The 288,358-nt window shown below is 40.2% G+C and overlaps 6 protein-coding genes and 1 long non-coding RNA gene across 16 annotated transcripts in view; 2 read left to right on the top strand and 5 right to left on the bottom strand.

The window, feature by feature from the left end:
• Positions 1–12,873: 12,873 nt before the first annotated feature.
• Positions 12,874–42,947, bottom strand: dnajc6 (DnaJ (Hsp40) homolog, subfamily C, member 6). Of its 7 annotated transcripts, none has more exons than XM_067512380.1 (19): positions 42,604–42,946; positions 38,679–38,811; positions 31,503–31,638; positions 28,354–28,403; positions 27,533–27,681; positions 26,519–26,641; positions 25,059–25,192; positions 24,037–24,231; positions 23,721–23,838; positions 23,033–23,112; positions 22,723–22,916; positions 20,893–21,270; positions 20,282–20,425; positions 19,230–19,331; positions 18,984–19,121; positions 18,569–18,904; positions 18,041–18,189; positions 17,426–17,602; positions 12,874–15,544 (listed from the first exon to the last, which is right to left on the bottom strand). In XM_067512380.1, the coding sequence occupies exons 2-19, from the start codon at positions 38,689–38,691 to the stop codon at positions 15,443–15,445; spliced, it is 2,718 nt and encodes a 905-aa protein (XP_067368481.1). In that variant the 5' UTR covers positions 38,692–38,811; positions 42,604–42,946; the 3' UTR covers positions 12,874–15,442. The 7 variants fall into 7 exon arrangements, with proteins under 7 accessions (XP_067368481.1, XP_067368477.1, XP_067368480.1 ...); XM_067512376.1 differs by lacking the exon at positions 42,604–42,946 and adding an exon at positions 42,378–42,556; XM_067512379.1 differs by lacking the exon at positions 38,679–38,811 and having other exon boundaries at positions 42,604–42,947.
• Positions 42,948–43,927: 980 nt separating this feature from the next.
• ak4 (adenylate kinase 4) lies at positions 43,928–52,601 on the bottom strand. The gene is made up of 5 exons (XM_067512383.1): positions 52,146–52,601; positions 51,226–51,345; positions 48,360–48,532; positions 46,889–47,007; positions 43,928–45,978 (listed from the first exon to the last, which is right to left on the bottom strand). Exons 1-5 carry the CDS (start codon positions 52,285–52,287, stop codon positions 45,852–45,854), a joined length of 681 nt encoding a protein of 226 aa, XP_067368484.1. The 5' UTR covers positions 52,288–52,601; the 3' UTR covers positions 43,928–45,851.
• Positions 52,602–53,313: 712 nt separating this feature from the next.
• On the top strand, positions 53,314–56,407 carry LOC137131306 (uncharacterized). Its single transcript, XR_010914979.1, has 3 exons — positions 53,314–53,752; positions 54,377–54,550; positions 55,770–56,407. It is a non-coding gene; the product is annotated as an uncharacterized lncRNA (long non-coding RNA).
• A 3,904-nt stretch (positions 56,408–60,311) lies between these two features.
• On the top strand, positions 60,312–95,178 carry jak1 (Janus kinase 1). 2 transcript variants are annotated; one of them, XM_067514291.1, is made up of 25 exons: positions 60,312–60,565; positions 71,687–71,898; positions 72,502–72,625; positions 74,388–74,541; positions 75,101–75,264; positions 76,059–76,336; positions 76,809–76,885; positions 77,394–77,573; positions 77,807–77,964; positions 78,370–78,484; positions 79,344–79,542; positions 82,107–82,201; positions 82,480–82,632; positions 82,807–82,894; positions 82,991–83,118; positions 83,989–84,127; positions 86,211–86,362; positions 86,551–86,701; positions 87,860–87,948; positions 88,258–88,450; positions 88,723–88,847; positions 89,213–89,385; positions 89,743–89,860; positions 90,251–90,361; positions 91,969–95,178. In XM_067514291.1, exons 2-25 carry the CDS (start codon positions 71,694–71,696, stop codon positions 92,101–92,103), a joined length of 3,504 nt encoding a protein of 1,167 aa, XP_067370392.1. In that variant the 5' UTR covers positions 60,312–60,565; positions 71,687–71,693; the 3' UTR covers positions 92,104–95,178. The 2 variants fall into 2 exon arrangements, with proteins under 2 accessions (XP_067370392.1, XP_067370393.1); XM_067514292.1 differs by having other exon boundaries at positions 60,313–60,565; positions 76,059–76,315.
• A 5,053-nt stretch (positions 95,179–100,231) lies between these two features.
• Positions 100,232–179,450, bottom strand: raver2 (ribonucleoprotein, PTB-binding 2). Of its 2 annotated transcripts, none has more exons than XM_067514294.1 (16): positions 179,127–179,450; positions 162,612–162,678; positions 136,505–136,812; positions 135,703–135,867; positions 123,062–123,253; positions 117,850–117,970; positions 115,419–115,501; positions 115,230–115,328; positions 114,548–114,659; positions 111,702–112,066; positions 110,554–110,662; positions 109,399–109,580; positions 108,625–108,735; positions 108,089–108,190; positions 105,517–105,735; positions 100,232–102,959 (listed from the first exon to the last, which is right to left on the bottom strand). In XM_067514294.1, the coding sequence occupies exons 1-16, from the start codon at positions 179,397–179,399 to the stop codon at positions 102,819–102,821; spliced, it is 2,649 nt and encodes an 882-aa protein (XP_067370395.1). In that variant the 5' UTR covers positions 179,400–179,450; the 3' UTR covers positions 100,232–102,818. The 2 variants fall into 2 exon arrangements, with proteins under 2 accessions (XP_067370395.1, XP_067370394.1); XM_067514293.1 differs by having other exon boundaries at positions 108,089–108,193.
• Positions 179,451–188,558: 9,108 nt separating this feature from the next.
• cachd1 (cache domain containing 1) lies at positions 188,559–264,492 on the bottom strand. The gene is made up of 27 exons (XM_067514026.1): positions 263,924–264,492; positions 237,044–237,106; positions 231,177–231,325; positions 221,297–221,403; positions 216,175–216,301; positions 215,190–215,334; positions 214,899–215,115; positions 213,255–213,404; positions 210,164–210,445; positions 209,698–209,847; positions 207,979–208,102; positions 207,706–207,823; positions 205,835–206,003; positions 205,574–205,716; positions 204,679–204,860; positions 203,386–203,496; positions 202,429–202,551; positions 201,698–201,797; positions 201,469–201,585; positions 200,800–200,960; positions 200,495–200,581; positions 199,521–199,637; positions 198,893–199,044; positions 198,359–198,520; positions 197,479–197,556; positions 197,262–197,363; positions 188,559–191,929 (listed from the first exon to the last, which is right to left on the bottom strand). The coding sequence occupies exons 1-27, from the start codon at positions 264,170–264,172 to the stop codon at positions 191,685–191,687; spliced, it is 3,930 nt and encodes a 1,309-aa protein (XP_067370127.1). The 5' UTR covers positions 264,173–264,492; the 3' UTR covers positions 188,559–191,684.
• Positions 264,493–282,209: 17,717 nt separating this feature from the next.
• The window catches only part of ror1 (receptor tyrosine kinase-like orphan receptor 1), a 114,367-nt gene continuing 108,218 nt past the window's right edge, over positions 282,210–288,358 (bottom strand). For both annotated transcript variants that reach the window (XM_067514142.1, XM_067514141.1), the window contains 4 exons: positions 286,958–287,137; positions 286,160–286,387; positions 285,640–286,004; positions 282,210–285,315 (listed from right to left, as the gene is read on the bottom strand). In XM_067514142.1, coding sequence (XP_067370243.1) covers positions 284,610–285,315; positions 285,640–286,004; positions 286,160–286,387; positions 286,958–287,137 — 1,479 coding nt within the window. In that variant the 3' untranslated portion in view covers positions 282,210–284,609. The remainder of the gene's footprint in view (positions 285,316–285,639; positions 286,005–286,159; positions 286,388–286,957; positions 287,138–288,358) is intronic.

A 288,358-nucleotide genomic window follows, 5' to 3' on the forward strand; every position in this document is an offset into this window, starting at 1 on the left:
AAAAGCTGTGCTCGCTGAAATACAACCCTACGTTTGTAACGACTTCCTTCAGTGCACCTATGACACAAAACAGACCTGTAGTTTGTTCATCTGAAAAACAATAAAACCTGCTGATGGCTCCCTTTCTAAAAACTGACACAAGGTAAAATGATCTCATAAGTTTCAGTGAAATAATATTTGCAGCACTTGCATTAACCCCCAACATTAAATCATAACTTTCATTATTACACTTTGGTTGTGCAATTAAAACAGACTATAATGTGTAAATAAGGAGCTTTAGAGTTGGTGGAAACTGGATGTTGCTGTTTACCTTGATTAACATACTTATTGCTAAGTTAATTGTCTCCTGCATGGTTCTGTTTGCTCCAACCTCAGCATCCTTCTACTGATATATTCACAGTCTCTCCTCTGAACCACCTCAATCTGGCCTCTCTGACTTTATCTCCAAAACATCTAACATGAGCTGTCTCTCTTATGTCCTCATTCCTGATCCTGTCCGTCCTCGTCACTCCCAAAGAGAACCTCAACATCTTAAGCTCTGCTGCCTTCAGCTCTGCCTCCTGTCTTGTCTTCAGTGCCACTGTCTCTAAGACGAACAACATCTCTGGTCTCACCATCGTCTTGAAGACGTTTCCTTTCATTCTCACTGATACTCTTTTATAACACAACACACCTGACACCACCTGTTCCAACCTGCTTGCAGATACCTCTTCACCTCTTTTCCACACTCTCCTCTACTCCTAAACGTTGACCCTAAGTACTTAAAGTCCTGCACCTTCTTCACCTCTGACCCCTGTAACCTCACCGTTCCACCTGGGTCCCTCTCATTCACACACATGTATTCTGTCTTGTTGTGTCTAAGTTTCATTCCTCTGTTTTCCAGAGCAGACCTCCTTCTCTCTGGATTTTCCTCCACCTGCTCCCTGCTCTCACTACAAATCACAATGTCATCTGCGAACATCATAGTCCATGAAGATTCCTGTCTAACCTCATCTGTCAGCCTGTCCATCACCAGAGTAAACAACAAGGGGCTCAGAGCCGATTGTTGATGCAGACCCACCTCCACCTTGAACTCCTCTGTCACACCTACAGCACACCTCACCACGGTCTCACAGCTCTCCCTGTACTCCTGTCTACTCTCTTCAGTCCTTTCAGTGTCCCACTTGTTCTTAGCTAATCTCTTTCCCTGTTTAGACTCTTGAACTTCCTCATTCCACCATCAAGTCTTTTCCACTTCCCTCTTTCTCGAAGACACACCGATTACATTGTCATCTCCTCATTTCCCTTCACCAACATGTCTAATCACCACTTTCACTCCTCTGGGGATGCTCTGCATTGCTTCATCTAACTCACTCTTCTTCTCTTCTAACTCACATCCTACCTGTGGGGCATAACCACTAACAACAATAAACATCAGGCCTTGAATTTCCAGCTGCAGAATCATTAACCTGTCTGATCCTCTTTTCACCACTACTCCCTTTTTCGTCCTATCCGACCCATGGTAAAGCAACTTGAACCCTGCTCCTAAGCTTCAAGTCTCGCTACACTCTTGGTTTTCCTCTTCTCTCTCTGCCTACAAACACGGCCTTCCTCCTGTCCTTCTGTGATCACCGGCAACAGTGAGGTTACAGGGAGCAGAGGTGAAAAAAGTGCAGGACTTTAAGGACTTAGGGTCAACGGTTCAGAGCAACAAAGTGTGTGGAAAAGAGGTGAGAAGACGAGTGCAAGCAGGCTGGAACAGGTGGAGAACAATGTCAGGTGTGTTTTGTCAGGTGTGTTGTGTGATAAAAGAGTATCAGCGAGAATGAAAGGAAAGCTGTTCAAGACGGTGATGAGACCAGCGATGTTGTGAGACAGTGGCACTAAAGAAAAGACAGGAGGCAGAGCTGGAGGTAGCAGAGCTTAAGATGTTGAGGTTCTCTTTGGGAGTGACGAGGATGGACAGGATCAGGAATGAGGACATCAGAGAGACAGCTCATGTAAAATGTTTTGGAGATAAAGTCAGAGAGGCCAGATTGAGGTGGTTTGGACATGTTCAGAGGAGAAACTGTGAATATATCTGTAGAAGGATGCTGAGGTTGGAGCTGCCAGGCAGGAGGTCTAGAGGAAGACCAAAGAGGAGATTTATGGATGTAGTGAGAGAGGACAGGAAGTTAGTTGGTGTGAGAGAAGACGATGCAGAGGACAGGGTGGATGGAGGCACATGATTCGCTGTAGTGACCCCTGAAAGGGAACAGCCGAAAGGAAAAGAAGAAGAAGAAATTGATAGCAAGACCTCATTCCAGTTCAGTGAGTGTGGTGTGAGGGGGAACCCTGTGATGAAGGACTGTACAGGTCTTTGTGGGTGCGATTTAAAACATTAGGACACAATGTTATTTCATGACCCCACATTTTATCTCATAAAATGATTTATAACATGCATCGTGAACGCATCTGGCTGCGAGCAGCTGAGGTGACAGCAGTTCCCAGATCACCGAAAACGATGGAAAAAACTTACAAATAGCCAATATTTGGATTAAATGCCCACGTCTCCTAAAGTCAAATTTTTTAATTTCTTGTTTGAAAAAATATCAAAACTATATAAGGTGGCTTAATAGTATCTGAATTCCTGCCTTTACAACTGGTTGACACAAACCCATTACTCCCCCTAGTGCCACAGAGCATGTTATGGATTAAGACATTTTACATGCAGCATTCTTGTCATTCTTGCTTTTCCATATGCTGCATTTCTGTGTTACGGTGCGTTTCCCTAATGTTTGAGCTTTTTCTTTACTAACCACAACAAAACATTAAACCTCCAAGAAGTATTGTTCTATATTTACTGCAAATAAACATTTTGCAGACTTTCACATATATCTCTCATGTTTCGCTACATACAGTCTTTCTGCAAAGGATTAAATAGTTCATTTAAACACTACTGGAGCTGAATGACACACAATAAACCCACCTAGTTGGACATGTGTGTGTGTTTGTTTGTGTGTGTGTGTGAGAGAGAGAGAGAGAGACAGCCTGAGTTTTTAACCCTCAGGTCTCACAGGAATTGGCGAGACTAATGGGTTTAATGGCTCTTATTAGGGACAATACTTATCAGCTGGCATAAACACCAGCCTGGGAAACACAAAGAGCCGTGGTGTTGGGGGCTCTGTGAACAACAAACATTAAGAGTGAATAACATCTGGCAGTGACACCGGCTGAAATAAAAGCTGGGGTGAATCGTAGTGTTGGAGACCAAAGCAAAGAGCCTGGGGGATGTGGTGAACATTTCTTAATCATCTCGTGGTTCTTGACAAGCCGCTCTCTCTTTTCTCTCCCTGACAGAAACGCACAGTCTGCTGCGGTGTGTCTGTGATGAGTGTGCAGCTGTACAGTATGTTGGTGCCGTGTGCTGCTACGACCACATCAACAAAGCATAAAAGCGTCACACATACTGCAAAACCACAATCACAGCCTCCCGCTGGGAACCAAGAGTGTGCTGCCCTCTCCTTTGGCAATAGAAAAGTGAGGTTACTCTGGACATGTAAGGTAATAAAGCAGTGCCACTCCTCTTTCTATATTCCCAGGTAAAAAAACAGATGCGGAAAGAAACAAAGAGAAAGTGCTGAGGTGTCCCAAAGCCAAGCTTGTGCGTCATCAAATTGTATTATCTAAAACCCAGTGTGCCACCCATCCCAGTTCCCACCAAATACCATAAAGTGAGAGTGAATGAGTCAAGTAAATCATCAAGTGATGGCTCGAGGCTTCCTTAGTTCGGCTGTCACCTTGCTATACTTATGTGACTTCCTTAAAACCAGTTAAGGTTTTGGAAGAAAGCAAGTAATTAACACACATTCTTCCTTCCTGTTGCTTTCAGTGAATCATCTTGCATGTATTTTTATACAATAAAAATTAAAATAGCCCATCTTTGAAGGTCACACAAAGGGAACTTCTACCCTCAGAAAAACACACAAGTCTTAGGTTGCACTCAGAAGGAGGTAACAAGGCCAATTCTATATGAGGCAAAAAAATAGCTTTTACCCTGTACTGACTGAACACTTTTTAATCCATATCTCAAACTACTGTCATAGAGATGGGCTTCATGACTGTTTACAAACCTTCTGCATTCACATATGTGAGGTCGCGATGGACTAAACCTTTGACCTTTCAGCAGCAAAATCGAATCAGTTCATCCGTCGAAGAGGGTAAACTGAGAAAACTCTTCAATACATTGCTCTAATAATACATTTGCAAGTGGGAAAGAGGAATGAGATGGATGTCCAATTATATACAACCCCAATTCCAAAGAAGTTGGGACATTGTGTAATAAGTAAAGAAAAACAGAATGAAATAATTTGCAAATCTTACCAACCCATATTTTATTCACGGCAGAACATAAACCACGTATCAGATGTTGAAAACATTTCATAGAAAATATTAGCTCATTTTGTATGTCAACACATCATAAAAAAAGTTGGAAGAGGTTGATGTTTACCATATCGCAGCATCGCCTCTTCTTTTAACATCTGTCTGTAAACGTCTGGGAAGTGAGGAGACCAGTTGCTGGAGGGGAATGTTGGAGAGGAATGTTGTCCCATTCTTGATTGATGCAGGATTCTAGCTGCTCAACAGACCCTGGTATTTGTCGCCAGATTTTTGATTTTATGATGCGCCAAATGTTTTCTGTTGGTGAAAGGTCTGGACTGCAGACAGGCCAGTTTACTCTTCTCCTCTGAAGCCATGCTGATGGATGCAGTATGTGGTTTAGCATGGTCTTGCTGAAATATTCATGGTCTTCCCTGAAGGAGACGATGTCTGGGTGGGAGCACACGTTGCTCTAAAACCTCTATGTACTTTTCAGCATTGATGGAGCCTTTCCAGATTTGTAAGCTGTTCACAGCGTAGGCGCTAATGCACTCTCATACCATCAGAGATGCAGGCTTTTGATAACAAGCTGGATGGTCCCTCTCCTCTTTAGTCCACAGGACACAGTGTCTGGAAGTGTTCCTGAGCCCACGCAGTGATGTCCAGTAGCGAATCACACCTGTTTTTTTTAATGCAGTGTCGCCTGAGGACCCAAAGATCACATGCATCCAGTTTTGACATTCTGCCTTGTCCCTTGCACATTGAGATTCCTCCTGATTCTCTGAATATTTTGATGATATTATACTCTGTAGATGGTGAGATCTTCAATTGCCAGTTGCCAATTAACATAATCAGTTGTCCAATGCTCCTCCATTTGTTTTTTTATTTGCAGCAATTACTTTTCCCGCCTTTTGTTGGCCCTGTTCCAACTTTGTCTGAGTTGTGTTGCTGCCATCAAATTCGAAAGGAGCTAATATTTTCCATGAAATAATAAAATGTCTGAGTTCAACATCTGACATGTTGTTTATGTTCTATTGTGAAAAATGTGTGGGTCGATGAGATTAGCAAATCATTGCATTCAGTTTGTATTGGCGTCTTACACTTCATCCCAACTTTTTTGGAATTTGGGTTGTACTTTCTTGTAACATTGTGTTCAAGAAAATAGAACAGACAACCTCTAAAAATTATGCCTATGATACGCTGCATGTGCAGACACATAAAAAGGAGAACATAAGAAAGAACGATCCTTCTTACCTCAACATATTTTACTGCAGTTGCTGCAAAACGTGTCACTGCCTGTGGTTGCCCACTGATTGACATTATGAAAAATGCCCTGAGATGACTTGTTTGTGAATTACTGCTATATAAATAAAGTGGAATTGAATGAACTAAACTTAGATCATTGTTTAAAATACCATATCGTTGGGTGACTGTAGGGATGACCTGTGGTGGACACATTTAACATACATGTGTACATGGTAAAAAAAAAGTTCATATCACATATTCGATAACAGCTAATCTACATGGATGGTCCCTAAACTGTGCACCGCATGTGGAGCCATCGGCGTCTCCAAACACCACAGTTGTTGATGTTTTTCAGATGGTTTCTGAGCATCTATAGGTTAACCAAAGCACTGCTGTAGTATCATGGTTTTACATAATCCCAACAACTTCTCAACCACCCACTTGTGCCTGTGCATGATATGACTATTCAGCGCCCACTCACGCTAAAGCAGTGCGCATCAGTCAAGCAGCAGGCAATAACAACCAAGTGGCTCTTTCGTTCACTGCCCTAATGTCTCGCATCATCAGTTTGGCACCTTGAGCCCTTCAAGTGCTCTTTTTTTTAAATGAAAGCCTGGCAGTGTTACAATTTACTCATTTGAGGATGGAGAACACTGCTGGGTTTCTTAGTGTTTTTCTGAATGAAAGCACTCTATCTGCTCTTTGTGAATCAAACTCCCCTGGCTGCAGCTACGGAATCAGAAATATTGTGTTGTTTGTTTTCCAGCTTGATATTTTCCATGCAAACATGGTTTGAGATTCCCTGAAACCATATTGTTGACACCGTTGTGTATTTTCTGTCTAACAAAGCTGCTGCTAAATGAAATCTTGTTATGGGACTAACAGCTGAAAATTCAGAAAACCCCCGATGATACTGAGGATTTACATTTATGAAAAACTCGTTTTCCGGGCCCTGTTTTTCTTTCCAGCTGTCTATTCCCGCCTGACCTTTCCAGCAATCAACACAGATCCAGCACTTAGTCAGCATCCCATTGTGTATATTTGTACGTGAAAATAAGGTGCATGGGTTCTCTTATGCAAGTGTTTCTATGTTTCATAATCAAACCGGTTATTACAAAAAATGAAAACACGGCAAATAATGAATATCAACCACAGTAGGCAGCGAGGGTAAATTAGTGTGAGAATGTTAACAGTGCCTGCATGTTGAGGATAAACAAAGAGATGGACATGAAGAGGATGGCGATAATGATCTAAAAAGGACAAAGTGGACAAGAAGAATATTCCACTGCTGTACAGATAAAAACATTGTTATAATCAGAAACTACAAAACAAGTGGGGAAAGTAGTTTGTTGACTGACCCACAGCTCCAGAACGTGTTGGTGATGATGTGGAAGGTGAACTGTGGAGAATCAAGTTGTCAATCCCAGCAAACAGAGCGAGGCACTATAATTGGGTTGAACGAGCCATACAGCACAAAAACACCGAATTATTAGGCATATGTTCCTTAGCAAGAGCCCCACAGAGGCTTCCAAAATGTTACAATTCAAGGGTCAAATTCCAGTTTGTTCAGGGACCTGAAATTAGAAAGTTCATAAATGTGACTGTCTGCGAATTTGTTTATGTGTGACTCAGTCCAGTACTGTCTTGGATAGGCTTTAGTTCTCACGACCTAAGAAGATGGATGGATCGCTGGGGGAACCAGATTTGTTTGTAAACTCTTGAATTCAACCCACTGAATACACATTTTCTGCATATATTTAATTAGTTTTGTTTTTATTGAGTGGGCACTTCATTTATATTCCAGCACGTTTTTTTGATGTATGATCTAAACAACAGTGAACATTTTCAAAATTCAACCTACAGACTTTCATAAAAAAGATTTTTTTCCCTTTTTTTCCTATAATAAAATTCTACTGATTCATTATATCACAGGGATCAAATTGAAACAAATATGAGGCTTCTGCCAGCAGCTGGTTAGGAGCATCAGAAAGACTCTGAAAGGCTGCAGATTTGTTACCATCAGACAGAGCCCAGTCTGTTGTTTCCCCCGTTTACAGTCTTCACGCTAAGCTCAAGTAGCCCCCCGCCCGAAGTAGCTCCAAATTTAATTGCACAGACAGATATGTATTTAACACACATGAGATTGGTATCGGTAGTTTCATCAACTGTAACTTTTGGCATTAAAACAAACAAGTATAGCATGTCTTAAAGTGTATGCTAAGAAATTCACGTTACCCTATATACTGAATATGAGCTCTTAACTTCACTAAATCACATTCACAGAAAAACTTGTTACCAGGAGCTTTCATGTTGAGTGAACATGCAGCACACCTGGAAGGCCTAGGGTGAAACAAAATCATTTACCCTTGTGTAAAATTCAGCCTTTGAAGTCCAACTGAGCAAACAGCGCTGCACAGAAGCCTCTGATCACCATGGAGATCTCTGACCAAATGGTCAAACGGGCAGCTAAATGCCTCCTGCTAAACGACCAAGGCTGTTAGCTCTGACGTGGTCTTAGAAACAGGAGTTTAAACCTCTGAGCATCTACAAGTGGACTATCTGCCCGAGGCTCGTCTGAAATGTGTCTGTGGCCAAAGTGTCTGATGTGAGCTTGCTTGAACAAGAGGTTGTTTTCAGTTTTGTGCGACAATCGACCTCTAACAAAATTCATGCATGAACTGAAACACACTGGAGCGATATTTACTGTAAGAAGAAATGCAACAGTTCTCTGATGTGGTGGTAATGCAAGAGATTTTTTAATAAAAAAACAGTTTAGGCTGACTGCCACTGGGGAAAAGGGAAAAGTATCTGCCAAAGAGAGGTTCAATATTTAACTATTTATTGCCATATCTGATACCACGTCTCCTGGAAGTCACTGCTTTGAACAAACCATCGTTTGCCACCTAATGCAAAAAAAGCTCCAAACAGATGTTTGCACACTTTCACACCAATGTTGTGATCCCCGTTGTGATTGTGTACTGTCTTATTTTCTCTAAAATGTAAAGACAAAATGTGAAACAATGTCAAGTCAGAACACAAAAGAAACATGGCATTTTATTCTAACAAAGAGACCGTGGCTTTTCATCAGAGGACGAGGTAGAAAGAAAGTCAGAAACCAAAGAGAAAAGTGTTTTAGCTGTCAATTAAGGTGTGAGTCGGTGTGGGCAGCTTCTGTCATTCAGGGTCTCATTCATCCAACAGCCTTTGTTCCATATCCATGCTGTATGTGTAAGAGCAGAAATTACTCACCAGCTGCTCGACACTAGCAGATGTCCATAAGCATAACGCAAGAAATAAAGTTTCAGCCCGTGTGCTTGTAGAAGCCGGCTGGGAAGTGACATGTTGGAGTCCTACAGACATGCTTTATGTGGAGCGCGGTGTCTCTGGGCATGAGGGGCTATTTCTGATGCCCGGTGTCAGAATACACACCAATCACTCACACTCCTGCACACACGCTGGGATTTGCATGGAAGTGTGTATCTGCAGGTTGTGTGTGCAACACCAGTGTAGCTGGCATATGGACTGGAGGAGTATATATTTGTAGCTGTGCGGTACAGGGGGATTTCACCCAGCGTCACAGAATACAAAAGCTTATCGGCTAATTTACAGCAGCCCGTTCCTTGGCCCACTATGATTCTGACCACGCCAAACAACTGCCAGGACACAACCCTGCTTTATCAGTGATTTGGGGGGAAATAAACAAAACAAAAGCTCAGGATTTCATGCTGTTCTAAATAAAAATAAAGGCCTTGTTGAAGCTTGTTCAGGGTGGAGTGTTTGAGGCACATAACTTTTATGTATTATTTTGGTGTGAGGACAGCAACTGCTGCCTTGGTTTCAGCTTTGAGTCCACATGCAACTGCTGCTGTTGTGTCTACAAGAGCTGGGATTCCTAACACTACGCCAAAACAATAATAATGATGCCCTGTATCTGTGTCGGCACAGGAAGAGATGAACAGCAAATCAAGATTAAACTTCCATCGTACCATCGTGTCTGCCACCAGAAAGCGACTCTCCTGTAGTAAAGGTGACAATCAAATTTAACGATGGCAGCAAAGCCCAACAACAGCCATTCTATTTTGGCTTTTAAAAGCCAGCAAAAGTTATTATTAAAGTTCAATTGTTATTTCCCATCACAGCTGCAGTTGTGTTTAAGCCGTGCTCGTGAAGTGGCTGGGCCTAAGGGGCCTATTTTTAATCTGCCGGTTGGATAACAAACGTTTGCTGACACAAACCGTCAAATAATGTGTTATCATGACTTCCTGAGGGTATGATGTTGGACTTAATCATTTAAATATCTCTGTATATATCTGAATAGTGCTGACCTTTTTATGTATAGTGTCTTTGTTGTGAATTGGCACTATATAAATAAAGTTGACTTGAATTGAATTGAAATTTAATTAAACATTTGTCAGCAGTGGAAACATACATTTCTGTACATTGAATTTGTTTTCTGTGAAATTAAAAAAATTAAATAAATGGTTCATGACAATATGATGATGATGATGATGATGATGATGATGATCACATAATTTTTTTGTTTTCCTGCAAAGGAGTAACACAGCAGCAAAGGCCAAAAACAACACTGATAAAAAAAGATCAAAACTATTCTGTTCTTGCTTCCTGTAAGCACCCACGCAGCAATACATCTGTGTCTTGGAATGCAAAATGCACATGCATGCACACGTACGACCACGCGCACAAAGCTCATAACTTGGAGTGAAATATTTCCCTCTATCAAGTCAATGCACGTAGTGAGAGGAATTCAGTTTTTAATTCAAGATTGCGAAATCAGAGCATGTTACTGTACCTGACCTGCCACACCTGTAAGAAAAAAAACGGCAGAGGAAGTGTATGTCCCCTACAATGATAACAAATCCAATCATCTTTTACACAGACATAAAATGCATGTTTTTAAAGTGCAGCAAATCAAGTGTAGGTCTCGTTTTGGCGAGCAACAACCCTCATCATCCCTCTGTGTCTTTCCGCCAATAAAACAATGGCATCTTTTCCGTCACTTTACATGCGCCCCTCACATTATGATAAAGCCACGACACAGAACCTAAGTACACGATGGTGATGTTGTAGCTGGGGAATTACAACGCAGAGAGGAAGCCATGAATACGGACATACAATCAAATGCCACATTAAGGACTCAACACGCCTGGTTTCTCTTCATTATAATGCCAACTATTTGGCCTGAATTTGAGTCAAATCTCTCATTTCATCCTAGTGACCATATTATAAAGTTTAGTCAGGTGTGTCTAATAAAAAGGAAACCAGGTTGTACACTGTCCCTATTTACTGCTGTTCTGAATGTTGTATGCATAAAAATACTTTCCAAACAAATGAACCATCATTATGTTCTCATGGTCTCCCATTTACTGCAGAGACCGTTTTAAAACTGTCCAACACCTGCAGATATTTCCTGGTCCCTCAGCTGAGTTTAAGATAACAGTATAGGACATCACTGATATAACTTATCTCATGAGTCTTTGTTGTTTGTAACTCTTTTTATGTGAAAAGAGGAGGGAAGCAATGAGGACTCAAATGAGCAATGAGGTTTTCTTTTAGTGGACAGACAGAAACATATTACTTGTCTGAGTCAGAGTATTATCCTTTGATGTGTACTCAGATTGCCTGATAACAATGTGAGCCCTAAGGAGAGGTTAATATATATTTCTGTGAATGCTCTTTTTCCCACGCACTCCCACCTTTTTTTTTTTTTTTTGCTGTTTCATGCTGAGAGAAAGATGTCACTTCATTCAGCTTTATGAAAAGACTTCATACCACTGGCAGATTGTCCTTTCCTGAAGTCAAAGTCTTAAAAATGAAGTATGTTTCCCACCAGTTGAAGATGACCAGAATTTTCAAGTCTTTCAAGTCCTTATTTGATTTTTTTTTTTATTTCCTTTCCGAGGACAAACATTTGAAGCATACTTTTCTGCATTTTTAGTGGCCCGCAAAGGTATCGCATCCACGGCCCAGAACAAAGCTTCACCTGTGGTGTGTCTCCTACAGTTTCACATATCTGTTATTATTATTATTATTATTATTATTATTATTAACTTATGCATGAAATCTTCGTTTAGTCATGGCTGTATCCGTTTTTGGTAACACACTAGTGTCGAGATGTCAATTTGAAACTCTGTGTGCATGTGACAGTTTGACTTCCTGATGACTCTGGCGATTAATGGTGCAGGACACTGCAATAAATATAACATGAAAAATCAGCCTGTTGCTAATAGTCTACATCAGTGCTCAGTCAGCAAGTGTGTCAGCACTGTAAGTTAGAGAAACAAAAAACTGAGTACAGCAGTACCATATTTTGCACTGAATCACTGGTTGAGGGGGTCTATTTTAAATTACCCTAAATTTCCTTCTGGATAGTTAAACGCTGACACTTCGATACTGTTTTCCTGGATCTCGTCCACAAGGGAAAAGTTGTCAGCCCCTTAAATGATCACATGTGAGTCGAGTTTAGAACGAAGGTTGACTAATGAACAGCAGCATTGTAATTCAGCATGGATAGTCTATGAACTTCAGACGTCCTGCACCACCCAATCATTTCTTTTGTGTCCATGGGAGAAACAGAGCATCTATTCCATCCAGTCTTCAGGGAGTTACTACTTTTTTAAGTCTTCATGACTTCTGGGAATCAGAGCAGTGGTTACCAGTGTTTCTGGCCTTTAATGCTCTGTTTGGGAAAACATTTCCAAACATTTAGGATGGTTTCGTTTCAAAACCAGTTAAATTAATAGTGTAGCCAAACATTTTTTTTTCCTCTCCTATCCCATTGATCATCTCATTATCATCTCAAGACCTAAGGTTTATGTGGTGACCCTTGAAATCTGACCCGCCATTAGGTTAGAAACCATCCAACGGTATAAAGTAGCCAAAACTTGCTCCACCTTGATAGCTACAAAATGTCACTTAGCCAGTAACAATCTAAAAATAGAATTTAACATGTTAGACCACGGGGCCTTTTCTAAAAAGATAAACATAAAACATTGGACTGATAATTCTTCTGTACTTAACCAACACTTTGGAATAAAAAGGTTATAACTTTATTTCCGTAACCTTTTGCACACTATTGCATTGTTAAGTAAAGGCTCTGAGTACTAAACAAAAGCACTGTGTGCTGCTACCACCTAGTGTTCCAAAGGGAAAACGCCATGTGTGATATTTAAAAAACTTCGATGCCTCATTAAGTCCTTTACACCCAGGCCATCTCTGTACAATTATTACATCAAGTAAACAGTAAGGAGTTGAAAGAGACACATAACCATATAAATTCTGCTTCTTTTTACTGTCTTCTGCTTCCTATTTATTTTTGTGCACCGCACTTGATCATAATATACATCCTTTCATGGTAGACAGAACTGAAAAAGAACACATGAACAGAATTTCTTTTACACAATTTAGTAATACTTAAACAGTAGACAGGCAAACACATTAATATACAGTATTCTGTATCCAAATCGGAGCACTTCCATACATACAACTTCAAACAACACACATTCATTGACTACAATATAGAGGTTAGCTTTTCTAACTTAGCTGAAAGATTGCAAATAGAGCATTCAGTCAGCGAGGGAGCATACATGGGTTATTTCACATGTAGGTCCTCAGTGTAAATAGAGCACAGACGCACATACTACACACTTCCTGTATCTGGTAAGTTACCGAAGAGAGCAGTCGCTCCAAGATCAGAGCTCAACATGCTCAGCCTGAGACCCAGTGGAGTTGTTGTGTTTTTTTTCCCTGTTATTTGATCCATTTTGTGTCCCAGAACAGTTGAAGAAACAGTGCTTCATAGCAGTCAGACTTTGTCCCCCCCCCCCGTCGTAAGCATTTTGATAAAATCCTCAACCTAGAAAGTCCAGCAAATAGCTAACAAGAATGAAACTGTCATCTACAGCTCCAAAACAGAGAAAGCATGAAGACAGTATTGATGTAAATCACTTTTACAGTTTATGAACACGTGAAGGAAAATGTTCTGCTAAATTTGCATGTGTAAAAATGGATTTTTAACACATTTAAAGTGATACCAGGGTTCAAACATCTGAATAAACCACCTCAGGGTCATATGAGTTATTTTGTTTGCTGTACAAATTCAAGCGCCTAAGAGAAATTAAGCTCCACTTTCTGTTCTCTAATAAATAAAAGCATATTTAGTTACAAAGATATGCCAGGAGTTATTTTCCATCAGTCACGTTATTGTATATTTTACATCAAATTACATCACAATTAGTTCACATCTGTTAGGTTACATCCAAACTGTCAGGAACAGCACCTGCGACATGTACAGTAGAGCTCCACAACAAAAGTTGACACTTTGAGCCACGTGTGCTGCACCTTACTGCTAATCAGAAATCATTTCTACCTGGCAAAACGCTGCATGATAATGATAAATGAAAGCTAAGTGCTGTGATAAAAATGTCTCACAAATGTAAACACAATAAATCAAGTAATTAAAGTTTGCAGTCACTGTAAATAAGGAGTTTTGATTAAAAACTGCTAATGGCATTAGATTTACAGTATGTAGGATTTAAGTGAAAACTGAAATTTGAGCTGTGAGAGCAGTGAGCTACAATAACACACACACTCATCACTGACATACCTCATACATAATCTTATAGTATAATGATTCATGACTGTAAAATCATCCCACTCCTTGAGCACATTAGTGTCATTGCTGTGTATTGTAAAAATAGCAGAATATAAAAGGCTATACACGCAAAAATATAGTCTGACAAATTATTCCCCAGTCAGTCAGTTTCCAGTAAAACTCTTGAACGTTTCCTTCATATATATATCACCTGGTGAAAAAAACAAAAAACAAAACAACAACATGAAGATGAACAAAGTACAACAAATAAATATAGAACAATGGTTTTCCCTCGAAGCCACGCTGAGTAAAGTTTGTGCTTTCACAGGACGTCCCTGGCAATAAATTTGTTAACGTGTGAGGCGTCAAGGTTCTTCATGCATGGAGCTGTTCGGTTAAAGTGCCCCGGTCATTGAAATGTAAAGTCAGTAATCACAGTTTTAGCAGCCTTCTTACCTTATATTCATTGTAAAAGTATGTTTTAAAAAAAAAAAATCTGATTTAGCTTTTGAAGACCTCTGGAGATGGAAGCCAATCAATGTAATCATAGTTCCTGATAAAAGCAGTAATAGCACGTTGCTTTTTTTCGTCTTTGTACATCAGACAGATAAGTGTTACAGTAAGTCATGCCTCCCAACAGCTGGTTTATAATGACAAACAGGGATGAAAACCTAATTAGCATCAGTTGACGTTGCTCTTCTCTCTCTTATTATTTCTAACTTTTAACTTCCTGAAAGCCTGTAGCTTTGATATGAAAGAACGGAACATGAATTCAGGTTTCACACTAAGCAAGCAGAACGTCTGGTGGGTAGAAACCTTTGATTGCTGCTAAATGCTTGTTGTGCCCCACAGACTGGTTGGCACGCTGATCTCTCTTCCCCACTGTAGATCCACATACTCGGAGTCAAATGTTGGTCTTTTTTTTTCCCTAGATGTCCTTGTGACTCGGCTGTTGAATGGTTGGTCTGTCCAGGGTTTAACGACACATAACGAGCAAGGACAATCTTGGTTGGTACATAGCTCTGTTACAGTCTGAGCTCTGGAGTTCTTAAGTCTTTTGTCTTTGTAGATCAACTGTATGTTTGTATTATGGTGGGAAGAGAAAAATGGGTCTGAACACAGGGATAAAGGCAGATGTTGTAGGGTGTGAGTGTAGTATTTTGCCCACAGGTGGTGAAATATGTTTAGGAGCTGATGACAGATTCACTAAGGACATCCTCTCCTCACTCACGTTCATTCACTCTTTATTCAGTAGAGGGGTTTTTGTCCTTGGCTTTCAAATTCTGACCAGGCATCATTTAGTTCCATGAAAATCATCTTGGCATATTGTTCATATGGTTGTCCTGTTGCCTGCAGGGGTGGAGATAAAAACACACAATAGTTGTCCAACGAGATTCGCCTTAAGCATGTTGCAAAACTGCAAATAAGTGAATTAAAGCAGACGTTTAGAACCTGACTTTGCCTCTGGATGATTTTAAATAACAGATTTGACGGTGGTCAGGAATCTTAATGTGAGAAATATCAGACTTTTTGTACACCCAGGAGCCAATAAATAAACTAAATCACCTTCTGCAAACATACTTAACACCAGAAAATAGCAAACACGCTGTGTGCCCTGCTGGTTTAATAAGCTGACCAAAAGAAGAGACGGGGCCATTGGCATTGAGACAAGGAAGCTCCTTACAATGAAGAGAGGGTTTCAATCCACATCCACCATCTGTGTACTAAGCAGCAGGAAGAAGGCGGAGGACTAGTGAGCGTCAGAGCCACTGTCCAGGATGAAACAACAAAGATCCAAATGCAACCGAAAGATGGCCCCGAGTCATGATGTGCTTAGTGAAGTCCTCGGGCAGCAGAAACCATATGAGCAGATGAAGGGAGAGCAGCAATCATCATGCAAGAATAAGCTCCTGCAGGGCACCAGGCGGGACTCCATGTGCAGACTGTGCAAAAATGTCCCTGAGACAATCCAGCACACAACAGCTGGGTGTACGATGCTATCAGACAGGGCCACATATGGAACCAAGGTACTGGCATAGTGTAAAGAAACATCTGTGCTGAGTACAGGTTGGAAGTCCCAACTAATAATGGCTAACCAACTGGACATAGTATTGGTGAGGCAACACAACAAGAAAGCCATAGTAGATAGATGCAGAACTACCAAGTGAAAGCATCTTCAGGAGAAAGGAGCACAAGAAGCTCAAGAAATGTCAAGGGCCCTGTCACTGCTGCTGTGAGGCAGAAATTCTGTGCACTGTTTGTGAGTCACGGGTACAAATTGCTTTCCAGACGTCTGATGACGATGCTGGTGTTCAGCTCAAGTCCGGTGACTCGAAGTATGGCACAAAAATCAAACCTTCCCACAAATCTGCTTTGCTGTCTAACTGTCTCCGAGGCAGACCTTAGTGGATCCAAGACTTCAATTACAGAAAAGTTCACTTCATCACTGTAAGATCCAATGATATAAATATTTCCCGACTATGGCATTGCAAGTAATTAACCATATGCAATATCTAATTGTTTCCTCCCTACGCAGCTGGAAAAAGTTTACCTCATATGGCTTCTAACACTCGCACATTCCGAGTTTAACTCTCTTCCTGTTTGCTCATCTCCTAACTACTACAGACGTCTCCAAGCACCAGACCCTGCTGCCATAATGTCCATTCCTCAGACCTTTTCTCAGCCAATTAAGACAGTGAGGGTCTTGTAGGACAACCTATTCTTCTGCCCACTATATTTTAAATGGGACATAGAACTTTAAATCTCGCCCCACTTACCTTGATGTCTTCGCTCACCGTTGTCCTTGCAGCTCCTAGTTCTAAGTTCTAATATAATTGCTTAATAACTTTTTTTGACCCAAGCTGTAAAAATAACAATGACAAATGACCCACTGCTACCCGCTGTCACTTTCTGAAGATGTAGTGCACATATTCTTTTTTTTTTGTCAGAAACTGATTGAAACTATGCTAATGAGCCCACTGATGGTGAAGCAAAACTGCCATTTTACAGGCCAGAACAGTAAAATGAGGAACTGAAAGATGCTGAAATGCTGTATAGAGCTACGGGTGAGTTCATGAATATGACTGATCACTTCTGCATTACAAATAGTAATTAGAGCATGTGGTAATGTACAATAATAGCTGCTTTAAGAGTTCGAGTGTCCTGCTACTAAATCATGTGTATCACTGCATAAACTGAAATTCCAAGTCCCTCATTTACTATCTGTCTCACCTTATCTGGGTGGACAACCAGGACGGCCTTGCGGTAGACCTTCTTGACTTGTTCTGGGGTAACCAGGTCAGCCATGCCCACAGGCTTCCAGCGCGTCTCTCCCTCCCACAGCACAGTGTGCATGGTGGACAGCAGGGCACGAATGTTACGCTCCTTCCCCTCAATCCAGTCCAAAATCTGGGTCACAAACGGAGGGAGGAGATAAGGGAAGCCATCGGCCGGTCAGGCCCAGATTTAAAACAATTTTTAGCAGACATGCTTTCAGTTATTTTGGCTCTGTTGAAATGTATTTAAAAGAATAATTAGAGGAACCAAAGTCTGGTCATGGTAGACCTACGTCAGTTGCCTAATTAATTTTCTAATTAACAAAAGGCTTTAACAGTCAAAGCATTTTGAGTGCTCTACCCTATTTTGGGGAATGGCTGAATTGCCGCTATTGTGCTACACTGAATGAACTCAAGATGACCAAAACCCACAAATTAATGACAGTAATTCTATCCAGATGTACTAAGTCATGGGACCTTATGCTGTTTCTCACAGATTCTAGAAAGCAAATAAGAACAACACATTACTCAATAATGAATTTGTAAGCTTTTGTTTCTTAGTAGCCCCTGCCTTTAGTTTCTCAGGGTCCATTTCTTTGGCCATCTCCTCCTTCCTCATCTCTGCTATTGTCCTGGGGCCTTTCCTCTCTTTGGCCCCTGCGAAGCCTTGCCCAGATAGCAGGTCATCAAAGCTGGCATCCGTGGCCTTGGGCTTAGAACCTGCCAGAGACGAACACAAACACAGCGCAGAGGAAAATATCCTTTTAAAGCTTTTCCACCACTGGTTGTCCTGTACAATTAGATGCGATGTGCTATGAACAACTAATCAATTGACCATTCGATTCCCACTGAAGAATGAACATGCCTACAGCAGCAAGATGTCAGCCAACACCTTCTCTGTGCTCTTTTTAGAATTATAAATGAGACAGTTATAGTTTTAAGCATAAGAGGAACTTTTTCAAACCTGTGCCACTAACAAACTAGAACACACAGAGTTGACTTTCTAGGTCCACATGTGCATAAAAACATACTGTGCTGGGTTTTAACAATATAATTCATTTTTGCACCATATTTGACAGCATCAGGGTCTCTTGCTTACTCATGCCAGCCTGCGCTTTACTCCCTGCACTGGGTGAGCCTCCTCCCATTGCAGAGAAGCTGACATTGTAGTTGGGTCGGTTTAAGGGTGATGTCTGAGGCATGGAGGTGTGGCTGGGGCTGGGCTTTGGCTGCGGCGCTGGACCCTGTCCTTGGGGTTGCCATGCTCCACTGCTTCCAGTACCTGGCTGCCACGAAGGGAAGCCGGCTCCTGCATGGGGCTGCCACCCTCCTGTGTGCTGGGGAGAAGGAGGAGGCCGTGATGGGGATCCCATGGGAGGTAAGGAAGGGGTTGTTCCAGTAGGGGTGGTGGGTTTGCTAGAGAAACCAGAACCTCCTGAAGAAGGACAAAAAAGATTATGGCATAAAGATGGTGGTAAAAATTGAGAAAGGTAGGAAAATTGTAAGTAGCTGACCTCCAAGGCTTCCGCCCAGGTTTCCAATGTCAGCAAACGGGTCCAAAGTGTTTGGTTTGGTTTGGTGGGTGGGGGTACTATGGACTGAGCCTGTGGGACTGGTAGTGGCTGATCGACTCCCCATACCGAAACCTCCACCTGACAACAAGATAAGCCGCAAATAGGTTTAATTTCAAAAGGCTGAAGCATAGGACAACACCTCAGTGCTGTTTGTAGTTAGAATTGTGTATTTGTGTGTAGTTTCACCTGTGCTTTTGGTAGCGGGTCTGTTCCAGTCCCATCCTCCCTTTGCATTTTGCTGCTGAATGTTGACAGTTGGGGCGGTGGGTGGGACGGGGGAACTCCGACCTATTCAAGCATAAGCCAGTTTGTCACAGACAGAGCACACAGTGAATGAGTGACATGAACTCACACAACTTTAGAAAGCAATACAAGGTGTGAGTCACATGAGAGGCGGAGTTAAAAGGCTGCTGGGTGTATGAATAGATCTATCAGTTGGCTTTCTAAATTTACTGCTACAGCCTTACTAAAAAGACCCAAAAAACATTCTGTACCGATCATGTACAAGTTACTTATAAGTGATTTTGCAAGGTATTTTACAAATTTAATAAACTTGTTGTGTTCAAGTTCACAAGCACTGGGTAAAGACCGACAGTAAAAATTTAATTTTACTTTTATCTAGCATGATGCACGGATTTAGGGTCCTCCATTGAGCATAGTTAATCCCTTTTCCCTTTTTTTTTTTTTTAGCTACTAAAAATAAAAAAAAAGGTTGAAATCTGTAACCTTATGAAGGTTATAATATTGGACAGTTAAAATCGAACCCTTCTCTGCTAAATAAAATGTTAAACCTAAAAAACCTAAAGTTGTAGAAATGCCCTGTCCTGATTGGATTAAAATAATGAATGCAGCCCGAGTTCAGGCAGAAATGTTTTGTTAACTAATGGGAAATGGGTTAACACACCTGTGCTGCCTCTTAGCTGTAGTACTTAGATGGGTTGCAGGTACTTTATGCAATTGCATTCACTGCCAAACATGCAGCACCAGTATTCAAAGTTTATCCGCAGCAAAGCCAGTGTCGGAATTAGCAACACTAAACAAGTGTGGGTGACAAATTCAACCAGATTTGACACACCGAAACAATCACAAAGCATCTTCACGTGTTAAGGCGTGGACACAGACTTGCAGAAACTCTAAAACATGCCTTACCCGGATTTATAGCCAACGCTTGCAATGGTTTTATTACATCCCCAATTCGGTGAAACAATGTGCAGCAGTCAAGCAGAAGCATGCCTTACCGAGGCTTGTGGGCTGTAAGGTGGGTGATGGAGAGCGAGCAGCATGCAGGAAGGGGTCTGGCTGCCCCATGTTACCTTGTCCAAGGAATGAACCCATCATCTCCGGAGGTTTAGGCATTGGACCCGTTCCAAAAGGATCAAATGCTGAAGGAAAAAAAATTTCCACCACTGCTATTAAATTATTCTATACAAAAGAGTTAAAAGTTATTTAATTTTAATTCTGCATTACACAATATGATGTGCCTTTTTATAATATATTCCTAAATATTTTTTTTTGGTTACCTAAAGTTGTGTCTACTTAGTATTGTTTTTTTTTACATGCTTTTATTTTGCATTGCATTTGATCTAGTGAACTGTCTAAAATCGCTGTATTTTTTTCTTACTTTTATTAACTTTCCTTTTCCTGCCAAAGAATATTCACAGACCCAGAAATTGAAATTTGGTGTAGAACATATGTTTGCAGTCAATACTGTACTGTATGTAGATGCAGGTGAGCACTTGGAAAAAACTTTTTTAGGACTAATGTTTCATAATTAATTGACTACATCGGTCTTCGCGTATTGGTCAAGGATGTGTTCTATTCAAATGCACTTTCAAATTTGTTTTCTCACCTGATGGTGCTGGAGATGGACATGGGGAGGCAGTGTTGGGGACTACTTTATGTGGTGTTGACTGGGTGGAAGAAGGCCCACTGGTTGGCTGAGGTGGGGCCCCAAACAAATCCCCTAGAAGATCAGTGGCTGCAGCTGCAGTAGGTGGGGGCTGAGATGAGGGGCATGGCCGGTTGATGTCTTCCCCATCCAGGCCAAGTAGGTCCACTTCCTCAGCAGGTGCGGGAGCTGCGGGTGTTGGGGCTGGGGGGTCGGGCTTCGAGGGGCCCATGCTGGCATTGCTTCGCTGGCCAGAGAGAGACAGCATCTCATCATCAGAGGGCTCGCTCTCTTCGCCATGACCCTTACTGTCTGCACCCCCGTGGGGTCGGCTTGGCTCTGCAGCAGGATGAGACAAAAATAGAAGGAAAATTTCACAAACCGAAAAGAAACATGAGAAAATATAAACTGGAAAACAACAATGCAGACATAGGGAAAATGGTAAATGGAAAGAAGCTGGAAATAATTGGCAGATGTATGCTGCTACATCGCTGCTACAAGCATCAGCTGTTCTTGTAATACTCCACATTGTAAGCTTTGCATTCTGCCAATTGCCCAGGTTGCCAAGATATTACCTTTGGCTGAGGAGAAAAAAATACTTGTACCTATTGTACAATATATGTTGGGAGCATTACTTACAGTAATGTGCTAAGTACCTACAATAGACATGTATTCAATATTCTACAGGTTTGATATTTTTATCTATCACTGCATAACAATGACGAGGTTTCAATTCAATCAGTAGCGTTAGTCAATAGAAACAAGTAATTGTCTAGAAGTGTAAAGGTTTTAATTGCAACGTTTCATGTCCATGCACACTTTGGTATATGGAGTATGATTGAATTGAACTCCGCGTTAACTAATGTGACTGCACTGAACAGGTTCTCTAACAGGTCTGTGCTCTCATCTACCGTCTTACCCTCCAGATCCAAGCCCTCCATCTCATCTTGTAGGAGCAAAAACAAGGGTCACATTAGTATGTTTGTAATCTGTAGATTTCTAGCTAATCTGTGAGATTTTGCAAGTGTGTGCCAGTAAATATGAGATTGTGTATGAAAGTGTAAGAGTGTGTAGGTGCAAGAAAATACAAGAAAGATTAAGTAAGACATGGTTTGTTTACAATTAGACCTTTAGCTTTGTACGGTGGACGTGAGAGCTCATAGCACTGCAATTTGAGAAAACACATGCAAATAGACAAAACACAAGAAACTTATAAAAACGACTTCAATTTGACAATAGAGGCGCAGCACTAAGCAAGGCGCTGCCTGGGACCACGGACGGCAATGGAAATGTCTCTGGGTACATCTAAAGAACCCTTGTCAACCCTGTCAACTACGTGCATATACATTTTGTCAGATTAATTATGTCAGCAGGATAATAATAAGCAAAATACTAACAAAGGTTAACAGAAGTGACATGAAGTAAAAAAGCAAAAAGCAAAACTATGGCAACAAGTATGTCCCAGTTGTGTCTGTCACTTTATAGTGTCCTTGGAATCATTGTAGAAAACTGTCATGTAGATCGCAATGTTTCCAGGGGCCACTACAACTGACGAACATTTAGATTACAGGCAAACTCTGTATGATGATTTTCAGAAAGGCTGATAAAAGAGGACATTAACCTCAAGGAAAGCTCATGGATCACAAATTCAGTAATACCTGTCATAAAGATGTCGCCGTGTGTTTCGAAGTGCAGGAGTATTTTAAACCGAGCCTCCCACCTCAGACCTTATGTGTGTTATGGATTAAACACACACGGGTCCTTGTGCCCGTCCCCAAAGACCCACAGTACCTGCAATAGCAAGTGCTTCCTGATGTTCCTCGTGGCAGGAGAAAAGAACATTGGGGGTAAGATCTTTGCAGGGAAACTGCTCCCACGGCGGCGTCAGGTCTTTCTGCTTGTCTACCTCCTCAACATCCACATCCAGTATCACATGAAACAGCTGGGGATACTTCTCAGGAGAGTCACATGCATCCAGCTCTGGTCTGAGAGGAGATACAGGGTGCACAGGAGTGTTATATGGGAAATCAGAATACTGATTAACCAGCGTCTCCTTTCCCTATGTTTGCTCAGGGACATTACTTAGAAGAAACATTCTTACTTGTTAAACTTTAAGACGGTTGTTCCAGGAGAAATGAAGCCAGTGTGGAACTGAATCTGGAAGATCTGTGTGTTGGACATCTAACAAGAGCAGAGCACAAGTCAATTTGGATGATGAAAGGTTCATCACATAAATCTGTACTACTCAATGCTCAAAACTGTGTGGCTTGTGTGTTGTTCTGATTTTACTTAGGAGATACTGTATACAGTGGTTGAACTTTGACCTACTGTCAAACCTGTAGCTACATGTGTATGGGTTTGTACCATTCAATTAACATTATAAACGATATGTTGTAGCTGTGCACCCTAAACTAATATTTCAGCTAATTAGAAGTAAAATGATGTGACAACCTGAAAAGATGATGACTAAAACTTCCATTTTGCTGTTTACGGTATATATATTATCTCCTATTTCTCACAGTTTGAGTAAAAACACATATTTCTATGAACTAAGCATGTCTGGAAATTGATGAGCGTCTTGCTGTGTCTCTCTTCTTGACATTTTGTGGGTGGTTTGGACTCAAGATGCACAAATTGGTCCAGAATTGGTTAAAAAAAACCCAAAAGATCTTGTGGCAAAAATCCCACCAGCACTATAAAGTTATGTGTGACACTGGCGTTATCCATTACATCCTTTGTTTAACTGATTCTTTAGGATTCAGCATGCAGTAGAGAAGCATGCAGTCTACCTTGGCTTGCAGACGTCCTCCAATGGTCGACCTCATATGGTAGACGGGAACCACGACATCTCCTTGCACACTCACGCCCAGATGGAATACCACTTTCCCCTCTTGGACTCTGTGCTCTCTGGGGGGGTTGGTATAAGATGAGACCAGAGGATCAAGGGCACATAAGGGAAGGTGGTAAGTGAGAGTAGTAGCAGTTGAAAGTTGCAGTTGAAAGAGTGAAGATAAAAGGGGGAGAATGAGGTGGTTAAAAGAACATTATTTGTATCACTCATACTCAGGCACTGCATTGCTCTGCACATCCGTGTCAAGCACCTACCTCATCCTCTCATACTCCTGTGCAGTGGTGAAGATCTTTGTCTCTCCAATGAGGACGTCGCAGAAAGGACGGCAGCCGCTACGCTGCTTGTTGAAGCAGGGGACCGGGCTCATGGTGAGGGACTTGATGACCAAGGGTTTGGAGTGGGGCAGACTGGGCTTCTCTGACACCATGGTACACACATAACCAATGTACCTGCACGGAGACGAGAGCAAATTATTACAGTCTTGATGTTCAATTTTACTTTTCCTTAATTTGTACTACTGTACATCCATAAGCCAGCTGTTTATGATGATGTCAAACGGAAAAATGTTACACATATGGTGATGACCTAATATACTCCAGAGCACCAGACACTGTATTGAGCCAACAAGCACAAAGCAGTTATTGAAACGTAAGTGCAAGCAATTCACTTTAAGGACTCTTAGCTCTGCCGGGAATTATATTATGGCTGCAATTTCCATAAAGTCTCAGTCAACTAGCACTAAAACTCTGACTCACGAGGGAGCACTTGCTCGAGCACGGGCATCTGATAAATGCTGCAGCTTCTATCTAGCAGGATCATAGAGGACTGGAGGCTACGCTGTTTAGGTAAGACACCTTCTGACCCACACCGATCACTTAAAACAGAACATGGTATGAATCTCCAGAGAAGCCATGTGCATTAATGCATCCTCACACCACATGCTGCTGTGGGCGTTTCACAGATGCTGGCTTTGAAATTTACACTGAGGACAGATTTCTAAAAAGAATTCAAACTTTGACTCTTCCGACCATAGGATGGTTTTTCTATTTCCCCTTGGTCCATTTTATTGTAAATCGAGTCAGATTCAGAGAAAGTGGCAGCGTGTAGCCGCTACTGTAGGATTTATGTGTAAGAGGCACAACTGTATGAAGAGGTCTCATGCTGTGTGCTTGAGGATGTACAGTATAACTCCATTACCTCTCCTTTCTTTCTCTCACGTCCCCTCTTTTCTTTCCTATTTTATGTCATATTCACAGACATGTTAAAGGATGCAAACCTGCGGTGTGAAGGCCAGAGGCCAGAACCTGGTCTCTTGGCACTGAGAAGCTGCATGGCAGGAACGGGGTTGTTGAAAAGGTGGCAGAAGCAGAACATGGCACAGACCAAAACACCAGAAGGTGCACGACCATCCTACAGGTAAACAATAAGAGAAGCATTAAGGCATCTAGCTTCAACAACACACTTTTAGATCCTGTCTGCAATGGATCTTGATCCATGCACTGCTTCCAAACTTTGTGAAAGCTTGTTGTAGATGTGCACTGTTACAAAAAGCTACCTACAAATATCACATCCCAAAGATGTTTAAACAGTATTAAAGTGTAAGTGTATTTTAAATGACAAACTCAAATGTCTAAATAGGAAAATACTGACAGACATAGTAGAGGGTTTTGTTCACTGAATTTATTTTCCTTTTTTTTTTCCTCCTCGAGTTCGTTTCAGGTTACAGGGAAACAAAAACATTGTTGTGACCTGAAGCTGAGAAAAGAGTTTTTCATGGAACTGTTTGGTTAAGTTGCAAGGAGGAGCAGTTTGCCAAACCAAGGGCAAACCACAGTGACTTGGCAACAACATGCTCTACAAAACGCCAGTGTACATAACTGCATACACTGAAATAGAACAGACAAAAGACAATCATCAGTCAGTACATTTGTGTTATAAAGTATTTTGGTTTTCAGCAGCGATAACAACATTTTGACATTAATGAAGCTTCTACATGGCATCAGAGGGCTAAAAAATTGTGTTTTTATTTTATTCCACTTTTGTGACACATACTAAAAGTGGAGCGATTTTGAACTTTAAAGGCCAACGTACAGGACTCTCCTCTACTTTGTCAAGGTGTTGTTTACTTCAAAAAAGGCAGAGAAGCTGACGTGTTGGGAGCAGAGTGAGAGCATTTCAAAGAAGTTTGCTGTGTTTAAAAAGACGGGGTGGAGAGGATAAACGCATGTTTAGTTTCTCATTATGATTTTAATGTCTGCGTGATGTTGTGGCCTTCTGCTGATGGAAAATGTTTTTACTTACTGCATATGGGACAAGAGGATGCCTCAACGAGTTTTGTTACACAATTGTCACAAGATTCAGATCATTGCTTTCTTAAAAACAATTTGTTTGATCCAGCATCTGCTGCAATTATCAGTGCTAGAACAATAGTCTAAAAAGAACAAAGCCTAAAATTGAATTGCAGAGTAATGGAATAAATCAGCAGGGATGCTTGACTATATTTGAATCAGTCCCAACAGCATGTTTGTTCAAAAGATGAATAAAGCATGTTCCTATGCATAATGTTCTGTTTTTATTGTTGAAAGAATGAAAAAAAGCAATGTAGAAACTTAGTTGTGTAATTGTCCCCTATAGCTATAAATAGCAAGCATGTACTTGAACTGACCAAAATCAAGACAATCAGGGAAGATAAAATGTGAGATAAGTGTGAATGTGAATATTTGATTGCAGTCTTACCGAACAGGTGATGACACACACATTCTTGGGATTCTGTTTGAGCCAGTTGTGCATGTTCTTACACACAGCGAATAGGTTGTGGAGGCCGGGAGCCTGGCGAGAAGGCCAATTACACTCTGAAACCTGGGAAGGAATTGGTGCAGGAAATTACAGAGGGAGGAGGAATGAGGAAAACAGAGAGAAACAGAAAGAAAGGCCAGACAGTGAATAGCAGAGAAAGGTAGAGCGATGAAAGGGAAGAGACGGAAGGCAAGGAAGCAAAAAAAGAAGAAAAAGATCGGAAGGAGAAGAGAAAAAAGTGGTGGAGGTTAGCAACTGCACTGCAGCAGAAAAGCAACACAACAAACCAGTTGCCATGATGAGTCATCTGCTGGAGCTACAGCAACTTTCACAAGCAGACAGGCGGCCATCTTGGCTATGTTTACTCCACAGCTCGACTCCTCAGCTTCCTCACATATTTTCTGCCTGAGGGTGGGAATGTCTTACTATAAGTTTCACATGTGACCTCACTTGACTGCAAAATCCACCTGCGCAAAAATGACAGAAATGATGCTGAAATCATTATAAGCCAGAATAAATTTGGATACATCCAACAGCAGAGCCCAAAAGCTCACAAATTTCTTCCAGCTCACATTTCATCATTTTGGAATTTGCCGGGCTGCAGAATAAATGTCTACATTCCGCGTGGGACTAAATATTGAAATGTGGGATAAAGACAATAGGATCTTTTTTTCTGCTCTCTTTTTGCTTTTTAGACAAATAGTTAATGCCAAAGTAATGACAGAGAAGTGGATAAGGATAGGAATGATAGATCTGATTGGGTGAATATAATTAGAGACTTCCCTTTGGATGCTTGTGAGCCACATGTCCCCGTGTAAAACATTGAAAGACCAAAAATAGCCAGCAATAGTCACATCCTGTCTTGTAATAATCCAAGGAGTTAAAATGGTGTAGCAACTTGTAATAACCAAGAATAAAGCAATAAATCTGTAATGGGCAGGCTGTCACACTCACCCTGTTGGAGAATTTGGCGCCGCGATAGTTGCGCTGCGATAGGTTGAAAACAGTGTAGTGATCGGCGTGGCGACTGTCGAGGAATGAGCGGATGTCCTCTACGTGGTTCTGATAGCCAATCTGAACCGACTCTGCTGGGTAGGTCATCACTGAAAAATACAACTGACTGTTCAGTTGCTAGATGATAATGTATAAAGCAGAACAAAAGAGAAAAGAAAGTTCTCTCTCTCTCTCTCTCTCTCTCTATATATATATATATATATATATATATATATATATAATTTTGTCTTTAAAACGTGACAATGGAAGCTAAAATATGAGAGAACTGGTCCACATTTACGCACACGCAGCATGACAGGACTGAAGCCCTCAGGTGATAAATGTCCAGCTGACTATGTCATGTAAAGGACTCCTGCTGCTTCATGAGTTTTAGACTCTAAGCAAACTGTGAGTGAGAAAATCGCAAGCGTCTGTACTAGTGTCTTCAAATACTGAATGCACATGCAGCCAAGTGTCCAACATGAACTGATTTAGTGACAGGATCCTAAACGAATACGCTACATTTAGCACACAAGTCTGAACAAACCATATCTACGCAGCCCTGAATGAAGCAGACAAGGTCAATAAATATAAATAAGTGTAAATTTTTAAATCACTTTGGACATTAAAGACCAGTCACACTGTATGTTTCCCTGATTTGTTCTTCCTAATGACATTGTAGTTCTTTTGGTCTGATTTATACATTATCATCTAGCAGCTGAACTATCATCCATGCACACATATGCACAACATGCACATTAGCAACAACCACATGTGTTTACCTATGATCCGTGATGTGATGTAGGCAATGTCCAGCTCCCCTTTAGTGTAACTAAAACAAAGAATATACTTTTTAGTTTACTGTTTGCAAAGGATAATAACATTAAGAAGAAATATGGTACAAGCAGCATCACATGTATAAAGAATGTGTCACCCAACCAAGTTTTAAAAACTTTTAAAATTTTGTATTAGAATCCTGTCAAAACACTGTATCCAATCTTTATTGGATACAGGGGAGTGCGTTTCTATATTGTTTTCAAATAAATAAAAAATTCAAGGTGGAGTGAAAAAGACACCTTATTCTTAAAAAACATCAAATCATTTAATACATAGCAATTTAGCAGTGTCCAACATGCTAGAGGCTGATCCACCTCTCACTGACAGTGCAGCAGGTTATCATGACCGTCCAAGTAATTAGACTTAGGCCTAAGGCTTAATTAAACAGGCCTTAGAGTAGAAGCTTCCATGTGTCTGGCTGTGCGGAAGTTGTCTTTTTCAGGTTCAGCGCAGTAGGCTGAACTGCCCAGGATCAAAGGGATACCATATGTGAATTCTTCCAACTGAGCAGCATTGCCCTCCATTGCCAGATTTCCATATGGAGATTTATTTTTTTTTTTTTTAACTTTGCGAGCAGCTGCACTGCACACACATACAAGTTGTTGCCAGTTGCCAGTAGTGCACAGGAGACACTGAACCACTACAAAAAACGTGCAGCATTTGGTGACAGAGTGAAGTGTGTGATTTATTTTAATGGTCTGCGGACAAAAATTATCGTGGAAGAGTTGATTTAAGGAGATATTTAAAAATATATATTTACCAAACAGCAGTAGACATCACAGCTTCCCACTGTACTATGCAAACCAAATTAGTAGGCTAATGTGTATCAAATTGAGTTGACTGGTTACATACTGTGAATCTCGCACAAGCAGGGCTGATTTGGGCCAGTCGTCTCCGAGTGGTCATGGAGGACTGCCATATGGCCCCATGCAACCCTAGATGTGGTTATGCAATGCAGTGCTGCATTCAATGTGTCTGATTTTCAGTACAAGCAGCCTAAAGGTGACTTCGGATTTCTGTACACCTACATACAAATAACACCACATGTAATGTTCCAACTACATGCATATTTTGAGTGCCATTGAATTAAGGCGGAGGGTTAAAGCTTCAGTTTGTAACTTATTTCAATTTGCGATCCAATTTTAGGCTTTGTTCTTTTTAGACTATTGTTCTAGCACTGATAAGCAGATGCTGGATCAAACAAATTGTTCTTGAAAGCAATGATCTGAATCTTGTGACAATTGTGTAACAAAACTCATTGAGGCATTCTCTTGTCCCGTATACAGTAAGTAAAAACATTTCCCACTTTCCATCAGTACAAGGCCACAACACCACACAGGCGTCCAGGCCTTCTGTGATGTACATTGAAAGAACAACTATTCTAAATATTCTAAAGGGCTTTGAGTGAGGCTAGCCCTTCTAACCAATCAGATCAACCATGATCACATGTTTAAATTGATGAAGGTTGTGCTGATATAAAAGAAAAAAATGTGTTTGTCTTGCTGTGTTTTAAAATTGGCCTCAAACCTGAAATATGCAAAGCCATCTTGTTTGCTTCTAATAGATGTGTGGGATCTGAGCGTGACAATCATGCCGTCCAAGTTTCTGACATTTCAATTTCTTTAGTTTCTAGATAACAAAACAAACAACTGAATATGCAGAACATTCAGAAGCAGTTACCTTAAAACTGGTTTAATGCTTATGGTCCTAGACACACAGTGACTTTGTCCATTATGAAGCAAAACACGTAAATCACCTATGACAACCAGAGTGCAGATATTACGATACTACTTTATATCTAGATGATGTTGCTCTACCCTGATGCTTGGAAATGCATTAGTCGCTGGTGAGTAGCATCACTCAGCTCACAAAATGTTTATTTATTTATGACTATGATGAGCTACAATTTACATTCTCATCCTCGGGAAGACAGGTTTTCTCACAATCTGTCCATTTCTAAATTAAGCTATTAAATCGTATCCATGCATGTACTTCTCCAGTTTGCAAATTATCAGAAGGATAATAAATAGTGACACTAGTCATAAAATCATTAAGGAGAGCTTCTAAAAGCAGTTGTATACACATATTTGTCACAATGTTGTCCTTCTGCTCATCTACCCTTCTTTTCTGAAGCTTTGAGCCGGTTGCCACGGTAGCCTGCCTTCCACCGCCCCATTATGCCAAACACCCACTCTCCCATGCATACACAGTTCACACAAACACACACCAACAAACATAGAGGGCCCTAATGAAATGAATCCTTCTGTATCAGCAGTGCACTGCCCATTTGGCACAATGCACTGCCATAAATAATTCAGCCAGGAGAGGAGCGTCAAACAAAGATAGGAGGGGAGGAAAGGTGGTGCCGAGATGAGAGGCGAGAGGCAGCGGCGGCCATGAGGGAACGACGGGACAGGGGAGTGGGTGTTTGCAAAGATGTGAGCAGCAGAGGAGGGGAGACACAAGAAAGGAATAATCACAATCAGACTTGCTGAGTCAATAGTGAGAGGAGCCTGTGTTTCTGACAATACAGAGGCCCCTTTGTGCTGCCCTGTGCAGATGCCTGTGCACAAATGTTGGAACGAGCGAGTCGTGCCAGACTCTGCTACCTCGCTCGCTCCTTGCATCATCCTCACTGCTCCATTTCACGCCTAAAACTGTTGGACACTATATCAATAGCTGATAAAACATTAAATTAACAATTGTGATCCTTACATTTGATATTAGATGCACATCCACAAAATTCAAGTTAAGTTAAATTTCAGAATAGCATTCTCTATAACCATAAAAATGATGGTAATAATTGTCAGGGATTTTCAAAATAACAAGAATAGATTATTTAATTATTATATTAATCTATATCAATATGTCTGATGTGAGGAAGCCAAAGCTAAGTCCAACTAATATGATCCTGTGCCCACTTTAGGGTGGAACTGAAGAACAGGTAATTAGGCAATTTTACCACTTGCAGACGGAATCATTTACAACAGCTCATCATTGTGGCTGTGATGCAACAAACATGCAGCTTACACTGGGAAATATGCAACTGCTATGGTGCAGAATACTAGTTTGTATGAACACAGCCATGACTTACGTGGCAACCTGATGCATGACCTTGGTGGAAGTATCTTTCAAGGTGTCCTTCAGGTTGTCTTTAAAGTTGCTGAAGAACTTCCCAGCTCCTCCTTTCACCATGTCCAACAGACCCCCTCCATAGCTGGCATCCATATCTGGAGATCATATCTGTGAGTCAGTATCCGAGCGAAAACATCACTAGCACAAACATACTGAGTGGGCAACATACTCTGCTGGTTTAAAGTCTGATCCCTTGCTTTTCAACTAAGATAACACGTTTCATTCGATGCAGATGATAGTTTTGAAATCAAGTTACACATTTTAAACTGGGTTGGTTGCTGTCTTTTGAATTTAGTGATGGATTTATAAGTCATCGGCCAACACATCAAGGTGACGTGTGTAGGTGTGAAAGAATGATGGACAAGGACACAGAGAGACACAAGACATACAATAAAGTGCATTCCATCTGGAGTTGTGCATTATAATTTCTGGAGGGGACCCAAGTGTCATTTCTGACTCAGCAACCCCTGCTGATGTGAGATTTTCTCTCCTCTCTCTCTCTCGTCTTCCATCTTTGCCCTTCTTAAACCTGTACATATAGCAGCAACCACAGTGGCATCACTGGGTTTTTAACTTTGCAGTTACAGGCCTTAAATGCGATGCAGCAGAAAATCAACAACAGCAACAGGGGTTTTCTACACTTTTAGCCAGAGTCTCCTTTGGTTTAATCAACAGCATTTTGTGCTCTTGAACACAAAAAACCACTGATAAAACAAACTATTATCTGTCAAAGGTCAACTGGCGGAGGCCTCAGAGTGGTGGTCTTGGGTAGGGCTGGCACCAAGCTACTTGTTCAGATTGGTTATTTTCAAATATTACGCATTAAGAAGTCTAGAGTCTGAGTCTGTGGAAGAGGGACATTTCAATACATAACAGTAAAGATAAAAAAGTTGCCTCCATTAGCTTTGGAAGCTGAAAGCAGACATAATCAAATAGTAAGTATAATACACAAGGGGTTAAACTTTGATTCAACGTTCTGCATCAGCTCTCACCTGCTGATAGCATCATTGCAACATTAGACAGATGTATTACATGATCCAGTTGTATTGCGATGAAATTATATTCCCCATAGTAACTGGGTTCAACCTCTTCCACTTATATTGAGCTATAGAGTGACAGGGCGAATGCCTTCCTTGTTTCATTACTGAATATGAATGTGGCCGCTGTATCTACTTCCTTACGTTAATTGCGAGAGCGGCAATCAGCATGAGCACGTTTCAAAAGGAAACGTCTTCCCTAGATGTCTGTTTCTAAAAAGGACAAGACAGATGTGTCTTTTATTTTTTCACCTACTTCCTGTTGTGTTCACGATTAAAGCTCTCCATTGATTTTAGAAACTTTTTGCAGAAATTATCAGGAGCCCGTGCTGATCTCTGTGGTGTTGCCTGTTGTTGCGTAACCAGTTTGACTACAAATGCAACTTACAAGAGCAGCCTTGTTAAAATAGGGCTTCTCAAATTGCATTATGGCTTAGTCTGATTTAGGAGTTAGTCTATATTTTATCAAGTGCAGGTAGTATGACCAGAAATGTCCCTGAAAGTGCTTAAAACATTATTCTGTTTCTGAAGAATGGCAAGACAACATCATCATCTCCTTGTGTGATTGTTGTGCTCAACAAACACAATGTAATTAGTTGTAGAAAACTGGAACTACTAATACCATCAATCTGCTCGGTATCACAAATCTCTGCCCCCAAAAGGAGAAAAAAACTCTCTGCATCAGCTGAGGGTTTTTTAGCCTTTTCATACATGCTTGGTTCCTCCTACTGAACCATACGAACACTTTTACACATTATTAGTTTGATAACAATGATGGTATTGCTAATACCTAAACATATTTAACACCATTATCAATACCATCAAATATGTTAAGGAAAAGTACAAATTATGCAAGAAACGAGTAAATTGCTCACGTATAAGAGCACAAGTCCGGCATATATATATATATAGACCCCTTTGCTGATGCTTGGGTCCTCTTTCCAAAACAGGAAGTGCTACAAGGTCAATTCCAGCCATAAAGCTCCAAAAAAGAAGAAGGTACAGTATAAATATGTCTACAAATTTAATATGCAATACCTTTTTTTTTATCTTTAATAAGACCAATGAGGGATAGAAGAAATTAATTGTTGTTAAAAGTTGAATATATAAAGCTTGCTAAAGCATGTTAATGCTAATACTAATACCGCGACAAAAAAAACTGCTACTTTTCCAGCTTCATTGGGCCAATCTTTGAAAAATGTAAAGCTGTATATGATGGCAAAGTGAGGTTTATTTTGATGAAATACTGGTGTCATTATCTGCTAGCTGGCTAATTAGTTTTTTGTTACTGCCACTAAAAGTTTAAGAGGATTAGCTAAGTGGCTGTTGCAGACCATTGCACTGTGACTTATTCTGTGTAAGCCCTATATAGTGTATATAACAGCCACTCTCAATTAGTTGCTATTCATGCGTTTAGAAAAATTAAAAAAGGCTTTCTGTGTGTCTAGTGTAGAACTGGTCTCTATCCTTTTTTAGAGTACATGCAATTAGACTGTGTCACACTTTCACCCTTGGCTTCACTTAGAGCTTAGTTGCTTTGCTTATAATAGTTCTATTTTTTTCTCGATTTATGGTTCAATGAAGAGATTTTAGACAGCAGACTTTTACACTTGGAAACACTGCAAAGTGTAAAAACACATTGTCAGAAGAAATATTTTGACAGAAAAATTCAGACTTTTGAGTTTCCAGTATATTTGGAGTAACTTCTTTCAGCACATCTTTGTGCTTCTCCGCTGACTCCATTAAAAACATTAGTCTATTTATGATCCCTGTACTCCTTTCTCCTGCTCTCTCCTCTCCTCTCTTGCCTGCCATCACTGTATGTGTTAAATGTGAGAAGATTCTTCACGAAGTTCCAAATTTGGTCATTTTATCTCACTGCATGAGACTCCAAAAGTTTGACAGGGATTTATTTCCCTACTGGAATAAAGCTCCTGCTTGCTGAGCTCATGTTGAGCCGCATATGATCCACAGAAGTGTTCAAAAGTCAAACGGCTCTTCATCTGTGACAGTCATGATTACCAGCAGAATTATTTTTATAATATTTTTTTTTTACTAGACAGACACTTTCACATAGTGACTAATGTACTGCTTTAAAAAAGTTTATTAGAGTGATTTAACAGAGTACCTCCAGACTAATATATCATCAGGTTTATCTTTGATTGGGATTGAGACTTTGATGTCTAACCAAAAGCTGACAGTATTAGATTTTAAACTTTAAGGGTATTGGTGTTTATTAGACACAAGATATGAGCATTTCTAATGGGTTTGAGGGCGGGGGGGAGGTTGATTGATCTGAACATGAGCTTCATTTCTGCAAGCATGAGCTAACTGCCAATTAGTTCAGCCTTGCATAAAGCCTGGATAAGAGGCTAGATGGTAGCAAAAAAGCAAAGGCAACAAGTGACACAGAATATGGATTGTTTAAAAACTCTTTGTGCTACGCTAACCAGCTTGGCCTATTTATTGTGCAAGCTCTCAATAAGAAAGGAAAGTGTAAATCCCCAAATGGAGAACTGTCCCTTTTATTAAAGTAGCCCTAGGGAGCAAGTCTGCATTGGATAGGTGAACTGAAATGCTTCCCTTGCCGTCGGACAACACTCTAAATATAACCTCCTTATTTGACATATTTTGCAGTGAGTGTGACAGGATCTATCAGGAAATCCTGGATCCTGTACCACCTTGAAATGAAGAGTTAAGTGAGCTCAGGCTGGATCTGTCAAAGATACCTGCACAGGTACAGAGGCAGCTGTGATCATGGAGGAACAAATGTGCTTCAAAGACGTCTCTCAACTGAGAGCTATTACCCGAAAACAGGGCAGAGACAATAGCTCAGCCCTCCTCCGTTCTCAGCTAGCTCCTATCACTTTCAGTGTGTTAACCAAAAGAGAAGTAAAAGGAAAAGACTGCTCTAGTTATGTCCAGAGGGATCAGTGGGTTGTCTGAATATGTCGGTCTCCTCCTACAGCCCAAACCTTTCTCACCCAGTACACAGACCGATGTGTGTGACACAGATGAACACATGCACTACAATGAGGCTTGTCAAGCAAAAACTGCCCTGCACTCTGCTCCTGCACGGTGCTGGGCCTCATGTCTTGGACCTGAATGAGTGCAGCATCACCCAAAACTCTAATCTACTTAATTATGGATGTTGATGAGACAATGAGCATACAGTATGATTATCTACTCAATGAATTATCTACTACAGCTTAACCAGATTGCACTGATCTTCAGAACTGATACAATATGCAGTATGAGATGTCTGAAACTTGTATTTATTTTTATGTTCAAAAGGTTTCATGTTGAGTTAAAAAAATATTTTCCTAGTTTCAAAATATAGAGCTATACGAAACCACATAACACATCCCTGATCCATCTTTCCTATTTGGATTACAGCATGCACAGTGGCAAAGCATAAGTGTTGTGATTTTTCTCAGAGATTATAAACTTAAAATAAGAGGACTTAACAATTCTGAACAATGCCAACCCCATCAATATACCAGCTCTCCTTCACATGCAGTAAATGCGGTCTTGAACCAGATAAGAGCATTGTGTTCATCAAATGTAACAGACCTGACAGGTCATGTCGTGGCCTCTATTGCATAATCAGTTTCCACAACAGACATCATGACTTGTCGGAAAAGCACAGGTAAATAACATTAGTGCTGGCTTGGTTCTTTTCAAGTGCTCCAGGAAGTCATCACAGTGTGACAGTTACCCAGCATGCACAATGGCAGGAGAATGATACTAAGGAAGCTAAATATAATCCTACCGTGATGAAATGTAGGCTTCATATGACATAATAAAATGCAGTCTGTAAAAAGGTCTGACCGTTTTTTGCCACATAGAAGATAGATACCTATTCAGGAAACCTGGATAAATGATGTAAATACACATTTTCAACATTGTTAACACATAATAACCGGCTCCACCAGTTAATGACACATCACAAGAAAATTACCAATTTTGCTAATGTGACTTTAGTGCAAAATACCAAGACAGTTTTATTACATAGCTGCAGCTTCTGTCAATGACTTTCAGGAGACTGATGCAGTGGTCGCCAACCCTGTTGGCCAATGACTTTTTAAATGAAGCAACGTCTGCTTGTTGCACTTCCCATGTTGACTCTGTCTATGAGTTATGAGCAGTTTAACCAAAGAGGGTTTTCTTTCCTTTAAATCTCTCCCATTGTTTTATTAGATTAACTGGCCGAAAGAAGCAAAACCTTCCAGCATTTGAAAGAACTAAAATGTTAGCAAAAACTGAGTAGCAGAACAGTATTTATTTTATTTTGTATCATTTTTCTTGACCCTCCATATTTATCTTACATCTATTCGGAGCTCAACAACCACCGCCACGTGTGGAAATACTGGTCTGGATAGAGTTAGACCTACGCTAACTGGAGACATAATATTAAAATATAAAAAAGTAGCTGATGGTTAAGTGACTAGTATTAGTCCATGTAAGTAAAACAAGATGGATTTCATTCCCATTGCCAAAGTGGTGGATTCACACATTCTGGAATATCTGGCTTCTGTTTGATCATCTCTTAACAGCGTAAAAGATGGATTCAGCTTTTTATGTATATTTTACTACCCATCTACTATGTCCATCTCATTTTGCCTGTGCTGTTTTCCATTCTGAGCATTATATAATGCATATGTGAATGAACTGTGCATTACCTTTGCTCCTCTTTTCTATTTTGCATCTGTGTCTGTGTGAATCAGCCTACATTCTTCCCTGTTGGTCTGTTAACCAGTCTGTGTGCCTCTGTGTCTGCAGCCAGATGGATGTGGGAGTCTGCAGGCTTGTTAGCCAGCTACAGTGACAAACCCTCGCTTATACAGACACCAGGGAGGAGTTTGATACGGACTCTATAAGGTAAGACGGCTGCTGAAAGCCCAGACACTCACAGACAGTAAGTGTGGGGCATTAAACATGCAGAGAGACTTGGACAGAAAGGTCAATGGTTAGTTTGAAGTTGTTGTCTTCCTTCTCGAGTGCCATCCCCTGCTCCTAAATATCTATGAATGGAACCAATAGATGCACACATGCATGCATCAAAAAGACAATGTGTAAGGCCTGCCAGACAGAAATCTGACACTGGGATCCCCACCCCAATCCCCTTCCCTCATTAAAGCTCCCACCCTCCTCATCCAGCTTCTTTTGTTTCAAATAAATGTTCACCCCTGGCTGACTCCACAGACCACTGCAGTAAGCTTCTTTAGCAGGGTAAACGTTTGGCTACTGGCATCTCTCTTTTGGCTGTTGTGCAGTGTGAAATTAATTTGGAAAATTAAATGCATACAAATGTTATTAAAATCTCTATAGATGTACTAAAAATGTACATATGCGCATGTTTGGATTTTTTTGGTTATGCATATGAGTCTCCAGGAGATGCATATTGTAATGCTACAATATGTAAAAGTTAATTAGTATTTGCAGTAATAGTAATTGTTTTGACTATCTTTGCAGTAGCAGTTGTCATAAAAATATATTTTATTTAACAGGCTATTTTAGAGGCTGCACTACTCTCAATGAAGTTAATCTGCCAAAACAAAGTAAGGTTGGTTGATTGAATTCATGACAAACAGATGGATTATAGCACGTGCCCTTTTCCTAAATAATCTGTCATACATGGCCTGTTGACTTCTAAACTGGAAGCACTTTTGTAAACCAAAGCAGGGTTTGCTGGGGATTTTCCCTGGTATTTAAAAACTAGGAGGCAGTAGATGAGTTTGTGCCTCTTTAAGCATGCACACATAATGAAACTAGTCTCAACCTGGTGTTTTCCTGTAAAAAGCGGACCGGTTAGTAGGTACCTCATGGAGGAAAACGGAATGACATTCAGACACTTATGCACACCACCAGTGGTGTGTGCAATCGCTCGCTGCTTACATTTAGGTGGGGTCTGGAGCCCGAAGTGGGAATCCAGGAGGTGTAGCACCATTGTGTAGCCTACTTTCAGCATTATGTCCCACTAAGACAGTTCCAGGCCGCGTTAATCCTGTGTAGTCATCACATCTTGCTTGAGTACCTGGTTTCCACGTCAGTTACAATCGCCATCCAAGTTACCGGAAGCTTTTCGTGACTCTTACCTGAGCTGTCCATGGTGCTGCAGTCCTCCTCTCTCAGCGGGCCTGCCTTCGGTCCAAGGGTACCCGCTATGGAGCCTCCGTCTGCGCCGCCCCCTCTGCCGATCCCGAAGCTGTCTCCGCGGCTATCGACCAACTGCAAAGATTCATAGCCATCGTAACTGGTCTTTTTCTTGTAGGCCCCCAGCAAGCTCATTACCGGAGGACACAAAAGAGGGATTAAAGACAAAATGAGCTCCAAAGACGTGGTAGGCTGCGCCTCGCCGCCGTCGCCGCCACCGCTGCTGCCGCCTGTCCTGCTGCTGCTGCTGCTGCTACTGCTGCTGCTGCGTGCACCACATGTCCGAGGAGAGGACGACCGGTCTCCTCTGTTTTCCGGGAGAAATTCTGTCTCTCTCTCTCCCTCCCTCTCTTTCTCTCTCTCTCTGCTTCTCTCTCTCAGCACTGCATTTTATTTTACCACTACGACGCTGCTGCTGCTGCTGTAGTCCCCGACTGAGTAAGGGAAGTCCACCCCCAGCAGACAGTCCCCTAATGTTACTGCTGCATCTGTTATTCACTTACTCTAATCTGTAGCCCCTTCGCAAAAACGAGGATGCCTATACTTGCATTATTCCTAAAGATTCGAATTTCATGTATATATCAGTAAATTAAAGTAATATTATAGTGACATCAGCACAATATGGCTGGATATTCTGCCTAGGGGTGTGCCACCATTTCACCTTTTTTTTAATATCTTAGAATAACAATAATCATCATCATCAGACAACTATTGTGTCATTTAATTGATTGGTCATTAAATGTACCTATTAATCATCCACAACACACAAAATATTTGGATATCAATCTTCTCTCAGTCAACTAATTAATGAATCAACACAATATTTCATTCACCAAAGTAAATGCTGCAATTTAATGCACCACAGAAGCATAATCGTGGTATAATGGATGGAACACCTGCAATGACAATGAGTGCACAAGGTCAAGAGGCACAGAATATTCCAGGATTCCCAGGGAGGGAAGTGTATCTAAATGCAGGGAGCTCTTGAGTCCATGTAAAAAGCTATGTCTTTCTTTCTATGGTATTAATTAAATAAGCAAGCAGCAAATGAGTCTGGGCCCATAATAGACAAATTTAGTCCTGCACTGAAAATGAATGAGGACCCCTGACCTTAGCATTTGTCAGAACGAAATAAAAGGGTTGTCGCTCTTAACATTGCAAGACAACAGCCCCATGCTTTGTCAGAAAAGGGAAGCTCACTCTGCATCATGGAGCAAGTTCTCAGTCCCTGTAACTATGCGTGTTAATAGGTTCTTTGTAATTTAAAATACAACAGAATTGTGGTTTTTAGCTCCAAATTTGTAAATTTCAGAATCCGTTCCCCTGTTATGACCCAGGGTCCGAGCAGGACAAAACACTGACCACTGATGGCATGCTTCCTTCCTTGGCCTTGTCCCCTGGCAACAGAAACCCTGCATGGTTCTGAAAAGAGGACATGAGCCTGGGAAACTCTTTTGAGGAGAGCAGACGCGAGCTCAAAGCACAGCGGGAACGGAATGTCCAAAAGGGTGGAACGGTGCCCCCACATAACCGGATGCAACACGCTGCCACTGCAGTGTTTTGATGGAGCTTCCTGTCTGGTTTCTAGCTGTGCCTACCAATATTTGCCCTTTGATGCCCTCATGGGCATATTTAGGTTACAGCCGCACAAGTATGGCAACCTCTGCCATGTCAATAAAAGGTCAAAGAATTGCACGTAAAGACATGAGAAGCCCAAACATAATTAAGAAAAGCACAGAGATGATTATTGGTGCATAAATTGTACAGTTCATCTGCAGAAACTACGTATCCACCATCATGTTAAGCATTGAATCTCTTCACTACTTAGTCACTAGTTCCATCTTCTCAAATGTGAGATGTGGCTGCTTTTCTTTGGCATATATAATATCAAGTTAATTATCTTTGGGTTTCGGGCTGTTAACTAAAACAATCCATCTAGATGTGTCGTCTTGGGCTCTTAGAAATTACAATGACGCCTTCCACCGTTGAGGAAAAACTGTTCATTAATTGAGAAAATATATACTGGATTAATGTACATTGGAAACCATTGTCTGTTGCAGGCTGAAATGCAGATATTGGAAAGCATTTTTCTAATTTGAAGATATTTTGTCTTAATTGGTGTTTTAAAGGATAACTCGTCCTTTTCTAAATTCACAATCCCCATTCAGATGGTAAGACAAATATTAAATCTTCATGTCTGAATACTCACCAGCCTGCAGTCTGATTAGTTTATTCATCTCTGCCTCCCCGTTTTTTTGTTCACACCTCCCCACTGGAATATAATTTCTTTTATTGCAAAATATGTGACGCACATATTTTCAGTGTTGTCCCACATGCTCTGAATCAGCATTTCATGTACTTTGGCCATGTGTGAAATCTCCGGTGGACTTATGGAGATTCGCATTGGTTTGTATAATTTTTATGTGGACCGCATATTTTGTAATGAGGAAATATATCATCCAGTGGATTAGTGTTTCTAGTTTTATTGTCTTTGGACTTAACCGTTGCAAAATATCATATGCAGCCAGGGATTAAATATGAAACACTGCCCCCAAACATGAATCCCCATAATAGAGTGCAGCACTTTCCCTTAGGGACTCGTAATGATATGAGTGAGGATTTTGGTCTTTTGCGTTACACTGGAAGATACTGATTAATGCACAGCTCTGCTCCATTTTAACAGTTATATGACACTTCTGTAATGGTACGCTAACTACTGTATGGGCTCTTATCTTAAAAGAAGCCTTTTCACTAGTTTCATCGGTTTTACCATCACCATCAAGGATAGCTTGAGGATTAATGATTATCCCCATAATGGTTAAGGAGAGTCCAGGAATCTGCTGGATCGGCAAAATCGAGACTGGGACCTTAGATCGTGTAACTGAAGGATTCGTGTTGTTCCTCCAACAGGCCCTTCCATTGGCCACAGTGCACCTGCTCCTCCCGCCGCACTACGAGGATACAATCTGTACCTTTAACCGTGAGGTAATGTGCATCAATCTGAGTGGGTGGTTGCTTTGAAGGTACTAAACCCTCATCCGTGGAACAGAATACACACATTTTATTCTGAAGCACAATGTGACTCAGTGGCTGCTGATCTGAGCGTGAAACTGCGCCAAGCTGTCTTGAGCTGATCACGTGACGTGTGTGACGTGGCGTTGCGCTATTGGACAACACAGGAGCCGTCCTCACAGCACAGAGCCAGACCTGAATGGTTAAGATGGTGATTCTCGCAATATTGATGATGAGGACAAAATAAACCTCACATTTAAATATACTATGATTACTGATGGTAGATGATTCGTTTGCTTTCAATGCGTTAAAACCTAAATCAGACGGATTTCTGGGGAGTGCCTTACGTCTTTAAAGGTGTCCCGAAATGCCGTTACCGAAATCATCAGCTGACCGAAAATCCATCTGTAATCTAAGTGACAACCGTCCCCGTTATTTATCATTGGGATAAAACAAGAATAGCAGCGATTGTCATGCAGCAATAAACAGACGTGTCATGTAGGCGATCATGTGTTAAAATAATAATAATTATTATTATTACTAGAAACTGGACACGCCTGATAAAAATAACCCAAATGATGTCATCCATCATGTTTACAGTAATCTGTGGACAAACACAGTATTTCCACCTGTAAGGATGTTTGTTGATGATCTCTGTCCATCTTGTGGAGGTCCACTGTGGAGAGGAAGTGGTCAGGGTTTCCACAGCAGCCTCATATTATGTAACATCCACACACAGATAACCGAATGATGCTCTCCTCTTCTCAGCCTGGCTTTATACACAAGACACTAGAAAACCTGTCCCATGAATCGCATCAAATGAGCATAAACAGTAAGTCCTGCAGGCGACTTTACCTTTCTGTGCGCGTTCTACCATTCTCCCGGGAGCGCCGTCTTGTGCCGCGGTAGAGATGCGCTTTGAAATCCGGCTCCGCTCACAGACGCGGACCTTTGATTTGTCATTCGCTGCCAGTCAAAGGTCAAAGCGGTAAACGTCCCGTGAGACAAACGGTGCTGAAAGAATTCCCCAGGCGTCCCCAGTTAACCTGTCAGGAAATTTACAGGGCCAGCTGCAGCTGATGGCACGATCATATAATCACATTTTGGCACATAGGAAACAAACAGGGTCCCGCGATGGCGATGGGTAGATCTGTAGAAGGTGTGGATGAGCGTGAGCCACGCACAAGCGGCTAGTGTGGATGTTCATGGCTCTGTGGAGCCGAAACTGCGCCGCTCAGCGCATCTGAGCTGTCAGTGAGGTTGATCCACCATCGGAAATCCTGCACTTCATAATGTAGAGTTCTCATATAGTACATGTCTTTATTTACAAAAGAGCACTGCAGTAACTGAAAGACATGGAGTATCCCAACAATACAAATACTATTATGGAGATTTAAACCGAGCATTAAGTCATTTTTAGGTCACACAATGGCTCAGTACCGATTGCCTACAGTAGAGGTCTCCATAAGAACAAGGATTTCAACAAATCTTGAGACACAACTGCAATTGCGCTATATTTTAGCTTTTGTGCATCTAAATCTGCATCGTGGCACAAAGAAGCTCATCGCCGCGCTGCACCTCTTGGCAAAGGTAAACACATCTGATCCCACTAATCCATGAGAATCGAGTAGGACTTCCACGCAAGCTCTAAAGCACATGGGGTTTATTTACAGGACTCAGAGGATTAAACGAGAAAGGAGGAGGTACTGTATAGCCCACAGGTAGTACGTACGTGCGTGCGTGCGTGCATGCATGCATGCCAGAGCGAGTACTACTGTAGTTTTTATATTCAGTGCAAGTTTGCACACCCCTCCGGCTGCTTCCTGTTTTTCTCAAATCATGTGAAAGCTGTAGGATCAGAGAAGGGAGGAGCGCAGATTTAAAAAAAAATAGTTTAATATTTCCAGGAGAAAGAAAGACGAGCACGTCGTGACTTTCAGTTACAGTGAATATGCAGAGTTTTATGTTGTGGCTTTAGATGGTTACACCCTCATCCTTAGAGCATGCCGGGAATGAAAATGATATGTTCAAGGCATCTATTGTAACACCCAACATCATAAAACTAGTGTGGTAAAGTCACACAAAAGAACCTGATCATAGGACACAGTTAATTAACAAAACAGGTGTACACATGTGCAGTAAGGTGTACTACGATACTGCAACAACCGATCGCACAGAGTGATGAGAAAATAAGTTTATTGTTCTTGAAATGTAACATCAGCACTCTATAAAAATAGGAAAGGAAAGGAAAACAAATGCACTGTGGTGTTACACAACAGCAGTAAAGGGGTGTGGTCATGTACAACTCAACACATCCAAACAACACACAACGAGCATCACAACACCCCAACTGTAAACTGACCGCACTCCAGATGCTTTAAACCTCCATACTCGGCAATATAAATGATCATCTACTGTATGCACTTTATGCTTTTGTTGCTGAAGGCACTGTGAAAAGCTGCTGAGATGTAGCAAGAGTGTTTGTCTGTGGTCCTTCTATTCAAAACTATCTTGAAGGGCTGAAAGTACAATCTCTACAACACACACCCAACATACTCCCACAAATCCCAATAAACTTTCAAAAATAAAAGAATGTTGTAGCGTCATTTGTACTCTTTAAAATGAATTAAGGTGCAGCAGGAACAGCTCACTGCACAACAATTATTGGCTGGACTTTATTGCACATGTTCGTCATTATTGTGCTTGACTTATTGTACTGTTAAAAGCAAACTCACACCACTGTGCTACATATTAAGCCTTGAGCAATCGCCTAAAAACAAAAAACCCACTAACAACAAAAAACAGTTTTGCACGTTGTTCTTGATGCAAAAAGGCTTCAGTGTGAAACAGTCTAAAAGATAAAACCTTTGACCTTGGCTCATTATTGTGACTAAAGTTACAATCCAACAAAATTTTGACAAAAGTTGAACAAAGTTAGCGCAGGCATTACTCCAAGGGTGGGTGATTCCAGGTCCCCAGGGCCCTGCTGGTTTTCCAACTATCCCTGGCCTGTCCACTGCTGACTACCTGGATCAGGTGTTTCGGTCAATCAGAAGCTGATTGAGGCAATCAGGAGCTGGTAGGGAACGGGCACTTGGGAAACAAGCCGGACAGGGACTGGAAAGTTGCCGCCCTGCATTACATTATAACAACATCATGACTTTTTGAAGCTTAAAACCTTATCGCAACCCTAAAGGTATGTAACAATATTTACAATGTATTTATTTATACAGTTTACAATCCCAGCACCAGCCCAAGGTTGACTGTATGCAACCCTGCAGCCTTCCAGCACAACAGCAGAAAAATAGCACTTCGTGTATATACTGTAGAGTGCAGTGCTCACGTAACTGATGTATACAATCTAGAAACACCGAGCTGACAAAGCCAAAGAGTTAGCAACTGGTTAAGCATCATTTACAGCATATTACACAGGTCACAAGCTTGCACTGGTTAGCCATTTATGATAAAAATTAAACCTAAAGAACATCTGTCAAAGACTGACTTAGGTTTTAAATGCAACACAATGCAGTTAATCAAATTATTGTGTTGTGCACACTCTACTCATAACCACAGTGAAGAGTAACTTATGTTGACTTTCCCTCTAAGATTATATAGAGGTAACCGCATATTGTTTATTGCTTCATAATAAAACTATAATTTGATGTGGAAATAATCAAATTTTTATAGATAATTATGTATGTTTCCTATTATTCCCATTAATAATGTTGTATATTTCTAACAATAATACTTTTTGCGCTACATTTTTCTCCAAACAAGCTATGATGCATATTTAGTGTGAAAAGATAAAACAATAAAAGTTAAATTTTTTTGGTTGGAAATTATACTTTACTATGATCATAAATTCAGCTGAATCTACAGTATAAAGCTTGTGCTGTGTTTGCTTACAGTTGTGCATTTGAAAAAAAAAAACAACAACTAGTGACTGACTCGAAAACATGTTACACACTACAGATCCGATCAGTTTCCTGGTCCATTAATAAGGAAGCTGAAAGCTGACACCGTGGCCAGCTTGGAGAAACATCATCCCACTTCCTCAGGAAGCCTCTCGATGTTTTCCTGTGGTCTTTTCTTTCACAGTAGTGTCAGGGTGTCTGACTTTGGCGGGCATCTAATGGCTGTGTGTGCATCTTGGTGCTGAGGAGAGAGTTGATATAAGGCCAAATCCGGTCTGTCTCTGTACCAGAGAATGAGTGCAGGATTCCCTGTGACCTACGTGAAGAAACAGAAGGACAATTAAGATGAAAATCTCGTTGCACTGTAATTACAGTTTGTACAGTCTCTTCATTTTAAAACCGATTCAGCATTGCACCCATGAACATTTTTGGACTTAATCAAATTGACTCAGCAGAACTGGAGATATTGTCTTATTGCACACGTTCCTGGTTGCAGGTTTATGCTGAGGGTCTGGTCATAGATACAGGTGTGTCATGGCCCTTTGGTTTTGTTTGACAACATCGTACATGAATGAACTGCAGACAAATTTCATTTTACCAAAACTGTAAAACAGACAAATTACTCTGATTATCTTTGTGGCAATTTTATTTAACACCAGTTCATTTAGTATTATTTACCATATGAGCAAATCTACAAGACAAGGCCATAGCACAGATAATACTACAGCCTTAGTTGATATTGTATCCTAAAGGATCAGAATCCAAAATTAATCTGCAATCATTCGCTAACCACATAATAACGTTTTGTATGTTGTGTGGTCCTTGTTGAGTTGCATACTTATGTACATTCATCATTTCCTGTCTAAGTGAAGTTGATTTGATTTTCCAACCCTTTGAAAAATGAATTTCCCAAATCAAGTCACAAGGAGGTGGTTGGGGTGGATGGCATGCGTACAAAGTGCATCTGAGTTCAACCCCCGAGTCCCGTGTGTAGTTACATTTAAACGAGAAAAGCCCTTTGGTTAAACTTGGAAAAAGTGGTTTTGTTTAAAGGTTAACAATGTTAACAGTGGGTAGGGGGACTGTCCATTTTTCTACTACACCTCTTTTATTGGTCACTGTTTTTGCCAGTGGCCATTTACATTAAATAGCATCATGTTCTCATTTGGGGCTTAGCTGTATTCAAAATTCACAGTTAGGAGACTCAGCTTGAAATATTTACTGACTTGTATAAGTCTATGACAGGCTTGGCCACATCCTTGTAGTGTCTAAGTCTGGCCATCAGGGCTTCTGGCTTGTCGTCATCGTGCTGAATCAGAGACTCCCCAGTAATGTCATCCTTACCCTGAGCACAAGGTCACGTGTTAAAAAATGCAACGAAGCTGCTGTAACAAAGATAATACATTAATATCTCATAACAATTAGATCACAAAACAGTAAAATAAGATTGGGAAACATGCACTAACTATGGCCCATGTCCTTTTCAGGATCTTTAAGAATTATATAAAGATGTAAGGGGCTTTACAGCTTTCTATCTGACATGTCACTCCTTTATCCCAAGCTCACAAATTGCTTTGTACAAGAATACCTGACCTAAAAACATCATCGTGATACAATATTTTACTGCCTATAATAATTAATAAAATAAAATGCTGCAAAACAATTAGGAGAATTAGGAGACTAATTTCCTATAGTGAGGTCATGTAAACCATGTTCCAATACAAACAATATGTGGCCTCACAGCCAAGATGCAAACATGTGATACTGCTCACAGAGGGCATTTGTTGTCAGGGAACCAAAAGCTGTGGTAAAACATTGTTGTACAGGTTATGTAATAATTTCTTGCAATTATTCAGGAAACAATTACATCGTTTGGTGTCAGTAACAGGAAGTTCTGAGGCATTTTTTTAGTTAATTGTTTTGAGCCCCAATTGAATATTTATCGTTCCTTTTTCATTAATGAGAATAGTTAAAGTGAAATTGTTAATTCCGGGAAACTTCATAGGAAACTGTTTGTAAATAAATAGGACTTTGAATTTATCTGCAATATAATGTTTAATCAGACTAATTATTCCCTATCGTGTATTTAGTTGAATATTGTTGTTTTTCCTCTGTCCTTTTGGCTCAGCCTGTGAGTTCAGGGTCGCCACAGCGGATCATTGTCCGCTCGTTGATTTGGCACAGTTTTTATGCCGGATTCCCTTCCTGACGCAACCCTCCCCAATTTCTACCGGGCTTGTACTGGCATCGCACATCTGAAGGGGGAAGGGGCTGTTAGGGGTTCAGAGAAACGCTGACATATACACGGGACTGGGAATCCAACCACTGACCCATCAGTCCTTGAACGACTACCCTACCAACTGAGCTACAGCCGCTATTCGAATATTGGAAACAATATAAATATAAAGAAAGATAACAACATAAACAAGTTAATTAAAATGTAAAAACAAAGACATTGGAATATGAAATAACAAGCAGCAGGACTCCAACCTCTCATTTTGACAAGTTTCTATCCTGCTGAATCAAGGCCTTAAATCCCTACCAACTTCAACACACACTGACTAATCCTGTGGGGAAAAAAAAACCAAAAGGCCAAAATTCCCCTCAAGAAAATCAATAAGGCACCAGAAAACTGTAAATGCCAAGCAGAATGATTGAAGCACTGTAACTATAACATTGCCTCTAGACTTTTGAGACCTGCACTCGTGGTGGGTTGAAGCCCATGTTGTAGACTCTACCGCTGGCTGGGTGGATCCAGCGGTTACTCAGCCGCTCCCTCAGAGTCTCGTAGGGAATGTTGAGACTGATGACCAAGTCGAGCTGATACAAATTGTTCAGGGCCAGAGCCTGTGCCAGTGTCCGCGGAAAACCTAGCAGAGACAGCATGTTAGACATCGTCAGTGAGGACAAGACGGTAGCTTATACACTGACATATGACCTATATATTTCTATCTGCCACATTAAAGGCTGCAATGTAGGTGTGTGTGCGTGTGTTTGTTTGTAGATCAGTTTAACAGCTTTGTGCATACAATTGTTTGGTAAGTAGATGTAATATAACAAGAATATGTGAATGAGCTTACTGCAAAACAATGCTCTGAGTTCTGTGTCCTGGATAAACCACAAGAACTAAGAACAAGACAATCATCTGCAAGTCATCTGCAGCAGCTCGGCCAGGGTTCACTTAAGATACAGTGGTGCTTTTAGTGAAATGCTAATATCAGCATGCTAAAAGGGTCACAATGACTTCTTTCTGCACATTTACGTGTTTAGCAGGTATGGTCACCAACTAAAGTTTAGCTTGTTCTGTTTAGGATGTTGAAGAAAATTACAATTTGAGTTAATGGTTGTTTAGGTTAGAGTTCAGGCAGATGGGAAAGTGAATATCTCTGTTTTATGGTAAAACATCCAATAGTTGAGATATTTAACTCCAAACCACAAAAAGTAGACATCATCTGGAAAACATGAATCTAAGTAACATTAGTCTCAATATTACTGCATAGGTTAAAACTTGGGACTTGCTGATTGCACTGGATTTAATGTCAACAGATCATCTCAGATCATCTCCTCTGGAGAGCATTCAAATCTGCCCCAAATTTTAGAGCGATGTGTGTGCAATATGTCACTGTATTGTAGTCTTTGATTCCAGTTTTGCTATAAGAGCCATTATATCAGTGACTGGATTATCGTGGGTTTACTTTACCACAATATCTACAGGAAAACGCTCCTCCTCTGAACCTACTCCACTGAGAGATCAAGGTGACCTCCAGGGCACCACTGTTACCATTGAAGAATGATCTGCACCTTGCTTAAAGACGCATCAGCACGGTGAGTCTTTGCTCAAATGGTAAATATGTATCCTTCAGCTGAAGCTATTGTCTCTCTAAAACCACAAAACCCTGGTGTAGTGTACGTCACATGCATTGGACTAGTTTTCAGTGTGTCATCTCCTCTTCTATCAGATAAAACGACAAACTGAGATAAATGCAGCAGCGCGTGTGTCTCTTGCTAAATTATTTGTTTACTGATCATGTTTCAAGGTTTAAACCAGATTATCACCGACAAGTTTGCTTCATCAATGTTTGGCATCTCGCTTAGAGATAGCGGATAATGTTTAACCATGAAAAAAAGCCAATGATCTCCTGTTATTTTTGTCATCTAAGGACATCTCCCATGTTACAAAATGGTTAAACTACATAACTTGATTTAAAAATACAGGTCCCGCTTTAGGCCTTTCCCATCGGGACCTGTATTTTTGCATATGCGTGGTGAAAATGCAGCATTGTGTATCACACAAACATTTACCTTTTCTGGCGTGTAACAGATATAAACCTGTTTTGCCACTAACTTACTAATGTTGTGACAAAAGTCAATTATAATCTTGGCACTGAATGCGAATAAATTATAACTTTGAAAGATCAAACAAGCTGAGGGAACTCGTTGACTGCTAACATCATCCGTAAATAGAATTTTTAACCGACACCTTGGCTTTTTGGTTTGAACTTTGCTTTGGATTTAGATCTTCTAAGAATTGTGCTGAGTAGCAGCTGAGAAGTGTATTGTCAAGTTTTCTGGACTCTCTGCTTCAACAACCGCCCAAACTTGAAAAAGGCATAAGCCAACCACAGGAGATGCAGGAATAACTTTCTTTCTTTAGCTTTTTGCCTTGTTTATTGAAGCTTTCTTCAGTAACAAAATACAACAACAGAGAGTCTTTAACACTTGCGACTATGGCGCAGGAAGGTAGAGCGGTTGTCCACCAATCTCACAGTTGTTGCTCCAATGCCCGAGCAAGACACTGAACCCCAGCTTAGTTGCTCCCGGTGAGCGTTGGCCAGCTGCATAGCAGCTCCCCCATCGGTGTGTGAGTGCGAATGGGGGAATGAGAAGCAGTGTAAAGCGCTTTGAGTGCCAGTAGGTAGAAAAGCACCATATAAGTGCAGACCATTTACCATTTACCATTACTTTTAGATTAAATTCAACTTACAACTCTGCATCTGCACTCTGGTGCAGCCGGATCACCTATACTGCCCATAGGTTTGTTTTCCGTCTCCCCGGAAACCATGCTTAGGTAGTCTCCTCACCTTCCCATTCACCTTCCTATCTCCTCTTCTTCTCAATTATTATTATTAATATGTTTCCCCCTTTTCCTTGTGACTTTCTATTTTATTTGTAAGTTCCACCTCACACATACAGAGCTTTATCTGTTAGTTGACATTAATTTCCATACAAAGGATGATGTACAACATAGTTTTCACTTAGGTATTTCTCGGATTCAAGTAAAAGAGGCACTGTTTATGGCACTTTAGTGTAGTGTATAAAAATCCTCAGCTTCTGGTTCTGATTCTAACATGCCTCTGGGGGATTTGGGGGGTAGAGGGGTGGCATCTAGGGTGACCAATCAGATTTAAGGGGTGGCTGGGAGATCTCACTACTCATTTTGTTCAAGGCAAATCTGATTTATTTCCAGTGAAGAGATAAAAAATATATATATATATAAATACAAAGCATGCACACTGATTGTAACAAAACAATAAAAAATAAAAGAAAGCACTATTTTCCTTACCATCGAGGAGCCAGCTGTGGCTACTTAGCTGCTCCAGTTTGGGCAGCATCAGTCTGGTCATCACATGGTCAGGCACCAGCATGCCTTTTTCTACATAGGTCTTCACCAGCACACCTGCCTCTGATACACAAAACAGGTTAGCAACTCAAGTTCGTTGCCCAAGCTGCTAGAATAAGGTTAATAATATTAATAACGATGATGATAACTATAATAATAATGTGGGTCCCATTTATACTTGCTCAAAACAGTGAAAAGCTTTAAAATGCCACTGCAAACTTATCTTAGCTGCCTAATTGTGAACTGGAAACTCTCGGGTCAATGTCAAAGCCCCATGCACCTATAGAGTTTGCTGGTTTAAACAACTTATCTAGCCAATCAAAACCTAACTGACCCCTGTGTGTGTGCCAACCACACATGCTTCCACTTTGGCACACAGGTCCATCGGGATACACGAGCTTGGCACATGATGGGAATAGAATTAAGTCCAGTTGGAGAGTAAGGTGAGCAACACGAGGTGTTTGTTTGGGGTAAATAGTGGCATAAAAAGGGCTTAAACATTGTGACCCTGCACGTTTCCACTTGATTTAAATTGCATTAAAGCAAATTGGTTTTGCTGTCATCCAAATGCCTCGTGTTCTGGTGTTTGTGCTGTAGGATTGAAATGAACTGTCAAGTGAGCGTCTGGGAATCAAAAAAGGTCCAGATGCTTCACACTCTGCAAACTTCCCATCTATCCCCATCTTTTAATTACACATTAGTGACAGTTACAATGACATCAAGACGAAAATCGAAATGTCACACTAGCAGCACAAACAATGACGCGTTTGTCTGGGCAACTTTTTTTTTCTGCAGCCTGGTTCTTCCTGTCGACACCCCAGCTTTGCCGTTTGAGCCACTTTACACGGGCAGATTTCTCCTACCTGTATTTGCCGCTATGCTCTCTCGCAGATAGTGGCCACTGGATAAATATTGCAGGCCAAAGCTTTGCGCAATCCTCTTGGATATCGTTCCTTTCCCTGATCCTGGTGGACCCATGATAGCAGCTCGGAATAACTTGGCCATGTCTTCCTCACAAACTGCTTCTTTGAAGCCTCGGGGATGGACAAACGCTAGTTTTTGTTCCTGATTGTGCAAGAGACGCCGAAGTAAAGTACCTCCTAATTAAACTCCCAACCAACCCGTACGAGCGATCAAACAGGTTCAAAGCTTGGGTGGCTTATAAACTAGTCTTGCCAATGTCAATTTCAGCTTATCTCTGGAGTCTGTTGTTCTTTGCGCAGTGACCACTCTGCATACATTGGGGCTATCCTGCTCTTTGACTCGGATCAAGTTAAAAACGCCTTCCCCCCCCCTTTTTTTTTTCTTTTAGCTCCGTTATAGATACAATACGCTCGTCTACGTCTTTAAGAACAGAGACTTTTCTCTGCGAATGAATGAGGGAGTCTCCACAACGCCCTATTTTTCTGCGCACATCATCCAGAAAAAATGCGGACGACTGATTTGCACGAACTCCGCGGGGTAAACTGGTTACTGTAGTTTTTAAAGTGATGTACAACGTGTGCAGTTTTTGATTCTAGTGATCCATCTATCTTTCTATCTATCTAATAAAAAAAACAGCATTAGTAGAAGAAGCAGAAGAAAAATAATTAGTCATCATGACTCATTATTGGGAAAACCCGGCAGAAGTAAGCAGGTTCTATATTTTCAAATAAAATAAAAGAATTCACTGTAATATGGATCTGTCTGAAGAAGATGCATTTATGTGCTGCGGATTTAGACAATATTTGTCATGTTCTAAAGTTTAATTCATTTCTAAGGACTGATCCTCCGTAATGTTGAGGCTATGCCACTAAGTTATAAAAAAAAAGACTTAAAGCTGGAGCAGTTAATAATTAATGTCACTCAGACTCCCAAAAATATGAATGTTTGGTTTGCAGCGGGATTAGGCGCCACTGTGCTACGCCAGTGAGCAACTTTTAGCCTTACCAAGGGGCAAATGTGGAAACTTGTCTGCCATAATGAAGAGCGCTCCTACGTGCCATGTTGTCTATTTCTGAATTCCACCACTTGTTGACAGTGGTGGATCAGAGCTTTTATTGTTCCGTTTGCTTCCTTTTCCTTGTGGTTTCGCACCGCTGGCAACAGGCGCACAAAGTCGCTGTCATTGCGCGCAACATTTGCGGACGGGAGGGATCTTGTGAGTACTTGTTGCGAGCCATACGGCGGCGGCAGCAGCGTCCCGGAGCTGTCAAACGGTGCGCACAGCCTTCAGCCTTCCAGTCAGTGGAGTGACCAGACTAATCCACCAGACAAACAACTCGGAAGATTAACCTTTTTTTAGCCTCGCGAAAGTAGTTTTTGTCTCTGCACCCGGAAGCCTGCTTTTAAAAGCCTTATCATTTTGTCACATGGCTTTGGAGAATTCAATAACAACAAAAAATGGCGACAATCACGTTGCACTGTGTGGTCTTGCTGCGTCATTAAAAATATTCATGTAAACACGGCGGATTAAAGGGGGTATATGCAGGTAAGTGAGCTTATTACTTGTTACATATTTGATGCAGACTGAGTGCAATTAAGAATACGTGTTTATATTTAGATCCTTACAGCATGCAATTTGTTTTTGCCCCGAAAAGGGGTGTGTAGGATGCAATGCTGGGCGTTAACGTTTGGCTGCACAACATTCAACATTGCACTTAAGATTTTGCCTTTAGTCGTTTTTTAAGGACCATATTTAGCACAGTAAACGCGGGTACGCGCGCTGCCATAAATGTACACGAATCGCGCTGTTGTTTAGATTCTGCCAACTTTTGTTTATTTGCGGGCAACAGCAACAAGCTCGCGCACGGCTCATGTCAGTGGTCGCTGTCGTCTTTATTCCGTGGTGTTACTAGCTGTCACAACCGAGGATTCGCATCCGCGCGTATTATTATTATTATTTTACAGTTAGTGTTTCATGAGCCATACCCCGCTTATTTACATTGAGGCTTTATGCAATATGAACGTGCTTTCTCTGCGGGGCATTTTACGGCCACAGGTGAATACAAACGCAGGCTCGCGCGTTTGTGCCCTGCCCCTGTTTAGTTATTGCACATGTTGCTTTGCTGTCCACGTCTGACATGAACATTTTTCTGGCCCGTGCCCCGTGCAGCAGGGCTAATGGAGTTGTTTACATGAAGTGCGGAGGGCGGACTGACGAGGAGGAGGAGGAGGAGCAGCTACGTCGGCCAGCGACGCGACCGGACTGCTGGAGAGGGAGCTCGCGCCGACGGGGGCGGAGCCCGCGAGGAGGATCATAACAAGTCTGACGTCACCCGGCCTTGTGGTTGGTATGAATAATATACAGTAGTTAATTTTTTTTTTATTTTACTTTGACTCTGCCAAGTCCTAGCAGGAAAAAGGTGAGGGGAAAATCTTTGTACTTAATATTTGATGAGATGAAGCTTTTGCAAAGTCTTTCTGTGTTAAAAGATTAGAAACAAACACATACTACTACTAATTTATATATTGCAAATACAGTATAAATACATATAAGAATTTAACAAAGTTTGCAGACTGAGTTCAAATATTGCATCTACACTGTTATGAATGACCGATGGCTAGATATTTATTGCTTTTATCTAAAGCACTTTGCAGTTTGCCCCTCAGTCACTTATTCTTACACACACACACACACACACAAACACACACACACACACACACACACACACACACGAGTCTAGGCCTTACCATTGGGAGCACATTAGGATTCAACATTGGGGTTTAGGGGTCAGTTTGGGGTTCATCTGTAAATAGAAGGAGCTGGGGGCTGTAATTCGGGGGCACACTGCTCTTGCTCATGGACCCCATGATTCACTGCATTATTCAATATACTGGCGAGACACAGGTACAGTTTGATTGACTATAATTCTCCCTTCAGTTTGTCTCACAGCACTTGCAACACCCATATAATTGAGTTATAAAAGTGTCTCTTCAGTAAGTAATGGACAACAGAGTCTGTTAATTTGTTAAAGTTTAGCACCAGTTTATTGCCTTAAGAAAAATAAACAAATTACACAGGGGAGGTACAAATTGGCACATTGCGTAGGAGATACGAGATGCACTCTGAGATACGAGGGAACACTTTATTTTGCCACGTGTTGACCTAGAGCACACGAATGGAGTGGACGAACGGACTGCTAGATTTGACAGGCTGCCCTGGTTCAGTTATCACAGTGCTGATGCTGTCCCCATCGAAGGTACAGTACTGTGATAACTGAAGGATGGCTGCCAACTTGACACTAGTGTGGCGGATTAAAGCGTCTTTGGCTGAGGAGCTGGAGGACCAAAGACAAGGTGGACAGTTGTGAGTATTGCTGATTCAGACCTTTTAATGGAATATATATTGTATATTTATGAAATGACTTACCATTAAACAGTGACCGCATGTGATTGTTGTACATTATTATTACCCATTAAGCTCAGTTTAGCATTAACACACCCTTCAAACCTGACAAGAAGCTCGTCAGTTTCCTGTATAATGTGTTCTCTCTGTTTAAATGCAGTTTAACTTGGCACTTGATCTGCCTAAAAAACTCGCGAAGGGCAGAAAAACGTCCCATTTACTGAACTGCCATGAATTTGATCCTGACTCGCACCACTGAGGGAGCACAGCTACAAAGGCTGAATGTACGTGTGAACGACTCTACATTGTTGTCAACAGAGGGAGCTAAAGATCTATATGTGGTGTAAAACAACTTAGCTGTGTCCTGTTGTCTGAAGTTTTTTTGAAACATTAAACATGTATGCTTTGTAATAAAGTTAACAAAAATGTAGCATTTGACAGTAGTTTTAAATATATACATTCGGTTTTATAACAGAAAAAAATGAAGCACTTATTCCTTGTTACTTCATTATGTGTTTTTATTTTAATAATTAAATAGTAATTAATTAACTAGAATTGTCCAAGACACCTAAAATGGTAACTACACTCAATTTATACCATTTTGTTATAAATTGCTACGTCTTTTCTTTCCCTCTGTCTTAAGTTTTTTAAAGTGATTAAGCTGTGGATATTTGTCGGAATTTGCCATCAGTATTTCATAGTCTTACTGTCGTTATATAAAATCAATACACTTAGAAAACTAGTTTGAATAATACATGTACTGTCTGAGTCATGTCTGATAAACCGCAGGTCACTCTCCACCTGTCCTTTGTATGTTTCACTTAGAGGGTACAACTATATACTGTGGAAATCCCCTATGTCATGATACATATTTTGTTTTTGTCTCACTCTAACCTCACCGCTTGACTCGCTTGATTCGACTCACATGTTTTTCTGCTCACCGTGGGATAACTTTTTGGTAAGGCATATGTGAAGTTTACATAACTTGAAAGAGCACCTACTGGATCTTACTGACAACAGGCTATTCAGACCCACACTTCATGATAATGTACAGTACTCTTCTACTCTTAGTGCAAGCATCCAATTCTCAACTTGACATATGAACATGGGGAATTTCTGTCACACTTCCTTTAATGCAAGACAATACATGAGTACTGGGATGTGGCCTGGGAAGTCCCTCCCTTAACAAGAGCCACCCACTTTTTTGTCTTACAAAAACCTGTTGTTCTTTACTTGCAGCAAGAAAGTTGATTTACTTTTGTCTGCATTGGCACCAGTCTCATCCCTGAGCTATGATCATTTACACTTGGTAACTTTAGATATATAAACGAATTATAAACAAATACTGTACAAAAAGAGGCACCTAAAACGTACCCGTATACTTTATTTCAAACAAATTCATAAATGTTTAATGCTGTTTAGAAATGCTAAAAGACATGACCTAACGCAAAGTTTGGTCCCCTTTTTGAAGGCCTATCATAGTACAACACTATCTATAAAGCAATAAATACAATGTCTACACACAATCGGTCTGTCTCTTGTTGCATTGTAAGTGGGCAGTTTGAAGGGAAACTCCATCATTTGTTTTGTCATATCAGCATCCAGAGTTTGACTTGCTGATTCTTGATTTGTAATGAGTGCTTAACTTATTTGTTCAGGATTAAAGGGGTTTCCTTTCATCACAATATTTTATCAGCTATAACAGTGAAATATTACATGAAGTGTAGTAAGACAATGTCATTTTATGCTGAAGCACACATTTTGAATATGAGTACTGCCCTGCCACTAGAATGCATAGTTTTCTGTAAATAAAGCACATCCAAAGAGTCAGTTACGCAAATTTGCAGGAGATGAAGCTGGATTGCTACTTGTTGTCAGCTTCTGGGAACACATTCAGAAAGATGTTTTGATAGATTAAACAAGACATGAAAGGATAGCGACCAGGGTCGGCACAACTATAAAGTCCATGGAACATTTCCTGGTATGTTTTATGTGCATTTCTCAGTGTAAGATCCAAAAATGATTTTCTGACATCAAAACCTAAACTAGTCCGGATAACGTTCAGCAGTTGTTTAGATGGAGTTGCACATTTGGCCATTTATACAAACTCAGCACTCGAGTGAAAAAGCTAGTATTTGCTTAAAAATGTACTTCAAGTACAAGTAGAAGAACCAATTCCTTAATCAAGTTAAAGTATATGTAAGTATTAACTCCACAGAAATGAATAAACTGAGGTATCTGTGCAAAACAAAAAGTATTTCAAACAACACTGAATTTGCTGTTGCTGATGAACTTCAAAGCCTTCAGCCCAGATGTTTCTGCAGAAATTTTGAGAACTTGGTAAGTTTAAATCCTGTTGAGCTTCCAGGAGCGGATGACTTCAAAAACCTACTATGAGTTTCTACTACTATGATTTTAAAAATCCTATACTATTCATTAAATTTCTTCCATTCAGAAATGCACCATTTATTGGAAAAAAAATTAGAAAATAATTTTTGAGAACTCATTTCAAATATTTGCTGTAAACTGTAGACACACTTTCAATAGTTAAAGTTTGCCAAAGAAATGTTTTAGGAGTTGATGAAAAAAAGATCCAAACAAAGACAAGCACTTTAGAGACTATAAGAGAACAAGTCTAAGATTGTTCAAAAAAATATTGATTAGATTTGTTTTCATATTGGCTGCACTTTGTAATAAATTTCTTGATAAATAAAACCTGGCATAGTTTTAAGAAGCATTCTCACTTCATTTTTATGGTGTGAAACCTTTGCAATGCTAAGTGCATTAGAAACTTAAAATTAATCTTGAAAAATGAAGTGGAGTTAATGGAGTCTTAGTTATTTTAGTTCTTCAGGTCTTTGTCTAAGTGTTAAAATTGAAGGGTATGAAGGTAAAAGCAGGGTTAGCATGCTGTCCATTTAGAATTGTGAATAGTGACTTATGTAGGAAATACAAATTTTACATTTTAGTGATCACAAGATACATCGGAAACATCAAACATTACATCAGAAATAGAAACATATCAGGACAAATGTTGATGATTTTATTTAATGTTATAACAAAAGTAACCAGGAATTGGTTGCACACAAACAGGTATGCCAACAAAAACTAAAAAAAACCATATACATTTACAAATCAAATTCATTACATAAAATTGACCAGGGACAGCTAGGGGTTTGGTATAATCGAGGATCCTGGGATACATTTATATTATCTGATTTTGGCAGTGTACAGTATAATGAATTTCTTGGGTTGGTGAAGGAAAATTCATTGCTACAAACACAAGACAGTTAATCTGCTTCATGTTTTACATTGTATGTATTACATAATCCAAACACCAACAACAGCATAAAACATTCCCTACAGTAACATTTTGACTTTCAAGATGAAACAACAAATATGTAGATTTTATTTATGGTGCTGTGAGAAAATAAAAAATGATTAGACCCCAGAGCTTCAGCAACTGTAAAGGGAAGTTACGATGGACCTGTGGCTTCTTAATGATTTCACAATAATGGTCTTTTGAGAGGAGCTGATTAACAACATATGGTTGTTCAGTTCTTATCCTGCAGAGTACCTCAGATGAAAATTCTGTGGCATGCAGTGTGAAGAATAGGTGGACTTGTGTTGTATATTGTGAGATTCTGTGATGCAGAATGCTCATGCATTTCTTAAGGAAAAAGTTAAGAGTTAAGAGGTTAATTCTTTATTATAATCTTGCCAGATGGAGTTTACTGAATAGGGCTAGAAAAACATACAAACCTGATACAAGCTGGTGAAATTGATTACATTTATTCATGATTTAAAGTTCAATTTAAATAGTATTTTCTCCCATTGAGCAATTAGTAAGGAATGAAAATGTGTTTGTCTGAATTACAGAAATCACGAGAGTAATCTGGAATGTGAAGCTACAGAATGTTTTTTTTCTGCTGTGTATCACCCACAAATGTGTGATATACAGTTGTTCAAAGCTCTTTGCGGTTTCTGTTTTTTTTTGCTTGTTTTGTTTTGTTTTTGTTTTTTTTACATTTTATTACACAAATTAAATACACGAATTAGAGGGCCAGCATGTACTTAACTATTCTAAGTATTCTCAAGTTGAAGTACAAGTCTATAGGCACATATTTCTATTCGGCTATGATTTCTTCTAAGTTACTTGTAAAGCAAAACAAAGCACAGCAAAACAACAAAAAACAAAGTATTATCAACACTAATGAAAATTATATTGCTAATAACATAAATGTACAAGTCAAGCCCAGATGCTTCTGCAGAAATGACTTCAAAACCCTACTATCAAGAATTTTATTTAGAAACTCATCCAACATTCATTTAATTTTTATTGAGAAAATAATAATTAATTGCTTTCTACTGAGAAATGTAGCCTTTAGCAGAAATAAAAATAAGTCTATATTTATGTTGAACTCATTTGACATTTTTCCAATCCAAAACATCTGATTACTGGTTCCATTTAATCTGCATCTGCCGGAGTGGACATAAAAGTAATATAAAATGTAGGCCTAAATACTCGAGTGAAGTACAAATACCTCAAATTTGTACCTAGGTAAAGAACTTGTAGACTATGTGGTTGCCACTGTTTTGGGGGAACACAAACAACAAACAAAAGGTTAATGTCGTCATCGTGAGTGACGGGCCAAGCATCCAATCAGCTGCGCGTGCCTCACACCGCTTTCTGCGTTGTTTTCGGGAAAGGGGCTGTTGGTTGACAGGAAGGGTTAGTGACAAAAGACTCCGTCTCCGCTCAAACGCAACTATCCAGCCAATCTTTGGATTTTTTTCTGTCTGGATACTGGGTTTTATCCTTGGGAAGTTTTGGTGTCAAACAGCCGACGAGCGGTACGTGAAACCCTTCTAAAGAGGACTTTCGACTTGGTCGGAGCGACTAATGTACTAAACGAAACGGAAGTAACTTGCCAGCTGTCTGGCTAAGCTTGCTAGGTGAGTAAATAGCCGTCTATGAGTTTTCTTTTCCGCTAAAGAAAAATGTCTGTAGTCTAGTTCAGCGATTACATCCACACGTTGGTCAGCTTTCCCCGTTGTTGTTAAGCGGGGAAGTGTCCGGACAATTCTCGCTGTTTAAATGTAAGTTGTAGAAATGGCTAAGAAGCTAATGCCAACCAGCGTCAGTACTCTTGGCATGACGAGAGTCCGTCCATGATCTGTACAACCATATGCGTGCGTGTTAAAACATTTCGATCGAAATGAAATACAACGGGAAATACACCATTCTAAAGCGAACGCTGGGACTAAGGTCGTTAAGGAGGTCTAATTACATGATGCAATCAAATGGCAAAACCTCATCACAAAGCAGGGCTCCGCCAGACTAATAAAAAGTTCTACACTATCTTAAGACAAATACTGGATTTTAAGATTCCTACGTTTCTTAAAGATTTATGTATTGCTTTGGATTTTAATTTTCTCCACTGTAATTATACTGTCTGAAATGTTTTAATTGTGGGGAAAACGAAAGCTGTCTATAACATTTGTTACACGGTTGTAACACGGTTGTCTTTCTCGTTTCTTTTTTTTTGTGGCGGGGGGAGAAAGGAAACCGAAATTCTGTGTGAACTTTATGGATTCTCTGGAGCGTAGTAGGTTCCCTGATAAGAAATATAATTTAATGCTGGAAACACAATTTGACAATTTCAGGCGTTTTGTTTGTAAGAATCAGAATATTCACATTTGAGAAGGTGGAAGGAATATTACTTTATTAAAAAGAAAAACACTCGGTCTTATTGTTAGTTTTTAAAAGCTCTCAGAACAGGTGGGAAAAAAGGGCCAGAATGACCCTGTATCCACACACAGTAAAGATGGATTAAAGTAAAATGTTATTATTTAGGAATTTGTTTTATGAGCTCTTATTTATTTAGTCGTTTAAGTCATTTCTGGTCAATTATGACGTGGATATTTTATATTTTTCTGTCATCATATTTTTCTGACTGAACAAGACATTTGAAAATGACACCTTTGACACAAATCTTGTGACACACCTATTCTATTTATTTATTCTATAATTTGTTATGTTTTTGTACAAAATTATAGACAGGGCATTACATTTATAGACCATATAATCAGTTGGTTAGGAAATGATCATAGATTGGATTAATCAACAGTGGAAATAAAAAGAGGTACAACCGTGCTTTATGCATCAAATACTGTAAATGCTATTAAATCGTTAAAAGAAACACAATTGAACAAGTAAAAGATAAGGGACTTAACACACTTGAAGCTGACAAAAGGAGGAAAGGAGGTGATTCCTCCTGAGACCAGTATCCACAAACACACACACACACACACACACACACACACACACACACACACACACACACACACACACACACACACACACACACACAGCTTTATGCTTTTCTCCCACTCACTTAAAATTAATCTCAACCATAAAAGAAAGTGGTTTCTTGCAGCTCCCCTTGATTGTACCCTCGACACAAACATGAACTGACTTTCAACTTATAAAACAGTGCAGTTACATATAATTTGAAATTTTCAGATTTCAACATGAACATGAATGTGTATATACCTGTTTGTCTGAACTAATGAGATTTCCTAGAAACCAGACTGTGGCAAATTTACAAGTAGTCAACATGTAATTAGTAGTCTTAAATGGATAGAAATGGGATGAAAGAAGCAAAATTATCCCCCTCCTTTTGAATCTTACAACTTTAACATCACAAAGCACAAGGGAGGTCACAAATTTGACCTTTTCTTGTAATAACCAAGTGACCTTTGTGATGTTAATCTTTTACTAACCTATAATCTGACCACTGTATTTTCATTTTGTTTTAATTGTAGCACTTTTGTTTAAAATGTAATGAAAACTATAATAAATAAGAAGATATTTAAAATATGGTAATTTTAAAAAGTTGTCCAGTCAGCCCCTATCCTTTCCCCAATTTATATTGGTGCAGCTTAAGTTAGTGCTAACATAAAAATCAAAGTCAATCCACTGTACTCCACAGATTATGTTCCGCGTGTACACGTGGCGGTTTAGCACCCTATAAAACGGATCTCTTTAATAGGTATTCTACGTGCTAGGGTAGCAAGGGACCCCCACAGACCTCTGCTACCAAGTCTCTTCGTCGCCAACATACACTCACTCCCTAACAAAATGGATAAGTTGCAACTTACCACGGCCACACAGAGGAATATAAGACACTGTTGATTGCACAATGGCAATCACGGAGATGTGACTGGGCTATCCAGCTAGCAGCCTGCGCAATTCACTAGGCCGACAGGACAAGTAACTCTGGAAAGGGCAGAGGAGGGGGACTGTGTGTGTACACAAACATCAGGTAGTGCACGGGCGCGAAAATTATTGACACTCACTGTTCCCCAGACCTTGAATATCTAACTGTAAAGTATTGCCTTTTCTATCTACCAAGAGAGCACACTGTTGTTATGGTTACTGCAGTTTACATTCCTCCTCAAGCCAACCCTGCTGGAGCTCTAGGCTATTTGCTAATATTAGCAAGCAACAGAGTTCCAATCTGGATGGGGTATTTGTAAATAGCTGGAGACTTTAACTAAGCAAATCTCAAGACTTTGCGGCCTAAATTCTACCAGCATGCACTCTGTCCAACTAGAGGAGGAAATATGCTTGACCACATAAACAGTAATATCATAAATGGCATCAAGCACTATTGCGTGTGGCCAGAGGGAGCATTGGAACAGCTTCAGGTCTGTTTTGACCACACTGACTGGTCTATATTCAGTGACAATAATATTAACACCTACACACCTACTGTGCTGTTCTATATATGAGGCTGTATGGACACTATCACCAAACTGATCTGTATTTTTCTTAACAACAAACCATGGATGATTAAAGAGGTCTAACTCCTTCTTAAGGCCCGTAACATAGTCTTCACGTCCAATGAGGCAAAACAATTCAAGGTTGCCAGGTTTGAACTGAAGAGAGGCATCAGAGATGCCAATGCAGTCTATAAGACCAGGAGTGGGGGCCACTTTGACAGCTTGGACCCACGACGTGCATCGCAAGGGATAGAACACATTACAAAGAACGATAAAAACAACAACACAGTTGCCAAAAATAGTGCTGCAGTAGTGGAATAACTGAATAATTTCTTTGGCTGCCATGAACAATACGCCACAGGGATAGATCCAGCACCTGCCATAAATACTTAGGCACTTACCCTGCACACTGCTGAGGTACAACATACCTTCACTCACATCAATATACGGAAAGGATCAAGCCCAGATGGTGTTCCTGGATGGGTCCTTAGAGACTGTGCTTTGGAATTGGCGGAGGTCTTTACTGAGAAATTCAACAGATCTCTGTCATAGGGTCCCCACCTGTCTCAACATCCACAATAGTGCCATTACCCAAACACACTGCAATAATGGGACTAAATTATTCCAAGCCAGTGGCACTAACCCCAGTAGTGATGAATTGCCTGGAAAGATTGCTCCTGAAACACACCAAGACTGCTGTTTTGCAAGATGTCCAACCTAGGCCTCTATCATAACATCTGCCTATGGACATTAGACTTTTTAACTAACAGGCCACCATCTGTGAAGATAGACCCCTACCACTCATTATTTTTGTCTCTCAGTACAGGAGCTCCACAAGCTTGTGTCCTTAGGCCTTTCCTGTACTCTCTGTTCACCCGTGACTGCACACCCATCAGCAACACCAGTGTCATCATTAAATTCGCAGATGACAACACAGTAGTGGACCTGGTCAGTAATGGTGATGAGACAGCTTAAAGAGAGGTGGTTCACAACCTAAGTGGTGTGCATTAAACAACCTAACCTTGAGCACTATGAAAACCAAGGAAATGATCATTGATTTTAGAAGAAATGATCACGAGCCTTTGGAGATAAAAGGGGAAAGAGTGGAGAGGGTGTCAACCCAAGTTCCCGGCCACACAAAGAGAACCTCATGTGAGAACCTCACATGGGTCACAAAACACGGATTGCTTGATCATAAAAGCGCAGCAGTGATTATACTTCCTGAGAGCTCACAGGAAGATCAACCTGTCACAACATCTGCTGCTGTCCTATCATCATTGCTCGGTGAAGAGTATTCTGACTAATGACATCCTTATGTGGTATGGTAGCAGTTCTGCAGCTGATAGGAAGGCCCTGCAGAGAACCATCAGATTTGCAGAGACAATTATAAAAACAACTGCCAGCCCTATAGGACATTTTCAAACCCTGCCCTCAGGCAGGTGCTACGGGACAGTTTGTATAAGAACAACTAGACTGTTAAATAGCTTTTACTCAAAGACAATCCCTTTATTCAACGCCAGTCTCAAATAGTTACAATAATTATTTTTGTGAGTTTTAAGAAATAAAGGTAGTTGTACATCATATTACAAAAATATAATGGAATGCCACTATTGAAGGGTATACTCACTTTACTTTATTTTGTTTCTTTAAAGTTTTTCCACATATACAATTGCATTCCATTGACAGGATTTATAATTATTTAAATTATATCAACTAGTGTTTTACTCATTTGTTTTATTTGGTTTATAATCCTCCAAAGTGTCATACAGATGAGTCACACTCTGCAGTGCCTGTGACTGCCTCATTGTCACAGATGACCTGCACTTTGTAGTGAACACTAAACTGACCTCACTTTTCACCACCTACCATCCAGATTTTCAAGGTACTCAGAAGTAATTCTAGAAGTGGTCTTTGGAAGCGCCAAATACACACAAACACAAAAAACACACTTCTATCTTCAAAATAGCTTTTTATGTTCATTATATGCTATTGTCTTAGTGGTATATTAAAAAAAAAAGCCTTTATTTATTAATGGATAGAAATTGAACGAATATTTTCAGATCACATAGAGCATCAGTTACAGGTGTGATTCATATAAGTCATACATATAAGTAGTTTCTAGATATGGTCTTTCAGTAGCTTTTCCTCTAGATGACATCCGGAGGCGTTGTTCAGCTAGTAGCTGAAAAAAAGTAGCCTATGATACAGAGTTTTTAGCTATTTTTATACATGTACTTCCAAAACTAGATCTATGGGAAGAAAGTAAAAAAATCTGTGAAGTTGACTTTTAAGGGTCAGAGGAATACTGTTCCCAGGCGAGAGGGAGGTTACAGTCTGGGCAAGCTGCCAGTCAGCTAGATAGTCATTCATCAGCAATTGATGGTAACTAGCTAACCTAGCTGCATTCCCTTGGATTATATGAGGAAACTGGAATACCCTGAGAACACCCACACAAGCACAGGGAAAACATGCAAACTCCACACAGATGGGCCACAGCTGACATATAGTTTGATTATTATTATCATTATTATTGTTGTTGTTGTTGAGAATAAAATGAGAGGGAAACTGTAATAGGAGTACTGGTAGCTTTGGCAATCAGATGTTCAAATCAAATTACTTTAATTCACATTTGCCGTTGTCTTCAGCTGTTGGCCATTGTATGCTATGTAAGGGTCCTGACCCATTCTATTTATAACCCTCATTATTTGTCATGGCAGATGGCAACTGAGCTCTTTACCTGAGCAGTAAAAACTAATTCATGTACAAAACCCGCCAGCAAAATCTCCAGTGACATAATAAAAGCCTGCACCAATCAGAAGGGTTTTACTGTGAAAAGTTGATAGAGTTTTGTCTCTGGGAATGGTGTCATGGGGGAAACTTTCATTTTCACTTTCTCATTTCTCTACAGCCATTTATACCCATGATGTTTGTGGTCTTTTAACCTCACCTTTTACAAGGCTAATATATAGGGCTTTATTAGATTTCATCGCAATAGAATAAAAGTGACAGCAATGACTGCTACATAGTTTTATTCGTCTTTTCCCCCTTTCATGGAAGAGTACAAGCAAACAATAGTTGTAGAAAAATATACCATTTTAGATGTATAAATGTATAATAGATTTATAACCTATTAATTTGTTTAATAACACCATGATTGCAAAATGTTGGAAACATTTTAGATTCTTTTTCTAATCTAATTAATTGACAGTGAAAAGAAGTGATCTACATACAACAATTATCAATTGTTTAAATAATTGTTAGTTGTTGCAGTGCATATAAGATGCATATAAGTCCAGGGGGCTGTGCTGGACTGGACTCCCCAAGCAAATTTTAAAGAAAATTAATACAGTCTAAATATTTTTAGTGTTTACTGTACTGTGTGACAACATGGATTCTTTTCAAATGATAAACCAGACCTGAAACAATCAAAAGGGTTCATTATTTTGTTTCCAACATTGTTCCTCACTATTTAAATACACAAGCATTTTTTTAAAGAAAACTAATATATCTATCTCAAGCTTTATGAATGTTTTTTTTTCTATTTCAAGATTCAATCAATTTATTTTGTGCTTTCTGCTTATAGAAAATGCAGAAAATGTTAGAACTAAATTTAATAGGAACAACTGAAGTTCGATTGGTAAGGCAGTCATCCACAGACCACAGGGTCAGAGGTTTGACTCCCAGTGGTTGGTTGGGCGAGGTGCTAAGGTTGCTCCCAGTTGTTCAGGTGATCAGTGCGTGTGAATGAGTAAAATGAAAAGCAACATTGTAAAGCACTTTGAATAAAAACCCTGTATAACCAGAGCGCAGATCCAGTTATTGAATCTTTTTCTAAATAGAGACTTATGCTCTAAAGTAGATCTACAGTTTTAGAAAACCGTCAACATGTTTTTTTTAGTTGAAATTGATTTGTGACAAATGTGGTCTTATTGGGAAAATTGTAGTAGAACTGGCTTCAGATTTGTGCTGACTTAACTAGTTTTGACCATGTCTTTTTTTAATAAGAGCTTTATAAATATACCACTCCAAAAGCCTACAAATATCATAAAAAATAAATAACTAAAAGAGAGATTTAAAAGTTGAAGTTATGCAGAAAGAGGAAGAGTGATTCACTCATTCGCTGTAAAGGCATGAGTCAGTGAAACTTTCTTCTTAAGAAATTCAACAGTATTGAATGAATGTGATCAGGAATCATGACTGTTGAAGAATGAAGACATCAACTGCCTGTGCATGGTTATGGATGAGATTTGACATGTAGTGCGGCACATAACTAATCAATCTAGGCACAGTGAAACGGGTTGAGTTTAGCAAGAAAGGATTATGGACTAAACATTTGTCAGCTTATCAGGAAGTACACATTCGTTATGACTAACACAACAGACACTCTCAACTTTAGTTATTTAGGTCTCAGTGCACAGGATGACTCTTTCTTTCTCACACATTGATATGTTTGTGTGTATGTGCTCTTCTGTCTAGAATTAATGTCTGTTGCTAGATTTGCTGGAAACTTTATCAGTGAAGTTATTGGGACATTGCTTTCCCAAAACCTAAAGTTTGTGTGATGTTTTCAAATATGCATTTTTATCTGACACAATCTTCCAGTTGCCAAAACCTCACAGTTGTGAATTTGGGAAGACTGGGCAATTTTGCTTAAGAAATTACAGTGTATTGTGAAAATTAATTTTGATAATAAATGGATTAATTTGCTTATTGTTTCTTATCTAAACAGATGCAGCCATATACAGCTTCAATTTCTAGAAGGGCCTTATTCACTTTTTTCCTCTTCTGATTATTTTAAGCATTGTGGATTAATAAAGACGTCTGAAGACCTGAAAACTTTGAAAACGTGTCTGTGTAGTAAGAACAAAAGTCATTGACAGCAGCCACTGTTTGCCTTGATTACAATTTTGCGCACTTTTGGCATTATCTTCAGCTTAATGTTGTAGCCACGTCAAATGCTTTTTATTCAGCAGGTGTTCCTCATCCAAAGTTAATCATTTAAATTAATTTGTTTCTGATTACATTTAAAGCCCCCCTTTTTGTGCAAAGGTTGTTTTTGTATACCTCCACTAGCCATATTTTACTGCCTAATAATGCTAAAACTGCCATATAAACCTAAATAAGATGGACACTACAGAAAGAGTAAAGCAGTGAAGTGCTCATATGCATACTACAGGTTTGACGTCTTCTGTAATTACTATTTTCTGTATTCCAGATGGAGACTAGGGATACAAATTATCGGCACTTTCTTTATTCAGTAGTCCATCATGTTCGTTTATCAGTTAATTGTTAACAAACAAACAGTTTATAAAAATTTAATTGTGTTTGACTCTTGAAAGAATCAGAAAGTTATCAATATGAACAATGGTTTAAAGAACAGAACAGGTATAATTATATAGTAATTGGACAACATCATGATTTTATTTAAAATTGGCTCCATCTGTTGCTGTTCAGTAATTGTCTATACAAAACCCAAAGCTTAAAACACAACGAACAAGGCTGGACAAAGTACAGCTTTACTAGAGGACAAGATAAAACAAAATTTTGTTCTGTATTTATATTTAACCTTTTGGCAGCTGCTTTAATTAAATGTGAGGTACAAAGCAAGGAAAGAAGAATCCATTAAATAGTGCTTTGAGAAAAATTTTTTAATTTTCATTAGAAGTGTTTTTACATGCATAGGAAGTTGCGGAATATTTAGAATGATGACATTTGTGACCAGTTAACTAGAGGACTCTTTGTCCTCGCTCTAATGTTACATCACCTGTAGACTACTTATTTGCAGCTTTAAATGCCCATCAGTAACTCAGATCACCTGTTGGTAATGTTTATTTCGGGAATTGAATTTATAAAAGTACAAATTAAACATGTTGTGTGCACTTTATCGTTGAAACACAACACTGCTGCCTGTACCATTGATTGTATATATTAGATAAGAAGTATTACTCTGTAACAACTCTGAACATCCAGGGGCTAAATTAACCTGCATCAAGTAATGTCTGGGCTCACTCCGTTCTTTTAACAAAAATGTCTGCAGCCTACACTACCGGCAGTTCATTTGAGTGTGTTTTTGTGTAAATTGTTTGGGCCCATCAGGTTAAGTGACTTAATGAGATTAGCAATATAGTTGTGTTGTTCATGCTGCAGTCACCCCTTTCTATCTGCTCTCTGTGACCAAGGGTGGAGCTCAGCTGCTCCTCAACCACACAGTGGAGAGTAGAAGAGACAGGGAACCTGGTTGAGGGCAGACTTTACTAGTTTACCAGTTTTACTACACTGTTAGTTTATGAGCACCAGTGCAAAAGGCAATTAAAAAGCGCCTAAAAATACAATGGAAAAATAAAATGTGTGCCCGTAAATTAAAATTAATGAGCATCTTAAACAAGTAAAACTCAGAATACCAAAATATAACAATTTACTAAAGATAAAAATGATCAAAGTATGAACTGCACAGCATTTTTACTCCCCCCAAAATTAGGCCAGTCTTAACTAGTAATCTGTGTTTTACAGGCTAATAAGAAGTCTCTTTATAACATAATTAAAGCAAGATTCAAGTTAAAGCAATGTGTTGCAATCTACATTTCCTCATCTACATTGTCTCACTGTCCACCGGAACATGTGACACATTAGGTTAAACAGTTGGTGCATTAGTTAGTGTTAGTACTTTTCAATTACTGTAAAAAGAGTTTTTGAACAGTTTTTTGCACTGTACACCTTCCCTGTGAGTTACCTAACAAGTGAATTTCCCTGCTGTGGGATCAATAAAGTTTGATCTTATCTTATTAAGTGCAACCCATACAGTTTTACGTGTATGTAAGCTAACAAGTTCGTAGCAGTTAGTGATTAACCAACAAGCTTGTCGTGGCGAACACATGACGGTGAATGGGGGACTATGGACACAGCTGCAATTATTGCTTTTCTGCATGTTTCTGATCATTACCAGCGTTTTGATAATTTTCACATTGTTAATTTAGGGAGTGGTACCCGAACGAGGACTGATGTTGTCGAGTTAAGGAGTAACTTTGACTGAGCTTACACATATCTGAGCTCTGCCTTGCTCAGACTCAGAGAGAATAAGCTGCTCCACAAGTTTATTTTCGTATTCTCTAATCTCAGTGATGTCTTAGATAATTATCCAGTTTTTTCGGAACAAAATGTTTATATTTTTTGTGGTCTTTTAGCTGGCAGCAATTCCTCTCACATAACTGAGCCACATTTGGCTTGAGAGAGGAAGCATTTGAGACCCTCAGTATGGCTTGAAGATTATCGTCAGTAAGTCTGGACCTGTACATGGACTTAGTGAAGTTCAAGTTAGAGAAAAACGTTTCCCACAAATATGTGCTCCCAAAAAAAATCAAGCCCGGCTGATGGCCCACCCCCAGGAGCCATATACTCTACTGTGCTTGGTAGGTTCGTTCAGCACCAGTTTGCTCAAAAAAGGAACCTTCCTTCACACAACGCGTTAAATTGCCATTCATATAAAACTCGCAAGCCGCACTAACATTAAACTTTCATATCATCCTGGGGGCTACAAAATATCTCCTCGCGGGCCCCAAGTGTGAGACCTCTGGTCTAAATGCTGTGAACTCACCAGTGAGTGCAACACAGATAAAACGTTGATATCATCAGCCCAGTTAAGAACCAATCAATTAACTTGCACTACACAAGCTCTTGTAAATCAATATTATGTGTGTTAGGGTTCTGCTTGGTATTAATGAGTCATAGGGTTAATGAACATTGAACCCAAGAGAATGTCTGCTGCCACACAATCAGTACTAACACACACAACTCAAAATACTTGATTAGCTATGGGAAACATGACATGTTACTCAAATCACTCAATTTCTTCATAAGGTGTCAGTTTCACACTCACAATTGTACAGTTTCACAGCTGAAAGCTGTCCAGCTCAACCACAGATTGACTTGTGGCCACTGAGCAGCTCCACTGCCTTGCTCAAGGGCATCTTCGTAGTGTTAAGAGAGGGGCAAGCCCTACTTTTTTGTTTTTTAACCCTTGGTTAAGGGAGGAATTTACTGTTTTGCACAATAATATGGTATGCAGTGCTTTGTCTACACAGGCAATCCATATTAATATGATTAATTAATTGTTACGTTTAGTAATTTAATTGAGTTAACCTTAAGAAAACACAAACTATTGCTAGACTTTTCCTTAAAATTGGAATACACAGTATGATGACTAAACTGTTGATGCATTAATAAACTGTTGGTCTAATATAATATTCCTATTTCCCCTATTTGTTTTTGTTTTTTTACACTTAACAAATCCAGTGTCTGAATGCCAACTCTGGGGGTGATGGAGTGGAGCAGGCAACTCTGTGGGAAGATGAGAAAGTCTGCCAAGAGGGCCCAGTTCTCCACTTGTCCTACTTCCACTTGGGGCCTGGAAATCCACTTTTACTTACCAGATTTGCACCAGCTAGAATATTTTAAAGGACTCTACACTGCTGAGAAGCTTTGTGTGGATGCTGCAAAGAAATGCTGTAAGTAACTGACATTTTGATAAGCTGATTATTTCCTTGCATTTAAGTGCTTTTAAGTGTTGTTTAACTATGAACATGTAAAATAAAAAATATAATTCATTACAAGCAAGATAGACATTATGGTAGCTATAAAAAGGTTTCCTAATATTATTTGTAAATGGCACTAATGTAAATCAATTAGAAATCAATAGTTGAGAAGCATTGAGTCACTTACTGCAAAACTAGACAAAGTGCCACTCTAGGACTTTTCAGAAGAAAAATATCTCTCAAATAACCATTATTAATTTTAACCAATTTTATTCCTGATTGAGTAACTGGGCTAAGTTAAAAGTTTGTCTATTTTCATTTTAGACATTTAAATGTTTACAAAAAAAAAAAAGTTAATTAGATGTGTTTAAAATCAGCTGCTGTTCTAAATTTAATGAATGGTTGGTATGAGTAAAAAGTCTAAAGTAGTAAACCAGACTTAGATGAAGGTGCAAGGAGCCTTTTCTGTTTATCTTGATTTAGAAGAAAATTGCTTGCTGCTGCTCCTGACAGGATATGAGATTTGACTGAATATTGATTTATTTTTTCCCCTCTCTGTTCTCTTCCTTTTCTCAGCAATCTCTCCCTTGTGCCACAATCTGTTTGCCCTGTACAATGAGTCAACGGGCACGTGGTACCCCCCCAACTATGAGTTTAAGGTCACAGATGAAACCAATATCAAGTTGCACTATCGCATGAGGTAAGATTGCATCACAGGGTGACTACATTTCAGTTGAATATACACTATACGTTACATTGATAGTGGCCAGGTGTATTCACAATTGGAAATCAACTTATTATTTGAATCAAGGGTAGTCCAGTGGAAGCATTATTTAAAATAATATTGGGATTGGGAGGTACATTAAGAGTGGTTTGAAGACCTTTGTCAAAGGCTCACTTCGTTGTCTGGACTAGAAATCAAGCTATTGTTGGTACCTTATATAATATTTATTATAAATATTAGATAAGGTAGAAACAGATGCCTGTCATTGCCAGATGTATACAGTGCTAAAGGTGCTGCTGACAGAGGTATGTCATACATATTATTTAGTTGGGTACAACTTCACACCTTTCTTTGTTACCACCCTGAGCCAAGTGTAACACTTTGCCCACAAACAAAGAACCTATAAATTGCGAATGTGTTATGAATAAGACCTATGCAGATACAGGCTAGTTAGAACTTGATTCTTACTCTGGCTCAGTAAGATGAAGGAGAAAGGAAGACTCAACCAGAGAAACAGTATTTCAAATTCAAAGATGAAGCTTGGTGTTTCAGAGACTGGTTTTAAGCTTTTGCTCATAAACTAATATCATCTCAAAATAGGAAAAGAAATCAGTGAGTCATAGATAACAAGATTATATAAATGACTAAATTGCTAATTATGACCTTGTTTTAAGCATGAAATGCTACTAAATGCTACAAGGAATTCTCTGAATGTATCCACGAGGGACGTAACCCTCTTTAAACTAATACAGTCACTTACACCACGATATCACCCAGTTGATCTCCCTCTTATAAACTTTTTCTGAATAAGCTAAAGAAAGAAAAAAACATCTTTTCAGTTTTTTGGGGGAAAAACATTACTGTGGTGTAAATTGAACTTCCTCTTTCTCTGTGCTCCGTTGCAACAATAGCTAGTAGAGAGAAAAGTGAGTGTGCACAAAGCTCAACTGTGGCATGTGTTGCGCATGCTTGTGTGTAGTGCAGTGTTCTTAATAAGCAATGTATTGTGGTCAAGTCTTGACGTAAAAACAATCTTTCACCAGGATAAATTTCTATTAGATTCTAGAAGAAAAAAAGGAGAAAATGACGCCGTAATGCTAGTAGGTAGTAGGTCTGTAGTAGGTCAGAGAGGCTCCATTCAACGTGGCAGTGTTTAGCTTGCTATGTTTGTTGCTAGTCTTGGAAGGTTCTAGAACATATCCAATCTATGATTCGTACAAACGTCTATATTGCTTTAGAGACAAGATAGATATTTCCTCTGAAAAGCACGGCCTAGCTGAAAAAGTGTTTCACTTCAGAGAAAACAGGAAAAAATCCCTTTTAAAAAAAGTGTGTTCTTTCTGTTTCTTTCTTTCCCAAATAGAAGCTCAGATGCAGAGACAAAGCTTATTTTTCAATCAGGTCAATGCTAATAAAACTTTAATTCTATGTCTCTCGTATTTACTGAACGTTCTAGTATATAACCGGGGTTTAGCAAGATGTAGTGTATTGTATAACTTAGTGCTCCCTTTATTTTGCAGACCATGTTGTTAAAACCTGATGTCCTCAATTCTTTCAGGAAATATTTTTAAAACCTAGTTGTGAGTTCCTGGACATGAGATTAGTACACTAAGAATAAAAAGGTTTGGGGAATGTCTTCATTATAGAGGGCATTTATGTTTTTGTGTAAGTATATGTGTATATTTTGAGTGTTTTCCCAAAGCCATACACACAATAGAGTATTTGTGTCTTCTTTCAGGTTTTATTTCAGAAACTGGCATGGCACCACCGAGGGAGAGACTCCAGTTTGGAGACACTGCATCAGTAAACTCCGAGGAGGACTCAACTCACAGAAAGCCCCGGAGGGAACGCCCCTACTGGACGCTGCCTCTCTCGACTATCTGTTTGCCCAGGTGTGTGCTTGCATCAGGTTTAGATTGTTTTTAGATGCTGGAAAGTCCTCAAATACGACTTTGTTAATATTGTCTTGTCTCTCAGTGTTAAGCAGACATTTCACGTTGTTGAACATATGAATAATATATTTGTGCAAACCAGCTTAAAAGAAATGACCAAACCAAAAGTATTTGAACGTTTGTACATTTTATTTATTTTTTTATGTAATGTACCTTTTGCGAGTACATTGTGTCTTGAAAGCTGAAATGTTTAAAAACATCTCAGTTTAAAAACATCAACAGTTGAGAGGAAACGAAACGGTATCAGGAAGTGTATCTTTAAGGTCAGTGATTAAATGTCAATTTCACTGTTTTGGCCCATTAAAACTAATATAAAACATAAGACTGTAAAAACGTGCTACTCAAAAATTTTAATTCACACTTGTCAGCTGTATAAATATAATTTAAATATAATATAATTTAAGTGAAAGCCATGAAATTAAATTTCAAATTTTTTCTTTATTTTGTGCTGTTAGCATTTTTAAATAGAAATATATGTGTTTTGTTTTTTTCTTCACAGGGCCAACATGACTTTCAGATGGGTGTGGTTCCGCTAAGAACATGCCAGTCAGAGACAGAGCAACATGAGATAGAAAATGAGTGTTTGGGCATGGCTGTGCTTGCGATTACTCACTATGCCATGAATGTGCATATGCCTCTGCCCACTGCTTCGCATGAAATCAGGTAACACATACACACACACACACACACAAATGACATGATGTACTTGTATCATAGATTTTCTAAACAAGTCTGAAACATGCACCTTCAGCAGGCTTTATTAGGAACTTTAAATAACACCCAAGCTTAACAATAATAGTGGCATGAACCTCCCAGTGCCATCCTAGGAAATTCTATAAAATGGTCTCGCTCTAAATGGCCCTTTACATGGGCAAATAAGAGCTCAGCCCACATGCTAATGTTATCCCAATAAACAGGAAAGTTGCACTTCCACAAACAAATCTCTTATGAATTTAATCCATTGTTCATATTTACATGCTAGGAAAAAAAGAGACAAAGACTTCTTGTTTATGGCCATGCCAGATGCTAAACTCACCAACTAGCCAGATGGCAGTATGCCATTTAACTCCAGTGACATGTTAAGCACAATTCCATAAACATAAAGGCTTTCCTATGAGGTAAAAAGGAAACACTATAGTGTTTGTTTTTTTCTTCTCCTAGGTTTAAATTTTTGTGTTTGACATTATGCTTCTGTGGCATAATACATTTCCTTCACGTTAACACAGTCGTCTTGCTCACGTTCATCACCTTTTAATCTTCTACATTTGACATTTATACTGCATTTAAACACATAAAAACAGGTGTTACTTAGTAATTCATGGATTTTTTTAATCCTTAGTTTCTCAGAAGCCACTGGACACAATGCTTTCTCTTACCTTCAACTTATACAAAGAATTTGACATCTGTATGAAGGAAGTATGTCATAATCTTTTGTCTTTCTATCTTAACCCCTCCAGCTACAAACGTTTCATACCAGAGTCACTGAACCGCAACATTAAGCAGCGTAATGTTCTGACGCGCATCCGCATCAACAACGTCTTCAAAAAATTCCTCAGTGAATTCAACCGCCGCACGGTCAGGGACAGCAACATATCTGCTTATGACCTGAAGATCAAGTACTTGGCCACACTGGAGGGCCTGACCAGCGGTCTTGGTTGTGAGCTGTTTGAGCCTGTTACGCTCAGTGTATTGCAGGACGGCGATCATTGCAGTGGTAAGACTCAAAGAAAATCAGGTAGTGACAAAAAAACTGTTCTTAACATGTCAGATTTGTGGCATACAACTGCTGAGTTTTGTCTTAGATGCCTTTTTACTAGAATTACTAGAGATTATAAATTAATACATGATTAAACAAAGAGAGGGAGTTTGATAAATGTATTGTTTTTAAAGTTGCTACACAAAACTGCAAATTTTTAAATACATTTCTACTGTATTTTGTCCACTGGTATTGGATCATAGCAGTTATGATATGACTGACTGACTGATGACTGATATCTATCTAGTGTGTAAAGGCCTATTGCAGAATTTTAGTAATGTCCTTAAGACCAGAATCTTTCTTTGTTTAAACCTATAGCATCACATAGTAGTTTTAAATTTTTTAAATAATAATATTATATTTTATTTTTATATTATTATGTATGTATTAAGTAGTAAACAGTTTGGCTCTGTGTATTTGCAGTTATATGATTGTTGCTCCCTCTTTCCAGGATGCTACAACCAGAGCAACATGCACGTTCTGATTACTGGTACCAATGGCATTTCCTGGAGGAAGAAGCCTGCCTCAGTAAGTCAAGCTGTCTGTTAATACCTCTATCTTGTTACATGATGGTGAGATGTCAGCATCAGGCAACAAACTTTCTTTGTCATATATAACTGTATCTTTCGGCACTGATTGGATTGGCATAGTTTCGATCATTGTCTTTGATGTCCTAAGGCAAAAAAAAATGTAATTCAAATTTTAAACATGTAAGAAATGGATCAAAATCTATTGTTGCAGAACATCTAATCGAATGTGTCTTAAACCAAAATTAAGATTTACTATACTGTTAAAAGATAATATATAATATGGATTTTTTTTTTTTTATGTTATCTTAAATGTCTGAAATTAAATACAAAAATCTCATCTCGGTAAATCCCAATAGATACATTTCTATAGGGATTTTTAACTTGGTAATATTAAATCCAATATAGATAATAAAAATCATGCATAATATATACATAATTAACAACATTACAAATTTTGCATTTAGACTTGATGTGTCTTGTATTTGCTGGTTTTATCTTCGGAACAGTCTGTGATCACCAAGGAAAAGGGGAAGTCGAAGAAGAACAAGCAGGATGGAAAACTTAAAAATGACAGAAAGAAAGAGGCTAATGAAGGCTGGGAGATATTTTGTGATTTCTATGAGATCACACACACAGTCATCAAAGAGGCTACAGTCACAATCTACAAGCAGGACAACAAGAGAATGGTGAGACAAACAAATAATGTGTTTCATGTGGGATCAAGATTTGTGCCATCCATTAGATGAAATAATGTTTTTTTTATTTGATATCTTCTTACATGCCATTAGTCATGACTAATGCTGATATCATGCTTCATCATTAATATAGTTCCCCAATTTTTAGATAATCTTCTGGAACTGCTAATCAGCTTTTGCCTTTAACTATTTATAAATCTCTCTTCCATCACATTTTGTTCCAGGATTTGCAATTGGCTTCTCAGTCTGAGGCTTTGTCCTTGGCAGCGCTTGTAGATGGGTATTTCAGACTGACAGTGGATGCACACCACTACCTGTGCAAGGACGTGGCCCCTGCATCGGTTGTACACAACATCAACAATGGCTGCCATGGACCCATCTGGTACGTACTCACGGCTTTATTCATGCCGCGTTCGAGTCAAACACTGCCTGTGTTAAGCGTGTTGCCTCAACATAGGCAGCGTTATTAGACATATTAATCTAATTGTATCTACTGTATAAAAGTGAGTAGACTATTTTAAATTAGAACAGAAGTAATTATCCTAACCACGACAACATGCTCACCTATTCACGGCTTTATTGCACAGCTGGAGCAAAAGCATTGGCTTTCAAGCCATTTAAAGCAGATTTATCCATTTATGATTATTAGTAAAATTCAGATGAGATCAGTGAGTGTGCTGGAAATTTCATTATTGAAGGTTATATTAAAAGATGTCATAAAACCTTCTATTTTTATTTGATACAACTTCATTACTGCTTCTATTTATTGTGCTTCTGCTGTTTCCAGTACGGAGTATGCCATCCACAAATTGCGTCAGGAAGGCAATGAGGAGGGCACCTACATCCTGCGCTGGAGCTGCACTGACTACCAATACATCATCATCACTGTGGTCTGCAGTGAGGTATGAAGGAAAATATTCGTTAGTTGTTAGGAAGCTGTAATTCATAAATCCCTTTACTCCCTTTTTTTTTTTTTTTGTCCTTTCGGCTTATCCTGTGAGTTCAGGGTCGTCACAGCGGATCATTTGTCCGCATGTTAATAGGCACAGTTTTTAAGCCGGATGCCGTTCCTGATGCAATCCTCCCCCAACAGGGATGGGCTGTTGGGGGTTCAGTGTCTTGCTCAGGGACACTTCGACTTTTGGTCAGGAAGAACATGTGGTCGGTAGTTGGCCACTCTATCAGCTGAGCCACTGTTGCCCCCCATAAATCCTTTACTCCCCCGAGGCATAATGATTACAAAAGTATAGTTATAAGTATATGTATAGTAATAAATATTTTTGGTTACCCAGTCTAGTGACTGAGTTTTATAAACTGTGCATAGTGTCGCTATCGTAATTACAGTATGAACTAACATTCATATGAAGAAACACTGTTTTATTAGATTAGGTAATAGGTCACTCACTAACCAAGGGAGAGACAAACAAAGATGCAAATCCAATATTGTTAGTTTATTTGATATGGTATTACAGGGTGCTTGGACTAAACCAGGTCACTACTATGTACTGCACATTCTATAACACACAGAAATTCATGTAGCCAACCCACTGAGTCTGAGTCTAAAAGCTCTTATAATGTCTCAGGTAAAACCAATAAATAGAAATAGTTGATTCTTGTTTAAGATTTGGATAACTGTTCAGTATAATAGTGATGTGTGTGGAATATTATCTTCTTCACTTGAGTTTGACCTGTAATCTATATATCATACTTTACCTGTATTTATGTTAACACCTTTGTTGATACCTTTCACATTTCTTTTAGATTGACCTAAAGGAATCCCATCCTGTGCGTCAATATAAGAACTTCCAAATCGAGGTGGCCTCTGATGGGTACCGCCTGTTTGGCACTGATACATTGCGGCCCACACTCAGGGAGCTGCTGGAGCACCTTGAGGGCCAGAGTCTTCGCACCGACAACCTCCACTTCCAGCTGCTCCGATGCTGTCCCCCACAGCCAAGAGGTAAACCTAATGTGGCAGCAGACATGGTGGTTTATACAAAGGCACATGAGGCATTAAACCATGCAATACTACAAATTCACTGAACTTGCACCTTAATTCTCAGGTGAGCCATGCTAAAATAACTAAAAATGAGCCATTTAAAGGGGTTGTGGTAAGAAGTATTGCATAACAATGATAATACTTATTCAGATTAAAGGATTTTGAGATAGTGAGTTTGTTGCTAGTGGTTGACATGCAGGATCTGCTTGGACAGTGTACCACCAACACACCAAATTATTTTTGACCAGTTTCTCAGGCATCAGTGGCTTAGCATTATTTTGGCTACGGAAAGGATGACTTCTACCAAAAACAGGGGTGATGCCTTCATGGGGAATTGTATACTAAGGTGTTTTCACATGTAGTCCTTTTAAATAAACCACAGTCCTGTTAAAGTTTACCACACCAGTTCCATAAATGCATTACAACAGCGGTGTTCAACAGTTGGGCTTTTAAGGTGGACAATTATTGTTTTTCAAATCAATCTCGTAATTTGCTATCAAAAGGTGCAATTTAGGCTGTAATTAAAACATGTTTTTTAAGTAAGGGAGGCTTGGAGTCTATTGCTAAATATTGCTGGGTGTGTCTTCTAAAGAACTTTATTGTCAAATGGGGGAGGGGCTTGTCTGCTTGAACCTTGATGACCAAAAAAGGTGCTTTTGACAGAATTCCAAATTAAATTGTCGTTGCGATATTGCTTAAAAAAGTAAATTTTTTTTTAATTAATGTTCAGTTTTAATAGGCAGGATGAACCTGAGCTGCAAATGCTTCATTTACTATACAACACCCAAACAATTCTGAAAACTCTATTCCTTCCAAATGAAGTTGACATGAAGTTTTAATGTTTAAAGTCCAGTATTTTTAATGTCAAATAAAATTTTTAATGTCGTGCAGCCATAGAGCTTCATACAGATGAAAAGGTAATTAAGTTTATTGATTTATCGCAAGATCCTTCATATAATAAATACTCAAAGTGTGAAAAATGGCAGCAAAAACCTCAGCCTGCTCTGGCACAGAGCCTGTTCACATTCCGCCTACACCCTGTGCAACACTTTACTGCAGTCCTTTGTGCAAACCTCCCATCACAGCTGGTTGTGGAGACGCTTATAAAAGACCACACCTGCTTATGATGTTGAGTGGGCTCATTAGTGCAACAGACTTGAACCTTTCAATTCATAGAGGTCAGCGAAGCAAAGCTTACCCACCAACACACTGTTCAATGTAGTGACTGTTTAATTCCATCTATATGTGGTTATGTCTCTTACTAGCTGAGGGCTTGTGAAACGCTGCTGACAGGAACATTGTCTCTTGTCTGTGTGAAATGGTGTCAAGGAGGAAGAGAGTTGTAAATGTGGCTTTCCGGTGCCAAACTTGCACACTTGTGTTTACTTCACTCATGGAAAGGTGGAGCCATGTCTGCATGGATGTGTTGAGCTGTTTATGTTTGAGGTTAAGTGATGTTGATTATTATCATTATGTCAGGCAGTTTTTGTTTAGATTTAGGGCTACATCTGCTTCGGTGGAAGATAAAGATTGGACTGCTGTGTTGTTTTCGCTGCTAAAATATTGATTGATATGATATATCATGATGTATCATTCATGCATATCTAGTATCAACATCAAGATGTATCAACATATTGGCTACGATAATAACATGCTGCCATTCTGTCAAACACATCTAAAGGATATGATGGAAACGTTTTACGTTTCCTTTGGTGTTTTGGTTTTGTGCAGGGTGTGATGTCGTGTGTCACTAGAATTTGGGTTTTTGACACTAGTAATGACCATTGTGGCAAGTTTTAGAGTAAATAATATAGGTTAGGCCTGCATTAGGTCAAGGTGTTAAGGAGTGGGTGCAGTATGATATGTAATATGTGATGTGTGGGTGCATGTTGTGCTGCATGAAAATACAGATTGCATGTCTTGAAACGGTGATCTTAACACCCTGTGTCAGTTAATGTAGGGTGAAGCTGATGGAGTGCAGATACTTTCCCCTCATACCACTGTGTGCTGGTTTTGTTAAAACATCAGACACACACAGCCCCCGTACACACACACAAACGTAAGAGGCACACAGAGTGGTTCACTTTATCCTCCCACACACTACTTCGTAAATATAAAAAATAAACAGTATGGTAACCCAGCCTGAGTAGCTGTTCACATCGTGGCCGCATTGACGTAATTATTGGGAGCATGTTTTACCACATGTAAACAGTTTAGCTTTCATTATCTATAGGTTTTTCAAACTTTTGTGCTGTCAAAATCGCTTCAACACAAGTTTACCTTACAGTGAACACAATTTCAGGTTTTATTGTTCCTTGTTGTGTGACTGCAGCACCAACTTTTCAAATAAGGCTAAATGTTGTGCTAAATGACAGCACTACAATAACATAACCTTGGCAACAATACAAGTAGCACTTTTGAAAATTGTTAGCAGTAAAGTAAATACTCACTTTGTGGCAAGCACAACTTTATATAAAAACACTTGTTACAGCTTTTAATTATTTTTGTTTGTTTGTGTGTTTCAGAGGTTTCTAATCTGCTGGTGGTCACTAAAGTGAGAGCACCAACCCCGACACCCATGCTCAGTTTCATTCGCATTCTTAAAGAGGAGATTGAACAGGTATTCCTTGTTATCGTCTTATACATTATGACTTTGTTATGTAATATATTATTATGTATATGTATTATTATGTAATTTAGCTCTTACGCTTTTAGAGGATTTCTAAACTCCCCAATAAATAATAAAAATCCACATAGCAAAATGGTAAAACCACACAATATATCACAGACTGTGATTGGTTAAAACTTTTCAGTTCTTTATTGCTGCATTAAAAAAAAATAAATATATAGGAGAACAGGAATTATATTTACCCGTCTGCTCCCTGTCGTGTTAACCAGGAGGAGCATCTCGGCCTGGGCACAAGAACCAACATCTACTCAGGCATACTGAAGGTAAAGAGTGAGGAGGAGGAGGATGTAGGCTACTTATCCTTCCAGGAAGTCAAAGTGGTTCTGAAGGTGCTGGGCTCTGGACACAGGGACATCTCCTTGGTGAGAAACAGTTACACAGACGTATACACCTTAATTTAACAAGTTCTTTGACTACACCCAATTTGTAACAAGGGAATTGTGGTAGTGGTATTGTGAAAGCTAATACGTGAACTACAAATTCAGAAAATAAAAAGTAAAAACATCGCTGAGTTCCTTTTGTCTTTCTGTTGACAGGCCTTCTTTGAAACAGCCAGCATGATGCGACAGGTGTCTCATAAACACATTGCACTTCTGTATGGGGTGTGTGTCCGCCATCTGGAGAGTAAGTGCATGTTTACAAGTGTGTGGGTGCATCAGTGAATGATGATGTGGTGCTATATGTGAATTTCATAACAATAATGTCTCTTTGTGTCACAAGATATCATGGTGGAGGAGTTTGTCCAACTTGGACCACTGGATGTGTTCATGAGGAGACAGCAGAGTCCACTCAGCACACCATGGAAGTTCCAGGTGGCCAAGCAGCTTGCCTCAGCTCTCAGCTACTTGGTAAGAGAGGATTTATCACACACACACATACGCATCATTTTCAAAGTGTCGCTTCTTTCACTTTCGTTTTCAAAGTGAAAACAAAATTTGTCTGTAAATGTATAAAAATAGAAAAGTGATGTGAATTATCACATATACACAAGTATTCAGCCTCTCAGTTCTCTTTCTACAGCTTGACTGGAGTCCACTGTGGTAAATTCAATTGATTGGACATTGCACAAAATTTCTGCTGTGCTGCAGGTTCCTAAGAGAACAGTGGCCTCCATAATTCTCAAATGGAAGAAGTTTGACACAACCAGGACTCTTCCAAGCATGGGTCAACTTTTAAGCCTTAATTCTTAAGTGTCAGGAGGAAAATAGGCACTGCTCATTACCTGCTCATTACCTGTCCAATAGCATCACTACTGTGAAGCGTGGTGGTGGCAGCATTATGCTTTGGGGGTGTTTTTCAGCAGCATGCAGAGAGAGGCTCAATGAAAACCAATTGCACAGTGCTCAGGACTTCAGACTGGGCCAAAGGTTCACCTTTCAACATTTCTGAGCACCTAACCAAAACAACACAGGAGTGGCTTAGGGACACCTCTGCTGGCAAATGTGCTTCAACAAAGTACTGATCAAACAGTCTGAATACTTATGTATATGTGATATTTCACTTTTTACATTTTTTTGAAATACAATTTCTAAAATTCAGTTTTTACTTTGTCACTATGGGGTAAATAAATTAACTTAAAGAACTGTAGTATCACGCTGCAATCTCACAAAATTGAAAAAAGTCTAGCATTGGTGTTACCTGCACAAACACAGCGTTAATATTTGTCCTTTAGATTGAGTCCTAATACATTTGTCTTTTATTGGCATGTGTATTTCTAGGAGGACCAAAAGTTGGTCCATGGCTTTGTGTGCGCTAAAAACATCTTGCTGGCCAGAGACGGGCTGGACAACGATGAAGAAGGGCCTTTCATCAAGCTCAGTGACCCTGGGATACCGATCACAGTACTTACTAGAGAAGGTGAGCGCGTGGTAGCAGACACACAGTTTCACTCGGTTACTAAAACCGAAATGTAAATCTTACACAATGTCTGCCATGGAAAATTTAACAATAACTTCTGCTTCCTTTCCTAGTCAGCTGTAAAAGAAAGTAAAACTAAATAGACACTCATCTTATATGTGTTCAACTAAAATTCTTAGACAATAAAGTGATGACATTATTTAAAATAAAGTGCTACAACTAGTTCATTTAAAACAATTTAAAATGACATTACATTTGTGAAACTCTTTTGACCATGTCGTACGCGTGGTTGATGGAAAATGAACTGACGTTGGCTGAGGTTGAGACCAGTGGGTCTGACTGTCCACATCAAACTATGCTTATCGTCCCCAATTTTTAACTCTAAAGTATGAACATATATGATGCTTGTTGTAGCTTCATTTTTGTTTTGCCTGAACATTGTCTCTCCCTGTGTCTTCTTGTCTTCCCACACAGTGCAGAAAAAAAAAACATTTCCGATCAAGCAAATTGTCAGTAATGGGAATCATTTTTGTTACGTAATCAATACATATTGCACTGGGCACATTTCCCTCTCTTACGGTAATTTGGTTTTTAAAAGCTAGATGTGGGTTCAGGGAAGATGACACAAAAAGGACACTTCTCAGATTGCACACTTTAGCACAAATGGCTGCCTCATGTTTCTGTTTGTCTATTAGAGCTAGAAATTGTGTGGTATAAGACAATGTTGCTGTGCACACAGATCAACAATGTACAGGACAGACTGTAAAGGTTTCAGAGCAATTGCCCATCTCTGCACACCCTCGGGAGCACCCCTCACCCCCGCCCCCCATTTTACTCACGGTTCCCAGAACCGTAAGCATTTCCTCTTCTTCTTCATCACTTTGCCGATCAGCCGGTCTTCCAGTTAAACATCAATGTCCTGTATGTAGATTTGAGTGAATGCATAGTGGATAAAGTGCTCAGAAACCCGCTGGGAGTACTCCTTCCTTCTTCCCAGGAATCCCTGCTCCCTTTTCTCAAACCTCAATTTCCTCAATTTATTGTTTTTCTTCTTGCATTCAATTATACCCACTCCGATTTCTGTCTCTCTACAACCCCTCTTCTGATGTTACGGATTTGTGAGGCCAGTCAGTCATATATTTCAGCCAGTCAATACAAAGCTTTTTTCACTGTTAGCATTTAAGGCAAGCACCTGCTCAGTGAGCATAGAGCTACACTCCATTTTATGGTTGGTTCCTGGTGTTTGGACCAGTGAGGAGATATTTGGCTGAGATCCATGCAGTCACACCCGAAACATGACTTCCGTGTAAAGTTTTTACATTTTGCAGATAGTTTGTGGTGTTTTATTTTGTAGGAGTGGGAACAAGTTGCTGAGACGCAACTAAAATGATTTTTTTGTTAACATTGTATGGTGAACCTATTAGCCAACATGCTTTTATTTTCACATCAGCAACTACAAAGGTAAAATTATCATTCGTTCTGTGTCATCGTTTTGGCCACTTGGTGAATAAAAGCCCCTGAGTGAAGTATTGGCTCTGTCTGCAGTTTGTGTGAGCATTGCGTGTTAATCAGATCAGTAAACTTGTTTTCAGACAGCTAAATGATTAGTTTAACGCTCAGCAAAAAGCTCTGTAAACCCGTCTGAGATTCAGCTGATAATTCTCGGTATGTTCATCACTTGTAGTAATGTCTTTCATAATATTATTTTACACCTTGTTATTATAAAAAATATTAGCTACAGCCTCTTTTAAAGAATAGAATTTGAAAAAATAACAAATTCTTCAATCTGAACTTCTGTTCTCAGCTGAGAGGGAAATCTCAAATTGAGGAAGAAACAGGAGAAAACCTCAAGAACCTCTGAGATGTTGTACAGTGGCTTCACTCAGATTTAATTATACATGAATTAAGTTGTGATTTTTAAAAAACATATTATTATTATTATTATTATTAGTTTTGTCCGCGTATGATGACAACATGATAACATGTTTTAAGATGTTCCAAATTTTGCCTTAACGTCATAGGACTACAACCAAACTGTGCTTAATTGATTCAGTGGCACTTAAGCTGATGTTTGCCTCTGCAGAGTGTGTGCATCGCATCCCATGGATCGCTCCGGAGTGTTTGAAGAGTGTGTCTGCGTTGAGCATCGCAGCTGACAAGTGGGGCTTTGGTACCACCCTGTGGGAGATCTGCTATGATGGAGAAGTTCCCCTCAAAGATAAGAAACTCACAGAGGTTTGGGCCACACATAAGCTCTTCATATATTGTCTGTCTCTGGTTTCAAATGTTATAGCTGTTACTCACTTAATCTGTCCATTGCTGACTGATTTATTTTTTTCCTTCACCTCTTCACTGACACACCTGTCATCACATTAACACTGTATGCACTTCCTCCTTCTTTTGTATGTGTTGACGCTGAGCAGAAGGAGAGGTTTTATGAAACAGAGTGCCAACTGGCTACCCCAGACTACAAAGAGCTGGCTGAACTGATGACCCACTGCATGAACTACGACCCCATGAAGAGACCTTTCTTCAGGGCCATCGTCAGTGACATATACAGGCTAGAAGAACAAAGTATGTGGGAGAAATGTGTGCTCTGTACATTAGACATTTACATTTGACAGAGTGAGTGCAAAAAACATGTAAACAGCAATATTATTGTGTTTGTGACACAAAAACAACCAACGTTTCAGGCCATAAAGGTGCAGCTGAATGATATTATGTACACTGCAGAACAAGTCAAACACAGGCACAGGTTCAAAAAATTCAAGCCAACTCTTTTCAGTTGAAATATGAGCTGGATGTTTTGCATGTTTTGTATCTTACCAGCAGCAGCCTAGTAAGCAGTGCAAAGAGAGTTGTTTACTCAACTCAGATGTTCATGAGGAAGTTCACTGGGTGCATAATCACTGATCTGCCCCTCAGCTGGGCCCCATGGCAACATTATAGACTCTGTTCTTCCACCTGCTGGTCAGAATTTGATACTGCAGTCAGTCTGACTGAGCTAAAGCTCGCTGAGTTTCCATCCATCTATTATCTTAACTGCTTATCCTGTTCAAGGTCGCATGGGTGGTCTGGAGCCCGTCCCAGCTGTCATTGGGCGAGAGGCAGGGTACATCCTGAACTGGTCACCAGTCTATCTCAGGGCCAACACACTGAGAGCAACAACAACCATTCACAGTCACACCTAGTGGAAATTTAGATTCACACATTCAGACAGGAGGAAACTAGTGCAAGCACAGAGAGGACATGCAAACTAAAAACAGAAAGGCAGCAGCCGGCCATGGATTTGAACGGGGGACCTACTAGCCATGAGGCTAGAACCACTATCTACCACTGTGCTGCCCCTTTTAGAGTTATTTATATTAACATTCTAAGACATCTAGCAATAAAAACCTATTTAAATTCTGATCTAGTGTGAGTTTCACCAAAATGTTTCATTTAAAAACGTTTTTTTTTTAAATAAAGAATAAATAAAAAGTTTTAAATAAAACTATATTGTCATTGTTGATAATTGTGACCTAAAAAGAGTTTAGCCTTAATAACAAATTGTCCTACTGAAAGTAGCCCCTTATGTAAAAATCAAAGCAAGTGAGCAGTTTTGTAACCACAGACGTTTCTACTGAAAACTTTGACACTTTCAACCACAGTAGACTTCCTATGACGCAAGTGTGCTTATGTTGAAGAAAAAGACAGCAGGGCAAGTGCATTTATTTGTTTTTCCACTTTCAGACCCATCTATCAAACCTCATCCTACACCGGAGGTTGACCCAACCGTGTTTGAAAGGAGATTCCTGAGGAAGATCAGAGAACTGGGAGAGGTGAACTCTTACTGCTGTATTTGTGTTTCTGTAGACCATGCATTAAGTTGTTGATGTTAGTTTCATCAACTGTGTTATGTATTATGAGTGTGTTGGGCATCGGTACTTATGGTTCATATCAGCTTACTGATGCCCCTTTTAAAGTATTGTCATTCTTGTGGTGTTGTCATAAATTAAGGAGGATACAATAAACTGTTGTGCACTAGCACAACTGAAATTTACATTTGGAAAGGAATTTAGGCGATTAATATGTAACAATCAGTGCTGGAAGACTGGGACAACTCAAATTTCTCGCATTCCACTTTGCAGGGCCACTTTGGTAAGGTGGAGTTGTGTCGCTATGATCCTCGGGGAGATAGAACGGGCGAGCTCGTGGCAGTGAAGTCTCTGAAGCCTGAGAACAGAGAAGAGCAGAGCAGCGGCCTCTCGAGCGAGATCAACATCCTGAAGGCCCTCTACCATGATAACATTGTCAAATACAAGGGCATTTGTCAAGAAGAAGGTAAGATGAAGGCATCTACATGTGTATTGCTGGATCTATCTAAGATGTTTTCCATAGGTGTAAAGCAGACGGAAAATGTTGTATTATATGTGTTTAAATTATGTTGTGCTTTTAACCAGTAAGAGGCACATTCACACAGCTGGTAGCTGGAGGAAGCTAGTTACTCACCTTGCAACAGGGATACAGCAAACATCTGTCTCTCTGTGTGATATTATTTCTTCTCAAGAATCTGACTGCATTTGTGTGTACTGTAAATCTTTTAACATTTCTAGGAGGTCAGGCCATTAAGCTCATCATGGAGTATCTTCCACAAGGCAGCTTAAAGGAGTATCTGCCCAGGCACAAAAGCAAGACCAGCCTCAGCACCCTGCTCAGCTACTCAATGCAGATATGCAAGGTAATGGGTATATCCTTAGACCCGTTGGCACATTTGTCCTTCTGTGATTGTCTGACATACTAACGGTAAAACACCAGCTGTCAACCTTTACTGGTGGAATCTAAAACAGGGCTAATAGATAATAACAGACCTTTGTTACATTAGGGAATGTGTTTGCAGGTAAAGAGGACAATCCCCCTTTGATTTGGTCTAATTTAAAGTAAAACCTAATGATGTCATGTGTTTCCAAGTCCTTGTCTGGTCCTTTCCCCTAAGATTTGCGTTCCAGTTACTTTGTAAATCACACAAGCTAAGGGCTGCATTTCAATCATTCTGAACCAGTTGAACAGTGACCCTAATGCATATTTTTATTTTATTTTTTTAAGGGCATGGACTATTTGGGATCCCAAAATTACATCCACCGGGATCTTGCTGCCCGAAATGTGCTGGTGGAGAACGAGACGACGGTGAAGATTGGAGACTTTGGCCTCACCAAGAGCATCAAGGACAACGAGGGATATTACACAGTGAAGGACGACCATGACAGCCCTGTTTTCTGGTGAGTCCAAAGGAGACAAGTTATGAACACTGTAAATTTTATTCTCTCCGACTCGACCATGATAGCCAAGACCATATATGAAGGGGGGCTTGATATTGACAGTATTTAGAATAAACTGTCAACCTGGTTGTGACTCTTGGTTCATTTGGAGAAAGTACTGCATTGCACTGAAGAAGTCAATCAGATTTTGGATATGGCATAGACCACAAATGGCCTTCTTCTGAATAATTGATATACTTATAATACAGTCTAGCATTTAGCAGCTGACATCAAAGTCACTATTGTGTGAAACAACATTGAACAAGTGGGAGGTGAAGCACAGTCACGCACTTACAGAAAGCTGTCTCTGCTTTTCAGGTATGCGCCGGAGTGTCTGACTCAGTGTAAGTTCTACCTCGCATCAGACGTTTGGTCTTTTGGCGTAACTATGTATGAGCTCATCACTTACTGCGACTCCTCCAAGGGCCCAATGCAGGTTAGTCTCATTCTTTTCTCTCTTACACAGATTTTTAATAATTAATACTGATCCTTATCCTAGAGTTTTGGTAGGTTGCTTAGTTAACACATGAATAGAATTCACACACACACGGTACCAGTCTGGCAGGAAAAAAGAAGAGAATTTATCAAGCACACACATTTGTATGTGGCAGATGGTGTTGGGACATGATGGCAGGAACTGAGCCCAGTCTATGCCAATGCTGAGAGCTTAGTTTATTAAGATCTTTCATTCACATTAGACATGTTAAAGGCTAAAAGGGAAACACTATTACATCTGGAACACAAGTGTCTTTCTTAAAATGCTTTAGCCCATTTTCACATTTTATTGAACAGTCTTTGTAACCTGCCTTTGTCATCACCCACACAGCTCTTCCTCAGTATCATTGGTAAGACTCAGGGTCAGATGACCATCGTTCGACTGGTGAAGGTGCTGCAAGAAGGGAAGAGGCTGCCACGTCCGGAGGGCTGTCCTGAGGCTGTAAGAAGCTGTCTTTTCATTACCAATACACACATAAGACAACACAATGACAACATGGACTTTTTCTGGGGTTTGAAGAGTTTTATTTGCAAAAAAAAAAAGAGCAAGAGCTGCAGTACAGTAGGATTATAGTAGCATTTATCTGTTTTTATGCACTTTAGTTTAAGTAAGTCCTGGAGGGACTGTATAGTGAATAGATCCATATGCTTATGAAGTACAATAATTGAATGTCATTCAAGCTTTGGTCTATTTCCCCACATTGCAATTTAAAATAAACATAGGTCTTTTTTTAAGTGTTCTTCACTATGTGAGGTTTGAGTTGTTCTCTTAGTTGTGTTTTAGTGTTTATCACCACAAGCCATTTGGTTTTAGTGTTAAGATTTGCACTGAATTGAAACCTTCTGATGTTTCAAAAGGACACAAATTTCTCTCCCCATGCAAATAATTTGGGTTTAAAAGAACTTCTGAGATTCCTACATCCCAAATTTACTTTATCCTCCTAGAAAACGTTTGGTGTTGTTTAACTGTCGAACATTTAAAGTCAGAAGGTAAAAGTGATTTAAAAATATTCAGCCTCTTACACAAGTGCTCTCCATGTTTTTGAATCCCCAACATCAGTGGTTTCATCAGAGACCGATTTGACTCAGACAGAAACCGATTCATTACTTTATGAGGCTTCTTTGAACTGTGTGAGTTATGAAAGACGCTGTTCCCTGGCCTTTGGTCTGTGTGTGCATGTTTTTCTATGGATAGATTTTAGTTTGGTAACATAAATGTGAGGACTTTTTTTTGAGGGTTAAGACCTTAGAGTTTAGGTTTTAGAGTTAAAATTTAGTTAAAAATAATTTATTGGTGGTTGGGGTAAGAGACCAGGGAGCCTATTATATATCACAGCAAACATGCTTCAAATCTGTGACAGATGAACCTTTTTCTCAGTGTGAAAATCTGTCTGAATTAAACAGACATCCAGCTGTGGGAACAGGATTATTTACCCTTCTGGAGGCTACTTTGCATTTGTTTCAAACAGCGGATGTATTTTTTTTAGCATTCAGTGCTGCAGTTTGTGTAGTTACCTCCTTTGGCTGCAGTCTTTTGTTATGCACATGCATATTTGGGAGCATTCGGAGTTGAGTTTTGAAATGTAGAACATTTACTCTAGCAATGGCCAGTAGACTTAGTAAATGTCAGTGTCCACATTTAGACTCCCTGAAGTTACCAGGTGAGAAAGAGAGGGATTTATAAACTGAGTCATCATTCGCCTGAAAGCACAGATGGTGGACGTTGATCATCATACAACAGATCATCTGTATGGATCTTTTTTTTAAAGGCTCATTAGAAAGCTGGTTTCCTTTATCAAGAGCAGCTGCCTAAAAAGCTTAATGTACTTAAATGCACGAAAACCCATCGACCCTAATTTGCTCGTCACGTTTTTCTCATTTACTTACTCCAATACATGGCGCAGCCCGATTCTTATGGTTACTTGCCTGATCTACACATTTATTTGTATTTTTTTAACTTTTGCCATTGTTATACATTTATGAAGTGCAAATATTGGCGGTAAAATATATATTTCCATCAGCTGTAATCTGACACGTCCTGTTTCACAGGTGTACGAGCTGATGCGCAAGTGCTGGGAGCAGTCGCCCGAGAGGAGGATCAGCTTTAAGCAACTGGTTGAGGAGTTGACCAACCTGCAGCAACAGCTTCAACAACAAAATGACCTAAAACCGCTAACGATCTAAAGGTCTCAATGCAGACTTGGGACCTGATGCCAACCTGACTCCCAATCAGCATGGGGCTGTGCTGCTTCATTTTACTCAGGCACAGCCTTGAAGATGGAAGCTCCATCACATAAACGTTGTACGACCCATAACATAAGGACCTAACATTGATAGAGTAACTAACTCAGCCGTTTGTTTAACCTTTTTTGTTTTTGTGCTCTTGTGCTTCAAAGAAGTCAGTCATGTCTATTTGTGTGGCCTTAAGTCGTTGCTTAAAGTTACCATGTCTTCAAAAGGACTTCCAAGTGTATCCAAAACTTTTGACTCTCTGCATTGTGAGGAACATCAGTGCATGAGGACTCATGAGGACTGTTTGCTCGTATACAGTAACCTGCTTTAACGGAATTGCTTGGGGCTTGTATCGCTGATGGTCACTTTCACGCAGCTAAACGGTTGTGGGAAGCGGAAAACACACGTCTGAAATTCTTGAATGGTAATCAAGAAACAACACAGATGTTGAAGACGGGGTTGAAGCACTTCTGCTTGTTTCACGGACTCCTCTGTTCGGGAGATAAATCAACTGAGCTGGGTTTTATAGCCATGGGGTTTTTTTTTTTTTATGCATGTGCAGATTTAGTGATAATTGTCATGAAATTGGAGCCAGAGCTAAAGTCAGCAATGCTTCTTCCACTGCATTATTGTATAGAAGGAACTTTGGATAAACAAATTATTCAATATAATCATTTCTGATCTAGCTTCTCAATTCCTCTGTGGGCTGTATCATTGCAGCATGAGTAAATGTAGGTTTTGGATTACTACTTTTTTATTTGGCCATTTGAACTCATTTTACAGTAAAATATTTCCTCAAAAGTCAAATTTTAATTTGCAGCCATTAAGGTGTAATAACATCTGCCAGTGAAAAACCCAACGACAAAAAAAGGTCGACTACTTTCAGGGCAAGTTGAATTCACGCAAGAACAGAAATGTATTTTTATGTAATTTTTTTTTTTTTTTTTTTTTTTAAGGGGATATGCCTCATTTGGTTTCTTCCTTTACAAACCACTGCTGCAAACTTAGACTTTGCTGAAGAAATGAAACTTATTGCACTGTTCCAGCTTTCAGATGTACACGTTTGGTTCATGTTCTGCATGTGGATGTTCGAGCCTAAATCCTTGACTACACGTCAGCGCTGTTATTGTAAGAATAGTACGGAATATAAACTTGAGTAGTGTTATGCATAAGGAATGGGCCGTTGGTCTTGGAAACCTTTCCTGGTTTCCACAGTGTTTGCAAGTGTTTCAACGGGAGGTTGGGATGCCGGGGCCGTTCGTAGTAGCCATCTGGTCCTTGTACAACCAGAGTGAGGGTCTTGTTCGTATTCTCTGTAATAGGTCAAACAGGGTTGCCCTTTGTCCCCGATCCCACTGGTGATTTTCATAAACAGGATTTCAAGGCACAGCTGGGTGGAGGAGAGTGTCTGCTTTGGTGGACTTCAGAATCTGCTTTTTACCCAATGATTTGGTTCTGTTGGCTTCGTTAGATCGTGAGCTTCTGCATGCACTGAGATTGTTTGCAGCAGAGTGTGAAGCCAATGGGATGCGGGTCAGCGCCTCCAGGTCTGAGGCCACGATTCTCTGCCAGAAAATGATGTATTGTCCCTTTTAAGCTGAGAATGAGTACTCATCCCAAGTGAAGGAGTTTTATATCTTGGGGTTGTGCTCAGGGGTGGGGGTGTAATTGATCCCGAGATTGACAGGCAGATTGGTTGACATCAGTTATGTGGACATTGTGGTGAAGTGGGAGCTAAGCTGCAAGGCAAAGCTCTCAATTTACCAGTATCTGTTTCTTCCAACCCTCATCGATGGTCATGGTGACCAAAAAAATGACGGCAAATACAAGCAGCAGAAATTAGTTTTCTCAGAGGGGGGGCCGGGTGTGGGGCTCTGACATCTAAAGGGAGCTTGGAGTAGAGCTGCTGCTCCTTTGCGTTCAAAGGTTTAGGTGGTTCGGAAAACTTATCAGAAAGCCTCCTGGGCGCCTCCCAGTGGTAGACCCAGACCTGGCCTGGGAACGCCTCGGAATCCTTGCTGGTAGGCCTTACTGAACCTGCTGCCACCGCGACCTGACTCTGTATAAGTGGAAGATAATGGATGGATGGTTAAATTAGAAGTCATACTTTTGAAAAAAATAACAAAGCAAGCCACGACTTAAGTGTTAAAAAAGTTACAATTCTCCTTTAAACATTGCAACCTTGATGGATTCAGTTTTTGATTTGTTATTACACTTGAAAGCGTAGGTGAGGTGCATTTTGTTGCACAGCACAGCCCTCGTTTCCTACAGCATTCGAACCCTCTGAAGAGCAGGAAAAACTAAATGACCAACGTGCTGTTCCATGTGCATAAGTCGTACTCCCAAATCCCAAACAATTCATTTAAGCTTCATATTTTAAGGGTTAAAAAATTAACTACTTGTGAGACACACTTTTTTTCATCACACCTGTTTATGTAGCACTCTTCTGTTTAGATATGCAATACCCGCAAATACTCTGTAAAATGTCTCTAAAGTATGTAAACACATTCTACAGTACAAAGATGCTGTTTGAATTGATGCAGGACTCTGTGGAAGGACAGGATGACTGATCAGTGAGCACTCGTTTTACCCTTGGCATTTACTTCAGTTGGGAGCCATTCAACAAGTTGTAATTGTCATGTGAATTTTATTTGTAATATTCTTTTTGATCATGAAAACATCTTTGCATTCATTCCAATTAAGTGTATTTTATCAATATATAGGTTGTGAGGTTTGAGCAGAGGGTTTTGTAGACATGAAATCTTAAACGTTCAGATTATGGCTTCAAATACGTATTTTCTCTTCTACGTATAAACTTGATGGCTTTTACTGTGAATGCTGGCAGAAAGTAAAAACAACAAAGTTGTGCTTCAGTCCACAATTTTATTTAGGAATGTAAAAGACAATTCCTTCTGCTCAAAGTAAAAGAAAAGATTTATATATATTTTTCAAAATATAAGACAAAGTATGATTATCGAAGTTAAAATTATCCATAAATACACAATGAAAATAAATAAAATCAATGTTTGTCGTGTTCTGTTAATGTCAGTTCAAATGCAATATTATTATTGACTGAAAACAGTTTGTTCTATATATTACAGTTGTAAGTAAGCATGCTAAAATTGCTCTAGAAATACCTTATTCACAGTAAAACAATATCAATGTCAGTGTGATATAAAATTTTGCAAAATCTACAGTATATTTCAGATCAGAAAAAAATCCACAATAAAAGCAGAAACTGTTTACAAAGCAAGAAGCACAGCAAAATCTAGATTTATCTACAGCCATTAAAGTGTGTCAGAAAATCAGAAATACTTGAGTATTGCAAAGCTTTGAAATAAACACACACACACACACACACACACACACACACTCATCCACTATTGCAAAGTCCAGCGTCATCTCTGACCTTGTGTAATTACTAGTATTCATAGTGGTACAATGGCAACACACAGATTAGAGAAGGCTCCATTTACACAAAAACAAAAAAATGGTTTTAACCTGAAGTGATTCCGCACTCTGTTCATCCTACAAACAAACCAACAACAAAACCTCTAGAAATAAAATCAGCTGCATTTTTCTGTCAATCATAGCTCTATTGACTGGCTTAAGATTTTAGACAGCAACAGACTATCCTGAACTCTCCAAGGTGCAAACTGCAGTTGACTTGCTAAAGGTGAAAATCACCTGCATTGTAAGAGACTCAATAGCATCTTTCAGCTTGTGTTTTTGAGCAGCGTGTGATTGTGCTGTGTTGTCCTCCAGGCCCCAACTAGGCATCTTCCAAATCCCACCCCACCAGGTGTGGCCCTCCACCCTGCCCAGCGACCAAGGGTGTCGCTCCTGAGCCCGGATTTAAAAAAAAATAAATAAATAGGAGGGTTGGGGCAGGAAGGGCGTCTGTAGTTCTTAAATTTATGTGCGGAACATGTTGCACTGTGGCGACCCCCCGCAAGGGACGAGCCGAAAGCCGTCGATTATCATGCTGATGCTGATGTTGCTGATGTGGCACAGGAGATACAACTCTATTAGTCCAGCCACTCAAGAAACATCCGAAATATATAAATTACTCACCTCACATGAAACAATTATTGCCTCCAATATTTCTAGTTATACTATTCAACCGTGGGAGGGTGTTTTAAAGGTCCCCTATCATGCAAAATTCACTTTTTGAAACTTTACACATTTGCAGTGTCTGTCCACCCTCCACTCCTTCCTGTTTTTTGCTTTTTCTGTTTTCATGGAACATTGTAAACATATTAAAAAAGGGCATGTACAGTACTATAATATGGGACCTTTAAAAATATTGCAACAGAACTTGAAAATGATACATTGTTTAGAAAAAAGAGAAAGAAGGCCTTTAAATTTATTAATTGCAGAAATTACTCTTTCAAAATCTACACCTTGAAGAACAAAAAAATTAATAAAAAGTAGAAAGTAGACTTGCAGTAGAAGGATGAATGAAGAGAAAGTCCCCCAATGCAGAGTTCAAGAAGAAGCTCATATTCTGGAACATCAACACAATGACCTGTAAAACCAAACTCAGCTTGCATTTTCTAAGACAAATCTTAATTAGACTGCACAGGCCAATCGGGGGAAAAGATCAAATAAAATTGTCAAGACTTCTTTATAACTGAGCACGTATTTAAAGTGTGTTTCTTGAAGTGGTGACTAATTAGACCCAGCTTCATAGAGGCCAAAAGGAACAGTGGCCCCTGATAAGATGTTTTTAAGAATTAGCGATTGGTTACCACTAAACATGCGTCCGAGTCATAAAGAACTACTGTAAAAGACAAGGAGCCCTGCAAACAATGTGTGGTCCAGGTCTCCACATCACGGAGTCGGTCTAGGGCAGGGAAGACATGGAGGCAGCTTAAATTCAACATGTTTAGAACAAGTAAAGCTCGGATTTACCACGTTTCCTTTCTGCGTGATGTCAACTGATATAAACCATCCACGCCATTATTTCCGCCTCTGGAGAAAGGAATACGACACTCACGACAACCATCACGCAACAACTGTGGAAGCTCCAAGGATGCAGGACAAGATGCTGAGTGACATTGGAAAAAGCCTGCGAAGCAACAACCTGCACTCGGTCACAGCATCAAGCAAAACAGGAGGTGGTGGAGCAGAAAACACGAGTTCAAAAAGAGGGGAGAACATGCGAAAATGTGCCACAAGAGACCACCAGTAAACAGAGACGGTGTTTCTAATCTGATCCCCTGAAGAAACCATCTGCAATGTGAACGTGATAGAGTTTGTCAGCTGAGCCAACTGCCACCTGCTGAGGAAGACCACGAAATGTCACTGAAATCTTTAGAACAGGTAAATCGCATCGCTTTTTCGGAAGGTCAACAAGGAATATTTAAACTAAACTCCGTCCAGGACGCCGCTAAGGACAAACATGAGTTTATGCTACAAAAAGATCAAAACCACTGAAAAATATTGTCTGTGTAGCTAAACCATCTGTTATACCTTGTTCTCTTGGCTACAGCAAACATGGAATCGGGGCTTTATTTTAAGACTAAACAGCATGGATCCATCTGCTGCCCAAAATATCCACCAACTCACAAAGTTGGATTCATCATTCAGCGGAAAACCACGAGCTTAATAAAGTATTTAAATAGATTTGGATCACTGTAGGAGAGCTGGGAGCGAGACCATCTAATACAAACACCAGAGCTGAGAGGAGGAGAGATTTCTAGTGCGCTGGAGTGTGTGAGAGCTCTACAGGTGCACGCAACATGCGGGAGTGTGGCAGACATAACCAACACTCTTCACTACACGAGAAGACAGGAGAGGAAGAAAAAAACCTGCAGGCTGAGTGGCTGAAGGCAGCTGGAGTTGCTTTTCTACTCTTTTTCTTTCAGCCTGTCTCTGCTCAGCCCATTACCTGGCAGGAGCACATTTTTAGAGAGCTACACACACACACACACACAGAGCACAAGCTGAAGTAAACACCATTCAACTCTCATTATCTGCAATTCAGTAACTTTGAGTGAAACAAAGTTTAATCAATCTGCCCGTCAGGATGTGAGAGCAAGCAGGGTCAGAGCTGCAGCCACGTGCGATCATTTCTTATTTCGTGCATCCTCACCTCAGCCGTTTGGCCGAGTCTGAATGTGAAAATAGGCTCACTAACAATTTCTGCATTCAGAGGGGCATCCACACAGTTTTGGCTGTCATACCTTTCTCCGAAAATAAGCCACAGGAGACTTGATTGAGAACCATCTTCATGATATCTACTTATTTATACAGTTTGCAGACTTGCAACACAGAAATCCAGACCGTGGGACAGGACAGCTACTTCTTTACAGGGTCTAGATGACTACAGAAACAATGTAAACTTAAACGAGTTGAGTTTCCAACAACCTGTGGTGAAAAGATAACAAGCAGCTTCGTTAGGTTTAAGCAAATTAAACCAGAACTCAACTTCTGAACAGATTCAACCAATTATTTCCTTATTTCCTTTCCATTGTTTGGTCAAAGGTCTATAAAAAGAGCAAAAAGGGAAACTATGACATGCACATCTGGCTTTGTGGTCGGCCTACGTGAAAACTTGAAATTAGCAAACAAATTCTTTCCTATGGTCTCAAAATACCTGATTCCGATCTCACTGACCCTTCAAATATGTTAAGAATCTGCCCTTTACTCTCTTGAATTCCAGCTCAAAGTTTTCTAAATCCTTAATAGATTTGAACTCCACACACAGAAGAGGAAAAGCACACACGGAAACCGTTAAGACCAAAATAATTCAGGCCTGGCTGTCTGTAGTATCTGGATCTACTGTGGCAGACTGGGAGGCAGACAGTCCGTCTAAACTCACATCCATAAACACAGAACTCCTGTCTCTGGCGCCAACACACACACACACACACACACACAGACATTTCAAGCTTTCCTTTCACAGAGGTGGAGGTGAGAGCTATCACCTGGCAGAAAGCGAGCACTGGAGTCCAGGTGGCTACTCTTCATTCTCTCACAACAGGAAGCAAATCAACCTGTGGCTCTGAGCCAGGCCAGACATGTCCAATACATCCAGGGCTGCCATAAAATGTGTCTGAGTGGTTACAGATGATTCGCAGAAGGTCCGGCAGATGGAAGCATAGTGTGGAAAAATAAAAAATAAAAATCAATTAAAAAGCTTGAGAAGGGGAAACTGTAACATGGGTTTGACAAACAGATGCTGTTTCACAAAATAAAACGTCAATCAGGCCCCTTGCAGATATTTAAGAAGAGATGGGCTGTAAAGAACTTCGAAGACGTTCAACTCGCAGACCTGAGATGTGCAAATTCATCATGAAATTGTGTCACAATTTTTCAAGCGTGTCCTAAGAAAAACCCGCTGTAACTGTTCCTCCTGTTAAGAGATGACTTCTTGAAGCTCTTTCAGTGGAAGTAATAATCGCCAAAATCTGTCTTCAGGTAAACTATTTGTTTCAATATTTTTTTGCCCATCTTTTAGAGGGACCTTTCATAGTCCTGTGTTAGGAGGAATGTTCACCGGGCCACCTTAGGGCACACTTAACGATTGCAAACTGCTCCTTCAAATCAGCAGGCCTACATGTAAATGGCAAATTAACTGAAGCATCACTTAGGTTTGAGTTTTTTCAGAAATTAATGGAAATCAGTTGCACCAAAGGCAAATTTGGAACCAAATTTACAGATAACATTTGCACAGTGTCGTTAAACATGTACAGAGAAATCTTTCATAACTCTTTGGTTATTTAATTTGAATAAACCAAGTAATGCATCATAGGCCATCTACATTAGATTTGTGTCATTTTGTGTAAGTACCTTCACCTTCATAAAAGTAATTCCTTTGTAAATTTGTTTCGTTACCACTCAGTATTATTCTGCATGCAAAACATTTTAAAACCACCAGCAGAAATGAAAAAGAAGAGGAATCACGAAGCTGTAAATTGCAAGTTACTAAAATCGTGAAATAAATTGCAGTAGCTTTGAGGATCGGAGGCGAAAGTTGTCATATGTGTCAGATAGTGTGGTCTGCGGCCAAAGTGAAACCTTCCCACGTATGAATGTCTAAAACAGTCAGTGACGATAAGAAGGAAAAAGGAGCCTATGCATGTCATGTTTATTATGCCAAATAAATACACCTACACACACCAAGCATCTACCCGCATGTGTTTCAGCACATAGTATATCAATGTTTGGGTTTGTTTTTTGCATTCACTGAAAACAAACCCATGCTTCAAATGTGTTTATACAAGATGATGAGCAGAAGGCGAAATGGAAAACATGGAGTGTGCCCCTCCTTAAGTGATAAAAAACATAGAGGGATGGGTATTGCCATTAGTTTCATCCATTTTATCAGTTTTCAACAAGCGCACCTGCACACATCTGCTCCGACATCACCGCCGGCCAGCACACGCAAACATCATGTACATCCTGTTTACAACATCCTGTGATGAGAAAACCAGGACCTGACCCGTGTCTGTGCCTTATCTGATCCCACACGTCTATTGGTTTTCACAGTGCGTGAACGTGGTTTCCGTGACGACGCAAGTCATATTGTGCTCCATGATATAGAATCAGAAAGTTCTAAGAAGAATACAAAACCACATTAAAAAAGGCCTGTACCAAACACTGGGTATAATAATGTACGTATGGCAAAACATTTTCACTACAAAATAAACATTTTACATTCAACTTTCTACAGTATAAGGAGCTTTAGTTATTGCCGGTTTGTCAGGTAAGAGGCGTGTGCACATGTTCAACGTATAATAATAAAAAAAAGTGCTGAACACCCAACAAGCTTTGTAGCCATAAAACTTCACAGCCCGTTACAACTGCTATTATTAAAAAATTGTTTCGGAAAAACAACTCGAACACAATGTGGCTTTTTCCATAAAGCTTAGTCAGATTTATGCCATTGGAAAGAAATCATCTTACTGGTCGGCTTTTTGATGCCAACGGAGCAGAGTTTCAGAAGTCGACAACGAATAGGACGCCGCAACTGAGCAAGAAACATTGAAATGCTAAGTTTTGGAACACGCTTCTAGTCACAAAACAATACATACTGTAGCTTTAAGCAGCATCTGATGAGCAACAGCCCCTTAAAAGATAAAACTGTATCCTATTCTTACACAAAATAGGGTTTTTTTTTTTGGTTTGCACGACAGTTGTCTTCCAAATATCTCAACAGTTCTTGTACCAAGAAAGTACCAAACTTCACCATTTTATACTATCCAGAAATGTCACAATGTCTTTCCGTGTGCACTGCATTGTAGGAGAACGGTGACCAACATCACATTTAGCAAACTGGATAATGTATTGTGCATACTTATTATGCGTATGCAGTAATTGGAGTTCAAACCAGTAATGTATGCAGTATGGCCATGGGACACACTTGCAGAAACCTTTATATCCCAATGGCAGCTGGACATGAAAGTAGAGCTCTCGTTAGAAACCTGGAGCAAAAAAACCCACACATTTAATGTCAAAAATGATTTGTATAACCTTGGAAATATTGTATTATATTACAAACATACAGCAGTATAGAGGAAACATAATAAATGTTTCCCTTTCATTCATGTAGAATAATATGCAAACAGAGAGCTGTGTAAATGTCCCTTATATGTACGATACTGTCTGTCACGCATGGCTTTATATATTGTGTGTTACACACTGTATATTACACAAACGAAGGTCCATTCATCGAGGGAAGCCAGAGTAAGTCACTCACATTAATCGCTTTGATTTGTTCAGGCCCTTGTTTTCCTGATGTGCTCCCAAGCTTGGGATTGAAATGGCTGACACTTCCTACAGATACAGCATATCAAACACACGCAGGAACACACACACACACACACACACACACACACACACACTAATTCTCCACGGGGAGATATAAAAGAGGAACCTGCAATAAAAGTAAAAGAGGAAAGACACTGAAGCGGGAACAAACAGATGTCATTTCAACTGACTAATCAAAGCGCGAGGGTGCAACACCCTTTTGTCTTTTGAAAAACACGGGGAGGGGGGAGGGCTAACTGTAAGACTGGACCTAAGACAGTTTCAGCAGGTAGACAGTTGCCTGGCTGGAAATACAAAAGCAGCTTATACATACAGATACAATATACTTTGTATTATATTAGAAAAAATGTACAAGATAATATTAGTTTAAGTACAGTTGACACACTGACTGAGAAACAAGTTAAAGATTTAAGGCTTAAACAGGACAAAAGCAACAGCATGTATGTGTGTTTTTTCTGTGTTTGTGTGAACACATTTCGTCTCCAAACCATTGCTGTGAGGACACGGCTGCATTTTGGACAGAGCTCCAAACCTCAAAGAGCTGTTTGAGGGTAAGGACGTCAGGCTAAGAAGGATATAGGTTAAGTTAAGGTGTTATGTGAACGAGTGTCCTCACAACAACAGACAGACCACTGTGTGTGTGTGTGTGTGTGTGTGTGTGTGTGTGCGTGTGTGCGCTTATGTACGTAAGTGCCAGGATCAAAGAGCACTATGGCTTGCTTTCACTTGAGCCATTTGCATCCCTAAATCTACTACTGGAAATTGAAAACCTACTGCAGGGATGCAAAATGGCAGCCACAGAAAGGCCACTAGAGGGGGCTGTGACAAGCAGCTGATGCCGTTTGTGCCTCCCTCCATAAGCTTCAGGCTTTAAGGTGGTTTGGTTCATACTAGAGCCTCTTTCTCTTGAAGTAGTCGGCGTACTGCCCCCCCAGACCCTGGGAGTGCTGTCCGATGTAGGCACCGTCTGATGATGTCACTTCCTGCACTGCCAACTGAGGATACTCTCTCTTATGGCCCCTTGTCTGATTCTGAAGAAACAGAAATGAGAAGAAAGGTAAAGTTAGAGGTTATGAAAGAGTAGGTTGGAGCACTTTATAGAAAAGTGCAACATTTTTGGAAATATTTTTCTTGCTGAGAGGTGGATAAGAAGATAAACAGCTGCTGGCACCAGCTGCGTATTTACTTTACAAGAGAGTGAATAAGAAGACTTCCCAAAATATCCAACTGTTATTTTAAATGTTAACAAATGTCTCACATCTTAGAGGAGCGTTTAAAACCTCCGCTGCCTCCGTTGAAAGTCGAAAGCTTGAAAGGTCACTTTTCAGATCATTGCTGGTACTTGAGGGTTTGTCATTTTGGAATAATTAGGAAAACTTTATCGTATCACTACAGGTTTTTTGGCTTTTCTCTACACACATTTATAATCAGAGGTTACTGATTTATTAATTTTAAAACAGGAAACTAGTGATGGGTCAAACAACATCGAGGCGTCGGTGCGTGTATAAAGCACAAAGAAGGAAACCCCCCGTATCGATGTGTGTATCGCAGTGACCTAAGGAAGTTAAGCGCCAAATTGTGTTCATCAGAAAACGCTGCTTTTGGCTGTATTCATGCTGAAAGGAGGAGATGAGACTGTGTGTTTGGTGCCATTGATATTATTATTATTATTATTATGATTGGTCAGTATCCACTGATATTTCATTCATCCACATGTCACTAACGATGAGCCAAGTTCAGTCTCCGCGTTATTCACATTGCCTGCAATGTCCAGCAGATGTCGCTGTTAAGCGACACACACCGTCCAGGGACCCGTGCCACACACTCCACGAGGCGTCATCTACTCATCACTACAGAAACTCTTTCAAGGATGCAAACATCCATTTTTGATTTGTTTGTTTCAAGTCTTTCCAGTGTTTAAAATGTGATGCACTACTTTACTTGTTAACACATTTAGTGTTTCGACCCGTTTTATTCGATGCAAAATTAAACTTTTTTCTTCAAACGTTTTTCAAACCTTTTTTTCTGTTAATGATTTAACAATCCCGAAACTTCGTTATTATGGAACTATAATAATTCATAGATTTGTGCTCATTCGGTGGTAAAAATAAAAATTTCATCCCAAAGTTTCAGTATTCTAACCTGAATAACCTTCCACCACCAAGCAAGTAATTGAAATTTTCAGTGCAACTTCTAGCTCTGTTGGCCTTAGGCTTATTTTTTTTTTATATCACTTATATCTTTTTTCCATGCGTTTATAAAATTAATACTCTCACTATTATTATGTTGGATTTTAAATGGTCACAACACATATTTTGTTCTTTTGCTCCTTTCTTGGAAAGGAGTGCGAGGTTAGAGTAAATTGTGGAAACATGGAGAATTTTAATGTTATTATCACTACACTGATTAATAAAGTTGCAGATGAAGTAAAAACTGTGTTTGGAAAATTAGCTGGGAAAAGTCAAATACAAAGGTCCTCTGTTTGTGTGTCTAAAGATTTTAACTCCAGTAAGACAGGGCCACAGAGGCCGTCTGTGCAAACAAATATAAATCTTTCCAGAGAAGAGGCTTAGCTCAGATGTTGGCCATTTTTCTCCATCTCTAAGGTTTTTTTTTTACAGCCTTGAACTACAGAAACTAAGTGAAAGCTCTAAAAGTGACAGCAAACACGCACTATGCGCTGATCTGAAACATGCTCAAAGTTCACCTATATGCGCAAACAAAATGCATTTTTGGCCATGACAAAAATGACTAACGTACATTCCCAAATGCCTAGATTCATGTGGAAAACAGAATCATGTGACACTCCCCAGTTGGAGGTGTTTAACTTCCAACTAAAGCAGAAATACTGTTTTTTCCATTGAGTAATTTTTTTCCAATTCAAGTTTGTGTTTTCGTTCAATGTTAAGCTCATTTCAATTTAACTGAACATTTCCTGCCGGGGATATTTTCTTTGAGCCACACTTTTATTGTGAAACATCTGTGCAGGGAATATTCAGTCAGGGACACGGTAATAATAACCACCGGGACATTTTCACTGTAGCTAGTATCCAATTCCACCCCCTTGACAGGTTCCTTTGTAACTTCACCTGTCAGTGGTTTTAATGTTGTGGCTGGTCGGTGCATATAAGCCCGTTTAAAATAAAGGCCTCGTTCTCCTGTCACTGGGGAAAAACAAGGCTGGTTACATCAATCCATCAATAGGAGTTTGTCATGCAACTTCCTGCTGCTGTTTCACATGAAAACCATTTTTTGCTGGTTTGCCTGTTTCTTTTGTGAACAAATTACAGCAAGAGAGAAGTGATCCTGAGACGGATTTGTAACATAGTTAGAAGAGAACAAACTGTGCTGAATTACTGCGTGAAATGCAGCTTTGTACAAAGAATCACCCATTAGTCATTTTGCTAAAATTATCACTTTGAATTCAGTGAACGAAACAGTGATTCCCTTCATCAGCCCCACAGTCAACACACAACACTGCCCACTAATATCAGAAGTTTCAGGGAGAAGCACCGAACCAACTTTGCCGCAAAGGACTAACAGATTAACTAAAAGTGCCCCGTATGAGTGTGAATATCCTTCACTCACATAGTAGTAGGTGTTCCAGTCAGTGGTGGCGGTGTGCGTGTGTGTGACAGGGCTTGGTGTCGCTGCCGCTGGGTGTGGTGCCCCGAGGAAGCTCGGCATCAATGGCAAGGTGCTGTAGGCCGGGAGCACGGCAGCAGCTGGTAGAACAGCTGGCGGAGGGGCTGCACCATTACTGACGGCATGCAGAGAGACTCCTAGAGGCTTACACACATCTACCTCCTGTAAGAGACGAACACATACACACAGCTACTCATTCAGTAGCATCAAAATACAATTATCAGAAAACAAGCAAAAGCTCTGAACTATGAAGGCCCATATATTTGTAGCTGGTACGGTACATTATTGTTTAAGTTATTAAAACACCTCATGATTTCACAGTGACTTAATCGCTGATTTAATCATTTACCTGCTCCTCCCCCTAGTGGCCATTATGAGATGCATGGTTTGCAGACACTTTAGTGTCCGTATAGGCTCAATGTTTTCCAGAGACAGACGGCAAACAACAACAACAAAAATGCTATAATGTCATGTCAACACAGTTCCAGTATAGTTTATTGGCAGGAAGAAAGTTTGTGTAAGAAATACATCACTTGCCACGAGACCCCAGGTTGCATCTTCAAGCAAAAAAAACACACAGACACTCCAGCACTAGCAGATAAGCCTGGACCTGGCCCTTCAGGGTGTGTGGAGACGTCTGGGATCAGCTGCTGGGTGCAGAGTGACGTGTTCCTTCTAACAGGGTATCGATGTCTAAGATCGAGCTCACCCTCTCCAAATAAACCTGCCACCAAACTGCATGTAAATACCATCTGAGGGCTATAACCCAGATGATTTACACTCCATCTGCAGGACAGGCAGTAGTGTAAGTTACATTTTAAAGAGCTTTTGTGTGTAAATGGTAAATGCTCTTCACTTCTATAACTTCTTATATCACTGTTCTGTCTATTGGCACTCAAAGCACTTTACACTGCTTCTCATTCACACTCACAATCACACACACTCACACCCCGATGGGGGAGCTGCTATGCAGCTGGCCAACACACACAGGGAGAAACTAAGTTGGGGTTCAGTGTCTTGGTCAAGGACACTTCGACATGTGACAGGGGGAGCCGGAGATCGAACCAACAACTGGAGGATTGGTGGACGACCGCTCTACCTCCTGTGCCAGAGTCGCCCCCACTACATTCTGTATGTAGCATTTCAGGTATCACTAATTAAACGGTTATTTGAATTTGTAAAAATGAATTACAATAATTTGTTATGCTGGAATTAATGTCAGTTGATCATTAATTCGTTGTCACAAATGATTAATTTTGTGCCCTATTAAACTAATGTTGTTAAATTATTTTATTCATTCAATTTGTCCTCGTCTCCAAAAGGAAACTATTGCAGTCAGCATGCTATACCACATCATCAGAAGTTGTCTCGACACTCCGAAGCCCCCTGCTGACACCCCCACCCCAACCCTCAACATGTTGGTCTCGTGTCTGAATAAACCTTTATCTGTAAATGAAAAAGTCTAAAATGAATGCTATCACATTATCCTAAAACGTGCAGCAGGTACAATGTTCGGAGAGATATTTTGTACCACAGTCGGGGCAGGAAATGAAACAAAACGGCAGAATACTGTGGAGGAGTGTTGCTATGGAAATTCGTCTCATCTCACGTAATTCCATACAAACTATTTTTCCCCTGCAGATACAAAATTGTCAAACCACAGAGAGAGACTGGTCTGATTATTACTGTGGATGTGTCATTTAATGCACGCAGGTTTCCGGTGAGCTGCTTTGTTTCCAAGTAGTGACATGTGATGCCCATGTGGAAGCTATTAGGACACTGTGCAAACGTTAAAGGGTTCTGTGAGCCAGGGTGCACATCCTCAAGCTTGTCTTTCCGAATTCTATCCCAACTTAGGCTTCTGATGTTCAATATTTGTGCACATACAAGTGTATTGTAAAAACAAGCAGGAAAAGTAAAAGTTTGTAAAATCCACCAGAGGTGCAGCCTGATAGGGCAGAAAATACTCCTCCTCCGTGTTGCTGTAACCATAACTCATCCCAACTGTTCAAGGCAGATGGTCACCCACCCTGAGCCCAGTTCTGCTGGAGGCTTCTTCCATTAAAGGGAGTTTTTCCTCTCGCCTGTTCCTGGGGCTTGATCAAGGGGGATTTGTTGGGTTTTATCTACACATCCGTATAGTCTTGACCTTAGTAATGCAAAGTACCTTAAGATGACTTCGTTATGAATTGTTGCTAAATAAATTAAGTTGAAGTGAACTTTCTTAAATATCATGTGACCTAAATGATATAAAAAAACAAAACATCAAGTCATCTCATAGATAGATTCAGCAATGTTACACACTCATTGTCCTCTTCTCAGACTGTGACCCAAATGGAGTTACTTCCACCTCATCAACCGCGTCTTTGTGGCCTCAAAGTCACTATTCATATTCCCATATTTCAAAAAGCTTATTTTCACGCCTGGCATGTGTTAGGCTCTGTACCTTCACAGCTTCATGCCAACAGCTGAAGGCTGAGACTTGTTTTTGTACGTTTTGAACGTGAATACACACCTTGCTCGCGTAAGCCTGGTTGGCAGCTACGGGTTGAGAATAGTACTGAGTGACCGCCTGCATGTAGGAACTGTAATCCCCATAGGAGGAAACTGGTGGAGCCTGCTGGAAGACATCATGATGTGATTAAAAATACTGCAGAGGTCAATATTATTGTCACAATGTATTTACACTTGTAGGCAATTGTTAAGGCAAATTCCATGTTTTTTTTACTCATACAGTATAAATAAATAAATAAAGACAACAGCTGAAACACTGAGACATATTCATACTACTCATACCCCCCCTAAAAATCATATTGGACTTCAAAGAGCAAAATATCACATTTCAAGACCGACTCCCCTTTAATGTATGTTGGCTGTAGGGATAAAAAATAAATAAATCTACCAAATACTGTATGGAATTTGCCCATGGTAGCTAAACATCTGCACACAACCTTATAAAAAGAAGAAACGAGTTGTGTGCTGACATCAAATAAAGGCAAAATATAACACAATGTGCAACTGCATATTGGAACTGATAAGAGTGTGTGTTACCTGTGTGTGCTCCTTGCTGTAGTCTGTTGCCGTGCCTTCCTGTGGAGCGGCGGTGCTGTAGGTGTGGGCTTGCGCTGCTTGGTAGTGCTGGTACCACTGCTGCATGGCCTCCTAAAGCACACACGCATCAGCAAACATCAGGTGAAGAGAAGCTGGAGCAGATAAATGTAGGTTTGCTTTGTGACTTTTTAGCTTTTGCTGGTTTTTGCTTCTTTTATTTCACTTTATTTCCCTTTCTTTGTCCTTCATTAGCGATTGTTCCTGCCCACGGCTGTCCCCTGATCGCCCCCCTCCCCCCTTTGTTTTCTTTATCCAGACAAATTAAATTGAGCATTTTATTGGTTATCTAATCATGACTCATTTGTTTGGATGAGTAGAATGTAATTAACATTTGCAATTGGGTTTGCATTGCACTGCAAATATCAGATATGTCACTTGCTGCTGTTCGAGCCATAATAACAATGAAGGGAAAGACAAACAGCCAGTAGGGAGGCTTCATGGCTTGTTCTGAGTGGAGTGTTAAGAGAGAGGAAGTGATAGGGACAGATGGAGACACATAGCTCTCTCTGCCAAATCCTCTCATTCTGTCTGTCCAAATATCCATACCCATTCTCATTTCTTCCCCCCACCCCTTACTGTTGCACTCATCCATTCCATCACTCTACGTCTATTAATCGGTCAGCCACCATCTCTCTATCAGTCACATCCATCCATCTTTTAACATACTTATTAATTTGTATCTTTGTGTAGTGGGTCAGTACTGTGTTGCAGTACCTGTGTGTATGCCTGATTGTACTGGCTGTAGTCAGTGGAGGTATCAGTGCTGTACGGAGCGGTTGTTGTTGCAGCAGCATTATGGGAGAAGGAGCTGGAGCCCTGGGAGATGACTGGAGACACCGTGCTGCCGTACATCCCAGAGCCAGACTGTCCTCCCTGGGCTTTACTCCCCACTGACCCTGAGAAACCACAAAGGAGACGCAATGACTTAGAAATCAAAGTAATATAGGCATTAATACTGAAAAATGTAGGTAATAGTCTAATAAATATAATTTAAGTATCAAATACTTGTTTGTTTGTGCCCTTGAAATGTGGATCCTAAATGTTCTGATCATGTTTTTATTGAAGGATGACAGCCAAATTAGTTAGTACAGTTAACCAATCGTACAAGTTTCTTTATGTTCAGCACAACAAAACAATCCTTGTCCACCCAAAAAAAAAAAAAAAAAAACAGCTAGAAAGAAGAAAACAAGTGCTTCCTTCCAAAGTAAAGAAAAAAAAGTAACTTAACAACTGTTAGATCTCCGGCGAAATATTTGCAAAAGTGGTTTGAATGATATGAATGTGTCCTTGACATAAACTTGGCCACCATCCGTTTTTATTGTAGTTGTTGCGTTTCCAAGCTGATTTCCGATTGTGCAAGAGCAAGTGTCCCACTTTGAAAAGGCACCTTTAAAGCACGATTCACAGAGGTTTTCACACTCAAAAGACAAATTGTGCAATTACAGTATTTAGCAGTCTTAGTTTTATTAATAGAGGGGAAGTGTTTTGTGTACAAAAACTGAATCAGATCAAATAAGAAGCAAATAGGTGTCGATACTAATGTGTTGATGTCTTTAGTGTCCAATAAGGTTTAAGCCTATATTTAGCATATGTTTAATAGTATGTGGTGCAGGAGGTAAGAGCACCAACCCCATGGTTGTCAGTTCAAACTCCAGCTCCTCCGGTCACATGTTGAAGTGTCCCCGAGCGAGACACTGAACCCCAACTTAGTTGCTCCCGGTGAGCGTTGGCCAGCTGCATAGCAGCTTCCCCCATCGGTGTGAGAATGTGTGTGTGTGATTGTGAGTGCGAATGGGGGAATGAGAAGCAGTGTAAAGCCCTCTGGGTAACAGTAGGTAGAAAAGCACCATATAAGTGCAGACCATTTACCTTGCAGAGCCACCCCTGGCATTACGCTAGCCAGGTTCAAATACGGGTTAGAAGGCAATCGGACTTCTTTAGGGGGATCACCCAACAGTGAGCTCTGACCACTGCTTACCTGAAGAGAGAAAACGATTTATGTTGTATTAATCCCAGTAGGAGCCTCGGGTCAACAACATGCTGCAGATTCTTAGGTGTTAGTTATCAGTCTGTCTACTATTTAATCTCACGTCCACATTTTTGTAGTACTTTTACTCTTCATGTTGATCTGCATTATATTTACTGTGGAACAGCAAAACAGCACTGTGGCCTGTGCAAAAATTAATTAACGACTCAAACATCCCGACTTCACCATTAGGTTTTAAAGCTGTAAAGATCCTGACGAAAAGCTGATGAGGCTGTGGGAACCTGGGAGGACTGTCCTCGCTGTTAATTATACTTTCCTTCCATTAAGAAGACTTTAGCGAAGACAGCACTGGGAATGGAAACAGTTCCCGTAAGAACGTTAGTGCTGTGATTATCTCTGCGTACCGACTTATTATGGATGATGATTTGAGCACTTCAGTGCTTTAATAGGAACGCGCAAAACAGAGAAAAGACATGGGTTTGACAGTGCAAGAGAGACAACTGGGCAGGCAGCGAGGCAGACAAAGGGATGACTACTGTATCAGTAAATTGCATTGACACAAAAGTGTATTACAAGAATTTCCCAAAGGAAGAGCGCTTGAGGGACTGAGGCTGTTTATTCATATGCTCACTTGATGTGTTTGTGTGTTTTGACCGAGAGTGACACCCAATGGGGTTGAATTACGAATAAATATACCCGTGACAGAAAGAAAAATTGGTAACGAGGTGGTAAGGCTGCAGTCTAAGACTAAAACTAAATTCTTTTTTTTTATGGAAGGTGTTGTATCTAAAATGTAAAAAAAACAACATATACATACACACACACACACACACACACACATATATATATATATATATATATATATATATATATATATATATATATATATATATATATATATATATATATATATATATATATATATATATATATATATATATATATATATATATATATATATATATATATATATATATATATATATATATATATATATATATATATATATATATATTTTCACTGTGCTCACCATGTTGGTCAAGGGGCAGCCATCTGAGCTGTTGTGCAGGCCTGTTGATGTATAGACTCCTCCAGGGGGTTTAGGAGGAGGTGGACCCAGGCCCGAGTTACTTATACCCAAGGAATAGCTCTGGCCTGCCAGCTGGGAGCTCACCATTGTCCCTGGAGGAGCAGGCTGCCTGTCACAGGAGGTGGAGGAAGAGGAGGAGGAAGAGGAAGAAGAGGTGGAGGAAGCAGAGGGGTTTGTAGCGAGAGAAAGGGTGTTGTTTTGCTCCCCTGCTCCACCTCGACCCTGAAGGTACGGCATCACGCCTGCTGCCGAAACCACTACTGCGGCATTGTGGGTAGATGTCGGCACTGACTCCTGTCCCAGCTCTGCAAGAGGGGAAGAGATGGCAGTGCATGGAGGAAAAGAAAGAAGAAAAAAAAAGGAGAGGATAGACAAAGGCAGGTCAGAAAAGGAAAAGAAAGGAAAGAAGGGAATGAACAAAGAGAGGGGGGAAGGGTTAAAAGTTAGTTGAGGCAGCAAAAGGCAATAAAGGAGCAAAATACAGTACAGACATACAAAGGAAACAAAATGGAATGGGATGGAAGCAAGGCAGGAAGAGATGCCAGATAAATGCATGAAATGGCTTTTCCAGATGACCATTAGTTTCTCCATCTCCCCTGGACAGAGACAAATCACTCAGCCGGCTGAAATCTGAAAGCCTAGCCCGACTGTCTCTGTAGAGCGAGTTGTAATATTTGAGGACAGGTTTTCTGCTCATGCATCATCACTTATCATGTTTATTTACAGCCCAGCGCTTTGCTCCACTCTCCCAATATTTCACTCACTCCAGGGTTTAATAAACACAAATATGGACACACATGCATATACACAAGCAGAAAACGTACACACACCAAAAAAAAAAAAAAAAAAAAAAAACACAATATAAGCATACACATACACATAAAGGGTGAAGTGTCTCTCTCACCCACATACACACACACACACACACTATAACACTTATTATAAATCCAATATTTCAGTGACAAATGGCCTCCACAGAACAATAAAAGAATCAGCTCTAATGAGCCTTAAGCTAACAGTCCCAGCAGATGCATGCGCTGATAAAAGCCTCACATCACAAACTGCCAACTTATACACACACTCTTAGAGGGACACGCACACAAGTGCTTTTGTTTTTGCACACGCCGTCTGTGATATATAATTTCCATTTAAAACAAGAGAGCTTTTCTCAGCTGGAGATTTGAATTGTAAATGCAGTGCAGCTTCCTGTGGATGTACTGTACAGTAATACAAAACTGTGAGCCAACCGTAAGACGTGACATTAAAATTACGATGGTTATTTACATATTTCTGTGGGTCTACATCACCCCCTTCCTCTGTGCTTACATCCCTTTTCACAACTGTGTTGTTTAAAAGAAACTCTTCCCAGCTGCTACACATCAAACAAAACAATTTGCACTCGAGCAAGAAATATAATTTCTATTTATGGCCGTGAGAAAATACAAAAACTCGTTGGGATACGGAGGCTAAGTCTATATTCTTTTCTATCTAAATGTTGTGTGTTGGATATAAACTTACACATCCGTATATGATAATTATCTGAACAATATTGATTGATAATGAGGGTTGATAATAACCAAACACACATCACAGTATATATTTTTGGCCATAAAAATGCCATAAACTGTTGCTAGTACTATCAAATGGAGTCACAGTGTTTTGAGGCTGCTTCTCCATCCTAAATCATTTTAACAAGCCATCACCGAGAAACTCAACAGCCACTACCAACCTTCAATGTACAACATCATTTCACATGGGGTTAGAATTTCTACGTAAAAAAGAAACTATGTGTAAGTACAGCAGCACAAATACGTAATAGTGATTTTAAAAACCACTTTTAAACCACTAAAACCTGTCAAGAGTTAGGTAGAAAACTACATCTATACAACTATTTTGAACCTAATGTAATAACTCAGCAGCCACCGATTTGACTGATTGCAATAATCACAGTATGTCTGTGTTGTCTTCACTGTCTCTCAGCGGTAACCTACTAGATACAGTATCACAGCTAGGCTGACAATATTGCTTTCAGACATGTGAGAGGAGCTCTGCTGCCAAAACCTACAGGTTTATAACAATAATGATTCAGTATACTACATTGACTTTGAAAATGAATTCTTTTTTTCGTTCTCATACTGAATAATTCACGGGTCCACTCAGTTCTGAGGAGCCGAGTCAGATCCAGAGTCTGCAGAGTTTAATTGGGTTCATTCGGGTGTCGTTTTTACAGTGGGTGTCTGTGTGTCAATATGTCCAAGACGAGAGTGAATTGGAAATCGCCTGAGTGTACGTATTGCCAGCTGGGATAAGATGCAACAAAAGAGAATGAGAAATGTGAACTTCACAGCTCACTTGAAATCTGATGATGGAACTGAAGCACAAACTCATTTTAGGAACATCTGTAGCCTATAATGTTTAAATTACACTGTTTAGAATTTGGATTTACAGATATTAAAAAGGTTAAAAGTTTGTTTTAATTATCACTAATTTATACAGTATAAATCTGGCTTTGAAGCGCATAAACAATAATTTTAGATTCTATGGCTTTGCTTTCTTTATAGAGCATTAGTTTTAAGTTGCTGGTGTCTCCCACCATCGGGTCACTGATTGAATTAACCATGTTCGTCTTCTCTCTTTGTTGCAGTCGAGGATCTAATTATTCCATCTATTCTATCCACACACTTCTGCTGCCCACCTCTGAAAGGCAGAGTGTAGCCTCATTTATTTGCAGTAAGTGTGCCAAATCATTTGACGAGAGCAGAGCACCGGGACTCGGCCCTGCTCACCTGTAGGGGAATCTCCCAGGAGGCCTTTACCCAATGCCACAAGGCCTGGAGGCCGCAGAGACAAAGCTTTTTGCATCAGCAGCCTGGACGGGTCCCCGAGCAGACTGGAGACCTGAGGAGGAGAAAGGGGAGCATGAAAAAAGAAAAAGGACAGAAACATAACGAAGTGAGCAGCGAACCAGACAAGTGATGATTCCAAGAAACGAAAAGAGTGAAAGTGGAAGGAAGAAGCGAGAGGGAGGAGAGAAGAACAGCTACTACAGATGAAATTAACTGTACTTCAGGTGTATATACAGCGTGCACATTATCTCATTTTCATTTTTTTATATAGTTGTATATATTATATGGAAAGGCAGATTAAATGATGATGAAAACTGTTTCTAAAACAAAATCAAAGTCACCAAGCATCAGCCAGTGTGACTTTTAACTTACGTTTCCGTAATTAAAAAGAAACATTCTAAAAGAAAATATGCAAATCAAAACAGGAAGGACATTTCTGCACCTCGAGGTCTTCCTTTAAGCAGAAAAGAAGCAATTAGTTTGCATTATCTGAGTGTTGCTTTACTTTCATTTAGATAAAAATGATAAGCACATCTGCACTCGACTATGTTTAACCCTCAATACTAATGCAAATGATCTCTCTCTAACACACACACACACAGAACAAAAACAGGTGTCTTACACTGCTCATGCGTTTGTCTTTGATGTGAAGAAGCTGTTGCTGTGCGAGCTGCATATGCAAGAGGTTCTGGAGAACAAGTCCATTACCAATCATTGCATGCTGCAAGGTAAAGGGAAAAAGACATTTTTGTTATAAAAACCTTAATGCACACCCACAAACATGCTACATAAATGGTAATGTTGTCGTGACCTGGTGTGCTTTTCCCAATGTGAGCAGAGCTGTGGTGAGAGGTGGTCTGAGGAACGGCAGGCTCGTGTGACGCCCGTACTTCCCTTAAATGCAGAGAACCAACAAATAGGAACATCAATCAGTGACTCTCTTTGCGATTTTCTTTGTTATACATTTCTTCCACTAATGCATCAATCAATCATCAGCTCAACGGCCATACACAGCTGGAATTATTAGTCAGGCAGCCAATCCATCAGTCATTTACAACACATTTCAAGTAATGACGCAGCTTTTCAGTTTCATAACAAGCTGAAGTAAAGAAAAAAAAACAAAAAACTTCCAAACAGATAAACAGCAGAGAAAATCTAAATTCAAACTTAATTTAGTGCTAATGCCACTGACAGGTGCCTTAAAAACAAAAGAAAAACCTCTGGCTCGCTTTCATAAATTGGAAAACAACGTCAAACACCCTACCATGACAGGACTCCAGTACATTTACAAAAGATACCAGTCGTTTTCAAGCACCATCTTCTCGGTGATGAGTTAGATGATCCGTTGGTAAAGTAACCCCTCCTCACCTAGTCCTTTGGCAAATATAGTTCTTACTGTTTCTCAGGGTGTGTTGCTTTCTCTAGGTCATCTACTTGTGTTCCTGCATACTTGTAAAACCTCAATACTCAAACCCAACTAGTGTTCCAATTCTAAGTTCGCATCCAATTACCAATCAAATACTGATTTGTTGTGTTCTTTAGAAGATTTGGAAAATGAGTATAAACCATAGTCTAAATTACTGTTCTAAGGATTATTTTACTGTCTGATCTGTAACTTAGTTATCCAGTACATTTTCCCCTTTGTTCCCGTTTATGTAAAATCCTTAAAGGTCAACTTCTGTTTTCAAGCTTTAATTGGATGTGTGTTGCTCAGCTGCGATTAAGACAAACTTGTGGATGAGAAATGGCTTCAGCTGTACATTATAATGGATAAACAAGCATGATCTTCTCTTGTCTACACTGACCATAATATGGGGAGAAATGAAGTGTACAAGCATTTCAACACCTACTGGGGTTTTCTTTGTTGTGCTGAGTAAGATGAATTCAACTGCGGTTGAAAATGAGCAAATTTGTTGATCAATGGAGATGGATTAATCAATCAAGCCCCATGGCAACACCAACACTGCCTTGGCTGACATTTGTTAGTTTTAACTAGTACAGATTGTCTGCCATTTTAAAAGCTATGAGGTGAAAACAACACATTCATTAAATGGAACACGGGTTTAGAAAACTTAGGAAGATTTGCTCCCATCCACGTGAAAGTGCCAATCTACACCTACTCGAAATACAGTTTCTTTGGCTTTTGTGAGCAAGCCTGTTACTCCTCTAAATCACAAGGCCTCATAATAAATGTGAGTGTCAATGTTAATGGTAGCTTTCTCCAGAATAGGTGGAGAAATTTTAACATTTAATCAAGGCTCTAATTTTAGATTTTAATTGTGCATGCTCTTCTTTAAGAGAGCTCCCCCACCTATCCTATCTTCTCTTCTTCGGTTCTCATTTGTTCCACTAATGTCACACAATTTCATTTTAATACCTGATTAGTCATTCATCAAGAATGAAGATGTCGACAAAGTGATTACAGTATATAGGAGGCTCTAACAGAGGGACAGACTCGTGCAGTAGATCTCTGATTATGATCAAGGTCCCAGAGGATTACTCCAATGAACAAGTTCAGGACAATGAGGGGCCTTAAAAGTTCCTATATTATTCAAAATGCTAATGATATATATTCAGTTCAAAGTCAGGATGTTATAGTGGGATTGGAATTCCTGAAAAAATGATAGATAACCAGGTTTTCTGTCATGTTCACCAAACTATATTTGCCATGTTTTATTACCGTATGCAGTTAAATACACCGTCTTAGTGGTGAATCCCTGTGGCCATTATCAAGTACTTCCTACAATAGTTGTTTATGAGAATAATTCCTGGCAAATGAATAAACTAATGTATCATGGGCTCATTAATGAATTATTAAACAGATCTATGGGACACAGGTCCAGGGATCCTAGGGGCCTGGTGGTACCCTTACCCAGAAATGAGAGTTAATTTAGCAGTGAAGACCTCCACTCCAGGTTAGAGGGTCTGATGAATGGATTAACCAATTGGTAACTTACTGACTATTTTACATTTTTGCTAAAAATAGATGATTGTTCATGAGTCAATAAGATTACTATTTACTATCTCAAGAGAAAACACATTTGATATTTATTAATAATTTCTAAGACTTTTCTGGGTAAACTGATTTTAGTGGTTTCAGGACATTTGTCAACCTACAGTTTCCCCACATGAAAATTCAGACTGCATTAAACTGCTAGAGTTTCCTTTGCTACTTGAAATGGATCCAAACAATTATCTGTGCTTTATTTAGCAGCACTTGTCACTGTCATGCACAGTCATACCTCCCCTTTTCCCAGTGTGGTATGGCCTCATGAAGATTTGCAGGGCAGCAGGGTTGGTCATACTGGTCAACAACTGGGCCAGGTTTGGTTCTGGTAGCAGACCTTTCCTATTACTCAGAATCTGCAGGGGAAACAAATGCACAATGGGCAAGTTTTAGAAATATGGTTGAACTGTGTGTGTTTGTGTGTGTGTGTGTGTGTGTGTGTGTGTGTGTGTGTGTGTGTGTGTGTGTGTGTGTGTGTGTGTGTGTGTGTGTGCGGATGCACGCAGTTTTGATCTTGTCATTAGTAGCCCCCGATGGCCGTGGTAATCATTACACTAGTTTACATCATCACAATATAACTGCAGTGTCAGCAGAGGGGAGTCGATCTGGGAGACAAAAGAGAGAGAGAGAGAAAAGAGAGACGAAGGGACAGAGTAGTCTGGGGGAAAATATGAGCAGGAGCGGAAAGAGGATAGTAAAAAGAGAAGAGAAAAACAGGGCAGAAGAGTTTGGAGGGACAAGTTTAACTATTGAGAATCAAAGTAGAAGCCACACGTCAAACAAGCACGGAAATTCAAATGTTGTCCACTAGTTTAACACTAGATGTTGGCATAATGATTGGTCTAAAAGTAATTCACATGAATCTAATATATGACATGTGGTGTACAGTCTGCAAAACCAAACACAGGGGAAAGGCCAGTGTTTGAATAACCTACAAAATGATGAGCTTATTACAAGGATAAGAAAATGCATTATGCTTATTTAACGTTTACATATTAAGAAACAATCAAACTTTGCTTCTCAATACTTGTTTGTGTGTGTTGAGCACATTTGAGTAACAATGGCCTGGCAGCACACAGAGCAATCTGCCACACAGCTGTCATTGCAACAGATTTCCTATATGAAAAGGAATAAAATAAAAAATACAAATCTCAACTGATCTAAATCAAAATTCTGTTCGGACAAAGTGCTGCAGTCTATTAACTTAGCTCAGAATTACCACATGCAATACTGTGCATCACAAATCATAATTTCAAGATTATCTCTGGTCAAAGTAATTCTCTCTCTCTCTCTCTCTCTCTATATATATATATATATATATATATATTCACATGTATAATGTGTTGTAAGTACTTTTTCTACAGTATTTGTCTTTCTTCAGTTGTGACATTACTCTTGAAGCATTTTCACCATTGATCACACCTAACAGACTGATAGTGAAACAGACTGATACGAAACCAGGTATAGTGTGTGTGTTTACGTAAATGTCCTGTTGCTAAATCTTATATAGGAAAAAAACGATAAGTACATCAAGTACAATAAGTAATGTACTTGATGTATGTTTCTAGCTTGCAGGTCCATCTAAACCTGTCAGTCTACAGTTTGTGCCTATTTAGCACTGCTCTTTGTTTCAGGTGTTTCATGCTTTGTTTTGTATTTAATGCGTATCACAAAGTAGAACTATATTCTATTTGAATCTATTTATTATCTATTTATTTAAATTTCTCCACCCTTAGTATACATTCACTGTGTCCCACTGTTAGGGCTCATTTCATGTTCGATGTAAGCTGAATTTCCTGGACTTTTATGGTCTCTGCTGAAAGACGCACTGTAGAACACATTACCAAATGAGAATTGAATCAGTGATTACATTGCAGAAATTTAATTCCACAGAATCAAATAAAATCCTATTGAATTAGATTGCTTCAAATCGAATGGAGCTGCTTTTGCTCTGGTAGATCCTCCTCATCAATGACACAATGCAGTACTCACTGGATGTCTTAGAGACACGGCTATTTAAAAACAACATTAGCCGGATGGTGATATTTTCTTCTCGTCTGCCCCTGGGCCAAAGCATGCTTTAGCTCGAGTCAACCTCGTTTCCTCCCTGTCACATCCTGAAGAGAGAGCATTACTGATGGGGATGTAGTGGGTTTGACTCCAGCCAGTCAGCAGGAAAAGAGTCTGGTGAACATATACATGTACAGTATGTGCATCTGTGCACTACAGCAAGAAAAACTGGCACTTGTGTGTGCCAGACTTGAACAAGGCCGGTTGTAGCTGACAGCATCTTTCAAGGGAAGAGAGAGAGAGAGAGAGGAGAAGGACAGGAGGAGGAGGAGAGCGCTCTCGTTTCTTTTCTTTCAGCTAGAGAAAATGTCAGCATGCATCAGCCTGTTTGACTACTGGCACAAACTCTAGCCACACACCCACACATTGACACGCATGCACACGCGCACACACAGACACACACACAACGGAGGTAAGGAAGTCGCGAAGAAGGGAAGGCGAGAAGTATCGCACAACGAGAAAGATGGAGGGAAAAGAAAGGAGGAGGGAGGAGGAGGCCATCTGGTCCTCAGCGTTCACACTTGCATACACTAACTCAAGCAATCAGAGGACTGACTGCCTTACAGGAGGACTGTAGCCAGGAGTAGGTCATGATCTCTTTATGAAGATTTGATGTTTCTTTTCCCAGCTGCTCACATTCACTGCAATAATCTTAAGAAAGCCTCAGGCTACTAATGCAACCCCACAGTCCTCTTTAGATCAAATTATTTCTCTTCTTTTCTAGTGCTGTTCTCTATCAACCCCCTGTACTTTCACAGAGTTATGTCTGCCTTTGTTCTTAGTACGTTCCCATTATTTTCCTCGGCTAAACACAGTTTATCCTAATGTCTTTTAATCCTCTACACTGTAATTCTGAGTGACCATTACTGGGCTGTTTTTCAACCTGTAATTTTAAACCCATCCATCTCAAGGCTCCAACCTGTTTAATCACACCTGACAATTCTTCCTCTGCAACAGCTCCTTTGTATTTCATTATAATCGAAAATAGAAATGCAGCAGCCTGTGTGTAAATTAGACTCAGTGTTGGTCAGGAGATTTAACGTTTAATTGAAGCATTCCATAATTGTAATTAGTGTAATCTCAAATATTTATAATCAGATGTGAGTCAAATAACAAGCTACAATGGTTTAATGGCTTTTTACCCATAAACCCAAATTATGTGAAAATATAATCAAAGATCATGTTGTGAAGGAAGCAAAATGGGAACATTTTCTAAACTATTGCTAATGCTGTGAATGAATACCTTTAATAAATTTGGGTTTTATAAAAATTAAACTTATGAAGAACTACAGTGGCCAGTGGTAGAGTAAGTCACTCTCCTCAACATAGACAATGGTCACAGAATGCATCACATGTTCTTGGATTAAGGACCAAAAATATTTTGAGATGTAATACAGACCAAAAAAAAAAAAAAAAGTGCTGTATTTTAAGCCAGTATTTTAAAACTTGAAAATTCACTGCAGTCTCTCTCTCTTTCTCTCTCTCACACACACACACACTCCCTTAAATAAACACACATTTTTGTTAGCACTCGTGCAATTGATTTTGATTGCAAAAAACATTGAGACTTAAGCTGCAATGCTTTCTAGCCCACTTTTGTACGTTAATTATGTACCCCTGACTGGGCTGTTAAAAATAAATCCATGTACTCCTAAAGATTAACACGTACTGTTCTTTTGCTGAAATTGACTGCAACTTTCATTTGTATTTACATCGTGTGTGTTACTCTGCTGGTGTGCATCTGTTTGGATGTCTATAGGGGGGGGTCAAATGAGTTTCATACTGTGTCGCAGGCAGAGTTGGGTTTATTTCAGGCAGCAGGAGACAGTGGAGGAGCCCAATCAGTCTATAGAACTATAATTATCATGTCAGTGCCTCTCTGCTACCACAGCAATGTGTAGGAGGGATACTACAGCTACAAAGACAATTTCAACCAGAGGGTGTTCATGCATGTGCACCATGTCAAACCTCAGTACATTTAAGCACTGGATGTGCTACAATCAGTCGGTGCTGGCTTGGCAATCTGATCTAGATGTAGCTTTGAGCAAGTTGGCTTGTATGTGCGTTTACATGACAGCAAGGGAAGTCCAATGTTTTGGTACTTCCTGTTTTTTGTATGGATTCTAGGAAACATATGTGGTTTTGTTTTTAGGGACCACCTTAGAATCTGAATCAGATCTGGCTTTTCAATATGAAAACGTGACCATTTGCAATCAGAAAATCCGTTGTGTGAGTTAGAGTGACGATTTCAACAGTATCAAGCTAGGCAAATGGGAACCTATTAAGCATTTAAAAATCAATAATGTTTGCAGAGCTGCAAGAATTAAATTGCTGACATGATGTTGGACTAGCATATGGATTTGTCCAATGCATCACATGCATTTCTATAGCTTAGCCTTTAAAAAAAGATGCTTTTTTAATTGAAATTGACAACAACCTGCATGTAAACACGTTTCATGTTGAGCCTCCTCTAAGAAACAGATATCTTTATAATGCACAACTAGAACAGCGGGTTGCATAGCTTTATACATACTGCTTTGAAGTCTCCCTGTCAGCTCTCACCTCCTGTCACATTGTGCAGAAAGCTGTCATCCTTGTGCACATGCAGGTGGCGTATCTTCATATTGGTGATCAGAGGCAGAGCGGCAGACAATGAAACATTTGTGTCCTGTGACAGTAGCTCCGTCAAAGAGTTTTGTTTTTTTTAAAGCAACAGCACCAGCTACTGTAGAACTGCTAGAGAATATAAAAGTATATTTATGATTCCCCTTATTCTCTGTATGTTTCTTCAAGCATCTATTTGATTTGCATTGAACTTTAACGTTTTTTGTTTAAAGTGAAGGTTTGGTGCCAATGGGCCAATGCAAAGTCAGATGTTCTATCGTTAAACCAAAAAGATAAATGTTCTCTGTTCCTGCATATAAATGATCCAAAACCTGTTCGGATTTTCAGGCAAGTTCCACAACTACATAAAGGGAAGCAAATTGAACAAACCAGACAAAAAAAAAAAAAAAAAAGAAAAAAAGGATCAAATCTCAAATATTTTAAATAAAAATAGAGAAAATTCTTAAGGATTCACAAACTGTGCAGCTGCTTCTAAATAATCAATCAGGCCCCTGTTGTGGATTTCATTTAAATAGATAAAACTCTTGCTTGCCAATTAATTTACACCTAATAGCCCTTAATTATCTTGATCCTTGATGGTGTAACCCCAAGCCCTCTATGATAACCATTCAGGGTTAATGAATCAGTAGTTTGACATCTAAACAGTGAATTGTTGTAAATTTTTAGAATGGGTTGTAAAATTTTATTCTACCCATTGATGCGTATGTGCAGTTTAGAGCAGACTGTGCTGCTCCTGCATGCATTATACTCACCATACCCTGGGCGGCGATGAGGGCAGCTAGAGTGCTTCTCCCTGAGGTGCCGGGGGTACAGAGAGACAGACGGACCTCCTGTCCTCCTACCAGTGACCGGTCCATTTCTATCAGCACAGCCTCTGCCTGCTCCGCGCTCTCGTACTCCACCACACCGAAGCCCCGGACTGGGCTGCCCTCATCCTGAGCAAGCTGGAAGAAAAAAACAAATTAAGATTATGACAGCTAAATATCTGCTGCATGTATATGTAAATTCTATAGATCTTTTTTTGCAGTAAACTACACAAAGCTGAAATAGTGATCATACTGGGCAAAGAGCAGAACAAGAGCTTAAAAGTGAGCTTGCAGAGTTGCAAACTTCAGCACATAGTAAAATTAATGATATAAAACAATGATATTGATGATAACTTCTCACGTTTACTCAGGCGCTTCAGTAACGAGGTTTCTAATCAGCTTTTTCTAACAGTGCGTGTGTGTAACAAAAGGTTGCCGACAGGAAGAACCAGCTGAGTGAGCGCTAAATGCAGGAGATATCATTTCGAATCGAAGCTGCCTCATTTTCAAATCAAAGTCCAAGGAAAGTCAGACTGAAAATGAAACCACTGTGACACAATGCAGAAAGAAAGTGACGCAGACCAAAAGGCTTTCAAAATAAGACAGAGGGGGCAGAGAAATCAGATTACTCATCCGCTGCATGTATATGTAAATTTCCAGTGACCAGTTTCTCAAGAGCATGTAAACTCTGTTCCCTGATTACCTGAGAAAGGTGATTTCTCTGATTAAACGCAGCCAAAGTTCACCTAATGTGCTAATTTTGTGCTTCGGGGTAGTGAAGAGCTTCACTTATTGCCAGTTTTATATTTATACGTCTGCAGCAGCTCTACTGTGCCTCCAAGAAAAGTTTAATTAAACCTCTCTTCTGTCATATCTTCATTTCCTTTACCTCTGTGAGATCTGTACGATATGTGTCACTAGTGCCTAGAATAATCTCTTTTGGTGCTTTGAGGCAAACCTCATTATTACTAGGGTTACATTCATACATACATAATTATCAGGGTTATGTACAGAAGTTGTTCACATGTTCAGGTGATAGAATGAAAGTACTTATTGCTCTGGGTGTGCAGGTTATATTTTGGCTAATAGGTTTATTGGTTATAGGAAGTCTCAAAATGACGTTCCCTAAATTACGGTAAAATATTTAAGCTTTAACTCATTAGTCTGTACACAGTTTGTCTTTCAGAAAAAACAACTACTGTGCCCTCTGTCTTCTCACAGTAAAAGCAAAATAAAAAAAACAAGACACACAGTATCAGTATGTTCACAGTATGTTTTTGCAAATTTCTGACTGGCTTTGGGTTTGTAGACTAATGTAATTCTAGTTCTACTGCAACAGAGTAAGTGTGAAATGTGGTACTTTTCCAGTGCACTGTTCATTATCCACCTCCTCCATATTACTGAAGAGAATAAGTAGATTCGGGTTATGGATAGACGAATGAGCCGAGGTGTCTGAGTCACACATTCTGTTGCTTGCCAGCAAACACAAAACACAACAGAAATACCACCATTAGAGCTTAAAAGCATCTCTCCAGCTCATACGAACAGCCTCTGTTTCTTGTGTAATTTTTAAATGTTAGCAATGATAACTTCACTTCCTTATGATAACTTAAACTAAAAACCAATGTCTCCTTTCACACATCACCAGCTTTTTGCAGGAATACAAATGAATACTGCATCAGAGGCATTTTCACATACAGCTGTTTTAATTGAGTCAATGTGTTTCAGTGTGGTTTTTCATTTAATATGCAAGAGGAAATGTACACACTGATAATTCTAACAATCCAATGTAAGCCGCCTGCTGCTTAATGAAAGGCGCTTTTTCCTCACCAGAGACGGTAAAATGCCTGGAAAGACTACTTTCATTTATCCTATCTTTTAATAAATCAAGGATAGGGAAAGAAGGGTTCTGCAAACAGCATCTTTTCTATGTCTGCACTTAAGTTAAAGGCACCATCTTGGAACACAAATAACATTCATCCATAAAACTGAATGGGAAAGCATTTTGAACTTTGGATTCAATAATCAAAACACAACTCCCCAGAACAAGCTGTCCATACATTACACTGCAGTGTGGGACTGCAAGGCCAGCACCATGTCCAAAATTCGCCAATTTAACTGTTTTAACCATTCAGTGTTACATGAGACCAAATGCATTCAAATATTAATTCACACAAGACATTTAAAAAACACGAACCCCTGCTTTCAAGGTTGTATGTGTGTGTATGACAGAAACTGACAGATAACTGTGTTGTGGTGGAGGTAAAAAAGCTTGTCTCAGCTCCTCGTGTCAAAAAGCAGAGATAAAAAAACATTACACGATGTAAGATACATCGTCTTCCTGCATTTCTCTAGGGAGCAGACGTCCACACACAAACACACACACAAGTTTCTGTATCTGTGTACCAGCAACCAAAAAGGATCTTTTGCCAGCAGCTTAATGGCTACTTCCAGTGTAACCTCGGGCCTTTGTCCAACATGAAAAGTTGACTGAATGATGTCATCATTTTCTTCATGGCAACTGGTCTAAATTGATCTCAGGCCAGGAAGTACTGCTGACCAGCAACTTTATTTCAGAAAAAGGCTGACCTCTGTATCAAGAATGCTCAATCATTTCCTAATGTTCATAGCCCAGCTAAATAATGCAGACAGGCTAATATCTTACAGCTAATGGATGATATGGGATCATAACAATAACTAAAGACTAATGTCTTATGGTAAAAATCATCACATTAAAATTATAACATCCATGCGTGTTACTGGATTGTTCCCACTGTCTGACCTTGTGGACCAAACATGTTGACAGCTCACCCATCATTCAAAAAGGTGTTTTGCTTAAAGTTCTTTCAATTATGGGTTGTCTTTCACTGTGCAGAATGTGTGTATGAACAGACGATTGTTTTCACATTCATCTGCCTGTTAGGTGTAAAAAAATTCTGCACTAGCAGTTTATTACAAGTTATGGAATTTTGGAAGCCAATCACTGCACAAAGTGATATTAGAAACTTGTAAACTCTATGTACTCATTCACTGTTATTTACTTGTTTAATTTAACAAGTATTAGTTACATTTGGTACAAGTATATCAGACACAGTTTCGTGTTTAAATATATACATTAAATCAATTAAAAACAAATACAATCTTGAATATATCAAGTGCAATCAAAATATGCTTTTATGCCAAACAAATCTGTATGACATTTATGTTTTTCTCCGGCTAATACTGACACCAATTACAATACACGTTAAAATCTTATTCGGTTCCCAGAGAAACTTAAGGAAAACTGTGCACCTTTTCATATTTCAAGCTTGACTACTGGATGCTATTAAAAGCAGCAACTTTGACTAAAGTAATCACAGCAAAACTAAGAGTGGCCAAATCCTGACCAGAAGATAATATTTACAACCTTTGGGCCTGAGGAAAGTGAATTTTGGTGTACATTGTTTACCTGCTTGTGTTGAAGCACACAAGGTTCAAAAAGTCTTTTGCAAAATGTCTACAGTCAAAAATGTCCATGTTGCACAGTCTCAAGGTGCTCTGGAAGAACCAGAGTGTACAAGTAAGCCAACATTCATACTGTACCATAGGTAGTACAAGTCTGATTCTTACTTGCAACTATAATGCTTTACCATAGCTTTATAGTGCGAATAGGTGGAGAGTAAATATAGTTTCAAACTGTTAAAGGCTTGACAAACCACTCACATGTGTAGTTGAAATGACAGTAACGGAACAAAACTAAACTTTTCAGTTAGAGCAATAAAATTCCCCAAAGGTTTAGACAGAACAGAACTACAGAAAGACCAGTATCACTGAGATATGAATACTCATAATACATAGGACATGTGATTTCATGGCCTTTAATAAGTCGCAACAAAAGGAGGTCAGAGTGCTGTGGGAGAAATCAACAAGAAACAGCAGCATGTAGCAGGTGGCCTTACGTAGCATGTAAACAGCTGATGATATGCATGACGGCAGTTTTCACCATGAAATAAATGGACAATTATCACATAGACTCTCTGGCCACATTAAGTACACATGTACAATCTAGTGCAATCCAATAAAGCAGCTCTGCCATGAATTCTATTTTTACGAGGTTATAGTTTCTTAGTTTTTAGGTTGAAACTGTCAGAAAGGTGATAATTCTATTATGTGTTCGTTATTGAGGTCATAGTGGGTGGTGGAGTTGTACTGGAAGGCATTATAATGTTTTAGCCACTATTTAAAATGAAGTAGAGGGTGTAACGAGCCAACGGGAACTCTTTGACGGCATTTTTCAGTATGTAGTAATTAAACCAGTAATCCTGAATGAAAACATAACAGACATTATTCAGAATAGTTCATTCCTGCCCCAATGCATGAGGAAATCCCAAATCTCCCTGCTCGATGTGACCTCACTGTATCCAACATGGATGCATCTAATATTTACACACTAGGGCTACAGCTAATGATCGTTTTATGTTTTACATATATTGATAATCAAGAATATACTGTAACTGTATATAAACCATCAGAAAACTGTAAAATCCAGATCAGCTTCCCAAAGGCCAAAATGCATTCCAAAAAAGAAGCATAAATAAAAACAGAATGCAATGAACCCAAATCAACCCAATTAAACAATAGAACATAAACAACATATCAGATGTTGAAACTGAGACTACCATTCTACCATTTCATGGAAATGGAAAATATTAGCTTTGAGTTTGATGACAGCAACACATCTTAAAAAAGGTGGAACAGGGTAATGTTTACCACTGTGTAGCATCCCCTCTTCTTTTAACAACTGTCTGTAAATGTCTGGGAAGGTTGTCTCATTCTTGTCTGATGCAGGATTTTAGCTGCTGAAGAGTTGCCAGATTTTTCCTTATACGATGAGCCAAATGTTTTCTATTGGTGAAAGGTCTGGACTGCAGGGAGGCCAGTTTAGCACCCGGACCCTTTTCCTGTGAAGCCATGCTGTTGTGATGGATGCAGTATGTGGATTAGCATTGTCTTGCTGAAATGTGCAAGGTCTTCCCTGAAGGAGACGATGTCTGGATGGGAGCACATGTTGCTCTAAAACCTCTATGTACTTTTCAGCATTGATGGAGCCTTTCCAGATGTGTAAGCTGCCCTTGGCATAGGCACTAATGCACCCCATACCATCAGAGATGCAGGCTTCTGATAACAAGCTGGATGGTCCCTCTCCTCTTTAGTCCACAGGAAACAGTGTCCATGTTTTCCAAAAAGGAATTTTAAATTTTGATCCATCTGACCACAGAACAGTTTTCCATTTTGCCTCAGACCATTTTAAATGAGCTTCGGCTCAGAAAACACAGCAGCATTTCTGTATCATGTTTGCATATGGCTTCTTCTTTGCATGATACAGCTTTATGATCCATAAATTTGTGGCTTGCACAGTGAACTGTGTTCACAGACAATTATTTCTGGAAGTGTTCCTGCCCATGCAGTTTTGTCCAGTAGAAAATCAGGCCTATTATTAATGCAGTGTCTCCTGAGGGCCCAAAGATCACATGCATCCACTTTTGACCTTCGGCCTTGTCCCTGTACCAACCTGTTGCCGATTAACCTAGTTAGTGGTCAAATGCTCCTCCATTTCTTTTTTTTAAATGTTTTTATTTGCAGCAATGACTTTTCCAGCCCTTTGTTGCCTCGGTTCTAACTTTTTTAAATGTGTTGCTCCGATCAAATACAAAAATGAACTAAAATTTTCCATCGAGTGGTAAAATGTCTCCATTTCAAGATCCTACTTGTTGTTTATGTCCTATTGCGAATAAAATATGTGTTAATAAGGTTTTTTTAGAATAGGGATTGTACTTGTTTAGTAAATAATTATTCATATAGTTTCAAAGCACTAAGTTTAAGAGAATTTGTGATTGCAATTAAAGTTGCAATAAAAACAATTTCCTATGATGGCACATACTGTATATGCAATAAAATCTTATCAAATACTTGTGGGCAGTGGGTAGATTACAAATCAGTGGGAGACAAATGTATTTGTGCTGATGCTTGTTACCACCAGCACTCAATCAAGTGGCTCTCGACTTCCTCCTTCCCTCCACCTCTCCTCTCATTCATCTGCTGTTCCCTCCGGTCTGAACAGAAATGGATGGATGGATGAATGGATGGATGGATGGATGGATGGATGGTAGGAACAAGGGTAGAAAATGGATGTATGTGTGGAGGGGTAGGTTGATAGGCTATTATCATCAGCATACATTAAGCAAACTGTATGGAAATGAACAGAACCACTTTACCGCTTGAGAGATGGAAGGATGGATGAACAGAATAGGGGAAGAGAGTGGGAGTAAGGAGGGATGGAGAGACAAAAGAACAGAAGGAAAGAAGAGTGAAGTGGAAAAAACATTAATGATTGATTAAGTGACTGATGAGTGGAGAGCACAAGGGAGGGAGGCTCACAGAGATTATGGTCTAGACAATTCAGGAGGGAGAACAGAAACTTGATAATCATTATTTTGTGTGAACAAAACGAATACGACAGGAGTTGAAGTGAATAAATATGAAACACACATTATTTGAAATTGGATTGTGCACAAATGGTATTCAAGCCATCATCAACTTTGTGTGTGTGTGTATGTGCATACGTGAGTAATGATGCAAAGACTGAGTGAGTCTCTGTATTGCAACTGCACTCACATTATATAAAATATTCAATCATTATTCAGCTCTGCACAAACTATTTGCATTGCATTCAAATTAGCACAAGTATACAAGTGTGTACTGTATGTGAGTCTTGTATATGCCAGTTGTAGTCTGCCTGCGTGTGTGTACCACTGGTAAAAGCCTAAAACCATTTGTGTTTTTACTGTTGATCTTTTCCAGAAAGGAGCCTAGAGGCTGTTGCACAGACGGAACATGTACATTTACCAGGACATTAACTGCAGCCATAGAGCAACCTACACAATATGGATGACATTTGAGGGTCACATTGTAATAAAGCTTAAAAAAAAAGTGGACACATAATTCTTTAAAGCAGTGGGAATGTTTTCTTTCTTTTGAATATCTAGGGTTCTTGTAAATCAGTGCTTAGAGGAAATGACTCTAAAATAAAGTGTGACTCATAGTGCAGCATACAGTAAAACTATTATTGCGGGGGCTGTGGCAGAGGAAGGTAGAGCGGAGGTCCACAGTTGTTGGTTCAAACCCCGGCTCCGCCAGTCACATGTCGAAGTGTCCCTGAGCAAGACACATTGTGAATGCCAATGGGTGAATGCGGGTAAATAAGAAGCAAAGCGCCATATAAGTGCAGACCATTTACCATTTACAGTCAAAAGGAACAGCTGTGTAAACTTTCTCCTTTGAAAACATGGTACAAATGGGCCTTAACTGTGCTACACACTTGAGTGTACTAATAATAAGCTCGTTGATGCAATGAAAATAATTATGTTATCATTCAAAGTATCAGTCTTACCATTTTATTGTAAATTCCATTTGATGCACTTGCTTTTAAGCTTAAATATAGCCCAAGTGGCTTAGGCATTTGTTACATCATAATCTCTTGACTTTTACTAAAAGACTGCATGCTGAAATATGTCAGTACAAGAACACTTAAGATAACCAATAGTTACAAATAGAGTGCAATAAAATAAAATAAAACACTTTTTGATATGAACTGCAAGGACAGAACATTCTGTAATAACCAGCCTATCTTTTCCGAAATGAGTCGTGTGTGTGTTAGACTGCAGAAACCAAAGATGCTAAACTAGCTCTCCGGGTGTCTGACAGCTCTTGACCTCAAATAGAAGTCGCTAAACAAGAGATGCTGACTGAGTAACTGGCAGGGCTAAGACTCGGAAGAACAGCCCTGTCAGTTTCTAAGTGTGTGTGTGTGTGTGTGTAAGTTTGAATGGCCACATCAGTTGTCTGAACTGAATGATGAGGTCACAGCAGTCGTGACACAGCTGTCTGTGAAGAAAGGGGCATGACCCATCACAGTGACAGGTTTAACTGAGATCTTTATGAAGAGAATGGGATGAGTTGATCAGAGGGTGTGTGTGTACATATGGTGACAGGGTGGTCATATCAGTACCTGTCTGAAAGGAGTTCTGTAAAGACTACTGAACTGTTGTGCTTCTACTGTAACATGACTTGCAGGATAGTAAAATCCTCATCCTTCCACTGCACAGTTAAACTTACAAGAGACACTGGCAGACACTGCTGGTCCAAACAGTAGTGGGGATACACTGGAAGACTAGCTAAGACATTCAAAGACAGGACAGTTCACTTTTGAACACCACCCACTGTCACAGATTCTTACTCTTAGACAATCTGGAAGAAAATTACACCTGAAGACTGGAAGTTCTGAGGTAACAAACCTTAACAAACCCTAAAATTCCCACGAGAAAGGAAAAGGCTTTAAAAACTTTCATTTAAAAAAAAAAAAAAACTAACACAAAAAAGAAAAGTCTCCTGCATAGAGAGCCATGGACAACAGAGAGTCTAAAGGGAATTACCGTATAAAAGGTAAAATAACTTTGCATACAAAGCAAGTTTCAGGTGGCTGTAGATCTCTGTTGCTTGTTGCCAATTCCAGCTGTAAATATTAAACATGTTAAAGAAATCCTGAGAAATTCAAGAATTACCGTGGTAACTAGATATTAAGACTTTGTCATTTATCTTCAAACAACCTAAGACCACATTTTCCACCTCCGCCTGCTCAACCAACGTGAGGTTAACACAGTAGTAGCAGTGGTAGTATAATGGTATCGGTATAGGTACAGTACATCCCTATCTCTCCTCATGCATACAATAACAGCTGAACCCTCAGTTATCGCACCTCACAGAGGGATAATCAGAGGAAGAAAAAAAAAAAAAAGAGCATAAATTATAGTTTTTTTTGCAGATGACTTCTTATTCTATTTATCAAACCAAACCACACCACACCACATAATACCCTACTCTTCTTTAAATCTAAATTAAAATTTTATATTGTCGCTTGCCTTTCAAGATGTGACTCAATTTCATAAATTTAAAAAAGTAGTGACTAATGATTACAAATATTTTTAGAGAGAGTACAAAATGAAGAGGATGAATCTGCATTTACCTTTTTAGACGCTGGTGGAATTACGTCAACTTTTATTCTTCTGCCAAACAATGTTTTTGGTTTTGTTGTGCATGTGTCAATGAAGCAACAGCTTAAAACAACGTTAATACATTATAGATACAATTACTTTTGTTGGCCTTTTAATGTGTGTTTTACCATATGCTTCCTGTATATTAAGGGAGCCCACTTGAGCAACTTCCCTAGGCAACCTGCAAAAAACAGCTTATGTATTCAATTGGTTTTCCTAGGACATGGTTTCCAATGTATGGAATACACTAAAAACAATGTAAAGCTGCAGCCTAAAAGGATTAACCACTGACCACTTGGTGAGATTGTAACAATCATTCACTATGAATATTTAGTGTTCATTTTGTTTAACTCTGTTTTGGTACCTGTGTTAAATTTCTAATATAAATGTGATTAAATGGCACATTTTAGTGCAGACGGGTCATATTTGAGTGCAACAAAATATGCATAAACAGAATACCCATCTTTGTCTGACTAAAACTTTGAAAACATTTTTCCACTTTTGACAAATGGGGAAAATAATTATGTCAAGCACGTAAAGATTGTACTTTGGGAAGGCTTTAATTGGCTGTGCACAATGAGTGCTGATGATTGTAAGGAACATGTTTTTCAGAGCAAAATGCATTACATATTCAAACTTTGCTTCTTTCTGTTGCTTCTGAAAGAAACCATACAGGTGCCTTTTTTGCAATTTAAAACTTGTTTTCCTTTCACAGCCTTTTTCCACTTTTAAAAACGTGAGAGTGTTTTGTCTACCTGTTCATCTATCTTCATAAAATCCCCAAATAAAAAGGATCACAGTTCATATGAATGTCCTGCTTTCAAAGATATTCTTTAATGAGAAACAAAGTTTTACATTTTATTTTCTTGTCTTGTACAATATGATGGTCCCTTCTGCTTACAGTACATTTATGAAGTGAAAAGAACTTTTTTTTTCCCTCAATCAAATTTTGTAACGCGTTTAATATTTAAAGCTGGAACTGGCCATTTGCAAGCCAATAGCTACTTCAAATACACTTTATAGTTAATGTTCTGCGTAACAATTAACATGCTTTTAACATTGCACTAAAAAGTTAGATGCACACAATTTGAAAAGATGTGGGGACCATTTCTGGACAATTCCTGCTGAGGATTTTCAAGACAAGAAATCATCATATCATAAAGAAAAAAGTTTTTTTAAGTAAGGCTAAAAAACTACACACCATCAGCAAATTTTATGTAATTGCTTAAATATTACCATAATAAACATAATGCTGGGCAGCACAGTGGTGGAGTGGTTAGAATCGGTGCCTCACAGCCTTCTTGTGGAGTTTGCATGTTCTCCCCGTGCTCATGACTCTAAATCACCCGTAAGTGTGAATGGTTGTCTGTCTGTGTATGTCTCTCTGTGTTGGCCCGGAGACAGAATGATGACCTTTCCAGGGTGTGCACATCCTCTCACCCAATGTTAGCCCCCCACGACCCTGAACACGTAAATCAGTTACAGATAATGGATGGTTATAATTCTTAAATGCAATTTTACTTACATACTGTGTATGCATATACTGTACAGATAAATCTGTAGACTGAGTCCCTTTACATGTGCAAACAGTAATGTATACTTTCTTAAATTAAGGCAATATGTTTAGGTTAGACATGTATTCAGAACAATTCAAAACAGAAACAATAAAATAACATTGCACAAGATTAAATTAAATATTTTATATATAAATTTGTGGCCTGTAATGAGTGAAATTTATTCTTTTTTTAAAAACTACATCTCTATCTATATCCTATTTGGTTCTATTTTTTCATCATTATGTTCCTCCTAAATTAGTCCTTTCACAGACTGCGGTATATTAATGTTAAAAGGCAGTGTTCCTTTGTCTACTACTCTGAGATTTTAACTTGTTCTCAGCCATTATTATTACATTTACTGTTGCAAATATGTCAGCCATCTTCTTACTGTGACTGACATTCAACGCCTCTGCACTGTTTTACTTCGGCTCCATCTCTCTCCATCTCCCTCTGTCCCTCTATTAAGCCTGGCACTGTCAGTGCTGTCCTCACTCTCACTCCATCCTTTCTCAAATAGGTCTGGCATTCTCCGCTCTGTCCTCCCTCCTCCATTTTTCCCATCCTTCCTTCCTTTCTCCAGTCTTCTGTCCTTACCTCTAATATGGTTGACATTCTTTACACTCTTCTTACACTCTGAAATGTGCAAATATAGCTGTTAGAGCTGAGACTTTGAATAAAGCTGGTATATTTCACATAAAGTGTAAAAGACAAATATACAAAACAAATAATCATGGACACCCAGTCTTTTCTGTTTTTCTGTCTAATTCTCTTCTCATTCTGAGCACACACACCTGCAAAACTAAGGGAATAGACTAATAGACTGCTAAATACATGTTTAGTGCTAAATATGAAATGCTAGCCAGGGCTCAAACTTATAACTGCTAACATCATCAGGTTAGCATTGTTACTGTAAGCCTATCAACATGCTGAGGTTAAAATTTAGCAAGTGCAGCCTCACAGATGCTAGAAGAGCTATAGACTCTTCTTCTTTGTCTTTTCACTGCCTGTGGGGCTAAGACAGCTGCTAGCGCACAAATCCATCAAAACGTTGGCAACAATTCTACTAAACCAGATGTCCAATACTACCCTGCTGTGATACCCAACTAAACCCTAGCCCTCCAGCCAAAAGCAGCAATCTGACACTACTATTTTGAACGCTGCCTTGTTACATTTGCATCACTGATGTACTGATCTATAGGATTTTCTAAACTTTGTGCCTTATGTATTTCAGCACATGCAATGAATTCGGAAGTGCAACAACACACCTTAGTTCAAGCCCGCTGGCTCTGAAACAGTAAAGCAACATGAGCTGAACACCCACAAAGCATCATGGGACCAGAATGATGTGGGAGTATTGATTTCTATGTGGGAGTAGGGCAGAGGGGTGGAGCTAAAACTGGAAATTCAGTAGATGACAGATATACACTGAGTGATGTCTAAATGGACATGTGGGGGTGGAGTGGATGTAAGGAGCAGGGCAGTATAAAACTCAGATGAAGAGATCGTGTAGAAAACTAAGAGCAGAGTGGACTAAATCAAGGTAAAGGGTGGGGCTGACCTCACCATGGAAACAGTTGCTTAGTGATACTGTCGAACACTGGCAAACAGGGGGCGCTGACCTCTGAATTTCATTTCCGTACCTGGTGTTCAACTGCTGATGAAGGTGTGTGCATGTAAGGAGGGATGATAAATTGTGACTTTCATAAATATTATGAACTGGACCTTGATGATAATTTTTTACTAAGATAAGATAAAAAGATAAAAAAAATTATGTGACACTATGAGGCTCACAGCATATGAAAAATTATTTAGGAACATTTATTTTAAACGATAGTTTAATTAGCCGATCAATAAGGATTGATTGACTTTCAATATACCATTGTAACGTGAAAAAGAATACGTTCCTTTACAGTACACTTGTACTTTAGGTATCAAAACTCACCTGGCAGAAGACAGGTTTGTAGGTTTCTGAGAAAAGCTGAGTGAGTTCTTCTGAGTCGCAGAGATCAAGTGGCAGGCGGTCCACGCACAGACACTTTGAGTGCAGGTTCTCTTCCTGGCTCAGCTGGTTGACATCCATCCACTGCACCATCAGTGAGCGATCACCCTGCACAGAGTTGTGAGATACATAATCTGATTTTTAAGATCCTCAACTGGCTTCACACTCCTACTTCATATCAACCCGACAAAATGTATTTCTAAATGTGCTTTTAGTTTCCGGTATATTTGCTCATTTTTGGCTCACGAGTACTGCTTAAAAAGCCTGTTGTCCCTTCAGCTGTACAACCATCCAACTGTTTTTGTTTCACTGTTTAAACCAATCCTAAACGTGAGGTCAAGTGGTGTATAGTCTAAGGTAAACTAATTGTATCCAAAAATAAGATGCTTTACAGTATTTCTTCTCACAGATCATGTGTGTTTATACTTCATATTTATATTATATTAGCAGACAATAATTTAAAACCAAACTCAATCGGTAAACCTGCTTTTTTCTATCTTAAGGTGAAATTAACTGACAGCATAGTGAAAACACATAATTTAAAAAAAACAAAACATTTTGTTTGCCACAGTACTAACCTCCTTTATTAGGACAATATTAGGATCAATGATTCAGAAATAAATCATCATTTGTTTTCAGAAGGTGTCAAATGAATACTATAACATATTATCCATCTTATAGTAATGTAGTCCAACGGAATTAAATAATCAAACATGACATCATTTCAATAACTGCTATAACATACCAGTGGTCGGCCCAGCAGCTCTGAGCGGGCCCGTGAAGCAGAGTCCTTCTTCATGTATTCAACAAACCCATATCCTTTGGAGTGACCCGTCAGCTCGCTGTACACCAGGAAGGAGCGTTCGATGTTTCCATAGGAGCGCACCAGCTCCTCAAACTGCTGGGCGGTGAAGGTGTGGGGCAGGTTGGTGAGGCAGAGCAGGGAGTCAGTGGGCTGCAGGGTGACGTTGATCAAGCGTCCGCGGACAGTGCTGTGATGGAGGGAGCGGATGGCATCCTGAGCCTGGTCCCCGTTCAGCAAAGTCACAAAGGCTGGAGGAGGGGACATTATGGAGACAGCAAAACAAGGAAAAGACAAAGACAACACGCACAAAGGAAGAGATGCACAGTCATAAATGGACAGGGACGTGTGAAAGACTCACACAAACACACGTTTAAACCAATACATTCAAAAACAGGGAGGAAGCAGTTCGGGAAAATGCAGTAGGGAGACACAGACAAAGAACACGCAAAAAACGACTCGCACGAAAAGCAAAGAAAAGAAATGACAGGCCAAATGTAGAAAGTGACAAAAAGGTAAGGGATAAAACAAAAAGTTGCCACAGACAACCAGAGCCGTAGACAGATAGTCATAAAGACAGACACACAGATACACAGAGAGAAAGACAACACATTAGCTAGAAAGCCCATAGGGAGCTGCCGTGTAGGGGAAATCCACTGTGACACGCACAAACACACCATATCTCATTTAAAACACAACCACACTGATGTACATTTTAGAGGAAACCAATAATAATGAATCATACTGTACTGTACAGTTTGTCTTTCTAAATGACTAAACAGCACTTGCAATACAGTGCCACGGGGATAATGTCTTTTTATAGGCTATACTAGAAGTTGGCATCTCCCCAATTTCCCCAACAAAAAGCCAAAGGGACTTTTCCCAAAAAAAAAAAAAAAAAAATGAAATGAAAAGACCCTTGTAAAAAATTGTCTGCACTCGGCGTCTCTATTGTTCCACCTTAAATACAAGGAGCGGCCGAATTAGAGCATAGGGTGGGGCTTAAAATGCAAAAATACGTCACGGCGTGTCTGACCGATGTGTTTTTAATAGGTCAACAGAGGTCATTGGTATCAAACAACGAGTGAATCGAGACTGCTGGCTGACAACTGGACAAACGTGAGATGAGGAGATTTTATGTTAGCCTAAGTGTCTGTATGGTGACTGTGGACAATAGGATTAATTTAGGAAAATAAAGTCACAGGACAAAACATGCAAGTCTCTTGACCTTGTGTTAATCCCAGACTATTTCAGGCATTTAAGTGAAAACCCATTCATAAAACACATAGATTTGGAATAAACTGTACAAAAACTGATTTCTAGGTTTTAGGACATCAGCACAGGGTTCAACCTCTAACTGCACCAATCTGTTGGACTCCTGGACCTTACCATTAGGGTTACAGTACATACTACTGTACAATTAAAACATGAAGAGAAAAGACCACTTCCTCGCATAGAAGCAACTGTGAAGAGGATCAGACGTCCACACAAGACCACAAAATAGACGTCGCACAACCCTGGCAATTTTGTTATGCTTTTATGTTTTGTTTCTATACATAATGTCAAGCTTTACAGGCATCAATTGAATTAGAGCCATTGTTTGAACATTTTTGCACATAGCAGACATCAGTATCCTGTCCATTACCACTGTTTGAAGAATCCTATTTATATGTTCCTATAATGGTGCTACACCCTGAAGTGAAAGCCTCATAACTACAACATAGAGGATAAGTTGAGCCTCACTTTTACCTCTTGTCTTCCATTACAGACAGAAAGAAAATGAAAAAGCCATCACTGTTAAAATTCAGCACTGTTGTTTAACATGACTGAAGCAGATGTCTGCAGACAGACAATGCTCCATAATGTATTGTTTAGACCCAAAAAGACCCGAGAATATTGGAAAACAATTTTCTGTAAGAAGGTGAAAATTAAGTTACGCTGTCAGCCTCTAAAGATAAATGGTTTTAACGATTGTCTGGGTTATTGTGAACTTTTGAAAACAACACGTGAGGTAAGCTACGGCGAAAACTGTCATCACTGGTCTGTTTTGCTTTAGGACTGAGCTGTTAAGAGGCATTACAGATCGTTTGGGTATGTGGCACTATTTTACCACATCATGAGTGCGAAACATCAAACTGGTGTTTAAATTTGCTTGCTTCTATAGCCAAACTGGGCTAAAATGTATATTTTTAAAGAATTCCAGACTCCTCTGCAAACAACGGGTCTTTTACAGCCTACACTTCTCAATTTGCATAAGTGCGCTGAATACCTGTGTGTGTTTGTGTTTGACTCTACTGTGTGTCAATGCCCCAGGAAAAGTAAAACAGAAAGAAAAAAAAAAACACAGGTGATTCATACACTGTGGCTAATGTTCCAGGCGTAAATCACCACACTCTGCAGAACAACTCAGTGACAAAAATGAAACTCACACAATGCCAAGTTCAACGTCTGATCCCAAGTGCACAATAAACAGGAAATGGAAAGTTGAAGTCTATGTACTAAGCCCTCAAATCACAAAGTGACTGTTTGTTAAATTATTCAAGTGAAAACACTGGCAGCTGATGTCTCTCGCTCTCAGAGGGAACATGAAGCTAAAAAATAGGTAGAGAATGATTTTTGGTGCTAAAAATGAAAAATAATAATTTAGATGCCATCAAATTAAACCAATATAACCTATGATGACACGATTGCTTAGTCGAAACTGGTTACATACATGTGGGCAAGTAAGCCCTCTATCTTAATAGAGGGCTCCTACTGCATATGAATCTGTCTTTGAATTTCAAATATTTAGAACAAGAAGAATTAAAATGGGGCAGTGAAATGTTCAGAGGAGGCTCCTTCTCGATCTGAAGGCACAGTAAAAACTTCCACACTGACCTCAGCTCTGGTCCTCAACTGGAGTAAACTTTCGTACAGTAGCTGTTCTCTCAGCCAAAAAGTAATAATTGTTTTGTATGAAAGAAGCAGTTTACATAAATATTCAGACCCTTTGCTATAGCAACATTATGTGGTGAGGCACAAAACAGGACAATATAAAACCATTTCTAAAGTTCTTAGTGTTCCCAGCACAGTAAACCTCAACACAAAAGCACAATATAGGTGCACCAGGATCCGTCCAATTTTTGCCAGAAAAACCCAAATTGTGACTAGATAAAAACTAGATACAATGGACTGGGGAATTAGTCATGATGAATTACTAAAGTGATGGGCAGAAACTGCAAATTATTTTAAATATATTTACAATGCAGTAAAATATGCACCAGTGTAAGGATCTGAATACTTGCTAAAATGCCTGAGATGTGATTTTTGGTGTGATATCCCTTTAAAATCTCTCTCTCTCTATATATATATCTATATCTATATATCTATATATCTATATATCTATATATCTATATCTATATCTATATATCTATATCTATATCTATATCTATCTCTATCTATCTATCTATCTATATATATATATATATATATATATATATATATTTTTTTTTTTTTTTTTTTTTTTTTTTTAGGAGATTTTATAAATCCACAGGTTGGTCCAAAATGTCCTTTTAAAATATGGCAGTAAAGATAAGGAAGACAAGGCAGCAACCAAAGACTATTTGCAATATTTTGTCATGCATAAGTTATGAACTAGTTATAATCCTAATAACCAAATAAGACCTTACTCTAGAAAAAATGCGGAACTACTGTAATGGTGATCACAGTTTTCCAAGATTCCAAGGTGACGCAAATTATTTTATCCGTCTTCTAATTCAGATTGCAAAAACATCCATTTTCCAATGATAGAAAACAGACAAATAAAACTGTGTCAATATTGGCACAATTCTTTTCCTTTTCTGTCAAATCAAGCTGAAAAATAAAACACATGCAGAGCAAAAAGAAGATAAAAACATCTTTAGAAACATCTACTGTATAATGCAGGATTCCCCGAATGACCTGCTCACAAACACCACCTCTTTTATCTTACATTAAAGCAGGAGGAATCAACACAAAATAAAGATAGGTGGACACAATGTGCACATAAACTGCTCCTGTATGTGTGAAGGCATCTGCAGTACGAGTGTAAGCGTGCGTGTGTGCGCAGACCAGGTAGGCGGTGAAGTCATAGAATGAAAATATTTGCCAACAATGTGCAACAACAACTTGGCCTGCTCCACAGGTTTTCACATCACCGTAGGCATATCTGATGCGAGGTCAGCATCAGGCTCACACATCGAAAATCCATCCCCACCTCTCTGAAACTTCATCTATCAGTCTGCATGTATTTGTCACTCCCTCCACCTCCCCAGAGCTTCTGTATCTCTATTGATCTCTATATTGGGTTTTTGTGCCTTTTCTTTGCACCTTATTCCACTCTGACTGCAGTATTTCTTCTTATCTCTTGGCTGTATGCCCGTCTGTCCTTTGGTCTCTCTCTACGTCTCTCCCAGTGTCTTTAGCTGCAGTTCCACATGCTTATCTGTCTTCACATTCTGCCTCCACCCAACTCAATTAGCTCAAGCCCCATCTAATACCCTCCGACATATCCACATTCATACACACTGTAATGGATTCTCTTACACTAAGCTGAGAGCCTAATCTGGTTTTAACCCACTAAGTATACTGCCTAACATTAGGCATTACGAGGAGATGGGGAGAGTATGGTTTAGGTTTTACGTTAAAGCGCTCTCTCTTTTTATTGCCTCTAATGACACGGTGCAGCCCAACAAGCGGGGGCTGACGTCAAAACCTGCTCAATACTTTCGCAAGCAGTGAAAGGGAGAACTCTTAAATAGCTTTCAAAATAATCTTATAATTCATAGCCTGACAATCACTGAGTGGGCTACCAAGTGAACTTTGTCAAAAAAAAACAAGAGAAAACATGACAAAAAAAATTATACAAAAGTACCAACGTCTTAATTATGGGTCTGCTTCTGAACATGTTGATTATTCCCCCATCTTCCTATGAGAAGAGTGTAGGGGCAGAGGAAAAGAAAAGCAATCTTCCGTTGAAATCACCTCGAAGGCTGCAATTCTGCTGCCATATTCCCTGTTGAAGGAGCTTATTAAAATCAGGGGAGTAACGAACACCACAGCGGACCCCTGAAACTCAAAGGGCTGGTCCTCATGCTGTGTGCAAGGTGGTCGTGCTGTTTCATCTCGGCCCCGAGGCTAAGATGAAATTCTCAGGTGGATAGAGGAGTGGCGGAAATAAACAATTCACAAAAGCAACAAGGGGAAAATTGTTCCAGAATTTATGTTCAATGCACATTTGTTGTCCTACTATAGCTTTTATGGAGACTTTAAAATGCCCGGTATGCCTTTGATTTCTGATTTCAATTGGGGGAAAAACAATTTGATAATTTTATTTAAGGCTTAATACAAGCAGTATTAAGCTTTCATTTGCTATTGATATTCTACAAACTACTATGTTTTTTTACAAATGGTTTTCACACAAATAACCCTACTGACTTCAGTGATTCTTATTTTATCTTGAATTTGGCCTTTTTTATTTTTGAGTCAAAGTCTTAGACATGGTTCACAAGGAGGAATTGAAATCACCTTTTGGCCACAATCAGCCAGAAGGAGCAATTTTTCAAGTTGCCAAAAGCCGGTAAACATCCCTAAACTTATATAAACATTCATCATTTCTCTAAACATCCACATAAAATTTCAAAGGTTAGCGGACACTTGCTTTGGCTCCGAGAGATGCTGGGTACAGGAGACCCTCAAAAATAGAAAGGAACTTTCTATTGGGGTAGAAATCAGGGAGGTTTGTGTCAGGGCTTAAAAACGATGCCAAATCAACATGCGGACGAATGATCCGCTGCAATGACCCTGAACTCACAGGATAAAATTAAAGTATTTGCACTGAAAAAAACAGGATCCGGGCTTGAGAGGTGAGGACAACATGGACTACAGAAAATAATACCAAACATTTTATTACAACTGTCAGAGACTAGAATCTTTATCATTACACACACACACACACAATGATTTTTTCCTGCCAACTGTCAGCACCCACAGAGCCAGACTGGCACCGATCCGTCGTCACGACCAAATCAAGTTCATAATCAGCTCTACAGTCAAGTGTGTGCTCGCCTCTACAGGCCATCATGAGATAAATCGTAATTATATCCATTTCATGGATCCTCGTTTCTGCTAAAAGTGAAAGTTTCCTGAGTAATGATGGCGAAGACTTCAATTTTCTTTATAGATGAAAGCACGATAAAGAGGAAACCAGGCAGTCAGGGAAACCTGGGAAGGACACCGTCTAAATTACATCATTGTTACAATTTCAAACTGAACCAAAGTTACATTAGCTGTGTGTGAGCTAGTGCTGATAGGCCGGGAAGAATGAGGTCTCTCTGGATCTGTTGCTCCCTCTATTTATCATCAATTACTCTTTCACACACACACACACACACACACACACACACACACACACACACACACACACACACACACACACACACAGGTGAGAGCAGTGAGTCTCCTCTGAATCATCCTAACAATGAGACCCCCAAGGATGCTCTTAACTGCTGACTGCAAACTAAATCCTCAGATCGCAGCAAACATCCTCTTTGAAGGGATCATGGAGTTGATGTGAAAGGCTATCAAAACATTCACACCAGGTGGACGCCAGCTATTTGACAAGTGTTTCCACATATAACAGTAAAAACAGGATAAGAATAGAAAAATGTTATGTGGCTCCTTAAACAGATTACTTACCTTTGACTACATGTGGTAAAACACCATAAGTAAGTATATCTACAAATATAAACACAAGCACAAACACCCACTAAAAGAACTATGATACAGCCTTGATTAAGCCTCTTATTTTTGTAGCACCAATAAACCCTCAGCCTTGTTTTTTTTTTTTGCATCTCTGTGGCTTTAGTCCCCACTGTTTCAATATCTACATTGGTAAACACTTCAGAAGAGCTGTATCCTCCTCTCTCATCCTCTTCTCACTCGCCAGCACTCCTCTCATCCTCAGAGCCCTTTGTCTTCTAGCACGTCGGCCCTCCCACACTTTCCTCTCTATCATTACCACCTCCTCTTGATTCCGTTTCTCATCTCTGGCTGTTCCCCCCCCCCCCCCCCCCCCCCCCCCCCCCCCCTCCCCCTCCCCCCTCCTCCCCCTGAAGTCAGACTTCAGAAAATACGTTTTCTCTATTATTGTGACATTATTCAGCCACTGTCCCTGCCTTGGTCATGTCCAGTTATCCTTTTAAATTATTGGACCATAACACAAAAAATAAAAATAAAATTGTAAGTAAAAAAAAAAAAAAGTTGTAAGAAGTCTCTGTGTACATCCAAGAGAGGTATGAAGAGCTGGACAGTACCAGACCCTGACATGATCCAGATTTTCTTTCGAATACGACTTAGCTAACAATTAGTCACATTCATAGTGTTCCTGTGCCTAAAGCACTACGTGATGTTATCCAAGGCATCCTTTAGTTTTTTGGGGTTTTTTTTGCTTACTCTTGAACTCCATTTGACTTGACGTCAGAACTGCTCAAACTAAACGTTGTCCATGCATCCAACTACAAGCTGCTGTATGCAAGGTGCTGTAAACCCGCCTCAAGGCTGTCAAGTTCTTCTCTGGACATACCAGAATTTCAAATGTTCAGAGATATACCATTTATGTGTATGGCTCTGCCATGCAGCTAGGTGACATGACTTTGTGACAAAACAAATAAAACTGCTTTATCTTTTTCCCATGTTTTGCACGAAGCTAAGGAAATGCAGAATTTTCAACAAAAAAATGAAACTGCATTTGCTGTGTGCCTGCTTTTTTGTGAGAGCTTAAATCCAGAAATAACTGAAAAAGTGAAGAGGAGCAACTGCCCGGGTTTGAACTAACATTACCACAAGAGGCTTGTCTGCAAGCTGTGTTGTATACGTTGGTAATATTAATATCATGAATGGAATAGTAAGGAAGACAAAAATGAAGTGAAATGGTGGTTTTTGCTGGGTTCCTACTGTTCATGTTGTTATCGATTGTAGCAGTAGATGGACAGATGGAGAAACGGAGGGATGGATGGATGGATGGATTGGATACATATGACTAATGTACAATACTGAGTGGATCTAACACTCAGCATCGCTTCAGCCAGTCGCCCACTCAACCCGCCCACAGCTACATTGTTCACATAGCTGCTCAGTTCCTCTTCAAAAACATTTCACTGTAAAAACGGATGCGTTGTTTAATATAACCACAAAACACAATTTTAAGAGCAGTTTTGTAGTAAACATATAGAAATTTGCACATAGAGTGAAAGCTGGAAAACAAAATAACGGTGGTGGCCACTCAGTCTGATCCAATTTCAATTAATTCCATTAAATCTGAAGCCATCTTAAAATAGGGATGTACAAGTGATCCAAATTTGATTTAAAAACAAAGAAATTAAGAAAAATAAATTGATTATTGTGCCCTGTTCTGTTACAAAACATCACGTAATGTTTAAAAAAAAAAAAAACTCAAAACTCTCAGCCAGTCTGTGGCATGTTTAGTTCAACCAAAGATTCTACAAAACAAGCTAAGCCTGTCAGCATCCTTTTTTCCTTTTACTTTTAAAGGACAGAAAAGAGCCAAAAGAGCAAACAGACAGAAATTACAATGAAGATTCCTTGGGTCAGTGGTCAACAGTGAACTCTGGCTTAGGTTTAGACCCAAACAGGCTTGTATCCAGACCACAAATTGTTTCACATTAACAAAATTGTTTAAGAGTCACGGCTTGGCCTTCGTGGCATAAATTTGTGGGTGCTTGTCTCATTCTATCCAGTCAGTCAGGTGAGCGAGCATGGTATCAGACAAATGTTACGGTAAATATTAGATCGCAAAGCTCAGAAGTTGTAAGAGGTAGCCTGTTATCTTAAAGTTGGTTCAGATTATGGTGGAGGAAAATGTATACCTACAAAAAAATAAAATAAAAAAAATAAACAGATTTAATTTTCACCAGAATCTACAACACTGACTTTTGTACAGTAGGTTGCGGGTTCGATTCTAGACTAACACCATAACAAGTAGTTCTAATATCTGCAAGAAAATCCTGCTAATACACGTAGAGATTGGTGAGGTACAACTCAAATGCTACGGCAAGGGGGAGCCAGGACGACAGGTCATGGGGGAGACATCATCATCATCCCCACAATCAGAGATTGTAACAACAATAACAACAGACAAGCTTAATGTCATCAGGCCCTGACATGATCCATGCCTACTGGTTAAAGCTAACCTCACTCACTCCATGACTGAAGTTAGTTCACACACTACTATTGGATGGAACCCACCCTTAATAACCTGCCTCTGCACAGCATGGAAGCAGGAATCAAGTCCTGAGAAGTCAGCTGAATGGGAAGAAAAAAGAAAGTCCAGGTGATTAAAAACCTACGGTCATCAGGTCCCCCGCTGGCATAATAAGCTGGACAAAAGAGGAAAAGGGAGGCCACCGACATTAAGACAAGAAAGCTCTTTACAATGCATGAATGGTTTCACCCCAAATCCAGCATCCTGAGACTGTACACTAAGCGAAAGGAAGAGGGCTGAGGATTAGTGATTAGGATTAGCTATCCAGGATAAAACAAACAAGATCCATGAATACATCAGGAAGATGGCCCCATGTGAAGATGTGCTTAGTTAATGCCTGAGGCATCAGAAACCAGAGGAGAATTCCTTATAGAAGGACAAACCCCTGCACAATATTTAACACCGTCAGATAGAAAAAGTAGCTGATACAAGGTCAGACTGAAAGACAGAACAGAGGCACTAATCCTGGCAGTACAGGAGCAGGCTCTAAGTACAAGATCAGTAGAGGCCAGGGTCTGCCATACCAGTCAGGACTCTATTTGCAAGCTGTGCAAAAATGCCCCTGAGACAATCCTGCACATAACAGCGGGGTGCAAGATGTTACCAGGCAGGGCATATGTGGAACGCCATAACCAAGTGGCTGGCAAAGTGAACCGAAACATCTGTGCCGAGTACGGGCTGAAAGTCAAAGTAAAAATGGGACACACGTCCAAAGGTGGTTGAGAATGACAGCGCTAAGATCCTGTGGGACGTCCAGATACAGACTGAAGACTGGTAATGGCCAACCGATATAGTAGTTGTGGACAAACAGAAGGACAAGGCTGTAGTGGTAGATGTAGCAAACCCAAGCAATAACAACATCAGGAAGAACGAACACAAGAAGCTTGACAAATACCAAGGGCTGAGAGAAAAATTAAAAGATTTTATATATATATAAAAACAAACACACACGTGACCCTACAAAGTCTCACTTATGTGAGTAAAATACATTTCTCTACATTTGCTTTTTTGTTGAATTATTATTAAATTAAACTTTACTTAACCAATGGTAAGTATAGTTTAATACATACAAGGTGTTTCCCAGGTCAATAAGAAATCAAGTTGAATACTGTAATTGTGATCATAATACTGAAGAAAACAATCATGTTTGTGATTTTTGATAATAACTGAGGCATCTAGAGAAACTGCCATTTTTCACTGGTCGCAAATACTTTTCTACAATAAATACCAGTCAACATGCATCTAAATTGTCCATACATTCCCTCCCCTGCCAGCCATTGACTCATCAATACATCTATTGATCTTTCCGCCTTCCTCTCTTCATTTTTCTTTCAAACATGCCCTCCCTTTGTTTGTCTTCTTCTGTGCATTAGTCAAACTGACGTTTTAGGTCAGCCCCAGCCTTCATCTATCCATCAGTTCCTCAGCTTCCCATTCTACCACCTCCCACTCCTCAAAATGTTGGCTGCATCTATCCCTTCCTTCTCTACTTCCATCCCTCACTCTCTCCTTCTGTAGTGATTTATTTGGCTCTGCCTTCTCAATCTTCCACCTCAGTGAAAACAAATCACTGGACATGAACTTCTTTTTTGAATTTTCATATACTTTATTGATCCCAGGGGGAAATAATTTGGACAGTTGGTACATACAAGGCGGGGAGATTTCGACATGTGGCTAGTAGGAATTGGACAATGAATGACGGATTCTCTGGTTCCTGTTTTTGACATCACGTGTATTCTTGTAAATTGTAATAGGCATTTTTTTTTTAATTTTATGACATTTGAAAGACAATAATAATAATAAAAAAGTAGCATATTCATTGAAAACAACAATCTTAAGCTGTTATACATACACCTGTGCAAAGTCGCAAATTATGTAGATGCACACCTGTAAAAACCTTTAGGTGCATACGACACCAACAGAGTCTTTGCTAATGACCAACTAATGCCGTGTTCTCCGTTCTCGCTCTGTCTCTGTCTCTCTCTCACACACACACACACACACACACACACACACACACACACAGATAAATACTGTTCGACAAACAGAAAAGCATGAATATTCAAAACTAAATCCTGACAATATCTCAGGAGAGCACAATGTAGACTATACTTCCTCTTTTGAAGAAGACCGAAGACTTAAGACCAGCTGTGTGTGCATTTGTTTTTTCTTATCAGCTCATTTCTATGCATTTGTGTGCTCACTAAAAACAGAAAAGAAGGCTGACTGTCTTGATAAGGCTAACGTTAATGGTGTGTGTTATCTATGTGCATGTGGCCCCACTTCCAAACATTTGTGTATTTCAGTTTAACAGCATACACTCTTGATCTGCACAGATGCTTAAACCCAAAAGCGTGAAACCGTGTGTGTCTTTCTGAGTGTTTCTAATTTTGTTTTGTTTCTAAACTTGTTTGAAATTATGAACTTGATTTCTACAGCATCTCCAGTTATTGCTTAGTTATGTAAAAAATGTTCACGCAGCATACATTAACTGTACTTTTCTAGGTCTTTGTCAGCATTGCTGTTGGTTATATGATCTTGTGCCACTTTCTACGTCTACAACTAGTGATTATTTTCATTTTTGAATAATCTGCACATTAGTTTCTTTATTATTACAACAGTGAAAGGTACAATATCCTACAACACATGATCAGTCAATAACAAAAACACCAATATTCGGTGTCCATAATGTACGACCAAGAAAAGTAAATTCTGACAATTGACAACCTGGAACCATCAGAAGATTTGTTTCTTTAAAAACATTATTTCAGTGTTCCTAAAAGCAGCCACCACTTAGCTCACATTAATCTATCATTTCAGCTCTGTTGTCTATGGTCCTAACAACATAGCAAAGTACAGACTTCAGCACAGAATTCCAAAAATTGTTGGGAGGATGTGTAAACATAAATAAAAACACAACGCAATGATTTGCACATCTCCCCAACCTATATTTTATTCCCAATAGAACATAGACATTTTACCATTTCATGGAAAATATAAGCTCATTTTGAAATTGATGGCAGCGACACATCTTAAAAAAGTTGTCTGATGTTTACCATTGTGTAGCATCCGCTCTTCTTGTAACAACTACCATTAAAGAAAAATAATAATAATAATTTCATGTCTGGAAAGTGAGGAGACCACTTGCTGGATTTTAGCTACAGAACAGAATTTTGAAAGACAACTTTTTTGAAATGTGTTGCTACCATCAAATTCTAAATTATCTAATATTGTCTATGAAATGGTAAAATGTCTTAGTTTCAACACCTGATATGTTGTTTATGGTCTATTGGGAATAAAATATGGTTTGGGGAGATTTGTAAATTATTATTATTATTATTATTATTATTATTATTATTATTATTACTACATTTTAAACATCCTCCCAACTTTTTTTGGAATTGGGGTTGTAAATAGACAGTGGCTTAATAAAACACCGTACTCAGCCATGACAAATAAGAAATATTTGCGTAGTATTCTGCACAGTACACCAAAAACATCTTGGACTACTACTATTGAAACTATAATATTAACGATGCAGTTGCAGTAGGACACTTAGAAACAAATGGGTGCTAGATACTCTGATCAAGCAGTTGCAACCTAGAGAATAGAAGTCTTCACAAGTTTAATTAAAAATAATAAAAATACAAACACGTCAAAGTAGAAGTAGGAGAAGACCAAATCACCACTTTGGGTAATGTGTAGCACAGAAATACAGGAACAAACCAAAACTAATTTCTGCAAAATTGGCCAATGATAACTGCAGCTCAAGGGTTAGAAACAGCTGCAATATAAATGTCTAAAAGGCCAAATTTTAAAAGATCATGCTGAGAGTTTTGTTTCTGAATACACCGTACTGTAGAATTATTATGTATCTAGTGCTTTTTTTTTTTACACTACTGCAACACAAGATCTGATATATGAAAAAACTGTTTGCATCAACTTTATGAATGTAAAATACAAAACAATGATGAAGCTATTGGTGTATCAATAGTATTGTTTTACATCAGTCCAAAAACTGACATGAATTGGGCCCCATTTACATAGTCACTGTGTAATGAGCAAGCACACGACGTACCAATACTGCTGTTGGGCGGCAAAGGAAAGAAACTCTCACAATCATCATCATCATCACCTTCTTTAAGTGTGTCAAAAAATTGAGTATGCTTCATTACCTACCCGCAGTGCACTTCGTTTAAAATAATGGGTACACACAGTGAGACATGTTATGAAATATTCAGTCAGCCTGACAGCAAGAGACAAGAGATACAGAGATGAGGTCTGTGTGTGTGATAACAGTCCCATCACATTTGCGTGGCCTATACTGATTTACATTTTGTGATTCACAAGGAGACAGATGGACAGATGATGACAGAGACGGAGAAACAGAGAAAGGGAGGAGGGAAAAGAGAAGAGAGAGACTTGGTGAGATGGAGAAAAGAAAGAAGAGAAAGCAGTGACAAGCTGCTGTCCAGGGAAGCAATTAGATGGACTCTGCTTATGTCACTTAAGACGGGAAGATAGAGAGGAAAAAATGAAAACGGAAAAATCCACAGTCTTAAACGTCTCCGTTATCCAAAGTAAAGTGCAGTCCTGTGAGAACAACCCCAAAAGCACACACAAACAAAAACACACAAAGGCAAGTGCTCTGCTCTACTAAAGAGCCAAAGCATCTTCTCCAATTACTAATGCCCTAATTTGAATAATTGCTCTTAATGTGCAGTAAAGCCGAAGCAGTTGTACAAGTGCTCAGAACTCTTCAGGATACTGGTCACGTAAAACCCTTTTTAGTCAGTACAAAACAAAATGATGGAAAATTACTTACATAACCGTGTGTAGGAATGGGTTGAGTGTTCGAAGTGAGGATACAATTTTAGAACATTCTTTCACCGGTGCTGGTACTTCGTTTTATTTACTTTGACAATTATAAGAAAATATACCTAATTCTTAATTTACACAGAGACAAAGTAAAAGCCTCCCTGTGACTGTACTTGTAAAACTTCTGATAGTGCACCTAATACTGTATTAACCTCCACAGGTAGGCAGAGATGGAAATAATTCTGTGGTTTGGAGCCATTTTAAGACAACTGACAACGACATGCATGTAGGTAAATTTGAATCAAGCTCTGACTTACTGAAGTCGAACGATCAAAACAGTCACACTCGTGTTTCTTAAAACTTAATTTAAACATGTTTAATATTTGCGACTGACATCAGCAGCAACCTAGGGAGATATATACATTAACTGCAACTTTACCTGCAGTTTGCTTTGTTATTTTACCTCCACGTCTGCATCCGCGATCATAGCTCAAATCTGTGCTCTCTCTTTTTATTTCTTTGTTTTTTTGTTGTTTTTTTTTTGACAGAAGAACAGGGAAGATTTTCCGTACTCGCAGGATTTGTTCTAAGGTCTGTCTTAGAACATCCAGTCGTCAGCTCCTTCCAGAATGTCAGAGACAAGAAATCTGTGACGGCTGGTAGAAACTGACAGTTTATCCCAGTCTTCCTGACCGATCTTCTCACCGGAGCATCTGTAAACCGCCATCTTCAGGTTCATCATCCACAGATGTTCTGCGGTGTTTACGTTTTAAAAAATGTTTTATCATTATGAAGTTAGGCGAAGGGGTGTGAATAATTTCCCAGCCAACTGTGCATGTGCTTTGAGACGCATAACACTAGGCCTAAAATCCTCCAACATAAACTTATACTGAGTTTAGCAGAAAACAATCATATTAGTTTAACAAATTCCTGAACAAACATACACGACAGGCAATAAACGTATTTTTAAATCTAGTGATATTACGTTTATGACCTTTCTTTTTATCATCTTTTGGTCAAGTACGAAGGGACCTAAGAGTCGTTCTTGTTGATTTGGGCACAAATTTCACTGCCTGTCCTACATCAACTTCAAGCTCTTTTAACATGATGAATGGGAACCAGCCATTACCTGGAGACGTATCACCTATGACTTGTCAGTCCTCAAACGCACCATTTATTTGAACCCTCCTCCCCAGCTCGGTGAAAGCAGCAGTAGAGTGAAAAGTGAATAAAAAGAAGCATCAGCATTCGTGAAAACTAATCCATATCAGAGAAATCAAACGCACAGGGGTTACGTTCTAAAACACAAATAAACGTGGCCACACCTGCAGGAAGGATTTTGTACGAACACAACTGAACTGCACATTTATTTTGTCTGCTCCTCTGATGCCTCTTTGCTCTGCATGTGTGTGTGTAGCCAATGATCAGAGAGATACACAGACCTGAAACTGGATGCTCGTTATGTTTACGATGCAGAACAGTCACAATAGATCTGGCAAAGTGATTTTGTGCCCTTAAACCAAGTTCACACATAAGCGAAGTATGATGGGATGTTTAAATTTGACCCTGTTGAAAAAGTTTTAAATAATAAAGTGGAAAAGAGTAACATCTTAGAGGGATTTAATTAAGGCCCTCAGGGAGAAATCTTGTTTTACTTGGCCTTTACATGGAATGTACCAGCCAAAAGTGCTGCACAAAAAATAAATAACCAAAAGTTTATAGTGTGTGTGCAAAACCTTTATTAACCTTTTCCCACCGTGCCTGAAAACTCTTCTAGGGGAAAAGCTGATGTTTAATGACATTTAAAGAAATCCCCGTTTGCTGTATTGTTACCAGAACTGAACAAAACCCAAAAGCAACCCAAATAAACTCTAAAGGCGAAACATCAGCTTGCTGACGTAAACCTCTACAGAAAAGGAGGCAGTGAATGAGCAGCATTTGTAATGTACAAATGACAGCTGGAATTTCTTCTTCCTGTGGCTGCAAGACATGTCACTGGGTCCATATTTGTCACATGGACTGTATTTTGTCTTTCATCCAAACACACACAAAAAGCATCAGGCCAATGAGCTTTTTGCCAGCATGTGTTGTCCTAATTACTGGACAGTTCACTGACAAACACAAAGGCCTCCATTGAAAAGCAGGGATTCCCAGGATAACCCTCACTATTATATTCCTAGATCCCTCTCTCCGCAGTCCTGCCGAGTTAGTGCACATATCTCTGGACTGGTGGCGACATGTGGAAGCGCCTGGCTCAGTGTGGCTGGTTGGTTAGCTGACTGAATGGATGGATTGATGTTTGCAGATTCCTAACAGACTGGTGGATAGCTCAAAATATGCATGAATGTGGGTACATAAGTACAAAATCTCAATTTATTCATCTGCATGCCTGTTGAGCTGCCATTCTGATCATTTTAGAGATTGGTTGAGTCTAAGCACCACGGTGCTGATACAAAATCAAAACTCCAACCTTCCATATCCAATATTTAAAACCCGACTGTCCAAAAGGCAACCATCTTCCTGATTTGAATTTTCAATGGGTTGTGGATCAACCATTCTCGCTGTTTAGAGGAGCGTTACAGAGGGGCTATGCTTCTGTTTTGTGACCTCAAATGATTTGTGGATATACAGCAAATAATCAGTTAAATCAAAGTAAAGATATGGATCACCGCCTGAAACAAAATAACTGATAGGCAGTAGAAATTAATCACCTTAGACAGAAGCTAAAAATGAGAATTAATTAAACCTCATTAGGGTTTTGATTTATGTATGAATTTTGTTTGGGCTGTTTTCATAAAATGAAAGTGAGAAATGTGTTAAAGTTCAAATGCACAGTGGACAGGCCAATGTAGTGACACACACACACACACACAAAACATAATTTATCAAAAGTCTCTAGCAACAGGTGAACTCAAAGCTTTTGGATGTTGTACCTGAATTTTTAATTAATCGTCAACAGAGCTGGAATGTAGCGATGCAGAATTTGTTGCAAACTCATAATCTACTCTGATAATGAGATTTTATCCAGTGCTGGCAATCCCACAAGATGGGGATATGAGCATGGAGACTGACTATTATGGATACTTGAGTTCTGAATGCAAGCCATGGGCCAGGTAAGAAGCTGCTGGTAAAGTGTCTGCAGTGTGTTAATGGGGCGGAAAGGAAAGAAGTGAGGAATGTGGAAGGAGCCACAGATCAAAGGACAGTGAGAAGATCAGATTATTTTCCTAAGAAGCAATTTTGCCAAACTTTTGCTTTTTGGCAAAAACCAAAAAGGAGAAGTAACAAAGGCAGTTGATAATCGTGTGTGTGTGTTTGGAGTGTGGGTGTTTAAGGAAAAATATCATTAACTGAAGAGCTGAAGCAACAGCCTGAAGCAAAGCCACAAATGGAGACATGGAGTTTCTCACACACACACACACACACACACACACACACACACACACACACACACACACTCTGCAGGACACGCTTAAACACACACATTAACTCAGATATGTGCACTGCAGGACACACTGACAGACACAGACACATAAACAGTCCCATCGGTATGACCTAATAAGTCCAACAGTGAAAGCTGGCTCAATGAACTGATATGGTCATGCGGTGCAGATGCATGCCAACGCTGTTCCGAGCAGAACATTTCAATTATGGAAGGGTTTGAGAAGGAGCCAGAGGAGCTTCCACAAACTAGTTGCCACATTGAGAAAAACTTTAATATGTGACAGATTTTTAATAAATAAAATAAATTTCCTCCACACCTCAACAAGGGAGGAAGTCAGTGAAAAGTTAGTAGAAATGTGCATCCGCTGGTTTTACTAAGTGTACTACTACGTTCTAAGTGTCTGTGATTGGAACAGTTGATTTTTATCAAAAAAAACAGCATACACCGAAGCCAGAGTATACCCTGGTGCAATATCACTAAAATGTTAAATCAACTGCCATATTTTAGGTTCAAAAACATTCTTTGATATTTGAGTAGAAGCTGAAACAGTAGCATTTAAGAGGGGAATAAGGAAAGTCATGATACCAAGTGCTTCTGACTTGACACAGGGCTCATTTGTGAAAACTGGTATTGCGGTGACTGATCAGACAGTGAGCAGGACACTGGATGAAGTCAACCTCTGCAGATGGGATCCAAGAAGGAAAAACTCACAAAGTAGCACAGAACTGCAAGATTAAACTTTGCCAAAGACAGCGACAAGGAGACAGAGCCCCATCTATGCTCACATGAAACCAAAAAGCAAATGAGTTTGGCTTAGACTGGGTGCAGCATGGACTTGGCCACGTTGATTCAACAATGCAGACCATATTTCGCAATATGTCCTTTTAAAGTAGACTTATCAAAGAAATGAGTTTCCAACTACAAACAATAAACTGATACTTAGAAGCAAACAACAAAATACTCACATTCCCAAGTGACTAGGTTAGCTTTGAATAAAAAGTTCTGCATGCTTGACTGTGCTTTTTGTCTCCAGTTATGATTTACTCAGCCCGGGGAATATGTCTGCATTTCACACCAATTATAAAAATCTGTCTGCCCACATACTAGAACCACAGAACCAGTCTTCGGTCCCCAGGGGTATAGTACCTTTTTTAATCTGTAACTCCTCAACAGCAAAGCCTGACCTACATGGCGTTCTTTAATTTTTGAATGTATGTTTAAAGATATAGTTAAGTAAATAGAATTTGACAAAAATTGGCTTATTTTGAATAAACCGAGGACATGTCTTACATTAGGCTATGTGTTCTTAAACAATAGCATCAATATATAAATTAATTTATACCTTCAACATGAAGGTAAAACTCATGAAAAAAAGTTTAAAAATGGTGTTTGTATACTTACGTTTTCATCACACATTTCTTAGAGAGCCCCGGGGCTAATAACACCAAATGCAGCCGCAGGGGGACATAAGCCAGTGTCTTCTTGTGCCATTCACAAGTCTGGATAAATGGAAATTAAAAATGCAAATCATGACTTTCACACCGAAAATGACTTCCATACCGGATCGGTCGGGTTGGGGTTAACAATGACCGCCACCGGTGCTGTTGACCTAAAGGGTACGGATGGAAATTGGATTACTGTTGGTCAAAGAAGGAGAGGAGGAAGGCGAGTTCGTAGGCAGAGAGAGAAGAGGAAAGCCAAGAGTGTAGGACTGACAGTAGAGACTTTGAATGTTGGGACTATGACAGGTAAGGCTAGAGAGTTGGTTGACAGGAAGGTGGATATACTGTTTCCAGGAGACCAGGTGGAAAGTTTGCAAGGCTCGAAGCTTAGGAGCAGAGTTCAAGTCATTTTACCATGGGTCAGATGGGAAGAGAAATGGAGTAAGAGTTATCCTGAAAGAGGAGTTTGTGAGGAATGTTCCAGAGGTTAAAAGAGTATCAGGATGATGAATCTGAAGCTGGAAATTCAAGGCCTGATGTTTATTGTTGTGAGTGGTTATGCCCCACAGGTAGGATATGAGTTAGAAGAGAAGAAGAAATTCTGGAGGGAGTTAGATGAAGTGATGCAGAGCATCTCCCGAGGTGAGAGAGTGGTGATTAGTGCAGATTTCAATGGACAAGTTGACAAGTAGACTTTACAAAGAGGATGGAAATAGCTGTAGTGAAAACTTTCTTCCAGAAGAGGCAGGAACAGAGGGTAACGTACAAGAGCGGCGGTAGAAGCACTTAGGTGGACGACATCTTATGCCGACGTTGTAATCTGAAAGAGATCAGTGACTGTAAAGTATTGGTAGGGAACAGTGTAGCCAGACAACACAGGATGTTGGTGTGTAAAATGACTCAGGTGGTGAGGAAGATGAAGAGGACTAAGGCAGAGCAGAGGACAAACTGGTGGAAGTTGAAAAAGGAAGAATGTTGCCTAGTTTTTAGGGAGGAACTGAGACAGACTCTGGGTGGTTTGGAGGTGCTTCCAGATGACTGTACCACTACAGCTCATATGATCAGGGAGACAGGTAGGAGGGTACTTGGTGTGTCATCGGGAATAGGAAAGTGGGCAAGGAGACTTGGTGGTGAAACGAGGAAGTTAAGAAGTAGGAACCAGAGGACAGAAGAGAGATAGAGATGGGAAGGATGTGCAACACGTTGTGGTGATTAAAGATAAGGATGGTAATGTATTGACAGGTGCCAGGGGTTTGATGGTAAGATGGAAGGAGAACTTTGAAGAGTTGATAAACAAAGAAAATGAGGAGAGTTGGAAGAAGGAATGGAGGAGAAGTGTACTGATGCCGAACGGTGAGGTTACAGGGAGCAGAGGTGAAGAAGGTGCAGGACTTTAAGTACTTAGGGTCAACCGTTCAGAGCAATGGAGAGTGTGGAAAAGAGTTGAAGAGGCGAGTGCAGGCAGGTTGGAACAGGTGGAGAAAAGTGTCAGGTGTGTTTTGTCAGGTGTGTTGTGTGATAAAAGAGTATCAGCGAGAATATAAGGAAAGGTGTTCAAGACGGTGGTGAGACCAGCGATGTTGTTCGGTTAAGAGACAGTGGCAATGAAGAAAAGACAGGAGGCAGAGCTGGAGGTAGATGTTGAGGTTCTCTTTGGGAGTGACGAGGATGGACAGGATCAGGAATGAGGACATCAGAGGGACAGCTCATCTTAGTTGTTTTGGAGATAAAGTCAGAGAGGACAGATTGAGGTGGTTTGGACATGTTCAGAGGAGAGACTGTGAATATATCGGTAGAAGGATGCTGAGGTTGGAGCTGCCAGGCAGGAGGTCTAGAGGAAGACCAAAGAGGAGATTTATGGATGTAGTGAGAGAGGACATGAAGTTAGTTGGTGTGAGAGAAGAGGATGCAGAGGACAGGCTGGTGACCCCTGAAAGGCAACAGCTAAATGAAAAGAAGAAAGGGGCTAATAACAGCAAAATGGTATATAAAACCTAAATAAAACCATTTTCCTATTTGAGACTAATTTGGCTGATAACAACAGCATAGCAAATCTGAACATCCTGATATGAAAATGTTCAACAGAGATATACAATATTTTCTCTATTAACAGACAAATCTGCACTGTGAATTCTAAATGTTGGCCCAGCTTTAAATTCGATTAAAGATCATGCAGCCTGATTTATAAGTAAATAATTCCACATCATATAAAATTAAACACCTTGAAGGGAAATGTGAGTCAACCCGTGGATCACGTAGCCTCTGTCCATCCCAGTCTCTCACGCTCTCCACCTGCTGACGTTGTTCATTAGCCATTAAAAAGACTGACTGTAAACCAAAATACTTGCTTGATTCCAGTGCCTGCTGAGATAGATCAGCCCCATCACACCTCTGGATTAGCAGTCATTGTATTAAGATTGTAATTTCCCATAAAGGGCTTCTTTGAACATCATGACCGTGGTTAAAGTAGTGCCAATTTAGTCCCTTTTTGCAATTACACTACAGCCGAAGTAAAAAGTTGTGTTTGTACTAATAGAAATACCCAATACTTATTAATGCAATTATGAAGCAATTACTAGCCTAGCTACACTAGAAAGCATCTGTTTTTACAGTTCAACACACTTCATCAGACTTTATTCATTTGTGTTATAAATTATTATTTCATGTTAATACAAAGAGGCATTGAGTATGAGATTTTGTATAACATCAGTCATCAGTAGCCCCTATCCCACTTGTTTATCAACCATTTTTGCCCAACCGACTGATGATGACCTCACTCAGGTATGTTCAGCCAATCAGAAGCTGGAAGCAGTGCTTTATAGTAAGCCAACTATGATAAAGTACATTGTGTGGTCAAGGATGGGTAGCTTCAACTGGGACTGTTTAGTATCAGTGTTCGCTATCCATAACAGCTCAGTGGCTGTTACATTCAATGTAATGAGACAACAATAATAAAAGATGGTTAATCTGTCATATTTACACAACAGTAACTGCAGTAAAAAGGGTATTTTAATATAAATAACTGCACACCTCATTCATTTTAAATATGGTGGCCAAAACATTAGAACCACCTCTTCTTATAATGCACTCCAATACGCCTGCATTACCCACTTTGACTTCAGTAATAAACTCAGAATGATCACCTTTCTGACAGTTTCAACCTACAAACTGAGAAACAGTAAGCTTATAAAAGTAGAATTCATGGCAGAGCCACTGTATGGGATTGCATTAAATTACACAGGTACACTGCAGTGTTTGCCTCCACAGTGCTAAGGGTCTGCACTTCAAGAGCATTAAATTACCTTAACTCATTGAGCGAACTTAAATTAAAATGAATTTCCAGAGTGATACACTTCACCTGTTGCATACTGGAAGAGACACATCAAAGCAGAATTTTCCTTCAGCTGTGACACTCGACAGACTGAAAAGGTGAAATGAAAAAAGAGACAGAGAGAGAGAAGGGAGAAGGTGAGAGGGTGAGTCAGACTGTAAACACTTGGTTGGGGTGAGGTTATCCAGCTGCCCTGAAAACCGATCCAATTGTAGGCATGTTCAAGCTGACTGCTGTGTGTCTCACACACACACACACACACACACCTCTACTCGCCCCATAAAACACAGCTGTAGATTTGTTGACAAGTTAAACGCACACACTGAAATGAGTACATCAGTACAAATACAAATACGTACCAAATAATAACTACAGGAGCTGAGGCTGGACGGAAGAGTGTGTAGTGTGTTTAGGGTAAGTGAAGAGGCGACAAGCCAGGGGGTTATGGGATCAAGGCAAAATATTTAATCCGTCAACACACAAACACACAGAGTGAAAGGCTACAGAGGCATGAAATCAATCTTCCACACCTCTCACTGAAGCAATGAGAGATCTCCCACCACACACACACACACACACACACACTCAGGAAACAGTGTCTAACCTGCCCGCTGAACCTACAGGGGTAACGCAGTAGCGCATAGTGTTTCACATGCGTTTTTCTGTCAGCCATCTAACATGTGTGACAGATCAAAAAGGTTTGTATTTTAATCAACATTTTATGCTAAACAGCAGTAAATGAAGCTCAAAGCATAGTGTTATTCCTCAGCCACAGTGTTTAAGTATTAGGCTCTAGGTGCTTTCAAAACATGTCTCCATATTGTGTATGAAGGCTTTTGGGCTTTGTGCGGCTGTTGCTGCTCTGCTAAGTGTTCACACTACTTTATGTGTAGGCACCATGGATGTTTTCTAAGAACGAGATGGCAGAATAAAAACATGTGGAGCATTTTTTGAAAAGCTATCAGCTCCCCCATGATTTGTTGTTCCACCAGAGCTCGTGGAATAAAAGTGAATCCCAAACACAACCATGTTAACAGATTACCAATGATCACCTAAATACTTTTCTCAATGGTTTTGTTTGCAGTTTCTATTAAAAAATGCTCACCAAAGAGGATAATAGCAGTAATAGGGGCTTTGTGTTGCACTGTAGGGGAAAATCGTTTTGAAAATGACGGTGTACAGCCAGGCTGGTCAACAATTTGTCATGGAGAGTTATTATTCAGGTTTTCATTGCACTCGATCATCTTGGCAGGTGAGTTCTTCCTCCATTCTTAAAGGAGCACAAATCATAAGTTGGAGTCTTTGTCAGAAGACAAGTTCCAGAGTGTTGGCTGCTTACAGCTTATAATTGACCACCACTCATGTACAGTTTGATGGTCAATGTTCAAAGACAGGGTTGGAAACTAACATATGCACCATTACATTTCCATTATACTGGTTATTCAGGTTGGACAAAACATGCTGTGAATATGCTCTCTGTGTTGCTGCCCCCCTCTCTGTGTGTAATCCAGTCTTTCCTCCGCCATAGATGTAAACACAAACTATCAACACATTCCTGTGCACTGACCGGCTTCAAGCTTCAATGTGAAGCTAACAAGCTGTGAAAGCCAACTGCCATACCTCTATACACATGTTCCATCTTAACAGACACTATTAAAAACTATTGTTATATTACCTGAGAAAAAGACTTAAAGGAAAAACCTTCCTATTAATATTGTTTTAACCCAGGGCTGTCGAAAATAACTCTTTGAAGATTCTTCTAATTATTCTCCATCTTATTTTAAGAGGTTCCCAGATGCTACCGCATTAGGTTGTCAAACTGCTAAATCTAGTTCTTGAAAAAAAGTAGTGGTTCACTGAAGAATAAAGAGAGAAATGAAAATAAAGTGAGTTGGGTTGAGGGTAGGAGACCATGACAGGGCAGGGTCAGAGAGGAATGAGAAAAGGATAAAGAGCCATAAGTGACATTAAAAAGTGGAAATGAACAGCTGATACCATTGCTAGGGTATTTTTACTTTGTCCTGAACAGCCTGGATGATGTTGGACTTTCATCGCTTTCCAGTCACCTAAGTACAAGAGTCGAACACGCATGCCATCACCACAGTGCCCTAATTAGTAGAGTGCCATGGCTGCTGGGCCGATGACGACCAGTGTTTCATCAGGCTCTCATTTGCTCTGAAACACCATTAACCTTTTGGACAGGCTGGTGCTTTGATATCTCAGCTGTTTACAGCTCCCCTCATCTTTCTGAAAGCGTTATGTTTCAGGTGCTTGGCTGATTGCATGGACTAAATATAGGCACTATGTAAGATTTCCCTGGAAAGGGACACGCTCTAGGGGCAGGGGGTCTGCTCCATGTGTTCTTCTTTAAATATATTCAGAATATGAATATAATATATGAAAACACTAAAATTAGAACAGCTGGAATAATAAATTTTCGGCCGTAATTTCCTTAATGTAGTTTGGAATAGGAATATGATTAAGTAAAGTGTCGCTAAAATGTGGTTAATTCTGCTGTGTACTTAACAATTAAAATTAATGTGCGAAAACTGTATAATTTTACTGGCACATTCATAGGTGTGCAATGTGATTTGAAAAGACTTTAACTAGAGGTGTCCTGATTCGATCAGGGTAATCTGTATCTTCACCGACCCGGGCATTTTTTTGTTTTTGTTTTTCAAAGGATTGGGATTGGAAAAAATGAAGCTAATCCAATTCAATCCACACACAGAACCCTGCTCTCCTCACAGCAGGCTCCACAGTGCAGTGCAACAAAAACTGTGTGTGAATATGAAAACTTATTGTCGCACAAACTGAAGTGACCGAGATCAGACACTGAAACTCATTGGTTACACTGTTCTCTGTAGCCTGTGTCTTTACAAAGCCAAACCAAAGTCTTTCTACAGAACCTCTATTAACGTGACTCAGAATCTATACTGGCAAATACAGTAAAAAAAAGGAATTGGATCATGCCTATTAATAAGGAGCAGACAAGGCCTTATGCTCACTAAGTCACCTTCAATTATCTCAGGATCCTATAATTGTCCAATAGACAATTTGTCAATTGTCTATTGGACTTCATTTGCTCAAATCACCCATCACTGCTGCTAGTCTGCCAGCCTTTGGGTGTGTGACAAGTGTTTGTAGCCCGGCAGACACTTTTCATCTAAGTAACACTTTTGAGATAATTACATTCCGCTCAGCAAAATGTAAGTATGTTTAATATTTGTTTGAGGGGTCAAACCTGCACTGGTGTCTGTGTCTTTAAGATTGTGTTTGATGTTGAAATGTTGTCCCAGCTTCTTCAAAGCGGTGCTCTTCATTTAAGGTTAGTGTGGAATTACTTAGGGTCAAAGGTAGCAGGGTAGTCGGGAATTTTGTTGTTTCCTAGATTTTAGAGGCTTGACAAATATTATCTAAATTAGGGTCCTCGCAGTACAGGGGTACTAGTACAGTACAACTTAAACTCTTAAAAACATCATCAGTTTTTGCACAAATACAACCTATAATGTATTTAGATACCCAGACAAGTTCTAAAGCCAGATAAAGGGGACCCAATTAAACAAATGAGGCACACACACACACACACACACACAAACACAATGTTTACAGGTCAAATTTAAGTACAAATACATATTGATTAATTGGTCACAAACTTTTACAGTACACAGTGAGAGATGGGCATCGCTTTATATTTAGTCAAGTGTGAGTTTTACCTGTGCCTTTGTTGCGGTCCACAAAGCAGTACTTCAGTTCATATTCTTTCAGAATTTCATGGACTTCCTATGAGAGACATAAAGAGAAGACTTTAGTCAAAAGGTCACCAAAAGGTCAGAATAACTAAGTGTTAAAAAGTTGGATCGGGTGTAAAACATACTTCTCTACTGCTGCAACTATTGTCTTTAATTGCCGACAACAACAAATTCCCTTAAAAGTCACTGTGACAACTTGAATTTAAATCATATAAAACCACTTTTAAAACACTCTATTACGTGAATCTTTTCTTTAATATAAATGATTGGGAGACTCCATCAGTTGCCCTAATTTCTTTCAAACGGGTAATTGTTCAAAACAATGGGGGAAAAGCCTTTTATCTCCTGTCAGGCTTAAAGTCACAGCAGCACACCTCACACACACACACACACACACACACACACACACACACACACACACACACAGCATCATATAAACAGTAATACATCTCATTTTATTTTTAAGAGTTTAAGCTTCGACTCTCCTGAAGGAATGTCTCTTTAGTGACAGTAAAGTGAGAGCAAAGAAAGAGCTGCAACAGAGAAGCGAGCGATTTTTACACCCTACCTCTGTGGATTGTGAACTCCACTGCTCACTACTAACTCTGTTAGCCTCGGTGCCATCCTGATGGTTTTCACGGCAATATAGCCACACAGGATCTCTACTGCACAAAAGCCAAACTGTTCAGAGCTTGGCAACAAGTGTTTTTAGTAAGCTTGTGTGATATGAGCAACATCGTGGATACAGTCACAGTCAAACTCGTGCAGGAGCACAACAATGTCGGATCGAACAAGAACACAGTGGAGGCGGTGGGCCTGAACAAACAACCACATTTTCAAAACCCCCTAGGCCACAACCTGAAATCTGTGGGGGTGAAAAGATCACCTCAGGATAAAGCAATCAGTGTTAGGTGCCACCACAAACATTACATAACACAATGACCAGTTCACAGCCTGCTCATCAAACAGCACTTTCAAACGGATTTATATTCTAATCAAACACAGCGAAATCTACAGAGACTACAAGTCATGTAAATATTAACAAATATTTTAGTGAATTCTTTTTTAGTGTTCCTTTAGTGAATTTTATAATTCACCTGGTTTTACATATTTAAAATTGTCTTTCTGGTATGAATTAAAGTACTGAATGGCCCAGATCTGCTGTTTACAAGAATGAAACTTGATGGGAAAACTAATATACTGATAACGACATCAGCATCTCGACACACACTTTGCAGGTGTACTGAGAGGTTGCTATACGTTGTATTGATTTTTTGCCCTATTTTGACGTAGCAACTTACTGGGTACAATACATTCATCAGGTACCCCAGGGTCTTCCTTCAGTATTGCCCCTGTTGCAGTTTAACTTTACCTACTGTAGCTATAAGATCACAGACACTACTAAGCACCTCATCATGTCGAATCTTTATTTCACACTACTGTGCTCTTCTGATGACAGGCTGTTGACAGCTGTATGGTAATATTTCCTAATGGTTCAGGTGCTCTGATTAAACCTTGCTAAACGAGTTATCTTTTCCTTGTGCTGATTTCTGACAGAATTATTAGTAAAACTGTGGCAACTTCAGGGGTGTTGTTTACATTAATGATCAAATCTCACAAACATGCACCTCTTTCCAAACAGGTGGTATTTATCAGTCTGAAACAAGTAATTTGCCACAGGCTTGTGTAAGAGTTTGGTGAATCTGACTTGGAACGCTCGTTCAAACCCCACAGGAAAAGTATGAGATGCACTTTTATTCAAACTTTTTAAATCCAATAAATGAACTGCTGGTTCGGAGCAAAAAAAAACAAAAAGGCTTCAAATGTAAAATGCGATACTTGGATGGATGTGTCTAGTATTGTCACTAATTCTGCTAAAATCCTGTGCTTTTATTCATGGCTGGCTAATGTGTGTGTTTTGTCTTTTCATTGAAATGGAAAAAACACAGAAATGAAGCCAGCATAATTGTATTGCGTGACCTCGGTCACACAGTGGTCACCTTTTATGCCATGAAAGCAGGCTTGACATTTCTGGGAGGTCATGCGGATAGTTACTTCACCAAAAACCATTTTATTGCTATAAAAACTAAATAAATAAATAAAAATCTACCTCAGCATTTGAGGTGTTCTCAAATGTACATTTTCTTTTCTTTTTTACCCCTCCAAGCACCATCCAGCCCACTCATGTGCGCGGTGAGCAGGCATGTTACATATCAGCGAAGGCCATGCAGCCCACACAGAAGGTCGACTCGCTCGCCCTTAAAAATCAGAGCATAGAGTGATGCAATCATTGAGAGGAAAACAGAGAGCGAGAGAAAAGGAAAAAGGCATTTTATTTTGGATTTCTGCTCCCTATTTATCCATTTCGTGATTCACATAGCCTGCCACGAACAGAAGAATATTCACAGAAATGACAAATTAGCGAAACAAACAGCTAAAAATGAACTGTGTGCAACACCCACTTTGATAATCACTTTTACCAAGTGCATTCTCTAGATTTGCTGAGGAACAGCCATTGTGAGCTACCCATTCTGAGCCATGATCACGCAGCAGATCCACATCCACATCTCACTTTAGAGGAGCTAATAAAGCCAGATATCATCTGTTCCCTTTTAATTTGAAATATCCGTTTTATGCACATTATAATACCATAACTCAGATTTCATTTAACACAGATGCACATCTCAAGGTCAATTCAAGATTCTTTTCTTACATAATCAAATATAAGCGTTTGATTATTGAAATGGCTCGATTATGCTGTAGTTTAATGGAGCAAATGTAACAGGAAAGAATACGATTAAATAATTTCCATTACAGCATGCTTGTACAAATGTGTGAGGATTTCAGTGAAGTGAATTAAGCAGTGATTGCCTTCCTTTGTACTGGCTTATCCCTCTGTTGCATGTTTCTCTGTCAACAATCCATGTCTTTGCAGGAAAGGAATAATACATTCTTGAATTACTTAGAATTGTGAATGAAAGGTAATTAGACAAAAACATCAGTTCCGACATGCAAGAAATAATGAGAGCGGCTGAGCAAACGGAACAACAATTTTAAGGGGAAATCTAGTCTTATCAAGTGTGCAAATACACACAGTAAAAAACAAAGAACAAAAGAAGGGAATCAACACTTTAAATGGTGTAATGGACAATATGCCGTACTAATGGGGTTGATCGTGCTACTGTCATTTCCTCTTGTGCTGGTTTAGCTGAGCTGAAAGTTTGTCTCTCCCTGCACCACTGGCACAATACAAGACATGTAGGACTATTTTTAGGAGTCCAAACTGTTCTGCCCCTCATCTCAGCCAAACTATGCTGAGTTTGTTGATAATCCAGTTTGTTTCACTTTTTTGTTTCATTTGCTTTTGCATTACGTGTTTTAATGACCTTTTACTTTCACAACATCTCATCACTCTGTTCTACGATGCTCCACTTTGTCGAAATAGTGTAGTGGGAATCTCAATGAAACAGTTTTCTAATTAACACTGCTGTAATGGCCAAGCGATGCTCACTAGTGTTTCTAAACAGCCAGTGGGTTCAGTAAAGAGACAGTCAGGGAAAACTACAACTTTAAATTAAAAGATAAAACAAACACCGACACTCTTAAGAGAAGTAACCCCACAAACTGCAAACCACAAATTGATTTATTTTCGGTTTTTAGTCTAAATTAATCTACATTTTGTTGCCTTTAAGTGCTACAGTCCAACTTTAAACCCTATTCCACATTGGCAAACATTTCATTCTCAATTTCAAGTCTTCATGACTAACACCGACTGGACAGAGAACGTGGACGGTATGTGGGCAGGAGCTGTAAGACAAGCTGCTATCGTGTTTCCTACTGTATTCAAGGCTATCCTACAGTATGTTCTTCTCTGTCAAGCTGTTCTAAAGTACAACTGAGCACATTATTGTGTTCCATGCTGCGCTATCATGTTCCCTCCGAGTGTTTGAAAGCTTTAACAAAATATTTCCAGCGAGTCCAGTCAGCACCCCAGCACCAGCCTTATGCCCAGGGCCAATTTCTCTCTATGCACACTGCAGATATTCACACTTTGTTGCGACATTATAGCAAAGTGCCTTGAGAGCATGGGCTTGATAAGGAATGTGATACAGTAGCAGCCTTCTCTGGCAGCTGGTAAGAATACTCATGGCTGCAGTGGAGGTTCATGATAAAACATGAATGGCCTTACCAGCCAAACCAAAAGCTCAGCTTTACACCTGTCCACATGATGAAGCAGAGGAGGCCAGTTTCAGAATCAAGAATACTACTGGCACTACCTTTTTTTCACCGACTGGCTCCTCTGATAGCGGAAACACACAACTCACCAGCCAGACTTTACCCACCTTTTTATTTTGAGCTACCAATGATGCCATGGTTCACAAGCTCACAGAACACAAATGTTATTTACAACATGTCCAAGGAAGCGTTCATGTAAATGATGTAAAGGTTTACATGAAATTTTACATTTTTTAAATCATTTATATTTTTTTATGTTGCTCATTTGCATCACCCATGCAAACAGTTATGCTAACTCATTAGCAGTCATCCTCACTGTGTCACCAACAAGTATATACTGTGTATACAAAGTTCAGCCACATTACAATCACCAGGTGGTTTGCACAGCAGGGGGACTGTGTGTAAATGGACCCTACATTTCTGAAGATTTTCAAAAGGAGTTTCAAAAATAACATTTAGGTGAAACTTCATGCTACAGTGATATTATATCAGGAAAGTTGGGCATTTAAGTTGAAGCATGCAATGGTAATTTCTTCATCCCAAACTATTAACTGACACAAACGCTAAAAACAGTGGTCTCATGATGTCAAAATGTGAACAGCCCGATGAGCCAGGACCGTTTAAATACAAACTGTCATTGAACGATGGTTGATACTGGTCATTTTCTGATCTAATGTCGAGTACAAACTGGAAACAGAGGTGGCCTGAGCAGAGATGGGTGGTATATTTGCCCTGAAAATGTTTCAGACTTTTGTGTAGCAAGACTGTTTTCTGTAGATGTCAAATGACAACAATACACAGTTATTTGGAACAGCAATTTTTGTAAATGGTTACAGTGGTTGTCCTACAAACAGATGACCTCCATCCATTTTCTTTAAATGAAGTCTTTAAAAAAAAAAAAAAAAAAAAAGCAGTCCATAGCAGAATACAACAACGTTAAAAACCACAGGAGGTAAAATGAATGAAATAACTTCTTAATGCATATTTAGTGCAATAACAAGCCTGTTTCCTTTTTCCACACAGTTGCTAGCAGTTTCCTGCAAATACAAAGTAAACAGGCAGCAAATTGCATTTCATTTGTCTGAGTCTGGGTGTTGTTTTGGTCCTTTCACTCTTTAACACCGACAGCTTGTACCATTTGCCAGTCAAGGAAATTGTAACTCCCGTGAGGGTCACACTTAGCATAAAATGTACAAGGTAACGCAAGTGCAAGGTAGAAAATCCAAACTAAAGTGAATTTTTCCCCATCAACAGCAAAAGAAGAAAAAGAGAAGAGAAGAATGTGTTTAGTTTGGCTCTGTTCATTCATTGCACAAACACCCAAAAACAAGCAGATGCACACTGCTTTTATCCTGCAGGCATAAATGAGATGGTTTACACACACAAAGAGTGCCACTGGGGAAAGGGAATCCATGGGCTATCATCTGAGCTCTGTATGAGCGTGTGCGTGTTTCTGTGTGAGAGACGGAGGGACAGTGAGATTAGGGGACAAACACACTCTGCATGGCCTCCATACCAGCAGTAACTATGTCCTTGACCTACTGATAGAGTGATATATGCTGCAGAGAGAAAGGAGAGGACAAAGCCCAGGTCTGTCAACAAGCTGCTCCCACACTAAAATGTGCTTTAGAGCTATTAGCTTTACAGCGACTGTATCGTTATTTCTCACATTTATAAAACTGCAATATTGGCTCTGCATTCACACAAGTGTTTCTAGTGGGCCTGTACTTTTATGAGAAGTGCAATATGTTGTGCTCTGTCCATAAAGTACATAAAATTAAATATATGAATATACATTACGTAATATGGATTTTTAAATTTTATAGTCATACAAAGCCAAATATGTAGTTCTTAAATGTAAAGATAATTGAAGATAAGTGTATATATTATTACAATTCCAAGTTTCTGTTTGATAATGAATGGAATCAATACAGCAAAAAAGAAAAACACCATTTATACTTGTTTTCAAAGAAACAGCTGCAGCAAGTGTCTTTCTGTTCTGTTTATTTATCATAAAATATTACCAAAATTAGGACCAAAAAACAAAAAAGAATATGGAAATGTGGTCAAACCCAAAGGTCTGTGAGTGAGAGTGTATGTTTGTGTGACAGGTGGCTCAAACCATGCACAGCTTGGATCACTTGCCCATCAAATGCCGGAGAGCAGAGCTTAGAGAATGTGCATACTCACACACTGAGGACAGACAAGCAGAAATTCACAAGTGCAGACATCAGTTTCCTTTTCCTTCATCTTTACTTTCACAAGTGCAGACGTCAGTTTCCTTTTCCTTCATCCTTACTTTCTCTAGCTCTCAAACCTTTCACACCTTGTATGCTACAGTAGTTTAACACCTTCACTCTACATGCACACTGGTACTGGTTTTATTCCTGTACTGAATGCTCTTAATCTACATCCAGAATCTCTCCCACCTTCTCTCCACCAGTGTTCCTCCTCCCTAACATGCCTTTCTCCACTTCTTTATTTGTATCTTCGCTTTTTTTTTTGTCCTCCACTGGACTTAACACTGGCTGACTTGTTATATTTTCATGCTGAGTTACTGTTACCCTGCAGGACAGAATGCTAAATACACACAGAGGCACAGAAGACACTGAATGATCGTCCCTGACCTTTTTTAAATATTGGAAAAAAAAAACTGTGATATGATTATGTCTTACAGACTATTTTCCTGTCTTTTCTTTTGCTTCGCTTCCCTTTTTTCTGATGTGTTTCAGATGTGTCATTTTCAGTTGAGTAGAGCCAGATGATGCATGTAAAGCAGCGCAGCAGGAGCAGGGATTCAAACCCGTAATCAACCTCAGCAGTCACGAACACGTGGTCCAAGAGGTGTTTCATGCACTGAACACCAGGCAAAAAAAAAAGAAAAAGCCTCTCCACTTATAGAATCTTTGCACATTCTCCAAAGTTCATCATTGTGGGCAAATGGATTAAATGTACATATCAACATAAGACAAAGTGCTCTCTCCTTTAAGCTCAAGGTACCAAAATAAAGAACAATTTTGAAAAAAAATTTGTTGTATACATACAACAAAATCTAAATAAAACCATCAAAATGATAAGTTTTTATTATTAAAATAAGGCAAATAAAGATGTGGTATGCTATGCTGAGTCTGAAAATTATGGATTTGCCTACTGCAGTCTTTGTCCCACACCATGTCTCCATAGAAAAATTGATATTTGTCCTGTTTTTATTCATTATTCATTTTGCCCTAATTTGCCATAGTACAAACAGAAATCTGACATGACTGCTACTCCTACTTTTATTTCACAATTTGCGGCATCAGGACTCAGGTTACAGAGTGAAAATGCTACTGTCCCCCTGTAGAGGTGTGTGATTTCATATTAGAAGCTTCTTCAGGCCACATGCGGTTAAGAATGAGGAAAGTGAAATTACCTATTACCACTTAATTTGTTGGAAAAGGATTTTGGCATTTTGGAAGTTTCCCTGACAATTAAAAACAGTCAGAGATGCTGCCATTAGAGGAACTTTGATTTATAGAACGTCATTTTTTAATCTTTATTGCTCGTTTTAATTTCTTCATGTTACTTTCACGTCTATAATTCAGAAGCTACTTGATTTCATCTCCGTGAGGATAGAAACAGTGAGCTACAGGAAGCAGGTGGCTTGCCCTGAGATAGGACCAATTTCGGCTGTCATCCAGCACGAACCCCCCACCCCACCCCACGTCGATCCATCTTTGTTTGGCTCTAACCCTGAAGAAAAGCAGCCCAGATTGGAGGTTATTTTCCTCCCTGAGTCACCAGTCACTCCTCCTCAGCAATCAACAGCATCAGATTAAAACATCATTTTGTTATTTTTGTATGAGCTGGCTTGCAGCACCTGACGCGTGGGGTTTGCCACATAAGATAACATAAATGAAAATATGTGAAAGTGTTCGTCGGCCGCCCAGTGGTGGAGTGGTTAGAGTTGCTGCCTCACAGCTAAATAGGTCCTCGGTTCAAATCCACTTGCCAGCTGCAGCCTTTCTGTGTGGAGTTTGCATGTGTGGATTTCCTCCATCTAATCCACTTTCCTTCAACACTCCATAGACGCGGATGTTAGGGCCTTATTGGAAGCTAATGCGATGACAGTACAACAACCATATTTTAATCAGACATTTCTTTGATCTAAGTCTGACATGTTACAGCACTTTGTCCACAGTTAAAACCCAGAAAACAGTTTTAGCACATGAAGTATCACCGTGTCAGTATTGAAAGAAGCAACGTGGAGACAGAGACTGACGTTTTTAGCCATTAAACGAAAATGGCTTCTTGTAGTCATTTGTCCCCATAAACCCAAGTGCCAGTGAAAGCACCATGCACATCAGCAGGCTGCAGGTAAGAAAGTTATTGCCTTCTGTACTTGCGTTGGACACAATTTCGTATCATTACTGACTGAACAATCGAAAGCAGCTTCACTTTACAGCACTCGATAAGCATTGTGTTAAGTGCTGTAGCTTGTTAGAATTTGATCGTTTAAACTAAAATGTCCACACTAAAAAGATCAAAAAAGGGGATTGGAAAACGTTTGCAATATGTGTAAACAACATACAGCATATGAAAATTGTAACATTACTTTATTATTCATTTGCAAATGCCTGGTTAAATTATAGAATAATGGCGGAATTTAAAGTGTAATCATTTTTATAGGTGACCTATAAAACCACCTGCAACAAAATATTAATTTGCTAGGTACAGATTAAACTAGATTGACTGCCTTGTAGTTGTATTCGTATGCCAATCAGTGATGCAGTTTCCCTACAGTCTGTCCGCACCTATATTGTAGTCAGTTCATCCACGGACCCAAGCAGATGTTTCTGCCAGATGGATGAAGTTGGTTCCTCATGATGTTTCAGATATCACTCACAAGAATGGGATGTATAGACGGCTTGAAAACATAATGCCTCTGCCCACAAATGGCGGAACAAAGAGCAAACAAAGAGCAACTTGCTCTTTGTTTTTTTCATCATGAAATACAGAAATTTTTCTGGCTGCTGATCTAACAAAGCGGAGAAGATTGTAAAACGATGGCTTCCTAGAACCTGTGAAGGTGCTTGGGTCATTTTACATAATCCAGTGGAACAAATAATTGACAATAATTGCTAGATTCTCTGAAAAAATACCTTAAAGCATTTATCTGAGAATAACAAGTTTTAGTCATATGAGTTGTACAAACTTTATAATTATATCCTGTAGACAATTTTTGCTAGACGCTCAAAAGAATATTTGACAAGTGGGTTTGATTAATAACATTTTGGGTTTAGTATTTCTGTTCCATAAAGGTATAGAACAGTGACAGTTTTGTGCCTCTTATTTAATTCTATTTGTTATCCTGTAAGAATGACAGCTCTTATTGTGTGTACCTATGGAGGTCACAGCTTCCCAATAATATTGTTGATTTACATAAAGTAATCTTCCTAATTGGCCAAAATACATCACATAATACGGACATTTTTAAAACAAAACTGTATGGACTTGCTGATTTATCTTGGTTGTACAAACAATACTAGCAGCCAAACAGGTGCATCTCCATCTTGAATACCAGCAGGATAACTGACACCTCTACAAAACGTCTAGGTGACAAGTACCACAGTAAACAGCTAAATCATAACAGCGCATGTATGTGCAAGGCTCACAGCTGATGAAGGTGATAAAGGTTGCCCACTGTTGGGACTGTTGAGAGGGGCTGCCTTTATGAACACCTGCTGCTAACGCACACACGCGCACACACACACGTAAAGTAAGGCAGTCGGCGGAAAGAGAACAGTTGAAGCACATGCTGCTTTGTCATATTTAAATGAATTTTTCGGAACGTGTACATATGCAAAACATCTGCACACACACACAGTCGACTGGTAAAAAGAACAGTGTGTGTGTATGTGTGTAAGAAACTAAATAATGAAATGAAGGGAATTCCTAGGAAGCTCACCTCCAATACCAATACTTGGACAGTACTTCTGAATTCATTTTTTTGCATTAAGGAAGTTGGTGAATCTGGAAGAACCTGCAACCCAGGATTCTCTGAACTCTAATACTAGCAAATCATGGGCCAAACTTTTCCCCTTTTTACTCAGCAAAGAGCACTGTGCAAAACATCAGAGGCAAATTATATCGACTGCAACCAATTGATCTTAACTTTTAGTGAGAAAAATTGAATTTGTCTCTTGTCTATTTCCTCACAAAGCCAACGTTTTTATCCAACCTAAGACCATTTGTGAGAGATCTTCTTGTAATATCACTGTGTTTATGGACCTCAGTAGCCAGGTTACTTTCCTTTCTCAGGAAAGCGGATTTCTTAACCGTGATGTAAACGGGAAAGTTTGTTTCCAAAACCTGGGTTTAGGGGAATAGGAAATCTGATTTCTCCAGATAGATTTCTGGAGCAGGATGTTGATTTTTTTTGCCATGTCTACAGGTTTATAATCGGCGTTCTCCTAGTGCGTATGTGCGTAACAAAAGGCCGCAGACAGAAACACGCAGTTGTGTGAAAGGCTAAATGAAAGGAGGGATCATTAATGGGGCAATGCCTCATTTGTAAAACAAAGTCCGCCTGAAGTCTGACAGATTCTTTACCTAACACAAAGTGCCTCATAGAATAGAAAGACTAAATGCTTTCCCCTCAGACAGTTCCCAATGTGGATCAGCTGCGTGTGTCTCTTCCCCCACGCTGTCACTCTGCTGTTAAAACAAGAACACACACACACACACACACACACACACACACACACACACACACACACACACACACACACACACACACACACACACACACACACACACACACACACACACACACACACACACACACACACACACACACACACACACACACACACACACACACACACACACACACACACACACACACACACACACACCAAAAGGAAAAGTCACAAAGCAGCGTTTTCTGTCTCTATACAGTTCAAATGTGTGCACCAGACTTCCAAAGTAAGTCAGAGGAGAAATTAGTTTAGTCTCCTGCTGCATCTATACACGGATTTCCTGTAACCAGGTTTCTTACGTGCGTGTTCCTCGACTAAGTGCATGTAAACACAGTCACTGTGCGGCTGCAAGTGGCTCTGCATTTTTGCCGTTCACCAGGGACACACTGCCAGCTCTTTACTGGAGATGAACACCACTGATCACAGTATGTCATTTTCATAAGAAACGTCTAGCTTTTACCAAACAGGATCAATACTTTAAGGAACTTAGAGGACTTTTGTACTGCATCTGAACATCTACTGTTTACAACAGTTAACTTAAAATAAAACTCCAAATGTACCACTCCTGTTCTAACATGGCAAACATAAACACTGTACATTGTACATTTCATTGCTCATCGGATTTTACGGTTGTAGCAACAGGTTTTGAACATTAGTTTAATGATCAACTAAATCTTTGGTTTGTTGTTTAGAATGTTCATTTGCAAATGTACAACGATTTTAAAGGATTTCTAGTGCTAACATTTTAGCAAGTCATATGGATTTGAAACCCTGCAATGGGAGAGGCATTGTTAATGACCCCTATCTGAATCCTAAAATCAAAAAGAAAAATTAAAGTCTCCCTTGCATCTCATTTCTAGTCTTTGCTTTGCATTTTTCTCTTCTCCTTTTCGCCTCCTCCATCCCCCTACTTTCTCTCTGAGTTGAGGACCATTGGCAGAGCCATATATCTGACACACTGCACCACACAATGCACTGTTCACTAATGGGGCAGCGGGTATAAGAGGAATAGGAGATGGAGTCGTCTGGGCGTTGTCGAGTCCATTTGACAGGTAATGAGGTTTTTCCACCACCAAAAAATCTATAATCTTATGGAAGATGCTGTAATGTCAACAGCTGCACTATGAATCACTGGATTCCTGAAAAGGGTCCAGCAAAAATGATTTGAAAAAAACATGGTTTTTAAACTGTATACAGTGACATTTTTTAATAATATTTTAATTAAAGACACATTGACACAGACCTGCCAATGTTGACAAAAGTCTTGGAGTCTTATGCCAGGAAAAAATAGCACCCAAAAAGAGGCATAACACATAATTATTTTATTATTATAGCCATTATGATATATTTTTTTATAGGCAGCTGATTCAGTACCTGTGTACCTGAATAAAAAGGAACCCTTCAGAGAAGCTTACTATATACTCTGGCAAGAAAAGGTTTAATAAATTCAAATCTGACTTCTGCATTTTTAGGAAAGACACAATTTCTGACTGAGATGGGAGATAAATAGACTTAGGAAGACCTGTGTCTATGGTCTTGATGTTCATTGACATAGACCACATATCTGCTCACAAGCTCACAGTCAGGCCATACAGTTCAGAATTCAAAGAGCCTGAAGGCCTCACGATGGAAGTAGGATGAGCGAGAGCAGGTGGCTGAGCAGAGAGTGTAGGAACACGCAATAAGTAAATATTATTTGACACTCACATTTACTGTCAGTTTCTCAATTGACCATTTACAGAAGAAATGTGCACATTTAATGAAGAGGGCTTTTGTAGCATGCACAACACTGGCTATGCAAATGATTTAAGTGCACTAAATACGTAAACAGGTGAGTGCACTCTGAAGTAATTTTGAAGGGGAAATAAAGTAGTTTAATATATTTGTTAACTCACCGCATAGTGCTGTCAACGTAGTCACTTTTTTTGGTAAATGCTGTCCTTTTGGTTTTAAAAATAATTACAGCTAGCATCATTAATTTGCCTCACTTGATATTGCAGCTGTGATGTGAATATCAGCTGATGTTAGGGGCTACAGATTTACCAGAAAATAGTTTCAATAAACACACTGTTAACAGTATACAGTTTATACATGGAATGCAACACTTGAAATGTTTGCAACTCTAAAGCGCTGGATCCAAGAATCTGACTGAATTCTAAGGGCTTTGTCACTTCAGCCAACGTGGCTTTGGGAGTCCTACAAATATTGAGCCTCATAACCTCTCTACATTTGTATATACATATACAAATGTAGAATTTAATGCAAATGCAAGAACAACGATGACATTTATACCCAGCTCACAAGGTGTCAGTGGCTTTTTGCAGGGTTCAGAGTGACAAATCGCACCAGCATTCTTTGATATCGAAATTGTAGGGCCTACGGTTGGTAGGTAGGCGGCCGACCGACCACGGGGTCGGAGCGTTGTCGAAGTGTCGAAGTGTCCCCAGGCAAGCCCAAACCACCAATCCCAATTCCCAGCCATGCAGTGCCAGTCCAAAGCCCGGCAAAATTGGGGAGGGTTGCGTCAAGAATGGCATCCGGCGTAGCAAATGTGCCAAATCAACATGCTAGCAAGTGACAAATGTCTAGCATTTTTGCTACCCGAAATGCGTACAGGTTGAGGGAAGAACATAAGCTTTGGAGGCTTAGAACCTGGAAATCAAAACGCCACCATAATTTAGCATACTGCTGTCTAGAGATGCACACGGACAGTGGATGTAGACACACTACTATTTGTACTGCAGCTGGGGACACAGGCATGTTCAACAAACTACAAAACATGGTTTCTTTGTTATGTTTGAATGCTGCATTTCCACAGCATCTCCCAACTTAAGGAATCCTCTTCTCTTCATCATTTCATGCTCATTTCACTGGAAGCTGATGGTGTGCTAAGAAGAGATGCTGTACAGTCTTGTACAGAGAAAAGGTTGTCGTTGTTTAACACTGAAGTAAATGTGTGTGGGAATTTTCCAGCAGAATCAGTGCTGGATTTGCAGGAATAATTAAAATTATGCACAATTCATGCACAGGAATTCAGTCCCTGGACGCACAGTCCGTGCACTAGAGCTATGAAGTGCAGACAATTGTTTGGCTTAAACTTGGACTTGGTTTAAAACTCACCCAGTGTTTATCAGTTAGCATATACACAATAATGGGCTAAATTTATTTCGTACACTGGGTGGAGCATTATCCAAGAGAAGGGTTCTTATGACGCGGTAACTCAAAGGTGATGTCTAAATTACACCAACGCGGGGTCACACTAACTCGCTGGTATCGACAGATTGTGTAAGTGCTTTATCGGCCAACACCGGGTCAGTTTTAAAGCAGCAGCTTTTTAACCCATTCAGTGCCGGGTCAATTTGAACCTCGGAGAGTATTTGAGAAAGAATGTAACGGGACTAAATTAAGTCTTTTAAACCACAGTACATGAAAAAAGGCAGTGCTAACCATTCAAGTAGGGATGTCCCCAGACTGAGTACAAGTACTGACATTTTAGTACTCGCTGATACCAAGTACTGTTACAAATACTAAACTGTTTTGCTTGAGTTGCTCCTCGTCAATCCATTGCATTTAAGCAAATTTGCCAAAACCATTATGGTGGCAACCTCAGCTGAAAAGGTTTCACTGGAAAGAACAAAAAGAAAAGGAAAAAGATGAACATAGGACAGATTTAGTGAGATCCTGGACGGAGAATATTTAAAATATATATATATTTTTTTTAATATTCTTGAGAACTACGAGTATGACTGTGAGTAACAGGAGCTTGATGCTTTAGCACAGCAGAGCGTGCATTCGCCATATCTTAAAACAGCTCCAAACCACAGAAATATTTCCATCTCTGCCCACTTGCAGAGGCTAACATGATATTCGGCGCAGTATCACAGAAGCTTTACGAGTACAAGTAGAAGTACACAAAAGGCAGGATCAGGCCTGTTCCCCAATATTTGGTATCGGCATTGGAATATCCCTACATTCAAAAATGTTTTAAATTCGTTGTAATATTATGTTATCTGGGATTTAATAGTCTTGAGTAAAATGTTTTTCCATTTTTTCAATAGAGGCTCATTTCTGTCTAACAAGCTGCTGGCAATTTAACAGTATCGCTCCAGTCAGTAACTCCTACTGCCTAAGGTCAAAGAGTGTCTCCTTTAAGTGGACAGATTTATGTGGCCCGTTTAGCAGGGCATGCTTTAAGGCAGCTCACTAAACACATGAATAATGTGGAAAATACACCGAAATTCCACTTCTGTTGCTTGACCTGATCCCTCTCCATTCCGATTCTCATTTCTCACACACACAAAAACACACACACAAAATGCAGTCACACTCCCTCTCTCCTTACACACAACAAACAAACAGCCAGTAGGAAGCTGGTTCACCTTGGCAGTGCACGTCTTTCTTAGAGCCATAACCCTGAAGGAACACACCATTATCACCTCTGACACGCTGCCTCATAAAGGCTTGCAGATACTTGAAATGTATCACACTTGCTAAGAGAAATTAAAAAAGCTTGTAAAGTCTGTGGTTTGACAAAAAAAAAAAAAAAAAAAAAAAACATGCAGTGAAAGAACCTGTCTGAGCTATAGCAAGCTGTTTGACAACCCTTCAGGTTAGAAATAATAAATTGCACCTGTCACGGGTTAAAAAAAAAAAATAGCCAAAGTCATTCTTTCCCCTGTTTAGTATCATAAAATATTGTATGGTCCAAAGCCCAAGCAAATGAAATAGCTTTATTTATTATATAATAAAACCAATGCACTGATTAATGCAAGTAACGAAATAAAAAAAAAAATGTGTAGCTCAGTGATAATAAAAAAAGGCGGATGAAAAATAATGCCAAACTGGTGAACGCACCCACCCACATCAACAACAACTAATCCTGCTTTCTGACTTTATTAATCTAACGTAACTCATGTATTTTCGATGAAAGCGCAGATGCGTGACTCCATGCATCTCATATCAGAAGGGTGGTTACACCAGTTTGCAAATCAGTACTGTTAAGCGTGACTGACAAAGGTACAAGTTTTTCCTTCTTTTTGCAAGAAATGAGAGACTTAAAAGCGCCACGCTGCTTTTGTAAGTCACTGGGCAAGACGCGTTACACACAGCGTGTTTTGCAGTAAACAGGGCTCTGAGGAGGCAACCGAGGGCAAATAAAACACAGATGTTGGAAACGCTGGCAATTGTGGTTTTCAGATAGAAAGTGATAATTTTAATGGCAACTCTGTGTTCTCAGAAAACCTATCTGCGGCGTGGTGTTCAACGCACAGCCTGGCAAATGATCTGACGGCACAATTAAAACCGTAAATGCCCTGAGAGACGGGAATGCAAGAGATTCGAAAATCAACCAAAAGGTGAATTAAGGTCGTTGCACTGTTGGCAGCATCGGACATTCACTCCCCGGTTACTAAAAAGTACAACCGCCCAAACTAAAGCGTAATAAGAAGTCGGGATAAACGTAAAAAACTAAGTGAAGCCCGCTACTTTTCGCTCTCTGAACTACCTGGTTGGTGGTGTCGGGCGGCAGGTTCTTAATGAGGATTTTCCTCCTGTTGCTCAGCTCCTGGCGAGTTTTGGCCAGTCTCTTCTCGATCTCCTCCGGCTCCAGGTCCGGCAGGTCTCGGAGGCAAATCCCCGGCTCGGAGGACTGCGCTGCCGCCCCCTCCTCATCCTCTGGCTGCCGGCTCTCGGGGCTGTCCATCTCCGGGGAAAGTGCGCTCTCCCGGGCGAGGGAAGAGTGAACGCTGGGCGGCTGGATAGATGAGGCTGCCGCCATCTTGGGTATCTGAGGTAAAAGTGTGAAGGGAGCGAGCGAGAGAGAGAGTGTGAGTGAGTGAGAGAGAGAGAGAGAGAGAGAGAGAGAGAGTGAGTGAGAGAGAGAGTGAGAGAGAGTGTGAGTGAGAGAATTTGAGTGAGTGAGAGAGAGAGTGTGAGTGAGTGAGAGAGAGAGAGAGAGAGAGAGTGAGAGAGAGAGAGAGAATTTGAGTGAGTGAGAGAGAGAGTGTGAGTGAGAAAGAGAGAGAGAGAGAGAGAGAGAGAGAGAGAGAGAGAGCGCAGGTGGGATGTGTGCGCGTTAAAAACGCGAGAGAAAGGTAATAAACACCCCCTTGTTTATTAATATAGGAATGAAATATATTGCATTTACTCTTATGGTACGTGTTTTTGTTTTTGCTCAAGAAACAAATTGAGATAGTCACTTTTAAAATTGTGCAGTAGAATTTGAGTTGCTGTTTTGCGGTTTTAGTTAAAGATTCTCCGAGAAGATGAAAACCATTACATTTCAATTCATACACTTTTTTTATGTGGAGAATCCCCGAGTTTCAAAGGCGAATACATGGACTGTGGGGTTTGGATGTGTAGTTTGTCACAGCATGTCAGCCTGAACTTTGGACCCCTGGCGACCCCAACTGTCTGCTGGATGTATAGGAGCATTTAAGATGAAGCCATCACACTAATGGTTGCTGTACTGTGCATTAGTGTTGTAGTCAGAAACACTGACAGTGGCATGTTTGTTGGCATTTGTTGTTTTAATCACTGCTTAAAAAAAAACATGGCTCCATATTTTGGGAGAAATCAATCATCCACATGTTGAGTTGCATCCACAAGTTTTCAATGCTCTGTAAAGGACATTTTTAACAGCAATAAATTGATAAATCTATGCACAATTTGAATGCGAGTTCTTATTTTTATTCTGCAGCTCAATTAACACTTTTCTTCTTTCAGTCCAAAAGGGGGGTTCAAGGGAGAGTTTTCCTGTTCCCCATGTGCATAATGTGACCGTGAATGGCTGTGTGCCTTCTCTCCTTTCTACCTAAGTCATACAGTGAATGCCAACCTAGCAGCCAACCCCGCCAACCCAGCCAGCCTGCCTTCCCACCGTGGGTGGAAGCTGCTCCTGGCAAACACAAGGGGAACAGAGCTCCCTGCCGAGTCCTCACAATGCCCATGTAGCTTCCGCAGGCTGACTGACAAACACTCAGTATACGCACACTCATAGGAACGTATTCACACTCGTGTAAGCACAAAAACATGTCAGTGAGCACACATCAACCCACTTAGGAAATATTTAGAGCGCGATTATGCCGAGGCCTGTAAGAGACGGTGAAATCAACCTCCATCATTCAACCTCCATGTTCTCCCTTCGCCATCTGTGAGAAGCGTTTCTTGGCAGATTGGAGTCCAGACAATCACAGTTGTCAGTGGGTGAGAATGATCCCACGTTGCCAAGTAGATGAACGAGAGTGACTGCATGCGCACTGTTTGCATGAATGCTTCAATCCAGCTTATGCTCTGACCACTTTAGAGCACAAAGGCCAGAAAAACGGGCCATTTGTGATTTCAGACAAAAGCAATACAGGGCAAACAGCATTTCTTTTTGTAAGATCATGTATCAGTCTCGTTTCTATGAGTACAATAAAAGCCACGATATGCCCCTCTTGAAAATCAAAATGACATATGCTCCTCCACAAGCATCAAACCCACACCACAGGTAACAGCAATCAAGCTTCTAGTGTTTTGTCTAGGAAATGGTGGATGTCAAGATGCAGCACTTCAATACATGAAGCGCTGTAATGTGTGGGGTGATCAACAAAAATCAATCAATCATTGTCATTATCTGTTAATCGTTGTTAAGAAGTCGCAGCTTTCAAAAAAACTGAATGTTGTGATACTGTGGATCAGACGAAACAACACCTTTTCAGGGTGTCCTCTGAGGCTTACTCAACAAAGAACAATATTTTCTGGATGGAAATTTAAGCTATTAGGTATCCTGGAAAAAAATAGAAGTGACGGAATCTCGGCCTCCTAATCTCCTTCCCCAAACAGCACTATCCAAATTCAAGTCCCAAACTCCCAACTCCACACAGTCAAAGGTGATCAATGCTCCTGATCAACATGGTCATCTTTAATATCCAACAAACACTGCAATCGACACAAAAAGATCCGCCTGGATCTAATTGCAGCTCACACAATAGTCTGTTCCCGCTGACAGATTGCGGGACATGAATCATTGAGCAGTGGTTCTCTGAAAAGACAGCAAGGACTTGCCTGTCACTTGCACAGGCTGATTTCGGAGATGCATGAATCACTCCACTAAATGCTAAACAACGTTTCCATGAGAGAACAATTAATTTGTTCCCTCAATCTCCCTGGCACACACACATGCCAGCACTGTATTATACTCAGACACACTCCCAACACACACTTGCGTTACCTCTTATATGCCTACACCCGCTCCGCACAGTTGCACTACCTGTATCTACCAAAGCATTTTACCTATGAGCAAGTCAAACCCCATAATAACAATAATGAGCTACGCTCCACAAACCAGAGGGGGACAAAGAGAGAGAGAGTTGTTAGTCCCTCTCCATGTAAAACACAAGAGCCCTGCTGGTGCTTCAGCGTGTCAGCCAGTGATTCACAGCCTTTTGGAGTGGGTGGGAGTAGAGAGGACAAGAAGAAAGCAGGAAAATGTGCGCCGCAGCTCGCCGAGACTAGGAGTGTGAGGGCGTGGGTGGGCAGAGTGGCTGAACGGGCAAAGCAGGCACCTGGGATGAGCTCAGTGGGCGTGAGGATGGGGGAAAAGAGGCAATTGGTGGGGGAGGTGGGAGCTGCGGTGAACACATAAACATGTGCATGCGTTTCCTGTGTGATTATAGACTTCTCCGCCTGCAATGCTGGCATGATGTGAAAATGGCCCGTAGGCTCTTCTTACATTGATAAACTGGTGTGTTGCTCTCATAAATGATCCCAGGCGGTGGCATGGCGGCTTTCTTTCTCATTGTAGAGATTAGGGGACGTGTGACCTACTAAAAACAGCTGACCTGAACACACTGGGACAACATGCACCAGACTTCCCTGCTCAATTCACGTCCTGATTACAGTGGTCGTAAGCATAAGCTCCTCACCAGTTCATCAGGGAAGTTGCTTTTATGTGGCCAGCAAGTGAGACATTGATGAGAAAGTTGCATTTTTTTTTTAAATATATGTACATCTTGTTTTCAAACCAAGCATAACTCAAGAGTTTATTTAAAGATGCACTGATCCCCCCAAAGGGCCTTAATGGTTAGTTTTTTTGCAGATCATTCATTGTGATCTTATCCCTTTTTCCAGATTTTCCTTGAAATGTCAAGTGACGTTGTCAATTGTGGCACACATTTCCAGAACCTAGATGCCAAAACAGTAAATTGCTTGCATGCACAACTTCAGACAATCACAATGCTGAGATGCATTGGGGAAACTGGGACTGGACTGCACAAAAATATGCTGCTAGTGCATGTCTACTGTGCTAGTTGGCAGAGTGGAGACTGACTGAAACGACCCGAGGGCGCTTGGACAGCGAGCTCAGTGCTCTAATTCACAGCATCTCTCTGGCAGGGAGCTGCAGACAGCTCGAGAGAAGGAGGGAGAGTGGAGGAGATCCGCTGAAACTGGAAAGGAGAAAGGCAGGGCTATGTAGGGGGAGGTATGAATGAATGTCGACATACCGATAAGGTTTATGGGACATGGCATCAGGCGGACAGAGACATGGCAAGAGAGCTACTTTTCTCCCTCGGCTCTCAACTGTGCTGTTCAGTAAACTGAGAACCTAGTGTGACACTATCCACCTGAAGGAGGAGCAGTTTACAAAGCGTCCCTCTCACCTGGTCCTAAAATACTGTCTGCAAAACAATCTTCACAGGAATCGGTTGATGCAATAAAATGTAAAATATCCAAACATGAGTTGCAATTCGTGGCTGGCACGTTTAGAGCCTTGATTTTCTTCTGTCTGAAAGGTAAAAAAACGGCGACACTAAAAACAGCACGCCGCTCTTTACCCCCAGATCAAAGCAGCCTCCTTTCATACGGTGTGAGAACCATATTGCCTTCCCATCTGCGGTTGCTTCCTGGATCCCCTGGCACGAAACCCTGTATGTACAGAAAAGCCTTATAAATAACTGATAGGTCTTCCAGGCAGGGCAGAATAGGACTATTCTTTCTTCATGGCATGACCTACAACCGCCGGCTTGAAACGCATTGAAAAACACCTTGGGGAGCTGAGTGCAGAATGTCACTGAAGCACTGTGTTACTTAAAATGCCCCTATTTCTTCAACTAGGGGTCAAGAGCTAAAATGGACTTTGGAGATTTTTCAGTTCTTCAAAAATCATAACCCCCAGGTCCTCGAAATATACGACAAGTCAAATGAACTTTGTTTAATTCAAATATCCAGGCAGCGGGGTGGATACTGGCGCGCACTGATCCTAATTTTAAAGCATATTGTCCTCCAACCATGAGTCAGAAAAGTATCTTAGTTCGACACAGGAGCAGACAACTCAGCGTGTCATTAAAAACTCTCCCCCCAAACAAGGCCAAAAAGCCTCTGAAGAGCAGCTTTTTGGTGTGTAGGTGTCCTAAACGTCCCTGTGTGAACCAGAGAGTACAATACAAGCTGGAGAGACATCACACGATATTACACAGAGCCATCAGTGAGTGTGAATACTGGGCCAGGTACTGAAACAACGCACACAAGGCAAAAATCACCATGTGAAGAGGGCGGTTTGTGGGCGACTCGTTTCAGGACCCTCTACAGTAAGAGAAAATGGCCTCATGGCAACAGAGAAACACAATTAATTAGCAAAATATGGCATGAATTATTAAAGAGAGGTTCTCCTGTCACATAAATAGGCAGCAATGTTAACTCAAAGCAATGACCTCGTTTAGGTTTGATTTCAGCTCTACTCCTCCCTGTGTGTTTGTCTGGTTTAGGTGGTTTTCCAAATGGTTCCCAAAGTGATTTTTTTATTCAGTTGGTTAACTACTGAAGTTTTGAAATTCATTTGTATCACACATTACCCTCCGTTACTTCATCTTGGGGGTCTCTGAAGCTCCCTAAAAGTCCAACAAGAGAATTCATTGTCCAAATGTTTAATCTCACATGCCATATTTAGATAACGCCTGCACATTGTAGAGATCGAATCTGTAAACTCTCTCCAGCCTCATTTCCGGAATTGTTTATCACAAAAACACGTACCGTATGTTAGCCATATTTTATGCCCCTCCTGTGCTAGAATACATAAAGGTCACAGAAGAAGGGTTCTCAGAAAATATAAATATAAAAGTCCACAATAAAAAAGTAAATAAAATTCAACTTGTTTTCCAAGTTGTGGTTCTATAAAAATCTTAATGTGCAAATCAGATTTTGTTTGGTAACCATGGTAACTAAACACAAGACCTGATTTAGGAAAATAACCATTACAAAAACCTCCTAAGTGCAGTAGTGCTCCTTTCCTAGCTTTACGTAGAAATGCACTACACCATCTTCCCAACGTCACTTATGCTTCCTAATCTAAGTGGAAGTGAAGATTCAATAGTTCCTAATGATCAAAACGGATGTTGCTGCTGGGGCAGTTAAAATATGAAAGTGAAGGATGGATGAACGAGGAGAAGAAGTGCGGCGAGGACACATGAATCGGGCTGGCAGAAACCAGTTGGTGGAGACAGAAAACGGGCTGGCAGAGACAGAAACCAGTTGGTAGAGAAGGAACAGTGGCTGGAAGAGATGGGAAATGGGTTGGGAGAGATGAAAAAATCTGGACTTGGAACATTATAAAAGGCTACTGTGGCACACTGTCACCAGTCACTGTAGCCGAAGACAAACCTCAGTGCTAGTTAGAAGACACTAAATGTGAATGTTCAACAGGTGTCCTGTGTCTACAGTCAACAGAGGACGTTACATCTGCACATCTAACGGCTGCTTCTTGCTCTGAAAGTCGTCTTCTTAGTTGCCAAGATGTTTTTCCTGCACAGATTTTGCAGTGCGGGCACTGTAACCACATTTCTTTGCCAGTCCTGCTTCACCTCGGTTGTTTTTTCCAGAAGGTACAGTATGATTCGTTAATTAAATTCTTTTTTAATATTTAGTATTTAATATTTTTAATATTTAAAATTTGGTTTTAAACTTATTTGTTGTGGATTTGTTTCATTCACAATAAGTGCTCAGTCTGCAATAATTTAGCTGTGTAGGCTGTTAGATTACCACTGATGTACTGTACCACTGTACAGATACACAGTTTAACTCCTGATTTTATGTCATTTCCTCTGTGCAGATTGTGCAGGCAGTTGGGGGGAAGACGAAGAGAAGTTGTGAACTCGTGCATTGTTTTTGTTAAACATAACGCTACTGAAGTCAATGTAAAATGTGTCTTCAAAGGGGGAGGAGGATATTTTGTGCAATTACAACAAATACTTTAATCAGCAGAACGGTTCCATAATCATCCGGAAGGTGACAGAACAGGATGAAACAGCTATCGCTGTTTTTTTAACACCTTCCCTGATGATCTCTGCCACAAACTGCCTTAAACTACACGACAATTTTTCAGCCATAATGTGCAATTTATTTCTGTTGTTGAATTGGGCAAGACACCATGGACCATTGACCATGGACCACAGGGTCAGTGGTTCAATCCCCGCTCCTGGCTACAAGTCGAAGTGTCCTTGGGCAAGACACTGAACCCCAAGTTGCTCCCGGTGGGTCAGGTGAGCACCTTGCATGCCACTGCCATCGGTGTGTGAGTGTGAATGGGTGAATGGGAAAGCAACATTGTAAAGCGCGTTGGATAAAAGCGCTATATAAGCGACTATTTACCATTTATCGTGGGGGAGGGTTTAGCACCGCTGCCTCACAGATAGAAGGTCCCTGGTTTGAATCCCGGCTGGCTGCATCCTTTCTCTGTGGAGTTTGCATGTTCTCCCTGGTCTTGTGTGGGTTTCCTCCAGGTACTCTGGTTTCCTCCCACAGTCTAAAGACATGGGTGTGAATGTGAAAATGTATTGTCTGTGTATGTCTCTCTGGGGCCCTGAGATGGACCTGCAAACTGTCCAGGATTTACCCCACCTCTCGCCCAGTGACAGCTGGGATAAGCTCCAGCCACTGTGGCTCTGAACAGGACAAACGCAGCAGGTGTGACACTTTTGTAACCCACTGTCCATTTACTGTACTTCAGCTACTGCAATCCATGTATTCCGAGCTCCTTCACGTCCGACAATCGAATTCCACTGAACATTCAGTTGTGTCCTGCTCAGCCGGAGGTCAACCTGACCCCACTGTAACACCGAGTGTCAAACAGCAAGACCTCTGCCTCTCACACTGCAACACTTTCGGCGTCATCAACATCAATGCTCCCGTCTCTGTCACCACTACAGCTGTGCTGTCTGGTTTCCATGACAACAGCATCCAGGTTGGATGTTCAGCGAGAGTCCTCTTTGGTCCTCAGAAAGAGATGCTTATGGTGATTAACGTCTGCTGATTTCTGTATAGAATTTCAATTTCTTCATAATGTTCAAGTTTATTTTGTAAGGTTTCCCAGAATCTGGATCTGAAAACAGAGATTTTGGTAAGTTAATGTTTAGATGGTCTTAACTCAGTGTGTCCTTGCTATCAACACTTTTACTTTTTGGAGAAAGATGGACAGTTGTATTTGCTGGGGTAGTGACCTGTGTCGCTTTGGCCGCTTATCCTGAGTAGGTTCGCAAAGAAGCTGGAGCCTATCCCAGCTGTCATAGGGCGAGGGCAGAACCTCCTACGTGTGAAGCGGCAGCACTAACGACAATCGATGCATTTTTCTCTAAAGAATATTTGTGTTAAATCGGTGTTTTTCTTTTCATGTTTGAAAACATGATTTTGACGGTTTGTTTTGTACATTTCCTTCAACCCTCTCATCCACTGTCCCGTGGACGGCTGGTACTCATCTATCCTAATGCATTGTCAGTGTTGGCAGTAAGGTTTAGCTTTATTGACCTAATTCATGTTAATGTGACAGTGGGTCTTATAGATCAGACATTGATGAATAGTTATAGACAATAATTTTCTTTCTTGAGGACTAACTTTGGAAATATCCACTGATACATTTATGCACAAAACAATTTATTGGATTCTGGATTTTCTTCCCCATCACTTACAAGTGGAAGCGTGATGAACAATACCTGGCCCATTGGAGACAAGCCCCCAAAAGAGACCATCATTAGTGTTTTAATTGTGCTTTTTAACGGTCCAAACATTAAAGTATCTGTTCAAAAAACATCTGCACTGCTATCTAGGTATAGTCGAGGTTTCCTGTGTTTCATGTGTTCAGGTTTTGATCACTGATGGAAAACACCTGTTGTAACATTGCTCTGCTGGAGCATAATCTTAAAGGGAAAATCCACCAGTTTTACACATAAAAGTCTGTTTAGAGGTCTTAGGTAGCACAACTGCATATATATTTGAAAGAAATGAAACAAAAAAGTTAATGTTATGGCTTCAGAGGGAGTTGCATGAAGTCTAATAAATTGCCTCAAGGGATGTCAGCTCCACAACCTTAGTCAAGTACTAGCATAATGGTACAATCATGCAATGTCAGCCGAATGAAAAAAAAATAAAAAAATCACCCAATATTCCAATTTAAAAGTGCTTATGAAACTTTTAAGGTGGTTAGCTTCAGTGCTAGATTAGTGTCTTTTGTTGATTTCACATTTGTATCAGTTGGACAAAGAACAACGGGTGTAATTTTGATTCTTTTAAAAGGAAAGTGTCTATTTGAAGTGCAACACTGTAACACGAGTGCAATGCTCTTTAGTTTCAGTCGCCACTGAAGAGCACAGCACCGGATTTACTCTGTAAAATGTAACATACAAAACAAGAAGACGGAGAATTTAGGTGTAAAATGGATTTTTATCACATTCACATTGCAATAAATCTCAATTTGATACCTTTATATGATACATGAGGGGGTGATGTACACGTGTTCCTTCAGTACATTAATTCATGTTATTCAGATTGTTCCTTACATACACACACACACACACACACACACACACACACACACACACGCATATGCTTGTTTACAACAGCTAGTAAATACTGTTTAAAAGCTCTCCAGAAAAAAATGACTTTAAAATCACACTCAGGTTTGGAGAAAAAAAAAAAAAAAAAAAAGGAAAAAAAGAAAATGCTCCAAAACATGAAAAAAAATGTAAAAGAAAAATACTCGCAAAATTACATTTGCCCCAAAATGCTACACAAATGAAATTTTGTACCATATTAGAGTCATGAAAGCAATGCAGCTGTAAATTCCGAATAGGAGTTTATGTTTTAATCCCTTTGCTCCATTTCAGAGGAGTCAAATTATTTAAAATCTTTCTGCCTATGAAAGTTTCATCAGATCACATTGAGTGCAGAAATGAACCAAATAAAAATGGCTGACAGTCCTAAGTAGCAACAGAACCTTAGCACAGCTTACAGCAGTCTCCACTACAAGGCTGTTATGTTTTGGTCATTACTCAGAGAAAATATGTAGTACTGTTATTTTGCGAGCCTAAATTAGTTTCTAAAGAGATTAGCTTTTCTTTAATATTTAAACACACAATAAAACCTTTACAAACTACAAGTCTCTTTAACATAAAAGTGTGTATTCATTTTTCCAAGTACTGACTTCCATCCAATATGGACCTAAAAAAATAAATCTTAAAAAAAAAAAAGAAAAAAAAAAAAAGAAAACATCCAAGGCATCAAAAATATAATCAGACACAATGAACAGACAATTCAATTCAATATCAACCCAAATATCTGAGCGTCATTTGAAGCATACGTCATGTCTTACCAACATAAAAAAAAATGGAGTGTACAGGACATTAATAGCTATTTGTGATTCTGTATTTACACTTCATATTGAATCTCTGAAAAACAATAGATACTGTGGCACCCAGAAGTAACTGGAAGGACTATTACACTGACATGATTTGACCGGCTGAACAAATCAAACCCACAAAGTACAGATCGGGTCAAGTGAATTTTCATGAGAATAAAAATAAAAATGGATTTTTCAAATATAATAGTTTCACCTATAATTCTCTAATACTATTTTGAAAGGAAACACAATAATGCACTCATTAAAATGTTCCAGATCGCTTATTATTATTTCCTCACATTCATACACGGATCAGCCACAACATTAGGGGATCAGCACGGGAGAAAAACGCTGTGACGCTGCCCAATGATTGACAGGTGTCAGAACACACAGTGCATATCAGCTTGCTGCCTATGGGGCAGTCAGAGACCCCATGTTGACCCCTTTCCACCACAACGTTAAAACCCACGGGTGTTGTTAATGCTGATTGGTTCATACACACACGCACGCACACATTAACACGCACACAACAGTTAAACAGGAGACATGTAGAAAAAGACTGAGTGGTTAATCAGAGGGAGAGCCGACAGATAGGTGTAACCTCTGTACAAAAACAGCAGCATTTCTTTCACTCTCTTTGACAGGGAGGAGACTCCATCTTGGCCATGAATTGAAACTCAACTAGTTTTTCACAAAAATCAACTTTGCCTCAGAGGCTCAGGGTTGTGATAAATGGGGGGGGGGGGGGGGGCATTCTGGACTAGATATCCTACTCAGGCAGGGAAATCACAACATTCAGCTTCTGTGAATCTCTCAGGACCCATGTGAGGGTCCCCAATTATCCTCACACACCATAATCCCCAGCAGTGACTTAAGCCAGGCATGTTTCACTGGTGTTAGTTCCTCTCTTCTCTTTTCAATCCCCAGAAGGCTTAAAAGCCAGCGAGTAGAAAAGTTCTGCCTGTTGATACGGAGGACGCGTCCAGACTGAGGAAGCTTTTAAACCTGTTCGCTACAGCAAATCCCACCTTCCAAAAACACAAAACACCACTGTGATGCAGAACTGTGAAACAGGCAGAAACATGTGCAGCAATTCAAAGGCTGAAAATGTGAAGATGTGATGAAGGCTCACTGCTGTTCAAATCAATATTCACCAAAAAAAAAAACCCAAATTGTTTGATTTTAAAACCCAAACTTCCCTAAGAGAACACTGTTCACCACTTTTGCCTACTGTAGTAAACAGGACCTTCGAGCAGAGAGGGATCACCTGGTGATTGAAAGTACAGTAAAGGCAAATAAGGTAGCTGTAAATGAGCTGCTGATCAAGTTGCTCAGTATGACAAACAAAAAAAGGCCAATTCTTTAATGGTCTGTTGTACTGTCGATATTAACAATTCTAAATAAACAATCATTTTTTTGTGTTAGGGAATTAAAAATGGAAAATAATGAGCCCAGAATATGATGCATGAGTTTAACTGCTGCTGCTGTCGTGTTTTCTCTTCGGTCCAGGAAATCTCTCTCTTTAATAAATAGTAGAAAAATAATATTTTCCTCTTTTTTACGTCTATCGTCCCGTATGCGTGGGATGCAGAAGAAGATTTTTTCCTACTTTACAGTTCACAGACATTCATGAAAATGTCATAATATCTTGCCAAATGATTTTGTATAAGGCCAGCAGCTATTCCTTTGGATAAAGGCAAACGTGGAGGGTCTATCTGTAAACCCAAAGGGGAGTAAACCTGTAACAGAATCCATCATAGAATCCCATAATAAATCCACCTAAGTGTTGGAGAGTTGATATTTTCGCTCATCGTCTGTGACATCCAGCAGTTTGGATAAATGTATTGAATGCTCTGTTCCTCTCCCCCAAAGTGGGCTTGGTAGGGAAAATAACCTGTGAAGGGTGGGTCGGAGTTCACAGGCAAAAAGGGTCCAGTTTATTTATCCCCTGGCCCAGCTAAGGGATTTCTCTGGGCAACCAGGTGAAACAGTTCTTCTTGTCTTCTCTCAAGGCATTTAGGTTCCAGTTGTGGCCTTTCCTCAGCAAAGGCCAAAGGAATGAGCTCAAACATTCAAGCATTATGTGTCCTTCCAAAAGTTCCTCTGTTCTCACATTGGTTATTTTTACTGGCCCAGGTCTGGTCTGGTCATTTATAGTGTGGGTGAAAAACAAAAATTAAAAAATGGAGGTGTAGTCATAATGGAAACGATGAGGATGATATTCATATGTAGCCACAGATTTGCTCGTGGCAGAGATCCCAGTGGCCCAGAGTCCATCTGTGGCACTTCTCTCCCTCCGTTCATCTTGACAGTACCCACTGTATGCTGTCTAATCAAGCACTAACGTTTTTTTTTTTTAAATAGTCTCTAATATAAAAAGTTCCATCTCTGGCAGAAGAAGTAACGCTGCACTGAGGATCAGCACTCTGCATCCACACTGTGCACAGTCACTGCTGCTTGTAGGTGGTGCGTGTGCAGCGGGTGGTGGTGTATGTGTGTGTGCCGGTAGGGGTGGAACTTATGGCTGAGTAATGCCGCCGTCTGTGGGGGCGTGTCCAAGTCCAGGTCGTCGTCGTGGTTGCCAACGTCAACGCCGGCCGAAAGCGGGTCGTTGTTTCCTGGTGGATTCTCGCTGTCCTCCTGAGGACTCATCGTGCTGTAACCTGGACACAAAACACGCACAGGTTATCTTCCAAATGTTTACCAATTAAAACCCATACAGTTTCCCTCAGGCGAAATCTTTTCAGTATGCACTTCCCCTTTGCGACCAAAAGTCTCTCACTTGCGCTGAATATGCAAATGTCAGCATGAATAAATGATAAGTATCTGACGTTAACACACAGCTCCAACTTAATGTTATTTTGGCATGTTTTCTGTGTTATGCATTTGGAAAACTTTCATGGAAACCAATTAACCATGCAAGACTCTGTCAGCACGGGGATCACGACAGGGCATTCGACTAAAAGCTGGATTATCAAACATTAGGAAACGTGGCCCTCAGACACCATTACACCGTTCAGCAATTCCTAATTGCTGTTCCAAGTTAAGTCACTCATATGCCAGTGTTATATTTATTCTCAAACCGTGTTCACCATAATCGCTCATTTCAGAGTTTTTAATCAATGAGCCACAAATGGTGGAGAAATCATCATTCCTCATAAAGCTGCACGCAAGCCTCATTCCATTCAACGCACTGGGTAGAACCCAAATGTCAAGCATTTACATGTGTACAAGTTTGGGATAGGCTTCAGCACGGAGCTCATAAAAGAAACGGCTCAGCATATGACGCCCTCCAGTCAAAGATATTCAACACATGCTTGTGACTATAACGTTTCTAAAAGTGCAAGCTGTCTGATGGCACCCTGACAACTAAATATTCCCACTGGGCATTTCCTCCTTGTGTTTTCAGCTTCCTTATACAATTTCAATAAATAATAAAAAAATAACATATTTATGTTCACCGTCCGACATGTCTTGCACATGACATTTAGCCTGAGGATGCAGAAACGTGCCAGCATGACAGTCAAGATACAGCTCAATAGAGAAAATGGATTACTGAGTCAGTAAGCAAAAAGCACATGAAAGCTCAAAATAACATGTTCTGCTACTACTATATGGTTAATGATGGTTTAAATCCTGCTAAGCAGCCATCTCAGCAGCTCGTTTTCATGATCTCCGATCACTAATTTAGGTTTATACCATTTAGTGAAATGTTTCATCTAAATTCAAAAGGCTGTGTGTGGGTTTCACTAGTTTTAGTTGAAGGAAATCCATCTGCAGCACATAGCTTGAAATTGAAAAGTACTTGGGAGTGAAAATAAACCAATTTCCTTTAATTCCTTGAGCGCCATCATTTTTAGCTTCTGCAATGACATATTCAACAAGTGGCAGGATGGGAACATCAATCTGTTATTGCTGTCAAGCAAATAACGCTGTAAGCACAAGTGCCCTCGAGGATTGGATTTAAAGAAGAAACGTTTCCATTTCGGATGATGAAACATTAAACCCCCTGAGATACTGAACCAAGCCATTCGAGAGCATGAGTGTTTGTTTGTGTGTGTGTGTGTGTGTGTGTGTGTGTGTGTGTGTGTGTGTGTGTGTGTGTGTGTGTGTGTGTGTGGCATCAGCATGTAAGCTGAAGGCTCATTAGTGCTAAACACAAAGTACAGCTGCAACAAACATTTTCTCAATGTTTCACATGAACCAATGCATTGGACGAATAAAATATTCCAACTGTGTACAATTTGTAAACGTTGTACAATTTACCGCTAAGGAAACATGAATATGCGTATCACATTTCAGGGCAATCTGTAATAGCTAACTAACTGACTGCCATCGTTAGCCCTAGAGCTATATTGCTAGCTGCAGTGACTCATTTGCTTTTATTATATGTATCCTATAATATAGCGTTATGCACATCCAATGTGGCATCAAGTATAGTAAGACAATGTCAAGTGTCTGTCAGGTCTCCTAAAGTCCCAAGTCAACCTGACAACATTTCTCACAAATGTGCCTCCCTGATTCTCCAAAGATTAGCCAGGCAGATGAAGCAAGGGAATAAACAAAGAGGAAGAGATGAAGACTTGACGATGATGAAGTTCTAGTCTTGGAAGGTGCCAACTTCAGCCATGTTTATCCCTGTTTTCCCCCAAAGAGAACGACAAACTTTCACAAAGGTCCACAGCTAAAATACGTCGTTGTGTTGACAGTTTTCTGCTGCATCAGGTGAGTCATACACATCCCTCTTGGTCGAGAGACAGCTGGGAAGCCTACTGGCTCTATCAAAATGTTTTATTTCTTTTTCTTTTTTTTTTTTTACAGAAAAGCTTTTTTAATACTACAGTAGGTAACTTTTTAAAAATACTATATATCAGCCACAACATTAACACTTGTCCTAATGATGTCATGGACCATTACCCCTTCAAATCTTTTACTCATGTAAAAATGACTATGAAGATTGTGTACATTTTACTTAAAGTACATAATTAAAAGTACTCCACTAAAAAAACAATGTAATTTAAACAATATTGATTTTATTGTTTATGACAAAGGTTCAAAGGTCACTGTTTGTGAACGTTAAGCTGATTTTAGCCACTCTATATTCTGACAGGTGGTTAACCTATAGTGATACATCAGCATTTATCAGTTCATAATATTTTTATATTAAAATGACCATGTGGTATTAAGGTTGTGGCTGATGTGGCTGTGGTTAGAGATCAACTAGAGAAGGTCAAACCTTGCGCGTCCCATACTGATGCGAGGGGCCACGGGGGGCTGCCACGAGCTGAGAGATGTAATTGGCTTTGATAACCTGTTTGGGCTCATTTCCGGTCTCATGCTACTGCTACAGCGTAGCTCCAATTCCTAATAATTTGCATATTGTAGCCAAGTTAAGCAGACTTCAAGAGACTATTAGAAATCTCCTCAACAAATCCTCAGCAAGAAAGCACAGAAAACAATTCTCTATTTAATATCTTTGTTATTTTAAACATAACTACATTTGTCTCTACGTATGAATTATAATGCAGTGTATGTGGATTACAGTTGCATGATGAAATGGTTAACTCCATTACTGCTGCTTAAAGCCAGCAACAGCCCTCTGAACGATGTAATGCTGTGATCCTTTGGTGCTCTGCATGTAGCGTGTGTGTGTCTGTTTTATCATAAGTGGGCTGCGGTAGGAGCAGAGAGGAGCCGGAACTTTCTGCCGTGGACTCGGTAATGAAGTCGTTTTAATCCCTGATGGACTAACACCCCCTTTTTTGCACTACTTCAAACTAATCTTCCCCCTCTGTCTCTGTCCACGCGTTTCACTACCATTTCCCCTTTTTTCATCATTTTTGCGTCGCTTCACTTCAGCACAAGTTCGTTTTGTTTTGTTTTTTGTGACACTTCCTGCTTTTATTAGCCCCTTTGTGGCACTGAGTTACGCTCACTCTCTTTTCATTCTACTATATAAATATATAAAATTGTCCCTTAAAAGACACTTCAATATTTACGATTACTTAAAAATAACCTGTGTTAGAGAGATGACACTAGAGCTAGTTTAGTACTTTAGTACTGGATACAGATAACGTAAAACAGAAACTTATCTTACTGACAAAATGCCTGTAGCTCTAATATCTATTCATCCTCTGGTTTACCAGCTGTACTGCAGTAACATGCACTGAGCTTGTACTTGTGTCTTTCTTTCTCTCTCTCACACACACCTCAAATTCATGCTTTGTTCCTCTGTCATTATGAGTTATGCAATATCTAACAGTTCAAAAACATTCATTGCCAGGTAGCGGAGCGATGCCGTATGTGGGTGGTAAGAGCCCATGTGGGTGAAACTGTCCGTCTACAGTCATTCCAATGGCAGACTTGCAAGTTCTGCAAACGATTACAACGAACAAGAGCAACTCTCCCAAAACCAAAGTTCAGAGCTGTGATATAATGAAAAGAATAAGCCTGGAGCTGAATCACTGCCAAACAGCTGAGAGCTGAAAGCGGATTTCAGACTGTTCTGTAGCATTCAAAGTAAATAGGTTTGGTTGTAAATGCTTTAAAGTTCTCTAATGTGTATAATGGTAGCAAAACTTCCGATAAAATCTTTATTTTCTGTTCTGTCTCTCGTCTACTGTTGCAGATGGTTATTCGAGGTAACGCAGACATTATTTATCTCCCGTCTCTCAGTTCTTTAAAGTGGGATCCAGAGGCTTTCCCAGGCCAGGTGGGATGTAAATCCCTCCAGCTTGTTCTGGGTCCACCCTAGGATCTTCTCCCAGCTGCCCATGCTCAGAAAGCTTCCTGATTATATATTGGAACCTTAACTGTCTCTTTTCCACATGAAGCAGCAGCAGTTCAAGCTTGAGATCTCCATGAATTTCTGAATTCCTTATCTTGTCTTGTTAACAATGAGACAGGGACAGTCAACCTGCACCTCTCTGCCTGAGTGACTCTGGGGTTTGATTCAGTTGCTAATGAGACTCCAGGGTTGTGTTTCTATCAATATTTCAAATTAATATTTTAAATTTTGTGAGCTCACGTGGATAAAGAAACTTTCAGTGAGGTTTGTGTTTATTCTATAAAACAGAGAACTCCTTTTCCACTAAACAGATTTTATTTTTTATTTTTGACTGATCACTCTGTTGTGTGAGAGCATGACACAACATGAACATGGAAGCAGAAATTAGTCAATTATGAGAAAGTCGTGATTGGAGAGCCGCTCGCAATTTCAGCCCAAATGACTAAAACTCGGGTTCTGCAAAGACTAATGCTGATTGAACTAAAGTTATTCTAAAAGAAAAAGTTAGACGTTAAAATGATAAGCAAGCATAAGTGGTGGGGCAGTGGTCCATGCAGTATACACGTCCCTACACACATGAACATTTATTAAAATACAATATACTTAGAAATCTGGTTAGAATAGAAGCATTTTACTTTAAACCCACAAAACAACAAGTCACCATTAGTTAGAAATGGGAATGTGAAATATAGTTTGGTTTTGACACAGCATTGATGACATTACTCAATTCCTCTTTCTATTAATGTACAGACATCTATAAAAGTGTTGGTGCTCCTCCACGGAAAAAGAAGACGTTCACCGTTTTCTGTGAGATAACTAGAATTTGACTTTGCCTTCGATGCTTGACTCAACAGTTTATTTTGAATTATACAACAAATAAAAAGGGGCTGAAAAACTTTGTTAGAAAAGAAGATTGTAAATAACTTGATTATGACGAGCTCTTCTGTAATCAGCATCACATGTCTTCAATCTTGTAATGAGTCATTTGGCCTTTTTAATCAGAGAAAATGTGGCCTTTTTTGTAATTGTTTTGAATTAAAAAAAAAAAAGAAAAGCAACGTCAGAGTTTTATTTCTTTGATTTTTTTTTTTTTCTTTTTATTACTTTTGTCATTTGTATTCAGAGAAAATTGCAGGTTTACATTTTAAGGGTTGGGCAACAAAAATGTTTTTTCTACATCTGTATGTGTGACACAGAAAATGTCTTACCATGGTCACTCTCTGTCCCAGATCGTCCCCAGTACCGCCGTCTCCGTTCAGGAGTGTGAGTGTGTCTCTCAATCACCGCAGCTATAAACCTAGTATTACTGACTGAAAGTGACACAAATGTTTCTGTTAGCCAAACCCAACCAAGTTGAAAGACTATGTGTTCACTAAAAATATTCAACTGTTTTATCCATAACACACTGCATGAAATAGCACTTACTGATTCCTCTATCCTCATGGCTGTCTTCATCCCTCTCATCTCGTTCATTGTCCAGGTTTGACATTCTTACAGACATTTCTGGAACAACATGGATATGAAGAGAGTGTGAGGTGAGAAGCAGAACGCTGACTTTACATTTGCATGGGATTTATGTGTGATCTCGTTCATCCAAACTAAGCTGAATTATAGCAAATGTGAGTTAACCTGTGCACAAGTGTACATAAGAATTCATCTTCTACACAAGGTAGGGAGGCAGGGATGCAGCACAGAAGAACTGCAGTTGCTGCAGCCTGAAGGATTGTGACTTTTTGAGGCAATTCCTCAGTAATGCCTTGTAATAGTGTAGCCACACCTGACCGTCTATTCCAAGTTGTTTACCAAACTATCAGAGCGAAAGGGAGTTTCAGTTCTAATGAGGCTGTAATCGGGTTTGATGTTTTTGTCAATATCGCTGAGTAATTACATAAATGATGCAGAAGCAGCTGCTGCTGCTCCGTGATGCTAATGTCAGCTTTTTAACTTGCCACACTGCTTGTTAATTATGCTGCTTTAAAATTGCGTTCGTTTCATTGATATTTAAAGAAATGTCGGAAATTTGGAGAAGGAAATGTAAAGGTTTGTACAAGCTGCTACCACTGTTGCTCTTGTCGTTTTGCGACACTACTAGCCGACCGGTGGGTGTACAAGAGACAGAAAAATCGACTACAGTATGTTTTGGGATTATTTTCTTGATGATGAATTATTTATGTTCCAAAGTGCTATTCTAACAACTCCATGCTGAAAATGTCCTTCCATTACCAGTTTCACTGACACATACTGTTAGTTGTATGTTTTGAATTCAACTCCGTAAATGTATGACGAAAAAGTCGGTAATAATTACCTTGTGCTGCCAGGGGGGACATGTGCTGATGCGAGCGCCTATGGATCTGGTGTCTGTATGCATACACAGCCAGCACCAACACCATGATGCATCCCATAATGCCCCCAGCAACAGGACCCACAGGGGCACTCTTGATCATGTTGAGAGATGCCACCTCCTCATCTGCAGAGAGAAGGAAGAGAAAGAGACATGCAGAAGGTTGTTTAAAGATGCTACAAAAGATTTCAAATGAAGCCAGTATCAAGCAGCTTGGGCTCAGATCCGAACTCATGCTGCGACGCTGATGCGGCTTGTGCTTCGCTTCTATGCTCTAATCAGTGTGAAATGCCACCGAAAAATTATTCAACTGCAGGCAGACAGATAGTTGTCTAATGAAAAATAAATAAATAAATAAATAAAAACAATTCACCCAGCAATAGAAAAGTTTCAGTCTATCATAATTAGTGCTTATCTGTGATCTGTAAACGTAGCATTTCTGTTTTCACAAAGAACCGGAAACGCTTACAGTTTGATTCACATCCATAGCTCACTCACCTAGAAGTCCAAGGCCATCTGCATAGGGGCTCTTGGCACCAACAATGCCCCCAAAACACTCCTTTTGCAAGGCACAGTACGGCTTGTCAAGATGAGTCTTACCATCGCTGTCCACCATGCACCACTCACAGTCCAACACGCCGAAACAATCACTAAAACACAGCACAGAGAAAGAACTAAACGCTTGAAGAGAAAACACTTTAAACACCTTCAAAGTGACCTTTCCAATTTTTCTCAGCTCATACAGGTAAAAAAAGTTTATCCGAAGTTTTTCCTGTATGCGATTTAATTCATTTATACAGGGCTTTGGCGCCATGCCACCCATAAAGACATATACACAAAAGCCAGTTTGTACTTTCATCAAAGTGCTCTCTTCTGCAATTTCAGGAAATTTACATGTTAGTAATTTCAATATCAACCCGAAACTACACTTTCCATTTACTACCAGTGGCATTGCACTATTGGTACACAACAGCACAATGCTGACTGGCACCATTGCCATGTATGTTTCGTGCAGGACTATGGTTCTGTATAAATGTATTGGTACAGCATATGTTTCGTACATGCACTGCTTTATTAATCACAAGTGTAGATAAGTACAGTGTAGATGTGTAGTTTATGTGTGTACCTGCTGGTGTATCTCTGGCTACAGCGAGTGTTGATGCACTGGGGCAGGGTGTCATGGAGACTGGGATCAATCACATTCAGACTGACTGGCTCCTGATGCACCTCACAACTAGGGTTCCTGTGCAACACAAAACACACAATCAGAAAACCCACACCGTGAAAATACAGAAAAGGTGCAGATACAGTACATATTCTTGATCAATACATTCATCAGTTCTAAACAAACATCCTAGCACAGCAATAAAACTGAGATTAGAAGGTATTTCAATGCAGAACTAACAAAATACCATGTTGACGTGTGCAAAGCAGCTCTAAATAGGACAAACATCAGTGCTGCTTGACACAAAACAGAGAAAATTCTGGCAGTTAAAAAAATGATAATTGCATGTCTTCCTGAAATAAAAGAGAAATTGGCATTTATAAAATTGACGTGCTGTCAAAGGCCTCTGATGGTTGATGAAAAGAAGTGGGTGAAGGGAGAGAGAGAGAGCGAGAGAGAGACGTGAGAGGCACAGAAAAGGCAGCAGCACGACAGACAAAAAAAAGACTGGGACAGATAAAGTGATGGACAGGGTGAGAGAGAGAGAGAAAAGGCGAGGAAACACCTGCAAACATTTACATTGGCTGCAGTAGCACCTAGCTCAAACGTGGCTTGAAGAAGCCTACAGATCTTCAGGAATATGTAACTGCATGTGTTCCATAATTTTCCATAACTTCCATAATCACTTACAATCATCGCTAAATATTACTGGTCATCCACAGGCGACTGTCCCAGCCCGAGGTGTGATCGATCTACCACAACAATAAACTGCAAGCTGTGTTCTTAATTACATGCTTGGGTCATATCCTCTTTTACATGGTGTTACATGGTCTCTTTGGACAATTCTAGTATTTAGAACCTTTGGTTTCTACTGGCATCTGGTATTATGTGGCAAAATGCCTCTTATGTATAGCGAAGTCTTTTCTTCCACCGACCTGTTTTCAGCATTAGTGAGGTTGCCTGTACACTCATTGACCTCCAGCGGGCACTCACATGGACACTCGCACTCATTTTGCTCCATTCTGAAAAAACACAGGGTTCCGTCAGAAAATTTGTCAACCTGGAATGTGTTATTAGCTAAACCCTCTATTTGATGACATAATGTGACTGTAAATACCATTCTGCTGCATTAGCCTATCAGATCGTAATCTATACTAACTTTGAGTGGGGGGGGGGGGGGGGGGGGGGGGGTTCTGAACTATAAACAGGCTAAACAGCAATGTCTGGGTGAAGAAAAGACCTGTGGCAGTTGAGACAAAGGCGGTCAACGGTACTGCAGGCACAGAATGCCAGAGAGTCACAGGTCTCATTGACAATGCCAGCAAAGGCATTGGTTCCAGGGATTCTAGTCAGACGGTACTTAGAACAGTGGCTACCATGGACAAGGTTGGTGAGGTCCCCCTGAAAGACAACAGACAGTCAGTTCAGCATATCATTTCTTTGGGTATCAGGACATTTAAGGTGCATTATCCTCCTCTCTAAAAATCCATTTTACCAGATCCAGATAATTTTAAAATGTTAACCCTCCTCAAAATTATTTGAAAACACTGGTCCTATAAACAGGGAACATAAAAATCTGCCAGATATCAGTGGAGGACATTATACTCATTATTCTTATTATACTCATTGTGCTCCTCTTTAATCTGGCTATGTTGAAAAAAAAAAAAAATTAAATATAAATTGGACAGTTTGTGACTACAAAAACACAGCAGCTATAATTCATAGTAATTCATAGCAGCAACACCAATGATCACCACTAGGCAGCAGTCTTTCACTACCAAATATTCCCATCCTGTATGTCTCGCTAAGGCGTTGACAAGTGTGAATGTGTCTTTCTGTTACTAAGTATATCAGTCCGAATGTGTGTTGCTGTTCCTACAGCCAGGTCTCCCACATGTCTCTGACTCACCACAATGCTGGTGTTGAACTTGTAAAAGCGTTGCACCGTTCGGTCGCTGAAGCTGTTGCAAAGATTTTTCTTCACAAAATTGGGATGGTTCAGGATGTCATTAGCCACCAGGGGCTCCTGCCATCAAAAAAGCCACCATAACAAAGTGAGGACATTTAAAATGCCAATAACTGCAATCTGACAAAAATCCAAACTACATCTTGAGAAGAAAAAAACATCCATTGTCCACCTTATGTGTGATGTGCTGTTGTTCTGCAGGAGCGTGACCTTTGGGGTCAATGAGAGTAGGGTGCGCAACCAGGTATCCTCTGTCCTCCATTATGAAGCACCTACAATGTACCACACACACAATTACAAGTACAATCTGGTAACCTATTGAGGCTTGATGACAAAAGCTGTGGTTTGGACCGATTAAAACAATACAGGTATGTAAGGTGACATAAGTCAAACCATTATTGAATGGATGGCTACAATTGGTTCTATATTCCTCATTTTCAGAGTTTTAAGTTTAATACAGTTCCGCCCCACCCCTCACTCCGGCCATTAATTCTATAAACATTCTGCCAAATACTGCTCCTCTCTACCCCACACCGAGTTTGAGCTAATCCTGTTTTATATGGCCCCTGAACAACAACAGAGAGAGCTCTGAGGATGGGAGAAGGGAGAAAGGGGGGGGGGGGGGACTAGAGGATACTGGGAGAGGAGGGGGGGGAAAAGAAAGGATGAAGAGAAAACAAAAGGGAGACATAAGAGCTTGAGAACATATATGTGGGACTGGGGCAGCAGCAATGACTGATTTCCAGCAAGCATGTTATAATAATCAGTTTATCTCATCTCCTCTTCCCCCTTTTATTCTTCTCAGTCTCTAGGCAAATTCAAGTTTTAGCATGAAAGGGGGAAAAGGAGAAGAATGACTGGGCCAGTTCAGTCAGCCAGCCATCAAATCTATCCTCCTCCTACCTGATCTTGTTGCCCTTATCCTGGTTGCAGATGGGCAGCAGGTCCAGCAGGACCTTATAGAAGTAGCGCAAGGTGAAGTCGATGCCCATCACTGCCACTGCATAGCCAGGGGCCATCTGTGAACTGCACAGGGGGAGAATGAAGAGAAAAAGAAAATACAGCAACGTTTCTTACAACTTTTCCGTTTGCTGGGATTTTGCGGTTGGGTCTAATCTGAGAGTTGCATTGTCTCCTAGCTTATAGTCGACTAATTCACAGATCTTCTGTTTACTCACAACAGAGAGAAAAATCTCCATTAAACACGAACAAAATACAGCAGGAGCTTACGCCTGCACGTGATTCTGTGGATCTGTGTTGATGCAGGCTACAGACTGCACAACGTTATACCCACTGAGCCAGTAATCAACAAACTAATCCTGATTTATCACACAGGGATAGGGAGTATTTCTGCATATACTTAACGGAGACTAAACCTTGGACTAAGGTAAACAGTCGGTATTGTAGTGATGCAAAGATGCGGTGGGTTGTAGCTCCCAACCAAACGGGAGCTCTGTTGTTAATATACAGGAACAGCTTCTCTAATTTATTAAGGACTGAATGCAAGAGAATGTTCATCTTGAGTTGGTAGGACTACAGTGACTTGCTCAAGGGCACATACTTGTAGATACAGAAGTGTGACTGAAGAATATTACATCAGTCATAAACAGAATTGAAGCAAAAAAATTATTCAATAGCCACTTTATTTCCCTTAAATTTCCTCTTCTGAGAGAGTGATCTGACTGAAGTGATCCCCCCCCTACAGTGATAACTGGCCTCATTATCTCCTAAAAAGAGCTTATGTTAGTGTTACAAAAGTGCAGAAAATCACGTTCACTTTTTCAGCTTGATGTCCTGTGGTGCAGCATGACCAGGTTTGATAGCAGAGGCATTTACCATAGTAGTTCTCGGTTTTCTTACCTAGAGGCGTGGATAGTGTGGCTGATGGTGACAACGTATCCTGCCCCTCCCACATCCAGGTACGGCCCCGTGAAGGTGATCAGGCCAGGGTTGGCTACAGCATGCTGATACCTACATCACACAGAAAGGGGGTTTTTACTGTCTAGCTGGTGGCACATTTCTGAAGACATTTTTTACTAGAGATATGTCAGAAGTGCAGAGATATTCCTTTCTATTTTAGAATTTTAAGCGAGGCTTGCCCTTCTAAACAGTCAGAGAAGGCCGAACCGTGTGTATGACATGCTGATGCCAAAGAGTACCGTGTACATACTGTATCTATAAGACGCCACTAAAAATGTACTTGTCTTTGAAAAGATGCAGTTTACCTTTTTATTTAGTTTATGTGATTTATTAAATTGTAATGAAATCAATCCACTCTGCTCCACCCAGACCTCTCTCTCCTCCTCTCTGCTCTGCACAGTGTTTCATCCATCCATCTATTATTTGTAACCGCTTATCATGTTTAGGGTCGCAGGAGGGGGCTGGAGCCTGTCCCAGCTGTCATGGTGCAAGAGGTGGGGTGCACCCTGGACAGGTTGTCAGTCAGACGACAACTACTCTCTGTCACCTTCACACCCACAGGAAATTAAAATTCACCAAGGAACCTAAAATGCATGTCTTTGCGCTGTAGGAGGAAAACAGACAACCTGGAGGAAACCGACACAAGCACGGGGAGAATGTACTCACAGAAAGGCCAAGTGGACTGAATGACACCTGTAATTTTCTACCTGTGAAGGTAGATTAGTGCTAACTAATCAACCACGGTGCTGCCCCCAACAGTGTTTAAGGTAGACATTATTAAGACATTACAATAAATAAAAAAAGTAAGTAATGCCTTTCAATGAGTTTTAATGAATCTCTGTCACAAGAGGCTTTGACACTGTCTCCAGCATTAGAGATGTTTTGGAGCATTTTAGTAAAATATATATTATATATTTTTTTAATTGTACATGTTCTTACTTACATACTATAGCTTTGAGTGTGACATCGGAGGAGACCATAGAAATAGTTTTGCTGTGTTTTTCTATTGCTTGTTTGTCTTTTCATTAAAGTTTAACAGTTCTGATAAAAAAAAAAAACTAAATGCATTGAACGCAGAACAAAAAAAGCACACACAAGCACTGCCCAGACTCTCATACCCTTTAACTCTAATCCACCCAAAACTGTCTCCTATCTCCTTTTCCACCAAAAAAAGACCCGCACCTTCACCACCTTTTCTTCCTCCCTACAGACCCTCTAAGAAGTAAGCCTTACCATTGTCTGCGGGTCGGGTCGAAGGCTTTGTCCATCAGTGATCCTGGGTAAATCCGGAGCACCCCACTGGGGGTTGCTATGTAACGGCGCACAATGTAGCAGTTGAGGCTACTCATTTCCATTAGTGTCATCCACTCATCCGTGACATGACTGGTTGCCATAACCTCGTTCCTGACAGAGGACTGCAGAGAGGAAGGGAAAAAGGGATGAAGAGAGACAGAGTGTAGTAGTAGTAAAGAAAAAAAGTATTTCGTCCAGTCAAATTTTACCAGATGCTTTCTACCAGATACAGTGTTTCCACTCTTTAATGCTGCACCAAACCAAACTTAAAATAGTTTCTACTAAATACAACAGGATAACTTCATGGTATGATTAAGACATCTCTAAGAAAGTCTCAGAAAAGTCATGCTTAGAGATGAATCGGACTCTATTACCGCTGAAGCCATGAAAACACCCTTAAGAAAAAAGAAGGAAATCACATCCCTGTACCATTTTCAGTAAAGCCTCTAAGTTTGAAAGGGGTGATGAGGTCACCGGAGGGGGCCTTTAACACCAGCCTGGGAATCTGAGTTGAGACTGGGGCTTAGAGTTCATACTCTAACCCCCTACTCCCCCCCCCCCCCAGGACAGGAATGCACACAGACTGCCAAAAAACATGTGGGGGTCTGTCCAATTCTTAAAGATGCAGAACTTCATTTACAATTTGAGAATGTTATTGTAGGGATGTAGTCTGATGTTTGAGGACACTGACAGTCTCATTTAACAAGCAAAGCAACATTAATTTGTACAACCTGTGTTTATCAGATAAAAAACATTAACCCTTGAGTTCGAGTGTGTGTATCTTTAGGCTGGACTTTTCGGTCAGTTGCATATATGTGTTTGCAGGCTTGTGTACCTTGAGGCCGGGGTTGGCTATGAGCCTGGTGTTATCGCTCAGGTAGGCAGTGTAGTGCTCAACCATACGCTTTGTTTCTGGCTGACTGAGGTGCTCATAGGGAGAGGAGAAACTACCAGCTGCCAACATCACTGTGGGGGACTCTGAGAAAAGCCGGGAAAGGAAAAAAGGACTGTCAGAGATCTTCAATTAAATCAACGTTTTCAAGCTGCAGAGTTATTAAATGTTGGTCCAGCACTATGCATTTGTTGCTTTTCTTACCGACAGTGGCGAGCTGTTTGAAGTGCAGGCAGGAACTGGGTTGGCCCAGCAGGTCTAGACGATGATAGAGCAGCTTGGAGCTGGGAGCGGTGTTCAGGTTCTTCAGCTGTTTCACTGGAATCTCAGGCTGCACGTACACAATGCACAGGATGAACGACGTGTCCTGAACCTAAGGGACAAGAAAGGTGGGGAAGGTACTTAATTTATGCTTTATAATAACAGATAAGGTTGATGATACTCAATATTATTCTTACTGTCAGTATACACCATAAATGACCAAAATCAACAATGCTTTAGTCATTGTCTACATACTTTCCTAATTCCCTAGTCATCTGTAGCTTGTTACCAAGTCTATTCATCCGTCTTCGACCTAAAATATATGTTCTTGTATTAGGTTCCATCACAAACAAAGCCTAAATCACTTTCCTCATTTATATCCAACATTACTCAGAAAGGAGTAGACGCCAGCTGTGACACTGAACACACTCTCCATCCCTGCCTGTCCTCTTTTTTCCCCCCTGTCAGACAGTGTACATTTCACGAGCAGCAGGCATCCCCCAGAGAAGATAAATGTCTGGTTTAACAGTTGCTTTCCCCTGACGGGTTGTACATGAATGAGTCTGAGCTACTCCGGTCCTTGTTTCGGATGCATATCTTTTTAAATCTTGCAAACAAACTGAAATCCTTCATGTTTTTCTTTTAAAAGGCAACTCCACCAATTATCAACTTGCTTTCTATGCCTTTTACTTTAGAGTGTAAATCTAAATTAATGCTAATGTTTAATTAATTAATCATTAATTAACTTGACTTCCCAATAATAAAATATTTCTCTGCTTCCAGCCAAACAACTCCTCCAGATGACATAACCTGGTTGACCTTTTCATCATTAGGAGTCAGATGATGTCATCTACAGGATCTCTGGAAAAGCAGGTTGGCCATAAATACTCAACTCAACAAGATGACATAATCTGAACTAAAGGTTCCTCCAAGCGATGTCAGCTGGAGGCAATTTTCTGCTAGATTCATGGCATTCATTTACATGTACTACCCACACTAGAACCAAAAGAATCAAGTTCCACATGAGTTAAGGCTTCCTTTAAATCTGGTCACAAGCACATTTTACAGTATGAATAAACCACTGAATGTGTGGATATAATGTGGTGGACCAATGGACAGAATGATGTGGTGGTGTGGTGGATGGTTTAGTAAAGACAGCTGCCAAACATATGGCAAAGGTGAAGTGTTTGAACTTTAGCGGCTGTGTTAAAAAAAAAAAATGTCAAAAGCTTTTAAAAACAGCTAGAAGAGCTATGTCTAAATTAAGTGTGATAATCTTGCCCCTGCCAGAAGTCCAAATGTCAGAAAGCAAAGCAACTCAATATAGCATGATATTACTGCTGTCCTGTTGCCATTTGCTCCTAAAACGTGACACTTCTGGGCCTGAGAGGGCACACGGGTTTTAGGTATAGGCAATTTCTGGGTGTGGGAGCACTTGGTTTTCATTACACTGACTAATTTAAGGTGGGAGAGGTTTGGTGGACACACAAAGACTGGGAGCATAAATCTCTATGCTGCTTTCAGACAGCGGTACAGTAATGATAAAGTGCTACAGATAGAAGCAAAAGCCACAGAGAAAATATATGAGATACTTATTGTCTCCCCATGACAATGGCTCATTGGTTCTGCGCCAGAGATCATAATTCATAATAATGTGCGGACATAAATGGCTTTTAAATATACATTTCCTGTACGTATTTGAAACTGGAAAAGAGTGAGCAGAGAGTTCATGGTACAGTGTTGGCTAAGGTTTAACCAGTCACTACTAAATGGGTGCCACATGTTTTGCCTCGGGGGTCTAAACCGTCACCTACCAGTTTCCAGGCGTAGCTGACATTATATGCGTCTTTGCTGTTGTCTCTGAGTCGGTTCGTATGCCAGGACAAAGAGGAATTGACTGGAACGACAATAACCTGACTGCCCAGAGGAAGACTAAAAAAGAAGAAAGAAAAATAATTTAACATCTAAACATCAAACAGTCTATGCGCTGTATCCATCAATGGCTGACATTAACTGTGGTTTTAAAGGGATTTTGAAACTGCAGTCAGGTTTCAAACTGTTTTTTCCTGCATCCTCATTCTTCTTACCTAAGGATGTTCTGCCTTACAGCAGGGAATCGCGGGATATTCTCATAGTGGATAATATCTGTGTGCAGGGGAGGCTCCGTCATCAGGTATGGCCGTGTCAGCGATGGGTGCATTAGGGTATAACCTGGGTTTACAGTAGCATCATTAATTAGTGTTTATACATATTGAAGCTCCAAGCAGCTCAGAAGCAAACACTATTCTGCTCTGGTAGAGCCAAGGAGTGTAGTGCTGTGATAAACACAGCTCTTAACAGCAGAAATAATCATTTTAGGACACAACAAAGCTCTCAAGACACTGAAGTGAAAGCCAATATGTTCTGAAGGGAGCACATAAACAAAACATCGCATGCTTTTTTCGCAGTACTAATACACCATTTATATTTATTTAAAAAGACAATGTGAGTATTTTAAAAAGTGACATATTAGATGCATCTACTGGCTGAATTATAAGACATCTTTGTTAACTCCAATAGATTACAGTACATTATACTTACATCTGTACGGATCAGTATACATACATGTAAAAATATCTTAAATCTACTCATTTGCTATTTTTAGTCTGGAAGCTTCTTGCCAAATTGTATTTACCTATAGCGGGATTGGCAGCAGATGATTTAAATGACAACTAATAACTTTAATGGCACTAAATTGTCCACATTTGCAGAGTTGCTGCACTAATAACCACAGTGCAGTAATAAGGTGTAATCGGATGGCTTATTCATCACAAATGATCATAGGAAAAGAGTGGCTGAGCGATTTAACAGCTGCAAAAGTCCACTTGCAATGACTGGCCTTAATAGGGTAAAATTCTGAAGCGGAACATTTATTCAAAACATTTAGGTGCATAAATGTCATTTACTTTGCACAGGCTTCACGACTTTCCTCACCTCTCTCTTCCCTTCCAACTGCCCAAACTGTACCCTCTAGTACCCCCCCCCCCAAACACACACACAAGTTCCTTGAAAAAAGGAAGTCTAATGGTAAATTTAGTTAGGGTTATTTTTACTCTTTCATTTGCTTTAACAAGATTTTCTGCAAATATCACTCGCTACAAGTACAAAGAACCAATCTGTAGCTATAGCGACACTTGCAAAATAATGTCTATTAAAGACACTTCTCTCCTGGCTGACAGAGTGCAATTTGCTTGCTGTACCATGCCAGCGGTTTAGTCAAAAGCCCCCTCCTCAGCTGAAGCCAAGACAAACCAAAACCGGACATGAACACTGCAGGTCTGTGCTTTAGCAAAGAACTGAGGCATAGCTCAACAAAGAATGACTTGCCAAAGAAGTGCCACTGCTACCAAAGAGATTTCAGTTAAGTCTAATAAGGGATAAGTTGGGTGGAGGAAGTTGAGAAAGCAAAATAATATGTAATCCCAATTGCAATACAAGAGCAACAAGGCACAATCTTTTTTCCCCAGACGAATGTGTTTTGTTGGCTTAGAAATTTAAACAGACAATGTGTCACTTTGTTTGGTTGTGTTTTGTATTAGAAGCTGGAGAAATGTTTATTTCGAAAGCAAGCTGTAACAATTTATTTGCTGCAATACTTGCACCATAAGCGCTGCTGTCACTGTTGCTGAGCACAAGTTGAAAAGCAGCCAGCAGTAAATTACCTTGCTAATAGCTGTGTGATAAAGTGCACAGGTGTGAACCCAACAAAAACGCTTGCACTACAGATGACTACTACGACTCACTGCACCTGTGTCCGTATGACTGACCTTTGTTGTCAATGAGGAAGGTGTATGAAGCCAGTGAGTCTTGGTAGTAGGTGACATCCTCTAAGATGTAGGCCAGGTTCACATCCACCCCGACCACGCCGAGGAGCAGGTTACCAAAGTAACATGGTCTGCTCACGGTCATAATGAACCCTGAAGAAAAGGAAAAGGGGAATCAAGTTTATACAATAGCTTAGATGGGTTAGATAAGATCAGAAGAGATGTTTGTTGGGTTTATGTCAATTCCTCCTGTGTGATTTAAATAAAGTGTTTCACATTCTAATTCCAGCATAGCTTGTTTCTAGACTTTACAATCACCACCTGTATCTGTGATTTGTTTTCAGAAATGAATTACGGCTTCAACCAGACTCACTGCAACTTGCTTAAGCTAAGACCCTCAGCTATCTGCCTATGGTTCAAAACATTACTCACAATGTATCCTGACCAAAGTTGTGTCCAGTCTACTCACCATCTCCCATGGGATCAGCGTAGGGTAGACTAAAGCGTGCCAGGTCAATCATGCGGTTGGGCAGGTTGATGTAAAAGCGACCCACTGTTGTCTCCAGGTTGCTTAGCTGGTTCAGCACCATCATGCTTCCCTTCACCACGGGCATCATTGAACCTCTCGTTGACCCAGATGACATCATAGAGGTGCGTTCTCGGTCTACCGTTCTGTCGACGCCATATTTCACCGAATTCTGCTCTGCAAGGTCCCTAAGAAAGGCCAACTCCTTCAAGCCTGTTACTCCCTCTGAAAGAAAAGAAGGGGGATAGAGAATGAGTTCAGGATGGGGAGGGAAAGTTGATCACCGAATCTGCTCGATTTAATCAAGGGGATTAGTAAGAACAAATCCATAACTGGCGGCATAGCTAAAGGTCTACTGAAGAGGATAACTGTGCAAATGAAAGGAGGAGGGAGTGGCTGACAAGGAGGTAAAAGGAGTAAACAGCACTTCAGTGCATGATTCAAATTCTCATTATAAAGGCAACATCTCGATCCCCTTCAGCTTCAAACAATAATTTCTTCAAGGAGCCGCAGAAAAGAAATTTCGTTCTCTCCACTAAAGGGTTAAAATGAGGTGTAGTTTGAGAACAATACGGTTCGTTCGCGGGGTCAAGTGGCAAGAGGCTTGCATTAAATAGAATCATTAGTCAAAGCATGTGCTACATGCTGCCACGCGGATTTCCCACACTGATTTGGTGTGAGCAGCAGATTTCTCACATACACGGGGCCTGATTTGTGATCCTGTACCAGAATCTCGTAGCATTATCGGGACAACACTCAACACAACTGTGTAACCGTCATGTGTCAAGCTTAGAGATCAAGACATTTGTAAATCCCCTCATCATGTTAAAGAAAATATGCAGCTTAGATGGTAATGCACACTTCAGACGTTATCTTTTCAAGGCTCATAAGGTCATTTAGAGGAGAATGGATAACTATGGCTAACTCCCGCAGCTGTCACCTGGAAGATTTGGCACCCCACAGCCTATTGGGAATGACGGAGCACAGAGTGTCTGCCAGTATCCAGTCACTGACTGGATTACAGCAGAATCCCTTTTTAATGCCAAGGCTCTGCTCTGCTGATCATCACACTGGGGCAACTGGTGGGTGGCAATGCCATCTTGGGTTGCAATGTCAAACGGACGCAGAGGGACAAACCTGCTGACAGCATGGGTTTCTTTTCACTTTAATGTACGACAGACTACTCACTTCTGCTTATCCTTCTTTATGATGTCACTCAGATTTTAACAATGATTTTTTTTTTTTTAAGGTAAATGCACTTATTAAAAAGAATGTTTAGAAACAAGTATTTTGCTCACTTAAGAAAATGGGCAATTATAGGCTATTTTTGAGTTCACTGCATTTGCCATACAGTAATGTGGCTACTGGTGCAGCTAACTACTTAAGATTATTTAAAACCAAACTGGATTTTATGGTTTCTACAAATTTTCTTCTCCGTCTGCTTTTCCAGCACCCAAGATTCCATTGTTTTGGGGCTTCTGTATGGGCAAGTGAAGAAGTGCACAGAAATAAAACAGTGACCTGAAACACTGCTCCAATAATGCCAATATTGGGCAAAAGCAGATCCTTATGAGAAACCCTTAAACGATTGAAATGAAATACAATGCAACCGTCTGGTCAGGTCAAGCCAAGTGAATCACATAATAAGTCATTTATCCAGAAAATGTGCCAGCTATGGAATCCAGCTTTGCTACTTTTCCCCATTTTATAAAGATTGTACATTAAACTAAATACATTTTGGACTCTTTGTCAGATTAAACAATCACAAAGCCATTATTTTGGCATTTAAAAAAGATGAGGTAAGCATTTGTCCACCTTTTAGAAATATCAGTAAATAATCAATAGTAAAACACAGGTACAGCATGTACAAAATACAGTGAGTATGTAGGTAATGATCAACACGTTGAGTAGAAACAATAAGACGTCATTCTGTAGTTGACTTGAGATAACTTAGTTACACACCGTTTTGGGGATGGAGGAGGGCATCTCATAAATGCACACACAAACAACAATGTATTATACTGCCAGGGGACTGCTGATCTCCTTGAACAATCAGCACTTCACATTTGGCAGGGGATGCAGGGAATAAGACGCACACCCACAGTGGGCCTTTCAGCTGTGTGCAACAGCTCCAGCAGCAAAACAAATGTTTTTTTGAATATGCAATGCTAATAAACTCCGAGCACGGTGGATTTCTGCATCCTTTTCATCATGGAGCTCTTTAAACAGCCAAGGTCCTGTGTCACTTACACACAGAGTGAGCAGTACGCCCTTTGAAGTCTCACTATCTCCTCTCTTAGATGTATCTAATTTCCATTCTCCAATGCAAAAATGATTTGTATTAATGGTGGACTAATGCATGCACAGCAGTGGTGTGTGTATGTGCAACAGAGGGAGGTGGGAATTAGAGGAGAGAGATGGATGGACAAGGACAATAAAAGAGGAAAAGGAACACACCAACACACAGACACACAACAACAACAACAACAACAACAAAAAAGGCTTTGAGCTTTCTGAGCACCGCTCTAAACTTCAGTCTTCTTTTGAGCACAATGTATCCAAGAACACAGAGAAAGGATGTCTAACACACAGAAATAGCTCCCAGCAGATCCAAAAAGGATCTAAGATCTTGATATGAGCAGAGCAAAACATAAAAATCAACATTACTACGGAGAAATTTCAACCCATACAGTATTAGGGCAAAACTTTTCAATGAGCCTTTCAATGAGTAATAGAATCTAGTTTAATGGCAAGTCTCTCACAATTGCACTTACATTAACGTATTAATATTAATACTTTTTTTAAAAAAACATCCAAGGTGATTATTTTTATACCCACTGTATAATACAATACAAAAAGAATTTCTTTCAGATCACTTACCAAATATTTTCTGAGCTGACTTCATCAAGGACAAATTAACGGGTTTGAATAGCTTCTTGCAGCAAGACACTGAGCATTTCTATAAATCTTGGTTGAAAAACCAACGGAACCATTCTGCTTCTTTTAAAAGGAGTCTTAAACATGAGGGACCTACCATTCATGAGAGCGTAGGTGAGGATCATGACAGAGTTGTTCAGGTGTCGGTTCTCCTCTCTCACCACACTCAGCGTTGCTTTCTTCTCCAGCTCCGAAGACTCCCGAGACGTGATACCAGATGACAGGTAGATGATCATCATGTCTGTCGCTGATAAGTGATGGGAAAGCACAACCCATACATTATTATAAAATAAAATAACCATAGCATTAACTACAGTGCATCCACAAAGTATCACAGCACTTAACTTTTCCCAATTTTTTATGTTACAGCCTTATTTCAAAATGGATCAAATTCATTATTGTCCTCGAAATTCTACAAACAATAACTATAATGTAAATATAATGTTTGAAATCTTGGTGCACAGCCATTTTCAGATCTCTCCAGAGATGTTTGGTTTCAAGTCTGTGCCACACAAGGACATTCACAGAGTTGTCCTGTAGCCACTCTTTTGTTACCATGGCTGTGTGCTTAGGGTCGTTGTCCTGCTAAAGGATGAACCGTTGCCCCTGTCTGCGGTCCAGAGCGCTCTGGAACTGGTTTTCATCAAGGACTTCTCTGTCCATTGATGCATTCATCTTTCTTTCAATCCTGACTAGTCTACCAGTTCCGGCCGCTGAAAAACTTTCCCACGGCATGATGCTGCCACCAACATGCTTTACTGTAGGGATGGTATTGGCCAGGTAGTAAGTGGTGCCTAGTTTCCTCTGGACATGACACTTGGCATTAAAGCCAAAGAGTTCAATCTTCAATCAGAGAATTTTGTCTCTCATGGTCTGAGAGTCCTTGAGGCAGGCTATCATGTGCCTTTTACTGAGGCAACTCTAGCATACAGGCCTGATTGGTGGAGTGCTGCAAAGATGGCAGTTCGTCTGGTAGGTTCTCCTCTCCTCCACAGAGAAATGCTGGAGTCCTCACAGAGTGACCATTGGGTTCTTGGTCTCCCCTGCTAAGGCCCCTCTCTCTTTCTCATTCAGTTTGGCAGGCTGGCCCACTCTAAGAAGATTCCTGGGGGGTTCCAAACTTCTTCCATTTAGGGTTGATGGAGGCTACTGTGCCAATTAGGACCTTCAATGTGGCAGAAATGTGTCAGTATCCTTCCCAAAATCTGTGCCTCGATACAATACTGTTTCGGAGGTCTACAGATTGTTCCTTGGACTTCCTGGCTTGGTTTGTGCTCTGACATGCACTGTTAACTAACTGCGGGACATTATATCGACAGGTGTATGCTTTTCCAAATCATGTCCAATCAACTGAATTTCCAAAAGTTGGACTCCAATCAAGTAGTAGAAACATCTCAAGAATGATCAGTGGAAACAGGATGCAACAGAGATTGTTCTATTGTTTTTTTATTTTTAATAAATTTGCAATCAAATTTCTTTCACATTGTCATTATGGCGTATTTTTGTAGAATTGTTAGGAAAATAATGAATTGAATTCATTTTGCAATAAGGCTGTAACATAACAAAATGTGGAAAAAGGCAAGCGGTAATACTGGATGCACTGGATGCTATTAAAGGCAAAGTATACCATTAACACCTGTGCAGAAAAGCTGTAATTGATCAGTAAGGCAACACATATGATGTGTACAATTATGCAGGAGCACCACAGTTTAACAATATTAGTTTTGGCTGTTGTTCTTACTAGTGCCCTGCTTGCTGAGACTGCTGGTGTTTCGGAGCAGCTGGAAGGCCTTCTGAAAGCCCACTGCATGTTGTGTGGCTCCATCAATAGCCTTGATGTTGGAGATGAAGGTGCTCATCTTTCTCTTGGTTTCAGCAGTGGCTGGAGACAGTAAGCTCTTGTAGCACTGGTCTAGAGAACAGGAACGGACAGTCTCTCCCACTGACAGAATCGAGATCTGGGGAGGAATTACAATGAGGTCATGTGAACAGAGAAAGGTAACAAAGATGAGGCCTAGTCCCTGTCACTTACCTTGTCATGTTCATCGATGGCATTAAGGATGACCAGTGCAGAGTCCCTGGCAATCTGAAGCTGGGTGTCAGTTACAGATGCTCCATGGTCAACCATTACCACAATGTGTTTAGACTGGGGACGCACTGAAGACACATACACGGGTCTGCAGGAATACACACATGAATACACACAAACAAGCAATGTCAGATGAGGCACATTAAGATCACAGTAATCCATCTTTACCGTCTGGTTGAAGTTCTAACTCGCAATCACTATCTTTATTAAGTCACTGTAAGAATAAAGGCTTTTGTAGAGGACAAAATCAAATAACGTGTGTGTCGCTGTATGTTCAAGTATCATCAGTTTGGTGGTGCAGAGAGTGGTTGTGTTGGTGGTGGTGGAGGGGGTCAGCGCCTCTGTGTGTGTGGTCTGCTGGACGAGGAGATGCTAACATAGGGTGGACAAGGAGAGCAATGTGCTCACAAAGCCTCTTTCACACTTGAAGGGCCAAGCAACGCCATGGCCTTATGCCAGCTCCGTGACTCCAACAGCAAGAAAAAAAATACATTCAATATATGTGACCAAAGAAAAGTAAGACACAGTGCACAATGCACAGGAAGCAAGAGGATAACATTTTTTTTTTTTTTTTTGCTATTTATAGGAATAAAAGACGGGTAATAAAGAGACAAGAGAGTTCTGGTCCTAAGCCACAACCCACAACAATAGAGGTGAGAAATTCCAATGGGCTTAAGTGGTACAGAGCCACATTCCTGCCAAGGGCATGTGCGGTCAGGGTGTGGGAGGGCGGCATGCCATCGACATGCCCTCTGGGCCACCCCACGGCAACTGACAGAGAAGGGGGGAGCGGGGGTAGAGGGCTCCTATAGTCTGCTATATGAGTGATAGTTGTTGATAAATTACACATCAGGCAGTAAAGTTGATTTAACTGTCACTTCTTATTTCCCAGTCAAATAGATGAATGAGGAAGGAAAAAGGAAAAAACCTGCTCCGGTGCTCGTAGCTTCCTTTACAGTGAAACTTGTGGGCAGGAAAAACAGTAAAGATGCCCTCCTCTGAGCTGAAGTACTGCCACTTTATTCCCGGGTTGGACTTCAGGTTGTCAGCCAGCACTGCAGAAGGAAGAGACAGAAAAACTGTAAATACCCAGCATGTAATTTATGGAAACTTAACGAGGTTTAAAAGCTGCTGCACACAGACTCTACTTTCATGCGTTTTCCGTTTCTGACTTATACAACTCATTCAGACCTACACATGAACACTATAATATAAATGGTTTATAATATTATAAATGCATTTATCCATTCACACCCCTCACATAATAAATTAACTCCCATGAAGAAAAAAAGTTGAGTTGTGAACTACTGAGAAGTATAAAGTACATTTCTTTTAGTTGGATACTGGAATTTAACATATCATAGTCGGGAAATAACAGCCTTAACTTTAACCTCTGCAGAGAAACTCAGCCTGACTATTTGCTCAAGACTAACTTTTTTTTTTTTTACTGGGTCACAGAGTCAACAGTATCCTCACAAAGCCAGCAACTTCGTATCCGCTAGCTGCAACACAAAACAGCCTTTCACAAAGAGACTGGGGAGGGTGGAGTTGGGGAGATACAAATAGAAACTTAGGGCCTTCAACTAAGCTGAAGAGACAGAGAGGGAAGAAATAGAGCGTAGCCATCAACACAGGCTTCATTCAAGTAACATGAAACAATAACGCAGCTGTTAAAACAATGTTTCACTTATTCAAATACAGGAATGCAGACAACCATGGAAAATCCACATCGAGTCATCAAACTGTGCACCAAATGAACCTACTTCATTATTACCTAGCAGAAATCTTGCTAGCATGCGATTAGAACGCAGGCTGAATCAGTTTAGCTCTAACTACAGGATATGGCTATAAAACAAACTGCAATCTCACATACATATCTATTGCATGTTAAAAAAAAAAATGACATTTTAAATCTTATCAGCCCAAAATAATCTGTTCTACATTTTGTTTGGAGTGAATTAGCCAGATACTGTTTATTTTCCTTCTGCTAGCAAATATTTGCAGTGGTCACGGCAGATCATTAACAGCTGCATGCATTTACTATCTATTGTGTTAACTCACTGAAGAGAATTCCAAGTATCATTCTGATTTAGGGTGACCACGATTTTGGCAAACTCTAAACTGTCCTAAAATGTAGCTCTTGGCTTGTGATCACATTGAATTAATCACCTACTAAAATGAACTTTAGCCTTGAACTTTTCCAACCTTCCTGCAATATCTTAATCAAAAGAAAATCTGTCTACGTGAAGAGAAGATAATCACAAGTTAAATATCGACCAAGACTAAAATCAACCACAGGTGCGTAAATCACCAGACTGCCAAAACTTGCGAGCGGCACCAGCAAGCACCTCCCGCCACACGTGCTTGGCGAAAGAAGATTTTGAGACATGGCGGTTTCCTGCACACGACGATCAGCCATCATACATCAGCCCTCTCCCAGTCACCTCATCCATCTCTGAGGCTCATATAAACAGGAACCACTCAGTTGTGTTGACAGTGGAAGAAGGGCTCTGTATACATCTGTCAGGCTGCAGTGCTCAACTCTGCCACCAATGTTTAGATGTTCCCAGAAACTGATGTGCGAGCAAAGAAATAGGACCCCATTTCCTAGGGTATTACTCTTGACTATCTGCAAATGACCCACTTGACATATCTGTATGTACAGCCATACATAAACATCTGCTGATGTGTCCAGCTTTAAGTATCACATGCTGATAGAGCAGCATTACAGAAATATCAGAATCCTGAACTTACAGAGGCAGCCAAGTGCAGCTACATTCTGAGCTACTTTGAAGTTTTGTTTTTTGCATGATACCTCTCGGAGACGTGCAGTACATTCTTAACCAAGTTTATTTCGAGCAACAACACAAGAAAGTTAACATATATTCTGCTGGGGAAACAAAAAAAACAAAACTTTTTTTGTCTTTACAATGAGGCAAGCCGCTCTACAAAGTTTACAGTAATCTGATATAATGATTACTACAATATACTGCTCATCTTACTGTAGGTTGCTAGCAGGTCAACAATTGATAAGTAGTCCTCAACAATGCATTCCTCAAAATGGTTCTCACTCAGTTGGATTACTGGCCAGTAGTGTGGTTGAGTGTGTCAAGAAAAGATTTAGAACAATTTAGAATGACTCCACTTTTAGTTGTACAAATATTATTTTGAGCAGTATTCAATGCTTCAATGGATAATTTTATGTCCCTCTATATACTGAGCTATAATACCGTACTATTTAAGAGTAGACATTCAATAACCTACTAAATGTCAGTAGCCAAGAGTAGCCACTAGTAAGTTGATGGCTCATGAGGAGAAAAAACAACAAACATATTATTTGGGAATTTGCTGAAATGTAAAGTTGTTGTCTTTCATCTATGTCTATACCTTTAAAGAAATATCACCAACATCAATTAGAACTACAAATTCCTGTTCCAAATTTCGTTCCAGTCCATGCCGTAGATATTTCTCACAATAAGAGGACATTTTGACCTGCTGGTGGCACATGATGGGACGACAAAGCATCAAAGGAACAGGCTTCATCCTTTGGGGATAGTGTATGACTGTACAAAACTTCAAGGCAATTCATCAAATAGTTATGAAGATGGTGGAAACCAGTGGCACTAGAGAAAAAAGTAAGACTGCTCACTGGAGTAATATAGAAAGATTGCTTCTCTAAGGAGCATGAACGTGAAACCAAAAAAGAAAAAAAAACTTAAACACATCGAAACTATAGTGAGCATCTGCTTGCTGTGTGTGGTCCTACATTAGCTTGATAAACAACTTGGCATGGAAAATGTGACTGGCACTCAAGCCTGACGTTCGGGCTAATGTTCATGTAAAGTTTAAAGATTAAAAAAAGAAAAAAAAAAGGGCTGGCATACAGTACATGGACAATTCAGGAATCAATTAAGACAACTAAGATAGGGACGTGATGTGAGACGAGTTGAGAGAGAAAAAACAGCAAATGGGGGGTCAAATACCATCTCCGGGTCCAGGGAATGGATCAAACTGCTTAGGATATAAGACTGCAAAAAGCAAAAAAAAAAAAAGGATGAAGGAGAGAAGCTGAATCAAACTGGTCCTCTAATCACATAGCACTCAACCCCAATCATCTCGCATCTAACAGTTTTTTCCACTCCAACCTGCTGGTATCACACTTAAAGCCTCCCACATCCACTCTCTCCTATCTCCAGCTTCCTCCCAAAATAAGTAAAATGGAAGATGAGAGAAGAGGTGGAAGGAATACAATGCAGACTTGATACAATTACTCCATTTCAATGAGCTCTCACCCCTCCTATCTGCCTCTTCATTCATCTTTCTCCCCCTCTCAATTATCCCTCCCTCTCTCACCCGCTCCCTCCTCCCCCTCTGTGGCTGCTTGTTTAGACTGGGCTGAGACAAATGGGAGAGAATGATTGTACTGGGAGTGCGGGGTCAAGGAGGGGGAGTGTGAGAGACACGAAGAGGAGAGAGGAGGTGTAGGGGTAACTTGAACCCATCGTGGCTGGCTTGTGAGAAAAATAAAACCCCACTGACAGTGATGTGTTATGAATGGCACACATTATGAATGGTTTGCTGAGAGGCAGGGATATCAGGAAAAAATGGGGGGGTGGGGGCTGCAGTGAGGTGCTAGAGAAGGAACAAATGATGGTGGTGGTTTTCCTGAAAAAGAGGAAGGTGAGAGGGCACATCCATTGTACAATGGAAGCGTGAATGGATTCAGCATGCCTGAAATGAAGTAGTTTGTACAAAATGTTATCCAGCTACGAATAAAGGTAACAGCATTCCAATCCCCTCCCTCTCTCACCTCTGTACACCTGGCCATTCACAGTGACAAGCTGATGGGGGCGTGTCGTCTCATTTTGGACACCGTTGGTGCTTTTAATAATCTGACAAGCATTCAATTTTAAACTCACAGATATTGCAGAGTGCTTCTGAGCTTTCCATCCACAGTCACAGATGGTTGAAGCTTTAAAAAGTGAAATAGCTGATTCATTTTTAAACAGGCGGGCCAAAACATTAGAACCAGCTCTTCTTACAATTCAAATAATAATTTTTTCAATAATAAACACATATTAGATCTACCACATTTCTGACAGTTTCTTGCCTAAAAACTAAGATACTGTAAAAATAAATGTAAAAGTAGAATTCATGGCAGAGCCACTGTATTGGATTGCATTAAATTTCACAGGGGGTCATAATGTTATGCCTGATCGGTGTAAACGCCAGTAGTCGGTAGCACAGTGGTGTGGAAATTAAATAAAGAATAGAGCAAAATATAAGAAGATGGACATTTCCTGCAGCCCTAGTGTAGTGCAGATTGATATTTCTTCTCTGGATGTAGGAGGAACACACTCTAAAGTGATGGAAAAAGAAATGAAAGCTCAGCAGGGGAAAGTTGGCCTTCGTCTGATTTTTAGTCAATTTGGTTCATTTTGTCTTAATCAAAAGCAGACTGCCAAATGTGGTGCAGACACACAGATTTCACATGGCATTATTCTCCAACGTGCTTATTTGATCCCGGGCCTCAATAAATCTATTGTAAGAGCAGTGAGACTGCCATCAAACTGTTTTCCATCGCTCGTATGCCGATTTGGGAGTCGAATGTAGAGGTTTTATGCACATTCATGTGAACACTCCAAATTTTTCTGACAACTGATTTCTATTTAAAGTCAACTAAAGGTAGAAAGATCAAACCGTGTGCATTTGATCCCAAGTTATACATATGCATTGTAAAATAATGAAAAACATTTTTGGACAAGCACAACTTTTTCCCCCATCTTATGTCAACCTCTCTATTTTAACATAGTAGAAGTGAGAAAAGATAAAGGATAACAGGATACACCTAACTAACAACTGGTTGCCGTGTCAACTGCTGGTAAATCATTACGCATTTAGTTGCAGGCCACCATCAAAACATACAGTACTTTCCAAACAGCCTGTCCACGTTTTACATGTTAAAAAAAAAAAACAAAACTAAATAAATAATTAAAAAGCAGTTCAGTTCACGGTGTGCTTCATCTGATGTCCGTGTCTGACTAACAAACCTGAGTTGAGGTCCCGTCCGGGGTTGAATGCTCGGCTGTTGACGGTGGGGGAAAGTCTGTCGCAGCAGATGGTCTTGGAGACGTTGGTATTGAAGTTTCCATCAAACCTAAACACACACAAACAGGCAACATTTGAGAATTTATAGAGCGTATCCAACTCATTTGTTGGTTTGAGCAGCTCTGGCTTTTCTCTCAGCGCAGAACAGACTTCACAGTTTTATGTCCAATAAAACCAAACTCACAGGTTTGTGCATACCTCTGACATTATAGTTAATGTTCATTTCTAAACTTAAAAAAAACAAACAAAAAAAAAAAAAAACAGCTGTTGCCAGGGGTAGACATCATTTACACAAACAGTAAAGAATTCTTTGTATAACCATAAAGTTAATCCAATTAGATGAAAACATCTGTTGAAACTAGGAGCCGCTGCTTGTTGTTGAGCTAAATTGTATCATTGCTCTATCATCTGTTGCCCAGACCTCAAATGAAAGTTGAAGTTTTAGCTGGTGAATAATATTTTCCATGGAAAACTTCTTGATTCTTGCTTCTCCCCCAACAAAGCCCAGTTCCCTGAATGCGTCTTAAAGCAATTTTTAAAAGGCATCTCGGGCCAATTTATTAATTTTAATTATGTATCCTAAGCCCCAGCTTCTATTTTTAGTGTCTTGTGTTAATTGTCGTGAGTTGCTTTTAAGCCATCAATTTCCTGCACGGTTAAATATACTAATCACTATTCTATATTAGCATTGCCTCCCATTGGTTGCACCCTCAGCATGATGTTAATGGAAAACAGTGACGAGGTAAAAACAATTAGAAGGTGGTACCCTAAAAGATGAGGGGGCACAGGCATCTCTCCTGAGAGTTACACGTCTGAAAGGCCACTTTAAATGTCCGATTCTAACATCTCCTAACATTGCCTGGGGTTCGGGTGTGAAACTGGCTCAAGTTAGCATGTAAATAGCCTGTTTGAGACAGGAATTTCGGACAATTTGCACTTGAAGGATATAATCCAGCGTTTCCCTGGGAAATCTCGGTTCACACACACACACACCTCCTCGTGACAAAGTCAGGATGTTCATGACTGAAAGGGACTTTCTTGTGTTTGTGTTTGTGTGTTTTCTTATAGTGCATTAAAGCAACGACCGACCACTGGCCAACGATGGGAACAACTCTGAGCCTTTGCTTGCCTAGTTTTTGCAGTGTAACTGCACCGTTGACACAAGTTAAGTTGCATTCAACATCCGATTACACTTACTTTTCCTCTCACACAGGATACCTATGTGCTTGTTAGCCATTGACTGTAGTCTTTGTGGTGGGGATAAGCGATATTAATTTTATCTGCAATAAGGATGTTCTCATGATGAACAAAAGGTCATAATCCCCAGCAGAGCTGTTTACATGCACTGTAACTGGAGTGAAAATAGTGTTGTCCTTATGCATATGCACATTCAGAAGTGTTTAAGAGGTGTCAAAGGTGGTTTAATATTAGCAAACACCATAAGCTGTGTGTGTGTGTGTGTGTGTGTGTGTGTGTGTGTGTGTGTGTGTGTGTGTGGTAAGGCATAAATTACAGAGACTATATCTCTGGAGTTAAGAGCTGACAAAAACGAAGGTATGCAGAGGAGCAGACTGTTCTGCACTGCACCAAGCCTGGTGCTTTGATCCTTTCATCCTTCCAACTAGCCTTCCCCCTTTCCACTTTGGCTTAGTAACATACAGACACTATGTGCACACAAACACACATGTGCTACACACTCTTTGGCTCCCTCTGCCTGCAGACTTGGCACCGGCCTGGTTTGATTGACAGGTGCTGTGATGTTCAGGCTGCATTTTAACTTCATTCATTTAGAGTCCCACAAGGCCAAAGTCATTACTATTCTCCTTCTACCCACTTTGCATAGAAGGGGTGGGCAGAACGCTCACCAAAATGTGCGCCTGAATAAAAATACATCTGCAGGCACTTTGAATTTCACATCAAAAACATATGAGAGCTAGGGACAGAGAAGAGGAGGGGGAAAGAGGAAGGATGGCATAAATTCTGATCAGACACCTTAATGAGAGCAGAAAAATCAGTTTTGCAAAAAGCTAGACCCGCTCATCAGACACAAGAACTAAGAAAGTAAAAGCTAGATTTTATTTGCAAAATTAAAAAAAGGAAAATTGTATTGAACCAATCTCTTAACCCTGAATGCTACAAATACAAAGCATGGTATTTTAAATAATTTGGCTACTGAATATGCATATAAATAATGAATTGTAAGAAGTGTGCTTCATTACCACATTTCCCAGAAGGAGAGTGTTCTCCAGGCGGTGATGAGAAATGACCCCAAGGACGATTAAAACCGATAGCGAGCACGACTAACAGACCTGTGTTTTAATTCAAATTTAGTGACATTTCTGTACATTTTTTCCAGAATGAATTAAATATTTGCAATGTATCCATTCTGAAGAACTAAAGATGGTCTTCCTAGAGAAAAAATACATAATTTTTACCACTTGAGCTATACAAATCACAGACTCCGGAAAAGTCCAGAAAGGACACAGACTCCAATTTTTCTAAATAGCACAGCACCTGTTGTGTTGTTCAGCAGTTGCTAACAATCCCGTTTATTTAATCCATTAAATTAAACTGCTCCCTGCTGTATATCCACAGAAGCAGCAATCACATGCCTTTCAAAAAACCCAGAAAGAACAAGCCACAGCTCTTAAACAGGTTTGCTGTTGTGAAAGCTCCAGCATCAAGAGTAATGCCATTTCTGATGTGGTTGCAATCCCCTCAGTGAATTGGAGGCAACATGTTAGCCGAAGAATGGAGAGTACTTAGGATTACAAGGCATTTGATGGATCTGGCTTCCATGACAGCCCTATTCAAACAGATCTGATTGTGTTATCAATATGCAGAAGGAATTTTGGAAGTCTGAGCGCAGTAACTTTTTTAACATTTCTTCTGGAAATTTAAGTTGAAGCAAAAGAAAAAGCTCTGTTGGATGAAAATGATATTTGTATGAGTAACTGCAAATACAAGTCATGAGGGGCTTGTTTCTTAGCACAGACACATTGAAAGGCAAGGTGGACCATTTCCAAAGGCTTAAGCTCATCTGGAGGACCTTGGCAGATATTTAACTCTAAAGGTATATGATCCAAAAATAAAAATAAAAATAAAAAAACCTTTACAGTCATATAGTGCAAATAATTTAACCCTGACCTGAACCCTTTGGCCCATATCATCTGTCCATTTATGTTATTAACTGAACTTGATACCATTGGTAGTGTGTCATCTTTTCCATCCCTCTTATTCCCACCTTTTTCTCCCCAAATTACACAGCTGTGCTGTCCAATGTAACCACAAGGGGGCACAAGCCAGTGTCTTCTTGTGCTAGTCCAAATTCTGGATAAATGCCTAGGGTTGTGCCAGGAACGGCATCTGAAGTAAAATACATGCCAAATTAAACATGTGAATCATCACTTCCACACCGAATCTGACTTCCATACTGGATCGGTCGCAGCCCTGGTTAACGGCCACATAATGTGTCCAAGAGAACAGGTGGAAAGGTAGCAAGGCTCGAAGCTTAGGAGCAGGGTTCAAGTTGTTTTACCATGGGCTGGATAGGAAGAGAAATGGAGTAGGATTTATCCTGAAAAAGGAGTTTGTGAAGAATGTTCTAGAGGGAAAAAGAGTATTAGACAGGATGATGAGTCTGAAGCTGGAAATTGAAGGAGTGATGTTCAATGCTGTTAGTGGTTCTCCCCCACAGGTAGGGGGTGAGTTAGAACTGAAGAATAAATTCTGGAGGGAGTTAGATGAAGTGATGCAGAGCATCTCCAGAGGGGAGATAGTGGTGATTGGTGCAGATTTTAATGGACATGTAGGTGAAGGGAACAGAGTTAATGAGAACGTGATGGGCAGGTTTGGTCTTCAGGACAGAAACGCAAAAGGACAGATGGTGGTAGACTTTGCAAAGAGGATGGAAATGGCTGTAGTGAACACTTTCTTCCAAAAGAGGCAGGGGCATAGGGTGACAAGAGCGGAGGTAGAAGCACCCTCTACTCTGGTGGTGAGGAAAATGAAGTGACAAAGGCCGAGCAGAGGACGAAGTGGTGGAAGTTGAAAAAGGAAGAATGTCGTGTAGCTTTCATGTGGGGGGGGTCGACATTCCTGTAGCGGTCGACCATCAGGAGATGCTTCCAGATGGCTGGACAACTAAAGCTACTGTGACAGGTAGGAGGGTACTTGGTGTGTCGTCGGAAAGAGGAAAGGAGACAAGGACGCTTGGTGGTGGAACGAAGAAGTTCAAGATTGTTTACATAGAGAGTGGGTAGCTGAGAAGAAGTGGGACACAGAGGACTGAAGAGAGTGGACAGGAGTACAGGGAGATGCAGCGTAAGGTGAAGGTAGAGGTGGCAAAGGCCAAACAAAGAGCATTTGAGGACCTGTATGCTAGGTTGGAAACTAAAGAGGGAGAGGTGCATTTGTACAGGGTGGCGAGGCAGAGAGATAGAGATGGGAAGGATGTGCAGCAGGTTAGAATGATTAAAGATAAGTATGGAAATATATTTTCAGGTGCCAGGAGCGTGATGGGAAGGTGGAAGGAGAACTTTGAAGAGTTGATGAATGAAAATGCAAGAGTAAGAAGAGTAGAAGAGGTGACTGGTATGGAGCAGGAAGTAGCAAAGATTAGGAAGAGTGAAGTGAGGAGGACATTGAAGAGGATGAATGATGATGAGTGGAAAGGCAGTTGGTCCTGATGACATACCTGTGGAGGTATGGAAGTGTCTAGGAGAGGTGCCAGTAGAGTTTCTGACTAGTTTGTTTAACAAGATCTTGGAGAGTTGGAAGAAAGAATTGAGGAGAATTGTATATAGTTTTAGGCACGTGTGCAGAGCTGTGGAAATTACAGAGGAATAAAGCTGATGAGCCACACAATGAAGTTGTGGGTAAGAGTAGTGGTAGCTAGGCTAAGGGTTTCATGCCTAGAAAGAGTACAACAGATGCAGTATTTGCTTTGAGGATGCTGATGGAGAAGTACAGAGAGGGTCATAGGGAGTTGCATTGTGTCTTCGTAGATTTAGAGAAAGCGTATGACAGGGTGCCGAGAGAGGAGCTGTGGTATTGTATGAGGACGTCTGGAGCAGCAGAGAAGTATGTTAGAGTGGTGCAGGACATGTATGAGAGCTGTAAGACCGTGGTGAGGTCTGCTATAGGTGTGACAGAGGAGTTTAAGGTGGAGGTGGGTTCTGAGCCCCTTGTTGTTTACTCTGGTGATGGACAGGCTGACAGATGAGGTTAGACAGGAATCTTCATGGACTATGAGGTTCTCAGATGACATTGTGATTTGTAGTGAGAGCAGGGAGCAGGGGGAGGAAAATCTAGAGAAGTGGAGGTCTGCTCTGGAAAACAGAGGAATGAAACTTAGCTGCAGCAAGACAGAATACATGCGTGTGAATGAGAGGGACCCAGGTGGAACGGTGAGGTTACAGGGGTCAGAGGTGAAGAAGGTGCAGGACTTTAAGTACTTAGGGTCAACGTTTAGGAGTAGAGGAGAGTGTGGAAAAGAGGTGAAGAGGTATCTGCAAGCAGGTTGGAACAGGTGATGTCAGGTGTGTTTTGTCAGGTGTGTTGTGTGATAAAAGAGTATCAGCGAGAATGAAAGGAAACGTCTTCAAGACGGTGGTGAGACCAGCGATGTTGTTCGTCTTAGAGACAGTGGCACTGAAGACAAGACAGGAAGCAGAGCTGAAGGCAGCAGAGCTTAAGATGTTGACATTCTCTTTGGGAGTGACGAGGATGGACAGGATCAGGAATGAGGACATCAGAGGGACAGATCAAGTTAGATGTTTTAAATATAAAGTCAGAGAGACCAGATTGAGGTGGTTCAGAGGAGAGACTGTGAATATATCGGTAGAAGGATGCTGAGGTTGGAGCAGACAGGCAGGAGGTCTAGAGGAAGATCAAAGAGGAGATTTATGGATGTAGTGAGAGAGGACATGAAGTTAGTTGGTGTGAGAGAAGAGGATGCAGTGGACAGGGTTAGATGGAGGCACATGATTCGCTGTGGTGACCCCTGAAAGGGAACAGCCCAAAGGAAAGGAGGGCACATGACGATATGAAGATGATGGAGCTCTGTAATCTCCAAAAGCAGTCCTTTCCAGTCCACAGAATGGAGGATGGATTGGAAGAAAAAGGAAAAAAATAACAGGAATGCAGTCTATCCATAAGGGCAAACAAGAATAAATAAAAAGAATAAATAAATGTAGTAACAGATTGAAAAGGTCTAAGGGAGCGAGGTGGGGGAACAAAAAGGAGAGTAAAATAGTAAAAGGGTGACATTAACAGAGGCATGTAGAGAGAGAGAAAAATCACTTCACCATGTTGGCCCCCGATTTACACCTGTTAAGGTCACTTAAACAACCCCTCTCCCAACCTGCCGGGTATGTTGCCATCTCCTTCTTTAGTATGCGAAATTACACCGACGATGATACCACCGCCGTATGATCAACATTATCCGAAGCACCAGGTGTGAGTAACTACTTGATCAGCTTGATCTGAACTGTAAATCTGCCAGGAGCTCAGGATTGTGAAAATGTATCTTTGGAAACAGGATCCAAGTATTAGCACTATGCATTAGCAACCCAATATATCTAAACCTTAGTAGTTTATTGAGGCAATTTGTGATTTACACACTACATTTTCAAATTTTACGTTTATTATACACAGCCACAACACAATAAGGTACTTGATGAACATATTGTAAGAGCACTTTCCCTAAATATTGACTAAATTAAGTTTGGCGCTTTCACCTTTCATATCCAGCACCATCGTTGTTTTAGAAGATACCCGTTTGATTTCCTTGTAAAAGAACCCTTTGGACTCCCACGGATGGCACGGCAGTTCTTATCGCCAAAAACCACTGGGGAAAGAAACGATTAAGTGCTACCTGGGCTGCTCCCGAGCACACTTCTCACTTTAACAACTGCACACCAGCATAAATGTTGAAATGAGCACCTGGAGATCATGTGTTAAAAAAATATAAACATACACACATCACAACTCCACAACTCGCATACACTTGCTATTTTCAGGTACAGCCTGTCGTCGAGACCGAGCAATGATTAAAGCATACCAATAGGTGCTAAGCACTGCCCTCTGAGGCCTCCCTGCGAAATGATAGCCTGCTAGCCTGATGGCTAACAGACGTGGACAGGCTGTGAATCACCTGATCCCACTCTAAACTGGCTGACCTGACTGAAATGCTCAGAAGCAGCTGATGCCTGACATTAACGAAGGGCACTCAAGTTGGGTAAGAGAAACAAAAACATGCTGCGGCACAAACTGCTGCATTGCACAATTTCTGCTTAGCATAAATAATGGTTAGTTGGGACCGTGCTACACCGAGTCAGTTGTCAGTGAGCGTCTGTTAGCTTTGTTCTGCGGTGTGACGTGCACCATCCGCATTATTCGGGACCCCCATCTCCTGCTGTTCAGCATGTTAAATAGCTGCACGAGGAACCGCAATAAAAACATTAAGAAACAGAGGCCACAACCATCAGCTCTTCCTCTGTTTTGTTTCAAACTCCTTCTCATCGGGTAGTAAACCCACTCTCTACTCAAGTTCCTGCTGGAACAAAAAATGATTACAGACAGATTACAGACAATGAAAGGTTGTTTTTGCCTGGCTGTAGGTGAATTGTGTTAGAACATGCAGTATCTGAATTACGTTGAGCCTTGCACAACTTTCCCCTGTAGTGCAACGGGGCTCCTGTTGTGCTCTGCAAGTGGTACGCCGCTGCAACGCCAACTCTCAAATGAATGGCAGCTGTCGCAAGCCCAGACTTCTGAGTCCATGTATGCAAATGCCCTGTGATGGTTGTAATTACTTTCTGGAGTCTCTCCTAGTTGTCTGGCAACTTTATAGTGACGACAAGTCATTTCAGTTAGTGTCTGCACGAAGAAAGAGCTTCAGCATGAATTTGTTTATTAGTTGGCTAAAAAGTTCCTCAAACCTAAAGAAATAGTTTGACCCATTTTGGACAGATATGCTTAGTCAATATTGTTTCTAATCATGTTATAAATAATAAGTAATTATAGCGAGAAGCTGAATAGCTAAGCTCAGTACAGTGACTGGAAACAGGTGCGGTTATCCTGGCTTTGTCCAAAGCTAACAAAATCGGCTTCCAGCATCTCTAAAGCTCACAAATTAACATGTTGTATTTTATGTAACCTGTCCAAAAACTTTAGATAAAACTATAATTAGCTTGACATTTAGCTGGCTAAGCTGCAGCAATGTCTTTACAGTACAGGAACCATGTCATCTGCCTTTCCCAAATCCTTGTATTTCTAAATATGTCCAACTATTGCTTGAAGTATGTCCCTGTATTACTGAACAATAATTAGTTTTTTTACCCTTCCACTAATTCTAAATATACACGAGGCAAGTGATCAGAATGTAGTTTTAACTTTAAGGGAATCTTGTATTCCATACACTTAAAAAAAGAGAAAAATGTTATAGCTAGCTTGATGCAGAGTGATCAGGAACGGAAAGTTAAATTATTTGACACACAGCTTCTCAAATTTTCTAACAATCCTGCATAAAACCCAAAAATTAAAAGCCAGAGAGCTCTGTGCTTTCTCCCTCCCTCAGGATGATCCTTTGAAGTTCAGGGATCCATCAGACGCAGGCTTCAGTTTGGTATGTCCACCAGCAGCATTCATGTTACTCCCTCTGCATCACTCCCAATGCTTATATAATCTTTTTTCTCTGCAATATGTGCCTCAAACTTCCTGTTAAGGCTGTAAGTCCACGGTTTTGAGACTGGGGTTTAGACAGCACGTCAGTAATAAATGTAGGATGTTTGCGTTGGAGCGAGTCCTAAATGTACAGTACAGTGTAATACATGCATGATTTTGCTACAGGTGGCCGGTGGCCTTCAGACATCTCCCCCCTCTGCGCAACTGATGGGAAGACAGGTGACCTCGCAGCCTGTGAAGTCTGCAGCGCACAAACATCAGAGAGCAATAACTGGTTTCATCGGCTGATAAAGGGGAGGGAGACCGACAGAAAAGGAGAAAGAGGGGATGAAGGGTAGAGACAGCTGCTGCTCTGTAGATTAGAACTGAAAGCACCACTCTCTCTCTCCCTCTCTCTCTCTCTCTCTGAGCTCGGCTTTGAACTGTGTTCTCGCCTGCCGGAGTAGTGATTGGTTGAAAAACTAGGTCTGCAGTGTAGGCTCGGGCCATTTCAAACTTTTTCAGCACAAAATTTAAATCTGACATACGAACATCCAGGTTAACTCTTATCATATCTCCTACGCAATGGAAAATAACATACTGAAATTGGATTTTGTTCCATTTGTTTTGCTACATTGTGTTTCAAAAAGGGGGAAAAAAATGATATCATTTCATGACATTTAGTCAAATCTAGTGAAGACAAGTAAATGCCAATAAAGCCAAGAAATTTGGGTGCTGTCTCTCTGCTTTCCTGTGTTCCAAGTCTCATAAATCTTAATGTTGAGTTCCACTGCAGCAAAGCAACAACCCACACACCCACTAAATTTCTGAATATGTTTAAAGATTAGGGTAGAGTTTATAAAGGCTGCCAACTATCAGAATGTGCCAGAAACGCCAAAGGCTATAAATGATGTGATTTACATGCTGTTACAACCTGGGTTTGTATGCAGTACGGCGCATTAAGCGATCTTGCGTGAACTCATTCCACATGCTGTTAGGTGCATGCGTGTGTGTAAGGGGGGCATACAGACAGACAATGACGATCATGAAATCATCTTTGTGTGAGTAAAAAAAAAAAAAAACCTGTGGCATGGGGGAACCATAGCAGGGAGGATAAATGTCTATGAAAGTGCACATTAACAGCAGGTTACTTACTCCATCATAGATGCAGGTATAGAGCAGCAGTCCTGTATTGCAGTTAATGGAGAGGTCAGATGTGCGGTATATGAGGCCTCCACCACCTGTTTGTTCCTGTTCACCACGTCCAGGTAGCGGTTGAACTTTTCCCGAATCTTCTTGGCCAACTGCACAACGGAAACATAGACATACTAATTAGACAATTGATTGGTTTTATATACGTGCATCGAATTTGTCCTCTGAGATTTTCACATCTGCAAGACCAAACAAGAAATCTTTTACGTTCCAGGTCGGGGTGGGTGATCAGGCTAACATATTATATAATGATCCACAATCACAATCCCTCATCTGAATTTCCAGATGGGTGAAAGAGTTCAGCCAAACCTGGGTAATTTGTCTAATCAGCATAGCGGTATATTAGGTTAAATCATTGAACGGGTTTGTTGACATAGATCCACATTATTAATGGTCTTTCCAGTTATGCCATAAAACTAGAACAGGAGAAAAACAACATAAAATAAGATGACTTCTATGATTCACCTGAAATGAATATTTGCAGACATTGTTAAGATTAATCATGATATTAGATCAACATTTTCAAGAGGCCATATTGTGGATAATTTCAGGTTTACACTTTCATTGTTGGCCTTTGCAGAAATCGTTTGATTTAGGATGATTGCTTATTTTTCTGGCCGATATGATGAAACTCAGTTTTACCCAGAGTCCACTTTGTTCTGGCCAACTTGCAGAGCCAAGCAGAGTGGGGTAAAGCATGGGCGTAATATTAGAGTGGGTGGGTGCAACTATGTACTTTGTGGGTGGGCTGACCCAAAACTGAGGTCAGTATATGGACTGATGACATTTATGCATATGACTGTTAGGAATAAGAAAGTGTAGCATAAGGCGATATTAAACAGGTCTCAGTGTAAAATTATTCAAGACCGTAAGATCTACACACTTTGACGTTACTAGTTCTGTTATCGGTACAGATTTCCCATTTATTACTGGTACTTCTTGGATGCAAGACATTCATACACAGTTGCACCCACCTGTTCTCGTGACTGGTCCACACACAACTTTGGAGTTGTTTAAAACCACAAACAACCATCATTAAAGGTTAAACCAAAAAATTATCTGTTTTTTTTAGTGTTCATACGCCACAGAGCTCCATTATTGTTGTTTATGTTTTCTGTGTCATTGCTGAATAGAGTGACAGTATTCTGTCTGTTTAACTGCATTTGCATTGTAGTTTGTTCTTCTCCATTCCCTCTGCCCTGTTAACTTTTTATATTGGGCGTTTTCTGTTCTTTGTCACCGTTTCTGCTGCTTACTCAATATGTTTGTATATCGTTCACATTTTTTAGGAATCCTAATCTTTTTCATAGCTTTTTTATTTGTCAACTGTAACTCATTCTCTCTGGTTCTGCTTTGTACTGAAACAACGTCCTTTCACTCTCATTAGGTTTTGAATGTAAATACACAACCCCTAAATTTAGCCCACTTTCAGCAACAATTACGTGACAGATTTTTTTTCTCCCATTTCAGACCAATATGGTCATAAAACTACGCCTGCCAACTCAGGTTTAAGCTGTGCCTGCAAAATGTTAACAGACCAGTATCCATGTAAAACATGCATAACATCAAATACTGTAGCTCCCTGCACACTGTGCAACATCTGTAGAGCATAAAATCATCAATGGCCTTCATACATATGTACACACACACACACACACAGTCAAAAATTACCCTCGATAATATCTAAAATATCCACACATCAGTAGAAATTCATTAAATTCACTGTTAAACGCAGAAAAGAACAATGGATGACAAGACTTAAGAACTTAAACAGTTTAAAATATTCCCAAAGCATGAAAGAGGAAGAGAAATGTGGAAAAGAACAGTGCATTACAAGACTATTACATCTCTTACACGTAGTGCTTTTAGGTGTATTTAATTTTTTTATGATCTTGTACAGTACATGAACTATCTTTCTTGTTTGCAAAAATGTTTTTTTCCCGTGTTAATTTCATTAAAACAGAAAACATCCAAGTCTCCACTGAGTTATAAATTCTGTTTAAGCATGTAATTTAGCCAGAAAACCAGGAAGCAGGAAAGAAAAGGTGGTGGTTCTAAACAATGACAGAACAGTTAATTCAGCTGTGTTTACTTGGGATCTATGCCTGAACACATATATTATGATTTGTCTTTCTTCCTGTGAAGGACAAAGTTCCGAATGAGCAAACGCATCCCAGTCCAGTCTATCAAAATCGGGGATCCAGTTTCTTTGGGAAATCTAATAAGATAATCTAATAACTCCACAACAGCCTCCAGGGGGATATTAATAAGCAGTGCACCAGCAGCTCTTTACAACATGTCTCTGTTACTTTATTTTGTTTGTGAAAATGTCTTAAAAGGATGTTAGTAAAGAGCTCATTTTCACCTAATCTGAGATATCACGTGTATGTAGTCTGGTATAGATTAGTCTCTTAACATGATCTGTGTGTTGATTATCAAGATCTGTAGACAGATAAACTGTAGAATATATTGATTCCTTATCACTTAGTCCATCATTTGGAGGTCTTTCATTGACCTCTCTCAGTTTCCATATGGGAACTTTGTGCTCTGTAAATAGTGCAATATAAACATTTACTGTAATTTCTAAAATTCTGAGGTCATGAATGTATCCCCCAAAAACATGTTCAATGCAGTACTGCTCATTTATGAGCAGTTTAAACTCCAGTTTAGTGACTCTACAACATACAGTAATGATGCAAAATTAATGATTGTTGGGTGCCCATTATATAAGGAGAAACTGGCAGTAATATTTCTTTCTGGTTTATTCATTTTGGTCTTGGTTTAGTCTTTGCTCATCAAAAATTAATTACTTGAATAAATTGATTTTAGACTAAACTAAAACAGTTTTGATCTTTGAAAAATATACTTCTACTATCAAATACAAGTTATAATTATACATATTCATTATTCATAACAAGCAGGAGGAAAAAAAAACCCATCTAAAACCAAAGCCCATTGTAAGCTGAACACCGAAAAAGGCTAATTTCCACAGTAACTGGATCCCCTTTGTTCACATCCCATAATTCCCAGTGCTTAAAATAAGGGTTGTGATTCAAGCTAGAGACAGAGAAATGTGCCACAACCCACTGACCGCTTGTGCACCTAATCACTCGGCCACTGTTCCTACTAGGGGTTTAACGGGGGCCTGAGGCACAACCCACAATTACTGCTACTCCACCACAAGGGACGGGCGATCACACACACATGCACACACACACACAATGCATTGTAGCATGGCAATTAGCTGCACTGGACTTTGTATTAAAATGGGTGAAAACGGGCCAGTGTTCAGCTGAGGAACATTTCCATAGCTGTGGGGGGGGGGGAGGGAGAGACAGAGACAAAGTAAAGCTCAACTTTTAACAGAGCGACTGATATTTCAAGCTATGCAAGTTCAGCTTAACGTCAGCCACATCATAGCTTAAGCTGATCTCCGTCAAATTTACCCCACTCCCAAAACCCCATTTTTCTACCAAGTATGACATTGAGTTCTCCAGGACTCTTTGTCTCACCCAGCCAGTTTGTACAGTTTGCAGCACCCTGTAGGCGTGATTTAGCCACAAAACATAAGTGGGTAGAAAGGATGCACCCTGAAGTCTTGCGTTGAAGTTTAGAGGTTTGCCCGGGCAGCCTTTAACCCCGACCACTGGCAGTCATGTAGTAGCACTGGAGGAGCTTAAAGGAAAAGACTGAAATGAAACACTGGCATTGCACAAAAATCATTTGTGCTTTTTTTGATGAACTTATTTTCTTGTTTCAATTAGTGTATTTCCACTCACTGATGTGAGCTTTTCTTCCCTCTATGTAGACTTCTATGAAACCAGAAGCAGCACAGACACCTGCACTGTTATGTTTTAAGTATGAATTGTGTTACTATAATGATTTATCCTCACTGCAGGAATACAGTCAATGCAATAAGCCAAAAGAAAAGTGAACATGGCAACATGGTGTAGACCTAAAAAAAAAAAAATAGCCTAATAATAAAAATATCATTTTTTTTGGACTTGAATAGAACCATTTTTGCTGTTCTTTCCTAGCCTTTTTCTAAATGTCACCTTGTGAAGATTGTATCCACACTATGTGGGCTGTGACTGCCAACAGTTTCACACAAATCCAGTGCTGTTTACTGAACTGCAATACTACAGTAAAACTAAACATCTTTAGTTTCGAAGAAGGAATAAGGATTGAAAAAAAACTAATTCACCTACAAAGTATCTCCTATTAATCAGTTAACTAGTCAGTTAATCTGCCTTTTTGAGAAATTTGTAATATCATATGGAATTTATGTGGTCCGGTTTATTAAATAATTGGAAGACGCATCCAGAACAAATCTACTACATCACTACAGGGGCCAAATCGTGTCATTTTAATTGATAGTAATGCCAAATTAGCCTAGTCGTGAAGGTTTTTATAATTTCACTCTACAATACTCCGCATACAGGGCACAATAGAAAACCATGGCACCGTGTAAATGCAATGTGTTGCGTATACAAACCATAAGCTAGTGTGGAAATATGACTCCAGCCAGCACTTTAATTCATGATACCTATTCTCTGACAGCACATGTCAATGAATGAAGCAAGCAGAGTAGACTAGAACAGCCTCAAAGACTGAGAGACACTGAGACAGTGAGAAGGAGGGCCTGTGGCATTACAGGCTAGAGATGTCTGCATGCATGTCTGAATAATGAATTTCCAGAGGAGGAATCCAACTGAGAAGGCAGTAGCTTCTCTTGGTAGCCAATTTCCCTCTTCCCCACTCTCACCTGGCTCTATACCTTTCCTCTGTTCCACGGCAGACATGACCTTAATTGAGCTTCATCTCAGCTAAGAGACACTGCCCCTCTGCCCAGAGAGGACAAGCAAGTCCACTATGTCACAGCTGTCACCTGAATCTGTTGGCACCTGCCTCAGAAGGGCTACGGGCTGAAAGTATGGGGACTCTGTGGCTGAGGTTACACTATGACAGAACTGTAAAACTGGATGGAAATACTTTTAGACTGAGCCTATTCTATATAAGTCAAACTTGTACAACAGGTTATAATTATGCATATGACTCTCACCCTATGGCCTAGAAACACTGCGTTATATGAATAGCTATAGCTATTCATTAAAAAAAGGCCATATTTCTGCAGCGATTCCAGGCTGATTTGAACTGCCTCTCGAATAGTAAATAGCTGCAAAGGTGAAGAATACTTTGTTTCTCAGTCTCTTTCTCTCTCACACACACAGATGGATACACTGGTGCAAACAGTCACAGGAGAAATTCAAACAAACATCAACCTGTCTGATCTTGCTAGTGGCAGTTTACCAATCTGATGTTTACTGTCACTCTTCCAGGATCCCTGATGTGCAAACACACACACACACACACACACACACACACACACACACACACACACATTTGATTTAACACTGGATGCCAAAGATTCTGTGCATAGTTTTCCAATCTAGGGCCAAAATGGCACACACATAATCTGTCATTCTCTCCTTCAAGTCTTCTTATTCTGTCTGACTGCAGCTCTGCACTCATATTGTGAGCAGAGGGGAGAATGAGAGACCGAGACGAGTAGAAAAACAGACAGAGAACTTCAAAGCCAATGAGACATCAGCTGTAGAATTTTAATAGACCCCCCCCCCCCACCTTTTTTTCTCCTCTGGTAGCTTGTGAATGTGTGAGTGTGTGTTTCTGCTAAACGAAACACCACACGAGACCACAAACGGACGGCATCCATGGCACATGCAGGCACAAACAGGCAGGTACACGCACGCACACACGGATAGAGGAAATGAGAAGGCTTTGTTACTCACCTGCTGCACTTCTGTCTCTCCATTTGATGTCTTCTCGGTGTACACAAACGAGCTGAAAATCCTCTGTAGTGAGGAGAGAGGAAACGAAACAGAGACAGTGAGGTTAGATAAGTGGGGAAGCTGAAGATTTAGACTCTTTTAATTAAAAACTATAACCTTAGGGCCACAATTGTCGGAGTTCCTTTATATACAGATTGATTCTAGTTTCAGGTATTTCTGCTTTGTCATTAACACGCAGGTATTACATCAACAAGTCTTTGGAATAATGAAAGGAGAGTGATTGTAAAAGAAGTTTCATTCTGGGCATTTATTAACTATTGCCTTATTATTACACAGCCTCTAAACAGTTTAACCATTTGGGCCTTTTTGTGTTCGCTGCCATGACTGCACTACCTCACATTTGTTAAAAAAAAAGAAGAAAAAAAAGAAAATACAATCCTGTCAAACCAGGACCCGTTTGTGGCCATGTGCCATTGAGGCTAATTAAACCTGCAAGCTGTAATGAAGCTGCCACTGTGGCTACAGACCGAAATGTGTCCGTAGCAGACTAATTGAAAAAATACCAAGTATTTGGCACAGAACACAGTCTAGTTTACATGTTTGATCCTTTTCTCCTGATTTTAAGTCCAACTTAACATTACTAGCATTGACTTGTTTTATAATTTTAAAGCTATGCCTCGCTACCATTTTCAGTTGCTTGTACTGGAGTATTTGCAGTTTATGTAACCTAAAGAAATAAGGAACTTTTTACTTTACTATATTTATTTGGCAGCTACTGTTACAGATTTTTTTCTTACTTACTGATCGGTAGTTTATTACTTGTTTATGGTCTTGGTTTGGTGGAAGGTTTTTCCTTTCATTTCTACTTTTCATGTGGAGAGCAGCTGTAACAAGGCAACACAATGTCCCTATGGGAGCTATAGTTGGTGGAATCTTGAATCTTGAAACACTCTCTGACAAAGAAGAGATGACCTACAGTTTGTAAAGTCCCTGAATGCACCTCACCTGCGAGACACAGCAGATCTGCAGGTTTTGACAGAGGCAGACTCTACGCTGCCTTTCTTTAACGGAAATAATCCAGTTACAGTCCAGTTGCAACAAGAAGAGAGGAACTACCATCCCAGGTCAAGGATACAGAAAAATATTAAATCAGCCGTTTGGTTAGCTTGCTGATTAGCATCTGTCACACAGCCAAATGGTGTGTGACAAGTAAAAATACCACATTTTGTGAGTTAATCTTACTTAAACAAAATATATTAATTAACATTGCATAGCACACAGGATATACAGCCAATGACTGTTTTATGAAAGTCATTCGAGCTCCAGAGTTTGGCTGATCCGTTTCTGTACTCAGACAGGTGGATCTGCTAAGAAGTCCTAAGACGATGATAAACCCTGTAGGCCCAGACAGTGCAGTCCTATTTTTTACATGTGTTTCTAGGTTGAAGAGGAGGCTAAGCCTTGGAGGTCAGCCAGGACACAAAATGGAGGTTTTATGAGCTTCCCAAACGTGAAGTCAAACGTCCCCGTTCACCTTCCAGGCTGAAACATTTAATAGTACCTGATTGAGTGAATGGGAAGCAGAGCGGTTTATTAAAACGTATGGAGAAAATGAATCCTGGTGTGACCTCAGCACTCAGAGAGCACAAAAAAAAAAAAGAACTGCCGTAATAAGGACCTGCTCCTACACACACACACACACACACACACACACACACACACAGACATATATTCAGACGGTCTCTGGGGTCCTATCAGCTAGATATTTTCTTTTTCTCCTTGACACACAAAACGCACACACCTACCAAAAACAAAAGGAGTAGTATGTGGCAGCTACAAACAGAGTAAAACTAATGTTTGTGTTGAGCAGAAGGTAGGCAGGTGTTTCACTGTAAGCTGCCACACTGCACACAAAGCCTTAAATTGCCTGGTTCCACACTGCAAACATTTCCTGCTGCCTGTCCACACCTTTTGTTAGACACATTACAGAGAGCACCAATTACCCACAATGCTGATTCACCACTGGCTGTTACTGCCCCGACATTACTGCACCTTCCCACCTTTTAGCGGATCTCTACAGAGCGTGACAAAACAAAGCAACATTTCATCAATGTCACACTTTCAAAGTGCAACATGTGCAAAAAAAAAAAAAAAAAAAAAGGGTTATTTTCCATTTTCATAACCAATGAATGAGAAACCTGTTTTCTTGTTTAATGGATAAGCCGTTTAAAAATAAATAAAAACATTTGTTTGACCAAAGTATAAGAAAAATGGAAATCAAAATTTTCTAAGATCTTTAAATGTCATACTGGATTTTGTCAGATAAAGAATTTTAACATAATTGCCTACTACAAATTACTCAAGATTGGCTAATAAAAGAGTTTCTTTCTACATTTAACTATTATAGAATAAAAGGAAACACAGAGATAGATGCAACTGTACACCGAAGTGTCAGTACAATGTTCTCTTATGGGCCAGAATTAGGCCTTTCAGCTTACACTCCAGTAAATTAAGTATGAAACATAATCGTCGAAAAAATGAATGATGTCTAATGTGGCCTATCGACAGAGGCTGGGATAAACACAGACACAGCACTAATTGTCAATCTGCCTTCAACTGCTAGGTTTTAATCCCTAACGTCTCAGTGGAGTCAGCACTGCGAGCTGCAGAAGGCTGTTTTTCTGTATATCCCTTTGATTTTACACAGACATGTGACTAACAGTAAAGGGCTTTTCACCAACAGTGTCAATATGTTGGTGTTATTACATCGTTCACTATTATATTATTTCCCAGTCCCACTTCCCACTTCCCAGTCGAAAAGCAGCAGGTCCAAGATGTGGAACTGTCAAATAAACACGAAGAAGCACACAGAAACAGAGCTGCCACTACTTAATATTAATCATGTGCTCGCAAAAGACTGCACAAACAACAGAAAAGGATAATGGGGGGGGGGGGGGGGGGTGAGAAACGCTGGGGACAATTCTGAAGAGACAGAAAACTCCTGTTGTTGATTAGCCGCAGGTTAGCAGTCTTTTCCCCAGTGCCTCAGACTGTTTGTTGTTGGAGCTGCCCTGTGGTTTTCACAGCTATGAAGGAATGCTCGGCCCTGAAACCGGAGAGGCCTGAGGCTGCCTGGGACACCATGGGCCTGTGGCCTCCCCTGACCCATAATCAAACACCGTAATGTGCTCGGGCACATACAAACCAATCCAGAAGCCAACTAGAAGCAATGCATCCTGAAATCCCTGTGCACCGTGCTGGTTACCTGGTGTGGGCTGGGCTACACAAACTAAAACACGGCATAGACACTATGTGGTGACAAGCATCATTTTGACACTTATTTTGGCCAATTGATGTCTAGCTGATACACTGCACTGGTAGCTTATTACTTTGCAAATGTCTCATCTTGCAAATGATAATTTTTCTTAAAACTTTGTATTACAAGGAGACTTAAATAGCATTCTGCAAAGGGTTGGGATGCAGAACCCCCCAAAAGGCCGGGCCGGCCACCAACTAAGCCACTGCCGCCCCCTGATCTTTTGCCTATATAACAACATCAGATTCTTGTTTCTTGGAAGCACCAGACACTTCACGCTTAACTGACCCTGGAGCCAAACTTGCAGCTTTCTCAACACTAAGCTCACAAAAAATGCCTTAAAACTCCTGTCCACTGATCACAGAACAGCAGCCTTTGTCTCACTGGGACAGTTTTTTTTTTTAAATCCGTCCACCTTTAGGTTAATCCTAACCACAGATGAGTGGTTCACAGGAATGGCTAAACATCAGTGGAAGCTCAAACTGCGTCTTACAAAGAAAAATAGCTAAAACCGTGCTATGTTTTGTTGTAGTGAAATTCCGTTGCATGTATTAGAAGCCCTGGCGATTGTAGATAGATTAGATTTACACATTAAAAGAAAGCATTTGCTATCTTGTCAGATTTAGAGCACACCAAGTACATGTTACAAAATGTTACTGAACCATCCTCTCTCCCTTTATTAGTCTGTTTCTCTGCTTTGGCTCGCTCATCCTCTTTGCGCCTTTGTAGCTTATGGCAAAACCTCCATGTATGTGACACCCATTTAATTGGGCCTGCCTCTTCAGCTTTTCTGTTGAGCTCTCTTGGGCATGCCACAAACTACCCTAAGAGACTCTCATCCTTTAAAGTGACTCTTTTGTTCTTAGTGGAGCAGTGAATAAAAGCCAGACAGATGACTGACAATACCAGCCCAAGGACAGAGACGCGGAGAATCACCCAAGTGTGTTTTGAGGGGGAAACATGGAAACATCTGCGCTAGTAGTCGGGCCAATACAGAAAGAGGAGAAACAAGAGGAAGATAAGCTAACTTCAGTGGCTGCGTATGAAACACACCTATTAGCAATTCACCCATCATCAAAGGCCAGAGTGAAGCTGTGAGACACGGCAATTTGGAATTCGACTGCAGAACACGCACACGTAAGCACCCATACACCCACGCACACCAGCCATTCATCCAGTCTTTAGGGCTGGTTGATCAGTGGTCCAGGATTTGGGTGTAAACACACTGAAGGGCAACATGGGACAAGTCAAGTGAGTATGGGCCAACTATGAATCAAATAACTATATGTGCTGCACATAAAAAGAAATGCACAGGCCTGATGCAAGGAAGTGTAATTTATTGACTGCTTATGTAAGAAATCAATGTGAACACACACACACACACATATACAAACACACACACACCCTTTGCGTCCACATGTTAGGCTGCAGTGTAGACGTTTTGGAGCTGTAAGGCCTGTAAGATTAGTTTCCATACAACCGGCAGATAAAAGCCAAAACCCCAAGGGACAGTGATGGCTGCTTCCTCCATGCTGCTGGTATACAGCTCAGCTTCCCTCCCTCCTTCACGACTTTATCCTCCTGTTGGCTTTTCCTCTTTACCTCCCTCCGTCTCTCTCTCCCTGCCCCCAGCCAATTCTGCGCTCATTGCACTACAAAGGGCTTGAGCCAGGGATGCAGCTTCAGAGCTTTGCCTCTGATGTGTGTATTTTTTCCCCTAGATTCTTTGCTACATCTCCATCCACATCCTGGGCCTCGCATCTTGATTTTTACTGAACGCTACAAAGCACAGTCAATCACCTGGGAATGGAAAAGTGAAGGGAATAGAGAGCACAGTTTCTGCTTTTTGCACTACAACAAAAAACATCTGAAATAATTGCATCTGCACATTACAGTTCCAGCAATTGTATTCATTCATTTTTCCAATGGAAAAAGGCCTGGTGCACTAACCCTGAACGCTCAGAAACATTTTATGATATAATCGTATTACTTTACCTTCCTTTTTATACACTCCACGAACATGTTTGGTACTAACTGAAAGTGCATTAAATGTTATGTTGATGAAGCAAAAAACATTTTTCATTTTATTTTATTCATTCAGAAACTTGATAACTAATACAAATCTCTCTTTTATCTGTAGCCTATACAGTAGATGTAAGTGTATTCTAAGGCTTGAAAAAGGAGAATTTTAATCCTTGAATGAATGCATTGTTTTCTCCCAGTAATGAGCTTAATCACAAATTCAAAATCATACATCTCATTCATATTTTAAAAAAAAAACACATCTGTAGTTCCTCTATACTCTACAGAGCATTTTAGCTTCTTTCGGGAGAAACTTTTGGTTAAAGTCAAAAGTTTGTACTACTAAAAGTCACTACTCTGTATTCTATCTTAAGAACATTTAATAGTAGATACATAGGTGAACCCTTTGTCAACCCTTAAGAAGAATACTTGAGACTTAAAACACATTTTCTTTGTTAACCTACATTGTCCTGAAAATGTAAGGGAATCAACAGTCTTTTGGATCCTTAAAATCTTAACATTAATGCACAAGGCATGGCTGACATATTCAGTGCAAAGCTCCTTTCATGCTTTAGCTACTATAAAAGGAATCTTAACTCATCAAGGATGTGGTGATGGCACCATAAAAAAGAAGACAATAGAAGGAGGGGTTGAGCAGGAAGAGGCATGTCAAATTTGAATATCTAAATGTCATTATAATGGCCATAGAGAAACCAAAACCTTGCTAATTAAGTGTGTCTCTATTTCAACCCAGTAGAGCAGGTTGGCTAATTAAATGACTGGCCGTCAGTGTCTGCCAACTGCTGCATTTAAAGGGTGCTGGGGGTGGGAGGGGGGGGTCAATTTAATTTGCTTGAATCTAACCAACGGACAACCCGAGGCAATGGCTCCAAAGCTTCGGCCCACACACTGTTAGTGTGGTGAGTGTGTATTTGTGTGCAGCTTGATAGTCAAAGGATAAAAAGAAATGTGGTTATTGTTGATTTAGTGTGCACCATTTCAATCTCCTATACATTTATTATTTTATGTGGACTGGAAAACATCAACAGAAATAAAACTGGGGAGGATTGCTGCCACATGCATAAATTGCAGAAATGATTCCTAGCTTTTATGTCTTCATAAAAATATGACTTGGTTGTCATAGTAATTTGAGTTTACACTGTAATGGATAAAACAGTTCTCTTTAAGGCAAAGTCTTAAAGAAGTCCCAGGCTGCACTGGGTGCTTCTCCAAAACAGTAAATGATCAAACTTACGGGTCCCAATGTACATCATGAACACCCTAACTGGCATATTGCTACTGGATAATTAGACTTCAGCTGTAGGGCAGAGAAACAAAGTTACATTGCTGACCATAAGTAATAGGTAAAGCAATAACAGAATTCCATAGGATATTATGTTTTTTCAATTTGTATTATTATTTTTTTTTGTCCTTTCGGCTTATCCCATGAGTTCAGGGTCGCCACAACGGATCATTGTCCGCGTGTTGATTTGGCACCGTTTTTTCAATACACTCAATTATTTGTATCATGACTTGTGAATTGTTCAGACAATCTGTAAGTCATAGCTACAACATATCACAATGCAATTTGATGGAGAACCGTTCAACATATAACACGTCTGAGGCTCTGCAAAACTTTATCACACCGACCACATATGATGGGTTCTCAATGTAGACCAGCTTATTAAAAAAGCAACACAACAATTTTCCACAGGAAAACTCACTTGTATAAGCCAATGCACATGAATAGTCAGCACACAAAAATGGCTTGGAAATGTTGGAAATTGATTGAAAACAATTTATTTTCAATAGCTTCATTTTTTTTTTATAAATAGTTACTATGAATCCTCAACAAAACATCAGCAATAGGAGAAAAATAACCACCACAGCGTACAGATGCTTTGAGTAACAGTCCAAATCCCCAAAATACAGTTCATTATTCTCTAAGCCCATCTGTAATTCTTGAAACTGGGATGAGAAATTGCTGATGCCTCTCAACCGTCTAATGGATTAATTGGCAAATCACTGCAGCTCTGTCCTTTATGGTTGGGCAATGCATGTTTTGTAAAGTGTTTTAAATTCATACAAACAATAGGTAAAACATCAGTGTGCAAGATCTCTAACTGGACTTTCTTAATCTCCCTCCACCACCTTTAACCATGGGTCTCCTCCGGTGCAGTTCGGTGGGAGGTTGAAGCCTGTCAACTATCAGGTTTTGTGGTTCTGAAATAACAAGACCCCCTTTTGTCCAAACAGCGTCAAGGCAGAGAAAGAGAGAGTCACCACCATGCAGATCTTAACAAGAGGCTCTGAGTCTAAGCCTGGGATGTTTGCTCTCCCTCTCCACCAGACAGGATATAATGCTTTCCACATGTGAGAGGGAAAAAAGGGGAGGGAGAATTGGGGTGGAGGAGAAAAGTAGGGAGCAGAGGGGTGGATGAGAACTGTGGAAGAGTGGGGAGGGGTCAGACAAGCAGTAAAGAAAAAGAAAGATAGCAGAACCCTGGTTTGACAGAAAAGTCTCCACAGTGAAACCAGGTTTCATGTTTAGTTAAAGCTATGAATGAAGAAGTGTTGATGCATATGGGTCCACATAAAGTTCAATGTATTTTGTTTATGCAACCATAAACTCATTGCAAAAGATGTTTAGTTTCCACTTTCGTTTCATTATTTTCTTAGTCTGTCCTTTTTTGTTTTAATTAGAATTTCTAGGTTATGCTTGGCCAACTCTGGACACGCTTTGACTCTTTAATTAAATAAAGGTGGCAAATCATTGACAAACAACTGTAAAGGAGGCCTGTGGCCGACATTTTACTTCCTTATTTCTGCGAGCCTATAGTTCTAGTAGGTCTGGTGTCTGGGCCCATTTAGCACTTGTGCAGGATGAAGGATGCAAAAGAATCGTCTGAACTGTAGCTTAACCGTAGTCTGCAAATGAAGCACCGTGAGTCAAATGGGAAATAATCTAGCATCTTAGTGACAGTAAATGAGGTTTTAGCCCACCTCTCGCTTTCTGTCTGTCTTTCTCTATGGGATGTTGGAAACGTAGGAGAAAAAGCAGCATAACCGACAAGGAAGCAAAAGACAAAGTTGCTCCAGTTAAAAAGTAGCACACATGATTCAAAGGTCAAACTTTTGGTGTGATTAACCAGGTTTCTCAGGGAGTGTATTTGCCCGTAACAGCATAGGGTGCATGTGGTAAGACGCACTGGGCACAAGTCATTACCTCCCCATATAAAGGCCCTTTGATGCAAAACCGTGGAGCCATTAAAACATGGCCTCAGGCCACACATGCTCTAACCACACTTGACTAATTAGATAAAGTGAAACTTAATGAAAAAACAATTCTAAATGGTGGCATTTCTAATTTTTGTGGAAGTTTACATACAAACTAGTATTTATTACAACAAAGACTACTACTGCTTGAAACTTATTTACTCCTCTTTTTGGTTTTACCCTGAAAACAGCGATACAATCGGTGTGTAGTGGCAGTAGCCTGCCAGGCCAGCAGTACATTGTGGGAGTAGCAGGTTGCTGTTAAAGTGGAGCCAATGTGAAAACGTTCCAAGACAGATCAAAGCTGCATACCTGTGCACCTCCATTACACTGATAAAATCTAGAACTGAAGGAGGACAAAAACACAACCTCACACACTGCAGTCAAATTAGGTTAAGACAAGAATGCAGGATAATGAGAAAAGGCTGTGTGTTTGTAGGCTGTGTACTCATAACACCAGTGTGTTAGGAAGCTTAAGGATGAGCGTAGTAAAATTAGCCTGAACTGTGCAGCAATGCACTGACAGGGATTATATCTATATCTGTATTATATAATAATTTGGAAATTAAGGCACTTAAGCCCCTTTCAGATATGCAGTGGAATTCCTGACTGTGTGTATGTGTGAATCAAAATGTCCCAATAAAACATTGCCGACATTATCCGGATTATATTCTACTAGCCCCCTTAGTGCAATGTCTGTTTTATGCGCGTGAGCTCGTGCGTGTAGCGCACTGCTCTCTGCTGATGGGTTTGGAGGATTAAAAGCGATCGAGTGCGCGCATTTATGATTTTTGTATCACTCGAATGCCACTGTAGTCGAGTGATTGGACTTTTTAAAAATTTTTTTTTTTTTATTAGGTGCACAGCTTCGACGTGCTGTAAACAAAACGCGTTTTTTGAAATGCTGCTTATAGAACTGAGATTGGGGAATATGCCTTATTTCAAATGAAGCTGGGGTCTTACTCTATATTTAGTTTTGCAGCTGGAGAACTTTTCTGGATCACCCCTGATAGCGCTAACAATTTAGAGTGGAAAGACAAATGGCAGGATTGAAGCAAACAGGCAGCGCGGAAGAGGAAACCAAGTAAAATTGTCCAAAACACTTAACCTACACCCACCTCAGGGCTCAAGGCCAGTCAGGCAACAGCTTCTGGCACCATAAGTCCTAGTCACACCCTAGTGATACACCCTGCCAAGGCCAAAACTTCATACTGACTCTTTTAGCTGCACTGTGAGATGTCAAAGAGACCAGAAAGCATGTGTGAAAGAACAGATTGATGAACTGTAAGTCAGGGTCAAAGAAAAGGCAGACAAAGAGAGAGACACAGTGCAAAGGCCTCGTCACCCAGCGCCAATAAATTAAAAACTTCGATATAAGCTTGTTGCCAAGGCAGTCCCTCTGAACATCCTTTCAGGATCCTTTCAGGATGTTTCAGTTCGGGCGCCAGCACTGTCTGTACAAACTACCCTGGATTATCTTCACATTCCTGAGCCATGCACTCATCTGTAAATCTTTTACATGCAGTTTACAACCATCACAATATATTTACAAAGAGCCGCATTACAGATAACGTCGCACAAATGTTCTCAGCATATTGGGAAGAAAACTTTAAAATTGTGACTGAATTTACACCAGGTCACATTATTCAATGTACACATATCGTAGGAGATGCAGAAGGGTGGTCCCCTTCTCAGGTTTCTGAGCACGATGTGAGATCATGTCTGGCCACTGTTATAAGGTCTTTCTATAGACAGGGTGCTTTGTTCAACTTGATGCACTCTTAAGGCAGTTACACACACCGATTAATAGCGGCATGGGTCGCTCTGTGAAGAGGCTTAAAGTACACATGATACTGGTTTTCCCTTTGCCAAGTTAAATCACGGACTGCACCTGCTCTGGGGGATATCTGAACATTACTGTATTAACTTTTCATGAAGTGAACAAAGCAGGAAGCTGTTTAGTAGTAGACGATACTACAATTGCTAAATCCATGGTTACTGATTCAAATGTATATATCAGATATTTTGGAGGATATTTTTGAGTCATGTTTCTGCCATTTACCCCACTTTCACCGATATAAACAGAGACTAGGGCAAAACGATGCAGCGCCTTCTGAAAAAAAAAAAAAAAGGGTTCTAGTTCAAACGTTTCTGTGGCACAGCATGACATCCCCAGCTTCATGCAAGTCCAAGTACATTCAATTAGGTCAGGCATAAGAATTGAAAACTGTACTAAAACGTATTTTGTATTTCAACATTAGGCCACATCTGAATGGACAAGCTTTCTATTTAGCTGGCTAACAGTATTAATTAATGCCATGAGCTATAATAAATAAAAATTATGCAAATAGAAGATGTTTGCTTATGTTTAGGGCCAACAAAAATATATCCTGCTTGATGTGGTGAGATTCAATCTGCTGACGTTTTTAGAGTAATAGCATTACTAGTACTGTAGTAGGGGTGATGGTGGTGGTGGTAGTATTAGTAATAGTAGTAGTGTCTGCAAATAGTTTGCAGTTGTTGTAAAAAGAGTTTAAGTCACTTAATGTGTGCGATAGCATAACACAGCACAGCACAGTGTTAATCTTTGTAGCGTGAGATGATTAACTGGATGCAGCATTTGTGTTGGCTACTTAGTGTGCTGAGGGAGGCAACCTGGGAGCTGTGGTAAGGAAGAAAAATATTAGGGCCATGTTTTGGTTAATTTGAGAATACAAACACATTTATGCAAAGCCATACACTCTGGTAAAGATGACACATCTGCACAAAATATATCATCCACCAAATAGCAAATAACCATGGTTGTAAGACATGACACACAGAAAATCTTTTTGACAACTGACTTGTCAAAATACAGTAGTGATGCTCTGCAACTCTATACTCACACACACACTTAAAGGAAGACCGTTTATGAGTTGTGACCTTCGCTTGCAGCAGGAAACCACAGTGCCAAAATAAACACATAAAACACATGCAAATAGACAAATCTCCTCTGTGCTATCATGCAGTTGAGTAACTTACAATCTGTATCAGAAAGCTGTCATAATAACACAGCCGCTAAGAAACACAAGGTGCAACTGAACAAGGAAAGCAGGTACAAGTAAAGTTAAGACCAAGGAAAGAAGAATATTCATACTACAAAATGAATGAGTGACAGAATGATTTTCAAAAAAACAAACCTCAACCAATCAAAGATAATAATGGAACCTTTTCCTAAGAATCAGTCAAAACAGATGTATTTAGAGACATGTTTGACAAAAAGTGTAAAATTGTGTTTAGGGGTTGAGGGTCTCTAGAGAAATAAAAAGCCGGAAGGAAGAAAGCATGCGGAAAAAGAACTGTTAACACAGTCATCAGAAAAGTGCACCTGCTGATTTTGGCTCAGGTGAGACACAGAAAACGTTTTCTGAAGGCTAATCTCCAAGCCAGCGGATTTCGGCTTGTCCCTTCAGGGGTCGTCACAGCGGAGCGTGTTCCACACATTCAAGGCATGAGTTTATCAGGCCTCCCATTTTTATCTGGGATTGGCACCAGGGTGGCCCTTGGTGGCTGGGCGGGGGCCACACCTGGTGGGATGGGATTCGAACCCGCGGCCTTCTGCATCCCAACCCAATACCACTCATTCACCCCGCCCCCTAAAAGCTAATCAATACGGATGGATTAAAAAGTTGTCAAGATTCCAACACCGCAAAGTAATGAAGCAACCTGCCCCAAGAAATGTAGCTCAATCAATCAGGTTCATGCAGAACAATGTGTGACATAACACATAGTAACACAAAGTAGTCATTCAGCAATAATTTTCAACAGCACATTTAGGCTGTAAATCTTATGAGGTTTTCCGCAACACATTTATTTCTACCATTAGTTACATGGTTTCTACCTAACATTAGTAATAATATTATTAAAGTAATGAGGTAGCTTTTTATATTACCCCATTATTCTGAAAAGGTATATGTAATATATAACACATCACCTGAAAACTGGAAGTTAGATGAATTAAGTTCCCTTTGCGCATTTACGGCAACATCACCTGTGCTGTATGCAGGGTCGTCATGACTACCAGGTGGTACTATATTTGCCGTGCTATACAAAGTACCTGTTACTAGAGGCAAGTAGAGTGGAGCTGAGCTGACTCAGTACTATGCAGTAGAAAAGCCACTCAAGTCCCTGATGTCTGCTGTAAAAATAATGTAGGTACTGTGCAGTGCAACTAGTCGATTAAAGGTTGGTTTTCTTAAGGGCACCCGCACCCACACTAATAATGTGGCCTGCGAGAGGGAATGCTATAAATATAGCATACAGGCCCATTGTAGCGTCTGTTTAATTCAAAATTACACTAGGAAGTGACATAATGTTAAGGTAGATCCCTTGCGGGTGTGTGGAGCCATGTGAGTGAGCACCACTGCCTGCAAGGCCCATTAGGTTCACAAGGGAAGCCTGTCTCCCACAGTGTGAAGACAAATTAAAGCCACTGGACGGTTCCTCAGTTTCTTATCAAGGATAAGAAGCATCACATTTTCCCACTACACCCTTGAAATATGTGTAACATTACCAACCACACTTGTCTACGTGATCATGTAGGGTGGTTTGAATGACATGGTCAGATCCTGTCCCTTGGTGCATGCAGCGTGCACACAGCAGAAACAAAATTAACAAGGTGCACCCATCTCTGTGTCAGTGACACTGGAGCAACATGGCTGCAGATGAGATTAATGAGTGTCAAGTGCAGGGTCTATCGCATATTGAAGCACAGAGCCAGGTAAGAACAAGCAGTACTAGAGCCTCTGACTAAAATATTTACACACATCAGAGGCTTTAAATTTATGGGCAACAATATATAGACCAACTATGTAGTTTACATTACCATTAGCATTCATCCAAACCACACACAGAGCTTTTTTTTCCCCACATGTCAAGTTGGGCTCTTAGACATCAGCCAGGTCTATGTGGGATGCCAGCTGAATATGCATTACTACCCCCCCCCCCCACCCCCCACCAGTGCTGTCTAAACATCGGAAACCTCTCCTATTCAGATTCATGAGTCGATCATTGCTGTGTGCACTAGCTCAAGAAGCTGTGTGTTTTTCAAAGGACAGAGACAGCGCAGCCGATACCGATTCGGGGGAGAGAGAAATAATTCCCAGAGGACTCTCACAAGTTTCTGGTATGTAAATGATCAGTGGCTTTGCTGTTGTGGTTGTGCAGGGAAGGGGAGCACTGTTTCTGTTATGATGCATGCTGGAGACATATGACAGCTCCTCTCAAAAGATAAGCTTCTGTTTGGTGTTCCTGATTTAATGGTCAATCAGAATGCCTGGCATGGGACCTCATTATTTTTTACTTTTTTTAGAGAAAATGTAAAACACTTTAGTTCGGGCTTTTGGGGTAGTCATAGTGCTTTGCCTAACAAAAAACGTCATTCATCTACTGTCCTATTGTTAATTTTAATGAAAATTGAAAACAATCAAATAGTTCTCTTGGTTTAGTAAATTAAATAGCAGCTACATCAAGGAACAAAAATCCCGTGCTAACAGTATAGTCCCTTTTTAATTTGCATATTGCCAGGAATCCCTAAAAATAACGACTACTTACTTGGCTACCAGGCACAGGCCCAGGGACCTGAAAAGTAAGGGGGGCCATGGGACCCAGATTCTCTAAACTTAGTACATTTGTAGTTTGTTAGAGTTCAGCTAAAAGACAGAAAGTGACCACAAAGAGAAACACAACAAGAAGCAAAACAACCTAAAACTACCCATAAGACACGAACCATTCACAATGCACACAGAATGCCCCCAAAACAGACCTACGTTTTCCAAAACTAAACACAAAATAAGCAAAAACACACACAAAATCCCCCAAAATAGACACATAATAACCAAAAGACACAAAACCTCCTAAAGTAAATGTAATAAATAATAAATCCCCATTTTCCTGACAATCTGTCATTGCTAGTACTAAGCACACACAGAGGAGCATGCAACACAGAAAATGAACACACACACACACACACACACACACACACACACACACACAGGTTTGTGTTCCCACAGAGCTCAGTGTCAGTCTAAGAGCCCTTTCACACATAGACTAGGTAACACTGATGGATTAATGTTTCCGGAAAAGGTAAGGGATCTGACTTGTTCACACAATCATCAACTGCACCCTCCTGACTAGCAGAGTCTTTAACCCTGAGAAGGTTTAATGCTGCTGCATTCTTCAAAGTTAGGACAGAGCAGAATGTGACACAGCGTCAAATACCATCTCTGAAAGAGATACCATTATGCTGAACTGTTCTTAAGCCCCGATGCTGCTGAAGCCATGTGTTGTCACCGTCTCACTTTGAGCTGCTATCCACCATCTACCACTATGATTAATGTTTGCTCTGCTTTTGTGATTTTTTATTTTTATTGAACAACTTCTTCACAAAAACCAGGCCTAGAACCAATATCAGAAAACAACTATCTTGGAATTTCTTCCCCAAAAACAACATTAAACACACAAGTCTTACTTTCTGATCCTTCAGTGTGTCAATATTTGTGAGATATTCAAAGTAAGCGATGTTTGCTGTTTGAGAGGAGTCATGTTAAAAACTGGCTTCAAATCCCAGAGATGTTGCAATAATATAGGTTTATATGCATGTCAGTCGGAACCTTTAATGTAAAAGTTAGTTTGGGTCTTAATGCGGCGCATCCCTAAAGCACATTTTCTGCAGATTTGTCTGTAGCATTCATTTACATATCACAACTCAAAAAATAAGTTCCACAAAATACACAGAAAAGGATGCATGTGTAAACAGGCTTTGTTTCTAATTCCGCTGCCTCCATATGCCAGCAGAAACCCCAGCTGGCTGAAGATGCCAACGCCTGGGCTAGACAGACTACAAATCACTGGCATGGCACCAGCCAGCCAAACCTGGCAAGGAGCAGGCCTTCTGGAAAGAAAAACAGTCTGGGAGATATAAGTTTGGAAGGATAGGAGAGGACTGGATAAGACTGGATAGCATGAGAATGTGGAGCTCTTGTGGAAAGCGTTAGCTGAGCCTCTGCTGGAGGAAAACACAAATGAATGCTTAAGTATTGCAACACAGCAGCCTGCCATATTATTGGCTGAACATTAGACCTCTCAGCTACACCAGCAGTACTGATGACAGCATGGATGGGCACACACCCATATGCACTAAGTGAGGTTTTATGGAATGTGTATTGACTAAATATAGCTACAGGATATTTAACTAGTCTAAATGGGCTTTGATTTTTATTTATCAAGGGTCTTGAAGTTGTGCTTTCTTGCTCACAGTGTGTCAACCCAATTTTTGCCTACATGTGTCCCAGCAGTGGATTAAACATGTTTCTCCGTAAACAAATGTGGGAGGCAGGCAACATTTTCTTTTTTTGAGACTGCACGAATACATTTTACCTACAAGACCCCAGTCTGTGACCCAACAAGAGATTTAACAAGGGTCAACAAGAATATATCTGCATAATTCTTTGTGACTATAACTGGTCGTCAGGGACTTAAAACAAATAATAATTTAAAATAAAAAGAACAATCTGAACACACAGACTAACACAACCAGAACAACGGTCAAGATGTACAATAGATTTGGTAGCAATATGATTTCATGCTGTTCCCCATGCAACAGGAGCAATGTATTTTTGGAGTGTGCCTTGTCATTTGGGCAATGAGTTGTTTAAATTACAAAACTAAAGGGCTCAGATATCACATCTGAGCTAAATGGACCCTGTTTTTCCCTGGGTTGACATCACAACACGGAGAAACTCTCCACCATAATGCAGAGTGCTAAGCTGTTGCAGGAAAAACCACCAGTGTGCATGTAAACACACTGAAAATAATTGGGTCCGAAAACCTTTTGTTCTGCATAAAGTGATGCTTTCTTTATTACCACCAGGACAGATTCGCTGCACTCTTTTCATATCAGTCTAAAATATTAATGCCCACTTAGATTCTCTAATGTTTATCCTCCATTACTTGTCAGTCAGAGAAGATCAAATAAGCCTCTTATTTAGCAGATTCACAAGTGAGCTCAGAGACACTGATAGCTAAACACAGCTGCAGTCACGCCATGCATGTAGCTTTATATGCATATGTGTTTATGTGTGGTATGTGTGTGTATATAGACGAGAGACTGTGTAAAACTGTTTACAACATTGAAAGCGTAGTTTCAGACTCTTCCCATTTCTCATCTCACACTCAAAGCCCTGACACTCCTCCATGCCTCCTAATTAGCAAGCTGTATCACATTTTCCCCCTTGCCATTTTCTCGGAGAATAAAAACAGTGGTTCTTTTTTCATCTTCTAACCAGCCTTGTCTTACAGAGACAGACGCAAAAAAAAAAAAAGCCCAAAGTTCATTTCATTAGCCCAGGTCACTTCCTGACTTATCTTCAAAGGCAGAAGACAAAAGGCACAAGCCGTGGTTTCACATACTACCACCTACAGGCACCACAATTACACCAAGAAATAGGAATGGTTAGCAGAGAAGATGAAGACAGTGACGACATTAACAAAAAGAGAAACTACAGGAACTAAAGGGCAGACGGCATTTTGTCAGCGTGCTGAGAGGACCTCAAAGCTCAAAGGAAACGCAGACAAAACTGAAAATTGAAGCGTTCATTTAAAATAATGTCATAAGATCATTTCAAAATGAAATATGAAATGCAGAACTTGTAGACGCCATTAAACAGTTCCATTTTTTTTTTGTCTGAATTCAACTTTCCCTGCAATGTTGATATAGTAGAAAGTATTTTTGTCTTAAAGAATCAGATGAAAGAACTGTCATCACGCTCATGTCTTTGTGTTAAATAATAAAGCTGGACACAATCTTAACTTACCATCAGAAGCAAGAGGAATGTATTATAAAGTAATTGTTATTATATTATTATTATTATTATTATAATATTATAATATTAAGTAATGCTCCCTAAAACCACGAGTAGTAGTTTTAACATTTTGATTGTGTGTGAGTTAAATAAATGCAATACAATGGGGTTAATTAGTGAGCTTTAGAGGCATCGTTTGGAACTCTAACGGAGCTTTAACAGCTCTTCCCCCGTTTCCAGTCTTTATGTTGAGCTTTACGCCAACTGTCTCCTGGCTTCAAGTCGTTAAGTGGTACCAATCAAACTCCTCTAACATTCAACTCAACTTCATTCATGTTCAACAGTTGACATACAATAATGGCTAAAGTCAGCTTAGTAACGTACCCATCGACAAGGGGTTGTGTTTTTTTTCTAGGGCCTATTAATGATCCTAAAAATGGCTGGAATCAGGCATTTCTAAACCTACTCCCCACATTATGTGGCTACTATTAGGCAGTTCATTGTTTATATGTCCAACAGTTACACTAATCCATCATCAGTGTTTAAGCTTTTACATCACGTCGCCTCTAAAAGACGCACCTTAGTCTGGCATCTTTTACAAACCAATTTTTATATCAGATTTTAATACATGAAGAAACACTGAAAACTGTGTGCAAATACTTCTGATTGGTGCCTCATCTTTCTGAAGAGACACTCTGTTGCAGTAGTCTTCGTTTAAACTATGTACGGTTGTAAGGAGAGAAGTTAGACTAACTAAGCAGACCTCCGCAACCCGTGACCCCTGAGTTTGAGAGACGTCCCATCATTCCCCACCATCAGAGACCGCAAAGTAAACCACTGTGAAGGTGACTGTGTACTGCGCGTTTAGAAACCCAACATTTTCTGACTTCGACTGCTGCCATTATCTCTTCCTCTCTTCTTTCATTCTCACCACCTGCACCTCGTTTATTATTCCCCCTCGCACTCCTAACATCCACGAGTAAGAACCCAAAGCCTACTATTGTGAATGCACAGTCAGATCTTCATCCAAGGCACTGCACCTTTCGAAATACAAAAATACTGCAAACGGGCACAAAAACATAGATGGAAATTCGAAACAACTTTGGAAAAAGCACTTAACAGCATTCAACAACTGTGAAGTGTGGGTTTACAGCGAGTTTATGTATGCAACACGGAGCTCTGGGATAGAGGCATAAACAGAGAGAGAGAAAAGAGGCATGAAAACAGTCTGATCTGCTTCTCCACAGTGGAGGCTCCAACTCTCTCCTCATCCAGAATGCAAAGCTTCTGCTGAGGGACTTTGTGTGCATACTGAGGGGGATGGGGGGGCCTCACAAATGCATGGTGTCTGGGGGAGGGAGCTGGTCCCTGTAGTCTCCTTGCCCTCCCAATTGGGTGTTTTGCTCACTGCTCCCTCGTCTTTACCACAAGCCCCCACCCCTGTCCTTTCCCTCTTTCTGTCTTTCAGGGAGAGTTCATTTTGAGTCTTGCTCATTGTAGCGAGAGAAGGGACTGCCTTGCAAAGGGGGTGGCCTGAGGTCCCACAGCTCACACTGCCAGGTCAGCCCTGTTGGAGCTAACTAAGTAACACTGGCAGGAATCTGGTTAAAAAAAAAAAAAAGGTGGGGGTGGGGGGAGCAAAGAGACTGGATCCCAAAAAAGATCCCATTCTCTTTCACATTGAGTGCATTTGTTATTGCATTGTGTGTGTGCATGTGTAAGAGAGAATGATGGAGGCTGTGAAAAGAAAGACGAGGCAGAGTGGGTGACAGTGAGTTGAAAATGAAGAGTGAGTGAAGTAATAGAGAAAAAGAGAATCATTTAAAAAAGTGAGAGTGAGCTAATTAAACACAGCCAGTTAATTAGTTCTCCTCTTGAATAAGCAGAGGACAGAGTTAGCTACTTTTGCTAAAAACCTGGAGGGCTCAGCTGTATGAAGATAGAGCGGAGTTAAACTCGCAGAATATTAGTGGTGAAAATTCATAATCAGCAATTTTGGCAATCGATTAATCGTGGATATAATTTATAAAAGCAAAATGCCAAATATTCACACTGACTTTTTGGCTAATTTGCCAACATGTGACATGCCATGACCTATTCAACTGTTTAGCCTACAATATCTTAAAATAGAAAAAGAAAATTACCATTACAATTCCTGACAGCCCACAGCAACGCCTACAAACTTCCAATCCTCACATTGTCTTCTGAATTGTTGCAGATTAATTATCAATTCTAATTAATGTCAACTAACCAAACAAGTTTGCATGATTATATGACATTGGGGAAAATTATTTAAATTTCCAATCAGACCACGTGTAATTATTCCACTTAGATAGCAGATATCTAAAGGCCTCCAGGACTTCGGCATTTTAGGGCAGGTTGGTACGAGATGCGAGCAGGAAAAAAATGAAAAATAAGAGCAAGGAAAAGGGCCAAAGCTCAGGAGCCTGCAAAACCAATTCCAGTCAAGGCCAAACATAAAGAGGCCGCCTTCCAGTGAGAAATTTGGGAAACAGATTAAAAAAGTGGTCAGATAAATGAAATGGCCACGACAGTACAGACAGATTTAAACCACAACAGCTGGTGCAGAAGGGGAAGAACATCGGTTTCATGCTCCATCCTAACCGCAGTCCAGCAGGAGCCAAGAGACGGTGCACTAGGCTGTACTTAACACTGGCAAAAACATTAAAGGGATCCAAATGAAATGAATGGGAGTTATCTCATCCAAAAGTCTGTGAAAAAGAAACTTCCAAATCCCTGAAAATGTTTTCCCTCTCTATATCTTTCTTCCAGCAGGCTTCCAGCACAAAGTGCAGGTACAGTCAAAGAAAGATGAACCCCTGTTCCAGTGATACAGCGCGTCTGTTCAGGTCTGTTTCCACTTCCAACCCCGGCACTGGCTCACAATTTGAATACGGAGTTTAGGGGCTATTCAACAAACAAACCAACCGAAAAAAGTCAACCCAACGAAGAACTTAAGCAGATCACCACAGTCAGGCAGTCTCATCTTCGGGGCTCCACGAATGAAATATGGTTATTTTTCTTAAAAGTACAACATCTGACAGCAGCATTTCATTTCTAATCTCATCCAACTAGTCTGGGGACCTCACCGTGTCTGGTATGTGTACGGTTTGGAGGTCGGAGACTATACGTACGAGGCAGCTGGGTGTAAGAGGTGCCTGAGTCTTCTGGTGCCTGGACGTAGGCCAAAACATATAAGCAGCCCTACATTTAATGGAAACATGGCCCTCAACTCAGTTCTCTCCTGCAATGTGATGGGAAGATAAAGGTAGCAATCAACAGAACTGAGCTGTTTTCCCGGCTTTGAACAGGCCAAGAATTTTTAAGACTGATATGGAAGTCATTCCAAGTTTTAAAACACTGCAGACGGCACTGTGGGACTTTGCAGCTGTTAGCAGAAAGGCTTTTTTTTTCCCCCTAAAGATTACAGGCAACAACGCATCTCTCAAAAGGCAGAAAAGTTTAGCTGGGAAATATGGTCACACACACATCCGACACATGTATTAAAATATCAGCGGCGACTTGGAAGTAAAGTTCCAATCTCTTTGTGTGGAAGCAAGCAAGAATTCAAAAACGTGCCGTGTAACAACATTTTGGAAAAAAGCAACAGCTAAAATGGAAAAACAGCAGAGGACCAGATAGTTCAGCACAGCCTCGAAGGGCTCATAAACCGCCGAGGGACGTCACGATTTACGGTCGCACTAAAAGTGAAGAGTTGTGCCGACGCATTTGATTGTCTAATGCAAAACACCTGCAGCTGAGTCGCCGTGAACCTGATCACATACAAGAGAAAACAGCAGAGAAAGAACAAAAAAAAAAATAACCATCAACAAACGAAACCTGACAGACAGTGAGAGAAATGGCCTCCATGGGATACTTCACGTTCTTTAACCTTTTAAAGCAGCAGATCCCCGTCATTCAGACACAGCACGCTCTTTTTCTAATGCTCCTCATAGCTTTAATGAGGCCAGAGGCTCGCTGTCAGGAGAGGCAACGCAGGCAAATGTTTGGGACCCACCCCAAAAGAAAATCTGGGGAAAGGGCCACTCTCATGGGGCGGCTGTAGCTAAGTTGGTGGACTATTCGTCCACATGGTTGGACTCCCGATCGTTCTACATGTCAAAGTGTCCCCTGGCAAGACACTGAACCCCAAAGTGGTCCCTAGTGCCTGCTACTTGTAAGTCGCTTTGGATAAATAGTCCTTTCCTAGAATGTCGAGATTAGCAGGCCCAGCGCATTGTATGTACTAATGTCTTACATCAGCATGTCACAATCGGGTCCACGCCTAAAGTTTTGAAAGCAAAACATAAATGTCACTAGGATCAACAAAGTATGATTGTTATTAGAAGGTTTGCAGAGAAAAAGACTAAAGAGCTCATTCAGACATGAAGTAGACATGTTAGGGTCCTGTCAAATTAATGGAGAGTCTCAAACAGGCTATGAAAGAAACTTTCCCACTGGTGTGAGTATTGTAAAAGTAAAAGAATTGTAGAATTTGTGGAAAACAGGTCCTTAAGCCACCAAGAGTTTAGTCCACTGTCACATATAATACACGTTCCTTAATTCTGTTGGAAATTTGCAGAGGAGCACTCCCGGTTTCGGAACTGTTGGTTAGATCGGGGACATAAGTTCCCCAATTTCTTCTGTCAACATCTATAAAGACTATACCAGGTGACATGGAGCATCACACCAGAGTGGCAGTGGTTCAGACATAAATTTAGCTTACCATCATTGATTGAAAAGAACATGCTTAAACATGTCAGGTTTAGGAAAACAGACAAATATAGAGCCAAAGACAAATCAGCAAATTAATCAGAGAGAGAGAGAGAGAGAAATGGCCCCAGATGTTGCAGAGGGCATGAGAGCCTCATAGTAACCTTGACTGTTTGAGCACACAAGTCATGCAGGCAATGCAGTAAGAGGCAAGAAGGCTTTGAAGCTGTGCTGCAAAGAACCTGGCAGGAATTCTGATGTCCCGCTGTAGATCCTCAACCTTTCCTACTCCTCCCTATCTGCCTGTCTCTGCAAGTGCTTCGCTGATGATGTGAGAAAAAGGAAACCCAAAAGTTGGGAAGCAGAAATCATTTGATTAAAACAAAGGCAGGCCGAGTGAAGACAGGAGACATTTATCCATGTTAAATATAAATCTACATCCCCAATCAAATTGTCGCGTCCAAGTTAAAGAAAATAACATATTGGGGAATGTGGACTCTGTTGCCTTTGGACCAAACCCAAAGCAGAAAATCACAGTTAATGGCAGAGCTGGAACTGCCCAAATTTTCCCTTTTCCTGCACAAACCTCCACTGCCATCAAATTAACATCAATATTCAATTAGGTGGCTGGGGATACTGGACAAGCAAGCCTCGATACCAAACCACAGTTTTCTGTAGATCAAGGCCCCTAAAATGAACACGAAGACCTTTCTTAGGATGCTAGTAAACTGCCCTTTTCACAAACCAATGACTGTCGTCTTATTAGCTTCACCATTCGTTTCCAATAGTGCTCAACCAAGTGTTGCTAGAAGCGAGCAGAATTAGGCAAACTTGTCTTCGATCCAGTAGGTTTCAATATGAAAAGTGTAGCGCCACGCCTGTGCTTTAATAACAGGGAAAAGGGAAAGGAGATTAAGTTACATATTTACATCCAAGCCCAAGCATGTCAAAATTTCTGCTTAAAGGAGGGAAACTGGACATGAAATGTTAATCGTTTACTTTTCTCTCTTCCCTGGAATTTACATTTAGTCATCTAGCAGACACCGTTATCCAAAGCGACTTTCGACTTCCACGGCAACTGACACTACAATTGATAGCCATGTCCTCAAATATTAAGAAACATGAAGTAAATTCTTGCCACACTGTTTTTTTTTTTTTTTTTTTTTACACTGGGAATCTGCAGTATCTGAGAGGTACAGCCAGGTTTTAAATTAATCAAAAGGCCCTTATGCACTGCCAATTCAAAATGGGTTTGCCGTGGCTATACGCTGCATCACCGTTCTGTATAAAATGAGCCAAACTGGAGAGGTCAGGCATATTCCCAGAGGGTCTCCCCATTTTCCTTCCTTTCTTTCTTTTCAGATTTCTCAGCAGCCCTTAAGCTTGATATTATTTTTGTGCATTGAGCCTTGGTTAAAGCTACGCCATAGGCAACAACAGTGGCCTACACTATTGTCAGCATTTCTACTTGTGCGTTGGTGTGTCGGTGTCACACTGCAATTACACCACCAAACCATTTACGTGCCCCTGTGATGAGTTTTGTTGGTGCACAAACAATAGTGAGCAAGTAATGTTGCTCTGCAGCTAACAGCAGTTACCTTTTACTAAACCACTGCAAGGCAGCAAAGACAGCAGACATTGAAGGAGATGGTTGCAGCCGCTTAGTTACATTTCTTGGGGAGGTACATATTTGCAAAAGGGTCCTGGGCTATGCAGAACCTACACAAGAATTTGACACACAAGTATGAATACAGCTTCTTTTTTTTACTGTCTCTGGTGGAAAACAAATAGCCTGGTACCCAAAGTGAATATAGTCAAGCAATGCAGTCAAGTCAAGCTGGTACCATGCAGTGGAAAAACACTTAGTAAAATCCAAATTTCAAGCAAATATTTGAATGTTTGCTTTTATCTTGGTCAACTAATTACCTCTGAACAAAGAATACTATATTAAGAATTATCACAGTAATGAAACTGTACGGTTTCGTGAAAAACTGCATTAAAAAGTTGACTATTAGAAATGAAAGAGTGTCAATTATACACCATTGTGTCCCCTGATAATTGAGCAACTCAGTGTCTGAACAAGGTTAATCCAGTGACTCAGAAGCACTGAGGAGGTGAGCCTCAAATTACAAATCTGTCAGAGAATGAGGGGTGGAGTGGCAAGAGGTAGAATTACATTTTAGATGGAAATGCTGGAATAGTCGCTTTGCTAACAAAACCTTCGGATGTCGTCCAAAACAGTATAGCATGAACCCTGCATGGTGACGTCTCAGTGCCCGAAAGGTGGAGAATGGCAGAAATGCTTATTAGGGTCAGCTGTGACTCCAGAAGTCACAGCTTCAATGACATCGTTTATATAAAGAGTAGCGTGGAAACCCATCAGCTCCTTCACTGCACTGGGGGGGGAAAAAAAAGGGAAGGAGACAGAAAGATAAAGTGAAATCCAGTTGAGCTTGCACACCTGCAGAGGACGATTCAGGCCACATCTGCGCACCAGAGCAGGTGTCCACACAGCCAGTGGAATTCCTGATTCCTGTAGTTGTTTTCAAGGGCTGTGAAACTGTTTTTACTGGATGCACATCTCTTCTGCTTGTGGGGGGGAAAATAAATCCTCTCACAAGCCCATGAAATGTCCACCTTCAATCAAACTCGCATTAGCTTCATGCCAAGTAAGATTTTCACAGCTTGTACAACAACACGATGGCCTCACAACGGTTTTCCCATGATAGAGGAGGATGCTGCTGGATGCACTAACTAATTCGACAGGGCTACGTGAAATAGAAAAGTGTTGTGAAAGATAGGGTGAGTGACAAAAAGACCAAATTATTCTGCATTAATTACATCTTTCCAGCTGTTATTTCTCTGATGAGGGAAGAAACAGAAAGGCAGAGACGGCAGATGGAAGTTGAAACAGAAGTGACTGAATGTTTATACACCTGCAACAGCAGAAAGCAAGACTGATAAGGAAGAAAAATCAGCGCAGATAACAGGGAAGGAGAAGAGCAGGAATGCGACAGCAACCGAGCACAAACTGGAGCTCGGAGAGGGATGGGTGGTGACAAAGGCAGATCCTGGAGGATCAGAGGACGCCCTCAAAGCAGACTCCCAGAGCTGGGATGAAGGCAGCTCAGTCTGGAAGCAGAGAAGATGAAACCGCGAAGATGAAACCCCCCCCCCCCGTTGAATCGTCTCTGTTTTCAGGGCCTGCAAGCTCCTCTGCCTCTGAAGTGTAAAACAGCCCCCCCCCCCCCCCCCCCCCCTCCACTCCCCTCACACCCTGCACTGCACCCAGCCATTTGGTGACTCAATGCAGCTCCACACGGATGGACATGGCAAGTTAGTCCTTTTTCTGTGTCTTTGTAATATATTCAAAACCAATTGGGGCTTCAACTAATGACTTGTTTCGTTACAATCCATAAAATGTCAGAAACTGCAGTGAGAAATGTGCTCAACTGTCTAGATCCAAAGTTGACATAGAAATTGCTTTTCCCCCTCATTTGCAGGTCAAATATCCTGATTATACTAGTGGATTTTGACAAATTTGTTAAAACTATGTCGAAAACATTTTACAATGTCTTATACACTTTAATACAGGTCTTCTGTGGGGATCAGATTCTAAAAACTGGTCTCATGTCCACAACAAGGAAGAAAACTGACACAAAACCAAGGAACGTCTCCCTTCTAACGTTGGCTGGGTATAAAATTCATTAGCAAGAGTTTTTTTTCCCCCAAATCGAGCACTATTTAAGATGTAGGTGAAAAAAAGCACTAAAGAAATCACTGCTCCCATGTTTGCACATATAAACATGCGACTTTGCAGCTTAAAAATCCGTGTAAAGTAGATGTGTCCTTAGTTTGAGGTCTGGGTTGCGAGCTACTGGTTGCACATTTGCAGCAATGTGAAGTGTCAGCTTGAGCTCTGGGAGCATGTGATGGCACTTTTGCATTTTCTGATATTCTATTACCTAATGGCTTGATCAACTGAATTACAAAAAAACATATTTAAAACTGCAGCTGATGGAGAGAATATTGCTTTTTCATTTACTAGCGGTTTTCTTTGTGTCCAGTTGCTTTTCTGGATGGGTGTCTGCAGAAAAATGGATTTTATACGGTTTTATTTATTTTTTTATTCTAAGGAAACCTACATTATTTACAGGTTCTCGGACACACTGAAAGGGATCTTCAGTTTCATCACCTAAAACTACCTTTTCATTTTATAAAGCCGATGTTTAAGTGAGAGAAAAGGGAGCAAACATTCCCTGACAATGGTCACGAGAAGCAACGTTTCATTGTATATTCTTATTACACGAGGTGACAGATGATCCACCACAATAAAAAAGGTGTTGAACGAACTGTGCCCCTTTGTGAAAATGTGCATATTTAGGAGGATTAGGGAACAGCGAAGGTGAGAAAGGACCGGACCCCCGGCGTGTTGATGTCCCAGATAAATGCGCCCTCAACTTCAAAGAGCCTGTTGTTGCAGTGCAACACAGAGCAAAGCAACGTTGGCAACCAAAGCATTTGTTTCATAACACTGTAACATTTCTGTCAGCTTCCCTGCGATCAGCCATCACTTTGCTGTTAAGGCCTATACTGGCAACCCTGCTTTTGCCAGTTGGGGTCTTTAAACCCACCGCCGCTCCAAGTGGCGAATAAAACCAGAAGAATAAACTGTGTCTCCTTCTCTTTTACCTGCATTGTGAAGACTCCCAGCTCCTGAGAGGACAGCTTTTTCATTTGATCGGCTAAAACTTGTGCTTCTTCCAGGATGGAAAACTCCGTCTCGGCTCCGCAATATCCACAAGACAGAGCCGAGCAGATGAAAACGAAGATCCACGAAAAAGCCAACGAGCCCCGGGGAAACGGACGGTGTTTATTCCGGAAAGTGGCGCGCGTACTCGGCGTCAGAGCCGCGGATCTGTCCGCTGTCCGCCTCGCCATGATGGCTGTGGGTCTACAGGCTGGAGGAACACGGAGTCTGAACTGGGGACAGAAAGGAAAAACTTCAAGGGAAACTACTTTTTACAACTTTGCAGGGTTGCGTCCGTGCGCCCTTTCTCTGCGGTACGACTCTCCGAAATGTTCACCGGCACAAACCACCGCATCTCCCTCAAATCCCCGAGGAGCAGAAAACACATCCATGCACGGTTTTCTCCTTTTTAAACGTTGTGGGCGCCCCGTGTTCGACCAGTCGCTCCAACTCCTGGAAGTCTGGCAAAGTGTGTGTGAGCCGGAGATTCGCCACAATGGGGGTGAAAGTGGGAGGCGTGGAAACACAGGAGTCCGACCGGCGCCTGGATTTCTGGATGAATGGATCAGGGTTTTGCGATGCCTGGAAACGGCCTATTGTTGAATAGAAATCATTTGCGGGCTAAGCCCGTCAAGTAGCCTGAAGGGGCCTAAACAAGGGCAGGGTTTGTGATTACAGTATAACAAGCAGCACGGCCGTTTTTAAAAACAAGAAATCCGCCCTTGAACGCACCACTCTTTAATAACTGCAAATTTAATAGACATGAACTGTGTCCCCCGTAAAAGTAACATTAGTGACTTATATTAAATTCTCAATAATTCATTAAATAGTTTCCCCCCCCCAAACATCAAAACGCCATTGAAAAACACAACTAAATAAACACAAAAAACTCTTTTAAAGTCAGTAGTGCAGCCGATAACCAGTAGTTTTTGAGGCATTTCCACTACACTATAGCAGTAGGCTACAAGTGCAACTGTGGGTTCACGTCTGTGCAGATGTCACTGGTGTGTCCTGCAGGTGTAATTGTGGGAAAACATATGACATCATTAGGAAAGAACATGAATGGAAGCAGCAGTGAGTGTAAGCAAACTGCAGAGACTCCACTCCGGCCAGATTCCACTTCTTGTTTTCATCCAATCTTCACTTTGACTTGGCAGAGCAGCTTTGAGAAAGACCAGAGGCTTGTGTGCTTTTGGGCAATTCACATTTTGATTGTTGGTTACTACAAAAAAAAAAAACTATGGCCAATACCTTATTGGTTGAAAAAGCTTGTAGTCGAGGCAGATGATGCGAAGCTTTGAAGTGTAACAGCACTTCAACCCATCCTCTAATCAATGTGCTCTTTCTCTTTCACTGGGTTGCAGAGTGGGTTTGATTTGCAGCTGCACAGCTGGCCTCCTCTCACGCATCTCAGTGCGTCTTGTAACATTTTGGAAATTGTCTGGTTGACCACCATTTTATTCTAAATGCCAGTGTCTTCTCTGTTGGAACAGGAAATCTTTGCAATAACACACATTTTTACACACAAAACTCCTTTTTACATTCTGTGCATGTAGAATGTGAGGGAGATCTTATCAAACACACCTTACATTCAGTAGAGCCACTGTAGAGATATCAGATTATTCTAAACTGCCTGAAAACACATGCACCGTCACTGTTTAGATTTAAAAGCAACTGTGTGTAAAATGCCAGACTGTGCAGGAGTTAGGCTGTTGTTGGCACCTGAGAACAAAATAATTACAATATGTTACAATGCAGGACTTGTTAGGTCAGTCTCACCATAAAAATATCACGGCAGTAAGTTTTTTGACTTGATGTCACAATGCAGCTCACTATTAGAAATGCTGTTTTACTTTTTACGTCCTCATAAGTGTACTCGTAAGTTGTTATTGAAATCATTAAACTTGTCTTTTGCGGGTTTTACACTGAGGTGCCACACAGTATTGTGTCTGTTCAGTTGTGTGTCGTTTAAACAGAAGTGGTAAAAGTACTCAAGTTAAAGTGCAAGTACTTGCCTAAAAGCATATTCCACTTAGTTAAAAAAAAAACCTTTTTCATGCATTCTCCACATTTTTACTTGAAATACGAAAATTAAAAGCGCTTCAAAATACACAGCAATAAACAATATTGATGCTGTTTATGACATGAATGTCCAGGTCTAGTCCAGATTTATTTGATAAACATAAATATAACATAAATGTAGTTAAGTAACAGTAAAACATTTTCCTCTGAATTGTACTGAGGTATAAGTATAATTAGTAAAAAAAGAAAGAAACTTTCTCACTGATTTAGCCATAAAGTGCTTCTGAAGCAGCTCTAACACCAGTGGGCTCCACATCCTTTTAACATTAAGTGTTATTTATTCATTTTCTGTTTCATTTCTTCATGATGTGTCACTTGTTGGAGAGTCGAGATACGTAAATACATAATTTTGATGCGTGAGTCAGTCAGTCAACAGTGTTTAGTCATGGTTTTGATCACATCGGGGTGAGAGCAGGCTGCCCACCGTGATCGTTTCACAGTGGAGCCAAAATAACTTCAACTGTCAAACGAAGGAATATTTTTGGTGTGTGGTATTTCGAGAAGTAAAAATCAAGTCTAAAAACCTCCAATTGTTACATCAGTTGCAATGAAGCTCAAGGTGGGCTGTTCTAAAGGAACATTAAGTTATTTTATTGAATATTGCCAACTAAAAAAATGTGTTTTTCAGACCGTCTCTTTTCCTTTTCTTTTACTTGTCATTTCCACCCACAAGTTAACGCTAACTGATTGCTTTGTTTGTAAAAAAAAAAAAAAAAAAAAAAAAAAAAGCAGGTGTGTTTGATCCAGTAGGCAAACAGCTTTGCAGACGGCAGTGTGCAGCAGGAAACGAGCCCCTGACTCTTGAGTTTACCACGCTCCTGAATGGGTTGTCTGTCTATGTTTGGCTGCAGACTCCCTCAGATGTTTGCCCGGCTGTCAGATGCTTGTAGACACTTACCAACACAAGGACGTTTCTTGGGTAGTTAGATGTGTGCACCACTTACATTATCTGTTCCTCGGGAAAAAAAAAGTCAATGAATGACCACTTTCAACTCTCAAAATTGCAAATTGTTTTTGACCCCAGATTATCTTTCTTTCTTAAAGGGAATTACTGTCATTCCCTGAACGGTTGCAATATTTGCACAGGAGAAAATACAAAAATATCCATGTGCAAACATGGATTGAAAGAATGTGTAAATTAACTTAATGTAAACTGGAAGAAAATAACTCAAAGTAGAAGTTAAATGCCACAGGTTTTTTAAATGATATGATTTTCTCTCCACTCTCCACAGAGCTGACCTCTTCAAAGCTCTGGTGTCGGTAAGAGAAGTGTTTCTGAGTTCAGAGGATTTGGGAGACAAATTCAGCTCCTTCTGCTCCACACCTGTTATGCATGCACATGTTTGTTGGTGTGTGTATGTGTGTGTGTATGTGTGTGTGCTCACGGTCGTGCGTCTGACCGAGTGTAGTGCTGCAGCAGGTACACAGCTTTATTCAGATCTCCATTAACTTGACACACCGTAAAAGGACTTGTTAAGTGAAGCGAAATGCAGATCTTTGATTTCAAGTTACTTTTGCCTTCAGCACATTACACAGTTTGTAGTCTGGGGAAGTGTTGATGAACTGAATGAATGAATGAATGAATGAATGAATTATAATGAAAACAAATGTACCACAATTGAACAAAAGTCTGAACGTTTCAACAGCCATAAATGAGAAACACAGCAAATACCTGTACTTCAGCACAGATCAACTTGTAGTAGTTCCCCGTGCAGCCCGTGTCCGCGCTCAACTGATTAGTCACCATCAAATACGGTATTTTTCCATACAGAGTACCACCAAGCAGAAGGTACCACCACCTAAAACACACATGTCACACATTCTTGACCCCAACTAAAATATGATTTAATGGCTCAACAATGTTGATTAAAGACCCACAGTTATCTGTGACAGTGGCACAGTGGGTTTAAACTTCTATAGGTATTTAAAAAAATATATTTTTTAGCTGCTATTAATTAAACAGTATCAGAAATGCTTCTACAGTACAATAAAGTCTTACTGTATCTCAGTGTGCACAGTCTCAGCTAATACAAAAGCTTCAAGAAAGTTGCCATTATGGCAGCAATGTTGTAAAGGGCAGTTCAGTATCTGGCAACACGGTATATATCACGATACAGGTTTTACCATTTGATATATTGTAATATATTGCAATACTGTAAGTAAAGCAATATTTAGCAATTTTTGCAACAAGAGCAGCAGAAAATTAGGTTGGATGCCAAATGAACCATGGCCTTCCACAAAATGTTAACATGTAATCTGCTATTTAAAATCGAGTGTTTGAGAACCAATAAAATATCATAAGAAAGAACAGTGCAGTACTCATGCATGAATACTGTATTGGATTGATGTGGCTAAGTATTGACAGATTGAAAGGAGCACAAAACAATTTGAATGAATAGATGTTCCTCATGATGGACAATTTGCAGTGTTGCTGTGAAAGCCCTCATCAAGAACACTAAACACTGTGGCTCATGCTTAATTTCTAAAACAGGTGAGATTAATACAGCATCACCACATCATTGCTCTGCTACATACAGTCTACTCATATTTTGGCTCATAAAACAGCAAAGTACTGCAATATTTGTGGGTTATCAATGCAGTGGGTTTCTGCTATAATTGCATCCACAACACTAGTTTGACTTGCTCACATTGTACTTTTTTTTTTTTTACACTTAATCTATTGGATCATTTTCAGAATGCAACTCAGCCAAAGTCCTTCATCTGTCTGTAAAATTACTAATCCTGACTGACATATCTCTGCAGAGACAGTGCTGCTAGTTTATTCACAGACAAATATTTCATTACACAAGAAAGCAGTTAGGGGTCTTCATTAACAGAGACAGAGGGATTTGTTTTACAGGATTACCCCATTTGCATTATGTTAATTAGAGAATAGAACCGGCGCCACATGGTTTGAGAAGATAAAGGAGAGAAGAGGAGAAAGTGAGGCTGATTAGTCCAGGATTCAGGATTTGTGAATATATTAAATGAGATCTGGGCTGAGGTGCTGTCCAAAGCATGAGAGACTGCGGCATTTCACATCTGGCTTCAAGACTTTGAGCTGAACTTTTTTTGACATGTAAATAGGAAACATTTGGCTCAGGATCTAATATTACCTCTCACTTCTGTGGGGACTATGTTTAAAGTCGGAGTCCATGAGCTCCTAATAGAAAAATTCAGTTGTGTATGTTTTTTAAAGTGCACAATGCTACTGTACCACTGGATTGTCTTGCTCTTTTCTCACAAAGCCAAAGCAAAATTCAACTGACAATTTCCGGCTGCAATAATCAGCAAACACAAGGCTTGTGACGAGACGATGACGTGTGGAGGCTTGCTAGACTCTTGTAGCGACACTCTTCCTGGCAGAGCAGCAATTTTATATAACGTCGTACAAATGGGAGAAATGACAGGTGGATGATGCTACAGACGAGGGAGTCACTTAAATAAATGTTCAAACGTCGACGAGAGAAAAAAAAAGAACATATAAATAGCTTCACCAACTGGTTTAATGTTGTTGTGGACAGGGGCCTGCAGCTGCAGCTCTGTATGCAGCTTCTCATTCACCCACTCACACACCGATGGCAGCGGCTGCCATTCGAGTTACTCACCTCAACCCACCGGGAGTGACTTGGGGCTCAGTGTCCTGCCCGAGGACACTACGACACAAGGCCAGGACCGGGGATCAAACCTCTGACCCTCTGACCCAGTGCTGACCGCTGTCAGCAATAGTGTTATTGTTACACTGTTATCCATTTAGAGTTTGTTCACCTAGGAAACAAAAGTACAAGTACTTGCGTCCCTAAACTCAATACAAAGAAAACACCCAAATAGTTTCAATTAGTGTCTGTGGGTAAGGACTGAATTCAGCACTAATCCTCCTCATGGTTACCGTCCGTATCATTATATTGTTATGTCAAAGAGCAGCGCAATAAATATTAATGACACAGAGAGTTTCTATTCTGGTCAAGGCAATGCATGCTGGGAAGTCTTGAAACCTTGATTTGCTGATTTGAGGGAACTCTCCTCCTCATTTAACTCCTCATTTCAAGGTAAAAGATCCCAAGTCAGAACAATTCTTGTTAATAAGTTGTAAAGTGATTTGAAAATCCAAAGACATATTTACATGCAGCCAACTAGAAAATCTTGATTCTACTAAATGCCTGTCTTGTTTTTTTTACAGTGTCGGACTCATTCATACACCTTTTCCTTAGGTGCTACATGGTGTTCAAATGTGCATTATTTGGTCATTGATATTGTAAATTGTATTTTTTATTCAGTTCATTGTGAGTGATGTTCATATAAAGGCCAGTGTTATTTTAATCAGTTGCTTTGACATTTTACCCATAAAATGACCGTTGGTGCACACATTCATTTACCTCTCAGTAAGAACCAATTGTAAAAACAGTGGATCCTTAAGCAAAACCATAAGAAGGTTGTGCCTCCGTTTCTCTGTGCTTGCACAGTAAAAAGTACTACTTCGTGAATCTCCCTCATTTCAAAGATGAACTGTGGCTCCAGAGCCAGCAGTAAAAATAACAGTGTCCACTCTGAGCATAAAAAATATATTTTTTAACATGGAAATCAACCTGCTTTCATTAATTATGGTATGTTGACTGACAGGAGGTATGAGGTTACATGACACTGGTTATGATACATTGCATGTGTGTCTTTACCGCAGCTCTTTGCCATCTCCTCTTCCCAGCTGGTGCTGGGTCAGCCTCAAACCACTCGCAGGAAATGTTCCGACGACGGTTGCTCCAAATGCTTCTTTTTGGTTTAGCAAACAACGTAAGGCACCTTAACGAAAATCACCATTCATCCTCCCTCCACATTCCAAACGAATTCTATTAAAAGACAGAACAATAAACTTCAAGATTTGAACTGCAGTAAGAATACGTTTTGTAATTGATTCCTTTTTGATTCCTCTAAATCTTCTGTTAACATGATAAATGGTGATTATCAATACAACAGAATCCATATAAGTAGTCACCCCATGATGAAAACATGGTAAAAATGATTTAAGCCATAAACAACCCTCCCAGTTCTCAGCTCACATGAACTCACTGGCAGCTTCAGAGCTTCAGCTCAGAGTCTCTGGGCAGCCATCCATCTCCAGACAGGAAATGCTCCAGGGACAAACCAGCTAGACCCAGTTCTTAATGCATGACAGACCCCTGTGCTTCACATGGCCATGAAAGGAGGACAGAGCCAGAAAAACAAAAACGCAGAGAGACTCACACCGTTCAGGTCATAAACACACATAGTGACATATCTGCATTTAATGTTTGTTGCCCGTGAAACCTTTACAACATTGTGAACAATGATCTTTATTAGATTGATGAATATAATAAAAATGTGCTTTTTTTCATTAAAAGCTCGGTGGGTGTTTCCCTTTCATAATGCAACCAGCTGATTCAGCAAACATATCCACGCACTTTGTGGAAATTAGTGTAATTCATAAGTAACTGTTTTATATGCTGCATGTTTAGAAGTGTTTTTTAAAACTAAAACAGTGATGTCGAATGTGCTTTTGCACATTCAGCATCTTGCAAATGGGTAAAACATTTCACACTGAGGTTCCTCTGAAGTGCAAATGTTGTTATAAATATTCCCTTTTTCCTTTAAAAAGAACAAAACTATAAAAAGGACATCACATTAGAGTAAAGATACAATGAATTCTGATTGATGCTGTCATTGTTGTGATCAGCACACCGTTTGTTCTTTCGATGCTTTATATTGGTTTGGAAACTATGATGTGACTTACTACAGCCACCTTGTGTCACTGGTGCCTTTACTTTTGTTTACACCTGTGACTTGGGGACACGCATCTGATGTTATCTTTACGCCAGTACTTTGACAGCAAAGCAGGGCCCCCACCTCTTCTTGTTGTTGGTTTTTTTTTCCCATCATACCAGCTTTTTAACAGTGAGTAACACAGGCAAAACTTGGTTTGCACGAAACAAAACAACAACCAAAGACAGACGGGGAGATGTCTCTGATTTAATCTACTGGCTATGAAGTGATAGCATGTCATAATTGCTGGGAGCAAGCCTCAAACATCAGTACAGAAATACATAAAGAAGCAATTCTAGACCCTTCAGATAAGACTAAACCAATTGTTTCACACAGTCAAAGTAAAGCGTTTGCCACTGTTGGGTTTGAATTAGACGCAGCAGTATCTCTCGCTTCTCGTCACGACAATCTTTGCTGGATATGAAGAACGGAAGTGTCTGTAAAGCAGAAGAAATTAAATATTAGGTAGTTGGTCTCCCACCGCTGCTGCCGTCAATTTTTCTGAATACATTTGCTGCATGTATGTGTGTCTGGGTAGGGGGGTGGGGTTGGGGCTTTAAAGCAGGCAGCATACAGTTACCATGGCAACGGGAGTCTTTGAAGTTTTTTTTTTTTGCCCCCCTTTTTACAGCTGGATATAAAAACCAGATCTGCTCTGTTCTACCCCAGTATACCCCTCTCCTCCTCTCCCCTGCACCTCACAGCCCTCTCCCTCTATCTCACTCCCTTTGCTACATCAAAATGTTCACTTTGAAGATTTAAGCCGATTCCAAGTCAAACCCAAAGCTATTTCTGGCTCTATTCAAGACCGGGGCTGTGGCTTTGTGCAGCGTTGTGTTTGACATGTGCGCATGTGAGGAAGAGACACAAATATTATGGCTCAGTGTGCTTGTGCGTGAAGGATGTGTGTGGACAGAAACACATGTCTGTATGTGCACAACAAACATAAACAAAACAGTGAGATTACAAAGCTGCCTGCTGGTGGGGACTGGTGATGAGAAGTGATATTTCACGTGTTTGCGTCTGACTTGGAGTGAATTTGTGTGTAGGAGTGTGTGCTGCACACAAGTACAGACACAGACTTTAAAAACAGATATCAAAGGAGAAGGAGGGGAGAGGAGAGGATGAAAAGAAAAGAGGAGGAAGAGAAGAAATGACAGAAAGGGGGGAAGGAAGGAGCACTGCCACATGTGATGTGGTGTCATCACGTTTCCAGTCCCGTGTCTCAAACCCACAGGTAAAGGTGAAATATTAATCACATACTGCTCACACTAAACCTTTCCCACAGATCAGTGGCTTTTAAAGCCTAACGTCAGTCCTGGTCTGGGATTCAGAAAACAGTCTAGTGCACACAGTAACACAGCAGTGATATACAGCACATCATTAAACCACGACTTTATCACTGTTGGACTTAATAATATTATAACATGGAGGACAAGGGTCAGCATGGCCACTCTGAGCAGTCCCCAGGCCACCCCAAGTGCCCCCCCCCCCCCCCCCCCCACCCCCCTCAAGTGGAACTAACCAAATCTGAGGATGTAACAAATTACAAATAAAGGAAACAATACAGTACTTTAATGTATTTATTATGTACAATTAAAAAAAAAAAAAATTAATTTTAATTTTGTAAAATTTCCTACTGGCCTGATAATTCCAACAAGGAGTGAATTCTTACCACTTTGTTGACTATTTTGGAGTTTAAAATGGTACACATAAACTTCAAGTACTACCTCAAAGATGTCAGTAAAAGTACTAAACAGATCATGTACATCATATTTCAAGTGCAATAGTAAAATTACGCCCAGAAAACAATGTATTGTAAACAATATTAATTATGGAAAACATGTGTACACTCAAAAAAGAGTCAAAGATCCCTGTTGTAAAGGTGGAGCTGATTTTAGATATTAGATTTAGAAAGATACATACCAGGTGATGCTAATGTTGTGTCTCATTGGAGTATGTCTGAAATCTACAATTTATAAAATTGGAAAATTAAAGTTAAGAAGCTTGCAGCAAACACGCCATCATGACTCGGGTGGTTTAAAGAATTTAGTCAAAAGGTTTTTTATCAGGATTTAAACTTTAAACTAGCTACTTGTTTTAGGGTCAAGTATGATAAAGAACTAGTCCAGACAATATGGCCTCCAACTGTTCTGTTACCTGTCTTCTTAATAATATAACTTGTTGCATGTGATGTGTTCAAATATGAGAGTCAGTCTTCTCATCTAAGACTCAGCAAACAGGTTTATGCTATTTATGAATGAACTAGTCTGGAACTAGGCTGTTTCCTCCTGTTTCTGGTCCCTAAGCTAAGCAAAGCTGGCTGGTTGCTGATGGTAGCTTCAGAGAAGGAGTAGAGGAGTAGCCTCCATTGCCCCCTCTCCCTCGGTGAGTGCATTTGCTCCAAATGTCAAATTATTCCTCCAGAACCCAGAACAGTGCAGCTCCAGTGTCCTTTACCACTGCAAAGACGTCCATTCACAGCTTTATCGCCAGGAAATAGGAGAGAGAATGTAATCGCACGTCTAATCTCAGCAGACATTCTGCACAGTTGAAAGAGACCTTGAGTCTAATGTGCACAACACGCTCTCCGCCTTTAATCCAAATCAGGACTTTTCCACAAAGGCAGTTTTGTTGAGGTTGCAGTTTTTGGGTTGGTCACCACGCAAGAGGGAAGATGAAATATGGAGCGTGAATGTCTTAGATATACGAAACCAAATTTCCCTCAAAGCTTCCCTTCCCTGGATTTACTAACAGGAACGACTTATTGCTGCAGAATTCCACGCTAAACAACAATCCCCACGTGCTATTTGTCTTGGACTCACACTTCAGTACATTTTAGTCACCACCACGTGTTTCCAGTTTGGCCTCGCCTGCGTACTACTTTCAGGTACGTCCACAAACACTGTTTCATGTGTCCCACAGAACAACATGGGGCTGCCATTGAGTTTTAGGGTGGAACTTCCCTTTGATGGCAAAATTACGCTCCTTCCACCACGACAAGATGTCATTATCCTATAAAACCTCACGCAGAGCTTGGGCTGTCCTCTATACAATTATTTTTTCTCTAAAAACCAACATCACATTGTTCACATGCCACGTGGTCCCACTGGGTGGTCCAAGTAATAACTGTATCATTTTGGTTTAAAGCACCAGCAGATTTATGCAACATTTTTGCAAAAGCAAAGAGAAAATTAACTCATTGACACTAATTTACTTTGGTGTCAGGCAAATGTTTAATTGATGGATGTGTTTTGTTGTAGTATGATGCAACTATTCCACTATTTAAGGATAAATAGATAATAAATCGTTACTAATGTGAAATAATGTAGTCAGACACAGTTGTGCCACAGATAAGAAACACACCTTACAATAATACAACTGTGTTTTACTACATCTATTTTTTTATTACCCATTTATAAAGGATAAGTTATAGTTCTAGACACATTTATAAATAAACCTTATTTATAATTTCTAAATAAAGATATTGTTGCCTTACACCTACATTATTGTGGATTATGAACTACTCATTACGTGCTTATACTGCTAACATTCTTAAATTGTTAAAGTCACCTGAAGTGCTGCTGTTTATTCTATCAAATGTCATAAAGGGAAAAATGTCTGGTATAATTCAATCCCAGCTGAATTCTTCATTTTACTGGTTTGGTCTGATCAGCTGGCATAAACACGTATGTTTTATTTACAATGATGCAAAACAGAGAGACGCAGAGAAGTGTCACATTTGAGAAGCTGTAAACAGAATGTTTTGCTTCATAATTGACTCATAAATAAATAATGATGATTTATTTATAAATGCATTTCAGGCAAAGAGGTGCAAAGTGCAGATTTGCAAGACTCAAAACTAAACTGCATTTAAGAAAGCTGGATGAAATTTGAAAAAGTGCACAACGAGATCTAGTTCAGGAATCAAGTTTGCTGTTAAATAGACACTGGAAAAAATGTCATTTAAGAAAAATGATTCAGTTATTAAAGTGATTGTCAGTGATTTTCCCTGTGGTTTGACTGATTCACAAACAGAACAGGTGTAGATGCAGGAAGTCCTCACAAAATGTTCATTCTGCTTCCTGACACCAGCTTGAATAATTCATTGAATTAATTAATGAGAACCAATCAGATGGAACAGGACATACAGTTTTACACATCCAGACTCTCTTCAACGCTCAAGAAAACTAACTTGTGTCAGATCTGGCACTGACAAGGAGTTTTCAGAATAAAACAGAGTCTCTAATACGTCTCTATACAGTATATGACATAGTATGTGTGTATGGAGACATAATCTCTAGTAAACAATCAGCACTTTATTTTTTATCTGTGAAATTATGATGGTTCTGATGGTTCACTGCTATCGAGGCAGTGAAACAGTTTTTTTTTATCAAATGTGATATTTTGTAGTCTGTAAATAATTAAAAGTATATCATTACTATTTATGTCATTTGTATTCCGAGTACAGTATTTTTTTTTCTGGGTTAGAGAACTTAAGGAATGTGATTTTATTAGTGACCCAGGGTGAAACAGACCCCCCCCACCCCTCCAGGAGGGGCCCCAGCATGGATGGAGATCTTGGTCTTTTTAGGCTAAGTGGAACCAGACTCTGGGTTTTGTTGGAAAGGAGTTAACGTGGAGAGGGGGGCGGGGGGGAGTGAATAACGAGTGGCAGGCCTTGCCCTTGAAGCCCCACCACTGATGCACACAGATGGAAGGAATTAGAGCTCCATTCCAGCACCAAGATGGATGGATTATTAGATAAAGAGTCTGGGTGGAGAGGGAGGAGTAAGGGAGTGTAGAGCCAGGACAGGAGATAGGAAGGTACATCAGAGTGAAGAAGGCCGATAACTGCTAAAATATATATACTGCAGATTCTGAACACAAGAACTTTGTTCAATGGAAAAATGAGAGCGTTATGGTGAATTAAAGCCAAACAACTTGGCTTCCAAACAGTAATTAGAGTAAAGCAATGGCTGACAAAACCACGTTATACAGGATATCCTACAATACAGTTTATTTACATTATTCAGTAATCGAGGTAATATCTGAAACCCATTTCATGGATACAGTGATTCCTCACAGAGACTGAATGTTCTACAAATTGTCTAAAAAACGATTCCATATGTATAGAACATGTAAAAGAGCATCATGCCTTTGTTGTATTCATTGATTTAGGTGCTTTTCATTCATTTTGAAAATAAACACTCATTACTCATTTCTCTGTTAATGAGCAAAAATCTGCAAAGCTCTCATCAACTAAGAGTCTAATGGTAAAAAGCTCATCTTAGGATGCTAACATGTTTCACCTGTGCTAATATGGTAAAGGTCATACTTGCTAAACAGTAGCTGGTTAGCATTGTGATTGTGAGCTAACTGTGTTGCCCTCACTGTGAACTCCTCTGACTCCCATTATTATTTGTATTTTTCTGGTTTTGATTCAAATAAAATTTTTATTAATCATATGTTTCATGAGTGTTTTTTTTAATAGGATAGGATATCAATCCTATAAAAAACTATAATGGCTCCAAGTCAAAAAATGACTGAAAAAGCATAGAATTCTCACTTCTCATTTAGGTGAGATACACAGAACTAGACTCCCACAGCTGTTAATACATGACCTCTCAGTACATAAATGTACTGCAGTTTTCACTGCCTGATCAGATGCATCATTTTCTCACCTGCTATTACTCTTAACCTCTGGCAAAAGTGGCTTCACTCAGTGCAGCATAGAAAAGTCAGAGTGTTCAGGCTCTTTGTCAGCACAGACAAGTCCACTTTAAGTTGATTAGACAAAGCACATTTTAAGGTAAAAGTGGTGCCACTGCAGATGTGGATGAGTCACAGAAGGAAAAGCACAGGTGAAACAAATTTCCTTAATGATGACGACCAATTAAATCCAGACAGAGAACAGCCGTGAACGTCCGAGCCCTGAAACGCCGCTCTCGCCTTTATTTGTTTTTAATTATATTAATGACACCTGCGCTTTTCCTGCAATTACAAGCGAAATGGGCTTTAAAACGTTTGTTGGGTGACTGAATCTAAGTTTCACTTTTTTGGATCTCCCTCCTGCTTCTCTGTGGTTTGACGTCCTTGATTTTTTTTTTTCCCTTTTTGTTACTTGTGTTTTTTAGGATTTTAAAATGTTTTTCTTTTCTTTTTTGTTTATGAAAAAAAAGAAACAGTTGCTAGGATTTAGTTACATGTATTGATTCTGTGTTTTGCATCAACAACAAAAAAAGTGTTCCACGTGGTTCAAAGTGGCTTCTGTTCCTCCTCCGGGTTCTGTGTTTCATTATAGTTAAAAGAAAAATCTAGTAATGACTTTTGTTTGGTGTTCGTGAGTGATGACAAAAAGGCAGGAAAAATGGGGAAAGAGCCTCGAGAACTTTGGTGTCATCACAAATCTCCTAATGATAAATTCACTGGTATTAATTATTGCTATTACCTGTCATGAGGAACATGTAAGGACAAACTATTTTGTACAAGAAGAGACGTGTTAAATCACACTAACCTAATCTGCAGTTGCTTGACAGACATGTCAAGATATCTTACGACACCTTAAGGCCAAGAGCTCACAGAATTGGAGAAAAACCCAGTAAATCCACCTCGAGCCAGCGTTAGGCAAAGGTGGAGGTAAAAACATGGTGTAAGATGCAGTGATTTCCAGTGATGTACAGTAAACTTTCCTCATCCACAGGATGGATCATAGTACTGCACATACTGGGTTTGCTAATTAAGTTAATTAGCTGAGGCTGAAACCAGCACAGCAGGCTGGAGTTGGTAGCAGTTTTTTCTCTTGCTCTCATCTCGCAAATAGAGCAAACACGAATCTTCCACCTGCTACCAGTTGAATAAAAATTCGAGTGAGCACATACCAAAATCATGTTGTTATTACAGTGCTTGTATATTCATACTTTGCTTCCCGACAAGATTTAATGTCAAGCGAGCGTTGTGGTAAATGTCCTTTACAGTGCACTGGCCTTTTTACAGTAATAGACACCATGTGAGCTCAAACCTGTGATGCATGGATAGAGAGAAGGAATGTGGATCTGTTGTTGCCTTCGTTGTTCTCCTCCCGTCTTTCTGACTCTCTATCCGCCAGACAACATTATTGTTTTGTTAGAGCAGCTACATGCTCTCTACCTAAACACTAAGTTTGAGTTGTCAGGTGCAGCTACAACAAGCCTGAACCTCAGCAGATAATGTCAGTAACAGGAAGTCAGAGCTCGATTGTTACGTCCGCAGCCTCGGTTTATTCCCCCTGGCATGGACTGTGATGACTGTGGTGATCCTAAGGCGAACACGGTGTCCCGGTGATAACATACCATAGCGAGGTTTGGGATGGTGTCGCCTTTTTGTTATCACAATTTTCTTTGTTAACAAACACAAATTAAACCAACATTTCGCAGTAACAAGGATAACAAAATAATTTACATGATACAGGGCGATGACTGTACAGTCCATATGACCTACCTCAGCTCTGTCAAGGCCCTCGGGGAAATTAAACCAGGCACTGCTAGTTCACTTAACAGTGCTCAAAGGCTCCACTTCACTTCCCGTCTCCAAGGTCAAAATGTGGCAGCACAGACAGCAGAGGTCAAGTGCCTGTCAGCCCCTCGAAAACAGCCCATGTTCCCCAACAATCGGGGGCCTGTTGGAGGTTTCCAGCACTGCTACAGCAGAGCGAGACCATGGCTGTTACTCAACACTGGCTGCTACTGTCCACTTGGTGGTCAGCAACAAGCAGCTGACAACAAGTACAGACTAGTTGTTGAACATATTGAACCATTACCAAGCTAAAGAGCTGTGCGTTTGATTTAGTACTCGGCAGAGATTGAAAGATGGTGAACGTCAGCCTTAAAGTCAGCAGGTGGACACAAATATGGGTCCAAATGAATGACAGTGATGCTCTGTAACAGCTGGACTGGTACAGAACAACTGCCTCATCCCTATCAATCCTGAGTCCATAACTTTTCTCTATTGCCCCAAGCAGCCAAAAACATCAGTCTATGCAGGTTTAGGTGAGAAATCAGGGCTTTGACTTGTGTTACATTAAGAGTTATTTTGTTTTTTTGTAATCTCGGGAAACAGAAAACCCATCATTATCGCAGGAATAAATCACTTTGCTTCATTTTATTAAGCTCCAGTTCCAAGGTTGTCTTGTAGTTTGAAGCTTGGCTGCAAAACTTAACTCTCATCATGTCACTGCTGCTTAGCAACAAGTTCACTTGAGTTTTCGTTCTCCCGCCTTTTTTTCTTTTATGTTTACTGTTGTAAAGTTCCACCCAGTGTTAATAAAACCAATGTCTCTACATCAATGGGTTAAAATAAGAGACTATAGTATGTTTCTGGACAGTAGGTCTGCATGTCTGTGACAAAATAATCAAACTTCACAAGCTTTTTCCTGGAGTCTTAAGAGAAAAGCTGAAGAAACCTGAAGGCTACATTTGTTTGATTTGATCACATTGCTAACATTTACCATTACTATTGTCTAAAGACTAAACAGCTAGAAACAACTCATAAATTAGTCAATTATGAAAATAGATTGTGTCCATAATAAAGCTAAGGACATGCAAAGAAATGCTGTTAAAAAGACGAGAATCTTTCAAATCAGTTGTGGAACCCTGATTATCTGCAAACCTGTGAATTTTAACCTCATTTAACCACATTTCCAGAACTATAACTGTCCAAGTGAAATGCAAAGTTTCATATTGTCAGAGGTTTGGTTATTGTTTTGGTGCAAAGAAGCTGCAGCACACACAAATTGTTAAGGTCCAAAATGTCTTCCAGCACATCAGAGACTGACAGATGAACAGATGTTGTAATTCGTGCTCTACAAGAGTCCATCACCTAACTTTTCCACCCTCCTCCTTCTTCTTTGCCCTCTTCTCTTCCCATCTCTCTGTCGCTGCACTTTGAAGCATAGCACATGATTTTTGTGCTCGCCTTGGGAGAAATTATATCTAATAGTTTCAAAGCACTGTGCCTCTGATGAGGAAGTCATGGGAGTTTAGTCTGCTACTGCTGCTCGTTCATAACACAAATTGTTCCAGAGCTGCAGCAGAAAATGTCCTATAAGTCCGTTCTGTATCACTTCTAACAGTGTCTGTCCTTTTTTTGCTTCTTGTCTGCAAAGTCACAGAAAATTCATGCTTAAAAAGACGATAAGAGGGAATTAAGGACTCAAACTCCTACACTTAAAGGGAATTTATTTTAAAAGAAATGTCACCAAAATGAGAAAAACATTATAAGTCACTAACCTGTGTTGAAATCCATCTTTACACCTTTAAGAGAAAAATATTTGATAAAAATGGACACAACTAGCAAACTGATGGGAGTTTCATTATCTAAAAATGTTGGCAATCAGTGCTCTTACTTTGTGCCTGGTTACTGTAATTAGGTTGACCAGCAAAAGGACGGGGGTTTATGAAGAATGGCAAGGCCTTCAACACATCAAATCGTCTCTCTCGCTCTTTTTTTGGGCATGTAAATACATACGGTTTGGTTCATTTTAAGCTCATTCAAAGACCAAAATGTGAGTTTGAGCAGGGAATGAGGGGGAACACACACGTGCACACAGACACTAATGCACACAAGCAAGCACAGAGGAACATTATACACTACAGTCACTTTTCCATGTTTGGCCAAATTCTTGCAGAACTAATATCGTTTCCAGCTGTTTTATGGCTCACAGGGATCACTGATACAAAAAGCTAAAGGGCACCACCACCTGGTGGAGGATGGTCACTACGAGTTTGAGCCAAAGCTAAGAAAACGCACTGGAATGATGATGTGGTGGTGCCCAGTGGATCCGCTCTGTCATTACAGTTCTGAAATACTGTGCGAGTAAAGCTGAAGAGCAACAACCTAATCATCACTGCAAGGGTAACCAAACATTATCATTTAATAAATGTTTTTGCAATACAAAACATCTGTGCAAAAAGTATTCGGACAAAATACAAAGACAAGGCCTCTCTTGGTCAAAAGGATAAGCATGTACACTGTTACTGATCTATACATTTAGTGTAAAGGATTAAGTTTAAACAAAAAAAAAGGCACAAAATGTTTTTTTTCTTTGCCAAATACAAAAACACCTTGACTTGATTAAGATTCACAGTCTTTTGTACAAGTGGTTTTTGCACTCATATATTAGTACACAGAAATCCTTTCCATGATTAAGATCACGTACAAACTCGGATGCCCAGGTCTGCTCGATCTGCTTTAGAGGAATAAAAAAGATAAAGCACAGAGACAAATGGCAGAAATCAAAAAAAAAAAAAAAAAAAAAAACTATATGGGAAAATTAATTTAAAATGAATAAAAAAACAACAAAAACGAATCAGTTCCTTGATGCTGAACAAGAGATTCTCCCTTTTTATTGCTATCAATCAGAGACAATCTCTGGTTTGAATAAATTATAGCAGGTTATGTACAGCTCAGACTGACAGCTGCTAGATTACTCTCACCAACACGGACTGGGCAGTTTCCAAACATAATTCTAGCTTGGACTCAGCTCAAAATGACGATTTATCAGACCTAAGTTTTATCCGTCTACATTCCACAATCGCCAACTTAGACCTCACTATTTAAAGGACGCCTTCACTGATATTGAACTTGCTTCTTTTGGTTCTAATCTGAGTAGATCAACTGCTTTTGGCTTGTCGCTTCCGGGGTCGCCACAGGGGTGGAGCATGTTCCACACGTGGATTTGGAGTTTTTACACCGAATGCCCTTTCTGCCGCAACCCTCTAATTCCACCCCCCAAATGACATCACTTGGAGGAACCTTTAGTTCAGATTAAGTTATCTTGTTGCTCATACTATGGAGCATGTAATCATGGGCAACCTGCTCCTTCGGATGATGTCACCCTAACTCCCAATGATGGAAAAACTCCTCTGGGTGATGTCATCTGCAGGAGATTTACAGCTAGAAGCAGAGAAATATTGGTAAATAGGGAGGTCAGAGGGAAGATAAAAAGCCTTTGTGTACACTTAAACGCCGACTGAAGCCACAGAAAGCAAGTTGAAAATTGGTGAAGTCGCCCTCTAAGATGTGCCACAGGCCACTTTAAGCCATCTACTGTCCATTGTGCTCTGCACATCCACAGTGTAACCTGGGGTAACTTTGCATCATGACAGACGTGTGCTTACAGCTGACTGAAAGCCAATGTCACTGATTGTCTAGACGTTTAGGTCAATTTTATAACAATAATCACACGTAATATCAAAAACTCTTTTGCTACCACAGTGTCCTCTATGACATTTCTCAATAATGAAAGCTTCATATTTAGCTGTGCTTCTAATTAAACCCTCATGATGGCTGAGGCATCGTTTGTGTGATGACCGGCCTGAGAGTTACAAATTTACCAAACACACACTTCATTTCACACAAAGGAGCAAATGCATCCAGCCTGTTTGTGACGACCTGCAACTGGACAAATAAAATACAGCTGTAACTAGAAAACACTGGTTAATCCATTTTTCTTGCTTTAAAACCTTTCACACTCCTGTTTGCATCACTTTCAAATTGCAACAGTTGGTACTAGTGGTGGGAAAAAATAAATTAAAATAAAAGCAAAGGTCACAAATGACGCTGCAGAAGTATTACAATCTCTTCTCAGCTTATTATTGTCGGTTTTATTTAGGTGAAACATTTTTATGTGGTGTAAAAAGAAATAAAAGGAATATTCAGTATGAGTGTTAAGTTTCTACCAGTCCTTATTAATGTACGTCCATGTGTATGACAAGACAGCTACTATAAAAATATAGGACAATAAGACAAAGTAATTCATTTCACACAGAGTAATTCACAATTCATTTACCGACAGTAAAGTTGACCCAGGTCTCGCTGTGGAAAATAATGACTGGCGTGTGATTTCATTTGTTGATTAGGGGGTGGTCTGCTGCCAGCTTTGAAGGCAAAGATAGAGGGTGATCACAGAAATCCGAGAGGCAATAACGGTCTGTTTACTCATATACTGAAGATTCGTAGCAAAATGAAAAAGGCAAGGGTTTGGGTGTGTGTGTGTGCGCTGCCAAAAATCCTCACTTAGTCGTAATGAGGTTGCGCACAAACATTCAGATGTCATTTCTGTGTGAAAATGATGATGCATGAAAGCCCTCGTTTTAACTGTTAGCCGTCTGGCTGCAACACACTAAAGTTCCACTTAAGAGTCCAAAGGGCAGGGTTCACGAAATGAGTAAAATCCACCTCATTTCTGGTTGTTGGTCTGCTGTTTCCCGTTCCGGCTCTTTTAGCCACATGGTAAACGTGCTGTTTTACCTGTACAAGCAAATGTACAGCAGCTTGGTTTGCTTTCATATCCAACAGCAAGCAAGGCAGATCTCGGTGAATAGGCACCTAAATAAATGTCATATCCTCCTTCACATCCTAGAGGAAACAGCTCACTGACACAGAGTTGTTGTTGAGTTGATTTCCATAATTAATGTTCTTTTGAATATATATATCTTTGTATTTCATTCATTCAGGACATATGTACCGTATTTACACAGAGGTTAAAATAATAACACAATTTTCAAACCATGATACTAAGTACACTTGCTTTTAACAATAAGGCATTGAAAAGTCCAACAGCTCATGTAGCTGTGCCAAGCTTTCTTCCACACCCAGATGTGCTTGCAGGCCTGTTCCTGTTGGGTCTGTGTATCAGTATAGGTCCCTGGATGAGAGGCTAAAACCTCTCATATTTGGGTCCCAAGCAAAAAGAGTGTGTGGGTACAAGTCTATTTACAGGTCTGCGGTGGTGACTGAGTTGTACATCAGTACGTCAGATTCAGCAGCGAGCAGAGCTGATGTTTGTGACGTGTGGTCCAATGGTCCCATCCCCTTCTGGGAAACATGTCCGTACACCTGAATTTGGCCTCCGCCGCTCCCCGACATAATGCAGTGAGAGAGCAGCGGCGTGTTGGCGTCATGGTTGGAACCGGTGGTGGAAGGCACTCCGCTGACGTGACCTGTGCTGGTGGAGCCGCTAGCACTGCTTGGTGAGCGGCTTTTAGGAGGGGGCAGGTGGTGCTGGATTACCCTGGTTGGAGGGGCAGGGGGGGCAAAGTGGGCTGGGAAAGCTGCATAACCTGGGGGAATGGGGTATCCGTTGACGGGGATAAAGCGTTGGTGAGTTTGGGGCACCGCCATGGGCGTCCAGGCTGGAATCTGAGCCATTTGGCCTGGGGACGGAATAGCCTGGGCTGGGTAGAGGTATCCCGCAGCGGCAGCAGCAGCAGCAGTGTAACGGGGGTTGCTGAGGTTGCTGACGGGGCTGGCGCTGAGCGAGGTAGTCTGGGTGGTGGCATTTCCTCCACCACCAGAGGGCGTGCTGGAGCTGGCGTGAGATGACAGGCCTTCCCAGGCTCTCAGGCGGACATGGATGTCCTTGAAGCGTGGCCGACGTGCAGGGCCCTCCTGCCAGCACTCAGTCATCAAACTATAGAACCTGAGGAAAATGTAGATTTTTATCACGAACTGCACGACTACTGTAACACTGTCACTACAAGTCTTTCTTTAATCAAAAAATTACATTTACCACTGAAATCACACTATATAATAAATGTATACATTTAGAAACTGTCTGAATATTCTTAAAATAGTTCTTTATTATTATTATCAATTATTTCATGTGCAAGCCCACATTTTGCATGAAGCCATTTGTTGGGCGTTTGTAGGCTTTACAGAGCACAGTGCACCAGGCATGTATTCTATAGCGTTTTATAATTTACTTGTCCCTTTCTGTAGATATCGGACACGGGATTGGACATACCTTGGTGGACAGTCCTCAGGGCAGGGCAGCAGCTGCCTCTTTCTCACCATCTCCATCACTTCCTGGTTGGAGAAACCATAATAGGGCTGCAGGCCGTAGCTGAAGATCTCCCACAGTACGACTCCAAACGACCAGATGTCCGAGTCTGTGGTGAACTTGCCGTAGGCAATGGACTCAGGTGGCATCCAGCGGATGGGCAGCAGAGTTTTGGGCTGGATGCAGTAGTAGTCTGAGGAATAAATCTCTCTGGAGAGACCCAGGTCTGAGATCTTGACGTGGAGCTGCTCGCCCACTAAAATGTTCCGAGCTGCAAGGTCCTTATGGATGTAGAAGTGACTGGCTAAGTACTCCATCCCAGCAGCGACCTAAGTTTGATTAGTCATAAAGAAAAGCAGGATTTAGAAGAAGAAAAGTAGCAGTGCACTAGGTTGGGTACACAAAGAAGGGGAAAGAGCAACTTGACAGCAAAGACCAAAAACTTATCTTAAGCCCCATCAGCCTGGCAAAGCAGCTTACGAACCTGTATGGACATATGAAGAAAGTCTCCGTGGTCCAGGCTGGATTTCACCGTGCCGTCCTCATCACTGCTGCAGCCGACATCCGAGTGTGGCGACCGCATGATGAGGAACTCGTGCAGGTCGCCTTGTGGAAGAAACTCAAACAGCATACAGACGGGCTGCTCCTGGCTCACCACCCCAAGCAGGCACACCACGTTCGGGTGCTGTAGCTCCGTCAGCACTGCAGCCTCCTGCGTTAGCAAACAGAAAAGCACCTGGTAAGAAACGTTTAAGACACTCTCTGGTGACTCAAAGTGATTTTTCCAGCTTAACTGAGGTCTTATAAGATCCATGAAAAAGGTTAGTAGTGGGCTTTATACTGAATCGATCCATTATTACAACCACTTTTCAACAGTACTGGGGGGGGAGGGTTCCCAGTTACACTTCCCAGAATCAATCCTCCTTTACTAAATATATCTGGACAATCTGCATGTAGTTAGTTCATTTTATAAACCATTTTAGAATAATTTATTTACTGTTCGGTGATTTTCAGACGCACACATTCCCTCACCCCCATATGCTTTAGGGCCGTACTTGTGTAAAGAGCCATTGTTCCATATCTTAAAATAGCAGTATAGCAACCCACACAATTTTCAAATAGACACATGGCTTTTAAAAGTATTATTTAGCCTTAAAGGAGCTTTGCACCATAATTGGCATTGCATCTGTATTCTCACTAGTAACAGACACGGTTTTAGAAAATTATAATGCAATTTCAAAGGATGAAGAAGAAGGTTTGGTGGCAGTGATCGATTCTGTACCTGCTGGAAATCGCCCCACTGCTGGGCACTGGAGATGTCCTTCAGGGTCTTTATGGCTACAAGCTGTGCCTGATCCATGCCAGGCAGGTACAGGTGACCCTTGTAGATCTTCCCTAAATTACACTCTCCAAGCTCCTCCATGAAGCGCACGGCCGAAAGGGGGAGCTCTTTGGCCTTGCTCTGCAGATAGACAGAGGTTAAGAAAAGAAGGAGAAGGACAAGTAAGATCAGTGGATAGAAATGTGTCAGGAAAACTGGATCATTATTTTCTTTGTTAGGCCAGTGTTCTTTTCTCTCTCTATTACTGTTTCTAATTTAATGCAGGCAAACTGCCTGATATAACACCAAATATGTGTTTGACTTGTAATGAAAAAGTACAGCCTGGAGAGCTGATAATTGTCATAATCAGTCTCGGCCCATTACATCAGCTCCTAATGACTCCCTTCCTTCTGATGTGGGAAAATTTTAAAATCTGGCAACATGTCCACACCTTGAAGATGTAATTTATCTGACAGCTTAGCAGCATTTAGCAAGACTAAGCAAATTAATTCTCTCGTCACTAAATTTGCAGAATCAGCTGCAGAAACGGCAGAAGAAGATTTAACTTTATTTGCGAAGGACGACAATGTTTTTTTTTTTTTAAATGTTTCATATCCTTCATGCCCATTGAAAAATACTCAACTAAATCAAACTGAGCTGAAACTGTGGTGTTATACCAGAGTAATTCAGTTCGAGTGAATTAAATCTAGTTCTTCATGAAAAAGTGATGGGAGAGAGAAACAGAGGGCAAAATGCAACCGTGTTTCACTTAGTTAGGATTACATACAAACATCATGTCAACAGAAAAAAAAAAAGATTACTCATAGTGATATTCAAAATGAAACTTTCAGTGGAATTAAAGAGATGTAGCTTGTTCCCCTGTATCAAACATCAATGGCCAACACTGTCCTTTTATCACAAGCAAAATCATCTCTGGAGTTTAGTTTGATTCAACCAGGTAGATTTCTGCCAAAAATACTCGGCAAATAACAGATTTGTGACTTGTGTTTGCAGATCCGCAGGTCTTTGATTGAAAGGAATGAGCTTGGTGGAGCCAGGGTCACATACAGGGCAGAGAATTTGGAAAGTACTGAGGTAAACTGTCACATTGTTGGTTTTGGTCCTCTCTACACACTACATGCTCTTCTCATGGGATTTCTTGAAGAAAAACATCAAAAGTATTCTTTAATAAATTGAGACCAAACCCATTTTTTTTTTTTTTGCTTGCATTCTTCTTTATGTGTACAGCTGGAGTTTCCACCAACTCCAGTGGTACAGATCCAAAAACCAGTGTAGCTAATGAAAACAATTGCACAACTAGAAGATGCATAATCGCAGATATTGTATCCAACACTTTAATTG

Source organism: Channa argus, chromosome 8 (assembly GCF_033026475.1).
Source record: "Channa argus isolate prfri chromosome 8, Channa argus male v1.0, whole genome shotgun sequence".
NCBI lineage: Eukaryota > Metazoa > Chordata > Actinopteri > Anabantiformes > Channidae > Channa > Channa argus.

Excerpts from the sequence above, each read along its gene's own strand:
- jak1 (XM_067514291.1), top strand. The coding sequence starts at position 71,694 with ATGCCAACTCTGGGGGTGATGGAGTGGAGCAGGCAACTCTGTGGGAAG. Across the intron at positions 75,265-76,058 it reads ACTGCTTCGCATGAAATCAG|CTACAAACGTTTCATACCAG; the intron begins GTAACACATACA and ends TAACCCCTCCAG. Across the intron at positions 78,485-79,343 it reads TCACTGTGGTCTGCAGTGAG|ATTGACCTAAAGGAATCCCA; the intron begins GTATGAAGGAAA and ends CATTTCTTTTAG.
- cachd1 (XM_067514026.1), bottom strand. The coding sequence starts at position 264,172 with ATGGCGAGGCGGACAGCGGACAGATCCGCGGCTCTGACGCCGAGTACG. Across the intron at positions 237,107-263,923 it reads TGGGAGTCTTCACAATGCAG|AGGATTTTCAGCTCGTTTGT; the intron begins GTAAAAGAGAAG and ends TCCTCACTACAG. Across the intron at positions 206,004-207,705 it reads TCAGCTACGCCTGGAAACTG|GTTCAGGACACGTCGTTCAT; the intron begins GTAGGTGACGGT and ends CTTGTCCCTTAG.
- ak4 (XM_067512383.1), bottom strand. The coding sequence starts at position 52,287 with ATGGCCAAGTTATTCCGAGCTGCTATCATGGGTCCACCAGGATCAGGG. Across the intron at positions 48,533-51,225 it reads CCACAGCTGGCTCCTCGATG|GTTTTCCGCGGACACTGGCA; the intron begins GTAAGGAAAATA and ends TGTCTCTGCTAG. Across the intron at positions 47,008-48,359 it reads TCAACCCACCACGAGTGCAG|GGTAAGGATGACATTACTGG; the intron begins GTCTCAAAAGTC and ends CCTTGTGCTCAG.
- raver2 (XM_067514293.1), bottom strand. The coding sequence starts at position 179,399 with ATGGCGGCAGCCTCATCTATCCAGCCGCCCAGCGTTCACTCTTCCCTC. Across the intron at positions 123,254-135,702 it reads ACAAACCTGTCTTCTGCCAG|CTTGCTCAGGATGAGGGCAG; the intron begins GTGAGTTTTGAT and ends TTTTTCTTCCAG. Across the intron at positions 114,660-115,229 it reads AAGACAAACGCATGAGCAGT|GTCTCCAGTCTGCTCGGGGA; the intron begins GTAAGACACCTG and ends TCTCCTCCTCAG.
- dnajc6 (XM_067512375.1), bottom strand. The coding sequence starts at position 38,871 with ATGAGCTTGCTGGGGGCCTACAAGAAAAAGACCAGTTACGATGGCTAT. Across the intron at positions 31,639-38,678 it reads CAGCACCATGGACAGCTCAG|ATATGGATGCCAGCTATGGA; the intron begins GTAAGAGTCACG and ends TATGATCTCCAG. Across the intron at positions 15,545-17,425 it reads TGGTTGTCCACCCAGATAAG|GCAACAGGACAACCATATGA; the intron begins GTGAGACAGATA and ends CCACCCCTGCAG.